Below are 288,358 nucleotides of genomic sequence, written 5' to 3' on the forward strand. Positions count from 1 at the left end.
TGAAGATAATTTTCTAGGCTTCATTTTCACCTAACTTCAACTTCTTCTTGGACTTGGCAAGTCTGGTTATGATTACCTTACCTTTCTTCCTGAGAGGTTCTTCTTTCTTAAATTTGGCATCTCTACTCCATCCTCTTCTTCATCATCTTCTACATCATCACATTTTCCCTCAGTAAGCATTAGAGGAGAACTTTCTTTCTTTGCACTTTTTAGGAGCTTCTCTATTATTTTCCTTCCTTTATTCACTACTTGAGGTAGCTTGATCTCAAGATCAATTCATTCCTTTGCCTCATCATATGTTCTAAAATAGGTAGCTTTGGTATCCATGGGCTCATTAAGTAGATCCTCTATGGTATCCTTAGTGTCATCAATGTTAACCTCATACTCTAGAGGTTTAAGCCATGCCACTCTAGGCCTAATTGCCTGAATGTATACTTTGTCATAGTCCACCATGAAATAGATATCATCCTTGTAATCTTATACAAGTTTCTTATGGATCCTAAATCTTTTATGCATCTTCTCTTTGAATAATTCAAAATATTTATCCATGATGCTATCAAAATTTTCACCCATTTCTACTATATATTCATTGATATGATATAAAACAAGAACATCCTTCCTCCATACTATTGTACCTTTGGAAGGGAATAACTTTTGAAAAAAGAAGAATAAACATTTCAATAGAGATTTGAACTTACATGGATTATTATTTGATCCTCTAATACTCTCCATGTTCTTGTTGAATTGGTTCATCAACAACTCAACAAGTGCAAAGGATAGGTTATTCTTCACTACCTTGTATGCAAGATCAATAGCTTTACATGGCACATTGTTTAACTAACTAGAACTATATATTTATGTGCAATCACATGTATGTCAAATTTCAACTCCATGTTTGTTATACCATTAAACTTCATGCGTATTTCATCCCACTCAGCAAGAGTCTTCTTGGTTAGTTCTACCCAACCTAAGGTTTTGGTTGTCTTAGCTTTGTATAGCGTTCAAAGCCTAGTAATTCTATGAATCATTTTCTTCATAATTTGAATGGGTTGGTCCAACCATAACTACCCATTGTAAACACAACTTAGAATAAATCCAATCTATTTGAACCAAAAGTCTCTTGGCATATGTGAAATATGCATCAAACCCTTATTTTCCAAATGTTGATGCTTGGGTTTCAATGCACCATCCACACACAATTTATTGTACACTTCATTAATCTCTAGGGTTCTAATTTCCTACATAGAACGGTGGTAAAATGAAAGGATTTCATGTATGAGTAATACTTTGGGTGGAATTTGACATTGTGCACCAGCAAGGTCGGGTGCCTCTACAATTGTTGGACTCAACTTGAAATAAGGTGCCTTGTAGTCGACTCCATGAAACAACATTTGAGAACCTTTATGCACTTTTTTTCTTGAAGATGCCATACTTGGTATGGTATCCAAAAACTTGAGAATTCTTCAACAATAATCACTCAAATCTCTTGGGGGCTATGAATTCACTCTTCAAAAATAGCTCTAGAAATTCATGGTGAAATGATCCAATTTAATTCTTCCTTTTAATGAGTTTCCTCTTTTTTATTACCATTAATGTTGCATACTTCATACTCACCTAGTGAAGAGCTATCCTCCACTTGACTTAGTATTTAATGCTTGAGAGAAATCTATAGCTTGGTAGAGTCACCATCACTTGGTAGGAACTACCAACTCCATGTCAACAACCTAAACAATATGTAACCCAACCATGCTCAGGTAAGGTCTTGCAACCTGACCTATCTCAGTAAAGGTCTTCTTCTTTCCATCATGCTCAATGACCCCTATGCATCTTTAATGTTGATATTGACCTTTCTTCCTGTTGGCTAGAATTGATGTTAGATTACTTCTGCTGAAACACAGTTCTATTTATCTCCATATGGAACTAAGTTGAAATGATTAAGCCACCCAACTCATTGACTTTGACTTTCTTTTAATCTTAGTTATCTATCTAATATTTTCAACTTTGACTTTCTTTTCATCTTCAATTCTACCTATGTTCATATAGTTCTTGGCAAGATGTCCAAGTTCTATACAAATAAAAAATCTTTTTGTAGTAACTCTTTTCCTCATGTGATGTTTAACATAGTTTTCTCCAATGTTCCCAAATTCATCATAGTAGTGACATGTACACCATGTGTTGTAATCCCATCCTAGTATTGCTTTCACAATTTGTTCTACTTTGTTCCCCTACTTGGTTTTGTACTCTAAAGATTTATGTCCTTATTTCTTTTAATTATAACATTTACCTTCAAACTTAGGTTTCTCTTTGCATTCACTTTCTCTATGACCATGCTTATTGTAACTATAACACTTTCCATTGAATTTTTCTTTACAATTTCTCCAACATTTATTTGATTTATAACCTATATTACCACAATGATTGCAAGTAGGCCTTTTATTCTTTTGAGCTCCTTGCCAAGATGATTTACCTTCTTTTGTGTGTCCTATTCCAACTTTCCCTTTGTATCTATATTGACTTTGTTCATTCAATTGATTCATTCTTTCTTTATATTTCATCATTCTTTCATAGGTTTGTTTTTAAATGTTGAGATCATTCTACAATTTTTCATTCTCTGATCTAAGATTCATAAGCTCTTCATTTGCACCGGTGAGTTGATAAATAAAGTCTACTTGCTAAAGGGATAGTTGTTAAATTTAATTTTTTTTTCTTCTATCTCTTCTTTGGCTTTGTCTTTTTCTTCTATGACTTCACATAATCTAACTAATTGGAATTCTTGTTTGGAGCAAACACTGCAAATTACAAAATTTTGGAGCAAACACTGCAAAGTTTAGAGAAAAGACTAATCTAACAGTATTTACTGAGCTTCATAAACAATGTGCATTACAAATCAAGCATAGGAGAGGCTAACAAGCTATTCAATGGAAGTGAAGTAGATCGTAGTGTTAATCAAGAGATGGTATGTTAACCAAGTTATAATGTATCTACTAATCTCACTGTTTCAACAATATGAATCTAGTGTTAACCAAGCCATGCAATGTCAACTAAGTGATTCAGCAACTATCGAGTTCCTTAGTATTCAAAAAATCACACAATGTTGACTAACTTTAAGCTACTTGGAAGTGATTAGTACTAACTAAGCTTAAGTTCAACTGAGTTCTAGAGTTTTTTATGTGTTGACAGTATTTTTTGTGTATCAAAACATGACTAAGTTTGTCTTTAGAACCCGAGTTATAGTAGTTGGTCCAACTTTGTGAATTATGATGAAATTGGTATTATAGCTGACTCTAGTAAGTTATGATTTGGATTGGTATATATGTGTGCATTGTATCATATTCAAGTATGAATGTAGAGAGGAATATATGAGGAGTGCAAATTGAAGAAGGCTACAAGAACTATAAGGGACAACATAGGTTTATCTATCACAGTCAGGTGATCATTATAATACAAGGAATATTATAATACAAGTGATCATTATCATTCAATTTACAATTTTAACCAAGTGTTTTAGACACTCCTACGCTAAGGAGTCAATTTGTAGTGTTTGCTCCAAACTTTTGCAATTTGAGAGAAGGTCATAGCTAGGGTCTTCTTTATGTATCTCATTCAACATATCCTAATAAATATTCCATCAAAAAAAAATTCTCTTTTGAGGCTCCAAATCTTCATCATTTATGATTATATTTTCAGGAAAATCAAATTCATGGGCACCCCTAGTGTTCATGTTTATCTTTCATATTAACCTAGCATAAAAACCCTTAATGTCAGTTAACCTTTTTAAACTGAAATCAATATCATATGGCCTTAAAAAATGAACCAATTGATTCCTACCTTATTTCATTATTTCAAAGTGATGGAATAAGATGAGGTTAGGGAAGAAAGTTCATTTTCTAGAAATATTTGGTGGGAAATCAGTGTCTTACAATGTTGCAATCTTCTTGATGACCTCCAAGAATCGCATCTTCAAAGCAACATATCTAGGCAGCACATGTGGTCTCCCTGGAAAACCATATATTTCAATAACTATTGTTATCCCCCACCATCTAAATATTTGTAAACTCTTAGTAGGCATGTGAGTATCGGTAATGCTTCTGAACCTAACCTTTAAACTAGGATAGGTTTTGTTTCCTAGGGTTTTCTAGAACTTAGTTTCCTCTTTACCCTCCTTAGAATTGGGAAATTACTCAAGGAAATCATCTTTCAATCTCCTATGCTCATAAATAAATTTATCGAAATACTTTCTTGGAGGCATCTTTTCTCATTTTGAAATTTGATCACAATTAGAGTTTATTTCTTCCTTATAGTTTTTACTTTAACTAGGGCTCTGAATATCACAAATGATTGTCTATGATTCACCTAGTTCTTTTTTAGAGAAAGTAAGCAACATAGTAAATTTTACTTAATTGTGATTTATCTACATGTATCTTTTTCAAAATTTTCACCAATCGATAGCTTTAGCAAACTCGACCACTTTGTATATTGAAACCTTTGTATTTTATGTCAAAATCCAAAATATTTATCCATTTATGAGTAATGAAATTCTTTATTACAGTATTTATATCACCAATTCATGTGATACAATGTTTGAAATTTTGAATTGGAAAGCTTCTTCATCATATTTCTCTAATTTTGAAATTTAACTTTATATGAGGTCTTGCTGGTAGATCATATGATCTCAATCTCTCTTTAACTTTTGTTGATGTTCCATGTTTCCCTCTGGGCCTAGTGTTTAGCCAATAGTAATGAATATAGAATCCATACTAGAAAATTTTAAAAAGCCTTCAAGGCTAGGAAGAGGACACATGTTACAATCTTTCTCAATCCCCATACAATTGCCCTTTCATTGAGATAGCATGAGAGTCATTGATCTTCTATTCATACACCGATTGGATGGATGGTTGTAATTTATCCTAGATTAAATCTAGACCATAAAAATATCCTTGTGCATAAATCATCACTTAAGAGCTTTCAACATTGAGTGGGACATGTGGCACAATCGAGTTGTACCTCAAAGAAAAGCCTATAGACTTGTGAGATAATATTGTTCGTTGATCCATTACATGCCAGTCATACCTTATTCCTCCTTATGTATGGGTCCCTCTAATATTTTAAAAACAAGGACCAATCATTGATCAAGTCTCACTAATTCATCAAGTCCCACTACCAGGATCACCCTTCAAAGAGTTTCATGCATCGATATCTTGCATAATCTCAAACTTTTTGTGTTAATCATGAAAAGCAACGCAGGCCATAGACCTTATTTCAAAATAAAATATCATCCAATAGCTTAGATAGACCCTATGATTAAATGATGACCATTGATTTGTTACACATGCTTAATCCATTTACTTAAACAACATGAGGGATCTTCACCAGAGATGAGACACATGGTTTCATCTTATTTATTCATTATAAGCTCAAGATCCTTTGCGAGAGAACGTGATCCATCTAATAATCCTTAGTATTTTCCATATAATCTAGACACAACACCAAAAAAATTTAGTAGCTACATGGCCCAATTATATCTCAAGAGTCAAGTCCTTGCTAACAACACCAAGTCCACTAAAAATTGGGCTCTATTAGGATCCACGTGTCATCATCAAACATACTCACCAAATCTTCTATCAGATCTATGACTAAACATGTGATATTAATCTCCTTCATTCTTGTTTGAAGAAATGAGGTCTTTTGTGATACGTGTCATAATCTCGCTTCTTCTTTATGAGCCTAGATTAGAACAATGAATGAATGTGGATCATAAATCTTATCTTCTTTATTTTATGCATTGATCCAGCCTACCTCCACCTATTCACATCTCACATGTTTTTCATGGGAAGTATCAAAGTTGACATGCAATGCAGGTTGTCCAATCTTCAATCTCTTATAAAAATAAAGAGGGGACCCAGTGAAGGCTCTCTGGACTTAGGATAATGTGGGAGTAACATAGAGAAAATAAAGGTAAATAGGCAGGGTCATGACTTAAAGTGATAAAACCTAAAAAGGGGGCGCAAAACTTAAAAAGAGAAATGGGGACCCCCATAGATAAGGAAAAGGTAACAAAGGAAAAGAAAAACCTAGGACAAAAACATGTAACAAGGGTTTTTTCTTCCTCCCTAGGGTTTACCATTAGGGTTTTTTGACAAATAAGAGGATCTGAAGGCCAACACTAAGGAAAAGTCTTTTAAAAATAAGGAAGAACATGTAAGAACTAAAGACTCAACAAAAGAGACACTATGAGAATCTTAGAATGGAATATGGTGAAAGTATGTATCAAGAGTCTCTTTTAGAGAGTAGAAAGTAAAATGAATGAAATCAAGAAACAAGGTGGAAAATCAAGTGGTGAAGAATTTATGGAGAATAATTTAAGGACATTACCTGATATCTATAATGACAATGTTTTGGGTATTGAAGAATTTTCTGATCTGAAGAAAATTATCAAGAATTAATTATTTGGCACTTTGACCAAATTTGTGGTGAAAAAGTTTGGCAATGATAAGAAAAAATCTAAAATGAATTTCAAAGAACTAAAAGATGAAGAAGATCCTTAAGGTAATGATGAAAAAGAGATGGAATCTATATTTTCTAGAAGATTGAAAAAAATGTATTAATAAGTGTAAAGATATGTTACCTTTGAAATAGTTTAGATGTGATAAAGCTGGTCATTTGGCTACTAGATATCAAGAGAGGGAGAGAGATCCAAGACTAAAGTTTAAAAGATTTAATAAAAAGGTGTATAATATGAATGAAGATGTTAGTATATAAGATGATGACTCATAAGTTAAACATTTTTTATTTTATGTCGAAGAAGATGAGGAAGAGGTAAAGATATATAAAATTGATATATCTGACATTTGTGCTAAGATTAGTGCTATTAAAACTAATTATATGTTAGAAGGAAAAAAAATCAATGGTTGATAGATAGTGATTATTCTCATCATATAATTTGAAAAAAAAAAAAGTAAATTTGTTTCACTTCACAAGTATGATGGGGGTCGTATTAAATTTGGAGATGAAAAAGAAGCATATATTTTTGGGAAGAAAGCTATTACTTTTGATGAAAATAATTACCCTCGCAATGTTTATTAGGTGAAGGTTTTGTAGCATAATCTATTGAGTATTGGATAGGTGTGTAAGTATTAGATATGAAATAATTTTCAAGAATGAAGGTAGTGAGAATAGGAAGAGATCAAGAACATTGTAGAACTGATAGAATTATGTACTAGTCAGAAGGAGCTACAAAATGATGATTGATATATTGAGTTGGTTACAATTTGCATCATAGAATTTGTCACATGAATTTTGGTAATTTGGTAAGGATATGTATGATTGAAGTTGTTAGATACTTACTGAAGATGGCAAAGCTAGAGTGTGCAAGTTTCCAAGGATGTCAAGAAGGGAAGAAGATAAGAGAATTAAATGTTAAAAAATAAAGATCACTCATCTACTAATGTATTAGATCTGGTGCATACTGGAATTTTTATTCCTACAAGAACAATAGTTCTACTAGGTCAAATATATCTTTTTGTATTCCTTGATGATCCTTCTAGATATATATGGGTTTCATTTATAAGAGAAAAATATGAAGCATTTTATAAATTTAAGATATTCAAGACTAGAGTTGAGAATGAATGTGGAAGTAAAATCAATTGTTTAAGATTTGACAGAGGAGGGGAGTTTACTTCTAATGAATTTGGAAGGTATTGTGAGAAATATAGAATAAAGAAATAATTTTTTTGTAGCCAAAACACCACAATAGAATGGCATTGTTGAAAGAATGAAAGAAACAATTAAGGAGGTAATAGGATGATGATCAAAGAAGAAAATTTACCAAAAGTGTACTAGAAGGAAGGAGTACACACTTTTATGTACACTTTGAAAGATGTTTTGTATTAAAAAAAGTTCATATATGACTTCATATAAACTTTGGAATGGATGTATGCCTACTATAAAATATTTGAAAATATTAGAAAATGTTATATTCACAAAGATGAAGACAATTTGGAAAATTTGAACAATAGATTTAAAGAAGGTATATTTATTTGATGCTTTACAATAAGTAAAGTGTATCAGTATTTCAAAAAAGATAAATAAATTTGTAGAAAGTATCAATGTTAGATTTCATGAATATTTTCATAAGGAACCAAAGAATATTATTGAATGATTCTAATAGTGAGGATTGCAAAGAAAATGACAAGGAGGAGGAAGAGGTTAAATCAAGATAAAGAATTTCTACCAATAAAACTCATAGTTATGTTTAGAAGCATCATTCAGAGAAGAAAATTATCAGTGACAAGAAAAAAATTATTGCTACTAGAAGCAAGGTAGAGAGAGAGAAATATTTATACTTTATCTTTTTAGAAATTGATCATAAATCTATGAAAAAAATCTTGTAAGCATTAGAGTTGGTTTAGTGCAATGGTAGAAGAGCTAAATCAAACTAAGAAGAATCAGGGCTAGGAGCTTGTTCCTAGAATGGAAACAAAGACTTTGATTTGAACTAAATTGGATTCCAAGAGTAAGTTGGATGGGAATAGTAAATTTATGAGAAACAAGTATAGATTTATCTTCAAAGGCTACTCTTATATTGAAGGATTTTCCTTTGATGAGATATATACAACTATTTCTTAGATGAAGGCTATTAAAATATTCCTAGAATTTGAAGCTTACAAGAATTTTAAAGTTTATCAAATGGATGTCAAGTCAATATTTATGAATGGTGAGATAAATGAAGAAGTCTACATTGATAAACTAGAAGATTTTAGTTTAGAGAAAAATTAAGATGTGGTTTGTAATTGGAGGAAGGCCCTTTATAGACTTAAAAAAACATGTAGAGCCAAGTTTGGTAAGTTGGATAAATATTTGATCAATTGAGGTGTTAAGAAAGGTTAATTAGAAAATAATATATATTAAATAGTAGATAATAGAATAATTATAATTGTTGAAGTTTATATGGATGATATTATCTTTGTGCAAGAATTTTGCTAAGGATATGCAAAAGGAATTTAAGATGTTTATGATCAACAAATGAATTTCTTCCTTGGATTGCAAGTGAGAAAGAACAAAAAACATATTGTTATCTCTCAATCCAATAATATAAAGGAATTGTTGAAGAAAATAAGGTTGGAAAATTAAAACATAGTATGTACTCTCATTATGCCTAGTTCTAAGTTGACAAAGGATAACAACTCACTAAATGTAGATGTATGTATAGGTAATAATTACATGTTTTTGTATCTAAGTACATCTAGACCATCTCATATATGTTTTATTTTTTATAGAAATATTTTAATAAGAAATAAAATAGTTACATATGATGGCAATATAGAAGATCTTTGGGTACTTGAAACAGACATAAGTGTTAGCCCTAACTGATAATGTTATTAATGTATATGAATGTGTCATATTAGTTATTATGTTGTCATTGCTGTCAACCCTTAAGTGGTGAGACATTATGCTAAATCAATAGAGTTCCATATCATTTGATTGATGAATAGGGTTTGAAGAAAGTATGATGTTAAAGTAAGTACGAATAAAATGGAAACTTGAATGGGTTGCACTTTGATAATATAATATTGGTTTGACATGATTTGATTAAGTGTTGAGATCATGTTTAAAAATCTAGTTTGGTTAGTGGATGAAAGATTCCAATATTAGCTAAGCTACTATAGTTGTCATCGAGCACCTAATAAAGAAGAAAATATTGCACAATATTAATCAAGCCTAGTATTGACCACGAGTATGTAATGTTAACAAAGAAATGAAAATGAATAGTTTGAAAAGATTTAAACTAAGGCTAACATTTGGTGAAAATAAAGATTATTTAAGAAGTTTCAAAGATAAGGATGAAGTTAGTTATGAGATCAATAGCTGGATGAATTCAAGCAAGATCTAATAAAGAAGATTTCATAATTTGAATTGAAGTACAAATTTCAAGGTGAAGGTGTAATACCTGAGTGTCTAATTAAATGAATCTTAGCTAGATGAAGATCTAACAAATGTGATGAAGCAACAAAACATGGAAGATTATAGAGGAGTGGAAAAAGATTTCTATTTAAGGGATTAATGTGATGTTCATTGTTATTGATCAAGGAAGAAAAAGATTAGCCAGGAGGATAATTGAGCATAACTACATTATGAAGATCAAGCAAGAGAAGCACTAAGTTGATGTGTTAGTGTGTGGATCAACTCGAAGGGATCAAAGGAAGAAAGAGGAAAGAGATAGAGTAAAACAAAGATATGACCAAGCAAGGTAGTGCTAAAAGAAATAGATCATTTCACTATTGTCTTCTAACCATTATATTACAAAATCATTTAACTAAGTGGACCTAATAGTCTTATTTAGAAATCTAATATGTGGTGACATTATGTTGAATGTTTTTCAAATCCTTTAAATCAAGCCACTCTATATTAATTCAAGAGTGATAAGGTTTAGATGATATTTGCTGAAAATCCTCTAACAAGGTTACATTAATAATGTGTATGTAACCTTTAACAAGGTAAGCTCTTAACAGAGCTCACTTTAGAATAGTGAAATTTTAGGATTGTGAGTTCTTAATTAGTTTTTTGTTAACAAGGTTTCCACGTTAAATACTTGTGTCAACTTGTATAAATGTCTATTGTGTTGCATATTTATTTCACGCTTATTGTTTACTACTCTAACTCAGTATATATAAAAATGAGTATAATGATGCTCAATATATGAAATTTATACTTTGTTAAAAATATTAAGGAGAATGTTAGATCTAGTTACCGAGCTAGAGATGCAAAAGATTAAAGAATTTAAGTTTGTGGAAAAGTATTTTTAAGGCCTATTGGATAAGTGGTTATAACTAGTTCAACCCACCCCCCACCCCTCTCAATTATCTAACAATTGGTATTAGAAATAAGTTATTGAAAGAGAAAGGGTTTGAAGAAACTTGAGATAAATATTTGAAGATGTATAAGAGGGAGTTTCCTAAGCTTAATAAGGAGAGCTTTAAATTATGGAAAAGAAGAATGAGAGTGTACATGTTAGGCATTCGATATAATGCATTACACTATCTGATAATCAATATGTTTCTCCTACCTAATCTATGAGTATTGATCAGATGGGGCCAAAACAAGATCAAAATAGCTTGATGATTTAGATTGTTTCTTCACTTAACAATGCTAATTATCAAATATTATGACACTACAAAGGAAATGTGGGATAAGATTACACTTGTGCATGGTGGAGATATAAATGTTTTGAGAGCCAAAGCTAATATCCTAAGAGGAAAATAAGGTGAGATGAAGATGAAAGAAGGATAGAACATCATTTAATATAGAAACCAAATCAAAGAAATTGTTAGTGCCATCAAAGCTATTGGAGGAGTCATCAGTGATAAAGAAGTTGTAAGCAAAGTACTAAGAAACTTACTCCATATTCTTACTATTAGAGTATCTATTATTCATAAATCTAAAGCTAGGTCTTGTAATGTCCAAACTCTTCATGGTCAGGTTAGTACATTGACTACATTTAAATTGAGTAATTTTCATAATAGTGTACCTAAAATTAACAATGCTTTCAAGAAATCTCTAACTGTTGAAAGTTCAAAGAAAGATAATAGTATTCAAGATGATAGTGATTGAGATTTAGATGATAATGATGTGGATGATATTGAATCATTGCTATCTAGAAGGTGTTTAAGAAAAAAAGGGAGACACTTTAATAGGATTATAGATCTCCACTTTTTCAAACCATTACAAAATTCAGATCTGTGTGCAAAGGAAAAAGGGAAATCTCCAAATATGATTCTTCTTTTTAATGAAAACTAGATTAGAAAAGACCAAAGGAGAAAGAGTGCCAATATTAAATCTAAATTATAAATAAGAATGAAATTCAAGAAAATACACTCTTTGACCTTTATAGAATAATATGTGTGTAAACTTGAACCAATTACTTAAATAATGTAGATTTAGATACTAAGTGTATACAATCATCCCAATTAAGATATAGTTCTATGGTAAAGATATGAAAGGAAATAAAATATAAAAGACTCCCCTTGAAGTTTAGAAAAGGATTATATTAGATCCAAAAGTCATAGATCCAAGCCTGCTTCTAAATATATGATCATGGATCCCTGAATGAAATGACAAAAGGAAAAAAACCCAACAATTGCTCATCCACAAAAGAAGTAAGGACTAGGTTAACCTAGAAGGACTAATTCTTACAGACTTGATGTAGTCCAATAGCACTATAGAAAAGATGAACAAACTCCTCCAAGAATCAGTCGATGAGTTGTTTCTAGATCTACATGTGAAATTAAGTTATCCTGTTCCCACACATAGAAAGTGAAGGGTTTTTTTTTGTTTATTGGATGATGGCTTTCCTTAGTCAATCCCTAGATTGAGGAATCATCCTTAATTTGAAAATGCAATAGATAAAGGAAATTCCTTCATGTAGTAAGATTGAATAATATCAAATAAAAGATACAATTACATCTATAGATGCAATTGCACTTGATATGTGATCAAGTATATAAGTATAATAGCCTTGACTCAAAGAAACGATAAGGAAATCAAAGAATCCAAAACCTCATTTATGGAAATGTATGTGACATTCCATGATGAATAATAGAATAAATTGAATGGATTAGAATTATAGATCTTCTCCTTAGAGAAAAACTCCACTACTACCTTGAAGAAGAAAGCCTAACACAAGAAGGATATGTTTAATTATACTTGAATACTTGAAGATTCATGCATGAAGAAGAACACCTTGATTTCTTACTTACTTGTGGATACCTTAGCTTATGAAGATGATATATGAAAATGAAGCCCCCAAGCCTCCTTTTATACTATTTTTCAGGTAGGAAATAAACTCAAGTCAATAGGGGAGTAAATTAAATTAATTGGAAAACTACAAACATTTTGGGCCTTGAACCCCATAATCACCAGGGCCAAGGTCAACTTGGTCACCAAAAGGCCTCAAAAAGGCCTAGAAGGATGTGCAAGTCAAAAGAGTAGCAAAGTTGAACCTAGAAGATAGTCAAAATGTGAGAGATGATAAATACAAACAAGATGGAAGGGGAGATTAGAAAAAGATACCAAAACAATACTAAGGATGGCTAAAAGGTCTCAAAATAAAGTGCACCTATTTTAAGATGGCACATTTAGCCACTACTTTAGCGGGAGTAAAAGGAAAATCATACTTTTGGTAAAGGAGGAAGAAAGAAATAAAATGTCACAACGAGGTAGAAAATCACTAAGATTAAAGACATAATCCCCAAAAACCTATGATCCTAACTCCATTACCATGCATAAGAGCACAAAAACAAAGAAAAATTTTTAAAAAGGAAAACAAGAAAACAAAATGGGAAACAAAGATAAAACAAAAGCAAAAGACTAAAACACAAATCAAGTATTAAAAGAGACCTTTGCTAAATAAATGCCTCACCCACTAATATCATATTCAAAAGGTTATTTACAAAATATAAGAGAACACATAATAAAGGAAAGAGCATCACAAATGACTACATCCCTCATGATTTTATCCTAGTAACACGAAAGCATAAAGAGAGAGGGAAAGGGAGAGTAATTATCTAGCCTAATAAGGTTTCTATTCCTTAATATGAATCACATAAAGGAAGGTTTGAATGGTATAATATGTTTTTGTTTTTTATAGTCAATCCAAAAAAATAAAGATAAAAATTGGATCAAATGGTCTAGCAGGTATGTGTACCTAGTAGTCAATCATGTGTGCCTATCGATGGCTTATGCATGCATGTATGTGTGTGTGTATGTGTATGTGTATGTGTATGTGTATGTGTATGTGTATGTGTATGTGTATGTGCATGTGCATGTGCATGTGCATGTGCATGTGCATGTGCATGTGCATGTGCATGTGCATGCCCATGCATATGCATATGTGTATTTTTATGTGTATGTATCCACCCATAGATAAAGTTCTTGCTATTAGTAAAGATTTTAAATGTCCATGCATTACCCTAGGAGGGATTTAGCAAAAAAAATTAAAAAGGTGCATTTCCTCAAGATGGAGAAGTATTGCTAATACTAGTTGAGGATTTAGCAAAAAAAAAAAAAAAGATCGTGTTTCCTTAGGATGGAGAAGAATCACTAATTCTCTTTGAGGATTTAGAAAATTTGTACACATTACCTATATATGAGTGTTGAACTTGATGAAAGATCAACCTCACAACTCCTAAGAATCACCTGCATACAAAAACTTATCATAGAAGAGAGAAGCAAAAAGCTATGGAGGCTAGAATTCCTAGATCCATGGATGAGACATTCTCAATGAGAAAAAAATGAGATCTCAATAATCAAAAGTGAATGAATAATTGCAAAGAGATAAATCCTTATAAAGGAGATCAAAACCCTAATATTTAAAACCTAGGTTGCATAATGATAATTAATAAAAAAATTAATTATTAGATGTCTAAAGTTTAGCTTAAGTAAAATAGAGTTAATTAGAAAATAACTAGATAGTCTAACACACCTCCTTAAAAATAAACTTAGGGAGTAGCTAAAAACCTAGAGACTACTACTAAAAGTAAATTTGGGTCTTGAGAATAAGGCCTGATGAGGTATCCACGTACAATAAAATCTCTATAAAGAGGAGAAATAGAGAAAAGCGCATGGTAAAAACCCTAATCCAAAAATAGATGGAAATAATGCTAAGAAAAAATAGTGAAGAACTAAAGAAGCCTCCAGACTAGGGAATGTCCCAGAAGATAGTAACAAAAGATGATCATAAAGAATACCACTGAAGTATGTAGAACCTACAAAGCTTTGTTAAAAGTAACTATTGATCTAAAGAACCTCCACAAAAATAGAACCTGACTAGGTAGAGAAGACTATAATCGACATCAGTGCTCTCAGGAGACACTACTCAAATCCAGAGGCAAACAATGGAAAACAATTGAAGTCAAAGATATAGATGGCATAAAACACCAAATCCTAAAGAGTTGATCAATCAAACATGGAAGGTTGTATCCAAAGTAGGAACAAAAAGAAGAGTGTCTATATGGTAAATGATACATCTCACCAAAACATATAGGTACCTAGCCACTACATCTGCCTTATACATAGGAAGAAAAACATAATACATAGCTCACTCCATCGAACCAAAAAAGCATAAGAACCAATAGAAGAACCTCCCCCCCCCCCTAATGCAAACAAGGTGAGGTGATAAGCAACTAGAAAAGTGGGCCGAAAGAATTGCATGTCAAGGAACCACAATCAAGATGCACAAAAGAATACACATGTGTGTACTAAAGTGATGAATCTCAAACACATCATTAATGTCATGGAAGGGATACTCACTACCAAAGGAAGATGGAAAAGAAAGGAAAAACATCAACACCCCCCCCCCCCCCCCCCCACCCATCATAATTTAATTAGAGTAGTGCATGTCCAATATCACGCAAGATATGGTGAATCCAAAAGAATACAATAATCTACATGAGTGTCCTCAAATGACACTAATCAAATTAGAAGGAAAAACAAGGCAAAATAACTTAAACAAAAATATAGATGCAATATGACACTTTATCTCAATGCATTTGTAATAATGCATAAAAATGATGTCTAAATAGACCATAAAAGATATAACGATGATACAACATATAGTACAACCCATGACAAATCATTTGAAATAATCAAATTGATCCCTGGACCTAAAACAACCAAGATATCTGCCAGAATGTAATAATGCAAAGAACAAAATATAATGTGCTTGGAGCTAAATCTTGAAAAGCAACCAATATCACTAAAAAGATCTTTGAAAGACCTTTCCAACAATATAAATAGTTCCCAAATTAGAGATTGGATGCTCAAGATATGTGTCCTAGAGTAAAAAACTATACTATTTACTTTGATAGTAGAAATAAAGCCATCCAAAATGCATCAAAACTAAAAACTAAATGTACCCTTATGACAAGCTTAGAACCAGCTTTTCGTCAATATCTTATTTGTGGAAAATGGAGTTTGTATTCCCAAAATATGAGAAAAACACAAAGCAAGGTCCTAATAAAGCTAGATGAGGTGACAGGAGTGTTGATCTGGTACTGATGTCAACAAGTGATGAGCAAAAATTTGATAGTCAAATGATCATCGAGGCAAGAAAATTCCAAAAAAATAACCCCTACCATAAAAAACAATCCAATCACCAAAAAATAAAGGGTTGGTGCCAAAAGAAAAATTTGGTGGCCAATAAAAGGATGTGTTGGAAAATTGATTGGTTGGTACAAAAGAAATATTCACATGTGCCAAGAACATGTCACTAAAGAAAAGTTCAAGCAAGGGCCACAATATGTCCAAAACATCCCTCAATCAACCAAAACAAATGCATTGATTGACCCATGCATAGGGGTCAAAAGATAAGGTGCACTGCAATGCATGGATAAACCACCTAAGAACCATAAAACTGTCAATAACACCAAAAATACCAACAGGACTAGCTCACTGGTGTGGAAACCCACCAACCAAAAAAAACTCTATAGTCATTGTTAAAAAACCACAACTTCTCATGAATCAAGGAAACTACCAATAGATGAAATCAGGCTTATTAGGTGATGTAGCACAAAGATCATAAAAAGGAACACCTACAAATCAGGTACATGAGGTCACTGACTATGCATTCTTGATAGAGTATAGACACAAGAAGTGGGGCTCAAAGGTGGGTGGAGCTAGTGGAGAACCCAAGGGAAGGGAGATTATGGTTGCAGCCTCCAAAAACATGCTACCATTTTCCAAATTTCATGAACCAAATTAGGAAAGCTCCAAAAAAGGTAGCTAATAGTTGAAAAGTGTGTTGATGGTGAGTGTGTAAAGATCAATAAAAAAAACATGTCATCTGCTAAGGTATGCATGCCAAGTAAAGAAGGGCATGTGGGGTGCATGGAAGAAGGTAGAGCATCAACTAAGGAGACCAAATTAGAACCTACTACACTTGAACATTGTAGATAGAGGGTATTATATAGAGTTTCCCATGCACTAAGGCCAAAAGAGGTGAGAGCCATCAAAAGTGCAGGTGGTGTAGAACTAAAAATGGTAGCACTAACATCAACATCATTGATGTCATTAAAACATTATTCTCCCATTTGAAGTAATGTAGCCTGAGACTTAAAAAATACATGTGAACAAAATATTGGTACCTACCAAAAAGGTCGCCATAGGGTTGACACCTCCACCTTTGAATAATCACATGCACCTTTTTCATACAAAAGGTTATTGTTTGTAAAATGAACAAACAAACAAACAAAAATTCCCTCCAAATTATTTTTTTGGAAAAAACAAAATAATTTCTACCTCAATCTTTGAACCCAAGGTTGTATAGCCTCGGGCTAAAAAAAAATTTCCATAGATTTCAATAATGTCCAAACTAGACATATTTGATATGAAAATAGGCATTTTCGAGTACTTTGAGCTCAATGGTGATGTTTGTTTAGGCTCAAAGTGCGCTAAAAAATAGATCCCCCTAGATCCAATACAAAATCCTCTAAAAGTGATAGATCTAAAAAATGGTGCCAAATCTCTCACAAAAATAATAGGGGCATGAAGATATAGAGCTTTGATACTATGTTGAAGTTGATGAAAGATGAACCCCACAACTCCCAAGAATCACCTACATGCAAACACCTATCAAAGAAGAGAAAATCAAAAAGCTATGGAGGTTGGAATTCCCAAATCCATAGATGAGACATTCTTGATGAGAAAAAAAAGACATTGATATAATCAAATTGAATGAATAACTACAAAGAGATAAATCCTTATAAAGGAGATCAAAACCCTAAAATTTAAAACTTAGGTTGCATAATAATAATTCATAAAATAATTAATTATTAGATGCCTAAATTTTAGTTTAAGAAAAATAGAGTAGATTAGAAAATATCTAATCACTCTAACAATGAGTTTTAGCATATGTGCTTATGTGTGCACAAGAGAGGTAAAGAAACAATGCATAGAGTCAAGGATGATCTAGCAATCATACCCAGTGAACAAGGCTAAAGTATTCTAAGCCATACTCAGAATCCACATTTACTACCCCATGGCTACCAATAGAAACTAAGGAGGGCATATATATGCCCCCTCCTTATGATGATAATGTTGGTAATAGAGGAGTACTAACTGAGAGGGGAGGGGTGAATCAGTTACTAAAAATATTTCCTAGATCCCATAGATGTGAATACAAATAAAAACATGAACTCTGATTAAACTATATTCAAATGCTACTTGGCAAACATACATGCACTTGGTTTATACTAGAAAATGTTGTAACATAGAAAATACTAAGAATCAAATTTAACTTGGCAATAACTAAATATACTAATCTTAAGTTTAACTTAGTTGCGTACACATAAAAGAAATAGCATGAACACAAGTGACACCAAGATTTAACATGGAAACCCAATTTGGGAAAAACCCACCAATTACAACTAGTTACTAATTTTTACTCTTTTAAAGCAAGCCTTGTTAGTGTTGATGGGAGTTCTGTATCACTTACATAACATATTAGGATTTGAATATTTGATATGGGATATCAAACATGCAACTCCTCTCTTGAAAATTTAATGCTCATGAGACATGAGTATAACTCCAATGTTCCTTACACCATTGGATACTCACTCAATTTTATCAATGTGATTCATTGGTAATCACGTAGGCAGCCTTATTCAAATTGTTGAGGATGACTTGGACTTTGGCAGGATGAAGGTGATGGTGGTTTGGTTTGTGAAATGTGCGGGGGATAGATAATGTTGATGGTGGTAATGATGTAGGATGTGTCTTCGATGATGATGTTGGTGGGAAAGTGCTGGTGGTGGAAGGTGAATGGATGTGTTCTGATATTTGACTAACTTTCCTAACTTCCTTCTCTAAACTTCAACTACCTAGCTACTCACTATTCTACTCCTACTTGTATGAATGGAAGGTTGGAAAATGGACGGGGATCAAACCTAATGAGAGCTGACCAATGGCCTTACTTCCACAGGTGCAATGATTCGAAGGAATAATAAACTAGTTTACCACACAAGGCCTCCCAACTAGTCGCTAGGATGCTAGTGGTCTAGTATTGAGCCCTATCAAACATCTACAAATGCTACCATACAACTATCCATCCACTTTAACCTCACTTAAAAAACTTTAAATGCAACCAACTTTAACAACTTGAAAGGAAATCTAACTATGTGGAAGTAGAAAACATGCAATAATACCCAATGTTCTTAATCACCATGCAAATCTCAACAATGAAAAAGACAGAAATTTTGGTATTATCTTCGCAACAATTTCTCCAACACTTTACAAATGAGAGAAAATGGCTTTATATAGGGGCCAGAAATACAACAAATGGTGGAGGTCAAAACAAGATCAATGATCTAGATTGCATCCTAAAAACCCTAATTAGGGTTTCCACCCCATCAGCCAATGAGAAGCTACCACCTCATCAATGGACCAATGAAAAAAGTTCAAAAAGTGGCAACCAATGAGAAGGCACCAAAATAGTGGCCAATCAAAAATAGACACTTGTCCTATTCTAGAAGAAAGAGAAATTTGCCACGTGGGCTTACATCAAATGATTTTCTAATATAACCCTTCCCTTTTCTTTCATTTTCTTAGCTAAGGAAATGAACTTAGCTAGCCTTTTGTTAACTTCTTCCATAGGAGGACAAGGTGTGTGCTTCACCCTGAGTTTTTTTAACTTCAGCACGCTGCTTGCTACTTGTAGTATCCTTTCATGGTCTTTCTCATATTCCTTCACAAATCCAATAAAAGCATTGAGAGAGGAAAGTGTGCCCAAATGCTTATTCTTGATAACAACCTTTCTTAACTCATTCAACCTTGATCCAAAATCTATCTCATTGACATCCTCTTCTCTAATATCCTCAAAATAAAGTGCCACCCCAACATCGCTCATCATGGTTGAAATAGAAGTGTCAATGCTTGGGTTGTGTTGTGCAATCTCATTATGTATTTCTTCAAGTGTTCTAAATCTAGTAGTCAATGCAACAAACCATGATTCAATTGTACTCAATCATCTCTCATCAACCAACCTGGCCCTTTGCAAATATGCCTCTAGTAACCCAATGAATACCTATAGCCTAGGCATAGCCAAATCTTTGATGGGAAGGAAATATTTCCACTTCTCTTTGAATAATCTGAAATTATCTCTAATAGCCACTAATGATTGGAATGTCAAGATGAAGGAAGGCAGGAAATTTTTCCCCTCTTGGATTGTATCATGGATCCAACCCCTGACTTCGTGTAGCTGAGTTGATATCTTTTCTGAATTGTTCCTGCTATCTTGAGGATGGGCTACCTGGTGCAACTATTGGATGGGCTAGCAATCTCTCCAATATTTGTTCTCGGTCTCCAACTTTACTATTCTTTCATTTGTTTTCCTCAACCTTTCTCTAATTGATGCTATACCTTCCTGGACCTCCTCACACTCCATATCATCTATATTCCTTCCCAATTTATGTTCCACTATCTCATATTCCTAGGCCACAATCTCATCCAATTCCTTGTTGACTATCTCCAAGGAAGGATCCTGATGGTCATCCCAATCCACTGGATTCAACTCTATTCCTTCTACTGTATCATAGTCTTCTCTTAGCACATTTCCATCATCCTCTAGTTGATCTAGAATATCAAGGCCTCTCCATTTGATAGCTCTCATCATGTTCACCGACAGCCTTCAGAAAGCTAGCTTTCTCACATGAAAGTCCTAGACTCTTGTACAATCTACCAATTAGGTAGAACAGATAGGAGCCCATGTAGAATTGTCTTTGGTTTTGTACAGTTCTGAGTTGCAATTCTAAGTTCTCGCTTATGATCTTAGCCTAATCAAATCTTCTTTTCCCCTTTTCAATCTCATCAATGAAGAAGTACATCCAATTTTTAAATTGCATCCCTTGAGCTAGGCCCATGATCCGGCTGAGAAGAACAATGAGATCACCATATTCTAGTTTAAAATCTTCCATTGTGAACCTTGATGATCTGTTAACACCTTTCTTTCCTTCGTGAATCCAATTCTGCTTTAGATGCATGAAATAGGCCTCTTGGTTATCTTGAAATGATTTGGTTGCCTGATCCATCATCACAACCATCATGCCCTTGCACTAGAAAATGTTGAATGTTTCTTCGATTGCTTGTTCATTGATGTTGTCCAACACTCTCTTCCCTTCACCAAAAATGATGGATTTACTATTTAGATCAAATTTGGATGCACATTCCATAATCAATTCTAGACACAACAATGTAGGAGGAAAAGTTGTTGCATGTACAACTCCACTTTTTTATATCCTCTTTGCCAAGGGAAATTATCCTTCCTTTAGTCTTTCCTTCATCTATATCATGTCCACTTTACTGATAATGGTGTCAATTATTCTCTTCATTTTCGAGAAGAAGGGTGTTTTGGGCATCATATCCTCTTTGTCTTTCTTAGTGTTTGTCCGCTTGGGATACTTACTTGCACTAACATCCTCCATACTCGTTGCCCTATTATGGGATGGTAGAGTGGTGGACCAGAAGCCAAGTAGAACCAAGGGAAGCAATCCTTAGACTAGAATGAAAGAAGGATGTCAGCTTAAGGACCCCTTGCAACTCTAGATGATGAAAATTCACCTTAACCAGTAATTGTATAGCGACTTTTCAGAATTAGGACTAGACCTCAAGAACTTCAAATCCACTTGCAAATCAAAAATTTATCATGTAATTCACCTCCAAATAAAATTACCCAACCTAGGGCCAAAAATTGTAGCTTCTTGCAAAAATCAAAATTTTATCTTCCACAAATTTTGGCTCCCGCAAAATTTGCCCTCCACAAAATTTGGCTCCCACAAAATTTGGCTCCCACAAATTTTGCCCTCCACAAAATTCGCCAAGCAAGAAGAGTGTAGATCTACTCATGCAAAATCACCAACACCTTGAGAAGGAGAAGTGAGAAGTGAGGAGGAAATGGCAGAGAGGCCTCCTCTTGTACCCAACATTCTTACTTCCTCCAAGCTAGTCGACTTGGACCCTGGGAGCAAGAAAAACAATAATTAATGCAAAATTATGGCCCATAATTAAATACTTAGCAAAATATTAATTTTGCCAAAATGAAAATTGCTCTTTTAAATTGCCAATTAGCTCCAAATTGCAAAAAGAAATTAAATGGTGCCTTGGAGATATTAAATATTTTCATTTAATGAGGATTTAGTAATTAATACGTCATTAAAATTGGATTTTGGCTAACCAAAAGCCATTTTTCAATATTAAATTACCAATTTCATTAAAGGCAAAAAGTTTTCAAGGCAATTTTAATCTATTAAAGCCAATTTTTTGCAATTTTTTCCTCCAAATCAATTTTGCTATGCCAATTAGAAATTTTTTGACAAAAATAAAATAAAATTGCCTCTAGAGTCAAAAATTGATTTTTGCAATTTAGCCTCATTTCTACAAAATTAAAATTTTCACCAAAGAAAAATTTGAGATTTTCCAAAACTCAAGTCTAAAAAAAATTTCCCTTGTGCAAGATTATTCAAATTTTCATAGTTATATCTAGATTTTTGAAAGAAAATGTCTAAGTACAAATTTACAATTTTATCCTACCAAATATTGTTGTTTTGAAATTTGTTAGGCCTAAGGATAAAATTGGTTGCTCTAGAAAATCAAGGGGAACCGAGTGAAAATAAGCTAAGTCTCTCCCACTAGCCTAAAGGTGTCCAAGGCTCAAAATTTTCAAAACTCAAAATTGTTGGACAATCCAAAAATTTGCTAAGGTTATTTAAAAAAAAGGGGGTCCCCAAAAATTATGGGGTGATGGTGTGAGGACCTCACAAAGTTAGGAGCCAACCCTATTTAAGGTTACAAAATACATTGTTAGGTATGACCATGTTAGAGAATTTAATCACCCTATTATGAATGGCCTTCTAAGAGCTCTTTAAGATGCTTCAAATAGAAATGTCACCTTGTTAGAGGATTTAAAAATAGATGTCAAGCCAACTCTATTAAGAGAATTAGATTATTTCTACAATGGTTAGAGAGTTACAATGAGATGACCTGACTACTAAAGCAACTAAATTGTTGATTAAATATCTCAATTCTAGATTGTACAGTTGATCCTTTCTGATCAAATGTATCTTTGTAACTCGACAAGTATCTCCTCCTTGTCCTTCTAATTTGCTTCCTCTAAGCATCCTCAAATCTACTATTATGTTCCACACATTCAATCCTCAACTTGACTTTATATTTATATCTTACACATTGTCAAGTCAGCTTGAATACAACTTAGAATACTTAGTATTCATCTCCTTAGTCAGCTAGAGCTAACAAACAAATTAATTGAACTCAATATGCCAAACAAAAAAATCCTTTGTTAGTCGACCTTGCTTCATAGATACTAACTCAAAAATGATTACCTGTGTTAACCAAGTGAACTTGGTTAACACTACATATTCACAAAGTTTCTTTGGTAACTGAGTGAGTTGGGTTAATATTGGTTTCATCCAACATTTTCTTCATTAACCGAGTGAGCTTGGTGAACACTCAACCTCTGCAATATCTCCTTCATGCCTAAGTAAACTCGGTAGATAGTGACTTTTGAACTTGGAAAACTTCATAATGCTTAGCAGATATAAGAAACTATCTTTATTGCCTGAGTGAGTTCAACATATACTTACTAGAAATGATATGACATTTTGTGTAACATCAAAGACAATACAAAATTATCCAATTGTTTTCAACAATCATCATCTTTGGCATTGATGGCAACACAACATGTCAAAACACAATAAAATTTTAGAGCAAGAATAAAGTAAGGAACATATCCTTAGTTTCATTTTGATTGTCGTCCATGAGAAATCCCTCTATCAATGTGGACTCCCTCTATCTTTAGTTTCTCCCTCTGTCAGCAAAACTTTGTCTTCAACATCTTCTTCTAATAGAAAACTTACATTCTTTGATATTAGACCGAGTTCTCCCTCTTTGACATTTTTGGAAGTAATAAAATTTCTGTGAGATATATACTCTTACTCTTTATAAAATTATGTGAGGTATGAAAATAATCTTCTCCCTCTATGACATCTCATGCCAAAGACAATATTCATTGAATATCAATGTCCTTTTTGTACTGATTCATTTTCAATGTGCCATTGTCAATACTACATCAACTATCTAATCTTCAACATGCTCTAATTGATGCATCACTAAACTTCATTTAGTGAGCTTCAAATAGGGGAATGACCCTTAGATTACCTCTTAGATATAAAAATCCATCCTTAGGTAATGGATTAGTGAATATGCCTGCAATTTGTTTTTAACTATTCACATATTCCAACCTTACCTCTTTATCTTGTACCAATTCTCTCAAAAAAATGATATTTTATAGAAATGTGCTTGGTTTTGGTAGGCATCATAGGATTCTTTGATATATCAATTACACTGGTGTTCTCATGGAAGATAACCATTGGATCCTTGATCTCTAGCTTCACACCTAACAATAGTTGCTTGAACCAAACAACATTTGAACAATTAACTATTGCTGCTACATATTCTACTTTAGTTGTGGACTGAGAAATACAATTTTTCTTCTTACTTGTCCAAGACACTAGTCTTTTAACAAGAAAGAATGATCCACCACTAGTGCTCTTTCTCTCATCAACACTTCTTGCCCAATCAGTGTCTGTGAATGCTTTCAAATGAAAATTGCCTCCTTTTTTGTACCATAATCCATAGTCTTTAGTACCCTTTAAATACCTCTTAATTCTTTTTATTTCCATCATGTGATTTTTTTGGGGATTTTTTGAGAATCTTGCCACCATACCAACTACTAATGCAATATTAGGCTTTGTGTGCACTACATATTGCAATTTTCAAATCATTGATCTATATGTGGTTTGATCTACCTCTTTGAAATCATCATTTTTTGAAAGCTTATGTCCAGTAGACATAGGTGTTCCAATTGGTCTTGAATCTTCCATTCCAAACTTCTTTAGTATCTCCTTGATATATTTGGATTGAGTAATATAGATATCATATATATTTAGTTGGATCTACAATAAAAGAAAGAATTTTATCTCTCCAAACATGGACATCTCAAATTCTTTACTCATCTCTTTGAAAATGCCTTGCATAAGTCATCATTTCCTATAAATAAAGTTTCATCCACAAAGATTTATGCCAACACAATATTCGTGTGTAGTCCTTCTTTGACATATAGGTTACTATTAAATCATTGTTATTTGAAAACCAATCTTTATCAAGTAGCTATGAAGTCCTTCATACCAAGCTCTAGAAGCTTGCTTGAGACCATACAATGCTTTGTGTAATTTGTAGACCATATCTTTTGATAAGGACAAAACCCAAGACAAAAATGAATACAATAGGAAAGGGAGGATATTATTATCAAAAATCATATGCTATTACATTTAGTACAAAAAAAAAATAGACTCCATGAAATGCCCTATGGGCTCACAATGTTATCAGATTCTAGAGAAAACCCTTTTCATAGTACCCTTCTCCTAAAACTCCACCAAAAACTACCTTTACAATGCCAGAAGTGACCTTAAGTAACCCCAATTAGGCTTCAGGGTTAGGAATAAAAATTAAAGAATACCATTTGGCATCCACAGCCAAAATAGAAAGTTCTAGAAAGCATGTCAGAAGTCGGTGTAAAATTAGAAGAATCCATAAATGGTAGTCCAACTTCTAGGAGGCATAACTTTTGATCTGGGAGTCTAATTGATGAACCGTTTACATTTTTGGAAATCTCTCCAAGCACTCTATAGTCCTATTAACCATATTTTCTCATCCCCCATTTTTCAAGCCTGTATGAGGCCATTTAGTGCCTCAAATCTGACTTTGAAGTGCTCCTAAGAGGTCTTCGGGCAACTTAAAACTGCAATAACTTTCAAATCGTAAAGCCTTTTGACCTGATTCTTTTTTCGGAGTGCTTAATTAAAAGTATAATCATCCCTCCAACTTACACCATCTACCTCAGCATAATTATGGCTTAATTACAAATAAACTTATTTTCTACATTGGCACATATCCTAAGGTGCTCAAAAACTCTAACCTAGAAAACTAATAGTGGAACTATGAGAGTTGGAATATTTATTTGACCCAAATGGGTATCCATAAATGAAAACACATTAAACAAAAACTAATGCTAAGCATATTTTTGGGTGATACAATATTTCCCTTACACCACTAGATGTTCCTGCATCAAACACCTAGGGTAGATTGAAAAGTGACCCTGTCACTTTATAGCTGATAAAGGGAAATCCAAATGTGAAACCTCCATTGTGGATATCCAAGTTGAGTCTTCTATTGGTCATCCTTTCCACTTCACTATGGATTCTTCATACTACATGTTTCTAGTACTCCAACCTACATGACTATCTAGAATTTCTTCAATCTCTTCCTTCGTAGAAGCAAAAATTAGACATGGCTCTAGCATCAATTCCTCATCTCCACCATCATCATGATATTTTGTTAAGTCTACAATATTGAAAATAGGATAAATGTGAATCTCATTTGGCAACTCCACCTCATATGCATTCCCTAAATCATGTTTCTTCAAAATTTTGTAGGGGCCAAATTTCTTCATCGTTAGCTTGTTGTAGGTACCCACTGGAAATCATTCCTTCCTCAAATATACCATAACCTGATCTCCAAATTGGAAATTTGTATGTCTCTCTTTTTATCTATCCTAGCCTTATACTATAGGTTCATCTCGGAAATATGTGCTCACACCTCCTCATGTAGGTTCTTGACATGTTTAGCAAAGTCTTCTACCTTAGCACTTGTCCTCTCCCCTTGCTCCATCTTCCTCAGCTCTGGTGCAATCCTTGGACTACTCCCATACACAATTTGGAATGGTGATATACCAATACTCCTATTTATAGAATTATAGCAAGAAAATTCTTCTTGTGGTAGAATGAAATCCCATCCCTTGGGTTTATCTCCTACTAAATATCTCAGCAAATTTCCCGGACTCTTATTCACTACTTTTGTTTGTCCATTAGTCTACAGATGATGTGCAAAACTAAACTTCAATTATTTTTTCAAGTTCTTCCACAAAGTCTTCTAGAAATACCTAAAAAATTTAATATCTTTTTCAGAAATAATACTTTTGGAAGACCATGTACCCTCACCACCTCTCTGGAAAAAAAATTTGCAATATGCACTACGTCATGAGTGTTTTGGTATGGAATGAAATGTGCCATCTTGGAAAACCTATCAACAACCACAAATAATGAGTAATTACCCCTTTGTGTCCTTTGAAATCTAAGAATAAAATCCATACTTATGTCCTCCAAAGGCTTCAATGGAATAGGCAATGGCTAATAGAGTCCAGTATTTTCACTAGATCCTTTGGCTTTTTGACATAATTGACAACTCTGCACAAACTTCTTCACATCCTGTGATAATTGAGGCCAAAAATAATGTTCTCAAATAATGGAAATGGTCTTATCTCAACCAAAGTATCTTGCCATCCCTCCACTATGCTTCTCCTTGATCAATTTCTCCCTCATGGAACTCCTTGGAATACTCAATTGACTTCCCTTGAACAACATACCATCTTGAATCATGTAATTTAGCCATCTAGTCTTGTCTAGAGTAACAGGTTCTTTACAAGCCTTCTAAGCCTCTGCAAAGTTAGGATCCTTAGGATACAAATTCTTGAGTTCATCAAACCCAACCATTTCAACTTGCATTACTATCAGCAACAACTGTCTCCTACTTAATTCATTTGCAACCCTATTAGACTTCCCATTTCTCTACCCATATTAAATGTCTCTGATTCAATTTACCTTGGCTATTTAGGTATTGCAATGCTTGGTGATCAGTATACAAGACAAATTCTTTTGGCAACAAATAATACCTCCATTTCTTTAAGGCCTGAACTATTGCATAGAACTCCTAATCATAAACAAAATACTTCTTCTTTGCATCATTCAATTTCTCACTAAAATAGGCAATAGGATTACCTTCTTGGCTCAACATAGCCCCAGTAGCACTACCACTAGCATCGCAATCCACCTAGAACACTTTGTTGAAATCAGGAAGTGCCAACACAAGTTGGTCTGTCACCTTCTTATTCAAAAATTCAAAAGTTCTTGTAGCTCCTGTAGTCCACTTGAGCTCTTTTCTATCTCCCCTCATTGTTTTAGTTAGAGGTGCACATTTACTACTAAAATTCCTAATGAATTTCCTATAAAAACTAGCAAGACCATGGAATGATCTCACCTCAATGGAAAACCTTGGATTAGGCCATTCCAATATGACCTTCACCTTCTCTGGGTCCATTTTGAGACCCTCAGCTGATACAACAAACCCCAAAGAGACTAGCTCTCTTTTGAAAAAACTACCCTTCTTCAAATTAATCAACATTTTCTCTTCCCTCAACCTTTCAAGGTCATTAAGAATGTGCAATAAATGTTCATCCAAAGACTTACTGAAAATCAAAATATCATCCAGATAGACAATAACAAATTTTCCCAAAATTTTCTTTAATACCTCATTCATAAGCCGCATGAAGGTGCTTGGTGCATTGGTTAGTCCAAAGGGCATGACTAAACACTCATATAGGCCCTCCTTGGTCTTGAATGAATTCTTCCACTCATCTCTCTCTCATATCTGTATCTTGCGATAACCACTCTTAAGATCTATCTTTGGGAATTACTGAGCTCCACTCATGCAGTCCATGAGATCATCTATTCCTAGCAAAGGAAATTGATACTTGATGGTTATTTTTTTTATGGCCTAAGAGTCTATACACATTCTCCACTCTCCATCCTTCTTTCGTGCCAGTACTACAAGCACTGCACATAGACTCAAGCTCTCTCAAATCAAACCTTTCCTAAATAGCTCCTGAACTTGTCTATTTAGCTCCTTAGTCTCATTAGGAATCATCCTATGAGCAGCCTTGTTAGGCGAACTAGCTCCAGGGACTAAATCTATTTGATGACTGATTTGCCTTATCAGTGGCCACACTTTTGAAACATTATCATAGATGACATCTCCATACTCACTTAATGGACCTAAAACTTCAAGTAGAATTTTACTACTGCCTTCCTTAACTTTTCTAGGAATTAAAGCATAACACATATGTTGATGTTTTATGCCAACCAAAAATTTTCTTCCATCAAAAAGACATACCCTAGGACTACCACATGCCTTTTCACCCTCCTTTGTCAAGGGCTTTAATTTGTGGCGAACTCCATCCTTTTTCAAAGAGTATGTATTTGCATGACCATCATGTATAGCATACCTATCAAACTGCCATGGCCTTCCCAATAATAAATGGTAGACATCCATTAGAATGATGTCACAAAGAGCCTTGTCATGATAACTCCCAATCTTAAACTTTACGAAACATTACTCACTAACCAATACCTTATGATCATCCTAGACCCAAACAATTTGATAGGGTTGGGGATGTTTCTCCCTCTTGAGATTTAGCTTTGAGACCATCTCCTCTGACATCAAGTTGTTAGTGCCTCCACCATCAACAATTACATCACAACATTTACCCTTGCACTTGCACCTGGTATGAAAAAAACTCCTCCTTTGTCTAGGTTCAGTCTCATCACTCAGTAGGACCCTTTCATTAACTAGAACCTCTCCTCTTTCTGCATCCTCTAAATGTGATGACTATGCATCATCATCCACATGAGTAACCCTTGCTTAACCATTAGCTATCCTATCTATCCTTCCTTAGTGTTGAGGGAATTGGAGGTATGATGACCTTCTTCATTACAATTAAAATAGGTATCATAGAAGCCTCCTCTTCCTAAACCTTGTCCACATCCTCTACCTCTTCCTCTCTAATCTCCAAAGTTTTGGTCATTGGAGTGGTTGAAACCCTCGTTCCTCTAATTTTGGGTAGTACCCAGATCTTCATTTTTCTTCTAGTTCTTGTTACCTACTAAGGTAACGATCAACCTTATCCTTATTTACTTCTACATTTCCTGCCCTAATAAGAACTTGGTAAAATTCCTTGGTGTATTCCTAGATAGATTTTCCTACTTACTTTAACCCTTGCATCTTCTTGAAAAAATCAAGCTTCTGAACCCATTTTGTGATTTTCTCCTTTCCTCTTCTATTTCTTTCCAACTAAATCTATTGCCACCTAGTTTTGGCATGGCCTTTCATTCTGGCCTTCACAAACTTAACCCTATCAGGGTCCCCAATATACTCATACTCAAAATACTCCTCCAACTCATTGATCTAGTCGATCAACTCATCTAGGTTTAGACTTCCTGAAAACATGTCGATGTTAGTTTTAGATCTTTTTCTAAGCTTGGTAATGGCCCTAAAAATCCTCTCCTCTTCTTGTTTTAGGACTTCTCCATCTTCTTCTCCTTCCTACCCAATATTTCCTTCTTCATCTTCTTCTCACTTTTGTCACCTATGGCAACATTCATCCCTCTACAGATCTCCTCCTATAATACTTGTACTTGTCTCTAGAGGGTTCTAACCTCAGGAGTAACAACTCTAACCCTTCCACCATTCTCCCTTCATGGAGGCATGTTCTTGTATTAAAACCCATAGCCACATAGTCCTAGTGCAAAATGCCACATAGTTGGTGCTCTGTCTACACACTCGAGAAAACCTGCTCTGATATCACTTGATGAGGACAAAACCCAAGACAAAAATGAATGCAATAGGAAAGGGGGAATATTATTATAAAAAATGATATGATATTACATTCAGTACAATAAAAATAAACTCCATGAATGCCCTATGGGCTTACAATGTTATCATATTCTGGAGAAAACCCTTCTCATAGTACCTTTCTCCCAAAACTCCACCAGAAATTGCCTTTACAATGCCATAAATGAACTTAAGTGACCCCAATTAGGTTTTAGGGTTTGGAATACATTTTAGAATATACCATTTGGCATCCACCACAAAAATATAAGGTTCTAGAAAACACATCAGAAGTCAGCATAAACTTAGAAGAATCTAGAAATGGTAGTCCAACTTCTTGAAGGCATAACTTTTGATTTGGTACTTTGACTAATAAATCATTTACATTTTTAGAAAGCTCTCTGAGCACTCTATAGCCCTATGGAGCAATTTTTTGCATCCTCCATATTTTGAGCCTGTACAAGGCCATTTAGTGCCTCAAATCTGACTTTGAAGTGCTCCTAGGAGGTCTCTAGGCAACTTAAAACTATAATAACTTTCAAATCGTAAAGCCTTTTGACATGATTTTTTTTTGGAGTGCTTTAAATTACAATTATAATCATCCCTCTAACTTACACCCTCTAACTCCTCATAATTATGGATCAATTAAAAAATAACCTATTTTCTACATTAGCATGTATCCCAAGGTGCTCAAAAATTCTAACTCAAAAAACCAATAGTGGAACTATGAGAATTGGAACCTTTATTTGACCCAAATGGGTATCCAAAAATGAAAACACATTAAATAGAAAGTAACACTAAGAATATTTTTAGGTGATACACAATTTCCCTTACACTACTGGATGCTCCTGCATCAATCCTTTTGGTAGGATCCACAAAACCTTTAGGTTATTCTATGTAGACCTCCTCATCAAGAATTCCATTCAAGAATGGAGATTTTACATCCATTTGATACACTTTAAATCCTCTGTGTGCTACATATGATAGTAAGGTTCTAATGCCTTCTAATATTACAAAAGGAGAAATCTTTTCACCATAATCAATACCTTCTTCTTGAGAATATCCTTCACAAACTAACCTTTCTTTGTTTCGTGAGACTTTTCCATTTTCATTTCACTTATTTTTGAAAACCCACTTTGTGCCAATCACATTTTTATCCTTCGATCTAGGAACAAGAGTCCAAGTCTTATTCCTCTCTATCTATTATATTTCTTCATTCATAGCTTCAATCTAACTTTCATTATCCAAAGCTTCTTTAACATTTCTAGGTTCAAATTCAACAAGCAAGCATGTACCTTTCAATTTGTTTCTTGTCATTGTTCAATCTGATTTATCTCCAATGATTTGATCATGTGCATGGTGCCTTCTAACATATCTTTCTAAAACAAGTATTTTGGACTTAGAACATGTTCCACTAGCTTTTTCATGATCTTTTATATCAAGCTCGGGTCCCACTATCTGTGACTCAAGTCCATCAAACTCAATTTGCTCTAGCACTAGCTTGGTAGCTTCTGACTATGAGTCAAGTCATTCAGACTATGACTTAGGTTGCACTTCTTGCAACTGAATAGATTTTGGAGATTTTGGGGACTTGGGAGGTGAGGCCTCCTAACTTCCAAATAGATTTGACAATGTATCAGGTTAAAAGTAAACAAACCCTATGTAATCCTTAGGTTCTTTGTTGCCTTCTTCTTCACTCTTTTCTGGAGATTCATGAATTCTCACATGTGTACTTTCTATGATTTTATCAGTGGAAAAATTCAAATTTTATATTCTTTACTTCTATAGGAGTATCCTAGGAATATGCCTTCATCACCTTTGACATCAAATTTAACTTTCCTAGATTCCTTTAAGATATAACATTTGCTACCAAATACTTTCAAGTAACTTACATTAGATTTATAGCCATACCATAGTTCATAAGGAGTTTGATTTGAGTCTTTCTTCAACTGTACTTTGTTCAAAGTATGCACTATAGTACCGGTTTCTTCTTTCTAGTATTTGATTACAACATTCTTTTCTATCATCAAGGTTCTTACACAACCCATGATGGATTTGTTCCTTCTTTTAGCCATAACATTCAGTTGTGCTGTACCAAAGGATGATACTTGTCTCTTAATTCCTCTTTCAATGAAAAATTCATTCAACTCATTAGAAATTAATTAGACACCTCTGTTTGATCTCAGACATTTAAGCTTCTTTCTAGTTTCTTTCTCTACTCTTGCCAGATCCCACTTAAATTTTTGAAAAGCTTCATATTTTTCTTTTTGATACATTACAGTCATCATTATGGAATAATCATCAACAAACAAAATAAAAAAAAATTCTCCACTATATCTCTCTATTCCAATAGGTCCACAAAGGTCTGTATGAACCAACTTCAAGACTTCTTTTGAATGATAGTTCTTTTTTTCAAACTAGTCTTTCCCATCTTTCCAATTTGACAATTTTTGCATAGACCCATATTAGGTTTCCTTAGACTAGGAATATTTCTTACTCTTTTGGTCTTGTATACTATACAAGGGTGAGGGCGAGGGTAAGGAGGGATATGGTTAGGGTATGGGGGGTGAGTGGGGCAAGGAGGGTGACTAGGGTAAGGAGGGTAAGAGGGGTGACCAGGGTAAGGAGGGTGAGCAAGGTAAGGAGGATAAGGGGGTAAGGGTGAGGGTATGGTGAAGAGTGAGTGGATGGTGAGGGTATGGTGAGGGTATGGTGAGAGGGGGGGAGGGGATGGTGAGGATATGGTGAGGAGCATTTTATCCCCTCTCTAGATTGTATGGGGGAGGGGCATTTTCTTGAGTAGATTAACAAAGTTTACATGACATAACCTTTTATGCCATAATCAGCTTTCTTCTACTTCAGCAATAAAGCATGAACTTTCACTGAGATCTAGGTAGAATAGGTTACCTTTTTTTTTTGCTAGATCCAACTATATTTCCTTTTTCATCTAGTAGTTTGGCCTTCTCATTCATGAATTCTACCTTGAATCCAATGATATTCAACTGTGCTACACACAGTAGATTATGCATTAGTCATTTAGCCCAATAAGCATTATCATTTCTAAGTCCATTGGTTAGTGAGATACAACATTTTCCCATTATAGTGTTCCATGTGTTCAAACTTTGTTTTATCACTAGTCATATGATGTGAGCAACCACTATCAATAATCCATGTATCATTCTTGCTAAAATGAGAGATAAGTGTCATTTGATCTCCATCATAAGATTCATCTTTTACAATAATATTTACCATTTCATCATCTTCACCATCTAAATCTTTAGCTATATAACAAGATTCCTTACCTTTTTCCTTATAGTCCTTGAAATTCTTGAAATCTTTCTTGCCTTTGTACTTGTTTTTCTTCTTTTCATCTTTGTCTTCTTTGTTTAGATGTTTTGTAGTAATGTGTCCAACTTCTTCACAAGAGAATTAGATTAAAGGAATTTTACCTTTATATTTTCCTTTTCCTTTCAGATACCTCCTTGCAAGTAATGCTTTAATGGCTTCAAGATCACTGTCAAAACTTTCTTCCTCTTCACTTTCATATTATTTTCTTTTAGACTTTTTGGATTTCTTCTTGACTGATACCTTGGCTTCAAATGCAGACTCAAGATTGCTTAAACTAGGAGTATAATTATCAGAGTTATCTAGTTCAAATTCAATCAATCTTCTAACTAGAGCATCCAAAGTTATCTTGTTATTTGGATCACATCTCATCTCTTGAATAATAGATACTCTGATTGTATAGATAGGAAGAAGGGTTCTAAGTACCTTACTTACTACTATCATATCTTCATATGTTCCTCTAGAGGCTTTGATAGCACTAACATTAGCTTTGAGTCTCTCAACATATTTTTTCAATGTTTTCATCCTCTCTCATTTTCATCTGATCAAACTATCCTCTCAAGCTTTTTGCCTTGACTCTCTTTACGTTATCATCACCGGTTCACATTTCATGAGCAGTAGCACATAATTTGACTTCATCAAATTCAACATAGTTAAAGCTAATGCTATGTCAATCATCATGATATTATGATTTTTCTTTCCAACAATTTATTCTACAGTCATTGTACTAGTAGGAGTTTTGTAAGTAGTGTTTAAGTATTTCAAACTTGAATCACCAATGGTTTCTAGATGCAACTTCATAAGGTCTTTCTATGCTATAAAGTTGTCTTTTCTTAACTTGGAAATATCTCTTCTATATGACATCTGACCTTTATCTTATGTCCTTGAAACCTTCTCTACAAGCACCAAAAGCTCTGATGTAAATTATTGGAAATAGAGGAGTAACTTAAAGGCGAGGTGTTAATTAGTTACTAAAAATATCTCCCAAATCTCTTATATGTCAATAGAAATCAAAACATGAGCTCTAATTAAACTATATTCTATTGTTACTTGGCAAACATACATGTACTCAATTTACACTAGAAAATGTTGTAACTAGGAAAATACTGAGAATCAACTTTAACTTGGCAATAACTAAATATATTGGTCTTAAGTTTAACTTAGTTACATACACATTAAAAAAATAGCATGAGCACAAGTGACACCAAGATTTAACATGGAAACCCACTTTGGAAAAAACCACCAATTGCAACTAGTTACTAATTTTGACTCTTCTAAAGTGAGCCCTTTTAGGAGCCAGCCCTATTAAAGGTTACAAAACACATTTTTAGGTGTGACCTTGTTAGAGGATTTTATCACCCTATTAGGAGTGGCCTTGTTAGAGGTCTCTAAGACACTTCAAATAGACATGCCACCTTATTAGAGGATTTATGTACAAATAGATGTTAAACCAACTCTATGAAGAGATTTAGATTACTGCTACAATGGTTAAAAAGTAATAATGAGATTACCTGATTATTGATGCAACTAAATTATTGATTATTGATCTCAATTATATCTTGTATACTTGATCCTTTCTTATCAAATTGGTCTTTGTAGCTCAACAAGGATATTCTTCTTATCCTTCTAATTTGCTTCCTCTAAGCATCCTCAAATCTTCTATTTTGTTCCACACATCCAATCCTCAACTTGACCTTATATTTATATCTTACACATAGTTAAGTCATCTTAAATACAACTTAGAATACTTATTATTCATCTCCTCAATCAGCTAGAGCCAAGAAAAAAATCAATTGAACTCAATATGCCAAAAAAGGAAAATCCTTCATTATCTGACCCTACTCAATAGACACTAACTCAAAAATGATTTTCCTATGTTAACCAAGTGAACTCAATTAACATTGCATATTCACCTTTGGTAACTGAATGAGCTCAATTAACATTGATTCCATCCAACATTTCCTTCATTAACTGAGTGAGTTTGGTTAACACTCAACTTCTACAAAATTTCCTTGAAGTCCAAGTGAACTTAGTAGATACTGACTTCTAAACTTGGCAAACTCTAGAATGCTCAACAAACACTGAAAACTATCTTTATGACCTGAGTGAGCTTATGATACACTAACTAGCAATGATGTGACATTTTTTGTAACATCAAAGATAATACACAATTAGTCAATTTTTCTCAATAGATAATGTAGCCATAGACATCATAAGGAAGAGAATCAAGTATTAGTACTTGTATCAACAAGGAGATATCCTCTATCAAAAATGTATACCATAAACTTAGCAAAGAGAATTAACCCATATAAGCTAAGAAACTAGATAAATTATTAAATGATATTTTTTTGGAATAACTTATTCACAAGTTGTTAATAATAGAAGAAAAGCTATGAATTGTATTATTCATTATTTATATTGTTTATCATGAATTTCAAACAATTAACATATTATTTCATGTTGTTACTATATCTTCAGAAAGTTTAATGGTTGAAGGAACCAAGAAGCAATAGGGAATAACCTTATTGGGCAACAACTAGAATGATAAATGAAATATTTTTAAATAATGGATTATCTTATTTGGTTATCAGAGACAAGAATCTTATTAGTGAAGTGATTTTTTATTAGTAACATTGGAAAGTAAATTCAAGTATTAGTTTAGCTATTGTAGGATTGTTCAAGAAGTTTCTATGTAGATGGATAGATGCCTTTATAATAAAAAGATCTAGTTTTAGGGTTTTTTAAGCATGAGAGAGAGAGAGAGAGAGAGAGAGAGAGAGAGAGAGAGAATACTAGTTGGAATAGGAGAAGAGCTATCAGAGAAGAGAAAGGAGGAAGAATAATAGTGAATGGTATGTTATTATGTTGAAGAGGTTCATTGCATCTGATATAGCAAGGCAGTAAAAATCATAGATCATTCTTATTTCTATTACTTTCTTACCATTGTAGCAATCTAAATCCCTTGGAAGTGTGACCTTAATCAATCTATTGTAAAACATCTAAAAAGGTGATATCTTGAGATTAGAGTGTTAAAATCCTTTAACAAGGTTAATCCTAGTAGAGTAAATATCTTAACATATCTACGGGAAAATCATGTAACAAGGTACACTTAACAATGTTTTGTATCCATTAATCAAATAGGCTCCTAACATAGTGTATTCTAAAAGAGTACTATATTTGTGGGCACCATTCTCACACCCTATTTTTCTCCCTAATTGGTTTTTCATTAGATAAATATTGGTGTTATATTTATTTGAATAGTTATATTATTTTCTTTTCTTTTATTGTTTATTCAATTGATAAAAGAACTATAGGTATAGGTAAATCGTAGCGGTAAATTGTATCAAAGAAGAACATAAGTTTATTGATTAATTATTTATCTCCTCTCCCCCCCCCCCCCCCCCCCATTCAATCATATACCTACAATTAGTATCATAGCTTTGGTCCCTAAATTGGAAGCATAATTGTTTTCTGGAAATATCACAAGATGTATAGGAAGGAAGCACCAAAATTTAACAAATATGAAGATGATTTCAAGATGTGGGCAAGCCAGATGAAATTACACTTATTAGGACTTGGATAAAATGTTGAAGAATTCCTTATCATAGATTATATTGAACCTACTTGAAAAATTGATGATACATAGAAAAAGACAAAGCTACTACAAGACAATAACGATAGAACTGGCTAGTGCATTGAAGACTTAGAGTATATTTAGGGTCTGGCAATAACTAAAGAAATATAGGATAAATTATTAAAAGTGCATGGTGGAGATATGAATGTTATAGAAGCTAGAATAGAAGGATTAAAAGGGAAATTGGATACAATGAAAATGAACAAGAATGAGACTACTACATACTATAGGACAAGAATCAAAGAAATTGTTGCTGCATTTAAAAGAGTTGCAGGTACTATTGAAGAAAGTGAAGTTGTAAGTAAGATGTTGAGAATCTTACCTAACCAATATGCAATGAGATTTTTAGCTATTTAATAATTGAGAACTATTGATTAGAGTAAGATTACCATTGATTCACTTATTAGTAGGCTAATAGTTTTTGAGCTAAGAAACTATGGCAATAGTCAACCAACTAGTGAAATTTCACTTCAAGATTCAACAAGTGAAGACACACAATGAAGAAGAATATTTTTTGATGATGGGGAATACAAAGGCCTAGAGTAAAAAGAAAAAAAGCTAGAATAACTAGTTTAGCCCTAACAACAAAACAATTTCCCAAAGGTAAAGATATATACAAAGGAAATAGTCATGTTTCATGTTGGAGTTATAGAAAATTGGTCATTTTGAAAATAGATTTACTAATAAACCAAAGAAGGAAAAAAGTGAAGAAATGAGAAACTAGTATAGGAAGAATATATACTTTTGATAGAAAGGAAATAAAGTGTGTTTTATAGTTGAGGACAAAAATAATGAAGACAATGTAGATGGAAATGATGAGGAGATAGTTTTTGTTGTTGTAAAAGAAGAATCATCTACTGACAAGGAAGTTATTGGGTAATAGAAGGCATTAAACTCATGATTGTAAAAGATGAATGATTGGATCATTGATAGTGTATGCACACATCATATGTCTAGAGCCAAAGATGAGTATGCAACAATGTAATTATGTGATGCAGAATCAGTGAAATTTTGCAATGGATGACAATGCATAATTATAAGAAAGGGTAAAATCAATCTAACTATGATATTGTATGTGATGAAGTTTATTGGGATGATGGCTTATAGTATAATATTTTTAGTGTTTCACAAACGAACAATAATTTTTTTAAGTTTTTGTTTAGTAATGGGAAATGCAAAATATTTGAAAAGAATGGAAGACTACTTTCTATGACTGAGAAGACAAAGGTAACCTATGTTGGAAATATAAAAGGAGTAACGAAGAGGGGAGGGGTGAATTAGTTACTACAAAAATGAATCCCAGATCCCTTTTAATGTTAGTACCAAATGCAAACAAACAATTGAATACTATTGAAGCTCGGTAAATATATAGTGTTGTAACTCGGTAGTAACTAGATTAGCCCAGTAAAAGATTAAATTATAAACCATTACATGTTATCTATGATTAACATTACTTTAACTCAGTTGCAAACATATAAAGAAAATAGCATGAACACATTCAACACCAAGATTTAACATGGAAACCCAATTTGGGAAAAACTATTGATAGTAACTAGTTATTGATTTTCACTCTTCTGAAGTGAGCCCTATTAGGAGCCAACCCTGTTAAAGGTTACAAAACACACCGTTAGGTTTGACCTTGTTAAAGGATTTAATCACCTTGTTAGGAGTGGCCTAGTTAGAGGTCTTGAGAACAATTCAATGGAATGACCACCTTGTTAGAGGATTTGCAAATAGCTATTAAGCCAACTCTATTAAGAGATTTGGATCATTCCTACAATGGTTAGAGAGTAAAAATGAGATGACCTGATTTGAATATAACTTGATTGCTAATTTTAGATCTTTGTACTGGCTTGCACTTGATCCTTCCTAATCAAATATGGCTTTGCTGCACCACAAGGATATTCTTCTTATCCTTCAAATTTGCTTCTTTTGCTTACCAATAGATCTTCAATCACATCACCATAATTCACACATTCTTTTGCATTCACTTGCACACTTTTCCACACTTTGAAATCACAACTTGATCTTATACTTATACCTTTTACTTTGTCAAGTTGGCTCAAATACAATTTACAATAATTAATATTCATCACCTCAATCAATTGGAATTAATAGATAACAAAATAGAAAAATCCTTTGTTGGTTGACCCTGCTCAGTAGAAACTAACTCTAAAGCAATTTCCTTCGTTAACCAACAGAAGCTTGGTTTACACTACAAACTTATGAAAATCGTTTGGTAACTGAGTGAGCTTGGTTAGCACTAGTTCTAGCCAAATTTCCTTCATTACCCAAGTGAACTCGGTTAATAGTCTCTTTCTACAACTTTTCCTTCAATACCCAAGTGAACTTGGTAGACACTACCTTTTGAACTAGGCAAACACGGGAATGCTCAATAGACACTGAGAACTATCTTCACTACTTGAGTGAGCTCAGGATATACTAACTAATAATGATTATGACATTTGTGTAACATCAAAGACAACACTCAATTAACCAATTGTATCCAACAATCTCCTTTTTGGCATTGATGGAAACACAACATGTCATAGCACAATGAAATTTTGGATTTGAGAACTCCCTCTATCAGTATGAGCTTTTCCTTTCACTAAATTTTTTCTATAACAACTATTACCAAGTTAGTTCAAAACATTCTCCCTCTTTTAGCATACTTCATCTTTTAGAGAACTTCTCCCTCTCTAGTTTTTGACTTTATTCTGGTTCCAAAGATTTCTCAAAGATATGACAGTAAACTTCTCCCTTTTTGACAACACATGCCAAAGATAATAACTCTGTAAATTCTAATGTACCTTACATATTGATTCATCTATAATATGCCCTTGCCAATTTTGTACCAATGGATTGATCTTCAATAGGTTCTAGTTGATGCATTCACTAAACTTTATTTAGTGAATTTCAGATAGGGGAATGACCCCTAGCTTACCTCTTAGATACATAAATACATCCTTAGGTAATGGCTTGGTGAATATGTCTACAATTTGTTCCTTTGTATTCACATATTCCAATCTAACTTCTTTATCTTACACCAATTCTCTTAAGAAGTGATATTTTATAGCAATATGTTTTTTTTTGGGAATGCATTACTTGATTATTTAATATGTTGATTGCACTAGTGTTATCACAATATATAACAACTAGATCTTTGATTTCTACCTGCATTCCTTCCAACCATTGTTTGAACCAAATAATGTTAGAATAATTTACTATTGCTGCTACATATTCTACCTCTATTGTGGATTGAGAAGTACAATTCTACTTCTTATTTGTCTAAGATACTAGTCTTTTACCAAGAAAGAATGCTCCACAACTAGTGCTTTTTCTCTCATCAAGACTTCCTGCCCAATCAGCATCAGTAAATACTTTTAAGTCCAAATTGCCTGCATGTTTATACCATAAAATATAGTCTTTAGTACCTTTTAGTTACCTCACGATTCTCTTGATTGCCATCATGTGATTTTCTTTGGGATTTGCTAAGAATCTTGCCACTATCCCAACTGCTAGAGCAATATCAAGCCTTGTGTAAACTACATACTACAATTTTCCAATCATTGATCTATAAGTAGTCTTATCCACTTCTTTGGAATCATCATTTTTGGAAATCTTGTGTCCAATAGACATAGGTGTTCCAACAGGTTTTGAATCTTCCATTCCAAATTTCTTTAGTATCTCCTTGATATACTTAGATTAAGTGATGTAGATATCATTCTTGTTTTTTTGTATTTGAAATCCAACAAAGAATTTTATTTCATCAAACATGGACATCTCAAATTCTTTTCTCATTTCTTCTAAGAACACTTTACATAAATCATCATTTCCTATGAATAAAGTATCATCAACAAATATTTTTGCTAACACAATCTTATTATTTGTTCCTTCTTTGATATATAGACTATTGTCATCATTAGTCTTTTGAAAACCAATTTATACCAAGAAATCATGGAGTCTTTCATACCAAGCTCTAGGAGCTTGCTTGAGACCATACAAAGCCTTTTGTAGTTTGTAAACCATGTCTCCTTTGCTAGGACCTACAAAACCTTCTGGTTTCTCAATGTAAACTTCCTCATCAAGGATTCCATTCAAAAATGTAGATTTAACATCCATTTGATATAACTTAAATCCTCTATGTATTGCATATGCTAGTATTCTAAAACCTTCAAGTCTTGCTACAGGAGCAAAAGTTTCACCATAGTCAATACCTTCTTCTTGAGAGTAGCCTTTGCATACTAGTCTTGCTTTGTTTCTTGATACTTTTCCATCTTCATTTAGCTTATTTCTAAATACCCATTTTGTACCAATTACATTTTTATCCTTGGGTCTAGGAACAAGAGTCCAAGTTTTGTTCTTTTCTATCTGTTCTATCTCTTCATTCATTGTTTCAATCCAACTTTCATTTTCTAGAGCATCTTTAACACTTCTAGGTTCAAATTTAGTAAGTAAACATGTACCTTTTAATTTTCTTCTTGTCATTATTCCATCTAATTTATCTCCAATGATCTGATCAAGTGTATGATGTCTTCTAACATTTCTTGCTAATATAGGCTCCTTGGTCTTTGAATGAGTTCCATCATCTTCCTTTTGAATTTCAGCTTCAAGCTCAGGTCCTTTTGTCTATGACTTGGGTCCATCAAGATTGGTTTGAACTAGCTTAGTAGCCTCTATTTGTAACTCGGGTCCTTACAGCTCGGGTTCCACTATCTGCAACTCAGTAGCTATTGAAGTTTCTAAGGACTTAGGAGTTGAAGCATCTTTTCTTTCAAATAGATTATGAAGGATATCAAGTTCATAGTAAATGAATCTCCTGTTGTCTTCAGGTTCCTTGCTACTTTCTTCTTCACTCTTTTCTGCATATTCATCAATTATGAAATGTGCACTCTCTATGATTTTGTGAGTGGATAAATTCAAACATCTGTATGCTTTGCTTCTACAAGATTATCCTAGAAATATTCCTTCATCATCTTTTACATCAAATTTTCCTTTTCTAGATTCTTTCAATGTGTATTATTTACTACCAAATACCTTCAAGTAACTTATATTGGGTTTGTAGCCATACCATAGTTGATAAGGTTTCTTGTTTGAATCTTTCTTCAACTAAACTTTGTTCAAGGTATGAACGGTAGTGTTGATAGCTTCCTTCCAATATTTGAGAACAACATTCTTTTCAATCATTAGGGTTCTTGCACAATCCATGATAGATCTAGTTCTTCTTTCTGCTATATCATTTTGCTATGGTGTACCAGGAGTAGATACTTGTCTTTTGATTCCTCTTTCAATGTAGAAATTATTAAATTCATGGAAAATGAATTCACCACCTCTGTCTAATCTTAGGAATTTCAACTTATTTCCAATTTCTTTTTTTACTCTTGCCAGATACCACTTGAATTTTTGAAAAGCTTCTAACATTTCTTTTAGCTACATTATTGTAATCATCCTAGAGTAGTCATCAACAAAGAGAATAAAAAAAAAATTCTCCACTATAACTCTCTATTCCAATAGGTCCACATAAGTTTGTATGAACAATTTCCAAGACTTTTTCTGACTGATAGTCTTTTCTTTTGAAGCTTGTCTTTCCCATCTTACCAATTTGGCAATTCTTGCATAGACCCATGTCAAGGTTCTTCAAACTAGGAAAACCTCTTACTCTTTTATGTTTTCTTATCTTAACCAGATTGTTAAAGTTCAGATGACATAGTCTTTTTTTCCATAACCAACTTTCTTCTACTTGAGCAATAAAACATGAACAATCATTAAGATCAAGATAAAATAGATTACCTTTTGTTTGCTTGCCAAAACCAACCAAATTTCCTTGCCCATTCAGGAGTTTTGCATGTCCATTCATGAATTCTATCTTGAATCCAATGTTATTTAGTTGTGCCACACTTAGTAGATTATGCTTTAGTCCTTCAACCCAATAAGCATTGTCACACACAAGTTCTTTAGTTAACAAGATACATCCTTTTCCTTTTATATTACAAGGTTCATTGTTTCCAAATCTTACACTACCTCCATCATAATATTCCATATGCTCAAATTTTGTTTTATCACTAGTCATATGATGTGAGCAGCCACTGCCAATAATCCATATATCATTTTATCTAACATGAGAGACAAGTGCCATCTTATCTCCTTCATCATCAAATTCATCTTTCACAGCAATATAAACCATTTCATCTTCACTGTTATCATAATATTTAGCTATGAAGCAAGATTTCTTACCTTTGTCCTTGAAGTTCTTGTAGTTCTTGGAGTCCTTCTTGCCTTTATGCTTGTTTCTTTTCTTTTCATCCTTCATTTCCTTGTTTGGACACCTAGCAGCAATGTAACCAATTTCTTCAGAAGAAAGTAGATGAGAGGAAATTTACCTTTGTACTTACCTCTTCCATTGGAATACTTTCTTGCAAGTAGGGCTTCAATGACTTCAAGATCCATGTTTAAAATTTCTTCTGATGATCCATCTTCTTCACTTTTTGATTTACTGGATTTTGACTTTTTACCCTTTTCTTTGAGTGAGAGTTTATCTTTAAATGTAGATTCAATATTATTTGAAGCAAGAACATAGTTATCATAATCGTCTAACTCAAAATTTGTTAATCTTCCAACTAGAGCATGCAACCCTATCTTATTAGTTGGATCATCATTCATAAGGCACAACACTTGATGAAGGTTTTGCAAATAGGGTTGCAAGCTTTGGGTTTAACTATGGAGGAAATTCTGTAGTTAAGAACACTCAAGTTGGAGTAGTATTGGGATGGGTGACCTCCTGGGAAGCCCTGGTGCTTCACCCCTGTGAGCATCATCTAGATCCAATGATTGCTAAGTGTTCCATTTATTGTCATGAGAGATGGATTCATGTTGAATCACTACTCATGAAACATGGGTCAATGAGTTTGACTCAAAAATCACACAGTTAAATCCTGATAGCAATATCATAATTTGACTTGCTATGGAAATTATTTCCTACTTATCAATCATCATGATATTATGATTCTTCTTTTCAACAATATCTTTAACTGATAATGTTCTATTGGGAGTCTTATATTCAAAATCAAGATACTTGCAAACTAAATCATTGATGGTAGCCAAATGCAATTTCATTAGTCCTTGCCATGCTATAAAGTTGTCTTTGTTCAGCTTGGGAATCTCTCTTTTATAAGACATCCTGATCTTTAGCTTAGGTCTTTGAAACCTTCTCTGCAAGCACCAAAAGCTCTGATACCAATTGTTGGAAATATAAGAGGAGTAACTAAGAGGAGAGGGGTGAATCTGTTACTACCAAAAAAATCCAAGATCTCTTTTGATTTTAATACAAAATGCAAACAAACAACTGAATACTACTGAAGCTTGGTAAACATACAGAGTGTTGTAACTCAATAGTAACTAGATTAGCTCAGTAAAAGATTAACTTATAAACTATTAGATGTTATATGTGATTAACATTACTTTAACTTAGTTGCAAACACATAAAGAAAATAGCATGAACACATTTGACACCAAGATTTAATGTGAAAACCCAATTTGGGAAAAACCACCAATAGCAACTAGTTACTAATTTTCACTCTTTTGAAGTGAGCCTTATTAGGAGCCAACCCTATTAAAGGTTACAAAACACACTATTAGGTGTGAACTTGTTAAAGGATTTAATCACCCTATTAGGAGTGGCCTGGTTAGAGGTCTTGAGAATAATTCAATGGAATTGCCACCTTGTTAGAGAATTTTCAAATAGTTGTTAAGCCAACTCTATTAATAGATTTGGATCACTGCTACAATGGTTAGAGAGTAACAATAAGATGACCTGATTTGAATGTAACTTGATTGCTGATTTTAGATCTCTTTTCTGGCTTGCACTTGATCCTTCCTAATCCAATATGGCCTTTTTGCACCACAAGGATATTTTGCTTATCCTTCAAATTCACTTCTTTTGCTTACTAATAGATCTTTAATCACATCACCATAATTCGCACATTCTTTTGCATTTTCTTGCACACTTTTACACACTTTGAAATCACAACTTGATCTTATACTTATATCTTTCACTTTGTCAAGTTGGCTCAAATACAATTTACAATAATTAATATTCATCACCTCAATCAGTTGGAATCAATAGATAACAAAATAGGAAAATCCTTTGCTAGTTGACCTTGCTTAGTAGAAACTAACTCTGAAGTGATTTCCTTCATTAACCAATAGAAGCTCAATTAACACTACAAACTTACAAAAATCCTTTGGCAATCGAGTGAGCTTAGTTAGCACTAGTTCTATCCAACTTTCCTTTGTTTCCTGAGTGAACTTGATTAGCACTCTCTTTCTACAACATTTCCTTTGACACCTGAGGGAACGTGATAGACACTGCCTTCTAAACTAGGCAAACACAGGAATGCTTGGTAGACACTAAGAACTGTCTTCATTGCCCAAGTGAGCTTGGCATATACTGACTAATAATGATTATGACATTTGTGTAAAATCAAAGACAACACACAATTAACCAATTGCATCCAACAACCTATTCAAGTTTCATATACCACTAGGACAATATTTGATTGCTAAAGTTGAAGAAAGCTAGTTATGGCACAAGAGATTATGTCACATTAACTTTGATAATATAGAAAATTTAATAAAGAATAAAAGTGTAAGAGGAATGTTGATAGTAAACAAATCGAAGAATGTTTTTTGTAAGGAATATCAATTAGGAAAATTCCTTGTTCAAACTTTTCAAGAAAAGAGTACTCAACACAAAATATGTTAGATCTAGTCCACATAGATCTTTCTAGTCCTATTGGTCTAGAGAACTATCATGGAAATAAATTATTTATACTTTTTTTTTATTACTATTCAAGGATGATGTCAATTCTATTTTTGAAAGAGAAATTACAAGCATTTTATATGTTAAGAAAATACAAGGTTAGACTAGAAAAACAAATTGGAAGAACCTTAAAATGTCTCAAATTAAATACAAGAGGAAATTTTACATCAAATGAATTCAATCACTATTGTGAAAAAAATGGGATCAAAAGAAAACTAATAGCACCAAGAACACCCCCACAAAATCGTATTTTAGAAAGAAGGAATAAATCCATAGTTGAATGTGCAAGAACATTATTAAGTCAAAATAATATGCCATGCAAATTTTGGAGATAAGTTATTGGTACAATAGTTTATACTATTAATTGGGTACAAATAAAGAAAGGAGTAAATAAGACCCCTTATGAAATTTGGTATGAAAGAATACCAAATGTAAGCTATTTTAGAGTATTTGGTAGTAAGTACTACATAAAGAAAGATGAAAGGAATTGAAATTTTGATACCAAAAGTGAGGAAGGAATATTTTTTGGGTTATTCTATCAAGAGAAAGCCATACTAATGTCTAAATTTGAAGAAAAATACAATCATTGAGAGTGCAAATATGAAGGTAGATGAATTTTTAGAATAGAATAAGGAATACAGTAAAAGGAAACTAAAGGAATATAATGGGTTGATATATTTTGTACTTGATAAAGTAGGAAAACCAAAAATAATTATAAGAACCAAAATTAATACTCTATTGACAACACCTTAGCAAGATCAAATGGAGGAGCAAAGTGCAGACATGGCACATATTACACAAAAAAAGATAAGAATTAGTCACAGTCTATCAGATATAATTAGAGATAGAAATGAAGTATTATTAACCATAAGCCACCTAAGAGAAATAAATTCTATATTTCTAATATCAGAGATAGAACAAAAAATGATGAAAGATGCTTTGAAAGATGAGGATTGGAAACAAGCTATGAAGGAACAACTTGATCAAATAGAAAAGAACAAAACATGGTCACTAGATCCCATACCCTAAAGACAAAAATATTATAAGAACTAAGTGGGTATTTAGGAATAAGTTGAATGAAAGTGGGGAAGTGATTGAAAACAAAGAAAGATTGGTTTGCAAAGGATATGCATAAGAAGAACGATTAGATTATGGAGAAACATTTACCCCAATAGCTGTAAAGGATTCAAAGTTTGTCAAATGGATGTCAAATCAACATTTCTAAATGGAATATTGGAGTAAGAAGCGTACATAGGGCAACCTAAAGATTTCACTATAGAAAAAGAAAAAGATATGATATGCAGATTACATAAAGTTTTATATGGATTAAAACAAGCACTGCGAGCATAGTATGAGAGATTAAATACTTATTTGATCAAAAAAAGGATTTGTCAAAACAAGTGATAACTATAATCCATATCTTAATACTAAAAGTAGAGATAGAGTTCTAATTACTAAAATCTTTGTGGATGACATAATATTTGGAGGAGATGATGCATTAAGTGAATCAATTGCAGAACAAATGAGGAATGAGTTAGAAATGTCTATGATTAGAGAAATAAAAAAATTTATTAGACTTTAGGTACAACAGATAGAAAAGGGTATCTGCATTACTCAATCAACATACATAAAAGAAAATTTGAAAATATTTGGAATGGAAAAACTTAAGCCTATCAATACATTGATGGTTACCAACCGTAAATTATCTAAAGAAGGTGAATTTAGAGAAGTAAATGAAACCATTTATATGTCAATGATTGGGAAGCTACAATATGTTATTCACAAAAAACTAGATATAGCTCAATCTGTAGGAATTGTTGCAAAAAAATTGTCACAAACCAAAGAGTCTCATCTGACAATAATTAAATAGATATTTTGATATCTAAAAGGTACTCAAGATTATGGTTTATGGTGTGAAAAGAAATGATATTTTTATTTAAAAATTTGTACAAATGCATTTTGGGGATGTAATACTGATGACAAGAAGAGCACAAGTAGACGATCATTTTTTCTTAGAGAGAGACTAGTTGCATGGATCAATAAGAAGCAAAATTGTATATCACAATCAACTGTAGAAGAAGAGTATATAGCAACTGCAGTCAATTATCAACAAGTTGTATGGATGAAAAATCTTCTACAACGAAAACAAGAACCAATTGAAGAAACACTAGTGCTATCAACATTTCAAAAAATTCAATAATGCGCTCAAAAAACAGGGTAAGTGCAAGAAGTTGGGTCTCACTTTTGGGCAAAAAGTGGAAGTGTTTTTCCTATTTTTGAATTTTTTTTGTTACTTGATGTCAAAATTTGAGGCATTTAGAGATTGAATATAAAAAAAACTTTAGCAATAAAAAGTTTAGTGTTTGAAATGTAGTTTTTGAATATGTAATTTATTTGTGTACCCATATGATAGATTTTGTTTTTCGTATGGATCTTTAAAAACCACTTTTTTATAAATGCCTATTTTAGGACCATACCACACTCATGTACAGACACCATAATTTGACACAAATAAATGAATTTTCATAAATCCTTTTAAAGGGAGTTACCTAATACACCTAAGATTGATGACAATATTTTTTCTTAATTTTTTATTGAATAATTATTTTATTATTAATTATTAATTGGCTATAAAGATAAATTTTAAAACCTCTCATGTACAGACACCATAATTTGATCAAAATTTCACTTTTTTTCAAAAATTCTTTTCTTTAACCTCAAAAGCATTGTATGTGGATTGATGACATATAAATTAATTTTTAAAAAAAATAAAAAAAATAAAATTATTAAAGTTTTAGTGATCTTCACTATTTTACATTTAGGTACCATCTTTCATTCAAAAATAATGCAAAAATAGTAAATAAAATCATAGCACTATAAAATTTATATTTTTGAAATTGATCAAGAAGACCCTCTAAAAATGATGGCAAGGCATGAATTTGTTAGTTTAATACCTTAGCCAAATCTTGAGAGGTCAAGGCATAGGCTTGGTCTCACCAAGCCTATCTCGAACCAAAATCTAAGGTGGGAGAAAAAAAATCCCACCCAATGTTGTAAGAAACGGGCACCCATTATTTGAAATTTGAAAAATGGGTACCCATTTTGAAAATGTCGAATTAGCATACAAAATCTCCCCAAAAAACAAAATTTTTAATTTTTAGAAACGGGTATTCATTTTTTGAAAATAAAAAATGAGTACCCGATTTTTAAAAAAATGGGTGCCCGCTTTTTAAATTTAGGATTAGGTGCCCAAGCCTAAAACGGGTACCCATTTCTAAAAGAGCACGATCTCAACCCGCATACTTTCATGGAATTGAGACCCAACTCCTTGCTTTTACCCAACTAACATATAGAAATAAAGTATCTATTGACAATTAGCTAATTGTGATATGTAATCGTTGTCATTAATGGCAACACATAATGTATATGTTGACAAGAAACTTTGGAAATAAAGATACGTAGCGTTTGGTTATTAGAAAATTGTCTAAGTATAGAATTTGGTTTACAACAGTGTATTATTTTGTTTATAACATGTTGCAGACATCATATTATGGTAAGCAAAGTTACATGGAGATAGTATACATGTTGGTGCTAATGCGTATAACCTCAAAAGTTTTTACAGACTATACAAAATAGAGTTAATCATGTTTTGATGAAGGAGGACAGTGGAATTGAAGGAAAGAATTGTTTTGGTTGCAAAACAACTACTTGTCCAATTAGGGCTGACATCCTAGATATTTACTCTAACTTGGAAAACTGAATTGTGGTCTTAGTTGACCTAGCAATATCTTATGTAAAGGCATGGTACTTGATGCAAGAGCATCCTAGGTGCAAGGGCAATCTTGCATCACCCAAAAATATTGTATTATTAGTCTTTTCTATTTTAATAACAACTAGTAGGCAGGGTGGTTACTATTCATGGGAACTTACTATTTTTAGTAAGTCAGTCATATGAGCTCAGAATGTTCTCATTTTATACAACAAGGTTCATTTTAGAGTTGTAAGCCTACCATAAAAATCTCATTGCTCAAGCATTAGTACCCAAGAAGTTATTGTGGATTTTCAGTGGAAAAATTTGCAAAAAAATCTTTAAGCTCGTCGTTAGAGGCCTTAGAGTGCCCAGATAAGATCCGAAAACTCGATGAAAGAGTGCTAGTGTCATTCCTAGCCTATAGATCAAGAGCTGGCATTTTCAAAAAGTGGTTATAATAGCCAATCAAAGAAACAGTTCATGAGTTATGGCCTTTGGAAGTTGGGCTACCGAAATTTCTAAATTATTTTGTCAAAGATGTAATTGGCCAATGCTATGAGTATTGTTAGGGTCTGTTAGCCCTTGGTATTAAGTTTAAGCATCTAGAACTTTCCCGGGTGGCATAAAATTGCCTATTTAAGAAAGGCCCAAAGATTGTCTAGGACAGCTCTAGGTGATAGTTCACAGCTTGTCTTACAAATTATTGTACTAAAGGCACCCATGTGGGTTAGCATATTGTACTTATGAATTTTGTAATTATGCATTTGCGATGCAAATAAGAAGTCCATATTTTATTCTCGCATTTGCTATTGTTTCTATGTTTTTGTTATGAGTTTATGGTATTAAGGGGAACTCCCTGCATCAAGTGGTATCAGAGATAGAGTTCTTGAGTGTGTGGACACATCATCGATCATGAGGTAGTTCACACCAAGATTGTGGTTTGGGTTGAGTGTGTAGACAAATTGTCGATTGTGAGGTAGTTTGTACTAGGGTTTCAATGGAAGTGTGGAAATGCCTCCACGAAGAGAGCGTGGCAGAAGAGCTATAAGTGTTACACCTAAGGGTTTTTTAGCCCTCCAAAGGTAAATGCAAGCATTAGAAGAACAAATGCAAAGAGGAATAAATCTTCCTGTGAGAGATGAAAATGAGGATGAGGACAAAGTAGAAGGAAATGCTGGAGCAGATGTAGTTCTAAACCCAGAGGAAGAGAGGCTTTTTAGGCCATCTCCAAGATTGAAAAAAGATCTAAGTTTGAGGTTCCTACATTTTCAAGAAATCTTAACCTAGAAGAGTTGATCGATTGGATCAATGAACTAGAGGAGTACTTTGAGTATGAAGATATTAAGGATTCAAGTAGGGTCAAGTTTACGAAGGAAAAACTAAAGGGACATGCAAATATCTAGTGGCAAGAGGTTCAGTTGGAGTAAAATAGAAAGGGAAAGGACAAAATCACCAAATGGGATTAGATTATAGCTAAAATGAAGTGACAATTCATTCCTATGGATTATGAGCCTGATCTATTGAAGAAGATGCAAGGAATGAAGCAAGTAGGAAAATCTATTCAAGAGTATACTGAAGAGTTCTATTGAGTTCTCATTAGAACTAGCCATGCAGAAGCTGATAAGGAGAAAGTTACCCATTATCTTAATGGGTTAAGGCCCAGCATTCAGGATGAGCTAAGTTTGGTTTCAATGAACAATATTGAGGAGACATACCAATTTTCCCTAAGAGTTAAGGATAAACTAAGCAAAAAGTTTGACAATAAGAATAGTGCAAGAGATCGTGGTGGAAGATTTGGCAAATGATCTTATGGAGGCAGTAATGATGATTAGAAGAATAAGGATGAGGTTGGAAGTAATAGTTAGAACCAAAGGGGAAATAATTCCAATCATTTCCATGATCTAAAAAATAGAGATTAGTGAGGAAAAGGTAGAGGAAAAGGATCTGGAAGAGGAGGCTTCCATGGGAAAGGTTTTCATTGCAAAGAAGAAGGGAGCATTTGAATGTACCCAATGCCAAGGTAGGATAGATCAAAGAATTGAAGGCTTGGCTAGAGTTGCACATGTTGATGAAGATAACAGTTCCTCACATTTTAAAGATGTTGAAAGAGGAGAAGTCCTAGTTAATCGAAGAGTCCCTTTGAGTGGTGAGAATGAACCTGATCAAAGAAGGAGTTTGTTTAACACAAGGTGTCGATGTGAAGATAAGTGTTGTGATGTAATCATTGATGGTAGAAGTACTGACAATTTGGTGTCAAAAATGATGTTCACCAAGTTGAAGTTGAAGAGACCAAAACACCCGAGTCCATACCGTATTGCATGGGTGTAAGATAACCACAAGGTTATGGTCAATGAGCAGTGCTTAGTGAAGTTTAAGATTGGAAGCTACCAGGATGAGGTACTATGTCATATCATACCTATGGGCATATGTCATATTTTTTTGGGTAGGCTATGGCTATTTGATAGGCATGTTGTACATGATGGACTATATGAGTGGGTAGTTATGCCTTTTAGGCTAACCAATGCACCAAGCACTTTCATGAAGCTCATGAATGAGGTACTATAAGAATTTTTGGGTAAGCTTGTCATTGTTTACCTAGATGATATATTGATCTTTAGTAAGACATTGGAGGAGCATTTGGTCCATTTTTACAAGGTGTTTGATAAGTTGAGGGAAGAAAAGTTGTTGATAAACCTGAAGAAGTGTAGTTTTGTAAAGGAGTTGGTGTACCTGGGATTTGTTGTCTTAGTAGAAGGTATGAAAATGGATCCAAAGAAAGTGAAGGCTATCCTTGAATGGCCAACTCCAAGAAGTCTAATAGAGGCAAGATATTTTCATGGACTAGCTACATTTTACAAAAAGTTCATAAGAAGTTTTAGCAGTATTTGTGGACCCTTGACTGAAACAATGAGAGGTGATAGGAAAGAGTTTAAGTGGACTATCAGAGCATATAAGAGTTTTAATTTGTTGAAACAAAAAGTTACTGAGCAACCTAGCACTAATTTTAACAAGGTGTTTAAGGTAGATTGTGATGCTAGTGGTACTGCAATAGGAGCTATTTTGAGCTAGGAAGGTAGACCTATTGCTCATTTTAGTGAGAAGTTGAATGATGCAAAAAGAAAATATTCTATTTATGACCGGGAATTTTATGCTATATTTCAAGCATTGAAGAAGTGGAGACATTATCTTCTTCCTAAGGAGTTTGTTTTGTATACTGATCATCAAGCTTTGCAATATTTGAATAATCAAGGAAAATTGAACCAAAGGCATTTAAAGTGGTTGAGATTTTTGTAGAGTTATACACTTTTTTCAAAACACGGGAGTGGGAAGTCTAACAAAATTGTAGATGCTCTTAGTAGAATACAAATTTTGTTGACAAAAATGCATATAGAGGTGGTTGGGTTCAAGTAACTTAGTACATTGTATCCAGATGATCCTAATTTTGGTGAAGCATGGAAGGCTTGTACAGAACCTATTACACTTGACAAGACAAAATGGTTGGATTTCATGATCCAGGATAATATGTTGTTCAAACAAAGCCAATTGTGCATTCCCATAAATTCAATGAGAGAGAATCTCATCAAGGAGAAGCATAGTGGAGGATTGGCTAGACATTTTGGTAGAGATAAAACCATAGCTTTGGTTGCTGAAAATTATTATTGGGAATAGTTGCAGCAAGATGTGATGAAGTTTGCACAAAGTTGCAAAGTATGTCAGATGGTGAAAGGAGTGAAGTAGAATATAGGGTTGTATCAGCCATTAATTGTACTAGAGAAGCCATGGGAAGATATCAGCATGGATTTTGTTCTTGGATTACCAAGGACACAACGTGGGCATGATTCTATTTTTGTGGTGGTTGACAGGTTTTCAAAGATGTCACATTTTATTCCTTGCAAGAAGACTATTGGTGTTGTTCATGTAGCAGAGGTTTTTTTTCAGAGAAGTGGTGAGATTACGTGGTCTGCCAAAGAGTATAGTTTCAGATTGAGATATTAAATTTGTTGGGTATTTCTAGCATACATTGTGGAAGAAGTTGAAGATAGATTTGAAGTTTAGTTCATGACATCATCAATAGACTGATGGACAAACAAAAGCTATGAATCGTAGTTTGGGAAATTTGCTGAGATGCTTGGTTGGAGATAAACCAAAAGGATGGGATATGATTTTATCACAGGGAGAATTTGCAGATAATAATTTTGTCAATAGGAGTATTGGTAAATCACCATTCTAGATTGTTTATGGGAGTAGTTCTAGAATTTCTTCTAAACTGAGGCAGTTGGATAAAGGAAAGATAAGTTGTGCTAAAGCAAAAGATTTTGTTGAACATTTGAAGAACATCCATGAGGAGATGAGGAACCACATCATAAAGATGAATATAAAGTATAAGGTTAAGGCAGATGTGAAAAGGAGATATAAGGAATTTCATATTGGAGATGAATTCATGGTTCATTTGAGAAAGGAGTGTATTCCAATGGGTACATATAATAATTTGAAGATGAAGAAGTTTGGACCATGCAAGATAGTGAAGAGGCATGATTCTAGTAATGCGTATGAAGTAGAGTAGTGTATTGACCAGTTATTAATATTTTAGATTTAATAGAGTATTATGAAGGAGGTGATGGAGATGAAGTTTCAAAAATGTAGTGGAGCATTCCAGCAACTAGTTCGGCTACAAAGGAGATTGAGGAGATACTAGATAGTCGTGTTGGAAAAAGTACCAAAAATAGAACGTATGAGGAATATCTGGTCAAATGAAAAGGGAGACCAATTGAGAATTCATCATGGCTAGCAAAGGAGGAGGTTAACCATCTTGGTTTTCCCTTAAACACCTAAGACGTGACAAGGTGATTTCTCAAATTACCCTTGGTGTCTGATGCAGGAGCATCCTAGGTGCAAGGGAAATCTTGCATCACCCAAAAATATTTTATTTTCAGTCTTTTCTATTTTAATAAGGACTAGTAGGTAGGGTGGTTACTATTTTTGGGAACTTACTATTTTTAGTAAGTTGGTCATACAAGCTCAGAATGTTCTCATTTTCTACAGGAAGGTTCATTTTAGACTTGTAAGCCTACCATAAAAATCGCATTGCTCAAGCATTAGTATCAAAGAAGTTATTATGGATTTTCGATGGAAAAATTTATAGAAAAATCTTCAGGCTCACCGCTGGAGGCCTTAGAGTGCCTAGATGAGGTTTGAAAACTTGACAAAAGGGCACTAGCACTATTTCAAGTCTATAGATCAGGAGCCGACATTTTCGAAAAGTGGTTATAATAGCCAATCAAAGCAACAGTTCATGAGTTATGGCCTTCAAAATTTGGGCTACCAAAATTTCTAAAATATTTTGTCAAAGATGTATTTGGCCCACTCTATGTGTATTGTTAGAGTCTATCAGCCCTAGGTATTAAGTTTGAGCATCTAGAACCTTCCCGAGCAGCATTAAACTGCCTATTTAAGAAAGGCCCAAAGATTATCTAGGACAACTCTGGGTGAAAGTTTACAGCTTGTCTTGCGAATTATTGTACTAAAGGCACCCGTGTGGGTTAGCACATTGTACTTATGAATTTTGTAATTTTGCATTTGCAGTACAAATAAGAAGTTCATATTTTGTTCTCGAATTTTCTGTTGTTTCTATGTTTCTATTATGAGTTTATGGTATTATGGGGATCTCCCTACATCATAATAATACCAATTTTATGTCATTAAAGATGAAGTTACAGAAGTGCAGTGGAACATTTCGGCAACTAGTTCGACTACAAAGGAGATTGAGAAGATACTAGACAGTCGTGTTGGAAAAAGTACCAGAAATAGAACTTATGAGGAATATTTGGTTAAATGGAAAGGGAGACCAATTGAGCATTCATCATGGCTAGCAAAGGAGGAGGTTAACTATCTTGGTTTTCCTCTGAAAACCTAAGATGTGATAGGTTCACTTCTCAAATTACCCTGGGTGTCTGATGCAGGAGCATCCTAGGTGCAAGGGCAATCTTGCATTACCCAAAAATATTTTATTTTTAGTCTTTTCTATTTTAGTAAGGACTAGTAAGCATGGTGGTTACTATTTTTTAGGAAATTACTATTTTTAGTAAGTTGGTCATACGAGCTCAAAATGTTCTCATTTTCTACATGAAGGTTCATCTTAGAGTTTTAAGCCTACCATAAAAATCTCATTGCTCAAGCATTAGTATCAGAGAAGTTATTGTGGATTTTTGGCAGAACAATTTATAGAAAAATCTTCAAGTTCACCATTGGAGGCCTTAGATTTCCTGGATGAGGTTCAAAAACTTGACAAAAGGGTGCTAGTGCTATTTCAAGCCTGTAGATCAAGAGCTAGCATTTTTGAAAAGTAGTTATAATAGCCAATCAGAGCAACGATTCGTGAGTTATGGCCTCTGGAAGTTGGGCTACCAAAATTTCTAAAATATTTTGTCAAAGATGTATTTGGCCTACTCTGTGTATTATTAGGGTCTATCAACCCCAGGTATTAAGTTTGAGCATCTAGAACATTCTTGGGTGGCATAAAACTACCTATTTAAGAAAGGCCCAAAGATTGTCTAGGATAGCTCTGGGTGATAGTTTGTAGCTTGTCTTGCAAATTTTTGTACTGAAGGCACCCATGTGGGTTAGCATATTGTACTTATGAATTTTTTAATTTCACATTTGCGGTGCAAATAAGAAGTTCATATTTTGTTCTCACATTTTCTATTGTTTCTATATTTCTATTATGAGTTTATGGTATTAAGGGGAGCTCCCTACATCATAATAATACCAATTTTATGCCATTAAAGGTGAATAATTATACTTTTGTTAGTCTTTTCCTTTCTAAAAAGGTGACATAGGTTTGTGCTTTTACCTAATAACAAAATCTTCTTTAATAATACTTTTTCTACTCAAATTTGTACTATTTGTCAACTAATGCACACTCTTGGGGCTATACCCATACACCACTTGAAATGGAATCTTTCCCACACTTTTATTTATAGAGTTTATATAGTTATAAGTTAGGACCCATTAATTTGGAAGCCCTAGGACATATTGGGCACCATTTTAGTGATCTCCTTGATTTTGGGTGTATTTATACTTGATTTTCTAGCTTACCTTTAAGTTTTCTTTCCAAAACTCTAGCCGCTTCTCAAATCTTGCAATTTCTACCTTGAATTTACCCTTTCAGGTATAAGCCAAACCTAGTTCAACCTATACCAATATAAAACAAACCTATTTTGAACTATACCTTAAGAGTTGAATTTTTGTGGATTTCAGTCTTGATGTAGAGTAATTTTATTATCTTTCCTAGTGATATAACCTTCTCAAATTTGGATTCTAAACTCACTATAAAAGGAGACTTCTCCCCCTCTTTTACACTATAAGATATACATTTAATAAAATCCATCTACAAGAAATATATTGCGCATTCAATGAATTCAAGAAAGAAAGAAAGAATTTAGTGAAGGCATTCATTTGTCTATCAAGTTTTCATGTATTTTCTTTCATAGATATAGCTCATTTCATCATAGGAAGAAAAGGAGTCGGTGATCAAGGGAGGAGATCTACATCCCTTCATGCATTCCTTTTATTCTCTATTCATCCTATCAAGCATGCATACATCTATGATCCATGATTTAGAAATTGTAGATCTATTTTATTTGTGAAGACATCTCATCATTCTACAACTTAGCATTCAAAGAAAGTATACATCTTTGTAGATATAGAGGATCTATATCCATCCTTGAGGGTTTTAAAAACAAGTTATAACTTATATTTATCATGTTTTACATGCTTTACTTATTTCATTAAAAGGTTAGGTCCTATATTGGGGATTGACAAAGTCAAGTTCCTTTTCCCTAATAAGTTCCTCTTTTCTTGTGTGGGGTATAGATTCATAGTGTTTTATATTTGGAATTGGAGATGTATAGATACACTATTAGTCATAGTCATGAGACTTTTAGATTCAGACCTCTCGAGTATAGGTCAACCCTATTTTGACCTATACCTAGAGAGGTAAAACCTAATTTGATAAGGTCTCATAGACCTAATATTTTGATGGTCAATGAACATAACCTTTAGGTCTCTGGATCCCAATTTATTTCTAGTTCTAACATAGTTTGATGTGGTTTCTATGTATTTGAAGTTTCTTCCTCTACTAGCCCTCAAGGTGACTATACTTCATCCTTATTCTCTCTTAGAACTTACTTTGGTACTCTAGATCTGTTATATTTTTGCCTATATTGTATGAATGTTCAAGTTTTACTTGCATATAAATTACACTTATATCCTTGCATTCTCATATTTCTATACATATATGGAAAGGATCCAAGAATCAAACACCTCATTTTAAGTCTAGATCATATATTAGTACTCCTTCATCTATTTGGGTTTTTGTTAATCATATTTAGCCTAAGAAAGGGGTCACATTTTAGGACCCCATGTCTAATGTATTTTATAGTGAAGTGGGTTTCTACTATTAATAGATTTCAACTATGCAAAGTTATAATATAAAAATTTAAATATGTTCAATATCAAGTCCCCTTGAGTTGGCTTATCCCCAATTAAACATCTCAAAAAATTACCCAAATTCTAACCCACATGCTTAGTTTGATCATCGATATGAGGATGGTGGATTTAAATAAAACCTAATTGTGATCCCATTTTCTTCACAAGGTATTCTAAAATGACCAATATACTTTATGTCTATTTTGAAAACTATACAATTGAACTATCTCTTTGAAAAAAAAAGTAGCTATACGAGAGTGTCACTATACTTGTGACACGGTATGCAATGAACCATTTTTAAAAATCTATCCACTACAATAACAAAAAACTATTACCTCTTTGTGTTCTTCAAATTTTCCAAAAAACAATCTATGTTGATGCATATCTATGGTATCTCTAAAACATTAATGATTGATATAATATGGTTTTATGTCTTACTAATTTGACATATTGATATATTTCACAACCTTGTACCATTTTTTAATCTATACTCACACCCAGCCAATAGTATCTTTCACTCAACTATACCAATATCTTGTCCAATCCAAACTATCCACTCAAAACCCCATTGCTCTTCTTATTTATCAATGCCTTCCTCATTGAATCTTGAGGTTTACACAACCTCTTCCCCTTAAAAAAAAATATATCTTGTATAAAATACTCCAACCATGAAGTTCCATCATTCTTAATTGGACTCTTATATGCTACCCAATCATCTTTAAAATTTGCAACCTATTTGTACAAATATCTCATACAATCAAAACTAGTCATATTTAATCTCATTTCATCAAGAAACAAGCACCTTCTACTTAGTACATCCACAACTCTATTTAGTTTTCCACTTATATGCTTTTTTCAAAAAAACTTTGCAAAAACTCAACCTAATTCACATGCTTTTTTCTCAACTTCCCTTTTCTATTGATGTATTGTAATGCATCATAATCAATATATAACACAAAATCTGTTTGTAGCAAGAAATGTCTCCACTTCTTGAGTGCTTGCACAATTGTATAAAATTCTTGATCACACACAATGTATTTTGTCTTTGCCTCAATGATCTTCTCATTGAAGTATGCTATTGATCTATCATCTTGGCTTATAACTCATTATTGTCTCACTTGTATCACACTTTTTAAGATTTTGGAAGTGCTAACACAAGTTGTCATGTTACCTTTTCCTTCAAAATATTAAAACTTCTTTCTATTACAATGATCAAAACAAATTCAATTTTTTTTCTTTAATTGTCTCTATAAGTAATGCACATATCCCACTCAAAAAATATATACACTTTGTATAGAATCTTGATAATACATAAAATCTCCATGCCTCAAACATATCCTTCAGTGAAGGCCAATCAAAAAAAAATTCTCATTTTTTATGGGTTCATTAGCAAACCACTATGAGAAACCAAAAATCTTGAACACACTAAGTCTTCCTTCATAAATTGCACTTCTTTAAATTCACCATTAAATTTTCTCCTTTAAACATTTGTAAGAACAATCTAAGATGTTTCAAATCCTCTTCTTCGCTTCTACTAAATATTAACATGTTATTTAAATACACAATTAAAAAATTACCAAGGTATGACTTTAAAACTTTGTTCAATTACCTCATCGAAGTGTTGGGTATATTTGTCAATTTAAGAAGCATCACCAACCATTTATACAACCTTCTATTCATCTTGAATGTGGTCTTCCACCCACCCACTTCTCTTATGTCTATCTAATGATAGTTTCTCTCCACATAAATTTTTGTGAAGTATTTTTCTCCACTCTTTAAAAATCAATTATAGCATCCATTATTGGTAAGGGAAACAAGAAGCTAATTCTTATCGTATTTATGGTCCTTGAGTCTATACACATTCACCAATCACCATCTTTCTTTTGTGCCAATACTACTATAATTGTGCATGGGCTCAAGCTTTCTCTAATCATCCCTTTGTCAAGAAACTCATGCACTTTCTTTTTAATTTCCATTCTCTCTTGGTAACATGCTAAAGCCTCAATTTTCCAAAAAACTTGCTCCAAGAATCATGTCCATGCAATCATTTATATTTATAAATATCACTGGTGGCAAACCATATAGAAACTCCATCATAATTTTTGCATATATATTATGTAGAGAAGATACAAATATATGATATGTAATGAAAATAATAGAGGCATTAGTGCATGATATATTGACAATTTTGGTGGATTTATACTGATGTAATTAGTAGTAGACATATATGAAAAATAAATTTTAATTTTAATTTTGAGAATGCACTTCTAACTATTTAAATAGATATTACACCTTTTTATTGATTGTATTGCATCTTTTCCTAAGGAAATTATAATCTTTAGCATTTGTAAATATTTTTTGTGAATATATTTTAGGGAGTGCTATTCTTCATTAGAAACATGCCTAAATAAATCATTCTAATAATTGCTCATTATATAGTGAGTATGATTATCACCGTGGATTTTTTCTATTTTGGGTTTTCCACATAAAGATATTGGCGTCATGTGTCATTCCTTTTTTGTTCCAATTATTTAATTTTGCATATGAATTGGATGCAATGTATGAATAATAAACTATTATATTTTAAAGTGCATGCTAATTCATCTCCTTCTCAACATCCAAAAGTGTTAAAGACCATTTTTTTTAAAGGATTCCTAGAGCTTCTTTCTATAATTCACATTTCTTTTAGTATAAAGATGAAATTTGAAGCAATTAAAATAAGTCTCAATTACTTCACATTTCAGGGGTTTTCCAAACTTATACCTCAAAGGGAAGTTAAGGAGATTGATCCTTTCAATTCCAACTCCAAGGTAATTAGATCTAAGAAGATTAGTCCCAACCAAATAATGAAGGAACACTATTGTAAGCAAAGATGTAATGATTATATAATTAAAGAAATAATTCAAGACCCTTAAAACCCTAATGTAGCAAGATCTATGAAATGCAATTAAGACTATACATATAGAAAGTAGAAGTGTTAAAATGAAGAAAGAAATTAAATGTCTTACCTTGAAAAGTGAGGTGGAATATTGGGTTTGGTTTTCTAGTTTTTGTAAAATTCCAAACAATGAGAAAATATGGAACCAAACCAAAAATAACGAGATCTCCAAAACCCATAATCTTTAGGCTTCTAATCAAGGTCAATCTGGGATGGTAGAGTCAACCTAACAAAGTAGGGTCAATTTAGAGGAGCAAGGTCAATATGGTTGGGTTGCACTACCGCCCTTCTTAGCAATGTTTAATTGTGAAATAGTTTCTTAATCTTCAAAGTTCTATGAAAAAGGTATATGAATCTATTGGCTCTTGATTTAACAGTTTTGAAAATGACCAAGAAACCAGACCAATGCATCTAAGGCTAGAAAATTCCTATGATGAATGCACCTGACTATAGTATTGGGCCAACTATAAGGTGTGACCCTTCTTCTACTTCAAGCTCTACAAAACCTAGGTGGGTGGACCTCAGATTCAATCGATGTCGTACCAGTGCAAAAAAAAATCCTTGGATCTAACAAAGTAGATTATAACCCTTATATCTCCTAATGACTCATGTAATAACATAGATCTATAGTAGCAAATTGCAGATCCTATGATATTCACAAGCTGAGTGAGGGCATCACATTTAGGTTCTTCAACATGAAAGGGAAAAACAATTGATTATTGATGTTGATTATCAACATAACCCCAAATATGCAGCAGTAATAACAAATGATCCTACAACTGATCAATGCCTTATTTATTGGGCAATTAGATGAATTACAACCATACATCTTTTGGAAATCTTAGACATATTTCTACATTAAGATCCTTAATCTATCTTTCACCTTGTGAATAAACATCTGCATCAAAATGAATCTCATACTTAGACTATCCTTTCATGAAAACTAAAAACCCTATGATAAACACCAAGCAATTACATGGCTCTTTGTTCCACAAGCAAGACATTTCAATCACATACATCCTTAAATAGAATGCAACCTAATTCATGCTCTTGGTTCACAAATTAGAAGAGATTATAGATCCACAAGTAGGAGACATGATTCAAACTGAATTTAAATCCCTTTGTTGTTCTTTATTTATCCTCCTTGAAAATGAATACATGAAAGATGTATAGAAATGACTCACAAATCACCTAACAAATCTGAAATATCTGCATAAAACATAAATTGTTGTTCATACAGGAAGAAATGTTGAAGAATGGTGTCTCAGTAGTGAGTGATTTTCTTCTCAAAACTGGAACCCTTACAATGAATGAAAGAAAGAAAGATATAGGAGGAAGATCAATTCTCGGATCTAATCTATGCCTGACATGTGTCCACTTGGAATTCAACCTCTTTCAGTTGCAAAACATCTATCTACCTTCTACCATTTTGATCTGATTTTGTTTTCATCATTACTTTTTAACTGATTTGCAAAATATCTTTTGTTCAATGATGAAATCTTTTGCTTGCCAAAATTTGATCTGCTTCATGAAAATGCTGGTAAAATTTGAGTTTTTACTGAGTGAATGTGATCAGAACTCGACCCAAACTGCATTTTCACTGCCTTTTAACCACACTCAGGTCATTACCATGTCAAAAATCAGTTCTAAACTTTGATACTTGAATACAGTTGTGAATTGGGAACCTAAGAGAAAACCTTGAGTAGCCTAAACAAACTACTTTCTGTGTAGAAACTAACTGCATAATCAAAAAATTTAGATTCTCCTCATTCTGGTGATATATAATATAGCTATGTTGGCCTTCCAGAAACTCATTAAATCTCCATTTGAAAAATGCCCCTCTGGTATAAAGTTAAGGTCTGTCTGCAACATCTTTTAAATTTTTCAAAAATTTAAAAAATCTCTAAAGTCAAAACTTTATTAAAAATGACCCTTTGAATTTGAAAAAAGTGCACGTCACCCATTTTTTGAAAATAATTTTTAAATAAAATTTTTAAATCATTTTATTTTTTCCTAACCCCCTTGAATTTAGGTCAAATAGGTTTGACCATCCCTTTGCCACATGGCACTTTGTAATTCATTCATTTCTGCACACGTGCCACTAAACTACCACATCATCATCTGCCTGTACTCGGTGCCACATGTCAGTCACCTGCTATCCCACATTATTTATCCATCTTGCATCTTTTTTTTGCAAAAATAATCTGGCCATTGATCTGGGCCACGTGGCGTGATCTAGTGCCTCCATCTGCAACTAGTCCTGATTGCCACCTTATTGCCAATCGGGACCCACTGCAGCCACATGGCACATTTTCGCATGCTCACAATATTTATCTTCCTCGTAACTTCATTTTGCAGGCTTGTGCGCACCGCATGATTTAGACACTTGGCAAAATCTCATGCGCTAGCTCCCAAACCTACCACATCATCATTCCTACCAGGTCATTCAAAAAATTTCTTTTACTCCCTTCAGCTGACGTCATTAGTGGGGCCCTTGTGCAAGCTTCGTCTTCACAAAAGATGACATCTCTTTAAGACATTAAACATATCATAAACATTTGTATTTAAAACTTTTAAATCACCTTTCCCCAGCCAATGTGGGATATTTGTTTTTCAATGTTTTTTAGCTATGTTCTCATGTGTTTCTCCTCTGAATGCATTGAGTTGCTTCATTTGATGCTGCGTGCTGCTCCTTTTTCATTGCTCGCTGCTATCTTTTCAATTGAAACGGCTTCATCTTTGGAGCGTTCCTCTTTTCAATGCCGCCTGGAGCTTCTTTGTTGACTGTTGGCCTCAAAAATGTGGGTTCTTTCAAGTTTTAACACAACTTTTGATTTGCTAGCTCAGCTTTTGATTTATACAGGCCATGGCCTCTTTCTTTTACCGGCCTATATGGCTTGGTCTTCTCTTTTTATTGACCTATGTGGGGTGCTTTAAATTGATGCATGAACCATTCTGTTGATCATGTTGTAGCTCCTCATTGTTTCCTGTGGCTTTATTTCTCATCTATGCAAGATGTGGATCTGGGACTACTCATTACTTGCTGTCGGCGACTTCTTGTTTGAAAAATGCATATCGCTGCTCTTTTTTGATATGGGCTCATCTGCAAGTTTGTGGTTCAAACTCCATTTGGTGTGAACTTCTTGACTTTAATGTGTGTGGAGAATCCTTTTTATTAATGCCTTGCATGGAGAGATCTCAGTGTGGGCTCTTTTATTTGTGTTGACTACCCAACGTGCCTGTTGTCATCTCTTGCCTCTCATGCTCTGCTAGTGTAGGATCCTCTACTCTATTCATGGTTGTTTTTCTTATGCTACTCATGAGGTCACTAATCTTTCTCCCATCCATGTTTTAGAGCAAAATTCGTGACTAAATTCACGCTCGTTAGAAATGCCCTCCATACTCATGCCATGGAGTGGACACTGGCTTGATTTTTGTCTTCTTTGCATGTTGGCTTTGCTTGGTTCTTGGACACTAGTCCTCTGAAGTATTGTATCCAGTTACTTCACCCCAATGCTCAAAAAAGAATAATGTTGATACTTATCAGCATATGGTGGTGTTTGCCAATATTCCTTCTACCAGACTTTGAACTCATTGAAAGGAGGAGGAAAATTAAGCCTTGATTCAACACTATCTGGATCAAGGGTCTCCATCTCTTCAGGACTTTGGCCGCATAAATTTAGGGAACAATATTATTTGTCATACATTTTTCCACAAAAGATGCCTCAATTGAATCCAAGTATGAACTATGCTTCTAAAAAATACAAGCGGACATCTCATGGACAGATCAAGGTACTAGTTCCATGGATGGTAACCCATTAGGGTAACAAATATATTTAAAACTTCATGAAAAAAAATTAGCCTCAAAATGCATTCATTCATCCTCGTACAGTGTTCTAATTTGTAAATGGTGATTAGTGCATAGAAATTCATCTTTAAAGACCATCATCATTATAGAATATCATAAAACTTCATAGTATTTCTGTCAATCTAGTGGAATCAGTCGGGCCCCAAGTGGGTCCGGCTAAATTTTTTTTTGTTTCCAAACAACTAAATTCTCAGATTGATCCATTGATCTTTTAATATTCATCAGAATTGATTTCGAGCACTAATTGATCATTAGAATCCCATTTTATCATTTTCTGTCAACTGTCAAATTTGCGCTAGGAGGTCCTTTGATTGGCCTTAAAAACTGATCCAAACCTCTAATCGAACTCTGAAACTTAGCACACTGACTCTCTGTTCCGCATGCTTTCATGTTGTTGAATCTCATCTTATGAAGAATTTGGGGTAAAAAGATATTCACTATCAAAGTTGACCTCTCAGAACTACCTGCAAATAAACATGTCAGAAAACCATAAATTGGGTTCAGATTTGGCTTTGAAAACTGGGCAAACTGACACTTCGGGAGATGAAAACTGGGGCATTGGTTCTTTCTCATGAGGATAATATGGATCTATGATCTAGGCTCATGATGAATAATAGGGCGCAAATGGTGAGCGTTCAAAGTGGGCTACTCAAATTTTGCAAATTGAAACAATGGCAGAAAATCAATTTTTGCAAAAGCAATTGACTTGGAAAAGTGTGCAAATGGATTTGTCATGACTTTAAAACTAACACACTTGAAGCATTTTTAGAGGAAAACACAGTGGTATGATCCATTTGATCTCACCTATCATGGATTAGGAGTTATGATGTCATGAACAAGGGTTCCAACTAATTTGCAAATGGTGACACTAGTAAAAAGATAGAAATTGTGTTTGGAATCACATTTGAAAACTGATTAAACAGATTCATCATGGGCTAAAACTTGAAACATAAGAAGTCTCTGACATCTATAATGTAAGGCAAAAGGAATTTTAGCATTTTGGTCAACTAGGTCAAAGTTATAACTTGTCAAACAGGGCTTCCCAAAATTTAGAACTAAGTGTATCAACATGACAACAATAAACTACCAACTTTGAGGGATTCAAAACCTAGTCAAACGGATTCAAAAAAACTCAAAATATAAAACATAGGTTCTTAGGTATAGACACTAGATATTCCCAAAGTGGTGAATCATGAAACATTTCTAGGTGTGAGATATTCAAATGCAAACATGGGATCCTGTCATTGTTTGACAGTTCGATGAAAATGCAGATTTGGAACTAGCTCAAAACGAGACTTCACGAAATGGCTCGAAATCTCAATTTAACTTCATGGAATGCTTAGACAAGCTAAATGCAAGGTGTTAGAAATAGTAAACACCTTAGGGGCCTCAAAGGTACAGTCAAGTACAGTCTCATTTATAGGCATTTAAAAGGGCTCGAATTGATTCAAAATTTCAAATAGACGCTCAAAATGAGAACGCAATTTTGAGTGCCAAAAAAATCTATGCTCTTCTTTTCCTTATGAATTTTTTAACCTATAATAAAGAGGGTTTTATTTTTTTGATGGGGGGTTTACCTTGGTCAAACGCTAGTTTACAAATTAACTTTGAAATTGAAATAATTGAAATTCTAGAAATATAAAGTAAATACACAAATTCAGCTTACAATAGGATGATTTCTCAAATTAAATGCAATGAGCTTACTTTACAAATTTAATGAATCAAGAGGATATTAATGTAGAAGAATGATGTATGTAGAAAACCTTCTTTGATGACAAGCTCCACTATCATCAATGCAGGAAGCTAGATCTTGAAAGGTTGTGGCATGAATATGGAAGATACAATGAAGCCCCCAGATGAACTCCTTGAAACTCCTTGAAAGCACCTTGAATGCAAGAGATATCCTCTCCAATGGCTTGCAAAAGGATCTCCTTGAATGTAATTGAAAATGGGTTGAATTCTTGAAGGCTTAAGTGCTTATGCATGTGAATTATAAATGTGTATGATACAAAATAAGGCAAATGAATCTGCCACCAATCGATTGATACAAATTAAATGCCTTAGATCAACCCCATCTTAGGGCCCAAGAAGAGGAACCAAAAATAGGTCCCAAGCAGGGATGCATTGCATCATTAGCGATGAACTCTATCCTTTTTTAATAGGTCCAAAAACCCCTAAGATTCCCTCGAGGTCCTAGAATAGGTCTTGGCTTTGTGAAATCAGGTGTATATCTTGAGAAAACTTAGTTTTAGTTTGGAAAAGACATTTTGAGTGATTAGAGGAAGGGAAGGGATGACCCAAGTGGATAGGTCCTACCTATTGGAAATTACAATTGGAACAATTTTTATGTTGTCATTGATGTCAAACCTTATTAGGTGAGACAATTTTCTATCTAATTTGAGTGTCATATCTATTTGATTGATGAAGAGGATTTGAGAAGTTGTTCATAATAGAATTATCTAAGGATAGGTTGAGCTATGAAGAGGAAACTACAAATGGACACTTGATTAGTTGGACTTTGAAAAGGAAAAGTGATTGTTTAAATCATGTTACGAGTGGAGAAGAAAGTTGATGGATGTGCATTTGTATGTCATTTTATATATTTCTTATGCATATTTTCATCCAACTTTGTGTTGTTTCATTCCCATTTATGCCACTAATTAGTAGAGATTTAAAGTATATTGATAGAATGTAAGATAGAAACTAATTACTAAAAATTCCACCCATGTGTAGAAATTGACAAAAATTTGGATATATTTGGCACTACAGGAACTGAGCATGTATGATCAAGTGGTTATAGGAGCTTTGGAGTCAATGGATCAGCTGTGTACATATTTTAGCTCTATTTCATTATCTTATTTTGGGTAGACATTTTATTTTCTAGTCCTTGGTCCAAAGTGACTTTCAACCAAATCAATATTCTATTATTATCATGTTTTTTATGTAGTTGAAAGACTAGTGGCCTACCACCAAGATAGTGTTTATTTAACATAGATCAATGGCATGTGGCCATAACAATCTGATCCAACTATTTTTGGTATTTTAAAACACTATATAAGCATGTACATGATCGTATGAAGATATTAGAGATATACATATATTGAGACATTGTTATAAATCATCTTTTTGGATTATTGTTTGGATCAATTATGGATCATCTTTAGTAACTCTTTGTTAATCTTCTGCTTACTAAACAATCTGGAGGAAGGGCCCCCTCTTGGAAATCCTAGTGAGACTATTTTAATTTATGTTTGAGCGCATGTTTTGTTAATTATTTCATCTGTTAAATGTAGAATGGAAATTTATTAAGTGTGCTTATAAATATTCATGTTATATAATCAGTCATATTTTACTTATCCAAGGAATTAATTGTTTATTGGGTTATTGGATTGTATACTTTATCGATCAACATTCCAAATCTCTATTTCAGCAAAAGTCATTCACTTAAAACCTACATTTGTTCAATTATATTACATGTCACCATTATCTACAAAGCTTCCTTTCATTACCCATCATTCCTAGTGAATTTTTCATTGCACATTACTATGGATAGACTTCTAACTATCATCATGAACTTCCTATCACAACCAAACTTCCTATAGAAAACAAAGTTTATCTTAAATCTTCATTATATCAGATAGATTTCCAATTTATGATGTTTAATTTATTAGGCATATTCATAGACTATAGTATTTAATGTTTAATTGTTAGATGCGGGACTATTGTAAACATTATTTAATTAGTGTAAAGATATGTTTTAAGAAATTGTTTAGATTAAGTGAGAAAATATATTGCTTATGAATTCTTTCTTGGTTTTATCCTTTAACATGTGAACTTTGATTTGGCTAGTTAAAAGCTTCTTAGTTTGATTTATTAGCATGTAAAATGTGCATTCATAACCACTTGATTTATTATCTTCATCCCTTGAGCAAATAGTCATTATATCTCTCACTAGTTTACGAATCTTGAATTGTCACTCTTAAGGTATTTTGATTCAATTATATCTAGAAATAAAACATCTATTTAGACCCCAATTTTTCCCTACAATAGTTACACTAAAGCCTTGAAGAAGTAATCAAAGATATACCAAATGTATAGGCTTGATCGAGTAACATAGCAGAAGATTAACGAACTTGAAGTATAAGTTGAGTGATGCTAGTGTCAATCAAGCCATAGTAAGTGTCAAGCAGAATTAGTGTTGACCAAGCATTAGCATTGATCAAGTGATAGTAAGTATGTCGAGAAGGAAGTTTAGTAGCAACCAAGTAACTCAATGATGATCGAGTGTCAGAACATAGTGGTGGTTGAGGAATAAAATTTTGATAGTTTATGAGAAATCACAATTTCTAGCTGACAAAGTTGATTTCTTAGAATATGGAAAGCATGTTGAAGATAAGGATTGATGACCTAGAACATTTAAATCAAGGGAAATATGTTTGTCTTTTTCTATGGAAGAATTTGTGAAGAAGTTTCTAGAAAAGAAGAGGATGAACAAGAAGATGGATAGATTCATTGTATGTTTTGAATCTAATCATAATCGTAAGATCTATAGTGATTTTTAAGTGACAAAAGATCAAAATTACCTATTTAAGGAGGTACAAGGGTTAACTTCTTAACAAGGTTAAAGGTTAGAGCAGTTGTTGATGCTATTGACTAGCGAATTTAAGCAAAAGGCTAAGATGAATTGAGTGGAGGTGAAGAGTGCTTGCTTGAAGGGTTACCAAGTGAATCAGAGACTGAGATGACAAATAAGGTCAGATAGTGGATCAACTTATGAGCCGAACTAAGATCTGTATATGCAAAGTGAGTTGTACTTGACAGATCAAAATCTATTGTTACTTTATAACCATTGTAAATAATAGTTGAAATCCTTTAATCAAGTTTGACCTAATAATCATATGAAAATCCTTTATTCAAGGTGGCATTCTAATGAAATGTTCTAAAGTCCTCTAATAAGGTCACTCCTAATAGGGTGATTAAATCATGTAATAAGGTCACATTTAATAGTAAATTTTGTAACCTTTAATAGGGTTGGCTCCTAACAGAGTTCACTTTAGAAGAGTGAAAAATTGGTAACATGTTACTAGTGAATTTTCCCAAATTGGGTTTCCACATTAAATCCTAGTGTCAAACTTGTGTTGATGTTATTTATGGTATTTTATTGATTAATGTTTACATTCTGTAGGTCTATTATATTTAGGATAGTGCGCAACTAGCTGATGTTACTAAAAGTTGACTATAGAGACCGGGCTATGAAATGTTAAGATCTAAAGTTGTTTAAGTGTTTGTTTTTTCAATTGGTAAATTTGGAAATTCTAACACTACCTCACATTTTGTGCCATGAAATAGGAAAACCGAGGATTTAATAGGTCCTACCCCAATTTCTTCTAGGAGGAATAAATAGAGATGAAAAAGGGAAGAATGTGAAACTAATGCAATTCTAGCATAAGTTCTCACTAAATACATGTGCTAAATCATCATTAAATTGAAGTACTTATAATTTAAGATGGTACACATTCAAGTGGTGCATCTCTCACTTCTAGAGAGGAGTTTTTTTTCCATAGAGGCTTTTATCCCTTTTCATTTCTTTGAGAGGTTTTTATTATATGTGGGTGCCTAGTAAGGCCTTTTGTTTCCAAGATGATTTTTTAATTTCATACTTATATTTTTGTCCCTAAGTTTTACTTAGAGGTGGTAAATTTATGTTTTTGTGAACATGGACTTGTTGCAAATCATGCACATTTGGTATTGTTAAATAAATTAATTGTTCACATGCTTAAGTAATATTCTGATGCATATTTGAGCACATGTTTTCACATGCTTTCCTATCTTACACTTATTTAGTTAAGCTTTGGTTGAGCCCAATTTAGTTTAGTTCAATCTAGTTTGTCATTTTATCTCTAGTTTGCAATATCATGCAACTCCAATTTACATATCATGCACCTCTAGTTTTCATATCATGCACCTCTAGATTGCATATCATGCACCTATAACTTGTGTGTCTTGTACTTATTTGCATATATTAGCTTTGAAAAAAAAAATTCTCTATTTTTAGACATGCTTTTCTATGAAATCACCACATTCTATTCATTATAATTGATCTTGCAATTATGTAATCTTTGCTTCTTAATAAATGTACCATTCTTATTCGTGTTTCTATCCTTGTGGAAGGTTTTTTTTATTTCTCCTAATCTTGTAGTTTCTTGTGTTACAATTATCAATATGGTATGAAGGATTATTTCTTCCTACAAAAAATGGGATATGTAAGCATTGACAAGGATTTTTGAAATTTGAATCCCAACTAATAGAAAACTATTTCCTTCAACAAAAAAGAGTTGTTGTAAAGACACACACACACACACACACACACATCTTGTTTAATTAATCTTCATACATGAGGTCGATGAATATTTTTTGAGCAATATATTCACTATCTGAGACTTAATTAAAGCTACACTACCAAACAAGATAGTATCAAACATGCAAACAATGAGTGATTAGTTGATACATTAGTACTTGAAATGGTGATTCTTTTCCACATATTATATTAAACTTATGCATTATAAGTAAAATAAAATATTATAAATAATGAGAAATATTTTTTGATTATAAAGTAAACTAATTTAAAAAGTGTTGTAGTAGAAATCTACATCCTATTAATGACAAGGACCAATAACTGAATGAAATAATTTTGTTGAAATGATTCTATGATGATAAATTTATCATTTATACTCATGTTGACTCTTATTTAAATACAAAATACAAATTCTACTTATTAAATAAATTTTCAACAATTAGTAATTCAAGACTATCTTTCAATTATTAGTAGATATAACTCATTACCATGGTGTTCATTATGCCAAACATTGTTGGAAAGATTGATATTTGACCCCCATTATTGCTTTCTAAGATTGCAAGTTATGTTTGGGTTATCACTATCTACCTCCGCACACCTATGGTTCTTATGTTGAATTTGTAACCACCTTTGTGAGTTTGGTAACACAAATTTTAGAATATATAGTCTTTAGTATTAAGTCTAAGCTCATCCATTTTGTCTAGATTATTAATGTCTAAGACTTTTCTATGCCATCAGCTCTCTGACACATGGATATTCATGATTTTGATTACACATTTAGTGGGAAAGGAGAGTCATTTGTGTTGGAAATGAGAATGGAGTAACTGAGAGGGGGAGGGGGTGAATCAGTTACTACAAAAACATTTCACAGTCCCTTAGATGTCTAAAATCTTGATCTTGGTTACAGATTACTGAAACTTGATAATGCAGCAAATACTAATAATTATTAAGAACTGGTAACCAAAACAATTCAGCAATCATGAACACTAAAGACACCAGATTTAACATGGAAACCCAATATGGGAAAAACCACCGATGTAACTAGTTACTGTTTTTCACTCTTCTGAAGTGAGCCCTGTTAGGAGCCAACCCTGTTAAAGGTTACAAAACACACTGTTAGGTGTGACCCGGTTAGAGGATTTAATCACCCTGTTAGGAGTGGCCTTGTTAGAGGTCTTTAGAACAATTCAACTGAACTGTCACCTTGTTAGAGGATTTACAATAGGGCTGTTAAACCCACTCTGTCAAGAGATTTTGAGTTCATTGTTACAATGGTTAGAAAGAAACAATAAAGTGACCTGATATAATGTGCAACTTATCTTTGCTGATTGCAGATCTCTGTTATGCTTGACTGGATCCTTACTTATCACATACAACTTTGCAGCTCCTTCAACGCATCCGATCCTTCATCAAACATTTTCTTATATGTTCAATATTCGCACTCTTATGCATCCAAATTCTTTCTTATATCGAATTCACAACTTGATCTTTCATATATACCTTACAAATTATCTTAGTTGGCTAAGAATTACAAACCAACAAATCCCTTTACTGGCTGACACTGCTTGGTTAATACTGTTCAGAAAATAATTCTTATGTTAACCGACTGAGCTCGGTTAATACAGAAAACTCCATGACATCCCTTCAATTGTCGGGAGAACTCGGTAAGTATAGATGACCGAGTGAGCTCGGTAGAAATTGTTTTTTCCAAATTCCCTTTGGACACTGAGTGAACTCGGTAAGCACTGACTTTCCTTTGCTTACCTTCCTATCTCGGTAAACACTAACTTTTCTTTGGTTACCTTCCCAGCTCGGTAAACACTAACTTTTCTTTGGTTACCTTCTCAGCTCGGTAAACACTAACTTTTCTTTGCTTATCTTCCCAGCTTGGTAAACACTTTGTCATAGTTTCCTTTAATTACCGAGTGGGCTTGGTAAGTACTGAACTTCCTTCGTTAACCAAGTTAGCTTGGTAGAAGCTATCTTTACAATGTAATATTCAGCAATGCTTGGTAGACTCTGTAAATGACTATGCTTACCTTCTGAGCTCGGTAGGCTCTATCTGATGACTGATATGACATTTGTGTAACATCAAAGACAACACTTAATTAACCAATTGTATCCAACAATTTGAATATATTATTTCGTTTCTCTATCATTTCCAACATCTTTAGAGTTAGATTTATGATTTTATTGCCTTGTTCAACTAGAGTATTCTCTTGGAATACGAATCTTTGGGGCGATTGCTGATTGACCTCATAGTCCTTATAAGTATACTCAAATTCAACTTGCTTTCAAGGTGGAGATTATGTTTCTCCTTATAGAAAGATATAAATCATGCATCTTTTTCTCATTGCTTTGTCAATACAAAATGTTTAATTTTTTTCTAAAGATATTATTTTCTCTAATGTTGTGTTATAGATTAAAAAATATTCTAATTAAGTGCTTTTAAAGTTATCCCATTTGTATGAGTTTCTTGATAATTGAGCCAATACCTCATGTATTATTACACAGGTGCCCTAAAGTAATTTTCACCCTTGTAACCATTCTCTAACTCATTATTATTGTCAAGCCTAAAGTTTCTCTTCTAAGATCTTGTTTTATCCCAAGTCCTGGGCTCATTACCGCCACTCTAATAGTATGATTGGTTGAACTAGATGTTGTTCTACTTTGCCTTATCCTAGGAGCATTTCTTTCAAAAAGCCTTTGAGAATTGTGTGTTAGATTGTGGTGACTGATCAGGAAAGTACTATACATACTTCATAAATTCTTTAAAAAAATTTGGGTTGTGGCCGACGTTGTAGCCGACATATGGCTGAAATGTTGTAACCCTAAAATGGCATAAAATACTTGTATAAAAGGGTTTAGGGTTAGGTATCTTCATTATGTTGTGATGCGAAATTTTTTCTTGCAGCTGTATTAAGTTGTAAGGGATTACAGATTGTAATAAGGTTGTAATCACTAGATTGTAATAATATTGGACTTGCAGTTTGGTGGACGTAGCCCAGGGATTGGGTGAACCATGTTAAATCTTAGTGCCTTGTGTTCATTTCTATGTGATTTGTTATTTTCTATTATTGGTTATATTTGCATGTAGTTTTTATTCTGTCTATGGTTTTATCCTAACAGTGTGGGGATATTTCCTGATGGTGGAGGTTTGTTCATGCAAGACTTATATAAGTGGTTTCTTGAAATGACCTTGGTGATTTCCTTAATGTAGAATGATGACACTGTTAAAATTAGTTGTGAAGCTATCCAAGATCAAAATGATTGAAACAAAAATAGACTAGAATCCAAAGATGAACAAACTTGACAACCCCCTTATCACAAAAATAACACTTATCAACAAATATGTTAGTGATCTTAGGGTGAGTGCACCAAGATGGTTTACAAAAGGCCGGGGGGGGGGGGGGGGGGGGGGGGGTTATAAGTGGACACCATTTTTCTAAAATTGGGTAAACCTGAACTTGGACGAGACATTTGAGGGTCATCCACTAAAAATGACAAGATGCGTAAAACATATAAATTGTAGTACTCCGAATCTACTTTCTAAACTACTAGAGTTTTTACAAAATGGATAAGATTGGATGGGTCATACCCCATGCACACAAAAAATAGTTCCTATTTTTTTTAGAAAACATAACATAACAATTTATGTGTGTAGCACAAAAGACCAGGTTATATTTAGTATCTTGCATATCCCTTTAGTGGGATGATAGTTAAGAGTCATATCTAGAAGTTGTGTATTTTTTTGTAATTTTATGATGAGTATTTTTTTAATTATTAATTATTGAACTGACTACATCCTGAAATTTTGATACCTATTTGTGTGTTGAGCATAACTTGCATCAAAATAATAATAAAAGATTTTTTTTATAAAGTGTATATAATCAAGTATAGAATAGTAATATATAATTTACTTTGAATTTAGTTGAGTATATAAAAATTTATTAAAAAAATGGTAGACATATGTCTGTGAGGAATGTCAAGGCATTGGTAAAAGTAATTAAAGTTTACACTGTTAATGTTGTCCAAAAGAAGAAAAAATTATATGGTTAGAAAGCTGAGAAGACATGTAAGATTATGGTGGTGATTTTAGAGATACCCACTTCACCATCAAAAAACTTGATGAAGATGAGAATTCATCTTAGAAGATGAAAAAATGTCTAAAGGAAAAAAATGAAGGGAAAACAATCTCCCAAGCCTTTGGGTCATTTTCCTAGGCTATCACCAAGCCATAACCTGGTCGCGTTTTTGAGATTCAAATAACCCAATTAGGTTATGAAAATATAGAATGCATTCAGAACCTGATCAGGTTTTAAAAAACCCGATTGGGTTTTGTATTACTACTTCACAAGGTTCGATTGAGGGAGAGAGAGAGAGAGAGAGAGAGAGAGAGAGAGAGAGAGAGAGAGAGAGAGAGAGAGAGAGATCATGTTATGTATTCTAATAAAAAAGTTTCTATTATATCCCCCGATCCTTGTCTCCATCCCATCCTCTCTCTACATCTCCCCCTTTCTCTCATTTTTGCTATTTATCCTATCCCCGTCTCTCTTTCTCTTGTCCCCTTCTCTCTCTCACTCTTTATATCATATCCCCTAATCTCTATTTGTCCTCTCTCTCTCTCTCTCTTTCTCCTATCCCCCTCCCTCTTTCTCTTATCCCCTTCTCTCTCTCACACTCTTTCTATGGTTTCCCTAATTCTCTCTCTCTCTCTCACACACTCCTCCCTCTTTATATCTCTCTCTCTCTCTCACACACACACACATTCATATTCTCTCTCTCTCTCTCTCTCTACTCTCTCTCTCTCTCTCTTCTCTCTCTCTCTCTCTCTCTCTCTCCATCCCATCCTCTCTCTCTCTCTCATTCTCTCTTTGTCCTATCCCCCTCTCTCTTTCTGCTATCCCCTTCTCTCCCTCTCTCTCATTCTCTCCATCTCTCTCTCACTCTTTGTATTGTATGTCCTAATCTCTCACTCTATCTCTCTCATATCCCCTCTCTCTATTTCTTCTATTCCCTAATCTCTCTCTCTCTCTCTCTCTCTCTCTCTCTCTCTCTCTCTCTCTCTCTCTCTCTCTCTCTCTCTCTCTCTCTCTCTCTCTCCATATCTCTCCCTCTCTCTCTCTCTCTCCCACACACACATTCACTCTCCATATCTTTTATTCACTCTCCCTCTTTGTATCCCCTTCTATCTCTTTATCCTATCCTCACCCTCTCTCTCTCTCTCATTCTCTCCATCGCTCCCTCCCTCCTTCAATCTATCTTTGTGTAGTAGTAAACCAGCCCCCAATTGGGTTTTGTTAAACCTGATCAAGTTATTGAAAACTATAAATAAAATAGCATATCAACAATTATTATGTTGTTTCATTGTGGTTTGGACTAGATTCTACTATTGTTCACATGTATTTGTATACCAAGTATGCAAGTTTAAGTTTTTTTGTGCTTGAAAATGCTGAATTTGATATTTTTTATGTGCCAACATCTTATTTCATATTACTATCTTATGATTGAGCATAAAATAATCATGTTAGTATCTTATTATTTATTTTATTCCTGTTATTGTTTGTAGGGTAATTTGTATCTACAATCATGGGAAAGAATAAGAGAGGGACGATTGAAAAATGAGAGGTAGCAAAGGAAAAAACAAGGGAGCATATGAGGTGATTACATGAAGGTACATCATCAAATGCCTCCAATGTAAGTGATGAAAATCTACCTATTGATATCGATGTCAAAAATGCACCTGATTTGACAAAAAAAAATGTTCAACATAAGTCAATTGAAATGATTATGACAAATACACTTACATCACTTGATGCCCCTAATGCAACATCTCAAGTTGAAATGATGAATACACATGATGTAAGTAATCAAAATATAGAGCATGCACATGCATCAACATCTCCTAGAACACTTCATAGAAAACCAAAGTTTCTAATTGACATTGATGAAAATATTTTGAAGCCAATGCATGATATAATGTTAGAAAGAAATTGTAGGAGAATTGCTCGAAAGATTTACAATAACTATTTTGAAAATTTAAATAAAAGTGGAAGATGCCAACTTGTTGTTGAAATGGTTAAAAATCTGAAATTTAGAGAATGTTGGGGTTAAGAACATCTTCTTAAAATAGTAGTGAAAGAACCATTGTTAGAAATATCTTTGATGCATACAAATCCATTGGTTCAAAAGCACGTAATAAAGATGATAATACAACTCGATAGGTCCTCACGTCAACCATAATGGGAAAGGAAATGACAAAAACTCATATGGTAAGAAAAACAAGTAAATCATTAAGGATAAGTAGAACAACGTTAGTCAAAGCATTAGTGAGGTGAGAGAAAATTGAGAATTCTAATGAGACTTCTTTTTGGTCATTCCAAGGTAGACTCCCACATAAGGGTAAAGTTATTGTTGATGCACTAAGAACATTAATAGAAAAATTTTGGCATGACAACACAAGGGCTTCACCAAATCAAAAAGATGTTGTCAAAATATGAATTGGAAAAACAAATTGTGAGCCACATGCAAAACATTTTTTGGATACGACTCAAACACAATTTTATGAAATGTTTCTTCAAAGATTTCCTCAAATTAAAATCAGCCAAAGGTTTTTTGAGATGACTAAACCATTCTATATAAAGATAAATGATACATGCAATACATGTTTTCAAATTTGTAAGATTATTGTATATTTACAGGATCAAGTGAGATATATTCATTTTGAAGTTCAAATGTAGCATCACTAGGTATTCATACTAGAAAGCTTGCATGCTTTTTCTCTTCGTGTATGCATCATTTATGGGATGAATGTGAATCAAAAAAGTGGGTTGACAAACGGTCTTGTAGACCTTTGCATCCAATTCATTCATATCAACTTCCTATAACACTACAACTCAACCAGATTGAAGCATCAATAGTTTTGAGCATGTATCTGACCTAGTTGAACTAGGTACTAAGTTATCAATTTAATACTTGGTTAAAATATATTACTTTCAATTTTTCCATTAACTTATCCTTCCATATAATGCAGGTCATGTATATGTAGTTATTACATATGAGAATAATGATGAAGGAACATATTACTTTCTATGTCAGTGTATTGAGCCCAAAAAGAAATTGATAGTTGTAGTCATTGATAGTGAGGATATTGAGTACCCAATAGGACCCATCATTATGACAGGAACCTAGCTTAAAAGGTAGTATATTTTTATTCCAGGCTACCATGAATATATATTTAAGTCAATTTGTCATGTATAATGTATTGAAATTCTGACTTTAAATTGTCTTTACAATTAAATGTAGGTACCCTATGAAGAAATCTACCATGTGGTTATTTGAGGATTTTGAGACACACAGACATATTCTTCATTACTCTAACCTTATTGTTGCAACAAATATTCAATTGATATCGTATTGTGGTAGGTCTCTTAACAAGAAGTTGTGGAAAGTATGTGAATCTGATCATGAGACAATACTTGATACAATAAGGGTTAGAGTTGATCAAGAAGGTTCCCTTGATTGATTGTGTGCTATATAGTTGAATGATTCTACATATGGTAGAATAATTTTGAAAATTTTGTATATATGTTATGCGAAATGTTGCAACTTCACAGTAATGCACATATGTAGATGCCAAATTTTATATATAAAAAAGAGAAGACATGTAACATGTGCATCTTTGTACACCATATTATTTTGTATAAAAGTTCAATAAGAGATGTCACATGTACATATTTAGATGCCAAATTTTGTGTATAAAAAAGAGAAGACATGTAACATGTGCATATTTGTATGCAATATTTTGTATAAAAATCCAATAAGAGATGTCACATGTGCATATTTAGATGCCAAATTTTGTATATAAAAAAGAGAAAACATGTAACATGTGCATATTTGTATGTCATATATTCTTTTTTGTGGGTTTTGGACCATGTCCTTGTTGTCATACTATATGATGCAAGGAGGAGGTGATAACTATTATGTTCTTCACTTACTAATACTAACAACTAGACTTCTTCCAAGCATATCATATTCCATCCCTTAGGATTCTCCAAGGTTAGAGACCGAGTGATTGTCCTATTCCTTATAACACCTCACCTAATCCAAATGTCTCTACCTATACCTTCACCAAAACCCCAACACTGACTCTCACACCTCCACCACCTTACACCCTTTAGGACCTTTATCAACACCATACCCAATAATTTTCCAAAAGATTTAACTCATTGCCAACTAAGTGATTTCCAAACATTCACAAGGTTCTATATCCCTTGGTGGGCTTCAAACACCAATCTCCATAAACATACCTTAGGAGGCTCTTCCTTGTAACCCTTCCTTAGGAAATAGGTAAGGAAACAAACTCTTCTTATTAAAAGTCTTCAAAATGTTGATTCTCGGGCTCCTTGTCTTGGGGTAGATGGTTAAACTTTCAAACCCTTGTATTAATGAGGGTGTCCTTGTTGACTACCATGATTGGTTCCTAAACTCCAATATCTCACCTTTTCTTCACTTCCAAATAGTTCTCGAACCTTCCACAAATGAACATAATCTTCTAAAACTTTATGTAGACCATACACTAACTTCTTTCACATTTCCTTTATTTTCAGATTCTTGATTTACTATTAATACATACAACAGCAAATAACTTGTTGATCACGAGCATCTCCATTACAAGAAACAAGATAAGATGTCAACTTAGCGTGCAAATGGTTCTAAAACATCCTAAGAGTCTATTCTAACTTTTGAATACATATGCAACACTAATCACATATGCCACTATCACATTTTTTCCAAGAGTGTTGATTCACTGTGATTAATTACAGTAGCAAGTAATTTGTTGATTTCACAACCATATCCATAATAAGAAACAAAGCTATGGTTTCACTCATTAGATGGAAAACTAAAACAACCAAAAGGAGCCTTTAAATCTTCCTCTACTTAATATATAGATAACATGCAGCAAATATAACCATTTAACCCAAAAATACACATTTACTACTCAAACTGTGAATACAAAGAGCCATACCCATAATTAGAAATGTTAGACATACATGCAACACTTAGTAGTGATTCAAGCTTCATTACCATGAAAGAGGGAGTTTAAGAGTCACCAAAACCATGAGGTAAGGGAGGAGACATGAGGACTACAATTTGAATACCAATATGTCAGCAAAACTTCACAAATAACCGATTTCTTATTCAAGATCAAACACTATACATTCATTTCTCTTGTCCACATTTATTTTTCTCTATCTCTTAACATGGGATTACAATGTTTTATATACAAACATGAATTTTCACCTCCTCTAAGAGGTCGTTCAAGGTAGACAATTGTTCACCCTCTAAAACTTGCCATCTTGCACAAAAATTGTTGATTGCAACTTTTGACAATTTTACTCTTTTTTTGCATATTTTGCATTTTATGAATTCTCGTGCTTCGTAGACACCCTAAATCGGTTTAAAATATTATTATGACCTTTCACTACTAAGTATATTCCATTTAAATTCCCTTGCTGACATTTTCCCACTTTTGACTCACTATGACCCATAATGCTTAAAAAAGAACTTGGTCAATATGACCTTAATAGAACATCTAACAACATGAAATGAAACAACTAATATCCTAATCTAACATGACATTAAAAAAAAACCACTAATTATGACTCTAGATTCCATGGAGATGGTTAGGGTGCCCTGCACCACTACGTCACCCATTTTTAGGCTTAAAATAGCCCTCTGATTGGCACAAGGCATGATGACTATTCTAGGATTATTCTAGGACCCTAGTTAATATTCCTAGGATGTATTAACCTAATACCTCAATTGCCTATCCCTAACAACTTTTAATCTATTCAACAACTTTTGTCCCGTTAAGCAACTTTTGACCAACTTAGGACCTAATCAATAATTTTTGTTTTTCCTAGCAATCCACGACTGCTTTGTTAGCTTAGGTTTGTCAGGTTTAGACTAGGACCAACCTTGTTTCAGACACGTTGTCCCTCCAATGGTATCAGCCACACTCAATAGAAGCATCCCTAAGGGTCTTTAAGCACCATCAGGTTGCAATCTTTGGTTGGGCATTTCTCTAAGCTCATGCAAGATATTGACAATCTATTAGGTGCTACAGGATCATATTATCTAGGCCTACAACAACCTATCTCAACTTTTAGAGATTCGACTTTGTTTGGATTTGGCATCTGTATCTCACCTGTTGCCAAAATTTGCAATGTTGCTCGGTTAAAATGACCAAGGTTGTGTATATTTCAAATCATTGGTCCTAGGATCGAATCATCTTCTCCATTAGCTTTGATTTGTTGGGTTTAGCCTAGGACCAACCTTGTTTCAACTAAAATGTCTATCCAACGGTATCGACCACACTGAACAGAAGCGTCCCTAAAGGTCTTTAAGCACCATCGGGTTGTGATCTTTGATTGGGCATTTCTTTGAGCTCATGCAAGGTATTGATGAACTGTCAGGTGCTACAGGATCATGTTATCTATGCCTACAACAACCTATCTCAGTTTTTAGATATTTAACTTTTTGTGGATTTGGCATTCATATCTTGCCTATTGCCAAAAGTTGCAATGTTACTTAATCAAAATGAACAAGGTTGTATATATTTCAAACTGTTGGTCCTAGGATTGAATCGTCTACTCTGTTAACTCTGGTTGGTCAGGTTTAGCCTAGGACCAACCTCATTTCATCCACAATGTCCCTTTGACAATGTCGACCACACTAAATGGAAGTGTCCCTAAGAGTCTCTAAGCACTATCGGGCTACAATCTTTGACACAAATACAAAAATCATGACATATTTTTACTTTTCATGTCTTATTACATCAAAATAAGTGACATATGATTACATGTTATAATTTATTTGATAAACATGTTACATTTTATGTATAAAATAATAAACATTCATGTGTTTGATTAATTGTGAGAAAGTAAGTTGAAATACAGGTTTGTATGCACACATTGAACAAGTTGGATGGAAATGCAAGTTTAATGTATATCAAAATAAAAAATATATCATGTCATATATATCATATAGTTACAAAAAGATGTTGCCTCATCGGTACAATACAAAAGATGAATACCCGACAAATGTTGAATGTGTACAATAGAAATGTCGAATGTGCACAATACAAATATCAAATATATACAATACAAAAGTTGAATACCAGACAAATGTTGAATGTGGACAATACAAATATTGAATGTGCACAATACAAATCTCAAATATATACAATACAAAAGTCGAATATATATATCAATGTCATGTGATGACCACAACTACATATGTATATCACTATCAATATTTATGACTATGCAAAATCATCAAAATTGAGCCTCTTTGATGCAGTTTGTGGCTCGCCAAGTGTTTGCAGAAGAAAAATTAAAATACACTATCAAATATCTTATCTATAAGTAATATGAAAATAACTAGAAATTGGGTTCCAAATTGTGGATAGTTGAGTTGTTCATTGCCTCATCCCTTTGTCCCATAGTTGGACTGAATGATCGTGGTAATGAGCTCCTTCGTCGATGGGTGGGACTCCTCACAAAATGATGAGGTAGAGTGACAATGGGAGACACAACTACTGATGAATCAATGCTCACAGGAGGTACAACCTATATGATAAGCAATAAAATGTTAGCATTACTCTGGCATTAGGGATTGAAAATAGAGTTATAAAAAAAAAAGTACTACAGCTTGAGCTAGATCTCTCATGTTAGTAGGAGGTACATGCACTAATGAATCAATGTTGGTATGAAACACAACCTGTATGATAAGAAATAAAATGTTAGCATTATAGAGTGGCATTAGGGATTATAAATAGAGTAAAAAAACAAAAAAAACATAATGCAGCCTGAGCTAGATCTCCCATGCTAGTGGGAGGTACAAGCATTGATGAATCAATGCTGGTATGAGGCACAACCTATATGATAAGTGATAAAACATTGGAATTATAGAGTGCCATTAGGGATTACAAATAGAGTAAAAAAATAAAAAATGTATTGTAGCCTGATTTAGATCTCTCGTGCTAGCAGGAAGTACAAGCACCAATGAATCAATGTTGTATGGTAAGCATTAAAATGTTAAAATTGCAGAGTAGGTGTTAGGTATTTCTATTGCACACACAAACAATCCAAATTGAGATCACAAAAGGGCTTCAACTAAGACTTTGCATACATACCTTTGGCCTCTGTTGTGTTTGACCCCATCTTTGATGCTCGGGAGTCCTAACAAAATGAAATGGGAAAGGATTTGCATGAAGTCTCAAAGAGTGTGGCAATAGGTAAAAGATAAATAACACATGTTAATAAGACAAATTATTGATAATTATTATTAAATTGAAAAGAAAAAAAAAACATGTACTCATTTGTAAATACAACAGTTTAATATGTACATAGAACAAATGCATACTATAACCTAAAATTTATGAGAAGGAAAATATGAAATTTTACCTCTTCCATTGTCTCAACATCGGCAGTCTTGGGAGCATTCATCAACTCTACAAAACTAAATTATTTCTACATATATTCAACAAACAAGTCGACACATATTCATTGAGTACATCTATATACATTCATTCATAATAAATTTCAAAATATAAATTTGACTTGTATTTAATACCTTTTTTCTATTTTGGTGTTCTTGCTAATTTTTTTCCCTTTCCTTCAAACCTCAAGCTATGTGGAGTACCCTAAAGAAGAAACAAATATAACATAAGAGGAATCAATAAGACACATCATGAGTTCAACTCAAATCGTAAACTTGATAGGTGTGGAAGCTATGATACCACATAGCTCTCAAGACCCAAGTTAATGGCAAAAAGTGTAACATCATCAATTTGAGAAATTTCAACCCCCAACAAGCCCTATAAAATAGTAAAGAGTATTGTTATAAATATGAGATAATGTTGTAAATGGCAAGAAGGCACAATAACAACAAGACAATCATAGGAGAGCAAGAAGACAAAAGGAATTGAAGGACGATGTTGAAAGGATAATACAAGGCCTAGAAATTGAAAACAAAGAGACCGAGAAGGAAAAGAGAGATGTGAATGAACTTTTGGCACCTTGTCAAGAAATAAAAGTGGAGATTTATGATCTTCACACTCTTGCAAGACACCCTATGTGATATGGATGTTCTTCAATGTGGATGAGTATATGGAGGACGAACTCACATGAGGTTCATTAGATAGAGTTCAAGTATGCTAGGAGAAAGATATGTGGATGGGAATTTGATGGATTTGATGAATTTGGGAGGGTTTCAATGATGGTAGGAGATGTAAATGTATTATTGTACTTTTAAGAATACTAATTAAGAAACAATATTTCAAATCCAATGTATTGTTGTACTTTTAAGAATATTTAACTAACTTTACCTCAGGTGTTCTTGCTCCTAGCCTCACACCTCTAGCAAAACAAGTACTATGTAGTGTTCTCATATTGCTTGCTGCACCCTACATTGCATATTGTTTGAACATATCAATCTAAAGTGCTCAATAAAATTTTTAAAAAATTGACTTTTATGATATTTCTAGCTGATTAAATAATATCATGTCAAAACTCATGAGGTTCATTAGATGGGGTTTGGGTAATGCTAGGAGAAAGAGATATGGATGGATTTGATGAATGAGAGGGTTTCAATGATGGTAGGAGATGGAAGAGGTTCTATAAGTGGGTTGTTAGTGTCATATCAATTAAGAAATAATATTTTTAAGCCAATGTATTATTGTACTTTTAAGAATATTAAAAAAACCTTAGGTGTTCTTGCTCCTAGCCTCTCACCTCTAGCAAAATGAGTACTTTTTGGTGTTCTCGTACTACTTGTTGAACCATGCATTGCAAAATTTTCATATATCAATCTAGAGTGATCTATATTTTTTTAAAAAAAAATTGTACAATATTTAGGTGATTAAATAATATCATATCAAAATTCAAACAAACAAACAAACCGGTCTCCTGTCCACTGAAGACCATCACCATTAAATCATTTGTGAGTGTGAAATCCCCATGTCTATATGAATAACAAGTATGCCCACAATGTACACATGGATGAGATGACACTCCATCATGAGACACATCTATATCTATCCCATCATGCATGTGCTAACAATTAAAACAAAAATGTTGATTGGGCCCCAAAGACAATAATAGTGCACGTGATGATGATGCAAGTGACACAAGTAAGGATGACACTAGTGGTGCAGGTGACATAAGAGAAGATGAAACTAGTGGTTCAGGTGACACAAGCATAGATGACAATAGTAGTGCAGGTGATGCTGATGGAGCTATCGTAGGTTGTTATGACCTTGGTGCCATAGGTGATGATGATGGAGCTGTCGTAGGTTGTTATGACCTTGGTGCCATAGGTGATGATGATGGATCTGTCACATGTTGTGATGACCCTAAAGGTGCATCTGATGATGGTTGGGGTGCCATAGGTGAAGGAAAACCACCTAACTGTGAGCCATGTTGAATGATAACATCTATCAATGATGTAGCCGCATGAAGAGTCTATAAATCAATAGAATCTTGTACAATTGATGGGAGCACAACATGAGGCATGGTTTTTCATGTTGTACATCTCCTCTCATGTTGTGGTACCACCCTATGAGCCCTAGGTCTATCCTGTGTAAATCCTCTCCATCTACCCTGGAACTGACAGATGTCAAAGTAATTTGGCTTCTTGCTAAGGATGAACTCATAATATAGCTTTCTCAAAATATATAGAGGCACCTCGTAATTATTACATGGTGGTAGGTCAAATACCATATATCACCTATCCCAAAAACATGATCTCATCCTAGCTCAAGTGAACAAATGAAGAGGGAAAGTTTTGGTTGTGTGTAATAGGGAGTTGTCGGATATATGATCGGTGAAAAGAGAACATATAACACCTTTCTTTATGTCTTTATATTTCACTTGTTGATATGATAACCCATCAAAGTAAAATGCATGACACCTATCCCTCCATGTACCCCATTTCATAACCTCCCTAGATACCTCATTTGCATTTTGGGTCATTTGCTTAAGTGTATTCGCTAGGGTTGAGTGGTGATCAAGTGTAGATGATCGCAAGCTATTGACCATTTGGGTAATTTTAGCACTATTTTGTGAGAGGCAGTTTATGAGGTCCTCTTGTGTAGTAGTTAAATGATGTAATTGTATGTGCGGAGGGTTTATAGGAGGCAGTGGTTGTTGAATGAGAACATTGAGTGGAGGGTTTTGTGGTTGTGTCACTACATGTAGAGGGTTTTTATAGTTGTGTCACAACGAGTGGAGTGTTTTGTGGTTGTGTCATGACGAGCAGAGGGTTTGATTATATAGGAGGGGATCTTTCTTCTCTCCTTCATTTTCTTGGATTCCTTGATACATCTATATTAAAAAAAATTAAAAACAATTACCAAACTTATAAATTACAAATCCAAATTACAAAATTTGATAAAAAAGTACATAAATGAGGACTAGAATGAAGACTTACCTGTTTGCGGGGTGCCATGGATGGAGATGCAATCAAGAATTGGTTTCTATGGTAAACTCGATCAATTTTTGGTGTTCTCACTGTGGAATCCACGATGTTGTTGTTGTTTGAGGGTATAAAAATACCCTCAAATGCAAACAACAATGAAAATATATACTTTACAAAACTTGATCGGGCTTTGTAAAGTATAATGGCTAGGCTTGAATACCAAACCTGGCTGACATTTCACTTTTAAATAACCTGATCAGGTTATTGAAATTTTTTCTTTTTTTGTGGTGGGGGTGTCCACTTTTGTGTACACCATCTTGGTGCACTTACCCCTTAACTTAGATATTAGGGTTATTTACATAGAAAACACATCTTAGTAATTCTAAGAGGTTAATAACTCCCATCACCTCCAAATAGGCAAAATATTTATGTACTTGGTAAATGCTATGTCAAATTAGATAGAGACAAACAAATTAGTGTGAGAGGAAGTTAATAAATCCAAAAGAGGTGTGAGATGCAACTACCTATTTATACAAGAGTGAGTGACACACGTAACTGAAGAATTATGCCACATGCTTTCATCCCAAATACTCTAATATAACCTAAGCAAGATTAACAATGTGTGGGACAAAATAAAATAATCCACATTATATGGAAAACAAGATCCTACATTAGTAGAAAGATAATAGAATGATAAAGAAAAAGTTGATGAGGACACCTCAAATCCAACTAATGTATAGGGTAAGTCAAATGACTAAATCTCTACCTTCAAGTAGTGTTGCTCTTGTTTCTTAATGACTATTCAAGTTGGTTGTATATTTTTCAGGCCTTGCCCATGTGAAATTTGGCGCATGATCTTGTATCTACCCACTCTTTTTTCAAATGTGTATGATTAAGTGTTAATACATCTATTGATAAAAAAAATTAACAAAAAAATGGCCGATTATTTAAATATAACACATACAATTTACTTGCAAAACAAAATTTTCAACAACTAGCAATTCAAAATTACCTACATCAAATATTAAATATATATTTTTGAAATAAATATATACATTTTGAATAAATAATGCATAGATAATTTTTATTAAATATACACTATTCACAAAAAAAGAAGTAAGGGGACCAAACAATCCACTCATATTGCTAAGATGGAAAGCACTTGAGGTTCAAAACCTTTTGAATATGTGCTATCATGGGAGGATGACTCAACAATGAGGTATTTAAACAAAAGGGTTTTGGGTAGATAAACATGACACATGTGCCAAATAATATTGAATTACATGGGGAAGTGGTGTAATAGGATGACCTGAGAGAGAGGTGTAACCTAGAGATCTTGATAGGAAGTAAAAAAGAAAAATTGTTGTGTTGTGATAAGGGCACAACCAAGCCATGTTAAAAGATATATCACTTCCCACTCAAAAAATTATCCACATATGCCAAACAACTTGATGACAACAACAATTTTTTCTAGATCAAAAGCCCCAATCTATTGTGCATATAAAACCATACCTCCTTTTCACCTATTGTCAATCGAAAGATGATTAACCCTTGAAGTTGTTAGAGGTTACATCAACAATATTAAAGTCTCTGCACAAAACCAAATTGACAATAAACACTAAATCTATAATCCAATGCTAAAAAGTAGATCTCTAAACAACACCATTGAGAACATAAACATCAATAATCCCCAAAAAATGTTTGTCAACTAACATGAGGATCCACGCTAATTGTTGAGTAGGATTAGACCCATCATCAACCACACAAGACTACCACTGTGGCATAAGAAGGATTACGTCTACTTTATAACCAACCTTGTGTTTGGAGGAAAAATGAAAACTAATTGGCCAAAATAACATGACATGCAATAACAAGCATTACTTAAGAAAATTTGACTCCTTGAAGACATAACACATCAATATGAAGGATAATTATTTTGAGAATTCTGCTCAAAACATTTGTTGGCTAGATTAGTGAGACCTTAGACATGTTATGGCATAAAATTTACGTGATTTACATTCTTGCATTCCATCTTGATCCTTAAGAGAGGAAAAATTATTATGCAAGAAATTTGTCGCTCCATAAATCTAGGATACCCAACTTTGTACTTTTCTAGAATAGTCTTTATCTTTCCATCCTTCTCATGCTTAGGATGACTTCAAACATGGGAAAGATTGTGGGGCTGATTTGAGAGACTTAAGCTAGTGGAGGGGTTTACACTAAAACCAAATCAACAAAAAACTCATTGGCCAGTAAAGCAAAAACCTGTTTTCCCTTATGTAGAATGATTAGAAATAACAATGCTAGTGACAACTACTATACATTTGAAATCCCAAGATTTTTGGTGCAATTGTTGGAGGGGGAAACCTTCCTCTTACAAACCATTGTAGTTCATTTCTCCTCTAATTTTGGGGTCTTTGGAATGAGCTAAAGATCATAATCTTTATAAGGGGATTTTACCTAAATTTTCTACTTAAACTATTAGCATTGGAAAGTATTGGGTAGATTTAGATAGAACACATATTGGGTGTGGTATAGGCCTCATATATGAATATCAATCATACCTTTGAGGTTACAAGACAAATCCACTTCAACACAAACCTTTTTATAGGGTCAAACATGGTAAAACTAGTTACATCAACATAGACAACCTTACCAAGAGATTGAACAATAGTTTGCAAAAAAACACCAACACGATAGAGGGAGGCAGATAAACTTATTCCAAATAGGATAGAAAATTTCTTTTCATCAAAATAGAAAAGTCTTCAAGGCTAAGATTGAAAAACAAGCAAGAAAGACCAAACATATGAGGGCCCCTATTGGAAAATGACTTGAGCATGACTAGGCTCAACATAGCAAAAAAGGACACAAATCCTTTGGCTAGGCTTCAGATGCCACCTAGGTGGACCTGATGATGAGTCCAAGCCTTAGCAACCCAATCCGCCCCAACAAAGTAACCTTGTAAAGTGTATTGTTCTAATCATTAACATGTATTACCAAAATCCTATGTTGGTTAAAAATAAACTACGTTTATTAGAATATGTGACAAATTTGGATGTAGTTTTTTGAGGTTGCTTGTTTGGTGGAGCCATTGTTGGTGCTAATGCTTCAACACCAACAACTACTACTACACTAAAAATGACGAGAACCATTACAACAAAAAATGACTCCTACAATTAATGTGTTATGATGTAGTACAAAGACACATACAACAATAAATTGAAAAAACACATAACTGAATTGAAAAAACACAAAACGCTAGCCCAAAAAATCTCACAAAATATTATTTTTCAAAATAATCTTACAAAAGTTATGACCATATTTCAAAACCTCTCATGTCATGTGGTAAGGTTTACAAAGAGAATTCTAAAATCTATAATCGAGAGTGATGCCATGGTGGACGACAAAATCAAAGGGTTCACGCTGAATGTAAAGTGGAACCTCTTTGTCCCCATTCCCGAATATGCCAAGATGGATCAAATCGGCGAAAATAATGCCACCAATTCCCACTGACAAATCAATGTATGTCACTTTCCCGTTCGAATTCCCAGTGGACGACGTCAGCTGTAGCATGATATTCACCACGTATTAACAGAGCACTTCACACGATCTGAAAAACAATTGCAATGCTGCATCTTTTGGGTACTTTTTGCAAGAATTTGTGGACCTTTGGATTCTGTCTGGGGAAGTGCATGAACTAGATCTAAACGAAAAGCAAAATAACAAGAGATCTTGATTGTTTTCGCTCTCGGAACTGCACGTAAAGAATTTCGGAAAATGTAAATAAAGTATTAATAGCTCAAAACTTCTGATTCGGACTAAATACGCTGCAAATTGCCATTGATCCGTCGCATAATGTAACAACACATAATTCAATGAAGATCTCGAGGACCCACCTGGCTATTTCAGTTGATTTCTAAAACCTAGCTGGAAATAAGGCCTTGTTTTCGCCAGATGTACTATAATTAGCTTCAGCTGCCTGATCTGTAGAATTTTTTGCTACAAAATGTAAATTACACATAATCGAGGACTTCAGTAGTTGTCTGCTGACAAGAATTTTCTTACTATTTTGTCTAAGAAATTGAGTCGATTTGGCTGCGGTTTGAAGGAACAGGAAAAACCATATTTGTGGAGATGGCTGTCTCTATTGATCCTGAGGCAAGTCCTGTGTTCGGGTGAGTGCAATTTATCGCTGCATTTGAATTTTGTTCAAAATGTGTTATTTAATAAGTTCGTGATTTACTTTTTGCTCCCACGAGTTTAAATGCATTAATTCTGCATGATTTTCACAGTCCAAAATCAACTGATAAATTCTCTGTCACAAGTTCTTTTATTTAATGAATTCCTCGTGTAGTGGCCGTCAGATTAGATGCGACAATTGAGGGTATCTAATGAATTGAAGTTGCACCTGGTATAGTCTTTTGCATACGCCACTGATAGATTATACATAATAATGCATCTAAGTTTTTTAGTTTATGAATCCCTCCTGTGAGGTAACCATGAGCTTAGATGCCATGATTCAGGTAAACAAATGCATTGAAGTCTCTGGACCTGCACCTGGTATCGTAGGCTCATTTTATTCTACTCAAGCTTATCACATTTAACTAAACTTTCAATTAATCGCATGGTTTAATGCATTGAAGTCTCTCTGGACTTGCCGCTAGTATTATTTGTTGGTTACGTTGGACCCAGAGCCAGGCGCACTATTTTAGTATTTTACCCAATTTTTATTCTTAACATGTCTCCTACTAATTGGCCCCAGTGATTTACAGTTAAGCTCGTCCTATTCTACTCAAGCACATCCCATTCAACTAATCTTTCATCTAATTTCATTGTCCCAGTATAGGAATTTCCGCTTTTGTATAGATTGCTTGCACATTTGAATTTTGTAGTAATGACTGAGTAAATGAACTCTTTAATGTTAAGATTTTTTATAATATTTCGGCACGTTTTCATTTTCAAAAACCTGTAACTGGGAACAATCGTGATCAGCTATTCATCGTCAGCCCATAAATGCCTGAATTATTTGGCAAACATAGTTTTCTTTTCCAAATGGCTGATATTTTAAGCACAAAAATTAGTTTCTAATAAACAACAAATTTTCAAAACAATTTAGCTACCAAATTTTTGTACTTGAAATGATCTTAAAATTCAGGAGCTTCACCATTTAAAAAAAACACATGTATTAGGTCTACATTCTATGTTTTTGTTCAATATTAGCTTACCATGCATAATGGAATTAAATATATTCCCCATGTACACTTCACCTGTATAAATATTTCCCTTGAACTTTTACTTGTTTGCAATATAACGATTTGATGCACTCTTTATCATAACCTAGAATACAAGCAGAGTACTCAGTAAATACTTGTTTGTTGCATAATGTTAAGCACGACAGCATTTGCCCCTTTTTTGAGCTGCAATTTAATGGTGTATTTCTCTATACATGGTGTCATATGATTCCCACATCTATACATGTTTTCCTATCATGTTGTCATGTCCCATTTTCAAATAATTAAAAATAATAACTTTTGCTAAGGCAAATAGGCTCAAAAAGTGAAGTTTCGGCAAAACGGGCTAATCTTTGGAAACCAATGGATTAATAAATGAAAATTATTATTAAAATATGTATTATTGACCCCTCTTGGTCGTGAGTTAGGGTTATGCCCTCTTTTAAAGGGATTTGGAGGCATTTCGGGCTCATTCTAGATTTGATTTTTGCTCATTGCTTTGTTGTTCTTCAGAGGCTGCCAAACCTGTGGAGCAGAAGACCCAAAGATAGTAGTTTGTAGGTTTCTAGGGAGGCTAAGGACGGGAGTTTGAGGCCATTCCATGTGCAAGCTCATGCAGAGTTTGCCCTTGTGCTGGATAGTGCAAATTTGTGAGTTTTCGGATGTGTTTCTTGTAAGAGTTTGGTGTTTCTGGTTGAGTATTTCATATCAGTTTGGTTTGCTGCTGTATTGCGGACATTTAGATGTTAAAATAGAGCTGAATACATGTATTGGGTCGTGGTTATACTTCTGTGATAGATTATTAGTGTTTTGTGGTGTTTCCAGACTATTTTGTGTTGTTTTCAGGAGCTCGATGAGCATTGGTTTTGTTCTCCGTTTGGGAGCTGTTGTGTAAACTCTATACAGATCTGGAAATGTCATTTTGTGGGCCGTTATGCTAGTAAAATTTTTGTAAAAATGTCTACTTTCAAATTTATTAATAATATGTGAAGCTATGAAGTTTTTGGCACTATTTCAGGCATACCCGATTTGGGTTTTATTGAGAAATTGGTTGATCTTTTGAAATATTGGTTGTTTGATTTTAAAATCTGATTAGAGGCTTTAAATATCATATAAAATTAGAAAGGGGACATTACACTGGTATGAGGGCTACGGTCTTGGCAGCCTGAGGGTTTGTAGAAGTTTGTATGCAACTAAGTGAAAGAGAAAAGAGATATTCGTAGTGAGAAAAGAACAAAGAAATTTTGATCAAACCTCTAGTTAAAAGTAAAAGTACAAAATCCAAGGAAGGAAAAAGTATGGTTGACCCAGATGAGATGGCAAAGAAGTTCTTCCAGGACATCCAGAATACTCAGAAGCAAACAGTGGATAGTTTGACAGAAACTAGAGAGGCTTTGCGGATATTGACAGAAAAATTGCAAAGAGTTGCCTCTATTAATGAGAAAGGGAGCACTTCAGAGGAGCCAAGAAATCTGAAACCCACGCCATTTAAATCAACAAAAACTATTTTCCTGCCTATAGATGAGCCACCAGTGCCAAATCCAACCCTTAGTCGTGTGGAAGAGGTTACAGGTAACTTGATTGCATTAAGAGCTACTTACAGTGGCTTAGATGATGACTTTTGCAGTTCGGTTCCTTTTAGAGAATATGTGGATATGATGAACACTTTGATGCCCAAGAAAGAGTACAGGAGGGAGCATGACATAGGTGGAAGAGAGCTTAAAAATAAAATAAAATAAGCAAGGTCACAACACCTACTTTTGATGGACATAAGTGGAAGAGAGCTCAAAAATAAAATAAGCAAGGTTACAACACCTATTTTTGATAGAACAAATAAAATTTCAGCGAGAGCATGGCTACAAAAATTACAGACCTTCTTCACACTTAACCCCATGAAGGAGAGTGATGTCGTTCAATTTGCAAGTCTACACTTGGAAGATGCAAGCCTATGATCGGTGGTATCATGGAATGACTACTCAAGGTCATGATCAGGTAACTACATTTGATGATTTTAGTCAAAGAGTGATAGATAGATTTGATCTCAAGGATGATGAAGAGTATATTAAAGAATTGTTAAAGTTGAAGCAAACCAAATCAGTTAATGAGTATATAGAAGAGTTTCAAAAAGTGGCTGTTATGGTACCTAATATGAGTGAAAAGAGGATTGTCTATCTTTTTCTTGATGGTTTGGAAGATTCTGTTAAGGGTCTGGTTAAGACTTTCTCACCCTCAACCTTATAGGAAGCTATCAAAAGAAGCTTGCAACTTGAAATTTGTGTGCCTATGAAACTAGTCACTAATCAAAAATCCCCAAATCTTTGGCAACATAAGAGGAATTTTTAGAAAAAGACTTTTCCAGCACTACCACCAAAGAATGTGATAAATGTAGCAAAAAAGAAGGTAGATGAAGAGATTAGGAGTGAATTATGAAAGAAAAAGCTTTGTTTCACTTGTAGAGAACCATGGGTTCCAGGACACAGATGTTTAGGGAAAGGTTAAGTGCACTATATTGAAGTTGTTTCAGAATTTGATTCGGATGAGCATGAGGAATTTCATGACACTAAGGAGGAGGAAGAAGAAGAGAAGGAAAAAGAAATCAGCAAGGATGATACAATGAGAATGTGTATAGACTATAGGGCTCTAAACAAGAAGACCATGAAAAATAGGTAACCCATACCACACATAGATGAACTCATTAATGAGTTACATGGTGCTGTATACTTCTCAAAAATTGACTTAAGATCAGGGTACCATCAAATCCGAATGAGGAGGGAAGATGTGGAAAAAATTGCTTTCAGATGTCACTATGAGCACTTTGAATTTCTTGTTATGCCATTTGGCCTCACTAATGCACCAACAACATTCCAATCTTGCATGAATAAGGTATTCAGCAAGCATCTTCGAAAATTTGTTTTGGTATTTTTTGATGATATCTTGATTTACAGTAAAACATGGGAAGAGCATCTAAAGCACATAGACACTATTTTGGGAATCTTGGAGCAGCAATCCTTCTATGCTAAGCTATCTAAATGTGAGTTTGGTTTGATAGAGATCATATATTTGGGACACATTAGAAGTTCTAAAGCAGTATAGGTTGATCAATAAAAAATCCAGACAATTTTGGATCGGCCTCCACCTGCTAATCTTGCACAGTTGAGAGGTTTCTTCGGGTTGTGTAGCTACTATAGGAGATTTGCCAAGGGATTTTCTCAGCTTGCTGCCCCTTTGACTGATTTGACAAAAAAAGGAGCTTTTGTTTGGATAGAAGAGGCACAAAAAACATTTGATAAGCTTAAGGAGGTAATGAGTTCATACCCTGTGCTTGTAATTCCAGATTTCTCTTTACCTTTTGTTGTTGAATGTGATGCTTTTGGAGAAGGCATAGGGGCTGTCCTAACTCAAAGGGGACATCCAATAGCATTTGAGAGTAGAAAATTAAATCAATCAGAGAAAGGTTACTTCATCTATTATAAGAAAATGTTGGCAATCATGCATGCACTTCATAAGTTTAAACAATATTTGGTATGTGGGAGATTCATTGTAAAGACAAACCATAATAGCCTTAGGTTCTTCTTGAACCAAAGGGATTTGAATGATCGTCAACAAAAATGGGTAAGCAAATTGCAAGCTTATGATTTTGATATTGAATACATGAAAAGAAAGAATAATGTGGTTGCTGATGCTCTATCAAGAAAGCCCACTTTGTGTTCCTTAACATCAATCTCTGCTGTTTGGAAAGTCTCCATAATTTCAGAGTATGCTAAAGATTCCTTTGCCACCAAAATTTTGGATAAGTTAGTGGATGATAACACGTACAAGGTTGTTGGTGAATTAATTTTTTACAAGAACAAGATCTTCTTAGTGCTAGGATCAAAAATTAAGGAGAGGATATTGAGGGCCTTTCGTGATACACCTTTGGCTGGTCATTAAGGATACTTCAAGACATACAGGCAACTTCGAGAGCGGTTTCCATGGAAGGGTATGAAGGAGGATGTCCTTAAACACATTAAGGAATGTATGGTATGCCAACAAAACAAGAGTGAGCAAATTTTTCCTGCAGGGTTGTTGCAGCCACTTCCTGTTCCTGAACAAAAATGAGAAAGTATTTCCATGGACTTCATCACTGGGTTGCCCAAGGTTCAAGGTAAAGATTGTATATATGTGGTGGTAGATAGACTAACTAAGTATGCACATTTCTTTCCCATCACATCTGATTTCAAGGCATCACAAGTGGCCGAATTGTTCTTCAAGGAAATTTTTAGATTACATGGCTTGCCTAGAAACATTGTCAGTGACTGGGACAGTAGATTTCTTAGCGCTTTTTGGAAGGATCTCTTTCATTTGGTAGGAACTGAATTCATTCCCAGTACTAGCTATCACCCTCAAATAGATGGACAAACAGAGATAGTTAATAAATGGATAGAGGGATATTTGAGGAACTATGTTTCAAATCAACAACATGCTTGGGTGAAATGGTTGCACCTAGGGGAGTATTGTTACAATACATCTCATCACATGTCTATTGGTATGCCTCATTTTCGTGCTCTTTATGGTTATGATGCCCTTTCCTTTGTTGATCTAGTACTTTCAGATAGTAGAGTACCTGCAGCAAGTGATTTTGTCAAGCAGAGCCAAGACATAATAAGGTCCCTCAAGGATAATCTACAACATGCACAGAACCAACAAAAGTTGTATGCTAATAGGAAAAGGACTGAAAGATCTTTTGAGGTGGGAGATTTGGTATTTGTTAGATTGCAGCCATATAAGCAAAGCACCTTGAAGAAGAGTGGGGCAGAGAAGCTCAAGCCAAGGTTCTGTGGGCTTTGTAAGATCATTAGGAAGGAAAGAGAGGTAGCTTGTGAATTGGGGCTTCCACGAAACAACAAAATACATAATGTTTTCCATGTTTCTTGCCTGAAGAAGGTTCTAGGCCAGCAAACCATGGTATCTACAGAATTACCACCTCTTGACGATGAAGGGAAATTAGTTTTGATACCAGAAGAGGTTTTGGATACAAGAGAGAAAAGATTGAGAAATAGGAGCATCATAGAGCATTTGGTCAAATGGAAAGGATTACCATTGGAAGATGCAACTTGGGAAGGAGCACATATTCTTGAGCATCCCAACCTTCATTGCTTGAGGACAAGCAATATTTGGGAGGAGAGGACTTGTCATGTCCCCTTTTCAAATAATTAAAAATAATAACTTTTTCTAAGGCAGGTAGGCTCAAAAAGTGAAGTTTTGGCAAAAGGGGCTAATCTTTGAAAACCAATGGATTAATAAATAAAAATTATTATTAAAATATGTATTATTGACCCCTCTTGGTCATGAGTTAGGGTTATGCCCTCTTTTAAAAGGGATTTGGAGGTATTTCGGGCTCATTCTAGACTTGATTTTTGCTCATTGCTTTGTTGTTTTTCAGAGGCTGCCAAACCTGTGGAGAAGGAGACCCAAGGATGAGAGTTTGCAGGTTTCCAAGGAGGCTAAGGACGGGAGTTTGAGGCCATTCTATGTGCAAGCTCATGCAGAGTTTGCCCTTGTGCTGAATAGTGCAAATTTCTGAGTTTTCGGGTGTGTTTCTTGTAAGAGTTTGGTGTTTCCGGTTGAGTATTTTATATCAGTTTGGTTTGTTGCTGTATTGCAGACATTTCGATGTTAAAATAGAGCTGAATACATGTATTGGGTCGTGGTTATACTTCTGTGATAGATTATTAGTGTTTTGTGGTGTTTCCAGGCTATTTTGTGTTGTTTTCGGGAGCTCAATGAGCATTATTTTTGTCCTCCGTTTGGGAGTTGTGTAAACTTTATACAGATTTGGAAATGTCATTTTGTGGGCTGTTATGTTGGCAAAATTTCTGTAAAAATGTCTACTTTCAGATTTATTAATAATATATGAAGCTATGAAGTTTTTGGCACTATTTCGGGCATACCCTATTTGAGTTTTATTGAGAAATTGTTTGATCTTTTGAAATATTGGTTGTTTGATTTTAAAATCTGATTAGAGGCTTTAAATATCATATAAAATTAGAAAGGGGACATTACACATGTCCGTGCAAGAGAAATGCATCTTTTTTAGTGTGGGAATAAAACTTTTTAAATCACAACTGATACTGTTTCTTTCTCCTCTATTATTTACATTGCACTATTATTTATTGACTACTATTGCATGTTGTCTACTGTGGTTTGTGCCATAATAAAGTAGGAGGCAATGTTAGTCTTTACATATCTCCTGGGACCCAAATTATTTTTTTGACAACAAAGTAGGTTTTGGGATGCACAAGATTCCTATTTACGACCCTCCTTCTACCTTCTTAAATGTCTACACTGTATCAGACTGCATTCGACTGCAAATTTGAATTTAGTTGATCTAATTCATGAAATTGTGAGGTTTCAATTGCAAGTTAGAGAAACTCTAGCACCATTTTACACTTATTTTATCTCAAACCACTTTTTATGTAGATGTTGTTGGAATCACTGTTGCCGTTACAACAAAAGCTCGAGCTGTCAATGAACGTCACAACATCTAAAGACAAGGATCCGCAAGAGGCTGTTAAGCACATGTCACAAATCCATCGGTCTATGCTGAACGATACCTTCACCTAGAGGGGACGGAGGCACCAACCTCCCAACAATCCCCCCCCTCAGCATGACTTGAGGGATTTGAACTCATAACCCAACGCTTTGATACCACTTGTTGGAATCACTGTTTCCTTTACACCAAAAGCTCAAGCTGTCAATGAACGTCACAACAGCCAAAGACAAGGATCCACAGGAGGTGGTTAAGCACATGTCACAAATCCATTGGTCTATGTGAATGGTACCTTCACCTAGAGGGGATAGAGGCTCCAACCTCCCAATAGATGTCTTACGTAGACCTATATTTGGTGGACAGAACCTCCTAATGTCTAAGTTAATTTTGATATTCTTGAGTTGGAAAACAAGATTGATGGTGATATTTGAGATGTCTAGATTCGATAACCCATGTCATACTTCTTTAAGAACCATTCTAGTAGCAAAAATAAAATGACATCTGCAATGGTTAAGCTTTTGTTGACCACAGTGTGTTAAGATTGTAAGTTATAATGTGAAACTAGTTTGGAAATTTTTTAAGATTTTAGTTCTTGCTTTGCCTAATATTTGATGATGAAGAACACTAAAAATTCATTATGAGCCTTTCCAAGATTATATAAATGAATATCATGCCATGATGCTAAGCATGATAAAATACTTAATGGTTGTAGTGCACCACTAAGCTTTATATTTAAATAGTATCATGATATTTGACAACTAACACTTTCATAGACACATATAGCTATGGTGTCAAAATTGAGAAATTCCATGTTAAAGATGGCAAAAATAACCTTGAAAAGAAACATAATGACTCATCTAACATCAAACCCTACTCTGGGGAGTGAATATGTTTAATCTTTTTCTTTATATCATACATGCATTGACTTGACATGGACTGATAGTGCAGACCTAGCAAGTTGAGTGACTTTCATAAGTTCTTCAAAGATTTGAAAGTAGAATATTATGCTAGATACGCTCTTTTAGTGCAGGTGTAAAATTCACTTACAATGTTGTAGAAGGGTTCACCTGCCCTTGAATCTGAACCTGACATGCCAACAAGTTTGACAACCCAAGCTAGACCTTTCACGCCTTACCTTGAAGAGGAGGATCATTGCTTCCACATTGTAAATGTAGATGCAAGATCTACACCCAATTTATGATTTCTAGTGGTAACCATAAAAATCTCTTTTTGGTATCATCTAAGAGGCTGAACCTTACCAACACACTTCATCCACAACCGTTTGACATTGGTTAGCTGCAACATGGTAAAAATATGCATGTTATTTCATGGTCCAGACTTAGTACAGCATGAAACCATTTAAGATAAAATCATCTTTGACATAGCACCATTATATGACTGTAATTCCTGCTTTGTAACCCATCAGCATGAAAGAGACATAACAATTATATTAAGGCTTTAATGCATCATATTTACTTTTGGTGACCAATCACATATTTGAAGTCATTCTGAAGATTAAGGCATCTGTGATTAGTGCAATAAAACGACATGAATTGCTCAGTCATTCTCAGAAGTTCATAATTACCATGATCTGTCTGATGTGCTCAAGATTTCATCTCCAGTGCAGGTTTTATTATTTAGCAGCAAGAACTGATTGATGCTATAGGAAGACATGCATATATGTTTAGCTGACTCTTTGGTTCTGCCCATAATCAAGTGGAAACATTCAATTGATTCTGTCTACATTTCCTCTTGAAAAATAATGAGATTCAGCTCTAAAGTTATGAGATTACTGAGAAAGGTTATATTTAACCTAGTTCTTCACTGTTTAGAAGTCTCATTTTTCTCTCAAGCTTAATAAGGATAGGATGTGCGGACTTTGCCTTGACTATTGAGATCCAAAGATAACTATTGTAAAAGTTGCTATGCACTTCGGTAAATAGATAATCTCATTGAAAATCTTTGTGGTACTTGATACTTCACCGATATCTATCTTATTTCAGTTGATCAGTAGGTGCTTATTCAACTTACTGACATTTAAAAGACTGCTTTCAAGTCTAAAGATGATTCTCTAGTGGGTAATAATGCTTTTAATCCTCATCAATACCGTAATATATTTGTACACTCTAGGGTTTTCATCACTCTGTTGGCACTTACCTGGATGGCATATTCATATCAGTGCAATGTTGGAAGAGTATCTTGCACAAATCAAAGAGGTGTTTTCAGCTAACACAGTCATAAACTCTAAGCCAATATGATTCTTTTCTTTCTCCACAAAGAAAATATGTTGTCTATGGTATGCTGTGGACAACTTTTAGTGTACCGGTTAATTTAGACAAGATATAGGGCATTCTAAACTTGCCTCCTATAACCCTTAACTTGAAGTTTCTTGGTGTGTGCCAACTGTTATTGCAGATATATTCTCAGATTCTTAAATATTGCTCAACTGTTTCACCAAATCTTGCATGGTAGTGTCAAGAATCAAGACAACCATTTAGTGGATATGTGTGCAAGAAAAAGCATTTGATGAATTGTAATGATCCTTACCCAAAATATTCTTATAAAAACTTAGATCTGAAATAACCACTGAAATATTCTGGCAATAGATTGCAGAAACAGTTAAAGCATGAAATACCACAATTTACAGTAGATCTACACATTCAATACTGACTAAAACTGAATATTTTATTGAAATAGATTTCTGCTGCAAATGATTATGAAGTTTTGCTGCTACAGCGATCACAAGCATGCTTTGAAAATACACACATGCTGAAATCCTCTACCTTGAAGTGCAGATGCAAGTTCATACTGCCTTAAGGAGCTCTAAGGATTTTTCGTTCTTCAAACTCTAGGAAACTAATGTGGTTTCATCCACTAATGTCCAATACCTCAGGGTTTTCGTCCTTAGATCCAATAGCCAAACACAAGTCCTTGAACTAGGGTCACATATTGATAAAAATGTTCTAAGATGGTCCAAATTGATGAAGTTGCCTACCTTATAAATGGGTTGAAGGCCTAGCATGGGCTCACATGTGTTGAGGGGCACCTGAAATTTTCATGTCATTTGTGTTGGCAGTGGACCAATGTTCCTCATAGGGTTCCTGACATGATTTAATCACCCCTTCCATCTTCTATAAGTCTAGTGGTTGTATTGGGCATTAATAGGTCAATCTTTTGCTGCGACAACCCTAGTGGTTAACAAGTGGTATCAGAGCTTGGTCACAGGCTTGAATCTACATAGGCTTGAGTGAGTGACATTGGGAGGGAGATTGTTGGCAGTGGGCCAGCATCCCTTGCAGGGTTCACGACATGGTGTAACCACCTTATGTGTCTGTTGTGAGGTTTTCACACCATCGCCCCAAAATTTTGGGGACCCCCTTTTTTTTCGATTGCCTTAGCAATTTTTGGTCCAGAGGTTTCAAATTTGAAGATTTCACGTCTTGGACACCTTTAGGGCCAGTGGGGAGAGGGTTAGATTTATTTTCACCTGGTTTCAACTTGATTTTCCAGAGCCACCAATTTAATCCTTAGGCCGAACAAATTTTAAAAGAGCAACATTTGGTAGGATAAAATTGTAAATTTTGTACTTAGACATTTTCTTTTGAAAATTTGGATATAATTGTATAAAATTGGATAATTTTCAAAAAATGAAATTTTTTGTAAAATTTGGTTTTTTGGAAAATCTTAATTATATTTTTTGGTGAAGAAAATTAATTTTTGTGATGGTGAAGTCAAATTGCAAAAAATTGATTTTTGGCTCTAGAAGCAATTTTATTTTATTTTTGTCAAAAAATTTATAATTGGCATAGCAAAATCGATTTGAGAAAAATTGCAAAAAATTGTCTTTAATAGATTAAAATTGCCTTGAAAACTTTTTGCCTTTAATGAAATTGGTAATTTAATATTGAAAAAATGGCTTTTGGTTAGCCAAAATCCAAATTTAATGACGTATTAATTACTAAACCCCCATTAAATGGAAATAATTAACACCCTCAAGGCATTATTTAATTTCTTTTTGCAATTTAGAACAAATTGGCAATTTAGAAAGCTAATTTCATCATGGCAAAATTAATTTTGGTTAAGTATTTAATTTTGGGCCATAATTTTGCATTAATTATTTGTTTTTCTTTCTCCTAGGGTCCAAGAAGAAAGTTGGGTATAAGAGGAGGCCTCTCTCCCATTTCTTCCTCACTTTTCACTTCTCCTTCTCAAGGTGTTGGTGATTTTGCAAGAGCAGATCTGCACTCTTTTTGCTTGGCGAATTTTGTGGAGGGCGAAATTTGTGGGAGCCAAAATTTGTGGAGGCCGAATTTTGTGGGAGCCAAAATTTGTGGAAGATAAAATTCTGATTTTTTCAAGAGGCTGCGATTTTTTGCCCTAGTTTGGGTAATTTTATTTGGAGATGAATTGCATGGTAAATTTCTGATTTGCAAGGGATTTGAAATTCTTGAAAGTCATATCCTAGGTTCCGAAAAGTCGCTGTAAGATTATTGGTTAAGGTGAATTTTCATCATCTAGAGTTGCAAGGGGTCCTTAAGCTAACATCCATCTTTCGTTCTAGTCTAAGAATTGCTCCTTTTGGTTCTTCTTGCCTTCTGGTCCACCACTCTACCATCCCGTAATAGGGCAACAAGCATGGAGGATGGTAGTGCAAGTAAGAATCCCAAACGGGCAAACACTAAGAAAGACAAAGAGGATATGATGCCCAAAACTCCCTTCTTCTCGAAAATGAAGAGAATAACCGACACCAATATCGGTACAGTGGACATGATACAGATGAAGGACAGACTAAAGGAAGGACAATCCCCCTTGGCTATAAGTAGAGGTAATTTTCATCATCTAGAGTTGCAAGGGGTCCTTAAGCTGACATCCATCTTTCGTTCTAGTCTAAGGATTGCTCCTCTTGGTTCTTCTTGCCTTCTGGTCCACCACTCTACCATCTCGTAATAGGGTGACGAGCATGGAGGATGGTAGTGCAAGTAAGAATCCCAAGCGGGTAAACACTAAGAAAGACAAAGAGGATATGATGCCCAAAACTCCCTTCTTCTCGAAAATGAAGAGAATAACCGACACCAATATCGCTACAGTGGACATGATACGGATGAAGGACAGACTAAAGGAAGGACAATCCCCCTTGGCTATAGGTAGAGGTAATTTCAAATCATTTAGAGTTGCAAGGGGTCCTTAGCTGACATCCATCTTTTGCTCTAGTCTAAGGATTGCTCCTCTTGGTTCTTCTTGCCTTTTGGTCCACCACTCTACCATCCCGTAATAGGGCGACGAGCATGGAGGATGGTAGTGCAAGTAAGAATCCCAAGTGGGCAAACACTGAGAAAGACAAAGAGGATATGATGCCCAAAACACCTTTCTTCTTGAAAATGAGGCGAATAACCGATACCAATGGTGGTACAATAAAAGGATATACAAAAGGTAGTTGCACATCACGGCCCAGGCATCGACACTTCCATTATGACCATGATGAGCGGCAACGAAGCAACCCTTGATTTTGAAGACATCAGAGAAAAGGATATCAATGAGATAAGACTTGGATCAAGATTGGATGAGTTAGGGAAGGTTGCTATCAAGAAGAAACATTTGGGCACCCTTTCCTCTCTCAATGCTTTTATTGGATTTGCAAAAGAATATGAGAAGGATCATGAAAGGATACTACAAGCAGCAAGCGGCGTGGCGAAGTCAGCGGAACTCAGGGCGAAGCACACACCTTGTCCTCCTATGGAAGAAGTTAACGAAAGGCTAGCTAAGTTCATTGCCTTAGCTAAGAAGATGAAAGAAAAGGGAAGATTTATATTAGAAGATCATTTGATGTAAGCCCAAGTGGCAATTTCCCTTTCTTCTAGAATAGGACAAGTGTCTATTTCTGATTGGCCACCATTTTCGTGCCTTCTCATTGGTTGCCACTTTTTGCACGTTTTTCATTGGTCCATTGATGAGGTGGCGGCTTCTCATTGGCCGATGGGGTGGCAACCCTAATTAGGGTTTCGAGGATCCAATCTGGATCGTTGATCTTGTATTGATCTCCATCGTCCGTTGTATTTCTGGCCCCTATAAAAGGCCATTTGCTCTCATTTGTAAAGTGGTTGGAGAAATTGTTGCAAAGATAATACCAAAATTGCTCTCTTTTTCATTTTTGTGATTTGCATGTTGTTTAAGAGCATTGGGTATTATTGAATGTTTTCTACTTGCACTTAGTTAGATTTCTTTTCAAGTTGTTAAAGTTGGTTTCATTTCAAGTTGTTTAAGTGAGAGTAAAGTAGATGGATAGTTGTATGGTAGCATTGGTAAATGTTTGATAGGGATCAATACTAGACCACTAGCATCCTAGCGGTTGGTTGGGAAGCTTTGTGTGGTAAACTAGTTTATTATTCCTTTGAATCATTGCACCTGTGGAAGTGAGGCCGCTGGTCAGCTCTCATTAGGTTCGATCCCCGTCCATTTGCTAACCTTCCATTCATAGGAATAGGAGTAGAATAGTGAGTAGTTGGGTAGTCAAAGCTTAGAGAAGTAAGTTAAGTGATAGAACTCATCCATTCACCTTCCAACACCACCGCTTTCCATCAACATCATCATCGACAAACACACCCTACCTCATCACACCATCAACGTTATCTGCCTCTGCACATTTCACAAACCGAATCACCATCACCTTCATTCCACCAAAGTCCAAGTCATCCTTGAATGAATAGCGTAAGGCCGCCTACGTGATTATCAACAAATCACATCGATAAAACTGAGCGAGTATCCATCGGTGTAAGGAACATTGGAGCTATTGCTTATGTCTTCATGAGTAATAACTTTTCAAGAGAGGAATTGTATGTTTGATACTCCCTATCAAATGTTCAATTGCTAATATGTTATGTAAGTGATACAAAAATCACATCAACAGTGTCCTATAAGTCTAGTGGTCGTATCGAGCATTTATCGGTCGATTTTTGGCGACAACAACCCTTGTGGTTAACAATAAGTTCACATTAAAATTTGGGACCATTAATGCTATCTTTAGTTAGCCACGGTGATAGGTCAAACACTTTGTTCAAACAATGAAGGTCCAACAAAAGACAAGGTTTGGGGAAATGTGTACTTGAAAGATATACTGCCAAAATGGATTGGCAAGTTGAGCATTGGGGTGCTGGTCACAAGTATTTCTTTTTGGTGTGTTGGCATTATGTTCTCCAAAGTTTCAAAGTTGGGGGGTTCAAGGAATAAGATGTAAGGATGCTAGGATGTAAGGTCCATTGGCCTAGATACTCAAAGTGGCAAGATAGTGCGAACCAGGCTTTAGAGGTATTTCATGCAAGAGGGAGTAGGGATTGTGGAGATTGGGATATTGATAGTTGTGGGGATTAGAGGTACCAATTCCTTTGGTTGAGAGCACAAAGGGAAAGGGAAGACTGAGAGTGTGCAAGAGACAAGGGATAAGGAAGTGGGGGGTGCATGGAATTGAGGATAGGGATCTTTAAAGGAAGACTAAGATTGTGAAATGCAAGCGAAACAAAAAAATGAGGGTGACAGTAATGATCGGACAACTAAAGACTCAAGAGATTTTGAAAAGGCTAAAGAATGAAGCACAAGGAACTAGATAATTTGGAGAATGATTGAAATGACTCCAAGGAAAGGAATACTTGAAAAGCCACATATTGCAAAGGATCAAGAAAGTAGAAAAGTGGGGCTGAAGGTAAGCAATGCTAGTATGAGAAAGTATGAAATACCACTCAAAGCAAGAAGTGATCCAAACAATCTCAAATTGAAATGAATTAGAGAGGGGAGCATACAAGTCTAGCCTTCTCAAAATTGTTTGTCCTCAAGCATTATAAAGTCAATTGTTCCAAGTTTTTTCTGTTCTTCTTGATTGTGATCCTCTATAGGTAGGTTCCTCCAATGAACTAGAGACTTTATGATGGTCCTATTTCCGGGCTTAGTCATGTTTCTTACTCTAATGCCATCATCATGCACATGATGAATGACATTGTAGAAGCAATTCTTAAGGTGCAACCATTTGACCCATGCTGCCTATTAATATGTGCTATAGTTTCTCAAGTCTCCTTCCATGCACATATTCATTGATTTTACTTCTTTTCCTATTTGTGTGCAACAACTAGAATTGGAAGGGAGCTTGGTGCTTGTATATAACAAAACTGCTCTTGCTAGAGAGAGCAACAAGATTTTTTTTTGTTGTGATTGTTAATGACTTTAGGCAAGCCTTGTCACCTATATTTTTCTTTGGAAAATAATATTCCCTTGTGATGTGCTTTGGGTTTTGAAGAAAAGGCCAAGAACCATACATTCTCTTTCAACCTATCCGCAACATGATTGTAATCTTTATCATTTACTTTGGGGAGTCTCATGATGAAGTTCAAGAACACTCTCTCCCAATCTTGCTTAGGCAAAGTAATGATTGAAGTAAGCTTGCAGGAAAGACACACATTTATTTTGTTGGAAATTCTTGTTGCCCTTGTGTTTTAGATCATCCTTCCTAAAAATCTTCCATGATAGCCTGTCTCTTACTTGCTGACAAGTCTTGTATTATCTTGGTCATCCTACCATGAGTACAACATGAAAAAATTTCAGAATCTTTTGTTTATGAACTAACAAGATTCAATCCTTAAATCAAATGTGTTGATCTAATATCATGTATTTTTCATTCTTCACATCTCCATCTAAGGTGTTAGCAGCAATTTTATTTGTAGCACATTTTGCCATGATAGAAACTTTCCAATAGTTAGAAACATGAGAAATGGAGGAGAATATAGCGATTTTAGAAACTGCATTGCATATATTTCAAAATCATAGACTCGGAGTTTAATCACTCAATGTTTTGTTGATTATATAGGCCATGTTAGCTAGGGATAAATTCAAGTTTTTATGATGTGTTTCCACCATGAATCTTCTGCATACTAAGTACTCTTGGAATTCGGCCTCAACATATTGGATAGCAAACATCTCCTTGTCATACATAGAAAAACCTCTTTTTGAAAATTTCAACTTCCTGCTCTCAATTACTATTGGGTGTGAATGTAACATTATAATGACTTTAACTCTCTCTCTTGAAATAGTAAATATAGGGTATGAGTTGTTTAGCTCTCGAGGCCTGTCATTTGCTTCTTATGTTTTATCTGTCCATGCAAAAGCTCCTTTCTGCCATATGTTGGTTAAGGTTGTCAGCTAGGGAAATCCCTTAAGAGCCCTTTTGTAGTGGGTGCATATGAGAAGTTTGGAATAGTAAATATAGGACATGAGTTGTTTAGCTACCAAAGCTTATTATTATCTTCTTGTGTTGCATCTATGCATGCAAAATCTCCTTTCTTCCATATGTTGGTTAAGGTTGCCAAGTAGGAAATCCCTTAAGAGACATCTTGTAGTGATGTACAAACTAAAGACTCCCCTCAATTGTGTTGGTGTTGTAGGGAGTGACGAATTTAAAGAGGCCTAGGGCATTTGATGATGTCTCTAATTCATTGTAGATTTGAAATTGGCCATTCCATTTGTCAAGTCAAATATATGACCAAGAATTTGTAGCATTCCAAGTGGAATTTGATTGTTATCTCATGTACATCCCCATCTTGCATATAGATTTGATGATGGTTTGATCTCAAATCAATAGTTAAATAGTGAACTAAGCCCTACAAGTAAAGAATGAATTCATTGATCCAGGGAATGGGGCAAATGTTTCTTGTGTGTTGCTACTTGATGCACACCCCCAGGCTGTCATCTTAAGTCTTCTCAAGGACTTTTGATGAAGCAGATGGGATAGTACTAGTGTGGTCTGTTTTAAACAACTCGATAACCTTCTCCAATCACCGTTCCTCAAACATTCCTAGGTAGTGGTAAGGAATAATCATGATGGGCTTAGAGCATGATTTTAACTTCATGACGTGTTGGAACTTGGAATTCTCTGCTGGTTGGTTGTCATGGAGGCATATTATTGAGCAAAATGCTATGCTGATTTAGAGAAATTTGAATATTTGAATGAAGAATGCATTGCTCATTGAAAAATGAAATGGCAAGTATGTTCTCCATCGTTAGGCAATGTGCTGCCCCATTAACCTGACACTAAATTCATCTTAAAAATGACTACTCTTGGTGATCCTCCGGGATACTCTAATCACTACGTCTTTTTTCTTGAAATTAAAACTCAACTTCCATGGACTTAAGATTTTGTGAAATGTCACCAAGAGTAGGTAGCCCTTACACATCTATAAACTTGACAATTTTCACAACAATTTATCACATATCTCAAACTTGGCATGGTTTTACTCGGTAGTTTGCTTATTGAGATGCATGGAATGAGGGATCTAATAGCAACAACGATATTGAGGTCATCAGAACTTTCAGTCTTCAAGTTGTTTGCAATATCTTCTTTTTGAATTTCTTTGGCTATATTTCAAAATTGAGCGGAGACTTCGACACAAAGTCCTGAAGTCTCCCAGTCTCCTGCCTCAAAATTTGAAATGTCCTGTGGCTCCGGATATATTTTTGAATTTCAAATTTTAATATGTAATGATAAATCATAATCTGATATGATCATTTGCTACTCTGAAATCAAATATGTAGTGTGAGTTTTGAACTATTTGACTCTATATGAAACAATATTAAATGCGTGACATTACTATTAGACAGTAGACTATATGCTATGTCATGTTTTGATTCAATGGTTAAATTTTTTTTAATGTTCATACTTAAAACTCTCCATTGTTCTTGCTTTCTGGTTTCAAAGCTCTATGTTCAGATATTTCTCGGAAATTATTAAATTATATTTATAAAATTTGCCATCTCCAAGTACCCATTGTTTCATTTTTTTGAAAATTTGCTGTACTAGTATTAGAGACCTCCAAGTCTCCCCATCTCCAGGTGACTATGGTTATATCACAACAATCCCACACAATCTTGGACTTAAGAGAAAGGATCCCTGCACCATTTTCAACTAGAAGAACCCCTCATCTTTTCATCACAGTTAGAATATGTTAGTAAACAGATTTGTCATTACTTTATTATGGAAATTGACCCTCAATTGCCCAGCAGACAATGACAGACTCATCGACAGTTGGAGAGATCATCAGTACTTTTGTGATCTCCATTTGCTTTTGAGAGAGGTAACTCCCTTGTATGATATGACTTAGGCTTTTGGGGGTATTCTTTTGACTGGAAAGTAGGAAAGGTGAAATTAACATCAATGCATAGCTATGACACATGATTGCAAACTTACAAAGAAGAGAATGAAGAAAATGATACATAGATCATCCACTTTGAACTCACAAGTAATATGAGAGAGTGAGAGAGAGAGAGAGAGAGAGAGAGAGGGTGTAATGCCCCTACAAAGGGAACCCAAAAGAATAGGCCAAAGTTGATAAGTTTGATGAGTAAAGTTGATAAGTTTGATGAGTAAATTTTCTTTTGAACATCCTTTTCTTGTTAAACTCATTAATCATAGATGTAAAGTCTTATCCCGGTTCCCTTAACATTCATTCTTTACTAAAGTTATTCCATGCAATAGTGTTATTGTAATGATGTTTATATCGTTCTTAAATATAAAATACAAATACCGTAGCATCATTATAATTGACTGATCAAAGTTATTCCATGCAATAGTGTTATTGTAATGATGTTTATATTGTTCTTAAATATAAAATACAAATACCGTAGCATCATTATAATTGACTGATCAAAGTTATTCCATGCAATAGTGTTATTGTAATGATGTTTATATTGTTCTTAAATATAAAATACAAATACCGTAGCATCATTATAATTGACTGATCTAATCTTATGATGAGGATAATCAAGAACAACAATTATAACAAGATATACATCACGATTTACATAAAGCAAGTTGATAACATAAGTAATCACCATCAGAGATATATACCAAGCTAAATTTTATAAAAGAGATATAGTTTTCGTACATTTACTTTTAAAGAACCAAACCTCTTTTTTATTTACCCAACCTTTATACATGTCTTTTCCTTATAATGTATCAATCTAAATCCCCTTTTCATGATTCATCAAATTGCATCAAATTACATCAAATTTCATCATTTATATTAATGCAAGTAACATGAACATCCTTAAGCATCTTTAAGCATCATCCAAGCATATCTCCAAGAAAGAACTCCAATGCAAGCCACAAAGAAGCCTCTTGTTTTGACATGCAACCACGTGGAACTATAAGGAACCACTCCCCCAAGCTAGGAGACAAAACCATGATCCACCTAAGCTCTAAGGTGGTCTAAGTCTTATACCCAAAATCAAGTACAAGGGTAACATAATGCCACACAAAAGCATAAAGCCCAAAATGAAATTAGAAAGAAAATGGACAACTAGAGGCATAAGCAGAGTGAGGGATTCAACCACATCTAGGTGAGTGTCATCATACATACCCACAATATTGGGATCATTCCCGTAAGCCAAGGACCATCTTGCCGCACATAATGTCCTTTCCCCGAGTACTCCAACAGGATATGCATGGCCTAGTAATCTTGGGATCCTTCCCTTGAGTCAGGGAGCGTGTTTTGCATAGATCCAACCTTTCATTTTATTATGTTATCACTTACTATCCAACTCACTTGTAGAGCCATCTTGCGCAAGCTATTGGTCTCTAAGCATATGATCCTCCGAGAGCCACTTTTGGAGCCCAACACCTATGGTGAGCCACTCACCTAGGGTTTCCTACCCTACTCCAAATCCAATACACAAGTCAAGGCATCTCAGAAAAGTCATGTACTAAAAACAAAGCCAATAGGATCGACCAACAAAGAAAACTGACCACAGGATATTGAACAGTGAGCCACTTAACCAAGAAAATGATAAAATTGCACATTTGTTTCTTATAATTGCATATCCATTCAATGCTGTTGCGCATTTGTTCAATATAACCGCGCATCCATTTAATGCTGATGCAGATTTGTTCAATATAACCATGCGTCCATTCAATGCTAACGTGCATATGTCAAGCAAAATTGCACATTTGTTCAATGTTGACGCGCATTTGTTCAATATAACCGCGCATCCATTCAATGACGATGCACATACGTCAAGAAGAACTGCACATTTGTTCAATATAACTGCGCATTTGTTTAATATAACTACGCATTTGTATTGATAGGGGTTAAATGCAGGGGTGCACATATGCTTAGTATAATTGCGCATATGTGTAGTCTTCCTGCGCATTCATTCTAGAGAACTCAAAAAAATATAAGAAGGCTATGAAATGAATTTCAAGACCTACTAGGATGGAGGAGGGTTTTCCAGTATCCCCTGGACTGATATCCCAAGATGAAACCCTCACAGGCATTCCTAGTCAAGGGACTCGACTCCTAGCATTCTTATTTGGACATGACCCACACACATAAGTTCACCACAAGCAATCATGCATTGCAATCATCCACAATCCCGAGCACAACATACTGAGATTCTTTTGCAATTTTAATAGTAGATTATTGGTTTGATCTTGTTCATGATTTATAAAATAAAATTGGTAACAAGACCTACTTGATTTCTTGGTGCAATTGGAGGGTGGTAATTGTTGTTGTTTGGGTTGTCTTTCTACGATCCTTGATATATTCTATTCTAGCCTTCCTCTCCTTCTAGTTTTCTCCAAATGTGTGCTAATTTCTTCCTATTTTACTTCCTGTATATTGGATTGTAGTTTTTGCCTTCATCCTTCTATGTTTCTATTTCTTGGGAAACCCCTTATTTATAGGGAGCAATTTTAATATACGGATGGTTGCGTCCATTGCAGTCGGCTTGCTAAGGTTTGATTAAATAAATCAAACCTTTGATTAATGATTTTTTAATTTAAATCCCTAACCATTACTAGGTTGTATAGATTGTAAAGAGGTCCTTATTCAAAGGATTTTCATGGCACAATGGTTAAGTCTCTATGATCCTTCTCAAGAGGTCAAGGGTTCAGTTCTAGAGACCCTTTACTATATCATGGTTTTAATAAACATGTGTTAAAATGTACTTTCCATTTTATGCTCCATGAAGAACTATGTGGGAGGGTTGGTTTGAGGGTGAGATTGAAAGGTGGAAGGTTCTAGGTTCTAATCTCTAAAACATTTTAATCTTTCACTTAATCATTATATTTATTTCCTCTTTCATTAATTTGTTATAAAAAATTCCAATATAATTATGCAAGAAACTACATCCAACCACTAACACACACACACACATATATTTATTTGGGTATATATGTGTGCACCCATATATACTAGGATAAACATATATTGAGCCTTCCAATCATAAAACTAAAATCACAATAAGAACGTAAGTAAAATATCATTAAACCAAACGAGAATACAAATCCCCAAGTTCCCAATTTGGATAGTTGACTCCCCTAACAGGACTTCTAGGTTCAAGGTGCCTATTTGGACCATGGTTTCATGTCCGAATCAACATATAATATAGAGGCTTAGTACCTGTTCCTGCAGACACATACATCACTAACTACCCAACATGCATATCTACAAATAACATTGTAATGATATAGAATCGTATCAATAGTAATATAGGTGTTAGATGGGTTAGTAGGTTTAGAAATTCATAGAAATCTATAATCCATAATCCTTATTTGAAAGCATATGAAATGTATCATAGGAAGTCTATCTAAAACACATCATCTAAAGTATCATCTAACTTCCTACCTTAATCATAAAATAATAAAATCTAGTGTCTCAAAACAGATCTCAAATCATGTTACTAGGGTGGCATTACAGAGTGGTAATTCCTTTCAACAATATGAGTAGATCAAGACTCACAGATCCTGTAATGAATCATATCCATAATCTAATTTTATAGAGAAAACATCAAAGAGTAATTGCAAAATCACACAGAAAAAGACAATCAAAAGTAAATATAGGTAAATGCACAGTGGATCCTTCACTTAACTAGGATCTTGTTGATCCAATCATCCTTTCAGTATGTAAACAACTTTTAAGAGGCATTTCAAACATCTTCATCAACATAATCAGTTTCAGTATGGAACCATGATAGTTTCCTCAATCCTCTTTAACACCTTCAACAACTTCAAAATCATGAACCTCATAAACACTACCGATTCATCAAATTTAATTCATCAGCTAGGAAGTTCAATCCCACATGTTACTAGGCCATTAAATCAGTCATTAAAAGCTTTACACTTGGTTCCATCACCCCATACATCAACCAGAAAGCATCCAACCAACAACCTTATCGCAAATGCATCCCAATCCTTTGATAGACTTCCACTATATGTTGCAGGTTACTGTTTTTGCCATTTTGCAAGAGGGCATATTGGTATCTTGTGAAATAGCAAAAATTTCACTATTTCTCAAGTCTGTTGGTTTGGACCTTGCGAAATAGTGAAACCAAGGATATCTTGAGGTTTACAAACATCAATTGGTCTTGCTAGGGCATCAAACCATTACCACGTGCCAACATATTTCAACATGAAGCCAAAACAATTTTAAAGGTGCCCTAGTCTATTAGATATCCGTAGGGTTTCACAAATTTCCAATGATTAATTCATGAGTTATTCACAAACCCTCCTACACAGGTCAGAATACAAGGATTTTATGATAGTTTTAACAGATGTTGTTGATTCTTGCTCCACACATCATGGTCAAATGTCTGAATAGATTCAAATGAAAGCTAAATCATTCTTCTTCATTCTTAAACCAGTTTCAAACTTGTGACTGCTGTCACAATAGAAAGCTTTTTGATCCATCATTGCATCCAAAATTCTTAACTTGTTAGGAATGAATTACTTAAATTGTTTATTCTTCTCCTTTGGAAAAGCCAACCTGATCCACCTAGAAAACAAAAGGATTTTTAAGTGAACATTATCCAGTACTTGACCATTATTTCCTGGTTTCGGCTTGGTGTGAATAAGATTGACTCTGATAATGATAAGGAAAATAAAACATGTTCTTTTCAAGGACGTGTTCAATTTTTATGAGGTTCATAAGTACCTTGCAAATCTGCTGAGTTACAAGACCCTGTTCCTAACTCAACAGAGATGAAGCCAAGGTTGCATCTCTAGCTTGCCAATGCCAAAGGGTAGGAAAAGACCCTTGCCTTCCAAACCTTAGCCCATCCCATGGGCCCAAACGTCATCCAGTTTGCAAGTACTACCTAGAATATAAACTGATATTTCAATGTATATGCTAGATTACTGCTAATTGCTTTGGTGAGTAGATGCTTAAATGATACTTGGAAGAATTGATTCTTTAATTATTTATGTCTTTGTGATTGATATTTGAATGATTTGATGTCTGATTGCTTTTGAATTTGATATTCTGCCCTGCCTTATTGTATATTTAAGTTTCAATGCTGACTAAGTCTGGCCTTGATGCATCCATGGGAGCAGTCGTCTCCATAGGTTATCCACCAAAGATTGATTTGAGTTGTGTGCCTCCAATCAAGTGTGACCAAATAATTGAAAGCAGGTTTAAGCACATTTGCAACAAGGTTCTTCCCCATTTTTGAGTTGCCAAAGGTGGTAACTTTCCAGCAGAGGCCAAATGGTGCACAAGGGAGCAAATATAAAAGATTTTGCCATTTTTGGAGTGAATTCCTCCACAGGTTTGAGCATTGAACAAAGGTTGATCCAAGTTATATGTTTCAGATTAAGCGTGACCAAACAACATAAAGTAGGTTAAAGCATATCCATCCCCTTAGTTGTATTACCAAAGTTGTTCAGTTTCTCTCAGATACCAAATGGTTTATAAGGGAGCAAATGTTAAAAGAATTTGCCTTTACTGGACCAACCTTTCTCCAGAGATTGGCTATCCAATCAAGGTTGAAATGAGTGAAATGAGTGAAATTGGCTTCAATTGACTTTGACTGAATAACAGGATGTAGATTGACGCATTCTTACAAGTTGTTACAATATTATCCTTTCCCTTTTACTGTTGCAGAGTTGGGTTGATTTATAGTTTAGGGAAAATCGCTCATAAGAGATCAAATCAAAAGATTTTGCCTTGCTTGCAGAAACTGATGCAAGGGAGTCCCCTTGCTAGCCAACAGGGCAAGTGATCCAGATTTTGAGTGTCAAGTGGTAATATCTTTGTCTTTCATGACAAGTCTTTCGTTTGCATCAAATTCCACTGGTCGTGTGCCAACTTTTCCTTTGCCATTCACTTGTTTGTGAAATCCTGAAATATCCTTCTTAAGACTTCACGTGGAAATGCTTAGAAAATTAATCAGTCACAATAAAATTTGCAGATCTTCAGTAATATTAACCAGATTCAAACACCATCGTATTAGTCCCATTTCTGTATGCATCATTGCGCAGTTCAGATTACAATCTTACATGACAGTAATGTTACTTCACAACAGTGTTCTCAAGCATTCTCATAAAGAAGTACTTCTAGATTGTTCAATCTTTGACATTATTTAATACAATTTTCGGAGAACCGTTCCCAGGTTTGGACCGATTTCCAAGCAATTGCCAAATCACATAAATCGATTAACAAGTACTTACAGATCCCTAGTGAATGAGGTTTGCAAATTAATGTGCAGAAGTTAGCCAGCTTCCAAGAATAATTGATTAAGGCTGCAAAGTATTCCTGAATGATTGGATCCTATCTTGATGCTCCATAACTTTGCTATGTCGACACAAGAAAACTAATTTCCAGCCCTGATCCTGATCCTGCTCATGTGTTTGTTTTCTTATCACCTGTGAATGACTCTAGCTACTTAGGTTTGCATCTGAGTGTTTGGTGCTAAGCACTGGCAAAGCTCTGACAAAGAAAGACTGCTTTGACTGGTCCTATCCCCTGGCGTTGGCGTCCAGGAGTTTGGTAGGTTACTGTGGTTTCCATCCCAATAACTAGCTGCATTCATTTAATGCTTTTTTCAAACGAATTCTTCCATGATGCTCTTCTCCTCCCAGTCTCATGTTAACACTAGTCTTACCCAGGCCAGCTAAGAAACTGACTTCCAAACAGTTTGGTCTGTTTGACCACTCTTAATTTAAAATTTATTTAATATTATCATTACCATAGTCGCCCCTCTTGTAATGTTTTATTTAGTAATTTATTTATTTATTTACTAATGCTGGCCGACATGGTCACAATTCGGGATATCACAATCTTCTTGTCCCAAATTGCTTTTCCCCATGCAATTCGCACTTGTATACCAAATCAACTGCCTCTTGCACCTCAGCAAATTACCAGGATCTATATCATCCTCAGGTTCATTGTTCTGCCACTCCACTACGATGTTATGAGGAAAGCATCTCCCCTACAAACTCCATCGGCTATCTTATCACTTTTGGAGCAAGGGAATCTGAACGTTTGTTGACCCACCTATCTTATCACTTTTGGAGCAAGGGATTCTGAACGTGTGTTGACCCACCTCTATTTAATCAACGTGTAGAATCACGGGGTTTCTAAATAAACCTGCAACTCCTTTTTATAATGCTCAAACTCAAACAATACAATCTTGACATCAGAGCTGTCTATTCACACTTGTATACCAAATCAACTGCCTTTTGCATCTCAGAAAATTACCAGGATTCTGTATCATCCTGAGGTTCATTGTTCTGTCACTCCACTATGATGTTATGAGGAAAACATCTCCCCGCCAAACCCCATCTGGGAACTTATCACTTTCAGCACAAGGGAATCTGAACATTTCTTGACCCCCACCTCTATGTAATCAATGTGTAGAATCATGGGGTTTCTAAATAAACCTGCAGCTCTTTTTTATAGTGCTTAATCTCAAACAATCCAATCTCGACATCAGAACTATTAGTATTGGATGGATAAATCAGTCTCATAAACTATGAATCATCATAATAAAATGCAATTATGGCCATACCTACAGTTTCTGTTGGTGTTGCTTGAATGTTGCCATCCTCTTGTGTTTTTGCATTCTTTACCCTCTGAGGTTTCACCTTTGCTGCTTTTGATTGTTGTTCCTCATGAGTAGTGGATTGAGGCACGACCTTGTGCAATGGCGCACCATAGTCTTCTGTTGTACCCCATTAAATTTGAAAAAAGACAAAAATACATTTTCTCTTGCATATCTTAAATCTTTTTAATAAGATCATTGTATATCTCATAACAAGAAATTACATGACCTATGATGACAGGATCTTCCTCATTCTTTGTTTGTCATTTCTTTGTGAACTCTCTTGTTGGTTCTCTGTATGTTAAATCTTTTTCCTCTTCAACCTAGTGATTCACAGGCTGGCAGGTTTCCAGCTCTGATACCAATGAAATATCCTTCTTAAGAGTTCGAGTGGAAATGCTCAGAAAATTGATCAGACAATAAAATTTGTATATCGTCAGAAATATTAATCAGATTCATAAACCATCTTAAAATACCATCTTATCAGTCCAATTTCTCTATACATCATTGCCCAGTTCAGATTACAATCTTACATGCAAATGACATTACATTGCAGCAGTGTTCTCAAGCATTGTCATATAAGTACTTTCAGATTGTTGAATCTTAAAAAATATTTAACACAATTTAGGGGGAACTGTTCCCATGCTTATACTGATGCCCAGGCAATTGTCAAATCACATAAATTGATTAATGAGTACTCATATAGCCCCACTGAGTGTGGTTTGTAGATCAATGTGCAGAAGTTAGCTACCATCCAACAATGATTGATTAAGGTTAGACAGTATTCCTGAATCATATCTTGATGCTCCATAACTTTGCTATGTCGAAGCCACAAGCAAAGTAATCTCCATTCCTGATCCTGATCGTCTGCTGTTTCCTTATCACCTGGGAATGGCTTTAGCTACTCAGGTTTGTGTCTGAGTGTTTGGTGCAAAGCATTGGCAAAAGATCCGACAAAGAATGATTGCTTTGACTGGTCCAATTCCTTGGGTTGGGGTGCAGGAGATTGGTGGGTTACTGCAGTTTCCATCTTAGTAACTGGTTACATTTGTTTAATGCTTTCTTCAGACTAATTCTTCTGTCATGCCCTTCTCCTCCCAGTCTTATATGACTACTAGTCTTACCCAGGTCAGCTAAGAAAGAAATTGACTGCCAAACAGTTTGGCCAGGTTGGCCTCACTTATTCAATATCTCTTTAATCATAATCATTTCCACTGTTGGACCCCTTCCAATGTTTTATTCACTAATTTATTTATTTATTAAAATTACTAATACTGCCCAACACAGCCACAATTGTTGACATCACAATATCAAATTTTGGTAGCAATATGTCTCAGAGTTCTGATCTAGGAAGACTGCCTTTGCATCAGTAGTAGTTGTCGGTGGTCGCAACTCCTGTTTGGAACCTCTGCCAATCCAATGTCAAATTGGTCCAAACATCGACTGCAGGATTTGGAGTTGTTGGCTAAATATTTTGTAAGCCACTATGACTACAACTTATAGAATGGGATTTTTACGCAACGGTGTAGTGAGATAAATCTCTCATCTCAGCAATAGGGGAGGCTCTCTCCTTACCATAGGTGGCTACAACAAAGACCTAACTGGAATTAACAACAGGGTGGTTCATTGAATTAATTCCTCTTTTTTCGGGAGTGATCTTATATTACCAACTACTACTTGCAATTAAACAAAAGGAATTTATTGCTACAGTAATACTGGTGGCTTAAGTATTGACGTAAGATCAACTTTAAGACAATAGTTATATCTTGACTTGTGTCATTGATAGCAAGAACCGAAAGTCTCCTACAAATAACCTTCTTGAAATAAAAGAGCGAACAACTAACAAAGCTCAAAGTCTTTCAAAAACAACACCAAAACTCTCAAATGCTTTCAAAGAGAGAATTAACAAAGATGAATGAATCAATGTAACATAAGAGACAAAGATTAATTCCAAGTATCTCAACACAAAGTTTGGGAAAAACTCGCTTCTTTATTCATTTTAGAAATTTGCAACAAGAAATACAAAGCCTTCTAGTCACAAGCTCAACCTTCTCCTCTATAGAAAAAGATGATTATTTACAATGAACTCTCTCTTTTATATAGGAAAAACGAAGAGAAAAAGGTGGAGGAAAAAGTAGAACAACCTCAACCACTGATACTTATCCTAATTATTTTGACTTTATTCAAAGTTGCATACCTAATGCAATTGCAACTTAACTACATGAGCTACTTGCATAGGTACATGTTATCCTGTACTTATAACAAAGATGCTCTTTTCATGTAGTCTTCTTATCATTGATCTACTTTAAAGCGTGTAAAATATGATTTGGAGCTTTCACATGCAATCAACCAATTCTCCAAACTTTCGTAGGGACTCTCGTACAAGTGCAACATCTGATTCTCTAGTGTGTTGTAAAATCATGATAACTTTTCATAGTGTAGTTGCTGCCCTAGATGTTTCCTTGCTAGAATCCTCCACTTGATTATGCAAATTCTTCAATGACCAATTTGCAAACGTGTCAAGCACACGAACGTTGAAATCATCCGACTCAAGTTGTAGGTTAATGGCTTCTACAAACTCTGTGAGAACTTATTGTTGACTTCTTACTTTGTTGTCCTCATCAATAATTTCACATGGCAATTTTTTCAAAGCTCCTTTGATCTTATCTTCTTGAGTAGACATTATGAGTACCTTTGCCTTTACCTCTTCAATGAGCTTTTGGAGAACTTGTTTCTTGTTTTTTTTCACATGCATGAAGTCATAATACATTTCAACAGATGTAATATCATTATACTCACTTAAGAAGTCTAAATCAACTTCCATCACGCTGTTCCAAGCACCAAAATCACCGTCTATCAACTCAAATTGATGATTAAGTGATTTCAACATGTTATCCAATTTGATAGAGACCTCTCTTCCTTTTCTCAATTCTTGGTAGACTTCTTGAATCACTTGGTTTCTGTCTTTTTCAATGCTGCTGCCCTATTCATCAATGGTATGTGCCTTCTATTTCTCTTTTTCTGTACATACAGCTAAAACGGGTTCACTGTCAGTAGAAGACCTTTTCATCTCATCAATGATTCTCAACAAACGTGCATTCTCTTCTTTTAGTTTCTCATTCTTTTCCCATAGTTCATCATTCTTTTGAGAAAGAAAGTTAACTACCTCATGTGCATCCTGTTGATAACCCAACCTTGTCTGCTTACCAAGCTCAACCCTTCTGATTATATAATCAATAGGTTGCATGTCTTCAGTAGCTTTCTCCATAAGTGGTTCAATGACCTCTACAAATTTGATGTGATTTTCATCAATCGCCATTTGATAAACTACCTTTGCTTTTTTATTCTTGAAAACCCTTGATTTACTTACTTGATTGTTAGCCTCTTTTGATGGGATATCTTCCTTCTTTCTCTTATGTGTAATAGTGCTCAACCATGGAGGAAGACTTAAAGAAGATGCATTAGCTGAAGCAATAGTTACCATAGTGAATTCTGGATTGTCTTGCACAACAGTAGTAACTACTATAGCCGTTGTCTTAGTCTGAATGGTTGTAGGAGGAGGACTTCTATGTGTGACCTCAGACAAGAATTGCTCAAACTGAGCTAAAGACACATCAAACAATGCCATACACCGAACTATAGCAAAAGGAATTGACAAAGAGTATGTATCAAAAAAATTCTCAAATTCATGCTAATCTCCCCGTGCTTCTAGTGCAGATGCAACTGAGGAGACGGGCAATGTTGGTATAACTGTCACAGATTCTTCAAAAGACAGATTCTCAATGGAGAATGGATCCTTAGCAACACCTAAAGGCGAATCATAGGATTCATCTGATACTGGAGCTGAATTTGGAAGAGAAGTTGCAGCAAGAACTTCAAGAGAACATGATGTAAGAGGTGATGACTTTTTTGTTTTTCTTGCTTCATCTTCAGTTAAGTCAATTTGAATTGATTGAGATTCAATTCCTTTTACCTCAAGCATCCTTGAATCCTTTCCTCCTTTGATAGATAGTTTGGGCAAACTTTGAATAGGAGGCTCAAATGTAGATGAGGAGGTGCCATCTTTACCTTTACCCTTTATTTATGATCTTAAACCAATTGGACCAGAAGGATCAAAATCTTTACCAAGCTTTATCTTGATGCATTTTAGACCCCTTTTCTTCATCCATGTGTTGGTATTAGCGACAATAGACTCGAATCTATCCCAAATAGACATATTTTCTTTGCATGACCATATAGGAGGAAGAATGGGTAACTTCTCCACATCATGCTGAAAATACTCAGGATCTAGAATTTGATCAACATCTTCAAAACCAGGAGGAATTGACTCCAAGTGGAAGTCCACAATTTGTTTCACTGTTAACCAAGTATAGTCCACATGCCATATTTCCACCTCAGTATGCACATCAATCCAGAGATCTTCTAGATAATGTATGTGTAAAAACAACTTCCTCATCTTGTCAGCAATCCTCTCCAATCAAAACAACTCCTGGCGATAAAAATTTTCAGTGTGATCCTTTGGAGTTCAAACAACATGTTCTTTGCTTTAGGTATACTATCTATTGAGTATCCTCCAATCTTCAATGGGTTTTGAGATGAGATACCACTCCAGGCTAGTGTAAATTAGACTGATAAGCTTGAACATCCATAAGTTGCCTCGCCAACTCCATGAGTATGATCTTATTGGTAGGGTAACCTTGGCAATGTGTATGGCTCTCCCTTGAAGCATCCAACTCGCAGATATGTCAAGTTGGGGAATTGTAAAAACATGCAACCATACTCATTTACCTTATTCCATGCCTCATCAGATACTCGCTTATTAGGAAGTTCTTTATCAAATAAGCACATAAAATGTCCAAAGAAGGCATCTTGTTCTCTTCTGAAGTGTATCCAACTTTGCTTCAAGGGTAATTACTCATAATACTCCCATACATGAACCACGGACCTGTCATGTCTCGTTGATAAACCAAAAAAGGTGCTAAGAGAAGCAACAATGTATACCATGTAAGAGTTCATGTTGAACACACCAGTAGATAGTACGTTCACCAATTGCTCATATATTGAGTCACTTACTAATTCAGCCCAAAAAACATTCTTCTTTGACCGTATTATAAGTGAAGTGTACTTATACATCCAGGGTTCGAAAATGTTTGAATCCTTGAGCCCTGCCAAGCAACTGAGAAGTGTAATAAGATCATTGATTTCTTCTTTGAAATCACATCTACGTACTCCCTTAACTAGCCATTTGACAATATTTGGTTTCTTGGTAATTAGCCAGTTGTCATTTACGAACTTGGTACAATAAGGAGTATCTTCATTCCACTGCTCCATAGCCTTCTTTTTGGTGATATTCGTAACAGCTAGAGTATGAGGAACATAAAATATACAATCAATAGTCTCGGGATCAAGACTAAGAATAGTATTTCCATCTTGATCTTTGATGGTCCGTGAAGCTGCATAAAAATGTCTTGCACATGCAAGGATGAATTTTGGTTCATGAGCTGCCAAGGGGAAAGTGGATAGAAAATGAATATGATTTCACTTAATTCATGCCATCTTCTCAGTAGTTTCAACATCTACTCTTGCAAAAAAATCCTCAATGTTCACATGAGAAATATCAGCGTCCTGCACTTCATCACAATATGAGGTTACTTGTGATAAAGGAATGGAGTTATGATGCTGATCATATTGGTATTTCATCTTCTTTTTGTCCTTGACTTTTGCTGGTGTAGGTTCTCTTGACATTGCAGAATGATACACCTACACAACTGTCACATGAAAATCCCATAGAATAAGAACATATTCATATGAAGGATCCATAACAATATTTTGATGGATTTTGAACAAGGTATAAATGGGGAAAATAAATGGAGTGAATGAGGATAGCAAACAAACAAATGGGTTAAGCTCAAAATGGCTAAATTGTGAGTAAAATAGCCTAAATCGGGTGTTTAGGGTGAATTGCATATATGACCAACAAACTTAGCTTTAAGTGAACAAGTGAAAAAAATGAACAACACATTAAGCAACTCATGTTTAAATAAGTGCAAAATGTGAAATTCTATCTGGCAAGCATGTGGGAAAAAACTTCAAACATAGGGCGGCCATATGGGATTACATGGAATACGTAAGGGTGGGGTTTTAACTTGCATTTGCATGTGAGGGAAAAATGAACTTCTCTTTCTTTCTAGAACGGGATTTTACACCCGACTGCATATGCAAGTGAGATGATACCTTGCATATGCAACTTTGGAGAAGAAGATGAAAGATAGAAAGAACATCTTCAAATGCATGCAAATCTGAAAATGAAATGATAATGACTTGCAAGAACTTTCAATAAAAACATGCAAATGCTTTAGAGAAAATAACTACGGGAAATTATCTCAACTACACCAAAAATGAGAAAAACAAATCTCTGTCCAAATCTCGAGCAAATCTGAAAATGAACCCAAGAGATTTTTGGATTTTAGGTTTGTCGAAAACCAAGACTTTAAATAGATTTTGAAATCCTCATAAAATGGTTCGAATTTTGACATGTGGATATGGTTAGAGAAATGCAATGCCCAAAATGTGGAACAAACTTTGACCTAGTAACTCCATGTGCAAAGGCATATAAAAATGGCATCTAGGGCAAAGATGAGCTTGTAAAATGATGAAAAAAAAGCTTGGATTAAAAAACACTTATGTTAGATAGCTTCTTAAAGAGATATGATGGAAAAATGCCTTGAAATCACAAGGTATTTTGATAGAAATCAGACCCAAAATGAGCTGTTTTTGCCCAAACGCATATGGAAACACTATATGCAAAAGCACCCAAAATTGCCGCCTATGAGAAGAGAAGGGATGCAAGCTTAAAAATGCACTTTAGGGAAATATTAACATGATATAAATGCATGTGTTTCTCCCAAAAATCGCTGCCTATGAGAAGATATGGCGTTTGTAAGACAAAATGCATTTTTTGAAGGTCATAGCATATTGAGATATATGCATTTTCATTCAAAAACACCACTCAGCCTCATGCAAATAACAAATGCTCTTTAGAAGAATATTTACATGCTATGAAAAACATGTATTTCCTTTCGAAATCGCCGCTATAAGGGATAAGGTGTTTTTAGTCAAAACACATATTTTGGGAGACATAACATAATCTAAACAACATGCATTTTCTTCCAAAATTGCTGTTCAGCCTTATAAACGCTTTTTAGAGGAGCAAAGACATGTTCAAAATACATGTATTTCTAAAGAAAATTGCTGCTCCTTGGGTTTATAGAGGAAAACACATAATGGGAAGTAAATAACATATGTTTCAAAACATGTTTTTCTATTAAAAATTGCCACTTTTAAAAATCAGGGCTATAGTTAGTATAAAACACACTTTTTAGGGTCTTATACATATTTCAACATACATGCATTCTTAAAGAAAATTGCCACTTGCTTTGAGAGAACTAAGTTATTGAAACGGGAATTTCGAAACCTTTTACATACATTTAAAAACACATGCAAAAGCTTTAAAAAATGCCACTTTTAATATACTTAGTGGAAACAAGTTATCTTTAATCAATTACACGTGCATTTGGGTCCAAAATCACCATTTAACTTGATGTGAGTGAAAAACTTATTTTAAATTCGCATCAACACATTTAGAACATGCAAATGTATTTCAAAACCCACTTAAAAAGACAATTTAATAAATGCATATGTATTAGATTAGTGAAAATGAACTTTTAATGCAATAACATATGTAATCACATTTAAAAAGCACACTTTAAATGATGTTGGGATTTAAAATTTATTGAAAGTGGATTTTCATTAAGTAATTTGCATGTGGATATATGCAATATGAAATAAAAATCCCACTCAAGCACTTAAATGGTCTCATGTAATTCTATTTAATATTTAATTATATTTTTAAATTTTAATAAAGTAACATGAAAATAATTTTGAAATAAGCTATTTTTCTAAAATAGACCACAAAATCCACTTTAAATATCAAATATAACTTTATATCGTGCAATTATCAATAACAAACCCATTTTATAAGGTTATAAAAAAAAACATGCAGTTGACCTGAAAATCCCACTTTTTCCCTTATAACTTGAGTTAGACAAATTTGATTTCAACCTAAGTTAGCTCAAATTGAGCATAATTCAAAGGGTTATTCACCTAAGGCAAAAACAAGAGCAAAAACTATTTACAATACAAAGAAAAACAAAGAAAAGACATGAAAGTTCACAAAAAATTGAGTATTTGAAGTGCAAGAAGGAAAACTCTTACCTACAAACAATTGGGGATAATCTCGATGGAAAACTCTCAAAAGAATTCATAAATAAGACTACACAAAAAACAACTTGGCGATAATGAATCATTTTTATGATGTCTCATTAATGCATTGAAGCAAAGAAGATGCTCCATGAGATAATTCAATAGGGTTGCCTCAATTTTGTGATGTCAAAATTGAGGACAACAGGAGTCATGCAAACTTTTCTTGTACCAAGTGATGTTTAGTGAAATCTAATTTATGCCAAATTGTTTTCTCTTTGTAACATGCCTTATGTCATACACCTAGTCAATATTTTAGTTTCTGTGATCAAACTCACCAGAGGCAAGTGTTGTCCTACATTTTCTCACCACAAAATGTAGGTAACAGTATGAAACTTTTTAAGCTTAGTTTCGTATTTTTTTGAGTTTGGTTTGTTATTTAATTGGTTAGTATTGATCAACCAATCAACTACAATTAATATAACGAATCCTTTTACTGAAGGCTTTCGTCAAGTCTTTTTTTGTTATTCCATTTGTCGAGCTTATGCTTGATTTTTGAGGCCTTCAAAGTCACTTTTCTCGTTTTTGAGTGTGTGTTTGTTGGTTTTTAGTTCTTTGGTTTTGCTCAAATCATTGCTTTTGGTTTTCCCTTTGATTTGATCTAACTGAGGGCTTAATCAGAGTTGTCAGTCAAAAGATATGACTAATTTAGTGCCCAAAAAGTGGATCTTTTTGATGCAACTGCATGAATTAAAACTATCATGTTATATTTTTAATATGACATTCACTTTGTGAAAAATATAACTTAAATTCACTTCATGTTATGTTTTTAAGTTACTTTATCAATTAAATTTTCACTTAAAGTAATTATAGTGCACTTTATGTTATATTTTTAAGTTGAGTTTACTTTTTGATCTTTCACTTAAGTGACTATATTAATTATATAGTTCAATTTAATTTTTGATATTTAAATCAAATACTTTAGTAAATATTACTTATTAAATTATATTTACACATTATATTGTTAATATGATAATGTAAATACAATTTATGACCCACTTAAGTAATATTTTATCAAAATTAAATTGACATGTGCTTATAAAAATCACTTAGAAGTGGACCTTTTCATGCCATTACATGTAAAATCACTTAAAAGTGGACATTTTTCATGCCATTGCATGTAGACTCACTTAAATGTGCAATGACATCAAAAAGTTGAGTTACATATGTTATATGCATATGTATCAAAAAGATGAGTTTTTGCCTTTGAGTTGTATGTGCAAATAACTTAAACATGTCTTTGCACCAAAAATGTGCATTTTGCACCAAAGACAAGTTAATGCACTTCTAAAACCCGTTTTTGGGCAAAACGCAAGTTTTTAAAACATGCATATGCACCAAAAAAGTGTGTTTTTGCCTTGGGAGAGCCCATTGCATGTTTTTAAAACATGTAATGGCCTCTAAAAGGTGTGTTTGGGTCTATTGTGCATATTTAAAACATGTACTCACACAAAAAAGGTCTATTTTGCATTCAACGTATGCATTTGCCCTTCTAAAACTCGTTTTTGGAGATTGAAGGCAAAACTTCATGCATTTGGCCTCTAAGTACTCATTTTTGGTGATTTCTCTTAGATTCTTCTATGGAATGACTTGAAATCTTTCCCTCAAGAGGCGTTTTTGCATCCTCATGCATTCCCATGCATTATTCATGCTAAAAATATTTTATTTCAGCCCCATTTGGAGCCACGTTTTGAAGAAAAAAACCCAGATTTGGGCCTTCAAAATTCATGTTTTGGCCAAAGAAGGGGTTGTTTTGGAGTTTTGATTATTGTATATGCATTTGGGAAAGTCATTTTTGCATTCACAAGTCAAGAATGGCTCAAAAAATGCATTTTTTGGCTACGTTTTTACAAAAACGGCTCAGATTTGTGCATAAAATGGTCACGTTTTTTGAGTTTTAATTCATGCTATTGTCTTTGGAGACTACATTTTTGTCATTCTCATGTCAAATTCGACCATTGAATGTCCACTACATGCAAGTACGAAAGAAGTCAAAAAATTGTTTGAAAATCTGGATTTGAGGGAAAATTGGTCTTCAAGTTTATAAAACTTGCTATTTTGGTACACAATCATCAAGTAAGTGGACATTTTCCTTTTTGCTAATTAAATTCACGCTTATCTTGTTGATTTTATGCATGTTTTAGCTTGATTCTTTACACTTGTTGATTTTGATGTATGGAAAGTGTATTAGCATGTCATCTCACTTTCCATTCTTCATTATATGTTGTGTGTACATGTAATCCACTTTCTGTGCAATGACATCTTGAAAGCCCAAGTCACTTTTTAAAAATCAAGAGTTTTCATATACACACATTCCCATGTGTTTCACTTTCATGTCCCAAAGCATATTCATCACCCACTTCATGTTCTCTCTCTCTCTCTCTCTCTCTCCACCTACCATTTTCATCCTCTACATATGCTTTCCGGTTCATTTACAGCCATCACATGTGTTCCATAAGTATCTAATCCATACTTTGAATACCCACTCATGGATTTGTCATTGTAACTCAAATCTCAAAGCTTTCATGGATTCAATTCCATCAAAACTTTCGTGTTGCAGCAAGTCAAGATATTCTAGAATTTCTATAAAGAATGAAGACATCCAGTAAAGATGACATGCTTCAAAAAAAGGTAATTCATTTGGTCTCCATTTTCCTGATGGTTGTCTAAGAACCTGAGTTCGTGTTAGAATGCGCCAAGCACTCTTATTAAAAAAAAAGTTAAAGGTGCTGATGGAAAGTTATTTTGAGTTTACATTCAGACACTGTCAAGAAGGTTTTCAAAGTTTGAGAAACTTCAGAATTTGCCAATGTACAAAGGAGAATTCATGACAACCCTAATGAGAAAAAAACTTGATCACATCAAGTTTTCAAATAACAATGAACAATTCATCAAAGAGAGTCAGAGGCTATTAAAAGACGTAACACTATGGTTATCAAGGTGAATGCAGTGGCACGAAATACAGAAACTCCTGATCCTGTGATCATCTGGGATAGCATCGCCACGTACAAGGCCCTTCAGAACAATCCCTAGGATTGTTTCATTTCTCTTCCTTATTTCTTCTTCTTATTTAATGTTTGTAATTGAAGAGGATGCATTACATGAAAATATATAATTACATGTAATACGACTTACATGTGTAATGACATGTAATCCAATAATTTCTCATGTTAGTTAGACTGGGTCAAAGTTGGTTGACTTGCTCCCAGTTTTTCCTCCATCTTTTTCTCAACTCCTGTGCCTATATAAAGGAGTGTTCCCTCATTGTAAAGATCATCTTTTGTTGTATGCAAGCCTAACTTGTGTAAGCATAACTTTGATTGTGTAGTACCGATTTGGGAGAAAAATGAATAAAAGAAGCAATTGGATTTGAAGCTTTGACTGAAAGCAATTGTAATAGAGCAAATTAGAAGCTTTGACTGTAATTTGTGCCTATTGTCTTTGATTCATGTTATTATTGTGTGTTGAATAATAGAGCATAGTGATATAAGAAGCAATCGGAGCCAAAGCATTGACTGGGAGCGATTGTGGTAATACGTAGACTAGAAGCTTTGACTGTAGTTTGTATTGTCGTCTCAAATTCACGAAAAATAGTTAGAATTCCCCTACTTCTAAAAGTCTTTGCACCCCAACGGTAGAGATTTTCTTATAGAATAGATTAAAACAGGACCTAGAGCCAAACTGGTACACTTTCAATCAGCCTTTGAGCTGGTGTTGGTTTATCAGTATCATCGTTTCCAGCTACTAGATGTGTAGTTAGAGATTTCATCTTGCCCATTACTCGCTCCATGTGTAAGTGGATTCTTTCCTGAAAGTTAAGAGGAAAGAATATTGGTAACACCCCTTACAAAATCTCTCAACTTCTTGCTTACCTTGAGTCGATCCAAGGAATGGTGAGATGGGGGAGCCTTCCCGTTAAGGTAGGAGAGACTGTCTTGCATGCTATGGTTGGTCATCCTATTTTGCAACTAGATGTTACCCAAAACTGTCGGTTTCAAAATGTCCACCCAACAGCAAGAACTGAGGATTTTCAACAATATAATAGTTCCATGCTATATCTTTTTGGTAACTAAAGGGGCCTAGCTATGTAGTACCAGATGACATGGTGATAGTGGCTACTCATCTGTTCACTTGAGGCATATCTGAACACCTGTAGTTCAACTTTGCTAGAAGCTGTTGTTGCAATACAACTGTGCTTGAAGAAAATTCATGGTATAGTAGATGCAAGTGACAAGTCATGTATAGGTCTAATAACATATTGCAACTTTTCAAGTGTTCTTGTTGTGAGGTATTGCTTAGAAGGTCAGGTTCTATAATTGCAAAACTTGGTATGCACATTCACTTTTCTTCTCTCATTAAAGGGTGGAATCTATTTTTGACTAGTTGCACCTGATGTATAGATTGATGCAGTTGTGTCAGAATATTCTATTTGAGTTTCTAGTGGTGGTGGCATTTTAGGGTCTGTCAAGGTTAATATATTTTCTTTAATCCTTTCAAATAGATCGCTCAATATAACATCGTAACAATATGCTAGAGCACCTGTTTGAGAGAGTTTGGATAACAACGAGTCATCCAACTTTATTGTATTGTTTTAAACTAGTATTGGTTGGTTATATCCACTGAGCACTTCCACAACTTATTTTCAGTATAACACCAGTACTGGGGTACATTCGGATGACGGGATGAGTTTTTGGGATGGGGGGACAACGGGCCTCAATTTCAAGACGACAGAGGAACGCGTAATGCCCCGCTCAGGAATCCTTGGAAAACAACAATTAAACAAGCATTGGATATTCTTTTTTTAAAAGTTACTAACCAATACATAGAGTAACCAAGTGCAAGAATGAAACATCTAAACCAAATATGGAATACATAGAATAAGCCAACACAACATGTCTCTAAACACAAAAGGAAGTCTTTAAAACACTTCCAAGAATATTCCATGCATAAACTCCAAACTCATAATGATAAACATGCATTCATAAAATACAACATTAGATATAGGTAATATCCTTGATACACAAGAAGGAGATACTAAACATCCATCTCTAATATATATTCTTTTAATCCCAAAGTAAATGTTCCTACTATGATTAGACATACATGTTCATTTCCAATTATCCATGGCCTAATCAAAATAGTAAGTAGCAATCCTGAATTCCTGAAATTTTCTAAGTCAGAAATCCTGGAATCTTGAAATCCTATCAGTCTCACAAATTTGGAATCTTTATCTTAACTCCTAGAGGTCTAGAAACCCTCTCAAATGAATCGTCGTATATATAAAATATAATATTCTTATACTTAAATGATATATTTTATATACGATCCTACCCGAATAAGTCTGCCAAACAACCCTGAACACCCAACACCACTAGCACTTGCACCTCAGACCCAAAACAACAGAGATGACAAAAGCCAAGTGTAGATGATAGTGCGTTTGCACAGACAACAATTCGGCTTCATAGACTCCAATTTGCGAAGACGAAAAAAAATCGGTAAATGACTAATGGCCTCTGCAGTAAATTGTAATACACATTCCAGTGGGGTCGTAGATGATAATTTACCCATGTAGATGCCAATTTGCGTAGACGACCCTATGCAGAAAAGTGTGTAAATCCCCCGTCTAGAGTGGTGCAGACACCCATCTCTTGGCGGAGATGACAAAAATGGCAACTTGAAGGGAAAAAGCATAAGTAAAAGGCTGAAATAAAGCCAGGGACAAATCATGAATATAAAACAATAACCTCCACACCAAGGAGTTCCAGATACACTTCAATCGAGGTAGTAATCACTCGAGAATAGAAAATGAACAAATGAAAGCAACAACTAGACTAGGAGATCACATCTACTCTAGTAGTACCAAAGCCCATAAATGTAGCAACCAAAATACAATGGATATCATGTGAATACATGCTCTAGATCCTTCAGTTGGAGGAAGTCCATCTTTGTTCACTAGTCTCCAACAGTGGTATAGTTTAGCAACACCTCCCTACCACGTGTTACCTGTAGGTCCAACCCACTGTGCTCGTGGAGATAGTAACTTGGCTACAGTCAACTAGTACACTCAAGCAATAGATACACATAAGCCATACCATAGTACAAGACTCAAGGTGACATAATAACCCAAGAGAACAAGGTAAACCAAGTGTGAAATAAGTAGGAAGGGATCATTACACAATGACTAAGTATACAATGGAGACCCAGGAGTGGAGTGTGATCACTTAGCTCGTGAGGGCCTGTATGGCTTCAAGCTATCCTTCTCTCATCAAGGATGCCCCACCTAAGCCATATCAACATCCGTAGATGGCAAGGCTACTCGGTACCATATCTATGTCCTCAATCGATGACAAGGTACTTACGCCATATCAACATCCTCAAACGATGGCAAGGTGAGACATTTTATATCCGAGTCCTCAAATGGCGACAAGGTAGTCTATGACTCATTTATCTTTCATTTAAGTTTTATCTAAATTATTACTTAAGGTTAGCAGTTATGAATTAAAAACTCAAGCAAGGTTACCTTGGAGCCCCTTTGTGCTCGGGTACACCTTGTAGAGCCACTCCATCCTATTGCTTGATACAATCCCAACGTGTGAAAACTCCCCAAAGATGCAAGTCTGAAACCCCTAAATACATCAATAACTCGATTGGTTCAACCCAAGAGTGCAAGTTGAATAGGAGTCCAATCTAACACATTCAATGTGCTTGTGGCATGATCTAACATCAACACAACACAACTCAAATGCGTTTAACTCAAATAAAGAGGCAAAACCAACTCAAGGCAAAAGCCACAAATCATGCATAAGAAAAGCTCAAGCAAGCACAATGTCGGGAGGACAAATTTGTCCACAATTTTGGAAATCCGAAAGTAAAAGCATGGAATGGTTGAAAACATAGAGAACAATCCAATCCAATATAAAATATATTTTAAGCAATTTTTACCAAACATCTGGGTCGCAAAACAAGGCAGACACAAAATATGCCCAAAGTTCAAACTTCTAAAAAATGAACGAAATTAAAAACCCATTTGCATTTCCTATCCAAACTTCCAAAAATCCCAAAAAATTCCCAATCCAAGCACACATAAAAATTCCAGCAGCAAAATGGGGTTAAAACTTCAAACCCCCAGCATGGAAAATGATAAAAAAGTCAATCCTGCCCCACTGCGTAATGGAATTGAATGAAACAATGGGGGAAAACTAGTTCTCATCCCATGAATATAAAGCAATAAAGAAAGAAGGAAATAATGAATCAATAACAAAGATCACAAGAGCCCTACATCAAGCATATGAGGTCAAAATGGGAAAAAGAAGAGCAAAAATCCATAGATGCCGAATGGAATGAAATGTTCGACAAAGGTGAGGAATCTCATCCCGAATCTAATGGACTGCTCCTCACAAAGATCCCACAACCGAGTCATACCCAACAAGCAAAACAAGAAATTTCTTCAATAAGATTTTTGGAGCAAAAACACAATTTCTTCCGAACAAAAGAAGTGATGTTTTAAAACTTACTTTTGCCTTATAAGGGCACTATAACTTATAAGTTAAATAATTAAATCATTTAATAGCCTAATAGGACATTTTCCCAAATTCAATAAAATAATTCTCTTAATTGGAATTCAACTATGGCAAATTAGCCAACAATAACATTTAAATAAACAATTTATTAAAATCTCCCTCCCAAGATTTCATTAAAATAGCATTTAAAATAACCCTTTTTGCGACAACTGCGGAGATCTAAAAGCAAAGAGACATTTATGGGGCTGATCACATAATGCATCATGAATCCGGATTTACCGACTAGAGAAGGGTTATAATATCAATAATATAGATATATCATCCATACAGGGACAACATTGGTTCATCGTGAATGATCAAGGTCGCTATCTCTTGGTGCAACTATGAGGGATATAGGTGCACACCCAGACCTTGTACTCCGGGTGAATGTATCTGGTGCCTGTTCAGTAAACAAGCAAACATCAAGTGTATTTTCTCAACATATAAATAGCCAAACTGCAAATATACACAGAAATCACATGAAGGAGAATGAGACATCGTGTAGATCTCACAAGCAATTGACTTTGGCTTTGTTCCCACTTTATACCAGCACCAACGGACAATCCACGCATAACAGTGGTATAGTACAATATAACAACATATAATGATATACTAAATCATGTAAATTACTTCATTTAAATAACCATGCTTAACCATTTGAGCATATTTCTACGGAAGGAAAACAAGATATCCACAACATAAAAGAACACTAGATTTGAGTTCAATAAATTCCATTAGATAGAATATAAACTGAAATCCATGTCTGAATACAAAATAAGCTAGAAATCATCATAAAGCATCATGTAACATCACTAGCATCATTATGCAGATATGATAAACTAAAATAGCAATATCATCTAACATCCAACAAATATGGCATCGGTAATCAAAACAATATATAGTCATCGACGCATCTTATCATGCAGATTATCAAATGATAAACTATCTTGAGGATCAAAATAACTATAGATCAGAATGCAAATACAAGAGGCACTACATCCTCCCCCACTAGGTATAGGCTTACTAAGTATCTCGAGGATCAAAATAACTATAGATCAGAATGCAAACACGGGAGGCACTACATCCTCTCCCAATAGGTATAGGCTTACGCTTGGAACCCTGCAAAAAGATAAGGGTACAAAGCTCTCAACCACGAAGCAATTTCCCATGTAGCTGAAGTCTCATCGCTCGGGTCTCACTGAACCCTTGCTCTATTTCCTGACCTTTGAGGGTCAACCTTTGATGTTGAAGAATGTGGATGGGCTCCAAAGAAAGTTGTTCGTCCTCTACTTGTAAGGCACCCCAATAAAGAACATGGGTCACATCAGGAATATATTGTCTCAAAATAGAAACATGAAAAACATCATGGATGAGCGACAAGCTAGGTGGCAATGCTAGGCGATAAGAAATAGGATCAATCCTCTCTAACATCTCAAAAGGTCCCACAAAATGCAGTGCTAACTTAGATCCTTTCCCATAATGGACGGGGCTCTTCCGGAGCAGACTCTCAAAAAACTCAGTCACCAACAAAATAGTGATGATCTAGCCTATGGGCATATGCATATTTCTTCTATCGATCTTGAGCAGTAACCAAATGCTCTCTAAGCCAAACAACCTGTTGCTTCATATCCTAAAGCATCGCAGGACCCAAAGCTGCTCGGTCCTCCAATCTATTCCAACTCAAACAAGTGTGACAAGGCCTGGAAAGGTGACATGCCAAGAGAACTATGGTACTTATTATTATAGGCAAACTCAACCAAGTGCAAATAGTCCTCCCATCTTGTTTGTCGATCCATCATATACATGCAAAGCATGTCCTCTAGAACCTGATTCACCTGCCTAATCTGTCCATCTATCTTTGGGTCATATGACGAACTAAAATTGAATTGTGCGCCCAAAGCATGCTGAAGGGATGTCCACAGTGCAAAAGTGAACATTGGATCTCCATTTGGAATGATCCTACGAGGGATCCCATGCAACCAAACAATATCCTCCATGAACAGATGAGCTACAGAAGCAACAATATATGATGTTCTCATGAGTGAAAAATGAGCTACCTTGGACAACTTGTCCACCGTCACCATGATGACATCATGACGACGTGATGACAAAGGAAATCATGTAATGAAATAAATAGATATAGTATCCCACTTCCACTTGGGAATGAAATGTGGCTGCAAAAGACTTACAGGATGATGGTGCTCAACCTTAACCCTTTGACACTCAAGGAATTGAGAAACAAAATCAGCAATACCATGCCTTATCCTTGCCCAAAAATACAACTATCTAAGGTCGGCATGCATCTTCTTGATGCCAAGATGTACCGAATGTCGTGCACAATGTGCTTCTGAGAAAATCACAGAACAAAGGTTTCCAGGCACTGACACATAAATTCGCTCCAAGTGTCACAATAGTCCATCAGACTCTAAAGAGTAACTTGTGAATCACCCCGCAAGGGTATGCCCGGATTCAATCTCTGCTCTAACCTCCCAATACCATTTATCACTAGTTAAAGCCTCTAAGATGCAACCACACAAATCAACTCCCAAGGATAAAATTGATATCTCATGCCTCCTACTCAAGGCATCTGTAACAACATGTTACTTCCTTTTCATGTAATGAACCTCAAAGTCATACAAAAAATCCATCCAATGACATTGTTGCGCATTCAAGTTTGGCTGAGTAAAAATAAAGAGCAAGCTATGATGATCACTATGCAGCTGAAACTTGTGTCCCAAAAGAAAATGCCTCCATTGCACAAGCGCATGCACAACTACTGCTAACTCTAAGACATGTATGGGGTAGCTGAGCTCATGATCCTTGGGCTTTCGGGACTCATATGCAATCACATGTCCCTTCTGCATAAGTACTGCTCCCACACCCTCCAATGATGCATCCGTAGACACCATGAACTCCCCTGAAGGATTTGGTACTGCCAGAATAAGTGCACTAGTCAAATGCTCCTTAAGAGCATCAAAGGATGATTCACACTGCAAAGACCAAACATACTTCTTCCCTTTCCTCTGAAGAGAAGTGATAGGATGAGCCAACCTAGAAAAATCCTTCATTAATCGATGGTAGTAACCTGCTAAACCCATGAAACTATGAACCTCAGGGACTCTAGTCAGTGTTGGCCAATCCACAATTGCTTGGATCTTCGAAGGACCCTCTACAATTACCATCACGAGTAATAATATGCCCCAGATACTTCACCTCTGCTTGAAAGAACTCACACATTCCCTAAGTTTCCATATAGCTGATGATCATGTAGGCACTGTAATACTTGGTGCAAATGGACCTCATGCTCCTCCATAGTCTTAGAGTAAATCAGTATGCCATCCAGAAAAAAACAAGGACAAACTAATCGAGGTACGTTGGGAATACTCCATTCATCAAGCTCATGAATACTGAAGACACATTAGTCAACCCAAAAGGTATAACTGTAAACTCATAATGCCCATAACATATAGGAAAAGCTATATGATGAATATCAACCTCCTGGATATGAAGTTGATGGTATCTCGACTTCAAATCAATCTTTGAGAACACTTTTGCTCCCTTCATCTGATCAAACAAGTCATCAACTCTCGGTAGGGGATATTGGTTCTTCACCGTCACCTTATTCAATTGTTGATAGTCAATGCACAACCGCAATGATCCATCCTTCTTCACGAAGATAACTGGTGCACCCCATGGGGATACACTATGACAAATATGGCCCTTGGCTAATAACCCCTCAAACTGCCACCAAAACTTACTCAACTCCAGGAACGAGAGCAATGTGAGAATCAATGTCGTGATGTGGCGGCATACTAGGTATCTCATTTGGAAACACATCGGCATACTCATGAAGGAGTGGATGATCATTGAGTGATACCTCTTGACTCTCAACTCCATCAAGGTCACTAATAGAGACTGCAAATAAATGACACCCATTTCTCGCACGTAGTTGAGATCATCCAAAGTAAGACAGATCTCTGGACTCCTATAATGTCCACTCTTCCACCTATATCATCAACACACAATACCAACTTCCTTTGACAATCTATACTTGCTTGGTGAGATGCTAACCAATCCATACCCAATACAATGCCATATGATCCTAAGGTAGGATGCAAAGGCCAACTGTGGTGGTGAAGGTGCCCAAGCCCAAAAAGCAACCACTAACCAAGGAATCCACAGTCACTCTGAGTCTGGACCCTATGGCCAACTCTACCTACCACCTATCAACCTGTCCTACTGCCAGTAGCCCATATCATTGAACAAGAGAAGGCGAAATACAGGAATTTGAAGCACCAGAATCGAATAGTACAGTAGAAGAAATATCTTGCAACAATACCTGTAGTCTCCACAATGGTACCCTGGTGCTCTACCTGATGGTTATCAACCACCGCAAAAACTCTATGGGTTCTACCTATATTCTCAACTTTAGGCTTGGACATTGCTTCCCTATGGCTCGATCCTGCAAATGACCTCTGAGGGTATATCTTTGCCTTGTGTCCTAACTGGCCACACATGAAACATGCTCCTGGACTATAATCACGCCCAGTCGAAGGTGCACTAGACTGTGGAGAACTCCCTCTACTAGTAGTTGGCTATATACTTTGAGTTGCTTGGATATGTGGAGCCTACCTGCTATGGTACCAATTCTGATCTCTAGTTGGGCCCTTGAACCATGACCACTCTACTAGCTCTATAAATACCGTTGCCTATGGTCCTATCGACGACTCATCCTCAGAGGTGCTAAATGACCCCAAGAGGAGCGTGCAATCACTACCTGTGCACCCTGTGCTATTGTCATTGAAGATTGTGTACTAGGACTTTGAGTGACCGTCCTGCTACTATATCCTCTGATATAGTTGCTCTTGGCAACTCTCGCCTTCTTAGCAAATAAAACAAGTGTCTTTGGTTGGTGCATACGAACCTCTCCTATAAATGACCACTGAGGTCTCGAACAAAGTGTTGTGCTAGCAACGATTCATTATGACTATCATTGGAGTACTGCCTCAACTCGAAGAACCTATGCTCATACAAATCCACTGTCATTGACCCTAGAGGGAGGTCATGGAACTCATTGACACATGCCTCTCTATATTGAATAGATAGGAACCTCTCTTGGAACCGCTCCTCACATATCTCCCAAGTGAAATCTACAAGTCCTATCTGGAGCTTCTGCTCCTTAATGTTTCACCAAGTGAAAGCATGGTCTCTCAAATGCATAATAACCCATCGGGCTCTAAGGTTGCTTGTATAAGGATGCATAGAATAACAATGCCCAAGGTCGAAGAGTCAAGTCTTGGTTTTTACCACCGCCTCTTGTACCATCAAAGTATGGAGGATAAGACCTCGTAAGATCCCTCATCAAATCTACACGGATGAACGCATCATCCCCTCTCGTGTACCTCTCTAAAATGAGGGGGAGTATGAGAACGTTCCCGCTCTCTCCTCTACTCATGGTCTCTGTGCTCAGATATCCATGAGTCCCTGTGGTGAGAATCCCCTTGTTGAGGCCCTAACTGAGCTACAAGCTCCTGTAGCAAAGGTACCAATGCCTCATTGACCCTTGATGGAGGTCATGAAACTCATTGACACATGCCTCTCTATATTGAATAGATAGGAAACTCTCTTGGAACCGCTCCTCATATATCTCCCAAGTGAGATCTACAAGTCCTATCTGGAGCTTCTACTCATCAATGTTCCACCAAGTGGAAGCATGGTCTCTCAAATGCGTAATAGCACATCGGGCTCTAAGGTTGCTTCCATAAGGATGCATAGAAAAACAATGCCCAAGGTTGAAGAACCAAGTCTTGGCCTTACCACCGCTGCTTGTACCATCAGAGTATGGAGGATAAGACCTCGTAAGATCCCTCATCAAATCTACACGGATGAATGCATCATCCCCTCCCATGTGCCTCTAAAATGAAGGGGAGTATGAGAACACTCACGCTCTCTCCTCTACTCATGCTCTTCGTGCTCAAATATCCACGAGTCCTCATGGTGAGAATCCCCTTGTCGAGGCCCTAACTGAGCTATAAGCTCTTGTAGTAAAGGCACCAATGCTTCTGTACCATCAAAGTATGGAGGATAAGACCTCGTAAGATCCCTCATCAAATCTACACGGGTGAATGGATCATCCCCTCCCGTGTGCCACTCTAAAATGAGGGGGAGTATGAGAACGCTCACGCTCTCTCCTCTACTCATGCTCTCCGTGCTCAAATATCCATGAGTCCCCATGGTGAGAATCCCCTTGTTGAGGCCCTAACTGAGCTATAAGCTCCTGTAGTAAAGGCACCAATGCCTCAACACCGCCTCGACCCTCTCGATGGTCCTCCTTGTAGTTCTCGTGTTGCTCTTCCTCTCTATGTTCCTCTGCATGATGCTCTTCCTTGTGGTGTTCCTCTTCATGGTTATCTTGACGAACATTCTGATGACCACGTCCACATCTAGGAGGCATCCCATAAACCAAAAAATCATGCATCAAGATTACACACGATAAATACAAGAATCCATCATAAAATTCAAGGTCTAGAATACATCCAATAAGTCTAAAATAACAACAATTCTCCACGCCAATCTAAATGAGAGCATAACACAAAGTTACCAATGTTTGAACTGGGCTCTGATACTAGATGTAATGCCCCAACCGGGAATGCTTGGAAAACAAGGATTAAACAAGCACTGATTTTTTTTTATATAGTTACTAACCAATACATAGAGTAACCAAGAGAAAGAATGAAACATCTAAACCAAATGTGGAATACATGGAATAAGCCAACACAACATGTCTGTAAACACAAGTGGAAGTCTTTAAAACACTTCCAAGGATATCCCAAGCACAAACTTTTAACTCATAATGATAAACATGCATTTAGAATATACATTAGATACATGTACTATGCTTGAAACACAAGGAGATACTAAACATCCATCTCTTAAAGATATTCTTTTTAATCCCAAAGTAAATATTCCTAGTATGATTAGACATACATGTTTATTTCCAATTATCCATGGCCTAATCAAAATAGTAAGTAGCAATCCTGAACTCCTAAAATTTGACTAAGTCTGAAATCGTAAAATCTTGTCAATCTCAAAAATTTGGAATCTTTATCTTAACTCCTAGAGGTCTGGAAACCCTCTCAAATGAATCGTCGTATATATAAAATATTTCTTATACTTAAGTGATATATTTTATATACGATCCTACATGAATAAGTCTGCCAAACAATCCTAAACACAAAACACCACTAACACTTGCATCTCAGACCCAAAACAACAGAGACGACAAAAGTCAGGTGTAGACGATAGTCCATCTGCGTAGACGACAATTCGTCTTTGCAGACGCCAATCTACGAAGACGGCAAAAAATTTGGCAAACAATTGATGTCCTCCACGGTAACTCACATTCCAGTGGGGTCGTAGACAACAATTCACCTACGCAGATGCCAATCTGCGCAAAAAAAGTCTAAATTCCTTGTCCAGAGCAGCAGAGACGCTGATTGTTGAAACTGTAGCTTTAGTCGAATATCTATTATCTGATTATGACTCAAGAGTCAAGACGTCTTTCATAGACTAACATATGGATGCCTATACATACATACATATATACAGCCATGCATTGTTCTGATTGATTGTCATATTGTTTTGATCTGATTAGATCAATATTGTTATGCTGGTAATTATTATATACTTCAGATTACAAAGTGATAGGATCGGGTGACTAAGGATACACAGTCACATGATCCTTGGATCACATTAGTGTTCGAACTGTTATCATGAACCATAGATAAATGTAATCTGAGATCACTGATTGTGATCAAGAGCATGTATTATGGTATCACCGATCAAAATCAGTCACTATGATAATACCTATGCTATGATAATGATTATTAATCAATCAGTTGTTATGGTATTTGTTAACCATGATCAGTGTTGATTATTATTTGTTAAGGGTTGTCTATTGTATAGACATGAGCCTACGAGCCCAAAGGCCATGTAGAGTCATGTCTATACAATCAAACATGACCATTCAACACTAAATATATATTGAAAGTGCAGATCAATGGAAGGACATCACAATAACACATGTTATTACCTTTGATCTGGAAGCACACATTCACCTGAATCAAGGAAAACAACAAGATCTTAAAGCATTGTATATATCTCTGCAACTATTGCCTGAGAGAAGATTTTGTAAGCATCTACATTCAAAGTGAATCAGTCATTAGAACTCGAAAATAAAACTCTACCTCAGATCCACATTCCTTAACACCAATCTCTAGGCGAGACAACAAAAATGGCAACTTGAAGGGAAAAAGCATAAGTCAAAGGCTGAAATGAAGCTAGGGACAAAGCATGAATACAAAACAATAACCTCCACGATGGGGAGTTCCGGATACATATCAATTGAGGTAGTAATCACCCGAGAATAGAAAATGAACAAATGAAAGCAACAACTAAACTAGGAGATCACATCTACTCCAGTAGTACCGAAGCCCATAAATATAGCAACTAAAATACAATGGATACCATGTGAATACATGCTCTAGATCCTTCAGCTGGAGTAAGTCCGTCTCTGTTCACTAGTCCCCAACAGTGGTATAGTTTAGCAACGCTTCCCTACCTCGTGTTACGCTTAAGCCCAACCCACTGTGCTTGTGGAGATAGTAACTTGGCCACAGTCAAAGAGTACACTCAAGCAATGGATACACATAAGCCATACCATAGTGCAAGACTCAAGGTGACATAACAACCCAAGAGAACAAGGTAAACCAAGTGCGAAATAAGCAGGAAGGGATCGCTACACAACAACTAAGTATACAATGGAGACCCAGGAGTAGAGTGTTATCACTTAGCTCGTGAGGGCCTGTATGGCTTCAAGCTACCCTTCTCTCATCAAGGGTGCCCTACTAAGCCATATCAACATCCTCAACCGATGGCAAGGCGAGACATTTAATAACTACGTCCTCAAATGACTACAAGGTATTGTAAGACTCATTTATCTTTCATTTAACTTTTACCCAAAATATTACTTAAGGTTAGTAGTTATGAATTAAGAATTCAAGCAAGGTTACCTTGGAGCCCCTTTGTGCTTAGGTACACCTTGAAGAGCCACTCCATCCTAATGCTCGACACAATCCCAACATGTGGAAACTCCCCAAAGACCCAAGTTTGAAACCCCCAAATACATCAATAACTCGATTGGTCTAACCTATGAGTGCGGGTCATATAGGAATCCAATCTAGCACATTTGATGTGCTTGTGGCATGATCTAACATCAGCACCACACAACTAAAATGCACTCAACTCAAACAAAGAGGCAAAACCAACTCAAGGCAAAAGTCACAAACCATTTGGAAGGAAAACTCAAGCAAGCACAATGTCGGGAGCACAAATTTGTCCACAATTCTGGAAATCCAAAAGTAAAATCATAGAATGGTCAAAAACATTGAGAACAATCCAATCCAATATAAAATATATTTTAAGCAATTTTTACCAAAGATTTGGGTGGCACACAAACCTAGGCAAACACCAAAAATGCCCAAAATTCAAACTTCTCAAAAATGAACGAAGTTAAAAATCCATTTGTATTTCCTATCAAAAATTCCAAAAATCCAATAAAATTCCCAATCCAAGCACACATAAAAATTCCAGCAGCATAATGGGGTTAAAACTTCAAACCCCGAGCATGGAAAATGATAAAATAGTCATTCCCGCTCAACCGGGTAATGGAATTGAATGAAACATTGGCAGAACACTAGTTCTCATCCCATGAACATAAAGCAATAAAGAAATAAGGACATAACAAATCAAAAGCAAAGATCACAAGAGCTCTACATCAAGCGTATGAGCTTAAAACTGGAAAAAGAAGAACAAAAATCCATGGACGCCGAATGGAATGAAAATTTTGGTAAAGTTGAGGAGTCTTGTCCTGAATCCAGTGGGTTGCTCCTCACAAAGATCCTACAACTGAGTCACACCCAAAAAGCAAAACAAGAAATTTCTCCAAGAAGGTTTTTCCTTATACGGGTACATTGTAACTCATAAGTTAAATAATTAAATCATTTAATAGCCTAATAGGATCTTTTTCCCAAATTCAATAAAATAATTCCATTTATTGGAATTCAACTACGAGAAATTAGCCGACAATAATATTTAAATAAATAATTAATTAAAATTTCCCTTCGAACATTTAATTAAAATAGTATTTAAAATAACCCTTTCCATGACAACAGTGGAGACCTAAAAGAAAAGAACATTTATGGGGCTGATCACATAATGCATGAAGTTGGTTTTACCAATTTCTGGAGGGTTATAATATCAATAATACGAATTTATCATCCATATAGGGATGATATTGGCTCATAATAAACAGTCAAGGTCACTGTCTCTTCGTGCCACTGTTAGGGATATAGGTAGAAACTCAGACCCTATACTCAGGGCAAATGTACTTGGTACTTGTTTAGTAAACAAGCAAACATTAAGTGTAGATGTTCAACATATAAATAGCCAAAGCACAAATATACAAAGAAATCACATGAAGGAGAATGGGACACCATGTAGATCTCGCAAGCAACTACGGTTCCGTTCCCACTTCATACCAGCACCAATAGGCGATCTACACATAATTGTGGTGCAATACAACATAACAACATATAATGATATAATAAATCATGTAAACTACATTTAAATAATCATTCTTAACCATTTGAGCATATTTCTATTGAAGGAAAACAAGATATCCACAATATAAAAGAACACTGGATCTGAATCCAATACATTCCATTAGATAGCATATAAGCCGAAATCAATGTCCGAATACAAAATAAGCTAGACATCATCATAAAGCATATTGTAACATTACTAGCAACATTATGCAGATAGGATCAACTGAAATAGCAACATCATCTAACATCTAGCAAATATGACATTGGTAATCAAAGCGATATATAGTCATCGATGCATCTCATCATGCAAATAATCAAATGATAAACTTGTAAAGTTTTATGATCTTTTTTTGGTGGAGACTTGAATTGAAAAATAATGAAACTTATATATATATATATATATATATATATATATGCATGCAGATTTGAATATGCCTAGGAATGTAATGCCTTGTTATTGATATATTCTTAGAATTCACAAATTCATACAATATATAGATAGATAGATAGATAGATGCATTGAGATATGTTTATGTAGGGTTGTGAACCTACGTACCCATACCTCAATACATAACAATATAATTAACATCCTTAAAAGTCAACAATTAGATGCTTATTGTTTCGTAGCAAACACTTTAGATTTAACTAAGTCTTGCACCTGATAATGCACCGATTCATGTTTACACATAATCAGATTGTTATTACATTATCGGTATTTGGAACTTGATCGGTATTCATAATATAATGGACTTGATCGGCATTTATAATGTAATAACTTAGTCAGCATTTTATAAGGATGAATAGGAATGTGTGTGTGTCTATATATATATATATATATATATATATATATATATGAGATTGAGTACGAGAGCATAAGTAAATAATATATATAAATCTGTATATATATATATATATATATATATATATATATATGTATGTATGTATGTATAATCAGATTTAATATACTAATTTATCATCAGATATATAAAATATTAAAAACACATACATAATTTTGCTTCAATTTCCATGAAACTAATCTTTTTAACACTCCCTCTTTAGCAATGAGGGAATTGAAGGAAATATAATACAAGGTAATGCACCACTTAAAAATGGTTTAACCAAATTATGGTGTCTGGCAAAATCTGGCCTGAAGAACAAAGATAACGCATACTTCAACACTTTTGGTGTTAGAAGATAGATCAATTATAAATAAGGTCATCACCTTACAATAGTGATCTTACACATAAGAAAGGCACCTTTCATAACACATGTTTGCAAACATCTAATTTTATTCATGAATATAACAATTTACAATTGCATTTACAAATTTGTCATACCAAGTTTACCTCTAAAGTACACTATTTTCAACTTTGCAAGAGGCTTGGGGAAAATGTCAGCATTTTGCTCATTTGTGCTGATATAAATCAGCTTGATAACATTTCTATCAACCATGTCTCTTATGTAATGATAAGGAGTCTTGATGTGCTTCAATCGATTGTGGAAAATAGGATTCGTAGAAAGTCTGATGCAACTTTGGTTATCACAATGAATCACTGTAGGACTTAGTTGTTTTCCAAAGAGTCCAAATAATAGCTTTCTCAGCCATTTTTCTTGGCGTGCTCGCATGGAGGCTGCCATGTACTTAGCTTCGGTAGAACTCAAGACGACTGTAGGTTGTTTCCTATTGAACTAGAATATCATTGTTGATCCAAGACTGAGGCAACAACCTGTAGTACTTTTGCGGTTTATGGAACATTTGTCCAGCCCAATCAGAATCAGTATATCTTTCAAGTTTGATCTCTACATTTTTGTACTTTAAACCAAGACCAATGGTGCCATGTAGATATTTCAAGATATGTTTGGCAGCCATCAAATGAATCTTCTTTGGTTCACACATAAAATGACATAATATATATCAGGCCTAGTAGTTACAAGATACATAAGTGATCTAGTGATCTGTCTCTAAAGAGTGGGATAAATAGATTATGAATTCACAACTTCTTCTTTTAGTTTGTGTAGATTAGTTTTCATTGGAGTTGTTAGAGGTTTGCTGTCCATCATTCCAAATCTAGTCAAGATGTCTTGAGTGTACTTCCCTTGATTGAGAAAAATATGATCTTTCTTTTGATAGACTTCTAGGCCCAAGAAATAGTGTAGTAGGCCTAGATCCTTCATTTCAAATTCAACTATGAGATTTTGTTTGCATCTTTCAATCAAGTGATCATTTCCTGTTATCTATAGATCATCAACATATAAAACAAGTATTAACATGTCATCCTTAGAAATTTTGAAGTATATGTTTGGATCAGCTTCATTCTTTGAGTATCCTAGTTTGGTGAGGTAGCTGTTTATCCTTTCATACCAAGCTCGAGGTGCTTGTTTTGAGGCCATAGAGAGCTTTCTTGAGTTTATAATTTACATACATATTTATCCTTATCTTTTATAGAAAAACCTTTAGGTTGTTCAATATATACTTCTTCATTTATGACACCATTCAGGAATGCGTTCTTGACATCCATTTGATGTATCTTACATCTTTTGGATGCTGCAATTGCAATAATTGTTCTTGCTGAAGTGTAGCGAGCAACTAAAGCAAAAGTTTCCTCATAATCAATACCTGCCTTCTGAGAAAAACCTCGAGCAACAGACCTTGCTTTATGTTTTTCAATATTACCATCAGAGATATTTGATTTTGTATAACCATTTTGATGAAACAACTGATTTGTCTTTTGGTCTAGGTACAATATCCCAAACATCATTTTGTAATATGGATTGATTTTCCTCAACCATAGCATCTTTCTAAGCTAGACAAGTTAGGGCTTCTTCAACAACCAACAGTTCAAATTTAGGAAGCTCAGTTACTAACATAGTGTAACAAGATTTGTTATTGTTTTTCTTTCTTTCCCTGGAAATTTCATCTGACTCAACATTATTTTCTTCAATCATTTTCCTTGTCCACGATGGCCTTTCTTGATATTAGGGATGTCTTTATTCTCTGTATTTGGTAATGATTCATTCCCTTCTAATATGTTCTCCCTCTGAATTTCAGTTTGTAGATTTTCATCTAAGTTTGTGATGAGCTCATTTTCTATACTTGTAGATAGTTTTAAAGCAGTGTTTTCTTCAAATATGACATCTTTTCTCACTTCAACTGATCTTGGTCTAGGTACATAGACTCTATACCCTTTGGAGTTCTCACTGTACCCAACAAATATTCCTTTCTTCCCAGATGGTTCTAACTTGGTTCTTTTTTCTTTAGGTATGTGAATGTAAATAGGGCAACCAAATATTCTAAGATGACCTAATTCCGGTTTAGTTCCTATAAAAACTTAAAGAGTTATTTTTTCTAGTATAGAGTGTGGACATTTGTTTTGAATGTATGTGGTTGTATTGGTGGCCTCTGCCCAAAATGAGAAATGTAAATTTTGATCATGAAGCTTAGCTTTTGCTGCTTCAACAATGGTTCTATTTTTTCTTTTTGCTATCCCATTTTGTTGAGGATTATAGGGTATTGTATAGTCCCTCTTAATCCCAACAGAGGTACAAAAGGCTTTGAAGTTTTCAGAGGTATATTCTCCTTCATTGTCTGATCTTAATGTTTTAATTCTTTTTAACATTTGATTTTCCACTATTTTTATGAACTCTTTAAATTTTGATAGGACCTCATTTGATTCTTTCACCTTTAAAAAATAGTTCTAGGTTTGGAGAAATCATCAACGAATATTATGTAATAAGAGAATCCTCCTAGAGAAAGTGTTGGCACAGGTCCACATAAATTAGAGTGAATTAGTTCCAGAATTGATTTAGATTTGTGTTCACTAGGAGGAAAAGGTCTTTTTATATCTTTCCTAGAGCACATACTTTACATATGCCTATATGATTTAAATTTAAGCTAGGTGTTTTAGTTGTGATTTTTTCTATATTTGGAAGTGAACTGAATCCAATATGTCCGAGCCTTCTATGCCATACTTCATTAGAATTTGTCACTTCATGGCTTAGAGTTTTCTTTTGGATGTTGCATAGTTTATATAGGGTCTTGTCTCTAGACCCTATGGTGATAGCATTCTTGAGATTAGTGTTTTTAGGCTAGTACAATACTTTGTCTTCATTGAAGCTGACTTGGAAACCTTCATTAGCAAGTCCAAAGGTTGATACTAGATTTCTTTTTATGTCTAGTACAAAGAGAAAATCTTTCAATTTTAGTGTAACTCCAGTTCTTAGTTGTATAGAACAGGTCCCAATTCCTTTTACTGAATATATAGAATTGTCTCCAGTGGTGACTCTTTTAGTGAGATAATTTCCAAAAGTTTCAAACTTATCTTTGAATCCTATTAGGTGTTGGGAAGCACCACTATCTATTATCCACACATTTTCGTTGGATTTCATCTCACTTGATAGAGCAAAATAGAATAACAATTTTTCATTCTTTTTTGTTTCGGCTAAGGACTTTTCCCCTTTCTGGATAACTTCTGAAAGTATGTCCAAATTTCTCACACTTATAACATTGAACTTTGGAGAAGTCATTTCTTTTGTAATTATTATTCCCTTTCCTTTTGTCACATTTCTTTCCTTTGAATTTCCTCTTTTTCCCTTTGTTGTTAGAGACTGAGAAAAGAGCTTGATTTTCTCCCTCTTGATTTGAAATGATCCCTCTAGATATTAGTCTTGATTCTTCTGATGTGCAATCAATTTTTAGTATATCAAAAGGTGGCACTGAAGGTCTGCTGACAACTTGGATGAATGCTTCCCAAGATATAGGTAATCCTCTTAGTGCTATTATGGATAGTTCTTGGTCTTCTACTTTGCTTCCAATAGAGGATAGGTGATGTTTTATTTTGGAAATTTTTCCAAAAGTAGGATGAAATTGATTCTTCTTTATTCATTTTTTTATCCATTAGTTGATTTTTTAATGTAATCAATCTACTTGAATTGTTGATTTCAAATATATCCTTAATTGTCTTGAATACTTTGAATGCTTTTTTCAGATTTGAGATGGATGGAAGAATATGATCTTTTATTGAATCGACAATGATTTTTTTGGTTTTATTAATTTGTCTTTTCCAAGTGGCCTTTTCTGCCTCATCTTCGGGCACTAAGATATCTGATTCAGTGAAGGATTCTAGCTCTAATTCTTCAAGAATTGTTATAATTCGTATTTTCCATGAGAAGAAATTTGCTGCTCCTTCAAACCTGTTCTCTACTCTCACATTGTTTGACTTATTGTTACTTTTGTTTCAAGATTTTGAATTAGAAAGTCTCTCTACCAATTTGGCTTTGATACCATGTAAAGTTCTATGATCATTTATGGAGATTTGAATTGAAAAATAATGAAACTTATGTGAAGATTTCAGATCTTCTTCAATATCCACGTTCTGATATATATATATATATATATATATATATATATATATATATATATATATGCATTGAGATATGTTTACGTAGGCTTGCGACCCTACGTAACCATACCTCAATACATAACAACATAATTAAGATCCCTAAAGGTCAACGATCAAATGCTTATTGTTTCATTTCAAACATTTTAGACTTAACTAAGTCTTGCACCCGATAATGCACCAATTCATGTTTACACAGAATCAGATTGTTATTACATTATCGGTATTCATAATACAATGGACTTGATACATTATATTGGCATTTATAATGTAATAACTTGATTGGCATTTAATAAGGATGAATAGGAATGTATTTATATATACATGAGTTTGAGTATGAGAGAATAAGTAAATAATATGTATAAATCTGTATATATGTATGTATGTATGTATGTATAATCAGATTTAATATACTGATTTATCATCAGATAAATAAAAACACATATACATAATTTTGCTTCAATTTCCATGAAGCTAATCTTCTTAACAAAACTGAGTATCTCGAGGATCAGAATAACCATAGATAAGAATGCAAACACAGGAGACACTACAGGACGGCTAGGGGAGGGGTGATATACTATACATATAGAACTTGAAATGCTAGCTATGAAATTGTGTTTCAGTATAACACACAAAATTAAAATATTTGAACATATAAAAATTGCAACACGGACTAGAACCATTGAACATTGAACGCAGTAACATAGTATATACCCAATTGTAACATTCAAAAATCAAAATTCAAATAGGAATTCAAGTACCCATTGCAGAAGTGGCGTGGTTGCAGAATGGTGGAGGTGGGGGTACTTGGGTATTCCATGTACCCGGTGCAGGGGCATCTCGGGGATGGGTACTTCGAGGTTTGGGAAGGGGTGCGAGTCCCCATGTTTCACTGCTTATTTTAGGGAAGTCTGATGCAAACATCATTGAATATCTTTCAAACCTATCTCAGGCTCATCTCATGTGTTCATTGCTGCTGTAACTCTAACATTTATTCTTTCCATGTTAGTCTTCATGGTGTGGTTGCAGTTCTTTCAGTTTTGTGATAAGGAAAATTGAAGAACTGATTTGTTGTCTTTTATTCTTTAAAGGAATATAATGCACATTGGAAGCTTATTAGATTTTTATTATCAGTATATTAACACACATGAATTAGCAGGTTGGTAGCGGCTGTGTCTTATGGGCTTGCTTCAGTCACTATGGTATTCATTAATAAGGCAGTGCTCATGGAGTATCCATATTCAATGACTCTTCTTACACTGCAGGTGACACATTGGTTTCAGAATAAATTCCTTCACAATATTATATTTTGCACTTAGTGTGTTTATAAAAATAGAGCAACCTTTTTCTTGTTTATATCCTACAACTTGTTTAAGTTTTGATATTTATAGTGGTGGTCTTGCAGCAATTGGTAACAGGTTTACTTATAAAATTTGGTCATGTCTTTGGCTTCACTAAAGCCCGTGAGCTGGACCTGGTTACAGCAAAGAAGCTACTCCCTCTCTCACTTTTCTACAATGCGAACGTATTATTTGCTTTGGCAAGTTTGAAAGGGGTTAATATTCCCATGTACATTGCCTTGAAAAGGCTTACTCCCCTAGCTGTTCTGATTGCAGGATATTTCTATGGGAAAGGAAAACCAACTGTCCAGGTATGGATAGTAGCTATTCATTTAAATTTTTTTTTTTTTGAATGTGTTTGTGTTACAAAGAAGTATTTCAATTGATGCTGATTCTAGATTTCAACAGTTGATGGGAGTTCTTTCTGTTTCTGATCTTTGAACATTTACCTTTACATTCTAGACATTATGTTCTTAATTGGGGAACATGGGCATCAAATTTCTAATCATGAGTCATGGTGCTCCTCATCATATCCTCATTAATGTGTGCTGTCATGTGTGATGTAAAACACAAATGTTTGATTTGGAGAGTAGTTAATCATTAGCAGAAAACATTAGCTGAAAGAGGAAAATATTGGAATGCTAGACAGGGCCAGAACATAGAATTTAGTTTCTCTGTCACTAATAGGTACAATAACTGCGACTGCTGCAAACTAATGCATAAATTTCTTGCGTTGTGCAACTGTGGAACTCTGTAGGAATGTGAATGGTAGATATACTGGCCACTTCAATGTTTTAGATAAGATACTTGAGGTACAAGAGCCTCTATAATTACCAACGATTAATTTAAGTGGAGTAGATGGCCAGATGCAAGCACAATTAAAGGAAGAAGTGAGAAACAAAATGTAATGTCCCTTTTCTGATTTTACATGATATTTCCAACCTTTAATCAGATCTTTAAGATCAAACAACTAATATCACAAAGATCCTCCAAATTTCTCGAGAAACCCCAAATCGGGTATGCCAGAAATTGTGCCAAAAGCTTCACAGCTTCACCAATTATAAATTAATCTGAAAGTGGAAATTTTTACAGAACTTTCAGCAGCATAACAGCCTACAAATTGAAATTTCCAGATCCATATAGCCTTTACACAACAGCTCAAAAATGTAGGACCAAAACTATGCTCATCGGGCTCCCGAAATAGCACAAAATATGCCCGGAAACACCACAAGAACACTAATAATCTATCTCAGAAGTTTAATCACGTCCCAATATATATATTCAGATCTATTTTAACAGCTTAAAGTATAAAATACAGCAGCAACCAAAACTGATATGAAATACTCAACCGGAAACACCAAACTCTCACAAAAATACACCCGGAAACTCACAAATCTGCACTATTCAGCACAAAGGCAAACTCTGTATGAGCATGCACATGGAATGGCTTCAAACTCCCGTCCTTAGCCTTCCTGGAAACCTGCAAACTCCCGTTCTTGGGTCTCCCTGGAAACCTGCAAACTCCCGTTCTTGGGTCTCCTTCTCCACAGGTTTGGCAGCCTCTGAAGAATAACAAAGAATGAGAAAAAATCAAGTTCTGGAAATCCCCCCAAAATGCCTCCAAACCTCTTTAAAAAGGGCATAACTGTAACTCACGTCCAAGAGAGGTTAATGAAACATATTTTAATAATAATTATCATTTATTAGTCCAACAGTTTCCAAAGATTAACTCCCTTTTTCCGTAACTTCACTTTCTTGGGCCTGCCTGTCTTAGTAAAGATTATTATTTTTTAATTATTTGAAAAGGGGACATGACAAGTCCTCCCCTCCCAAACATTGCTTGTCCTCAAGCAATGGCTGAACAATAAACCAATCAATCCTCCTGGATCCCAAATGTAGTCATGAACTATACTACTACCAATTAACACAGACTCCTGCAAGATCCTCTGCAATATGACCAAGAGGAATCCATAGTCAAACTGGCAATTATAGCTCACCCAAACTCCAAAATCACCATTACCACAGTCAAAAACCCATGAGACACAAACTCTTAGAATATCAAAACCCAAGTAAAGTGGACTACCAACATAGTAAATACCATCAATGCATTCCACTGGCCTATATGGAATGTACAATCCAACTCTGCAACAATGGTGAATGCTCTCAAATGAAACTATACCAAGTATGGAGAATCCACACACTGTACAACTCTTGCAGTCAACACAACTCTGTAGATTATTGGCCACTGTCTCATAACCATAACTCCCATGCACCCCTGATGGTGAAAAGCCATCACAAGATAAACAACAAGAAATGGAACCCAAACCAAATTTTCCTGCCATCAACTCCTCAGCATAAGGATCAATTGTTAACTGATGTACATACCTTGCAATATAATGTTGATTAAAAAAACCAACCTCAGTCAACAGCTCACCATGAACAAGTGATACAACCCACTGTGACTGATCACTAGCTAAGTTAGGAGATGTCATAGCCAAAGGAGTAGAATCAATAACAACACTTGCTGAAGCATCACTCCAAAACTCCTGCTCTAAGTCATGTATTATCAAGCTATCAACTACAGAACCGGTCGCCATATCACAACTCTCATCTCGAGGCATCAAACTATTCCATAACTGATGATAAGCACTAGGAACCAAAGTACATCTCTGTATCATAATCTCATCAACATGGTCATCAAAGGTAAATTGATGAGCATACCTCACAGTGTAATGTCGATAGAATGCACCAATCTTAGTCAGTGGCTCAGACTGTAATCCAGATGAAACTAACTGCAATTGATCATTAACCATGTTGGAACTAACTACTACCTCCGAAGATATCAATAAGGGAGTAGTGTTACTAGTAGGAACCATGCCAACTGCCGACTCACCAACATCACACATGATCTTTGATAAATCTCTAGTCTCTGTGCCATCAATACTAGAGGCCACCACCATGTCAGGCATACAACAATCTGTTACAACACCCAACTCAACTAAACCTAACTCTATTGGGAATGAACCTGATATTCCAATGTTAGTATCAAGAATGGATGCATCCCCATCTCCACTGTCTCTGACAATCTCGGCCATGGACATCCTCAGATCACCAAACACCACTGCTTGTGACTGTATAGAATCAGGTGAAGACTGTAGTCGCTCTAACTCCATGGTCACCTTAGCCAAATGAAACTGTGACTCCTTGAAAGCCAACCGTGTACTCTCAAGAATCTCAGAAGTCACCACAAGCTGCTCAGTAAGCTCACTCACCTCATCTTCCTTGGTCAACAATGTATCATATGCTGTACTACCCCACTCCATAAGATAATCTCTGTCAGCTACCAACTGCATATAATTCTGTCTCAAAATCTGAATAGCCTCCCATAAAGAGTGGATCTCTGTCAAGGAAAGATAACTTCCTTCCTGCTCATCACTAGTAGGAGAACCCCATCCATAAACTGCTAATAACTGACGAGCAGCATCAAAATGTTGGCAAGTGATAGCAATGTCTCGGTCACTAACTCTCAACTGATTAGACACATGATGGCATTGGCTTGACTGTCTCCTACAAACCTCCTTTGATGCACTGTCTAAAGGAGTATCCTCAAAGTTACTAGTCTCTAGAGTATTACCATCCATATCCTGTGAATCAAATCTAAAGCTCATATCAACATACAGAGTATCAAAAACATTAGCATTGCTATCCAACTCCTCTATACCCAAGAAAACTAAGTCTTCAAAAATGCCTACTGCATCTTTCTGGATGTCATCAATGCCAATATGATCCTGGGACTCATCTATACACACTGCCAAATATGAAATATCATCAACACATTCCAGCAAGTATGGCCGACTGGATATATGAACAAAGCCCAACATTGGTGTATAAAAACTAATACCAACATCAGACAAAATACTGGCACAAGAAAAGACAACACCGTGTAATCTGCTAATCAAATCCATGATAGCACCCAAACAAACACTGCTACCAAAAAGTGTTAAAGATCTCCAGTCAACTGAATCCCAAATGCCAATATAACAATCTCGAGTCCATATCCATAAACTAGAATCAACTGGTAACTCAAGCAAACTCCTCACCTGAGTAATATGACCAATACCAACTAACTCCACATACCTATCATGATGAGATAATGAAGTCACACTACTATCTTTGTTCACCTTCAACTGGCTGGAAAAATCATGTGAAGTACTACCAGCCTCAACCTCACGTGATGAAGCATCTAACTGTGTCTGGTACTCTTTCTCAGCAAAGTCATGAATGCTTAATGTCTGCTCATCTCTACCAGGTATCTCACCATCATGCACAACAACATCCTCATAATCATCATCTGAACCCACTACACTGTAGTCATTGCCATCCTGAATACCTGTGGCATCACCCTTTGACGATCTGTAAACAATTGTCTCAATTTGAGTATCAAGTTGACCGTTACTATCAATCTGTGTAATATCCTTTCCCACCACCTCCTGTGGCAGAGTAGAATCTGAGACCTCTACCTGGCTATCAGCTAGTTTCTCAAAATCCTCATGCAAGTTCTTGGGAATTGTGTCATCTGTCCTATGAGAAAATCTGCCAAATAGAAATCCAGTCAACTTATCCACCTTAGCTGGGTCAGATAACATGTCATTTATACGGTGGTGCTCAACCAACTGTTTAGACATGTCATGGCTTATTTTCATAAGTTTATCTCGAATGTCTAAATAACCATCCTTTCTACTATTTTGACTCTGGCTATCAATTGTCCAAGATCGTTCCCTCTGAGACTCTGTACTATACCTGTCCATTCTGGATAAAGTAGAGTGTAACCCCAATAGGATATAACTTCTTCAAGCACCAAGAACTAACATGCAAATGATTAGAAGTAGCATGCAACCATAGATTTGGACATGCAACTGATTAGAAGCAACATGCAACCACCAAATTATGACATGCAAGATCTGGGTAGTTGTCAAAACTGACATGCAAGATCTGGGTAGTTGTCAAAACTGACATGCAAACTTCTACAACCACCAAATTCACCAAGAACTAACATGCAAATGATTAGAAGTAGCATGAAACCATAGATTTGGACATGCAACTGATTAGAAGCAACATGCAACCACCAAATTATGACATGCAAGATATGGGTAGTTGTCAAAACTGACATGCAAGATCTGGGTACTTGTCAAAACTGAAATGCAAACTTCTACAACCACCAAATTCACCAAGAACTAACATGAAAATGATTAGAAGTAGAATTTAACCATCAATTTTAACATGCATCTGATTAGAAGAAACATGCAACCATGAATTATGACATGCAAAATCTGGGTAGTTGTCAAAATTGACATGTAAGATCTGGGTAGTTGTCAAAACTGACCTGCAACTTCTACAAACCCTCAGGCTGGCAAGATCATGGCTCTGATACCACTGTAATGTCCCTTTTCTGATTTTACATGATATTTCCAACCTTTAATCAGATCTTTAAGATCAAACAACTAATATCACAAAGATCCTCCAAATTTCTCGAGAAACCCCAAATCGGGTATGCCAGAAATTGTGCCAAAAGCTTCACAGCTTCACCAATTATAAATTAATCTGAAAGTGGAAATTTTTACAGAACTTTCAGCAGCATAACAGCCTACAAATTGAAATTTCCAGATCCATATAGCCTTTACACAACAGCTCAAAAATGTAGGACCAAAACTATGCTCATCGGGCTCCCGAAATAGCACAAAATATGCCCGGAAACACCACAAGAACACTAATAATCTATCTCAGAAGTTTAATCACGTCCCAATATATATATTCAGATCTATTTTAACAGCTTAAAGTATAAAATACAGCAGCAACCAAAACTGATATGAAATACTCAACCGGAAACACCAAACTCTCACAAAAATACACCCGGAAACTCACAAATCTGCACTATTCAGCACAAAGGCAAACTCTGTATGAGCATGCACATGGAATGGCTTCAAACTCCCGTCCTTAGCCTTCCTGGAAACCTGCAAACTCCCGTTCTTGGGTCTCCCTGGAAACCTGCAAACTCCCGTTCTTGGGTCTCCTTCTCCACAGGTTTGGCAGCCTCTGAAGAATAACAAAGAATGAGCAAAAATCAAGTTCTGGAAATCCCCCCAAAATGCCTCCAAACCTCTTTAAAAAGGGCATAACTGTAACTCACGTCCAAGAGAGGTTAATGAAACATATTTTAATAATAATTATCATTTATTAGTCCAACAGTTTCCAAAGATTAACTCCCTTTTTCCGTAACTTCACTTTCTTGGGCCTGCCTGTCTTAGTAAAGATTATCATTTTTTAATTATTTGAAAAGGGGACATGACACAAAACATCCTTCTTGATGATTGATGAGCTATAGTGACGTATCTGGAATAGTCTTAGTGAGAAAAAGTTTAGTCTTAGTCTTGCTAACATGGAAACTATTTTCATTATCTGGAATAGCATTCACTCTGTGATCTGAGTATTAAATTATTTTTGAAATTTTATTTTTTATAACTTGCTTACAACTGCAGATACGTTTGCTTCATCATCTTGCCTTTTGTATGAGTCATAAGATATGTTTATATAGACTCCTAGCCTTGGAGAGGCTTATGAGAAATTTGATACAATGCTTGGGTAGATGAAGCATGCCATTAATAGTAGGTATCCTACTTCCAAATTCAATGAAGCATATTCAGCCCATTGTGATGCTACAGTAGAATACATCGTTTCATTTGGAAACCTATGTTCTGAATCCCAACAGATATGCAAGCAGGCTTGGGAGAGTGCTTTAATTTCCTTATGAAGAGGTGAAATAAGGGCTCATGAAGGCTCTTTGGAAAATGCATATTGATGGGGAGTCTACTTACTTTGCACACAATGGCCAGCCTTTGTCAATTTCCATGCTCTAGTATTCAACAAATTTTTGGCAAGGACAGATAGAGCTAGATTAGCTCAAACAGGCCTGATTGGATGATGGATGTTGTGTGTTAAGAATGTACTAGATCTGGGGATACTTGCCACTTTTCTCATTTCACAGGTTATTATTTCCTTTGCTGCAAAGAAGAATCATTCCACATATAGTTTCATTCAATCAGTCAAGAGGACCAACCTTGCTTCTCATTGAACAAAGAAGTTCGAGGACATGCGTAGTGTCTTGTGGCTTTAGGTATCTAAGACTTTGGCCACATGCTGGTTGATCATGAAGATGTCACACATTGTTGATGAGGAAGCACAAGAGGGATTGGTTGGGGTTCCATTGGATGAGACAGCCCCTCATTGTGGTAGTGACTCAAACTTAAGAGTCTGATTTTGATGTAGTGTTAGTAGATTCTTACTAGGGACAGCTGCATATTTTCTATGTTTTTTCCATTTTGTAGTTGAAACATGTAGCTTTTAGGCTTTTTGTTGTAATTAATATACATGCACATTGCAATGAAATCAATTAAACTTTTTTAATTTGTCTCATGTCCCCAACTTGAATCACCTATATGAACATCAAAAAATCATCGTACTTGTCAGCCGACTGGATGGTCCCAGTGGTGTTTCTGTAGCCGACGGAATGATTGTCGTCGGTGTTTTGTATTTTGTAGCCGACGGGTAAATAGTTTGTAGCGGATATAATGTTTGTGGCCGACGGACTCCTTCGGGAAGGTTTGGCGGATAGTATTTATATTCCATCTGGGATCATTGTAAATAATAATCATCTTCTATCTTCTATCATTAATCTTATCAAGCATAATGTATGTCTGGCATATGCGAATATAATTCTGCTATTCTGTTCCATTGTCTGTATGCGTTGATTTCTTTACCAGTACGGTAAACATTTGGCGCCGTTGCCCGATGGACCTGGTATGCAGGTAGGTGGATGGAAATTAAATGCCGAATTTGTTGAATAAAAATAAGAACACAGTGAAGGATAAAGATGAGATTCGCGCAGCTCAAGCTAATTTAATTCTGGCACAGCAGGCAGAGCGCCGAAGGAGATTCCAAAAGCTTGCCGACGGAAACCGAAGCGCAGAGGAATTGCTGGAGGAGACTCGATAGCGAGTGGAGTTGGTGGAAGAAGCACAGGAGGCGTTCTTGAAATTGTGTTCGTTGAGGGAAGAGAATTCAGACGGAAGAGCATCAACTCGCACGGCTCGGAGTGTCGAGGGAGCACGAGCGTGGAGTGACCTCTTCGTCCAGGATACACTTCCATGAGAGACAACTTCAGAAGATCCTTCTTCTTCACCAAGGTTCGCAGCTGTTGAGACCTCCGGTGTGGGAGTTCAAACCTCCGGTGTGGGAGTTCAGACCACCGGTGTGGGAGTGCAGACCTCCGGTGTAGGAGTTTAGACCGTCGGTGTGGGAGTGCAGACCTCCGGTGTGGGAGTTCAGACCTCCGGTGTGGGAGTGCAGACCGCCGGTGCGGGAGTGTAGACCTCCGATGTTGGAGTAAACAGCGCCAGTGTTGCAGGACCGAGCAATGCCTGTTTACAGAATCCAATTGTGATGGCGGGACCAAAAGAGAAACTGCCGAAGTTCAATGGTGATGGTATGGCCGATCCCATTCGACATTGCAAAACATGTGAAACGATCTGGAAGGAAAATGGGATAACTGATGAAGACGACTGGATGAGACAATTTCCGGCTACCTTACGAGGTGTAGCAATTGATTGGTTGCCTAATACAGATCCACAAAAGCTAAACAATTGGGATAACATTAAAAAGGAGTTTCTGGCAGAATTTAAACTGTTGCAGGATGATAATGAAATTGTAGCAGAGATCTTCAATACTAAGCAGGGGAAGAACGAAACCATCTGCGTTTACGCCAAGAAATTAAAAGACTTGATAAACAAAATGGAAAGTAAGCGGATAGACAGACTTCAGAAAAGATGGTTTGTGGAAGGCCTACGCTCGAAGTTGCGGAGGAAAATGAAAATTGTGCCACCGTTGTCATACACGGAAGCTTATAATAGAGCATTGAACCTCGAAAGTGAGTAGAAAACAAAGAAGAAGAACACTAGCTCATCTGATTCGGATGACGACGAGCCTGCCGGAGAAGATAGCAGTGACGATGAAGGAAGTAGCAAGAAGGTCTGCGCTTTACAGAAGGACATGATCCGCATGATGGAGTTTAAAAACATGCAGAAGGAGCCAAAAGGCAGTGAGCTGTGGTGCACGAAGTGTAAGACCGACGGTCATACTAAAGGATCATGTCCAAAGAACCAATTCTGTGACATTTGTCAGATCATGGGCCATTCGACAAAAGAGTGCCCCTTTAACATGAAGAGAAGAGGATCTTCGCAGGTGTTTCTTACGGAGGAGGCTTCCCCGTCGGATAGTAGCGGAAATACGAATAGTGCAGGTGCCACATCCGGAGGATACAGGAATAATAGCAAAGGGTAAAATAACAACAACAATACAAATAATAACAATAATAATGGGAGCCGAAGTCGAACTCAGTATGATGCAAATGGACGGCCAATCATTCAATGCCGAGCATGTAATTTGTGGGGTCATTTTGTGTGGGATTGTACAATGGCAAACACACTGAAATTATTATGTAGATAGTGCAGACCCGGCGATCACGAAGATTCCAAGTGTCCAAAGTCTGGAGTAAACTTGATCACTGTCGACACGGATGTAGAGGAGGTTCTGGCAATTACACGGAGGCAAGCAGAGGAAAAGAGAAAATTGGGGGAAGCGCAGGCGAAAATTGCAAAGGTATCGTTGGCGGGGACATCTCAGTTGAAGGACATCACCGACACCTTGGCAAGGAACTTCGCAGAACAAAACATTGTACGACAAATCTTACAAACGGAGATATCGGTCAAGATAAGTGACCTCCTTCTCACAATGCCCCAGTTATGGATGGCCATTCTAAATCATACGCCGTTTTCGAAAGCACCGGAGGACAAAGGAAGGGACAACAGGGAAGTGATGACAACAAACCCAATGCTGCTGGCACTCACATCCGGATGGCATCTGGCAGTCATCGAGATGGGGATTTTGGGAAATGTTCTGACAGACACAATTGTTGACGGAGGGTCTGGTGTGAATGTGTTGCCGGAGGATACTTGGAAGAAGTTGGGAAAGCCGACGCTGTGGCCACCTACATTCCAATTGCTCACGGCGGACCAGTACGGGATCAAACCGTTAGGAACCTTGAGGGCGCAACCGGTAACCATTGGTACACAACCATTTTTATTGGATTTTGTGGTCATTCCATTGAAAAGAAAAGGATATGATGCTATTCTGGGACGAGATTGGTTGGTGCAAGCAAAAGTAAAACATGATTTGAAACGAAATACCCTATCAATGGAGCACGGAGGCAAAAAATTCATAATTGACTTGCACACACAAATGGTAGGTGAGGAGGCAGCATCGTTAGACTCAAAAGGTGAAGGCGACAGTGACGACGAAAGAAATGACGACGAAGGAAAGAGGAGAATGGAACCGGACGAAGAAGGAATATTGAGACTAGACGGAGGATCGAATGACGACGACCTAGACTCCGTGAATGGCCTTTACCATTGGCAAATAGAAGACTACGAACTCTTTCTGAGTTGTAATATGCTAAAGGTTGACGAAGGTGAGAAAAAGGAGGAAAATGAGTGTCCAGAGGAATACAGAGAAGCAGATGACGCAAAGGAGGTTACGGCTGAAGAAGGGAAGGACATACAATATAGACCTAGAAAAAAGAAAAATTCCATCGTCCGGTACCGGTGAACGGACCGCACAAGAAGAAAAGAATGCATCGCACCATAAAATTGGTTGAAGGGTGCCGACAGCAAGGAAATAAGTTAGATGTGCGACGACCGCAGGCACAGTGGGCAATGGAGGTAACACAGAACAGACATAAGGCGTGGCATGACAAACTCAGTAGGTTTCAGCCGGGGCAGTTGGTACTCAAGTACGACGGTTGGGATGAAATCAAACAGGAAAGGTTTAAGGCAAGATGGGTTGGACCATATCAGACCCGGGAGGTCGGCGACAATCGGGTGATAAAATTGGAGACATTGGACGAGCAAGAGGTGCCTCTGGTAGTCAACGGATTTAAATTGCAAATATATGGTGCCAGGAAGACTCCGTCGCTGTCATAGAATGGCTGGTTGACTCCGTCGTCGTTGCAGAATGGCGACGCCTGGAGGCAAAATTGAGGTGCTGTCTTTCTATTTTATTTTATTTTTTAACAAAAAAAAATAAAAAAATTTTTTTTGAAAAAAAAAATTAAAAAAAAAGAAAAAGCCTCCGTGGGAGGTGCCCCGCGGGCACTTGGTTGCGGGAGGTGTTCCGCGGGAGGTGCCCCGCGGGCACCTGTCCGCGGGAGGTGTTCCGCGGACCTCCTCCGCGGGAGGTGCCTCGCTGGCACCTATCCACAGGAGGTGTTCCGCGGACCTCTTCCGCGGGAGGTGCTCCGAGGGCACCTGTCCGCGGCAACCTGGCTGGACGTCCTCTTTCTGTGGAATTGTTTGGTCCGCGGGGTCATCTTGCTAGATCTCCGCCTTAAATAATTTCATCTGCGGGCGTTTTTTTTAATATATACCCGTGGGTCTCAAATCTCGGGAGTTTGTCCTGCCGCGAGAGTTTGTAAATATTGTTTGGCATTGATTTTTTTTCCGCGGGGCTTCCATTATTCCGTGGGTGATCGTTTGTGATCTGTCTATTATCTTCCCGCGGAGACCTTTCTTGTCCGCGGGGTGTGCCTTTTCCTGCGAAGTTCTTCATCGGGCGCCGGTGGAGTTTGTCCACATCTCTCAGCGGAGTCTTTTTTGCATTTTCCCATAGATTGCCCTGCGGCTTTGCATTTTTTTTCCAGGCGCGTTAGTTCGGCGGTTTTTGGAGAAGCCCGGATTTAATGCGATTTGCAACAAGCAATTTCGGAAGGAATAGATTGTTTGATTATTTTCATTGCTGGAAGAATTATTGAGCTTCTCATTCTCGGAGGAGTTGTTTCAGCCAAAGATTGTTGAAGTGAGGAGAGATTGTTGAGTTTGTGTAGAAGTTGGGTCTGAGGGGTTTTTAAAAAAAAAAAAAAAACGATGACAGAATCAAATTGTTCAGAATGAGTTACAGATGATGCCAAAGGAAAGGGGACGTATCAGTGGTTGCCAGAAAGAGTATAGAATCGGTAGAAAATGACAGAAATGGTGTGTTCCATGCAGTTTTGTGTGGGTTTCGAAGTGCTAATTTGGTCTTGGCGGCGAGGGGCGCTGCCCCTCAACCCCGCTGGGGGCGTTGCCCTTTGGATCCCCAATCGTTGCGAATATTAGTTGTGGGAGTCTGACCAATTGAGAAGAGTTGAAGTTGCTGCAGGCATCGACTTTCTGTGTACCAGAAGCACTGGAAGTAGGTGTTGGCCGGGAGGTTGTCTTGGTGGATGTGTAGAGAGCTCGGGAGGAGCTAATCATCCAGTTGGAGGTAGTGCAGCAACACTTGGCTTAGGGTACCGAGGAATTGAAAACAGAGAAAGCAGCATAGGTGGCTATCAAGGTCAGCTTTATTGAGGAGGCAGAGTGTTGTGTTAGCCGAGGCTATAGGCACGGGACGAAGTGACAGTGATGTGTCAGTAGTAGGTTTATTTGGTTGTAATTAGTTCGTTAATGTATTTTGTTTGTTAATTTGTTTCAGATATTTTGTAATTGTCATTCGGAGACGACTTTTCTTTTTGGGGGGGGTGGTGTCAGCCGATTGGATGGTCTCGATGACGTTTCTATAGCCGACGGAATGATTGTCGTTGGTGTTTTGTATTTTGTAGCTGACGGGTAAATAGTTTGTAGCGGATATAATGTTTGTGGCCGACGGACTCCTTCGGGAAGGTTCGGCGGATAGTATTTATATCTCGTCTGGGATCATTGTAAATAATAATCATCTTCTATCTTCTATCATTAATCTTATCAAGCATAATGTATGTCTTGCATATGCGAATATAATTTTGCTATTCTGTTCCATTGTCTGTATGCGTTGATTTCTTTACCAGTACGGTAAACAGTACTCATAAGACATCATGATTTTCTGAAAATATCGAACCTAAGAAGTGAATTGCTACTAAGTACAGAGGTATTCTAAAGGAGTGAGAAGATGCAGAGGACATAATGAGAATGTTTCAATTCTTTTTGCATCACCAAATACTCCAATTTCATGTACTCTATTAAGAGAAAATTGTATTAAAAGACCTTAGATATGTTATTGATGATAGGGACTAATATATCTAGAGTGAGATAAGTTTGAAAGGAAGAACCGTGAAGGAGTGACATCATGGGCACATACCAAGATTGACCCAGAGTGACTAGGCAACAACTCAAGACTTTAACAGTCATGTAGTTGCCACAATCCATCATGTTAGTATCAAGCATTTCTGGACTAAACTGTTTGTAACTTTTCATCAGCTATATTTAATGATGAAAAATTACACATAGTTTAATCCAGAAATGCTTGATACTAACTCAAGTCTTTATGTTATCAACCACAACTGAAGAGCATCCATATTGATAATCGTCAATACTTATAAACTCATGGCATATCAAAGGATCATCTGAAACTCTCAGGTTTCCTTACATAATTTGGAGCGGACCATATGACTAGACAAGTCAAGCAAATATAGTAAAAAAAATACAATCTTGGATCCCTTGGAAAGGATCAATAATGAGCACAATTGACAAGTAACAACAATAACTAAAAGGACTTCTTGGAGGTTGCAATGAAGTTGGTTGACTCCCTACATAGGATGAAGATAGTGATGACATAGCTCCAAGATTACACACCCAATAAAGTTGGCAGCCATTGCATACCATGGTACCTTCGAACAAGCAATAGTATCTGTTCTTAGCAATTGAAAGTAACGATTATTAGTCATGCGATATTCTCTTTATCTATTAGCAATTTTACAAAGATGAGAGAAGCAATGCTTCCATCCAATATCACAAATAAAGAACATTGAGAGAAGCGATTAAGTCATGAAAACTATTGTGAGAGTGTTGGTGTTAGTTGAGTGCAATGGGTTATGAGTGATCTATTTTACATGTCAGCATGGAAGGAATATGTATAATGAATGGAAACATAGTTATTCAATGACTTATATAAAATTGGTTAAGGCGAGAATAATGTCTATTAACAAGTTGATTTTCATAAGGAAAGGATGCTGTGTTTAGTATATACAGACTGATTCGATATACAGCGGTTAATAATTAACATGATGTGGTGCGTTTAACATAAGGGAAAGAGGTTGATATCAAGACGTCTCTGTATTATTCCACAAACAAAATATAATAAGGCATTTGAATTTGTTCTATCAGTATCAGGGATAGCATTAGAAGTAGCATCATCGGTAGAGAGAAATATTAATAAGAATAAAATAACTCAAATCTGCAATTTCTTGGTGTCACCTACTATCTATATATTTTGTATAATAAGTATTTTGACTTTCTATTTGGATTCCAGTTCAAAGGTATAATATTAATATGTGGCTGCTTATATAGATATACATATAGTTTTAGATAATATGGTAGTGTTATAACATGCATACTGGTGTAATATGCATTTCATTAATAGTTCATGAATTATATGGTATATAGAATTTATGTGTGAAATATCATTTATGTTTCCTGTCTGCTGCAATTAGACATGGTAGGGGAAATGAGGGAGTCATAGGAGGGAAAATGGTGATGAGGTCAACTTGTAAGCAGGCCACCCCATGGTATGTGACTGAGGAGTTCCATTGGGCCAAAGGGGGACAAAGGGGGACAAAGGGACTGCCTTTGGCTCAGGAAGGAGGGACTCTCCGGGCACCTTGTTGTGAATGATTGTCATGACCTCTATCATAGTGAACCAATGCATACGAGTACTCAATCATTGAGAAGTGAGGTAGAAGTGACAAGGATGGAGAAAATGTTAATAGGACAACACACTAGGTATGCCACCTCATATGTATGGAAAGGGCCACACGAGGCCAAGAGGGATGTTATATCTGCTCTTGGGCCTAGGGTAAGGGGTCTCTTAGGCATCTCCTCAATTCATTCCGCCTTATTACTCCTATGGTTGAGATATCTTATATCTGATTCAAACAATCTAGTAATCTAATATGTGTATATTTCTAACTTAAGAATGTTTAATTATGAATTATGATTACAATGTTTCCTAAATTGCTTGTTGGATCTCAATCAAAGAAAAAGGTACCCCTAAGACCCTACTAGTTTTTATATAGAAATTAAAATCTAAGGCAAAATCTAGGTTCTCCTATTTTAGGGATATTGCAATTTGTTTATCAAAATCTCAATTCAAATCTAATGTTATGTATTTAGTTTCTACAATGTCTATGATAAATGCCTTCAATGCTATCATATGAATATTTGAATTTTACATATATTTTTAACATTCTCCTTCTTCCTATGTTCCATGGGAACATGTCCCTTATCCTTGAATCCCCTCTCCTGTCCTGGGTATGAAACAAGGACGCAGAGGTGGGATTCCAACGTCCTCTTTCCATTTTGGGGATGCTTCCGAAACATTGTTTTGGGCATCAGAGGAAACTCGGGGATGGATTCGGGTGCATGGGACAGTTAGGCTGTCCCCTAACTGTCCCTAGACCCAATTTTGTCCCCTATTTCCCTACAAGTAAATATACGCCATTTTTAAATACTGATTTTATCAATTTTTTTTTAATGATGGACGGGCCTTACATAGGTATTACTCTCAATTTAAAATTACCAAATGCTAGTTGGAGGCTAAAATGGTGAACCCTCCTGATTTGATTATTATGTCCATATGATTATGGAGTTGAACTTCTATGTTATTGTTTACTGTTTTGTATTTTTTCATGCATGAAACTTGGAGCCTTTGCATATTTTCGCTATATGTATGCCATATTTTTATACTGAAAGCATTTGAATTTCATTATTTGCTATGTATTCATTGTATTAAGCTTCTAAAATGTCTATGGTGAATGGTTTATCAATGTTCTGATATGCATATTTGAATTCTCTCTCTCTCTCTCTCTCTCTCTCTCTCTCTATATATATATATATATATATAAATTCTCTATTTTTGAATAACCTTCCCCTAAAATTTGGCTTTGAACCATACCCATCCTAGAAACATGTTCCCGTCCTGGAAACTCTGTGGAGCAGAGCATTTAGTTAATTCTTATAGTCATCCCCTTAAAATGGCCTCCCAAAAAAACCTGCTTTGGCCCTATTGCCCCTTGGCCCCCTATTGTCCCCGTCCTAGGAACTTGCTGGAACATAGAATTGTACTCTTTTCTTAATGCTGTATCTATGAAACTGATCCAACATATGACTTCAATTTCTGAAATTCCTTTCTTTTATAAATTACATCTAACATTTTGAAGTTGAAAATCAAAACTTGAAATAAGTTTTGATTAATGTCACTAATATATGGCAGACCTCTGTGATATGTCTGACCAAAGTTGTATTTTTTGAAGTATTCGTTGATCTTTAATATTTTAATAATGTATAAAATAACTGATCTGGGGTCCATTCTTGAATCTCTATCTTGCTGCCTCTAGTTCTACTGCATTTTCCTTTTCTATGTTTATCTTTTTATTTTCCAGAATACATTTTCTGAGGATTTTCTGTGTGTGTGACTAGTGTACAGTTGAGACACTGTGTATCGTAGAGATTGTATGTGTAAATACTTCATATTTTCTAGAGAAGATGGACATTCTATCTTCATTGTTCCTAGCATTGTAATCAGCTGTCCAAAAAATTTGCTTCTCATGATAGTGGTAGGATTCTTTTGAGGGCAATCCAAAAACCTTGAACAAAAATGGCATCAGAATAATAGCCAGGCCTTTCTGGTGATGGATCTGCTCGTTGGCGATTGTCAGACTTGAATAATTGATTTAAGCATTTATTTTAAAGAATCAAAGGAGTTACAACCGAGGGATTGATCTGTCAGAGTTTTGTGAATTGTGAGGAAAACAATTGTTGTTGTCACTGTTTAAGCCGGTGCTTTATAAAGTGCTCCTTTAAACAATGTTTTTATTCATGTTATCTTGGTGCATTGCACACTGATATGTACTGAAGATGTTGTTGCATTTTAGTTGGATATTGGAATCTTTTACATTGTATGAGATGCATCTATCACCATTTCTTAGAATGAACAAGTTTTATTTGTTTATCTTAGAAATTACTTAAATAAACATTTCTTTAATAATTGAACTTCCTAGCTCTATGACTGCAAAAATTGAATTTCCAAAAATCCTGTAAATTAAATGCAATGAAAAAAGTAGCAGTCATAAATTTAGCATAGATGTTGCTTTTGTATTCTCTATTAAGAAGAAACAATGAAATAGATAAATTGCAAACCAAAGTGCCTGGTAGTAGTTTCATATCCTAGTGAAGATGCATGTGACAAGAAAATATCATAATTCATGTAATAACTAGGTTTATTGAAAATAAAGTCATTTTACAATGAGGGATTTTTGACATATTGTTAATTGCAGGTCTCATTATCGGTAATCTTGACAGCCATTGGTGTGATCATTGCGGCTTTGGGAGATTTCTCATTTGATGCTCTTGGATATTCCTTGGCACTTACTTCAGTTTTTTTTCAGGTTTCTCTTTAAACTACTAATTCTAAACTGTCTGGTAATAGAATACATTCATGCATGTCTATTTTAGTAATTCTTTTTACAACTAGGGAAAAGCATACATGGGTGTGCCTCCCCATGAAAAATATATAGCTGTATCTATTATCTAAGATCTTGTCAAGGGAAATTTCAGTGATTTAACCATCTTTGACAACTACTAATTACAACTATTGTATTGTAGACAGCATATTTGATATTAGTTGAAAGGTCAGCTGCAGAGGATGGGCTTTCATCAGTTGAGCTAATGTTCTATAATTCTTTTCTTTCACTTCCATTTTTGGTGTTCATGATAATAATGACAGGAGAAATATCTCTTGCTACATCTGTTCTACTTGAAAAGGTCAGTTGTTACATCCGTGTTTGTCAACTTTTCTTTCAGATTAGATTAGTGGTGTGTGTCTGTTGATCTTGAGATTCTTTTGCAAGCTTTGCCAATCATGTCTTTTATTGTAAATTTTTGTACATTTGCATATGAAGATTGTCTTTATTCATTTGGTGACTACTGCATGATATCAGTCTGATCTTATTCATCAATGTGTTTTATTTATTCCAAATCTGTTAGATAGCTTTGTTGAAGTGCCACAGTTAATGTGTTTTCTCAGAATTTGCTTTCTACATTTATGCAAATCTTGGATGATGATAACTATATGCCTCTAGATGATAACAGGCTGCTTTTTCACTGTTGTGGGCATCACAAGAAAACAAACCCTTATTGGCACCCATGAGGATGTCAGATTTAAGTTTACGTTTTCATTTTTGTTCATTTTTTGTCCAAAGTATGTGCCCACAAATTCTCATATATTTTATTAATAATGTTGGGAGTATGATTTCTGGCAACACAAAATTTAGCTCTCCAGTGCCACTATATGCAATAATGACATGGGATGTCAATCACTGTTTGTTCGCTATGGTTTGCAATAACATGTTTCTGGTATGATTTGATTAAATTAAACAAGTCTGAATTTAGCGCATACTTTAGTTAGTGAAGCTGGTTTTAAAGAGAAGCTAGTTTTGCATTCTTACTAAATGGGACCAAGGTTACAATACGAGTATGTGTTAGCTTATTTTCTTTTTGAATTTGTGTTAGCTTCTCCATTGTTCAGTTAGGTTCAAGAAGGTCACTGTTCAGGAAAAATTCTCACTTAGATTTGAGCATGTTCTATAGATTGTTTTCTTTTGGCTTACAGGTGGAGATTGTTTTCTTGTATTTCAGGTCTCTCTGTCCATTCAGTAATGTTGTTTATATATTCCTCGTTCCCATAGAAGTTATTCATATCTTCCTGATCTAAACCAGAATTTAATCTTGGTGAATGAGACCTTAAAGGAATCAGTTACTTGTGAATATTATAATATTATTTATATCTTCCCAGTCTAAACAGACTGTATTTTGCAAATGATCAGTTCATTAAAAAAGAAAGTCTAAAAAGGATCCAGTCTTTCATAAAGACAAAATACAGGGAACTGATTCATTTCTCTGTCCTGTGGATAAAAATTCTTAGAAATTCTTGCTCCTTCCACAGGCTTGTAGCCATACGGTAGATATAATATAACTTAAATGTAATCTCTTTTTTTAACTGAAATATCTAAACGTCTAAATGTACATACTGCGAGAGTCTAGAAATTATAATCCCAAACTTGAGGAAATTGAAATTCATCAAAGAAACAAACAGGCAGCGCCTCTTTTCTCAGGTATGAGTTGATAATAGTGGATTGGCTCTGTGATATGTAATCATCCACATGGTTCTTTTCTTTTCCTGTGTGAGTACTTTTGCTGCCGGGATTATGCACACTACCTTCCTCTATGAACTCATTAGCAAATCAATAGGGAGTAGCTTGCTTGAGCTGAGCCCTGTATATTGGCATTGGACATTGATGAAAATCAGATTAGTATAGCATGCAGAACCTTTTGAACACTCCTTTCAAATTTGACAATTGCATCATTGTTCATGTGGCCAAGCCATAGCAATTCTGTCATGAAAATGGATGATCATTCATGCGCTTCTGAAGGGAGATAATTTTTTTATAAGAGTGTGATTATTGAGGTGGGTTTTAGGAACTACATTAATGTGATGATGGGGATAGGTGTGGTTAGGGGAAGGATAGGTGTGTGTCATGCAGTGTTTTAGATTCAGTAGAGTGTGTAGTGTGTTAGTAGGGATTGCAATACCTTTGATAGTTGAGGGGAATGAGAGCCCCCATGGCTTGGACATGTGCATTGAGCTCGACCCTTAGTGGCATTTAAGTCAACATGGCATGTTCTCTCTAAAGGCTATTGAGCAAGTAGATGATTGCCCTACACTATTCACACATTTCAGTTGAGAGTTGGACTTGGTTTCGCTGACATACTGCATAAATAGAGAAGATAGCCAAACCAATTAAACTGAGCTGCTGGGGCATAGGGATTATAAACATTTTCATGCAAATAAGGGGAAAAATAAATGGTTACAAGGCATTTATTTCTAACAATCCCAATGAGATCATGGATAAGATCAAGATTTTTTCTTTGCTAGTGGAGATGTGATGGGAATAAGGAGGAAGAAAGGTGATGTTAGAAAACAAAGTTGTACAATGTATTCCTAAGAAGATAAGTTCAGGAGGTTTTTTAAAACTAAAATGTGTTCAAGGGCATACATAGAGAGATGGTTTTGGGTGGATAAGAGATGAGGATGTGGGTGAGACCATTACCATAGATATGAACTATTTCTCCTTGTGAACCTCATTCTAATATCTAGGTTTAGCAAACAGTGTGGGTAACTCCAATGTATTAGCGTAGTTGACCATAGTTAGCATCTGCAACTCTGCAGTGGTGGTGGGCTTGTCTAAGGTTTACCATTGTTCTTAACTGAGATGGGAGATTCGTGTTGCCTTTGTAGACACAAAGCTTCCCTATTTGGTCTTGTGTCACAACTTACATAGCTAGAAAATCAGCAGCTGTGCTGTGGTAATGTGTTTTCATGATTTGATCCAACATCTTCTAGAAAGTCAAGTTTCTTACTTATTCAGTAGATTACCAGATAGAACTATTGTTTAGGTTCACATTAGGTTAGGGATAAAGTATTTCAACCTTTAATTGTGAATGAAGGTTTAGTGACATGAAAGGAAAATCTGGAAACCAAAGATCTCAGTTGTACATGCAAGAAACCATTGCCAAGGTTCCAGGCATTGTTTTAGATCAATTGTCTAAATGATCTTGGAATAGGGCAGAGAGTTCTAAGACCTGAATACCGCTGATTCAAGAAACAAGCTACTAGTTCCTCTTAATATTGACAGCCCTTGGGCAATACATCATTGGTGATGCTTTCTTTTGCTTGATCTTATTCTAAGTTGCCGATTTGGGTTCGGGGATGGATTCGGGTTCGGGGTTCGGGTTCATGGGTTTGGGCAAATTTTGTTTTCCCATTTGGGTTCGTGGGTGGGTTCGTGAGTGTGTATATATATATATGCAAAATAAAATAAAAACTCACATAGTTGTAAAAGTAAAACTAAGTCATTCCATAGCATGAATATATCAATGTTACTTGATTATTGATCAATGCCAAATGTCAAAGATAAACATTAAATACTCACTCATTAATCTATGCTAATGTTGTAAATAAAATCATACATTGAATTACTAAAATGCAAAATGGAATTTCAAAACATAGACTACTTCATCAGATTGATAGATAATAAATTATGACTTAATAAACTTTGAAACTGTGAAACATGGTGATAAATCATAAATGACTCAATGAGTCAATGACAAATGTTTAAACATAGTTTATCAAAGATGCAAATGCCCTTCAAGGGTCAAATGGGTCGTCAAAATATGAGGGATCAGTGGCTTCATCCTCATCTATATCATTGACATTTTCCTCATCATTGGAATCCAAACCAGTTCCACTAGCCCAAGATGCAGCCACATCCTCCTCCTTGTCCTCCTCAACATCTAGCAAGGCAATTCTAGATATATCTTGGACAGTCATATCCAAGTCAGAAGTCTCAGGTAGTACATCCCACAACTTCTCTGGTCCCTTCTTATATCCTGGATCCTTGCGTGATAGGATGCACTAGTTGTTGTGAATAGTTAGCAAGTCCTCTGCTTTCTTTGAACCCAACCGATTACACTTCACTGAGTGGATAAAGGAGTATGTACTCCAATTCCACTTAGCAGCAGAAGAGCTCGCAACCTAGAGAGACAACCAACAAATTTAAAAAAATTGGCTAAGTAATTTTACAATACAATAGGAATTTAAGAGTGCTAATTTGACAAGCTAAGTGGCCATAAGAAAAGGAAAAAAACTTAAATACATGTGACAAGATCTTAATGGCAAGAGGTTGGAGGTACATGTAACTTTCCCCATGTAAGTACCACCATCTAATGGCATCCAATCTACTTTGGTCATTGATTGCATCAGGTTCTGCATTTTTGCCTGAGACAAAATCAACAAACTCTCTCTTAACATTTGATGCCACATTAGGATCACTAAAGAGCCTATTAAATGCCCTCTTATACCCAGCAGCAACTTTAGGATCTCTATATGGTGCCACTCTACCAGGAATAGCAAGTATCTCACTGCTATAATATCTAGGAGAAAGTGCATATGCCAGGAGGTGTAAAGGTGTAGTCATCTTGTTCCAACGATGTAGAACAATTTTCTCCACCTTAGTGTACAAGGTATCAGGATCTTGCTCTCTCCTCTGAATGACTTGGGATGTTAAATGATGTACATGTAAGTTATCTTGATGTAGTGTTAATAACTTAATTAAAATCAAAAATCAAAATCTCTCAATAAACAAGGATAAAGTATTGTATCAAAATTTAAACTTACTGATTTCATTCTTTCTAGCATGGAGTCCATGGCATCATATATGTTCCCCAAACAAGGCTCATCTGTGTCGGCATACCGAAGCATAGACATGATGGGCTCGGTGAGTTCTAATGCATATTCCACCCTATTCCAAAAATCATCACTCAAGATCAATCCTTTATAGTTTTGGCCTTTTTTGTATCAGCTTGCTTCCATCCACTCCATTTGTTGCTAATAACCATTTGACCCAATGCCTCTTTCACCCTCACAGGTCGTCTAAGGATGATTGTGTGTGAAGGAAACCTTGTTTCAGAAACCTATTACCATGTTAATTCAAATTGTAAGTTAATATGATAAGTTGATAACACAAAACTTTAAGAATATGTATTAAATTTTGTAAAGTATGACACAAAAATTAAAATGATAAATGAAGCTAAATAAAGTTTAAAATTTACCTTCAATAATTCCAAGTGGGAGAAAGTTCTGAAAATTGCTTGTGACATATGGTGGTTTGTCACAAACATTTGGATCTGCTCAGCCTCCTCATACACATTTTTCATCCATTCAATTTGGCTGCCCATTGTTTTCATCAACAAGTTCAAGGTGTGGATAGTGCATGGTGTCCAAAAGATATGCTCATATCGTGCTTCTACCAAAGCACCTGCAGCCTTACAAACTTTAGCATTATCCGTTATTACTTGGACAACATTGTTAGCTCCCACGGACTCTATGGATTCAATGAGAAGTTGGGCAATAAAAGTTGCATCCTTTACTTGTCCTTCACAATCAACCGCCTTCAAAAACATTGCCCCCTTGGGGCAAATAGCAATCACATTTATTAATGGACAGTTTTTGCAATCTTTCCATCCATAATGCCCACCTCGTTTGGATCCAAAAATCTCTTATTGGATTGAGGAGGTTTTCTACATTCTTTCTCTCCTTATGCAATATGGTGGTTCTCAACTTTTCATATCCAGGGGATCGGTAACAATGAGGTGCATCATTTATTGCTTTCACCATCTCGCTCCAATAAGGGGATCTCACTAGATTGAATGAAACACCATTTGTAATGAGGCAACGCCCAATCTTTATGTCAGCAATTTCTCTCTTGTTATTTTTCAAATGCCGTATCTAATGGGCCTCTCTTGCGGGATGCGGGTGTTTCTATTTCATTTTCATCCATAGATGGGGTAGGTAGGGAGGGATGTGGCCTACTGATTGTTTGAGAGGGTGGTGTTGGTGGTTTTTGCTTTGACTTATCTTTTTTTTGCCTTTGACACTAACCTATTAGCCTCTTGTTGTTCTTTTAACATGCCTGCTATTTGAGGAGTCGGCAACCCTTTTTTACCTCCCTTTGGGGGCCCCTCACACATGGAAATCCGTTGATCTGGTTGACCTATCAAATGATGTTTAACTTGGTAATAGGAGCTTTTATATTGGTTTTGGCAAAAATTGCATTTCCATATATACCCTCCCCCATCGGCACATTGCTCAATTCTTGTTGTATAGTTCCACAAAGGAGAGCCTTTATCAATTTTAAATCTTTGGGATCCCACCCCACCCATTGAACCCTGACTACTCATTCTTGGATTCTTGCAATCTATAAAAACAAATTTAAATTTTTTTTCAAAACTTATACAAAACTTGATAAAAATTTAGAACAATAAAAAAAAAAAAAACTAAAAACAAACTATGAAAGAAGCAAAAGGAAGGATCAAATGCATACCTGGAACACTCAGCACTGATTATTTGAAGGATTTGAGACTCCACAAACAATCTCTACAACATTCTCTTCAAACTTGCAAAATGGCCACACCAAAATGACAAAGCAAATAAGAGATTAGATGAATGAAATGCATCTAATAGGCCTTACTTTAGGGTTTGGCAAAAAAAAAAAAAAAAAAAAAAACATATTTTTAATGCTGTTTTGGGCCCCACCTACCACGGGTCCGCCTGGATTCACTCGGGTCCGGGTAGGGTCCGTGTTTTGGCCTGCAGGTCCGCCCGGTTACGTGCCAAAACGCGAACCCTGCCCGGACCCGTCGCAGACCCGAGCTCGAATCCGGCAACGTAGATCTTATTTAAATATAAAAACAATGTTCTGACTTCAAATGCTCGAAGAGAACTTAAAAACATTATTGTTCCCCAAATTCTTATTTTAATATGTTTTAGTGGTGTGCTACCTAGAGATCATTTAGGGCGATTTGATTCACACTTACTATTTTTAGTAACTGATTTGGATGTTTTTCTCATACTTACTATTTATATTAAGTCAACGGGGTAATCATCTGGAATCATATCTATATTTGGAAAGTGGATGGCTTATTGCACGAGTTGATGTTTGTAATAATCAGGGGCTTAATGATTTAAGTTAAATAACTAAAGTCAAAACAACTTCAAGTTTAATAATATTAATTATGCCAAATGACTTTATGATATAATCACAGAAAGGGGGTTGAAGTGTATTTAAGTCATTTTCATAAAGTGACTTTATATAATGACAATATATACTCACCTTAATTAACAAAACTCTTCAGCTTGTTAGAGAACCTACTCCATAAGGAGGAATTAAAAATAAAGAATGATTTATCCCTCATTGAGCATGGAGTTTCACTTGGAGTTTGAGGAGTCTTTATAAACAATCCCTGTCTTCCTTTCAGAGCGTGTTATGAGTTTATGTTATTAAGATAATTTCTCCATTGTTGCTATTTTTCAGTGACTGGAAAGTTCTAAGGACGGAAACCCTTGGAACCAAGAAGGTTTGGATGGAAACTCACTCCTTCAATGATCCGTGGATTCATATGGATTTGACATCTGGACTTAATGGTGGAGTTTTGAAATCAAATAATCAGGTTGAAGAAGATTTTCCTTCAATCCAAAATATGAATGCTGGAAGCCATTTGATCATGGAGAAAATGGGTCATGAAGTCTCAACAAAGTCTGAAATGATGGTGAAGTACTGAAGAAGAACTCGATGCAGCTATAAGGGTAATTAAATCCTATTCTCTTGTGCAAAATCAGAAATATACTGTTTGCAGGAGTCTTGGTATTAGCTGGGTGAATAGAGCAGTGTGGCATTGTCTAAAGTGGTCGAACCCTAGCAAAAATGGAGTGTGGTGTACTAACCAGGCTTTAGGTTGAGAGCACATAGTTAACAGCCATGCTAAACTCTTAGCTGAATTTGGGCGACTCCTAGAGCACATTGTGCATACATCTCCACTGATTGCTCATGGCCGAGTCTGCATTTTCAACTTATATGGCTGAGATAATCAAGTGCAAACAACTTTATGACTTCTCACTGTATTCTTCAGCTTCACAGATAGAGAATCAACTGTTCTGAAATTTGTCTACCAAACTGTAACTGAGTAGTGGAATGTGTAACTGATCCTTTATATGTTTTATATTGTTTGTAAGTTGTCCAAGAAAAAGTTGTTCTATATGCAAGGAGTGGTTGCCTGCCAAGTGTTTGACAGAATTCATGAAGTTGAAATGGAAATCTGACTTTGCATGCCAAATGTTTGTTGTTAGGTCTCTACTGAACACATGATTTTATTAGTTTTCTATTCAAATACAACGGTTTGATAAAATGCCTATGCAAGGAACTTCTCAAACATAAATTTTCAATATCTTAATATATTTTTAAAAATAAATTACACACGCATACACAAACACATTGAAAATTTGTATACTACAGTCCTGTTTTTTTGGCTCCTTAGGAAACGTCCCAAAAATGTGTCCCCTTTCGTCCCCCCTTCCTCGTCCCCACCCTTGAAACGTTGTGGGACAAGTATGTAGGTGATTATGGAAGGGATGAAAACAATGAAATTAGTTTATTTACACCTACTTTTAGATCGAGATCATCTCCTTGATCTTGTAGAGATTTATTTAGGGCTTTGAGGAAGAAGAAAGAAGTAGACACCCTTACCTTCAAGCTCTCAAATACTAAGGACACCCTAGAGGCTATGTTAGTGGCACTTCATGAAACTGAAAATCAGATAGACGAGTTTGGTTAAAAATATATTTATATTGATAGACCATGGTTCTAACTTTAGATGTTTGAGGCTTTAAGTTTTTATAGATTACCCCTAGCCGATGCAAATTCGAAGTGTTTTCAAGCTCACCGCAAACTCCAAAAACATCACAAAAGTGGTTTCAAGATCAGCTCAAACTTTACACGGAAGTGGTTTTGTCTCACCACAAATCTCACTTACAAATAGTTTCAAGATCACCATAAACTTTGCAGTCAAGTGGTTTTGAATTACCACAAACCAAACACATACTGGTTCTAATGACCATAAATCATCATTTCAGGGAACCTGTCACCACTTTGGGCTTTTCTCCTACTATACTTGCACCAAAATTGATTATTTAGTCCATATGAGAAGAAATCTATCTACCGAGATACTTGGGTACTTAGAATCCTTTTTAGATACATGTTTCATCAATAACTTAAATCAAAAACCTTTGGGGTGTCGGGTACCACCAATAATGCACCCCTTACAATAGCTTAGGTACAATACATTCTCTAGATTTTCCTTTCAACAAAGGTGACATGCACTCAAAAAGTTAATCCAAAATATGTAGCCCATTAACAATCACCCCTAATTCAATCTTCATCACTCCATTTAGGGATATTACATGACCACTTTTGACACCAACATAGCCTTCTTAATTAGATAGATACTCTCTCACTGCTAAACCAAACACTTTCAACCCAAACCAAAGTACACATCTGAGATAGACCCCATTGTACCATGAGAATAAACTTTAGTATACCAACTCACCACCAATACAAACTATTTTCGCTTGATGCAATCACAACTAACTTTTGCAACTAATATCTATAATTTTAGGTACTCACACATGATCCATTCAGACACTTAACACTCAACTACACAAGCCAAGGAGATAAATTTTTAGATTCCATATTTGAAACTCTTTGATACCAAATGAACACCCACAATCACACTTCAACAAATATAAGCCAAATTCCAAACACACCACAGACCAAATCTCCATTACATGTTTTGATCAAAAAACCCAAAAGCTAACACTTTTCCCTTAAATAAAATACTATTTCACCTTGGAACCCCTATGACATTGCAGGCAACAACTGTGACTCCAATATCTTTCTCCTCTCAAATATTGGCAACATAGATTATGTCCTGACAAGTTCTTTTCATTGCAGGTTGGGACTTCAATGATCTGCCTTTCTTATCATTTGTTAGAGATTGCAAGCTATTTGTTTCAAGCGAATCTTCTCATGTGACACATGATCCATTCAAACACTTAACATTCAACTACACAAGCCAAGGAGATAAATTTGTAGATTCCATATTTGAAACTCATTGATACCAAATGAACACCCACAATCACACTTCAACAAATATAAGCCAAACTCCAAACACACCATAGACCAAAGCACCACAATATGTTTTGATAAAAAAACCCAAAAGCTAGCACTTTTCCCTAAAAAAAAGACTTGCTTTCACCTCGGAACCCCTATGACATTGCGAGCAACAATTGCGACTCCAATAGTCTTTCTTCTCTCCAATACTGGCAGCATAGTTTATGCCCACGCAAGTTCTATCCATTGCAGGTTCGGACTTCAATGATCTGCCATTCTTATGATTTTGAAGAGATTGCAAGCTACTAGTTTCTAGAAAATCTTCTCATGCACAGCTACAACTCACTTTTCCATGGCCACATACTTCAGATTCCTTTCGAACATTTTTTTTTTCTATATCTTCTTTCCAACTGGGCACTCTTCTGCTATTTGCATTTATTTGCTTCTCCGCAACAAGCTTTACCAATCAACAGACGCATTCATCTTGCATGATATTGTTCACCACTTTTTATTTAGGTTTCAAAATAGATTTTAGACTATGCTCACCCTTAGGCTCCGATACCAAGTTAAAAATTACAACACAGAGGAGAAACCTATAGAAGAGAAACCCAAATATGGGCTTTGCTTAACACATGCATTTACCATTCAATTTATAGATAATTATGCCAAGTTGAAAAATACAACTTTGCATCAGAGCCAAAGGGTGAGAATAGTGTTGACCCTATGGCAAGACATATTGTCAATTAGTGACAAACCACTTAAGCTATCCAGGAAGGTTGGTTAATATTGCAACCGAGCTTTCCACCAGGGAGCAAACTTTAGTTTAGCCCGAGAAGATGAAGGTATACTGTGTTAGCTGAGCTCACAGTATGACTCGAGCTATTCAATATTTTCAATGGTAACAAGTTCATGTGTGAACCGAGTTCATATAATTAACCGAGCTCTAAGTGTGAACTCAGCTCCTATATTACCCAAGTTCCATAGTGACATCCAAGCTTCTAGTACTAACTGAGCAACAATGTTACCCAAGCTCACTGCATTACCCAAGTGTCAGTAGAAGATCAACAGTATTGTATTTCCCGAGCATCAGTACTTGAGCTGACGTAAAGGTATATTTGGTATTTATGAAGATATTTGTTGTGGGAGCTGACTTGGTATAGTTATTGTTTGAAGGGTATATAAGAAAGACAAATTCATTTGTCCAGAGTCAAACATGCAAGAATAGAAGATACATGATTATTTTGGAGACAAGAAGCGAATATGGAGCAAAATATGTATTAGGCTACAAGGTTGTATAAAGTGCAGAGCAGAGACTCATTCATCATAGTTAGGTGATCATATTATTCAAAGGATCTTATTTAGCAAATCAAGTTGCATTGTAGAGATCATTTTGTTGATTCATCCTAATAGGTGCATCAGTCAAAGACTCAAATCCTTTAACCAGGTGGACCTAACAATCTTTTGCTAACTCTCTTAACAGAGCAGATATTTCATTGTATTGTAAACTCCTTTTGCAAGGTGGACCTAACAGCCCTTCATACTCCTAAAAGAGTAGATCACCAGAAGTGATCAATTGTAAGCCCTAACAAGCCAACTTTATTACTGCAATAGTAAAGCTTGTGGGTGTCATCCCCACCCCAGTTTTACCTTCTACTTGGAGGGTTTCTGGGTTACCATATCTTGTGTCAAAGTGTTATGGTGTTGATTTCTTTACTTTATGTTCATGTGTGGAGTAGATTAGATAATTTGTAAAGATAAAGTTGTAGTAATCTAAGTGTGAAAAGTTTTATCAGTTCCTGATTCACACCCCTCCTCAGTCACTTACTTGTCATTACATTTCCAACAAATAGATGAAGAGTGCTGAACCAAGATGAATGTGTTTGCTGATTGTTGTTATACTGCAAAGGTCTGTTTGATTTATGCATTATGGTTGGGGCTGAAGGTGTTGGGATCAAAAGTGAAAGAATATTTACCTAATTGTGAAGGATATATCAGTGTGAAAAATGGTCATGTAGTAGAAGATTGTTGGAATGATGTCCCTCAACAAAATGTTGTTTAAATTATGTCAAATTATTGATAGTATTTGGAAGGATGTTCAGTTATAAAATTAGGTACAGAGGAAATCCTAGAAGAGAAACCCAAATATGGGCTATGCAAATCACAAACCCAATCTATTAATTTATAGAGAAATAGATATTAAATGCTATGAGACCATATATCAGAGTATGTTGCATAATTAATGGTAGATGGTGCAGTAGATGACTGTATGTGTTGGGTGGCTAGTTGGTTGGAGTTGGCTCTTGTTTGTGCTGACCACTTTGTCTACATCAACATAATTAATTTATGGCTTCTAACATTCCCTCACAAATTAATTATGCTGATTTATTTTAGATATCCCCCCATAATCTAAAAAGGATGGGTCCTGACCTGAAGCCTTGTTAAGTACCCATTTACAATCACTTACCAAATTTAAAATTTCATATTGTTTCCCCTCATCACAATCACTATGGCTTTTCATAGTTTACCCCCAACTGATGTAATTCTCAAGTGGTTTCAAGTTCACCACAAACTCTTCAAGCCTCACATGCAAGTGGTTTTAAGATCACCACAAACTTCGCACTAAAGGGGTTTTGGCTCACCAGAAATCCCAATCACAAATAGTTTCAAGATGACCACGAACCTCACAACAAATGGTTTCAGGATTACCACAAATGAAGCACATATTGTTCACATACCGTCAATCCGGGGAAACCATCATCACTATGGGCTTTTCTTCTTTTGTACCTGCATCAAATTGATATTGAGTCCATATGAAAAGAAATCCATCTACTGAGATACATGGGTACCCAGCGGCTGTTCTTGCCAATTGTATAGGAATCCTTTGTAGATACATGGTTCATCAATATGTTAAACCAAAAATCTTTGAGATGTTGGGTACAACTGATAGTGCACCTTTTAACAACAACTTAGGTACAATACGCTCTCTAGATTTGCCTTATAACAAAGGTGACACACACTTAATCCAAAATACATAGCCCATTGACAACACAACCTTTTTTGACTTCACAATTGCCCATTGTTTATGTTTGTTGCTTCTGTCGAATAAACCTATGAGATAATACTATTTGATATATATATATTCATTATATATGAGATATAAATTTATATATATCTAAGTATTATAATGTGACAAAAAATAATATAAAAATGACTCATGGATATTATATTTATGTATAATTAAATTTCTCATTATATTAATTTCTTAATAATAAATAGACATGTCCCTTCTCTCCTTGGCTTATTTTTCATTATAAATACTAAAGATCACCGCCATTGGAAGACACATAAATTACAAGCTGTGTCATTACATTTACAGCGATCCTCCTACCGTAACATGGTATCAAAGTGACGCCTGGGAGTAGAGATGTTGAAGATTATTTCAAAACAAAGAAAATTTGGGAGCATTTGGTAGAGCTTCTTTATTATATCATCACTGTGATTCATGGATGTTGATACAGAGTCCACTAGAAGCCATGAAATGTGTTGGATTGCAGATTGCCAATGTCATTAAATGACAGTGACCTCCTCTGCTTGCTAGCTCAATATAAGGAAAGAATAAAATTTCTAACAGCATCAAATACCTATCATACGCAAGGACTACAGAATTTCTGACTGTTCAATGTCAAGTATTTCCTAGACTATGCAAGTGCCTTATCATAAGACCCTGGAATTTATAGTACTGAACAATAAAGGATAGAACAAAGACAACAAATGGTTTAAATTTATTAAAATATGGTTGCCCGTTTCCTTTGGTGAACGCATTATGCTGCACAAAGAATATCATCTGCAAACTATGTTTATCAGGCACATAATTCATCCATAACTTCCGTGCATGATCAAATGTTAATTTGTTCTTTGTATGATGAATGCTTTTGCTTCAGAAATTGAAAGATTTTACAGTTCACTGGGTTATTGCAATTGCTCTCTGGATGTTATTTTAATTTTAGATTTTGATTGATATATGATGAATGCTTTTGCTTCAGAAATTGAAAGATTTTACAGTTCACTGGGTTATTGCAATTGCTCTCTGGATTTTATTTTAATTTTAGATTTTGATTGATACACGATGAAGCGATTGGAATCTTATGATGGCAATATTTTTAATATCTTGACATAGTTGAATAATAGAAAAAGAGATATTTGATATTCTTGTCTAAACGCATGAAAGAGGAGTAAGACTGGTTATTCGTATTGCTTGAGCCACATTAATTTAGATAAGACATAGACAAAAGGGAAACACAGATCCTAACATTTTTGTGCCACACATACATAGAAAGGACCATGTCCACATCACGTGAATAGGAGGGTAATCACAACAGATTGAGGTAATTCAAGAGTGGCTCCATTTGTGTGGAAGAGAAGGTAATTGAGCCAAGTGCATGTTGTCGGTAAAATCTATATTGTAGCCGACGGGTAGAATTGTATCCGAATGGGTGTGTGACAATTGAGTCACCCCTTTAGGAAGGCATATGTACACCGTTCGTTTGGATCATAATGAGAATTGTAATCATTATTGTAATCAACCATATCGAATATTGTAGTGTCTTCTGTATACATGCGAATAATAAAAGAAACACTTTTGTGTTACATGTTCTTGTCTATTGTCCGAATGCATTAATAAACCGTTTACCCTGTACAATAAACATTTGGTGCCATTGCCTATAAGGACTGGGTGCTATGAATGCCAAACACATTGAATAAAGATAGAAATAAGAATCTAGAAGATGACAACATAAGGGTGGCACGGGAAGTATTAAACCGCACATAGCAAAGTGACCGGAGGCACAAACTCCAACAACTTGCTGAAGGGTATGATAGTTGTGGCGCAGGAGGTGACCATGGTACCGCGGGAGCACTGACAAACAGAGTGTAGTCGACAAGTCGATCAAGGGAAAGGTTGATAGAAGAAGCCAGAGAAAGGCGAAGGGTGATTGAAGGAACAAAGGAAGAATTGACAAACTGGTATACGCCTAGGGGGAAATTGGACGGAAGGGAAAGGACCAGCGCGGCTCGGAGTGTTGAAGGAACTCGAGCATGGGGTGAACTCTTTGTCCCTGATACACTTGACGAGCAATACAGTTTGATTGAAACAACCAAGTCCTTGAGGAATCCTTCACGGCACTTGAGAATGTAGGTGTCCGTAACGCGGGTGTTCAGAGCAGTTCCGAAGTATGGAACAACGTGGGTACAGATAACAATGCACAACAAAAGAAAGAAAGGGTATCGATGGCCGGTCCAAAGGAAAAGTTACCAAAGTTTGACGGGGATGGCACGACTGATCCATTCAGACACTGTAAAACTTGCGAAACGATTTGGACAGCGAATGGAGAAAGCGACCACGACGAATGGGCAAGGCAATTTCTAGCCACCTTACGAGGTGTAGCAATCGATTGGTTTTCTGGCACCGATCCGGAAAAGCTAACCACGTGGGAAAATATAAAGAAGGAATTTATTACAGAGTTTCAATTGCTACGAGACGGCAATGAGATAGAAGCAAAAATCTACACCACAAAACAAGGAAGAAATGAAACAGTTCATGTATATGCTAGAAAACTAAAAGAATTAGTAAATAAAATGGAAAGTAAGCCAACAGATGGGCTGAAAAATAGATGATTCATAGGACTACACCTGGAGTTAAAAAGGAAAATGAAGATTGTACCGCCATCGTTGAACACTGAAGCATACAATCGAGCAATGAACTTAGAGAGTGAATAGAAAACAAAAAAGAAGAAGAAAAGCAGATCATCCGACTTGGATGAATCCTCTTCTGAAGATAGCAGTGGTGATGAAAAGGGCAGTAAGGTCCATGCTCTCCAGAAGGATATGATTAGGATAATGAAAGAGTTTAAGAATATGCAGAAAGGGAATAGCCAGACCAAAGAAAATGAGCTATGGTGCACAGAATGTAAGACATAAGGTCACACTAAGGGATCCTGTCCGAAGAATCAGTTCTGTGACATTTGCCAAATCCCAGGACATTCCACAAAGAAATGCCCGTTCAATATGAAAACAAAAGGGCATCAACAAGTGCTCCTAACACAGGAAGCATCCATGTTGGGAGGAAACGGAAACACGAACAATGATGGTGCCACCTCAGGTGGGTACAAAAACAACAGAAGGGGACAAAATAACAACACCACCAACAACGATAATAACAATAATAACAGAGGCCGCAGTCAAATTCAATATGATGCGAATGGCTGACCGATGGTTCAATGTCGAGCATGCAACTTGTGGGGTCACTTCGCACGAAATTGTACAATGACAAACACATCGAAGTTATGTAGATGGTGTGGTCCTAGAGACCATGAAGATGCCAAGTGCTCGAAATTGAAATCAGGAGTGAATTTGATCAATACCAAATCAGGAATGGACAAAGAGGAAGTCTTGACAATTACGCGTAAACAGGCAAAGTTGTACCTAGACCCGATGGAAGAAAAGAAGAGACTGGAAGAAGCACAGGCATAAATTGAGAAGGGGATGCAGATAGAGAAATAACAAACGGAGAAGGGGCACATTGCGGGTACCTCAATGAGGAACTGCGTAGAACAGAATATCATAAGGTGAATATTACAAACTGAAGTACTAGTAAAATTAAATGATCTGATCCTCACATGTCCCAACTATGAACGACACTCACAAACATGTCTCCGACTGCTAAACTACTGGAAGAACCTAGAAAGGAGAAGGAAAGCGGAACAAGTGTAGTAGACCCGATGCTACTAGCTCTCACATCGAGAAAGCATCCGACAATGGTAGAAATGGGTATATTGGGAATGATCCTCTTAGACATAATTGTGGATGGAGATTCGGGGGTAAATGTCCTACTAGAAGATACTTGGAAGAAGCTGGGACAGTGGATGGTGTGGCCACCCACATTCCAATTGCTAATTGAAGACCAACATGGCATTAAGCCTCTTGGGATCCTGATGGCACAACCAGTGACTATTGGAGCACAACCGTTCCTACTCGACTTTGTAGTCATACCGCTACAAAGAAGGGGATATGATGCCATTTTGGGACGAGGATGGCTCGTACAAGAAATGGTTAAACACGACTGGAAGAAGAATACATTATTAATAGAGAACAGAGGATGGAGATTCATTATTGATTTACACACACAAATGGTGGGAGAAGAAGCTGGATTGTCTGATTTAGAAGGAGAGGATGAAGGGAAGAAGCAGATGGAACCGGATGAGGAAGGAGTCCTACGATTGGAAGGTGGATCGAAGGATGATGATCTGGATTTGGTGAACGGACTATTTCACTGACAGATGGAGGATTATGAACTCTTCCAAAGTTGCAACATATTAACGACAGAAGAACACAACGGAGATGGATTTCCAAAAGAAATTAGGGAAATAAAAGAAGGGAATGCACAATTGGATGAAACACCTGCACATGTATTCAGTAAGAAAAAGCCAATAAAATATGAAAAGGCCACAGTACAAACCATGAATTTGGGGGATGATACTGAGCAAAGAACATACTGGTGGGAGACAACTGGAATCCAGTATTAAAAACAGCTACATTCAAAATAGTATGGCCTTTTAGGAGAGCAAAGCAAGTACACCGTACGGACAAGCGTCAATAGGAATTCTATCCATATGCGCACGTGTGGAGAGTAAAAGGGAGTACAGTCACCATAAAATAGGATCGTACGGCCTATCAGGAGCATAGGCAAGAAAGGAAGGCAATAAAGAAAACCAAAACACTATACGACCTAGGAAGGATGCCGTACGGCCAGGCAAAAGACAGCAGGAATTCATAGGTGATCCACCATACGGCCAAATAGGAGAAGATATTGTACATGACACACCGTACGACTCAAGAGGGGAATAAGTATCACTGTACAAGTAATAACCAGCTAATGAATTGGATCGTACGGACTAAAGGAGAACACAAGTTAATGCACTGTACTGCATTAAGGAAATCACAAAGACTGTATGACAATTTGCATGTTCAGGAAAGATTGTACCAAAATCTAGAGAAAGCTTTGACCGCGTGTAGAAGAGAAGGAACACTATACGGCCCATTTCTGACTCATTTCCGTATGGCTGAAAGCTTGTGGGAAATTAGAATATCGTACGGCGATGAAAAGTAGAGAAACATCTTCTGTACGGCTCAGAAAGAAGGTAGCAGCGTACGATGGTCCGTACGACTTGGGTGCAAGGGAAATCACCATACAACACAGGGAGAAAAGTGAAATGTACGACCTCACTTCCGTACGGCCTTGAGGAGAACAAATCATTGACCATATAGCCTAGGGAAAGTACGACCAACAGAGAATGGAAGAAGAGAACATGCACCATATGGTGGTCTGTACAACAACCTTGGAGCACACCGTACGACAGCTTTGGAGCACATCGTACAGCCCTGCAATTACCGTACGACCATATGGCAATAGAAAATCACATAGAGGAGACATATAGACATTGTATGGCTATAAGAGGAAGAATGACCCTGTATGAACAAAGAAAACACATGCATAGGGACCATACGGACGTATGGGCTTAAGGAGCACAAAAGGAGTGGACCATACGGCACAAGGACAGTGACATACTTTGCCGTAGGGGATTAAGTGGTTGTATAATAAAAGGGATTAGACAAGGACAGAGGTATAGTAATAAAGAGGAAGGAGCCGTACTCTTCATGAAGCAGGAGGTTCTAAAAAAAACGACAACAAATCAAAACAGTTCAGAATGAGTAATGTATGATACTGAAGGGAAGGGAAAGACATAAAAAGGTAGTAAAACATAAGCCATTGGTAGAAAGAGTTTCAAATCGGAAGGAAATCACAAAAAAAGGTGTGTTCTATGGAGTTTTGTGTGTGTTTGAGGGTGCTAATTTGGTCTTGGTGGCAGGGGTGTTGCCCCTGGGGCTCAGGACCTCGCTAGGGCACTGTCCCTCGATCTCGCTAGGGGCGATGCCCCGTAGACCCCCAGTCACTTCAGTTATCAGTTGTGGAAAGTGTGACCAGTTGATGAGACTTGGAGTTGCTGCAGGCATGGAGTGTTTGTATGCCAGAGGTGGAAAGGGCATTGGAGAAGCCTTTTGAGAGAGGTGCTACATTTTGAGGCACTCAGAGTATGTGTTTGGCATGAGATTGTCTTGGTGGATGCATAGAGAGCTTGGAGAAGCTGATCATCCAGTTGGAGGCAGTAGAGTGACACTTGGCTTAGTGCACCCAGGTGTTGGAAGTAGAGAAGGCGACACGGGTGGCTATCAAGGTCAGATTGGCTAAGGTGACAGTATTGTGTTAGCAGAGGCTACAAATGCAACGTGTTGTGGAGACCAGTTTGGTACAAGCACAGGACGAATGTGAAATTAGTGTGATGGAAAAAGATCTATTCCGTTATAGTTAGTCACAGTTAGTATATTCTAATTTGTTAATCTATCTTAGATATTTTGTAATTGTCATCCGGAGATGACTTTTCTTTTGGGGTGATGATGTTGTCGGTAAAATCTATATTGTAGCCGACGAGTAGAATTGTATCTGAATGGGATCGGGAAGGTATATTTACACCGTCTGGAATGGACTTTGGATCATAATGAGAATTGTAATCATCATTGTAATCAATCATATCAAATATTGTAGTATCTTCTGTATACATGCGAATAATAAAAAAAATACTTCTGTGTTACATGTTCTTGTCTATTGTCTGCGTGCATTAATAAAATGTTTACCCTGTATGTAAACAACACAAGCATTGGAGATAGTAGCCCAAGAGAAGCCTTGGAGTAAAAAGGTCCTCAAAGACGTGACCCTCGTTATAAAATTGTCAAGAACTAAATATACCTTGGTTGTCTCCTCAGTGCTCATGGTGCAGTACTGAGTCCTATGCGCATATCTAATGGTGACGCTCTTTCATTGATGGTGCACACATTTGTTTAGGCGACTCCAGTGCCATACCAATTTGTTGTCTCGAATCTATCAAGTTTTAGCATATTGTTAAGCACAATGTAAACAATAGTGCCTTCTTGCAATGATAGTCCTACCTATGTACCAGATGATGTCTAGAACACTACAAATGAATATTGGACACTTAGATAACCACAATCATGATTGCATCATCACAACCATGCTTCTCGTGAATGACATTATGCATCCATGTAAAAGGAGCAAGTGTATTTGATGGGAGAAATTGGAGAGGTGCAAGAAACCCTTAATTATGATCAATAATTTGAGGTATGCGTTCATGGGAAACATCAATTAGGAGTCTATCTACTTAGCTACATAGTCTATTGGAAATATTAAGAAAATAATAAATGAATGTAAAGGAAGTCAAAATTTTCCATAAATACATGATTGTTTACCTTCATCGATCTATAGTGATTCTAAAAATGTGTAGGAGAAGCCAAGCTTTCACATATTGAGCACATATGAAAATGTTAATATTGTTGTGATAATTCACTATACTTGCGTTAGTGATCAAAGCCATTGACTTTATTGTTTGAAGGGCTTAAGTCAAATACTCATATTAAGAGATTAAAGATTTCAATTATTGCATATCTTTCATTATATTACATTGAGATTAAAGATTTCTATCATTGCAATTGTCAACTAACGTTTGCATAACATTGAGTTGAGTTGCTAGAAAGGTCTTTCACATACATCAAAGAGGATATTGTTGACTGTTTACTACAGATTTGTGAGATAAGTATTCTCTCTTGAGTATTATGTTTTATTTTTCAGTCAATCACTTATTTACATCCATGCATGTAATATAAGAATTATTTTCTTTGTTACGCTCTTGTTCTTTTCATTGATCCCCAGGGACGATTCTTCAAGAAGAAAAAGAAGAACAAAACGAAGTCTGCCATATTTGATGTAAAATTGTTCGACGATATAAGAGTCGGAATTTTACATTGTGGGGGGAAATATGATAAACAATGTTCCATTCTCACTTGAACCATCTTTAGAGAGGAGATGTTTCATTCTCATTAGTCATTTGATGATCATGCTCTTGAAGCGAATATCTTTGATGATTGAGATTATGAAGTATCCTTCTATATAAAGAGGGAGTCTGACAATTCATTAGAGGCGACCTTGGACAAAGAGAGGGAGCAGATAGAAGATATGCTTTAGTCAAACTTTTGATGATCTTAGTCGTGTTGATTTAGAGGGAGTAGACCATGTCAAGATGGATTCTCTAGTGTTACCGACCTCTCTATTTAAATTGCAAGTGAAAAATATATTGTTGCTTGAGGACAAGCAAATTTGGGAGGGGTGGACTGTAATGAACCCATTATTGATGTGATAGAAAGTATTGATACTTGTATACTTATTTTATTACATATACCATATAAATTATATACATGCAAATATTTAATTATAAGTTGCTCAAAAGAATTTATTTATGAGACATAACCAATTAGCCTGAAAAATAACAATTCAACAATATACAAGAAATAATTTTACAACTAATTAAGAAATAATCATGATCAATTATATTAATAAGATAATTAAAAATATAAAATAGTAATTATGACAGGAATAACTATTTAAACAAATACATGAGTATAATTATATTGTTAGAATAAATTAAAATTATTAAAACTTTAAATTAAACTAAATAAATAATCAAATTGCTGATATAATAAACTAATCCAAACTTAAATTAAATTAAAGTAAGCCACGTAAAGGGTCACAGCCCAAAAAGGCATGATAAACACATATAAAAGATAACAAAGGCAAAGTTGTGGGGGATATCATATAAGATGGAAATAAAGTAATTGATAAGTTTATAAATCACACATATGACATGGAAAGTAAGAAGTTTACAAACGGATATGATGAAAAAGAAAATTGGAAATTGGAAATATTCAAAAGATTACTGCCATATTAGCAAGGTACGAATCCCTATCCTTATTATTAAAGTTAAAAAAATTTACTATAGCATATTACATGGAGAGAATATTGGGTGAGAAATATAGGGAAAAACAATTTGAAATTTAGGATAAAGCATTCTATAAATTAAGGGAGGAAAGATTGCAAGAATTCCAAAATCGTAGGGAAGATTGGATTTATAGGAAGGCCTAAATAAAAGATAGTAAATATGAGTTACCTAGTTTAAATGCAATTAATTAAATTCTATATCAGAATATCATAAATGAAATAATTCTATATCAAGAGTATCATAAATAAAATATTGATTAGAATATATATCTGTATTTATAAATGCATATGGGATAATAATATGAGTTTAAGTAAATAAATTGATAAATATATTTTAATTATATATATTATATATATGTAGAGTGAAATTATAATGTTACCAAATAATTAAAAAATAAATCAATATAATTTAGTCACAAGGTATATACATATGATACATATATTTTTAGAATTTTAAATTATGAAAAAATTAAATTGTAATATTTAAAAAATGAAAATTCCATCCCTTACTCCATATTCAGGTATTTTTAAGATAGAGAGTTTGTGGAAGGTAAAGGTGGAGTAATTTTGGGCACATGGCCAAGAATGTCATAAAGAGTAGAGGCATGTGAGGCGAGAGAATGAATGTCAAGGGTAGAGGATGGGGGGAGGCATTGAGGAAATAGAGTGTGCCAAAACAACTTCGGCCAATAAACAAGCATGTCATGGAGGGGTCTACACTGGGAAGCAATGTAAAGCCGCTTATTATGTCAAAGAAAGTGGTCATATGAAAGCTGCAATTGGGAGTATGAGGGAGAGTGAGTAGTGAAAGTCAAATGCAAGGAGTGGTGGAAGGCCTTGCAGTCATTGATGAACCATTGGTTCATAGGGCAAGTCTTCCTATGTATCAGACTGAGAGGGGAAGGAGAGGTGCGGTGGGGGATGGAAAGGAATGCCGACTCCCAAATCGCAGTAGCTAATAAATCAAACATTGAAGAAACCAAGCTAGTATCAAAGAAGCGATCAAGGGGGCCGAGGACTGGGGGAAAGCGGATAGAGATGCTGAGGAGGGCATGATCAGCCAACGAGAGGTAGGTGACGATGAAATGGTTAATGGAGGAGATGAAAGAAGTATAAGCCAAGACATAATCCACAACACTCTCACCTCCACAGTGTGGCCAACAAGTAAATCACTCAGAGCCAGGGTAGCAACCAAGACTGTTTAGGATCATCAGGCTAGAGGACTCACAAAACTGAAGAAGGTGGTGGCCATAACTTGAGGGCCATTACAATCCTTGGAGATGTGTTGGGGACCCAAACTGGGAAGCTCTGTCTCGTGAGTGCAAATCAGGTCTAAGTCACGGTATGTAGAGGAACCTCCATATTTGTACTTTGTACATTAAACTCTCCCAAAATAATGTCACCCAAAGTGGAAAACTTGGAAATGCACTCATGTAAATCCAAAAAATGGTCACCATCCTAGAGATTGTTCATGACATATGGCAAAGAAGCCGATGGGAAGTAACAAACCACTAGGAAGATATCTTTGAGATGCTGATTAGTATGACGAATACAGATCCCCATGATTCTAGCAGTGATATCAGAATAAACCCTTGAGGTAGCACCAAAAAGGCCATCTCTAATCAAATAAGAAACATCTCCAAAACTGTGCACCCCACCCAAGGCCTGAACCTCCTCTCTATATACCGACAGTCACTGATATCCAGTAACTCCAGGAAGAGGGCGAGTGAGACTCTCGTGTGCCTCTATAACGACTAGAATGTCTACCAAACCCATAACATCGAAAAGGAGACCAAGCAACGACCAAAGAGTACCATTGCCATTCTAGTAGTTGACAAGAAGAGAACCAGAGGCATGCTTCTTCTTGCTCAACTGTTGGTGAGATCGTCATTTGGCTATGAAAGCCGGTCTCTATTCCTAACCGAGGGGAGGTGAATCATGGATAACAACCCTGAGATTCCGAATAACTGTCCACTTCCCCTTACCCTTCACCTCTACCACAAGCCCTTTGGAATGTCTTAACTCTACCAGTTGTGATCTCATGAGGTCCTCATCCAGAAAGATCTTATTGGGAAGAGAGAATAATTTCCTTTTCGCCCCAAGTGCCGAAGCTTGTCTGATAGGGAGAGAAATCAAATAAAAAGTGTGCCATCTAGACCTACCAACATCTATCAAGTATGACATTGGCAATACCAAGTTGGTCAGCAAGAAAGGATTGATCGACTGAAAGGGGATCAATCGTGGTAGGAGGGAGGCCCCAAGCCCGCAAGTTAAGTTCACGGTCCTGCCTCCAGCTTTCCCCATCTAGCTTTCGTTGTACAATCATCTCTACCGTGGTTCGAGGTGTAGGTTCAACATTGCTACAAATGAAAGCACATGATTTTGCTTCTTGTGAGAGTAGAGTTGTATGTTTTGCCACAAGTTCGCACTATTGAACTTTGATAGTGTTGGCTTGCTTTTAGCTCCCCAACTTTAACACTTTCAAGGTCGAATCATAAAGATTAGTCCTCTTCACTTTCTTAAATCTAGTATTGATCTGAGTTGAAAATGCTTTTGTAAAATTGATATGCTACAAAGAAGTGGTTTTTGGTTGAACTCTTGAACCATTGAACCGAAAGATCTAGGTTCAAGGCTCAAATTCATGTCCTCACATGTAGGTTTAAGTACCATGATTCAAAGTTCAAAACCGAGATCAATTTTCAAGGTTCAAAGTTCAAAGTTCAGGACACATGGTTCAAATTCTCAGGTCTGAAGGTACAAGTTCAACTTCAAGGTTCAAGGCTATGTTAAAGTTTCAAGTTTCAAAATGTTGGTGCAGCATTCTTGAATTAGATTGAGTAGCTCGCAAGGCAAGTCACATGACTAGAGGGTCAAAATCGAAATTGCCCTACGACCCTTGGTTAGAAGATTAAGGACCCAATGCTTAGTAAACACCATAGAAATTCATCAAATCCAAAGTCAAAACGTGGACAATACTCATGACCAAATCACTATTAGAGCAAGAAGGTTCCCACAAGTTATTGTGTCAATGATGAAATCCTTAGTTGACTTGTTCATTATTGGTAAGGGCATTGATATCATATTGGTCTTCTATCCCAAACCTTTTGAGATTGACAATGGATGATTTCAAAAGAACTAACCCATTGTCTCATGTACTACATACATGTTATCATTGAAGGATACAGGCTTAATCTCATAACAATGTAGGTTACCACGATTAAGCCATTGTTATATGAATTGATAACTCGATCTTGAATATAGTAATCAGATAGAGGATTCTTTGGTGATTCTCGATGATGTAATTGTGCATAGCCCGACAAGATGGAGACCACAAATGAGATTGTGGGTTACAAATATTCCACCATGATGACAATCCAAAAACATAGTGATATTTTCATAGATTGACAATGAGCTTGGTATATTGAAATGCCTCTACAAATGGGTGTAAAGTCCTTTGGTAGAACCCCATGATCCTCAGTGATTTATGAAGTTGAGCCAATCAAGTATGATGTAGAATGAGAATACCCTAGTTACAACAACTATAGTTGTAAAGAGTTGAATATGTGTGGGGTAGAATTATAATGAGATGACCCTCACTATAAGGGCCACTAAAAAAAACCCAATACTGAACTGTGGCAATTCGTCAAATACTTGGCATGCAACCGTTAAACGAGTAAGGATGTAATGTTTCAAACAATTCACCAAATAAGATGGATGTAACAAATGCAATGGATAATAGTAACACCAACAATATTCAGGAAAATCTTATTGTAATTTGCATTTAAGACAGATCTGTTACAAGTTCTAATGGTAATAGCAAGTCCTTCCAATATTCAATAACAATCCAATTGAAGATAAATGAATAACAGAGTCTGGATTGAACATATACAACTAAAGCAACATCAAGAACTTGGAGTTGCCGCCTTCATTGGTTGTCATATGCATGAGATTGACTGAATGGTGACCGATTCAGGTCTATTCTTAGTCTGCCCTTCACAATCTGGAAAAAATGCTGATGCCGTTGAATTAATCACAAACTGCGGTATGGGCCTGTGCAAGGTTGCTCCAATTATTATGACGAAACTGGCCTGGACTGAGTCACCACAACCTTTGCAATTAGTGCCGATGAGTTTGGATTGAATCTTCAAGTATGTTCTTGACCCGCCTACCAATACTGGTGGACTTGTGCGATTTTTAAATATAATTCGCAACCTTCAAAACGGTGCCCAAACTGATATAAATTGAGTCCGCCTGGCATCAAGAAGGATAATGCTCTAAGTCGCATGTAATTTGGAATGCCTTTTTGAGGCGCAACACATGGAACACATTGTACACTCTGCTATCTGCTTGAAGCTCAAGCTCATAAGCCAATTCCCCTATATGCCTAGTGATCCTGAAAGGCCCATAATACCTCGGCTTAAGCTTCTCTGATCCACTCTTCTTAAGAGTAGATTGTTGATATGGCTGAAGCATGAGGTAAACCATGTCACCAACCTCAAAGCTCCTCTTTGTCCTCTTTTGATCTGCATACTGCTTATACTGATTCTGTGCCTTGGCGATGTTATCCCAGAGAACATTAATAATGTCCTTACTCTCCTGAATCAAATCCTTGGCACGTGGAACCTTAACATCACTCAACAGCAAATCAACAAAGCTTGGTGCATCATACCCATATAAAGCTCGGAAAGGTGTCATCTGAATAGACATGTGAAAGGTGGTATTATAACAATATTCACACAAATGAATCCATCTCACCCATGCCTTCTGCTGATCAGCCACGTAATTCGTCAAGTAGCCTTCCACCCACTTGTTCACTATTTCCGTCTGTCCATCAGTCTATGGGTGATAACTAGTACTGGGTGTAAGCTCAGTGCCACATAATCGGAACACCTCTTGCCAAAAATGACTCAAGAATCTACTATCTCTGTCGCTCACAATATTTTGGGGTATCCCATGTAACCTGAAAATCTCTCTAAAGAATACCTCAGCTACCTGTACTGTTGTGTAAGTAGTAGTGATAGGAAAGAAGTGTGCATACTTCGTCAGTCTATCCACCACCACATAAATACAATCACGACCCTGGGCCTTGGGCAAGCCTGTAATGAAATCCATGGATATGCATTCCCACTTTTGATCCAGAATGGGAAGTGGTTGTAGGAGTCCCGCAAGGAAGGTGTGTTCTTGTTTATTCTGCTGACAAACAGGACACTCACGAACATATTGCAATACATCTGTCTTGAGTCCTTTCCATGTGAACTGTTCTCGCACCTGTCTATATGTTTTAAAGTACTCAGAATGACCAGCTATAGGTGAATCATTAAGAGCCCTCATAATAGACCGCTTCACCTTTGATCCTGGGACTAAAAATATCCTGTTCTTGTAAATAATCAATTCATCCACAAGTGAATACCTGGTATCAACAATTGTCCCATCAACTATCCCAGATGCCCAAGAGTCTCTAGCATACTCTGCAACAATCAAATGCTTCCAATCCTCAGAGATCTCAACCATCGCATTGAGATGTGGCCTGCGTGACAAGGCGTCTGCTACCACATTCTGAGTCCCCCTCACGTATGATATATCAAAGTCGTAAGCTTGCAACTTACTCACCCATTTCTGCTGTCTATCATTGAGATCTCTCTGACCAAGGAAATGTCTCAAATTGTTGTGGTCAGTTTTTATACAAAACTTACCACCTACTAGATACTGCCTGAATTTAGCCAATGCGTGCATAATGGCTAACATTTCCTTATCGTAAATGTTGAATGATCTCTCTGGCCCACGAAGTTTCCTGCTCTCATATGCAATAGGGTGTTTGTCCTGCATCAAAACAACCCCAATACCATCTCTTGATGTGTCACACTGAAGCTCAAATGGCTTCGAGAAGTCGAGCAATGCTAATACCGGACATGAAGTCATGATCTCCTTAAATCTGTCAAAACAAGCCTGTGTCTTCGATGTCCAAATAAAAGCTCCCTTCTTAAGCAAATCTGTCATAGGAGCTGCATGTCGTGAATATCCACAAACAAATCTGCGATAGAAGCCACATAAACCTAGGAACCCTCTCAGCTAGGTCAGGTTCTCAGGAATAGGCCACTCCACTATAGCACGAATCTTATCAGGATCCATCCGTACTCCTCTACTGATAATATGACCCAAGCATAATAATTTGGTCATACCCAAATCACATTTGGACTCCTTGGCATACAAGGACTTTGCATGCAAGGTATTCAATACTGTCTCCAAATGCTCTATATGCTCATGCCATGTTCGACTGTATACCAAAATATCATCAAAGAAAACCAACACAGACTTCCTCAGCTGATGATGGAAGACCTTATTCATGGTGGACTGAAAAGTAGCTGGTGCATTGGTCAGCCCGAATGGCATGGCCACAAACTCAAAGTGCCCACAATGACATCTGAATGCAGTCTTCTCTATGTCCTGCTCTCTGACTCTAATCTGGTGGTAACCAGATCTCAAATCAATCTTACTAAAGTAGCATGCCCCATGTAGCTCATCTATCAACTCATCAATCCGCAGAATGGGATATCTATTCTTAATGGTCTTCTTATTCAGCACCCTATAATCTATGCACATCCGCAGTGAACCATCCTTCTTCAAGACTTACTAGGTCTAATGTGACCCATTGCAAGAAGCTCCTTGATGGTTTTCTCTATTTCATCCTTGAGCCTCTTAGGATGCCTGTATGGAGTAATCATCACTGGTTTAGCACCCTCTTCTAACTCAATGATGTGCTCAATCCCTCTATCAGGTGGTGTACTAGGTGGAATATCGCTGAATACCTTTTCATACTTCTTTCTCAATATCTGAATGTCTGGGTGATATTCTGTCTTTTGCTGTTCCTCCTTTGTGGGCATGAGAGTACACAAGGCTGCCCATCCAATATCATTATGCCTCACCAATCTCTCCAAGCGCCTGAAAGAAATGGTTCGGATGTCACTATTCCTGATAGCTCTCAACACATGCTGCTTCCCATCGACCTCAAACTTGATCTCCATGTCTTTAAGTCTGAAAGTGACCTCACCCAATAACGCAACCATGTCATACCCAAAACGATATCCAAGTCACCCATATTGACCACATGGTAATCTGCTTTGAACTCATAATTATTCAGGCGTAAAGGCATGTCTCTAACTATCCTGTTACACTTAAGAGTGTAACCATCAGCAACTTGTACTCGGAGACCCTCAAACTCCTTTCTCTTAATACTACGGCGCTCAACCAATCGTGCATCAATGAAGTTGTGCGTAGCACTTGTATCAACCAATGTGATCACCTTCTGTCCTGCTAGAACACCCCGTAACCTAAAGGATCCCTCCTGCTGAATACTAGACAAACGTCCCTACTGTAAATGTAATTCAGGTTCCTTTTTCTGCCTTGAAACCTCTGTTTCTCCCTCAGGCTCTGTATCACTGTGATCATCCTCATGAGCTGTACTCTCAGAATCTGATCCCTTGTAATATGTCCACATAACTCTGTTAGCCTTTCCCTTAGGCCTCGAAGGACAATCATGGTCCCTATCATATGGGCCTTTGCAATAGAAGCATAGCTTCCTCCTGCGCAGGTTGTTCAGTGCCTCTACATCCAAGGGTGTAGTGGATTTACCCTTGGTATCAACGTTCTTCCCTTTATTCTTATCAAACTTCTTATTATCTCTGAAAGAAGTAATACTCCTGGAAGTGAACTTGCTAGAAGGTGCTATAAGCTCCATACTCCGTGCTTTCCTCATAGCCTCTTGTAGTATCGGTGGGTCAAATGCCTTAATCCAACCCTTGAGGGGTTCAGACAATCCCTCTGTGAACAAGATAACCAACCGCCTCTTAGACACATCCTGTACCATAACTGACAACCTCTAAAATTCACTAATATAAACCTCCAAACTACCTATCTGTCTCAACTGTGCGAGGTCACGGAAATAGATCTCTGGATCCTTCCTATCAAAGCGCTCAACCAATCTATCCACAAAATCCTGGTAAGATGTCACCTGGTTGTGCTGCAAGGTAACTATACCGTGTGACCACCAGTCATGAGCTGCGCCCTCCAAATGCAAGGTGGCGTATCTGATGGCATCTATCTCTGACATAGGCCTCAATGCTAGGAAAGTATCCAACTTATGAATCCATGCCTGTGCTGTCATCTGACCACTACCATCGAAGGATGGTAAAGTGAGTTTGCCAACAGCTCGCTGCAACTCACTATCATGACCTCCTCTAGGCCTCCTGTTCTAATGGCTACTCATATGTTCTCTCCTCTGGTTCAGATAGCGATCAAAGTTTAGTAGCTCACGCACATGTGGTGGTAATGCCTGCCATTCTGCAGTAGCAGCTCTGAGATCATCCTGAAAATCATCTGGCAAGTCATCTTCTCCTATCTCCTGAGCCTCCTCCCTAAGGAAGGTGGGACGAGTAGGCCTATTTGCCATCCATGATCTGCGCCTAGGAGCACCCTGTGAGCCTGCCACACTTCTATTATCATGATCAGGTGTACCTCTACCATGTTCCTGAACCTTGGGCTGAACAACTCTCTCCATTATGGTAGTCAATGCTTGTAATGACTGGGCTATTTCTTGTTGTCCGGTAGTCATGATTCTGTAAAACTCTCTGGTCTCATTGTCATCAATTCTGGGAAATCTAGGTGGACTCTGTGACTGTCTCTCACCCATATCTCTGAATTTCTGTTCTCTTCTGCGTATATAATACATGGAATAAGGTTGCATGAAAAATGTTTTACCCAACAGGATGGCAAGAACACTGCTCTGATACCACTGAGATGACCCTCACTACAAGGGCCACTAAAAAAAAACCCAATATTGAACTGTGGCAATTCGTCAAATACTTGGCATGCAACCGTTAAATGAGTAAGGATGTAATGTTTCAAATAATTCACCAAATAAGATTGATGTAACAAATGCAATGGATAATAGTAGCACCAACAATATTCAAGAAAATCTTATTGTAATTTGCATTTAAGGACAGATCTGTTACAAGTTCTAATGGTAATAGCAAGTCCTTCCAATATTCAATAACAATCCCATTGAAGATAAATGAATAACAGAGTCTGGACTGAACATATACAACTAAAGCAACATCAAGAACTTGGAATTGCCGCCTCCATTGGTTGTCATATGCATGAGATTGACTGAATGGTGACCGATTCAGGTCTGTTCTTAGTCTGCCCTTCACAATCTGGAAAAAATGCTGATGCCGCTGAATTAATCACAAACTGCCATACGGGCTTGTGCAAGGTTGCTCCAGTTATTATGACGAAACTGGCCTGGACTGAGTCACCACAACCTTTGCAATTAGTGCCGATGAGTCTGGATTGAATCTTCAAGTATGTTCTTGACCCGCCTACCAATACTGCTGGACTTGTGCGATTTTTAAATATAATTCGCAACCTTCAAAACGGTGCCCAAACTGATATAAACTGAGTCCGCCTGGCGTCAAGAAGGATAATGCTCTAAGTCGCATGTAATTTGGAACCGCTATGAAGGATTTATAAATTAAAATATGCTTCCAGCCCTCCTTCAATGATAATTCCGGAATTTGAAGTCCATGAGCAGACCACGCGAATTTCTCTGTGGTGGGGAAAATAAATAATCTGAGCCGCTTCCCAACCTCCAATTACTCTTAACACCTTCGGCCTGACTCCAGGAATGATGCGCCCCAATCTTCAAGGTAAATCGACGCTTATATGTGCTCAAGAAAGAAATGTCTAAAGGTGCCTCTGTTGCTTCAAATTGGTATGAGGAATTTCTTCTACAAGCCCTGGTTCTCCTTCTTCAAAACAATCCTTCACTGCTAACAGTCTCCAATGTAATGATCCTCAAAATTGGCCTTAGGCCCCAGATTTCTGCCCCAATGAAGTGACTGTAACATCACCTCCAATTGCAATAATTCAGGTGATATTCCACACCCTCAAAATTGCTATCAATGGGAGTTTTCGTTCCCAAAGATAATTTGAGAATTTGCAGACCAAATGACTACAAATTGCTCCAACAGGAATAGAAGTTGAATCCACAAAATCGCCTGTCCAAATGGATGCCTCCCGCCCTCTATTTATTCACCTTTCTAAGAAGTCACTAGGAGCTTCTAGAAACATCTTTTATAAAATCTTATTATAATGCACTTTATTATTAAATAACTTTATAAAATTAAAAGTGCAATCTCAATTCAAAATTAGAACATGTAGGCCCCACTTACTGGATGTAGGCTCAATTATAACTCTCCGAAAGCAATATGCAATCATTTGGCAATAGGATGACTCTCTCTCCAAAATCATTTGCCTATGAGAGTCAATGATAGGCAAATCTACTGTGGGAATCATGTCGCTAGAAAGGGGACATGACATATAAGACCACTTGTTGATTTCCAAACATTTTCACACAAAGGAATCTTCACATGCCGACATGTATGTGTACATGATGGATGCAACATGTTTGACAAAAACGAGCAACACCATTATTGCTATTTGGAACATAGGGATTACAACAGTAGCTTTTGGGTTGCAAAAGGGAAGGGAATCCCCATTCTATGAACACGTAGAGATTCATGACGGTGATGGGTTTGAAAGTTTTCGAGCCTCTTTATTGCCCAAATTGTTAATAGAAATAGTGAAATCATTGGGTTTTGGAAAACAAGAGGTGAAACACTCAGTGTGGAGGATGCCAACGAATTTTTTGGCAAATGTCTATTTCCATACGTAGAGCATAGAGGAAAGGTTTAGACTGGTAGCTCTCTCCATGCAAAATGCCGATTCGGCCTCATGATTTGTCAAAAAGAGAAGGAATGATGCATGTGGAGATTGGTTCATCAAGCAAGCATCACAAATGTGAAGCTTTTCTAGTTTGTATCTTTTGAGCAACTCATTTGATAGTTGTCTTTCTATATATGTGGAATTGTTGATCATAAGTCAATGCATGCAATTGTTTGACAAAATGTCTCCATGGCTCCCTAATTGTGATAAAGATACGTCTATCCTAGAGTTGAAGTTGTCAAGTCAAGCTTCAAGACATGGGTATATCGAGTTTCATCAATGAGCAAATGGAAACTTTACCTGGCGATCATGCATCATGAGATGACACAACTATGGAGTTGTCGATGATATCTTGGTTGGTACGAGTGGAGAATAGATATGACTTATTAAGCCAAAGAGTACTCGGGCTTTATGAAATGGGCAAAGTGTGAATTTGACTCATTTCATGTCATTCACAACATCAACGGTAATCACTATTGAATATGTCGACTGGGAGAACTTCTTTGCATATGTATTTGAAGATCAAATATAATGTGAAATGCAGTTTCCAAACCGTGGGTCTAAAAGAGATTCTATCACAATGGAGCTCAGTAAAAAAAAAATAATAGATTTTCGTGATAATTATAGTTTGAAGAACTATGAAGGTGGGTTGAAGGCAGTTTGTAGAGACCTTTCTTGTGTATTGTCCAGCGACAATTGGTTTTGTTGCATTAAGTATGAAAACAATATGTTCAAGCATTTTCTCTATTATAGGAAAAATGAATGATTGTCAATAACAATGAGGCTAATCAATTGTATAGTAGTGCATATGATGAGAGTATTCAATGTCAAGATTCATGGGTATGCACAAATTGTAACTTTTCTGTGTATATTGCATTTGGGTTTGCCTTTTGAGACTCAAAGAAAGCAAAATAGAGACTTGGTGACTAATGATTCCATGGTAGATAAATGTGGTAGGAGTGAGCTGTATCTTCAGCTTGTTGACTTGTTGAAAACCTGGACACAATACCAAAAATTTCTGATGTTGCTGATGGGATCATGCTTCCAATCTGTCAGAAGAGGTTCCATTGGGCGTCATAATATAGTCAATGATTCTTCTATCAAAATGAAGAACATACATGAACAAGTATAGATCATTGTAAATTGATTCATAAGTAGAAATGATGACATAAACAAGAAAGCCGATTTCCATGTGGCTAAGTGTCTTTTGGGAGTTCTCGAACAAAGATTGTGATGATAAGCATATTAAGAATAATATGTGTAGGTCATGGTTCCTTCTCTAGAAGACACCTTCCATTAGTTGTACCCGTTGGTTCCCAAAACCGTAGATTGGAATCCTACGAGCCTTGCTTGCTCAATGCTGCGATATCCAACCGGTTAAGGCCCAACTTGACGGGATCGATCAATGTGATCTAAATCCCCTGCACTTCCGGCTCTGCAAGTCCGAGGCAGGTGTACTTGATCCTGGACGAAACACTTAAAGTCCAAGATGCTTAAAGCAGATCGATTAGAACATGAATACAATAAAAGTTTTCCAAATGGCAAGAAATATAGGAAAACTTTAAACTTGCCATTTATGAACTGAGAAGAAAAGTAAATGATTGAAGTAATGTTTAAATAAAGAATAAATATAGATTAATACAATAGATGAATATATTAATTCCTGTAAGGCGAGAAATGAAACATTTGCTAGCATATGGATTATGAATTAAGAATAAAAGACCAGTGCTTAATTAAATGGGCAATAGAGTCAATATTATTGGTTGAAACATACAACTTTATAAAGTTCAATATATTAAACTATAAACAATTTTAATAATTCAGACACGATGGATCAATTATGTGAACGCAATTTAAATAAGTCTAAAATGCATTTTAACTCCTGCGGAGACAAATTAGAGATAAATACGGAAACAATAAAATATTTCACAATATCTATGTTTATCAAATTTTAAAATGCAATAATGATCTAATCCACTTATCCAAATATTAAAATATTTATAGAGAATAATAAAAAATATTTATGAAGGACACAACTTAATAAAAAATTAGAACTCTAATGCAAATAAATTAAATATATATTTCTTACTGATCCGGAAATAAAATTGTACTAGAGACACTCCTTACAGATGATCCATCCAATACAACTCGATTCTAGACTCGCACAAGAATTCAATCGAAAATCCACCATCCATAGGCTTAGTTGAAAATTTTATTTCTCCGCCAATTAAAGCAATATAATACATCATGGGCATAGGATAGGTAAAATTTTTTAAAAATAAGAATGAATATTGTATGGTCTCTCTCCTTTTACATCTTATATTTATAGAAGACCAAGAGGCATCGGTTGCCTTATTGAATCGTTCACACTCTTTCATAACATATATGTATTAAGTATTAAATAATCTTGACCTAATATGATCGATAGTTTGGTGTATTATATTTTAAGATGCTTGAAGTTTTAACTCTTCGGCTCCATATCTACAAGCGCCTTTAAATCCTTACGTTTGTATAAAAAAATGGGGTTTTGAGTATGGTCTTCAATTCAAAAGAAAACATAAGACATCCCTGTGAGATATTCAAATTCCTGATCTGGAAAAAGGCATTAAAAGCTATCTTCTCCGCTCAACGTATTTGCTCCTCTTCCGCTGGATCTTATCTCTTCCTATTCTTCTCCTTGAAGATATTTGATCAAAACTCTCCACTGTTGAGCATACTCCTTCCAGACAGGCATCCGAGATCTGTTTCTCTTGCATCTGCTGGCCTTTGCTTTTTACAGATTGAGCATCACCCGTGTGAATATTCTTGCCGCATATAATGAAGTAAAAGTCTTCATCCTCCTGCAAAACACATGATGTCTAGTTAGATATACATTATCAAACAACCTCTAACGGGTTAGTGAAAGATGGGCGCTAAAATTTCCATAGTTGTGGATGAAAGGCATGACTCTGTATTATAAGCGATGCTAATTGTAGTATTCCCACTGGCTGGGCGTTTTTCTTTGCAATTTCAAAAATATTCATATATGATGTGTTGGCCATTGGAATTTTGTTTGGAGGAAATTCTTAAGTTCGAAAAACAGGTATACGATTCCTCATTCATCGTTCTTTGTATCCATTGTCAACCTTCCACTTGGGGGACTCACTGTAATATTCTACAGGTTTTCAAGATCCCAAGCTACAGTATCAGGCGCCTTGCTTGTGTCCCTTTTCAGACATGGATCCTGTCTTATATTCTTTGCTACTACGATCCTTCCTTGAGCTCTCCCTCCACAAAGAGACATCTACTGATGTTTTCTGACCTAGACGGCAGCTTTCAACTCCACGGAGCGTTCTCTATTGGGCAAGGATCATTTCTATTTTCAATTTTGAAGCGGCTTCTGTATCCGAACATATACCATCGTCCACGATAAACATCCTTCAGTTGTAATCTCACTTCTTCCATCACAAATTATATTGATAGCCGCAACATCAAGTATATTTGCTAGATCAGCTCCAGCCATACCCTCTGTTAATCTTGAAATAACTTCATAATCCACATCATCTGCCATAGGTTTCTTCTGTGCATGAAGCTGATAGGTAATCCAATCTTATTAGTATTCTACCAATATTAAGATGTCCTTAAAATCTCAACACAGCCTTCAAATAAAAGCTTGGGAATATTTATTTTTTGATCAAAGCGCCCAGGCCTTACTATTGCTGCATCAAGAACACCTGGCCTATTGGTATCAGCGATAGTAATCACATCTCCTCTCCCTTCAAATCCATCCAAGCATGTAAGAAGCTGATTGACTGTGGCATCACGTTCTTGTCCTTTAACAATACCACGAGATTTTCCAACAGCATCCAACTCATCAATAAAGACAACAGAAGGCGCATTTTCCTATTACCACTGAGCTATGCTGAATATAAAAAGGCCTTCCTCACAACTTCTACAAATTCCAACATGTAAGCTCTATCAGTTTTCGGATGCTGATACATTCAGTTAGATCTCCTTACATAAGAAGAATCAAACCAATACTAATATCTAAAATATAGATGAGATTTCTGGCGTGAGCTCTTGAAGCCTGAACTGTCAACTTCTACTCTGAGTGCTTGGACAGTAAAGCCATTTACAAAATGACCATCGTCAATGTTCATCTGTTGTTCATGAGTGTTACATATTCAAGCAACTCTAATTTCTGGGCCATGCTGCCTACAGCAACCAAATATTAGAGTTTCAACTTCGCTTGGTCACAGCAACTTCAGAGTCTGATTGATTTAACACTCCCCCAATATTCTCCCATCTGAGGATGCTCAAAGAGGATCTTCGTAGACTTCATACGCTGATGTAGCTCCAATTTTTTCAGCAAGTTACAACATGTCCAATGTTCTGACGCTTACTCTACTTCCTGATATTAACCTTGAACTAGCAAAGTCTTATCCAGATTTCTGTATTGCTGCTGGAGCTCTTGCATATGAAAAGTTTGAAATCTCTGTTGCTGTTTTACTGTAACAACATTGTTTTGTTGTGAATGATATCATTACATCTGCAATCTAGATCAAAACTCGCAAGCCTGTAAGTGGCACTCTATCTATTGCCTAATTCCATGATGCATCTATAGTAGGCAAATAACAACAGAGTTGAGATAGAAGTGAAAATAGTTGATCAATTCACAAATCCTGCAAAACTTTATAAAATATAAAACAAAACAACCACATTAATCAAACGATGAGAAGATCTAGGATAATGCTTAGAATGGAGTCCCTAAAAATAGGGTTCCATCAGTACGACCTGTCCAAAGAATGCCATTTTTTTATTGAAAGGTAGCTTTAATGTTTATAAAACTTTAGGTCCTATATTGCCAAAGGGATCATCTTTAAAGATGATAAAGAATATGTTATTCAAAGTCAAAGGAATTGTCGAGAAACAAGAAGATAAATATGCAAAAGCCAAAGGAGTTAGGGTTCTTATTTTGCTGGGAGTCGTGTGGCTATAGGAAAGGGAGGAGAATATTTTTTTGTATGCTTATTGTAACAGAGAAAGGAGGGGATTAGATTAGTTTTTCAGCATTTTTTGTTGTAATGGCAGGGCACTAAATGACCTTGTGGTCATTGCGTTTTATTTAGGAATAAAGATGAGTCTATGTAATAGATCATGTGGTCTGTATGTTCACTTTTCTGATTAAGATTAATCATATGGTTGCCTTTCTCATGTTCCTGGATATCTTCCTTCACTATGATATCAAATATATGTTGTATGTGATCTTGCAGTTGGGATACTCATGTTTTGCAAAATTAGACATTTCACTTCTCTTAGTTTCTCTGTCATGGGAAGGGATGTGTAAGTAGTTGTATGGTTGTTTGTTCATCTTTTCCTTCTTTAAGTTAATAAATCTTGTGATCAAATTCATTCCATACTTATGGGTGGATGTCAGTAAGCCTTAGTGCCTTTGGGTTAAAGGCATATCCAACTATCCAAATTCATTGAATATCTTTCTAAGAGGGAGCTGTGCCTCTCAATTTAGAGGAAAACTATCAATCTCATGATAGTCCTTCCAACTGTTTGTTCCATTTGTCTTCTGATTTTGGGCATTTAGAGGTCATTTGTAAAGATGTTTCGAGAGGACAAATCTGTTTACTAGCAGACAGTATCAACTTCCCCTAGCTATTCAATAACAGAATCAAATTGAGTCTTAAAACATGCTGTTTCTCTAGTAAAGGCAGCTGAGAAACTGTCAAGATGAGAGGAATAAGTCTCTACTTGTTGCTTGATACCAGTAATGGTCTCATAAAGAGAAGTAACTGCGTGCCTAAGGATTTGGTTTTCCATTTCTAGTTTGAGGAGTTTATCGCATAGTCTCTGGTATGTAAGAGATGGGGGCTGAGAAGACAGTGCGGGATCCATTGTGCATAACAGGTAGCACAAGGACAGGCCCAACAGGTAGGAGATGCAAAACAACTGGGAAAATAGGGAGCAGCAAACAATCACCAGAAAAAATGTACAAAAGAACAGAAAAGTGAGTGAAGCTAGCGTGGTGAGTAGAATACTCAACCATATGAAGCTTCAGTGCAAGATTCCAGGTCTAAATGCATACCACTGATATTAACACCCACTCACACAGGAAGCAAAAGAAGTTGGAAGCCACACAGTTGCAAGAAGCCTCAAAACACACCTAGATCACTTCCAACTTGATCACACAAACATGAAGCATGGGAACAGGAGATTGTTGGATTAATATCCCTCAACAAAGTGATGAAAATTGAATTAGAGATGATTGTTAATGGGCTATGTATTTTTTATTAACTTTTTGAGTGTGTGTCACCTTTGTGAAAAGAATGTATTGTATTAAGGGGTACATTAGAGGTGGTGCCTGACACCCCAAAGGTTTTTTGTTTAACATATTGATGAACTATGTATTTGAAAAAGGATTCCTATAGAATTGGCAAGTACAATGGTTGGGTACCCATGTCTCAATAGGTGGATTTCTTTACAAATAGATTCAATACTAGTTTGATGCAGGTACAAAAGAAGAAAAGCCCATAGTGATGATGGTTTACCTAGGTTGATGGTTTGTGAACAATATGTGCATGGTTTGTGGTAATCCTAAAACCACTTGTTGTGAGGCTCGTGGTCATCTTGAAACTATTTGTGATTGGGGTTTATGGTGATCTCATCTGGAGAGGATGCAGCTGCAACTGGAGGTAACAGATCTTTGGGGAATGGAGGAATGTGTGGATCTCCATACGTCTCCCAAAGATAAATTCAAAAAACATATGGATCAGATGACTTGATGTCAATAAGTGAATCCAAAATCTCCATATCCACATATAGAAAGAGAGTACTACTAATGATGGAAAAAGTGTGAACATCGTATGTAAGTCCTCTCGCATATGGTAGTGCATTGTGTTGACTGAAATATTTGATAGCCAATTGGCTCCATTCTTGATAGTTGTCTAGTGTCAAGATAATTAAATCTTCCTCTTGCATGATGGATTAAGCAATGTAACCCCCAAAATGCAAAACAAATCAAAGAACCCCCCCCCACAATGAATGATTCGGTGCTTTAGAAGTGGTGTGTGTACAATAGGCCACTTGTCAAAATGTACAAGATGGACTTTTGATTTTGCCTATTACAACTGCCTTTTGAGGCCTAAATCTAGAACTAAGCACTGTAGCTCAAATATACAATAATTTTGAAAAGCAATACAATGCAAAAAAGGTCCTAATGCTGAAAGTGATATTTTTGTCCACACAACCCTATAATCTGATTGCAAAATTGGAAAGTAGATGAAAAATAAGGAACTTTCAAAAAAAACTGAACCTAAAAAAGGAGTCCAGATGAGTCCATACAGAGTGTTTCAAGTTGCAAAATGCAGGATTGGACAGGTACAGTTGCCAAAAGATGCAAATTTTGACAAATCTGTGCACCAAAACTAGAAAAGAATAGCACCAGTAAAAAGTTGAAGAAATTCTACCGAAAATAATAAAAATTGCACCTGATTTGGAGTCCGCATGACCAAGTTATGGCCTCTCAAAGTTAGGCTACCAAATAAAAAATGCATCTGAAGAGGGGTCTGGGCAGAAAATTGCGTGCTTAAATTTGACGGTCAAACGGCCGTCACAGTAGTTATAAAATGTTTAGGAATGATGATCAAACGATCGTCAAATTTACCACCGTGAAATGTTGACGTGGCAAAAAATCAACCCTTCGTGACGTGGTAGTACAGTCAGTACCCGTGGCAAAGTACAATCACGACACGTCTGTATGGAAGGGGGACATGGCAATCCGAGTGTGCAGGTATGATTTGCTGAGTCACTTGGCAATTTGTACAGTCCACCGTGGTAGGTTTGTAGACATGGCTTTGACTGGGACGAAGTCCTCGCTGAGCGGGCCTACTGTGTTGCTGAGGTAGAAGGCTTGCCGCGTGGTGGGATAGAAAAAGTTCCACGTGCCTTACAGATGCTATTGTCGCGTGTCTGGCGAACTTTGAATCTGTGTTGTCGGAACTGTGTCGGATTAGAAATTCCAATGTCGGGAATCAGGTTCACGGCGTCGGAGCGCGGAGGGAACCGAGCCGGTGATCGGCACTAGAAAGAAGTAAAGATGGCGCCGAGATCAAGATTCAGGCCGGTGAAAGAAAGTGGGTTTAGTCCCACATGCCTTAGTAAAGGCAAAAACGTGCTTTAGTAAAAAGAGTTGCTCGCAGAGGGTAAACAAACGAGTTGCCCGTGAAATGTTATGTGGCCGCTGTGGTGTGAGATGCTGCTCACCAGAATTTGTTGATAGACTGCCAGAATGCTATACGGATGTTGGAAATTGCAGGGTCTGGCCGTGGAGTTTGTAATGAAGCTCACCAAATGAGAATATTCTGCACAATACGAAATATTCTGCGTAGGGCCAGGGTGTGACTGCCTAGTACCTGTGCAAAAAAAAATTCTCTGTAGGGCTGCCTAGCCAATTTTTTTTTCAAAAATTCTATCCGAAAAATAGAGGAAAAAATTAGATCCAAAAAACAATTAAATAGATCTAAAAAATGACCATACCCAAGTTGCAAATCAGGCCTTCGAGTGCCGGTTTGCAAAATTTTTTTGCCTCACAATTGACTTTGGCATACAATAGCCAAATTCATAGCCGATTTTTACCGAATTGACGTTCCAGACGTAATGGCGAGGTCAGATCTGGCTCTAGATGCTCCCAATGATAGCGATACTCTAAAATTGGGCCGAGGTGACGAAGCAACAATGGTCTCGAACGGCTATGTGAGGAGAGATTCTCCAATCTCTGATACCATGTAAGAATTTGTCTTAGGGAAAATTCACCCAAGATCGAAGAACTCAAACACAAGCACAACTATAGACCAAAAAAGTATGATCAATATATCATAGCATGTCTTGATACATCACTATATGTTTAGATGAGTGTACATACTAGGAGTGTCTATATATAAAGGCCTCTAAGATGCATCTAGAATGTCTCTAGAAGGTGCTAGGAGATAAGCATGACAACTAAGCACACGTTCTCCATTGTGCATGAATGTGCGTGCAACAATGAGAGGATAAGCATGATGAGGTGTCCCGCATGTGGAGATGTTGTAGACACCATGTGCTCAAATAATGTGCTAACTCCTATGTTGTAGTCACCATGTGCATAAATGAGGTGTGAACTCTTGTGTTGTCAACATGACAACTCACAAGAGTACGCATACTCCTAGGTGACTAATAAATAAATATTAAAATAATGCATTAGTAAACTTAAGTAAGTGTAAATAGTGAATAATTATTTACACCAACAATCAAGCATGAGGAAAGTGCAAATGTTGAGAAGTAGAATATATAAATCTACGAGTTACTTATGGATGGATTATAAAGAGGAAAATAACATAATTGCAATCGATAAAGGAGAGGAGTCTTTTACTAAAGATGGCAATAGGAGGAAATATAACGGACTTCGAGTGGAAGATTATATAATTCCATGGGTATTGTATTCATCAAAGTATACAACTTACAATCAACCATTGATTGTAATCCTGGAGGTTCAAGTACGAGAATTAAATGGACGTATGGACCCTCATTAGAGCAACTTGTATCAAGGATGTTGATGTGCAGATAAGTATCTATTATTATTGAATATTATATTAGTCTCTCTCTTATTTCAATATGTACTATAAGAGATATTTGCCTTGATATTTAACGAGAATGTTCTTGTAGTTAAAGGAGGGAGATTGAGATTTAGAGGGAGACTGACATTTCATTAGAGGCAACCTTGAAATAGAGGGAGCAAATAGAGGATATGGTTCAGTCAACCTTTGTTGATCTCGATTATAGTAATTCAGAGGGAGTAAACTATGTTGAGATGGATTCTCCAGCAATCAATAAATTGTAGCAGTCAAGATGGATTCATGAATATTCATCGTGACTATGTGATTTTAATGGTCCTACCCCTTGCGTACATCATGAGGAAGTGACGACTTCTAAATTATGTCACTTGTATTTGTAGAAGATACTATAAGGAGATGATCTTATAGTAACTTGTATTATGAGATCAAACAAATTGAGTATATGGTGAATGTCTTGCATCTCAACATTCTGGAAGGTCATTACTCAAAGAGTATTTGGTGAATAGTATTGATATTTTGGGAGGCCAATACTATAGATATCAAATGTGATATCAAAACCTTTTGAGTACTTGGTGAATATCATTGATATTCTGGGAGGCCAATACTCTTGATATCATATGTAATATCAAACCTATATGATATCAAACCTTATTTGAGTACTGGGTGAATACCATGTGTTGATATTCTGGAAGACCAATACTTGTGATATCGAATGCGATATCAAATGGTGGAAAAATTTTAAGATATCAAATGAGATATCCTTTAAGACTTGTCATTCCTAATATTACCAATAGTCTAATATTTGTCTTGTGTTTATCCTCCCTAGCTAAGAGGGAGTGTTGATATTTGAGAGCTTTTGTCAGATAAACATACATATAATTATATGAGATATAATTGAGATATAAATATATGAGAGAAATTAATATAATAATATAATAATGTATATAATTATATATATATATATATATATATATATATATATATATATATAAATGATTAAATATATTATTATATTAATTATTTGATTAACGAATAGACATGTCCCATGAAGGGACATGTCTATTCATTGCCTATTCTCAATATAAATCTAAGCGGATGTTGCATTTGGAACATACATACCAATTAGAATGGCAGTGCTTAATACATTTGCAGCAGATCCTCAAAAAACTAACAATACATGATAGCACAAAACATGAGCATCATGCAAAACTAGAAGAAGATCACCATACATTTGAAGAAGAAATCCTTGATGAAATTTCATACGGGATTCAAATCAAGGTTGTAAAAGATGAATTGCAAGAAATTTCAAGGTCCCTTGGGGATGAAAGCAATCAAGTAGATGTGTTAGGTAAAGAACTTCAAGTAATCACAGGAAAATCTAGATATGAAGAGCAATTTGATAGGGGATTCAAAGATGTCATTACCACTATGTTCTTTTGGGGGGTTGCTAAAGGATATCATGAACGAAGTTGATTGATTCCCAAGGTATTTCAAGATTATCAAGTTATTGCAAGTGGCATCGTTTGCCATCAGCTTTGACCTCTAGAGGCTTTACCACGTAGGATCGACCTTGATGAACTTATGAGTATGTTTGGTAATGTTTTCCTGCTAGTTTTGAGGATTCCAAGAGTGGTGTGATCCTACATGAAGAATTGCAAGATGTTCCTCAAGCAATTTCTACATGCAACCGTATGGGAGAAGATGAGCAATGGTTTGGGTTGGTGCTACCTTTGGATATTATTTGATTAGCTTGGGGAGATGTTTGAGGGAGAGATTGTCAAGGAATCCTTAATTTTTGAGGATGCACATATCCATGTTCACAAAGATGCATGATTCATGGTATACAAGGACAAGCCACCTAAAGCAAGATTTCATAGGGTTGACTTCATGATTGATATTGCTTTGATTTCCCATGAGTTCGATGATGATTCCAGAGAGAGAATTCACCACCAGTTGTTACCTCTTGAAACTGTGGATGACCAACAAGAATATGAACACGACTTGCTATTCAAATCAAGCCAAATTGTTTCTTTCCTTGCTTCTAATGTTGAATGTTTTGACAATTCTTATTTTGGTTATGGTGGTTTAGCAAGGAAAACTTGTATTTGGATTGATCATGAAGCAAATGAATTACCCCAATTATTGATCTTGCATGATATAATTCTCAAATTTGAATATGAGGTGATCAAATTTCTTTTGGAGTACAAGGGTAAAAATGTCAAACTAAGTACCATTACACAAGCTTTGCTACTCTTGCACATTCTGAGAGACCAAGTTAGATGAAGTGTATGTATCATTATAGTTGGTGTTATCCCTTTGGGACTCTTGTGCATAGTTAGAGTTAGTTTGTCTTAAATCACTTAGTTCAAGAGGGTTAGAGTAGGTTTTCTTTTCATTGGTTAGAATAATTGTTCATTGTCGAGCTAGGAAGATAATATTCTTTAAGTCATTTGACTTGAGATTTGTTTGAGTGTCTCGATCAGTTATTTTGTTTGGGTTGCTTTAGAGAGTAATTTTGTAGGTTTTCCTTGTAGTTTAGTAGTTGTTTTCTTGCTTTATCTTAGTTAAGAGGTATCCAAATTTTTGAGACAGGTGGGTGTTAGACAACACATATTGGTACTTTTCCAGTGGATTTGTTTGGCTCATTTTTTGGATATCTCTTTGTGAGATTCCTTGAATAGTAGAATGGATTCTTAATAACCTTATCATTCGAAAAGGACCAGTCCCAAATTTGGAATGGAGTCATAGTTGTGATTTGGGTATTTAAGTCTTTCAATTACAACATTTTTACTCACACTTAATTTCTTTTAGTTCTCTAAGAGTTTTCAAGGCGAAGTTGGAATTAGTGAAAATCATACACTTGCTTTAGTGCCACTATGGTTTTTTTCCAAACCTTCTACAAGCTTCATTGCTTGTTGGCCAAAACAAGGATTGAAAAGAAACGAAAAGAAAAGTAGTATCAAATCAAAAGAAAAGAAAAGAAAGAAAAATGAAAAAAAGGAAAAAGAATGAAAATGATAAAAATGAAGCAAATTGTCTTTGGGTGTGTGAATATCTTCATAGTTGCTATTCGGTAAAATTCGTAAGGTAGAGAAATGGTTGTAGTTGGCCACAACAACAACCTTGTTAGGGCTATGGATGCTTGACTGACAGTAACGCTCTATCCAGGATGCTTTTGAAGTAAGGATATCAAAATAGCTAAGTCCAATGGATCTAAGAGGCTTTCTAGGTTCTTGTTGAGTGGGAATAAATGACTTGCACACACTTTAGCATAGTTGGAAAACTCACCAAAGCCAGAAACTCGCCAAGGCCTAATAATAGAATTGGGGAAAAACTTGGCTAATTTTTGGCAAAAACTTAGGAACTGAAAAATTTGCATAACTTTAATTAGAAAAGGCATATTTTATTGCAAAATTCAATGAGAGATTCATCCAATGAGTCAATAAATGAGAACATAAAGTAAACAAGCATAGTCTAGATATATTGAAACATGAAGCGGGTACAAAATTGCATTCTTGTGAGGAATGATGGTGGTTGGAAGCAAAATAGTGAATAGTTTATGTAAAACTAAAACTAAATACATCATTACAATTAAATCTTCCTCTTCCCATCTCTATTAAAAACTAAGGGAGTGATAGAAGTAGAGGGTCTAGTCCTAGAAGTCTGCACTGGCGTGACTATGCTTCCTTGTTCGGTATGTCCTAGTCTGTGGCTCGTCCTCCATCCTAGATGTAGCTCTACCTCTAGCTTCTCATAGCATTGGCATTGACTACTCATTCAACTCAATGTTATGTAATGTGAAACCAAATCCATTGCCTTCCTCCATAGCTTGCCTCGCCAAATTAGAGATGTAATCCTTCTCAAAAAGCATCTCAAATCCACTTCAAATAGATAGAAATCAGGCTGCAAGTGTTGGGCAGACTATTTCGCCCCTCTTAGAAAAATACAAGTTAAGAAATGAGAAAGGAAATTAGTTTGGGTCATGTTTTTCCTTTTAAGTGTTATTATAAAACTATGACCAAGTTTTAAACTAAAACTCGTTGGGCTTTTGGCAAACACTTGACAAGTTTTTGCCAATAAAAAGAAAAAACAGCGAGTTTTTGGTGCCAGTAAAAGTCTTAAAAACTCGCCAATTCAAAGAACTTGCCCAATTTTTGCAACTCGGAGAGTACTTTGCTAGTAGTACATCTTTGCACTTCAATAATCAAGAATGAAGGGTCTTACCTCAACTTGTCGTTTCTTCCATTTTGAGTACATTCCTAGTTATCTAATACGTGAAGGTGGAGTTGATCAAAAGTTCTTAGTTCCAAACAAGTTTAATCCTTGAAATGTTTAGAAACATTTCTCTTTTTTGGGGGTGGGGTGGGGGGTGCTAGATGTTGTGCATTTCCACACCACTGCCCGATCAATATGGGGACCCCTCCCTTTGCATTCCTGCTGTGTGATTAGGGGAGCGTTTGAAATCCTCTTGTCACAACCAATTCTGCCTTAGAGTATGTATTTGAGTTTTTGTGAATCCTTTGTTACCATAAGATTCTGCTAGGGAGAGGATTTTATCCTCTCAAGAATACAATTTCTGCTGTCTCCAAGTCCAACAATCCTCTTTGATAGTTAGATTATGCTCCAAGTAGAGGATTGTATCCTCTTGCGTGCATTATTTATGCCCCTCCACAAGGACTTTTGTCCTCCTGCAAGCTTAATTTCTGCCATGATTTTGAGTGATGACAAAAGAAAACACCCACATACTTGCCAGGTCAGCCTTAGAAGGACCAATGCATTTTATTAAAAGTTGGTTAATGCCAAGTCCGCCTCAAACCCATTTAGACAGAATTATTTAATTTTTTTGTATTGGTCTAAGCCAATGTCATGTTGGCTACTTATTGGGAGTTACGTCTCTCACTTGGCATCACCTATATAATGAGGTCAAGAGTTCTTTCTAAACTCAGTGAAAATGATTTTTTCTCGACAAAAATGATATTCTAATTGAGGAGCAGCAAACTATCAAAGGATTTGGAGTAATTTCAGTTCCTCTAAAAAGCATTGAGCTTCATTGTTATCATTTTAGAGGTGGGCATAAATCCAAGGATAGTTTTTTTAGGGTTGATTGAGATGAATTATTAAGAGGTCATCGAATAAAATTAAGTTCAAATCATTAGGAGCCTCACTGAAAGAAGTAAAATTTTCTTTTGGGGGGATTCGTTATGATAGTTGGTCTTTTAATTGATTTAGGGGAGTCAATTAACATTGTTGCCATTGGCTAATTTTTAGAACTTTTTAAATTTTTAGTTAGAAATAGGAAATTCTTTCAAATCCAAGCAATGAGATTTTTCACTAAGGCAAATTGGAGAGAATGCTTTTCTTTAAATTAAAATTTTATGCTCCCGAGTCTAAATTGGGGGAAATTGAATCTTGAAGAAATTTTATTTCATGAAAATTCCAAGTTTCTTTAATTTTTATCTCTTCTCATCATCTCACAACCTTAAATACATTTTCCTCTTCTTTTTCGTAAGGTTATATTTCTTTGAAGAAGGAAGTCAAAAGACAAGATGAGGATCAAGACTTGAGGAGCTACATGAGGAAGGTCATCTTCAAGTTCAAGCTAGAGGTTTAGAAGTGAAGAAGAAAGATTCATTTTCAAGCCACCAAAATCAATTCCAAATCAAGACCATGAAAGTTAGAGATGAAATTCACCAATGGTAAATCCAATTTTATTTTGAGAGATCTTACCACATGAAGATATCATTCAAGTTCACAAATGCAATCAAGTTCACGAATTCAAGATACAAGTAAAAAGTGAAGTCATGCCATGAGAAAATTTGAGGGGATGGAGAAGACTCAAAAGATGAAGCAAATTGGGAATATGAACCATCACATTCATCCTCAAGAAATTGATTTTCGGAAGAGTTAATCAAAGTTAGAAAGTTGGACAATGTTGAGTATCAAAGATCAAATAGATCTACATGTTACGGATGTTGATGTGGCTCCAACCTGTCCCTTCCAATTAGAAAAATCTAAACTGGAGCACGAGCAATCATATCATGCCAAGTGTCCTATTTTCTCATTGGTTAGAAAAATCATTTTAATTTCTCTTATTGCCCCACAATGTGGTACCCTCATCTAATTGGTGGTAATTTTGGCAACCCTAATTAGGGTTTGTGGAGAGAAATCTCAAACCTTGATCTTGGCCCTTCATTGTAATTAAACATCTCTAAAGGGCCAAGGCCTTCCCATTTGTAATTCATTAGCTTAGGAGAGTGGAGCTAGAAGCTAGAGAGATACAAGTAGACAAGAATAGGCTAGCTAAGGGAAAGACTTGATCAAATTGTTGCTATGATACTATTAAAGTAATGGATAATTCATTGTTGCTTCTTCATGGTTAATTACTAAAAATTGCTTTGAAGTGTTGCATGGTTTCCTCAATCTTTCACTTGGAGTAGTTTCATACTCACGTTGAAGTAGTTTAGTTGGATGGAAGTCATTGAGGACATTTACTTGAATGACTCGACAAATCTGGGCCACTAGCCTCTCGATGGTAGGAGTGTCTTGTGTGGCAAGCCAATGATTAAAAGCACTTGATTTCAATTGATGCTAGACCTTTAGTTTGCATCCATTTGATGGGATTGAAGACAAGGTATTGATGTGAAAACCATTTATGTATTCCTTAGAAGCTTGCACTAGGTGGGTAGAAAATGCTAATTAAGCTACAACTTGTAGTGCCCAAGTTCATCCATGATTCCTTGCATTCATAGTAAGGAGTAGAAGTAGCCCAAGTTATTGAGCTTAGTTTTGAGTTGGAATAGAAAAGTTGGAAAGTCAAAATATTTTTTTTGCATGTTGTAAAGCCAAATCTTTAGAAGTGCAAGAGTTTGATATCCATTGAATGAATAGCGGAATTCCTTTTGTGATAACTTGCGTATTACATCATAAACCAAGTGAAGTCCACAATTAAAAACGAGCCTTGGAGTCATTTCATGATCTTACATTGGAAGCTTAGCATGAGAGATGACCTTATATCAAGAGAGGATTGAGTGTTTGGCGTTTCTCCTTGAAACATTAAGTATTCAATTTTTCATGTTGTAGTGGAACAAAATTCACATCAATAGTACCATGATAAGTTGCTTCACTACTCCAACCATGGTGATATTTACATTAGAGTAGTGCACCGGATCGACAAGGCCGTTTTCTAGAGGTTGATATAACGTCCAAGCATTTGGTTTCAACTTGCAGGTGTGGATTGCTTGAGGGCAAGCAATCTTTGGGAAGGGAGGATTGTAATGTCCCTAAATTTTGGTGCTTATTTCAATATTTTCTAATAGCATGCCATGTGGAGATCACTCAGGACATTTTGGTTCACCCTTAACTATTTTTAGTAAGTCACTTGGATGTTTTGCTCATACTTTCTATTTATAGCAAGTCATTGAGGTGATCAATCGACATCATATCTATATTCGGAAAGTGGATTTGATTATTCCCATGAGTTGATATTGGTAATTGTAAGGTTATTAATGATTTAAGTTGAATTGTTAAAGTCAAAACAAGTTTAGCTGTAATAATATATATTATTATATTAAACATCTTAATGATATGATGACCCAAGGGTGTTGAAGTGTACTTAAGTCATTTTCATAAAGTGACTTTAGAAAATGAAAATATAAAGTCACTTTAATTAATATAACCCTCTAGATTGTTTGAGAACCTACTTCACAAGGAGGAATTAAAAGTAAATAATGATTTTATCCTATATTGAGTGTGGAGGTTCATTTGAAGTTTGAGGAGTCTCTATAAATGAACCTAGTCTTCCTTTAAGATCATGCAATGAGATTATGCTATTGAGATCATTTCTCCATTGTTGCCATTGTCAGTGACTAGAAAGGTCTAAGGACAAAAACCCTTGGAACCAAGAAGGTTCGAACTTTGGACAGAATCTCACTCCTTAAAAGATTGGTGGATTCATTCGGAGTTCACATCTGGATTTAATGGTAGAGGTTTGAAATCAAATAAGCAGTTTGAAGAACATTTTCCCTCAGTCCAAAATATGAATGCTGGAAGTCATTTGATCATGGAGAAAATCGCAGGTCATGAAGTCTGAAATGATGGCAAAGTACTAAAGAAGAAGTTGATACAGCTGTAAGGGTAATCAAATCCTCTTCTCTTGTGCAAAAATCAGAAACTTATCGTTCGCAGGGGTCTTGGTATTATCTGGGCGAATAGAGCAGCCCGTCTAAACTGGCTGAACCCTGGCAAAAATGGAGTGCACGGTATTTTAACCAGGCTGTAAGCTGAGAATACATTGTTAATGGCCATGCTAAACTCACAGCTAAACTTGGGCAACTCCTAGTACACATTGTGCATATGTCTCCACTAATTGCACATGGCTGGGTTTGCATTTTCAACTCATGTGGCTGAGATAATCAGGTGTAAACAACTTTATGACTTCCCACTGTATTCTTCAGCTTCATAGATAGAGAATCAACTGTTCTAAAATTTGTCTAGCAAACTATAACTGAGTAGTGGAATGTGGAGCTGATCCTTTATATGTTTTATCATTGTTTGTAAGTTGTCCAAGAAAAAGTTGTTCTATATGCAAGAACTGGATGCCTGCCAAGTGTTTGATAGAATTTGTGAAGTTGTAATGGAAATCTGACTTTGCATGCCTAATGTTTGTTCTTATGTATCTGTCGAACTCAAGATTTCATTAGTTTTCCATTCACATACAACTGTCTGAAAAATGCCTATTCAAGGAATGTCTATTTTGCAATGTGTTTTGGCCCAAGATCTTGTAACTCTCGGATCAGACCTTGAATAACAACTGTTTGACGAATTGCCAATGAGACGAAACTGAAAATTAAAGGTCAGAATAGGAAAGAGTTCTTACAATTGTGTCTTCTAATCTGAATATTGTAGGCTAATTATGTCAACTCTTTCCTTTGCAGGCTAAATCAATTTCATTCTTGGTGGTATTCATTCTTTCATTAGTGATGGGCATTGTCCTCAATTTTACCATGTTTTTGTGTACAGCAGTGAACTCTGCTCTAACTACAACAATTGTTGGAGTACTAAAAGGAGTTGGTTCAACGGTATGTGACTATCATAGGATACTTTCAATAATAGTCCTTATTTAAAGATTATATTTTGTCTGTTTCATTCTTTTTACAGAGAGATTACAGTTTATACATTATGTTATCTAGACAGGAGAATCAAGCACACACTTATGCACATGTACTAATTTTGAACAATTTGATATTAATCAGTTGATATTAACAATTTGCAGACTCTGGGTTTTGTTTTATTGGGGGGTGTTGAAGTGCATGCTTTGAATGTAACTGGACTCGTCATCAATACGATTGGTGGTATCTGGTATTCATTGGCAAAATATTGGCAAAAGAAAAACAAGTCTAAGCAGGTAACTGCAGCTCAGCCACTGTTGGCAAGATGGAAAACTCCACCCAAAGGAATGGATGCTAAAATTTGAACTCAAATATGACTAGATAAAGCATCAACATTAAAATCAAAGATACCCTTCATGATTCAGGGATGTCTATCATACAAGGTTGATTAATAGAATTCTTTTCGGTGATATTTTTTTCCCTGATCAGTTTAGTTTGTGAAATCAGCCTTAATTTTTTAATGTTTATCGATTTGATGTTTTTTCTCCCTCTCAACTGACTATATTTTTTCTTTTTCGTATATCTTGGTACATATTTTGACTTCTGAGGGGCAAATGGAATTCGTTTTTTCTTGGTTCTCTGCATTTATTTTTACTGAGAAAAGAGCAAACGTTGGTGTCTATAGTATCTTAAACTGTACAACTAATGCATTATCAGTTAGCACAAATAAGTTAGTCTTCTGTATAAATGTATTTACTGAACAAAATATTGGACAACCAGAACTTTAAATAGTATTCATAATATGTATAAACGTAAACACTGACAATCTACATTTTAGTTCCAAAGCAGTACTGGTTCTTTTTTCTACAGAATTGCGTCAACCCCACCTAGAGAGAAACTAAAAGAAACTAAATACTGATAATTCTTGTGTCCATTATTGTCTTACCATTACTTGTTTCTAATCATTTTGATGATTGTGGCTTAGGCATGTCTACCTCTAGCTCATGAGGAAGGGTAGAATCAAAATTACTTTTGAAATATCAAGCCAAGATATCGTAGAATATAAACTGCAAGATACTTTTAGATAGGGAAATAAAACAGATGGTCTTGTTACATTACTTTGGTAAACGATCACAGAATCCTTTTTGAAACCAATGCTTTCTAAGATACATACAGTCCTAATTTAACCACTGGCAGAAATGATTTTTAGCCATATGATAGATACATAGAAAGCTTAATAGCTAAATCTTTCAGGTGGAAAGTTTTAAGCATACTGTTCATATGTAGAATGTATACAATTCTCAATCCATATCAACAACTTTTTGATAGTTTGTGGAAAAGTATTTTAAGAAGTTGCTTCTCTCTTCAGAGATATGTCCTGCCTGTATGTTGTTCAAGCAAATTCTCATGGTTCCAAGTCTCATGGTCAATTTGTTTCTCTAGCGAGAGGATTTCCCGTCTTTCCTTTCTATTGAAAGATGGTCTTTCCTTTTCTTGGGTCAGTCCATGCTTGTGATATTTTGCTATTATGATTCAACTATGTAGTTTTTGAGTCAAAATCATTGACCTTGTTGACTTGGTGGTCAGGACCTCCTTCGGGGTTCGTGACATGGCTTAACCACCTCTCATGGTTTTGGAAAGTCTAGTGTTTGCGACTTTCATTGACAATTCGAGCTTTTGGTGCGACGGCAAACATACCAACAATTGGTATTAGAACCTTGGGTCATGAGTTTGAATCTCAGGAGGTCTCCTTCATTTCGTCAGTGCGGAACCCTCAGTTAGTGCTGAGGGGGAGATTGTTGACTTGGTGGTCAGCACCTCCTTCAGGAATCACAACATGGCTTAACTGCCTCTCGTGGTTCTGGGTAAGTCTAGTGTTTGTGATATTAATTGACAGCTCGAGCTTTTGGTGCAACGAAAAACATACCAACAAACCCATTTTTCATGAGAAGTGATTTACAATAACTTAGGACCCATTTTTTATGAGAACAAAGGAACACTTGACACTCAATGCATCTAGAGGATGCTCACAAGGGTACTTAAGAACACCAACTAGATGAAATGGGTGTTAAGTGTTCTATTCATTCTCATGAGAGATGATTTCTTGTGAACCACTGCCCATGAAACATGGGTCAATGAGTTTGACTTGGAAACTATAAAGTTGAATTCTAATTGCAATATCACAAATTGACTTACTCGAAAAATATCTCCTTATCTGTCCCATATTGGATTCAAGTATTTCTTAAGGCATAAAATTAAAAACATCACATATTGATATTTTTGTACTTGGTTGCGAATATAGTAGCAATTGGACCCATAGGTTTAATGGGCATGCTAATTTTTTTTATGAATATAATTTTTTTGTTAGATATATAATTTTTTATAATAAATATTCTTAACTAAATAAAAATTGATTTAACATGTATGCAGTTTATTATCTCAATCCTAAATTTTGATAGAAGGTAAAAGTTTCCATCAAGAAGGATTAGTCACTCAATAGTGGAAAACTTCAACTGTTTCAAGTAGGTTCTAACTGTGAATGTCAACCAATCCAATATTTTCATTAATGTACCTATGATTTTGTAAAAACCCTCAATAGGCTATATCCTTAACAAACATCAATTTTCTTTTGCTAATCAATAGTTTGATATTTTGTCAAATATTTGGTAGGCAAATTATTATAACTCAATAAATAATGCTTTAAATTCACAGTCAATTGCTGACAATTGTAATTGATTAAATCTTTATCAATTTCGACAAATGAACACCACTAAACAATTCATAAGTAATTCTATAATTGATGGCAATGCTACTTACTAATATCCAATTTAAAAATTGATTTCTGAAAATTTACAAGAATGCAATAATGAATCTAGAAATTAACTTCTAATAGATGAAATATGGATTGTAGCTTTTAAGAAATAATCCAATTTACTTGCAGGTTTAGAAATAGATGCTCCTCGCTTATAATCGTAGGTGCTCTAAAACCTGATTGCTGGCCTCCAATAATTGATTATAGCCTTCCACAAAGTTTGAAATCGCTGCCAAATACATAGATGACAGCCACCATACATTCCTCTTTAACCACACCAAACAACAGATAATCATAACGCTCCAAATCACAAATTCTCCAGCTACAATGAAACTTGAGGTACAATACATAATAGTCGAAAAATACTATAATTTAATGAAAACAATTCTCAGAATTAATTCACAATACCTCAGCTATGAATTACCAGACACTTCTTTGTTCCAAACCCTTATACTTCAACAAGGGCAAAGAAATCGACAAACTCAGAAACTCTTTGTAGGCAACAAAAGAAAATAATCAATCGGATGCTTTATTCATCAAATTGGCTCATATTTATAATCTCCAAATGACACAAAGTTTTCCAAATGAATTCCACTTAGGAAGCATCCCACACACAACATTAAAACATAATAAAGTGCCATTATAAACTAATTTATTAATTGCTTTTGGCTGCGAAAATGACTTTTTCCGCCATAATTTCAAATTTTGACATGTAAGGCCACTATTTCTTGTTCCCATGATTTAAATTTTTTTGTCTCGGCTCCAACGAGCTATGATATTGAGGTGACCAACTAACAACACTAACAAAAATAGCAACTTTAGCATTTTTAGATGAATAATAATAATAATTCACTCGTCTTGCGAAAACAATTAAAGAAGCACTAGAATTGAAATCTGTCAACACCAAAGTGATCCTGATGATGAAAGGCGATGAATGAACTTGACGGGGTGACTTACTATAAATAGACGCTCCCTCCAAGATTCTTGGAGCCTAAATCAGAAGCCTAAAATAAAAACTAAGAGCATCCTCCAACTCCTCTGACTCAACTGAGCTAATTAGAACCAACTGATTGACTTACTATAAATGGTAAGTCCCTTAAATGGAGCCAAAACACACCATATGTTGCTGGAAAGTCTATAACCACTCAACTAAGACCCTCAAATCCTACTGTCATCCCACGAGAGTCGCGATGGTGAATTGACCTGGCCAACTGTAGGAATTTGCTAAAAATGGGGACATTATAGTCCTCCCTCCCTAAGATTACTTGTCCCCAAGCAATCTTGGACCAAAATGGACATCACAATTCACTTGGATCCCAAAGGTAGAACTATGTACTATCCTTGCTGTGTACAAACATCTCCTGTAGCACCAACACCCAAATAATGAACATCAACATCAGAATCATTTGAAAATTGACCCGAGGCACTGATGAAGGCAACAACTCATTGAAACTCAACCCAACTGAAATACCAACTCTGTTCGCACCTGAATCCCCATCAAACTGATATTCACACCCAACTGCATTGTGGAGATGGTAACGACCATAGGTACCTGAAACACTACCACCAACTCCAACCTCTGCCAAATTGTCCAGGGTGTGTAAATACTGCAAGGGATCTAATTTGTAGTTATCAATCCCATCTGCAAAAGACGGTGTTAACCCATCCCATAATGGATGACATGAAATTGGAGCCAACTCACACCTACAGGAAACCAAATCCTCTACTTGTGGCTCAAAAGAAAAATGATGAGCACTTCTTATAGTTTAATGCTGATAAAAGCTCTCATTCTCTATCAACGGCTCATCATCATCAAACTGAGAATTAGAAGATGACTCCAATCTTTGACTCATAATTGTTGGTCGGGCAAGATTTTGGGCAACCCTCTCAGTAAACCCAACTTCAAAATCCTTGTGGGGAAGCATAGTAGATAGAGTCTCTATAATCTTTCCCACCAACCTCTGAATAACATGAGAGCCTCAGATGAGAGTATCCTCAGACACTTTGTATGAATCCTCTCTCACATTTGAACTCTCTAATAGATACTCTATGAAGGACTCTATGCAGTAGAAGTTATATGTGGAAGCATCAACTTGCTCCCTTGCAACCCACAACTAATCCCTCTAAAAATGTGGCACTACCATCTATCCAATGGTACCAGCTCTATGAAATGAAGAAATAGATCCATTTCCAGTAGAAGGAAGTAAATCACCATGAGAGCTCATCTCCCCTAATGCTCTCACCTCCTCTATACCTATTGCACTCATATGTTGGATGGATGTGTCGGCCACATTATCATGTCCCTCATCCCCAACCGTGGAAGCAAATTCACCACCAACTACAATATGTAATTGAACAGGGTCTGGGGCTGATGTTGACTGTATTCGCTCTAACTCCACGGTAACCTCATCCAACTGTGACTGTGACTCTTGAAGAGCCAACTGAGTATACTGAAGAGAGTCCACAGTCACCTCAAGCTCCTCGATAAGCTCAGCTACCTCCTCTTTCCTTGACAATGTCTCATGACATGTGCTACCCCTCTCGAGAAGGTAATCCCTATCAGCAACTAACTGAGAATAACTATGCTTCAAGATCTTGATAGCCTCTCGAAGCATATGAACCTTTGCTAGGGAAAGACTACTATCACCGTGCTCATCTAACATAGGAGCACCCCAACTAGATGTAGCTAGCATTTGACAAATAACATCATAATGTTTAAGAGTTGAAGAAATGTCACTATCACTCACCTTCAGTTGACAAGTCACATGATGTCTCTGTAAACCCTGCCTCCTATGCAAGCTCTTTGTCTCACTAACTGTTGGTATGAACCATTGCACCAAAACCATGAGGTGCTAGTGAAGGCCACCCACCAGGATCATAACATCCCACCACACTCTGCAGTTCAGACTCTGAGTTGGATGTGTGCTCACATGGTGGACCCTCCCTTGACCATATGAGCCCCGAATGAACATTGCAATGTCGGCGTTGCCACCCGCTCTAAGAATCGAACCTGGGTGGAGGCTCTGATACCACATGATACGAACCATTGCACCAAAACCTCGAGGTGCTAGTGAAGGTTGCCCACCAGGATCATAACAACTGCACTATGATAAGAAACCGAATCAAAACTGCCCACCACAAGATCACTCATTGCATGTGTGCTATTGACCTTGCACAACTTTGCATCCGAGATACAACTACTATGTACCTCAATCAACTCCTCATTTGAAGAAATGGAAGTCCTCACAATATCAATATCCCCACGTCTCAGCTTCCACCTCAAAGGATAGATCCTGTAAACATTGATCCTAGGACCCATTCAAAACCTCCTCGGAGTCATCAACTGATACCTGGCAAGGGATACCATACTCGATGCAACTCATAGTATCATCAAATGTGTCCATACTATCTCCATCCACATCTCCTAATAAAGCCTCAATTGTTGACGCTTGATACTACACACATGAGTCAATGTCACGTTGTGAATCAATAACACTAGAGCATGAACCCACATCTATTGACTCCGTTGTAACACCCAAGTCACCAACGTCATAGCTTGGTGACTCCATACATGCATTTGTCCCACCTAAGGACCTCCTATATTGGAGCAACACTATGATAACTCACATAGAAATCTCCAATAATAATCCCCTCTGTGAGAGAGTTAGAAGTGTCAGTAGTAACAACTGCGTCAACTGTCTCTGCATTAGCTGCAACAACTCTAAGAGCCTCAACCTGCTAAAGCTCAATGCCGCTATCCACCAAGGGTACTAACACATCTACTGATCTTTGTGAAATGAGTCCATCATTAACATTGCGAGATTAGCAGGTGCCATAATAAATATAGGTACATCAGTATCGTGAACAACTATCGGAGAAAACTCAAGCTTCCTTTTCTGCAACCTCCATGTTGGCCTTCTAAAGGTAGAAACCATATACCTCACTTCCCTCTCAACTGTTGTGAGATCCGACAAGCTCTTTGCCAACCTTTGTTGATGAAGCTTTAGTTTCTCCAAACTCGTCTGCAAGACATTCATTTTTATGCTAACTTCCTCATTACTCCACTGACTTCTAGAACTACTAGCCCTATCCATAGCTGGAGAAAATAAAGTGTTGGTCACTTTAGAAATCAGATATGAAAATCTTCAAAGTCAGCACTGAATAAAAAAAAAAATGAGGCCATTTCCTGCAGGCTGGCAGGAAACTGCTCTGATACCACTGTAAAAACCTTCAACAAGTTGTATTCTTAACAAACATCAATTTGCTTTTGCTAATCAACAGTTTGATATTTTGTCAAATATTTGGCAGGCAAATTATTATCACTCAATAAATAATGCTTTAAATTCATAACTAGCTACTCACAATTGTAATTGATTAAGTCTTTATCAATTTGGACAAATGAAAACCACTAAACAATTCAAAAATAAGTCTATAATTGATGGCAATGCTACTAATATCCAATATAAAAATTCACTTCTAAAAATTTACTAGAATACAATAATGAACTTGGAAATTAACTTCTAATAGATGAAATATGGATTGCAGCTCTCAAGAAATAATCCAATTTAATCGCAGGTTTAGAAATACATGTTCCTCGCGTATAATCATAGGTGCTCTAAAACTTGATTGTTGCCCTCCAATACTTGATTGCAGCCTTCCACAAAGTCTGAAATTGTTGCCAAATACAAAGACAACAGCCACACCACACCAAACAACAGACAATAATGATGTTCCAAATCACAAATTCTTCAGCTACAATGAAATTCTTAGGTATAGTAGATAACAATTGGGAAATACTATAATTTAATTAAGACAATTATCAGAATTAATTCACAATACCTCAGTTGTGAATTACCAGGCATTTCTTAATTCCAAACCCTTATACTTCAGCAAGGGCAAAGAAATTGGCAAACTTAGAAACACTTCATAGGTAACAAAAGGAAAAAATCAATCCGATGCTTTACTCATCAAATGGGCTCATATTTATAATCTCCAAATGACACTAAGTTCCCCAAATGAACTTCACTTAAGAAGCGTCCCTCACACAATATTAAAACATAATAAAGTGCCCTTATAAACTAATTTATTAATTGCTTTTGGCTTCGAAAATGACCTTTTCCACCATTAACTTCAAATTTTGACATGTAAGGCCACTGTTTTTTTTTCTCATGATTTAAAATTTTTCATCTTTTTTCCAATGAGCTATGATATTGAGGTGACGAATCAACAACATTAACAAACATAGAAACCTTAGAGTATTTAAACGAATAATAATAATTCACCCATCTTGCAAAAACAACTGAAGAAGCATTAAAATTAAAATCTGACAAAACCAAAGTGATCTTGATGATGAAAGACGATGAATGAACATGATGAGGCGACTTACTATAAATAAATACTCCCTCCAAGATTCTTGGAGCCCAAATTGGTAGGCCGGAATATAAATTGAGAGCATCCTCCAACTCCTCTGACTCAATTGAGCTCATTGGAACCAACAAATTGATTTACTATAAATAGTAAGTCCCTCAAACGGAACCAAAACACACCATAGGCTGTTGGAAAGCCTATAACCACATAACTAAGACCCTCAAATCCTCTCAAATGGAGCCAAAATACACTATAGGCTGTTGGAAAGCCTATAACCACATAACTAAGACTTTCAAATCCTACTGTCAGCTCATGACAGTCGCAATGGTGAACTAATCTGGCCAACTGCAAAGCCCTGCTAAAAATGGGGACGTTACAGATTTTTTGTGGAAAAATACATTATCTTAAGCACAAATAAAAAATGGTTAAGATTGATGTTTGTGTTGAAATGACTAAAATAACTTTTGTACATGTACATACCTCTAAGCTTTCAAGAACAAATCAACACTTTACAATATTTTGATTTCTTTCAGGTAAGAGCCTACAATATAATAGTAGGTCCTAGGTTGAGTCTATTGAACTTAACACAAAATAAAAGTAACAATTAATTTTAACAATGATTACAAAATCTAAATTTTGACTATTGGTTATAGGAAAAAATATATTTCGAATTCCTCTAACAAATATATTTCATTTTTAATAAAGATAAAGAATATTGAAAAGTGCAGACTATTTTACATTAAAGATAAAGAATATCCTGTACACAGAAGCTCTCTATATAATTATATTTGTTTCAGGTTCGATATTGTTTCAGGATGGACATGGATAATGGTTGAATAAAATAATAATTAAAACAATAAATATATTATTCACGAGGTCATAAATTGGAAAATTTGAAATATATTCTCTATCAATATTTTTAAAGAATATAGAAGTTGCGAATGAAATTAATACAACGTTAAATAGCATTGAAAATGAGTATGGAGTCCCCCGTTAAACTGGTCCTTATCTTAGCCCAGTTTTCCGATGAGAAGTAGAATGGTCTCATCTAGAAGATGATTGGATTAAATTGAAAAATGACTTCTTTAGAGGCAGGCCAAGCAACGTTGGTGTTTGGTTAAAAATTGCAAAGCTGAAGTTTTGAGCTAAATAAGCATCCTCCTTCCTCTGGGTAGAAACAATGGAGTTGAATTACAAGCCACCTTCCTTGGCCTCCGAGAAGTCGTGAACTCAAATAGCGAATAATGCCTTTTAAGAGTTGCAAATCTACAAAGTTGGCATCTAAATGGCATACTGAAATATGGATAGAGCTCCTTAACAAGGTCGAGAACCTAATATTGTCCACGTATACTGGGAAGTGGATCCAGGATAATTATGAAGGTTTGTTGGCCAACTTGGCCATTGATGAGTTTGAGGCGAACATGACAAATGAAGGTGATTAGGCAGTGCTTATTAGTTCTCTTTATCATGATCACTCTGGATTAATGATTGGCCTTGCATGGCGAGATTGTTTGATGGTGATCTTCCTACGGGGACTCTGAATGACCCGTGCGAAGCATTTATGAGGAATTATGCAACTCTATGAAAAAGCTGCAGCTCCCCTGGTTGGATGATTGTATTATGCTCTTATTTGGTGTGTGAGATTGTTTAAAGGTATACCCTCACCAGAGTGCCTCGCGCCTCTGATGAGGCCATATCAGAGAAGCAAGTGAAGATTCTTTTCAAGACGAATTATATTATTATGCTACAGAAAATCAAGATGGTGTTGGGGAACACGTTTATACAGCACGTTTATACGTTGATACCCTGTATTTTTATGTAGAGCTATGACACTGGCTATGCAGCCACCTAAATGAACATGCATTTAATGGATATATATATCCGATACAACATATTATATCCTATATGCCTGTACAATATAAATATAATAATAATAATAATAATTTATAAATATATCTAACTTGTGTTTCTTTAAGTCAGTGTATAAATGTATCTAAATTAATTACGTAGAGGGGGGTAAAATTTCAACTGTTCATCAGTGTTTGAAATATAGATTACGTCTGAAAAATACGGCTGCAGTTTTTGAGAACCACAGGTGTTTTTCATATCAATGCCATTGGATACATGCTCATTTTGTTGCTTGCATATCTAGTTTCGCAGAGCTACTACCTTTGCTGTAATTGATATTCTTTTAATAAAAAAGAAGTCAATCGACCAATTGAGAGAATATTAAAGATTGTGAAATTAAAGAAGTAATCAAAAGGTGACTATTATATATTCTAATATTTGAGTGTTATTTTTTAATTTTATAGGTAGAGTGCTGAAGTCAAGTTTACAAATACAAACAAGAGTTCTTTGTGAGCTGGAGTACCTGTTTTTTAGGGTCATAATGGGGTTGTAGATGTAGAAATTGTTTGGAAAATTATTTTTTAGTTTCAATTTTCGTGTATTTTCATTCCATTAAAATATAAGACATGTAATTTAACTTCATTTAAGTTGAATTACAACTAAATTTATTGAAAAAATTAGAAATACAAAAGATAATATAAAATCTACAATAATATATGTTGATATTTTAGGTATAGTTGGTCTATAGAAATAGTTTGTATATTAGTTTTTCATTAGAATTGATGATTCACACCAATAAATAGTATATGAGTTTGAAGAGTAAAATAAGATGAAAACTTTGATGATTGTCTAATTGAGAGGGAGTATGGACTCGAACAATAATGATTAATCTCAAATCTATCACATTTTTATCATCATCTTATTTATTTTTAATTTTTAATTCATTGTTTTATTAAAATTATAACTTGTGTTGAAATTATAGTTTTAAATATTTGTATAATTACAGTTTCTAATAAAAAATAATAGAATTACAAACCCTAACATAAGAGTGCAATTTTGCATGAGCTTCATGAAAAAATTAAGAAAGTAAAAATAATACATATAATAAAAAAGAATCATAGTTCTAGAGGGCAATTTCATCCTAAAATAAATAGAAATAAATTGTTAAAAAAAGGTTAATCAAATTACACCATAAAATATTTTTAAGGTAACATAATATTACAATTTTTTAGAATCAAGCTTTGTACTTATTCTTATTACTACAATTTAAGAAAATTATATTTTTATAACAATTTAAAATAAAAATCAACTTTATAATACACATGGTTTGCGCTGCACTATGCATTGAACAAGGGATCGTGAAAGCGTTATTGTACTTGCCGTAAGCTAGTACTATTGCATTCATTTTGAAAATCACCGAATTAGTTTGAAATCTATCCACCAATCACAAGTAATTATTTTTGAATAATTAAAATATTTCTAAAGTTTTTTTATTCTTTTATAAATTTTATATTTTGTACAAATTATATGATTGGCTCAACTCATTTTGTGTTATAGGATAGTTCTCCATAATGCAATATTTTCGACTAGATTGAAGGTAAAATAAAAATTACATGGTAATATTGTATTAGTTTTAGTTTCTCCGTGTATAAGTTTTGGTTAATCAAATTTAAAAAAATCAAAAAAATCTTAATAAATATAATAATAACATGGTCAATTTTTTGCACTTTGTAAAGATTATTTTCATTGAAAGAATATATGTGAGTGAAGTTTTATATATGAGACTATATTTACAAGATTTAAAAGCATCAAAGTAAAATTTATTTTCAACTACCAATGAGGCAATAAGAGTATAATGCATTTTTACACTATTCTATTTATTCTTTTTTTTTTTGGAAAAAGAGGGTTAAAAATTTGTTCAAACAAATCCAAGAAATAGAGCGAAGCCAAAGGTCCAAATCAACACTACATACTCTTGTCCTCTAGTAACAGATGATCAAAGATCTCACAATACTCAGAAGGTAACCCATCCCTACCATTAATATCCCATCTACCCACATTCTCAGAAGCCCACTTTGCTAGACAGTCTGCCACTCTGTTCCATTCGCGAGGGATATGACGAAAGGAGACGGAGTCCAAGGCCACAAAGACTTAGAATTTGTTTGGCCAAAGAAGCAAGTTGCTAAGTAACATCTTCCAACCTCTGGTTATTCAACATATTCACAACGATCTGAGAATCAGACTCACAGATGATCTTCCGCCATCCTAAAGCACAACCACGCTCCACAGCAACCTTAATAGCCAGGGCCTTTGTTAGATTATTAGAAAGTTGACCCTTGTAAATAGAGAGGAGAAAAACTAGATCACCATCACTGCCTCTACCAATAGCCCCGATACTGGCACGACCAGGGTTCCCCCGAGAAGAACCATCTGTATTGATCTTCAAAATCCTAGTTGGGGGAGGAGACCACCTCCCATCTAGACAAACCCGCTGCTTAATATGGCTAGGTCTTTTTCCAGGATTGCATCCCCGCTTGTTATCTCCCAAGTTTAGATTCCTCACAATAACATGATCCCTAGGAGCTATAGTATCTGACATATCACACTTTGCATAAATCATTTTCTGGAGCCTATTAAGAATCATCTTCCATAATTGACTACTTCTTAGTTTGGAATCACAAAAAAATCTGCGATTCCTTTCTAGCCAAAGGTTTTAGAGAATGAAAATTGGGCCAACCATCCAGGCAACTTATAAGAAAGGAGTCTTCGCAGGAGGTCTGCCCAAACTTTCCCAGAAATCAATAAGAGAAGTAGCATGAATACACCCATGACACCAAGCCTCCCACCATCTATGCCATATCTCTCTTGAAAAAGGGCAGAGAAAAAACAAGTGAGAGGCACACTCCTCATTGTGCAAACAAAGAAAGCAAACCGAAGGTCCTTGAAAACCTCGTTTGCAAAGATTCTCCCAAGTGAGGCATTTCTTCTGAGCCAACAACCATAAGAAAAAATTGCATTTGGGCCAAGAAAAGTAGCTCCAAACCTTCTTCCACTAGTGTACTTCAGTTAGGCCGTGTAAGTTCCTGTCAAGTATAGCATAGCCTTGAGCCACTGTAAATTTACCCTTTGGACTAGGACTCAAAGCCAAGCTATCCCTGCCACTAAGGGAGCTACAAAACCTATTCCCCAAAACTTCAGAAAGAAGGGCACGATCCTCAACAGAGCCACTAGCTGGCCACTCTTGAGAGTCCTTCCAGCAAGTCACCTCAACTTGACCTAGGTGTTTGATGGTCTTAAAATGTTCCACCTTAAGTCAACTAGCATTAGTAAAGATATGGGAAAGGGGTAGAAGCTGGGGAAAACTAGAAATAATGGGAGGGTGGCCATCCCAAGAGTCCTGCCAAAATAGAGTATCTGAGCCTCTGTTACAAATCCAAAAGAGACCCTCCTTAATTAGTTGGGCTCCCTTCTTGAGAGTATCCCAAATACAAGAGCCTTTACCCACCAAAGGAAGTCGTGGCACCTCAGAGCAATCCACACCAGGAAAGTACTTATGGGAAAGGATCTTGGCCCAATTTTGGTCTTGATTGTTACAGCATCGCCAGTACAACTTGACAGCCAAGGCCGTGACAACCAGAGCCATCGAACGAAGCCCAAGGCCACCAGCATGTTTTGGTCTACACACTAACTCCCACTTGACCAGGCTCCACTTCGAGGAAAGAAAACTACTAGACCAAAGGAATTGTCGAGATAAAGCATCAAAATCTCTCACAAAATTAGAGGGTGTGACCTGAACAAAACACCTGTAAATGGGGAGAGACTACACCACATTCTTTAGCAAAACCACTCTCCCAACAGAAGATAACCGTCTATAAGTCCAGTGACTAACCTTACTTCTGAATTTATCCAAAATTCCCTGCCAATAGTCCCTCTGCTGAGAACCCAAGGACAAAGGGACCCCGAGATACATCAAGGGAAGGGAACCAATTTGGAATCTAAGAATTCCAGCAATCCTGTTCTGAATAAGCTGAGGAGTATTAAAGAAATAAATGAAAGACTTATTGTCATTAATTCTTTGACCTGAGGCTTTCAAATAGGTATCCAAAGCTTTCTTGATATTCACTGCCTCATTGATTCTAGCCATGCCCATCAGTCCGGTATCATCCACAAATTGAAGATGAGAATACGAAGGATGGTCATTTTTCCAGCTCCAGCCTTGGATAAGTCCCTGTCGCACTTGAGTTTTTAGAAATCTACTAAGACCCTCTGCCATGACAATGAACAAGTAGGGAGATAGAGGGTTCCCTTGCTGAATTCCTCGAGAGGCACCAAACAGCTCTGAAGGTTCTCCATTAATAAGAAATGAGAAGGAGGACGAGGTCACACAGCTAAGAACCCAATCCACCCACTCCTTAGCAAACCCAAAGGTCAAAAGAATTTTCTATAGGAACTCCCAGCTCACCTGATTATAAGCTTTGGCCATGTCCAGTTTAATGAACATAGCTTTCTCCTTAGAAGTAGCCATAGAGTGTATAGTCTCCATTGCTATCACAACCCCATCCAAAATCTGTCTTCCGTCAACAAAGCCACCTTGTTCAACAGAGATCAAAGAACCAAGGAATGGCTTGAGCCTCTCAGCAATCAATTTGGTGATAATCTTGTAGACAACATTACATAACACTATAGGCCTGAATTGGTCCAACCGATTCGCCCCTTCCTTCTTAGGTATGAGAGCCAAGAAGGTAGAATTCAAAGACTTCAGCATTTGTTTATTCCTATGTGACTCCTGGACCACCTCTAGGAGATCATACTTTATATCTTCCTGAATTCTTGGAAAAACTCAATCCAAAAACCATCTGGACCAAGGGCCTTACCTTTCTTCATATTAAACACAACTTTCTCTAATTCAGAAATCAAGATAGGACTTAAGAGGGCACCATTCATCTCAACAAGGACAAGGTGAGGGATACAATCTAGAATGTCCTTCTCCTCAGGGCTAGCAGAAAGATCCTCCCTAGAGAAGAGAGCGAAGAAGTAATTGATTGCTTCCCTAGAAATATCTTCACAAGAAAATATCTGTGCTCCATCAGTTAAGACAAGAGAGGGGAGAGAATTCCCATGCCTTCGTGCCTTAACAGAGTTGTGAAAGAAAGCATTGTTCCTATCCCCCTCTTGAAGCCAATCGACATGAGATTTCTACTTCTAGAAAATCTCCTCATGAAGCTCCCATTCTTCCAGATCCTTAAGAGCTGCGGACTCAGCTTTACTCAGCTCAGAGTTTAACCCATGGTCCCGAATCTGGCAAGTAATATCATCCAGCTTGGTTTGAGCATCTGTCTTTTAAACATGTAGCAACCCGAAGCACTGTTTATTCCATCTCTTAAGCATGTACTTCACATGTTGAAGCCTCTTACTAAAAGTGTACATGGTCGTACCATGATCAGGGATCCCTTCATATCACCAATCCACCATAAGATCAGGTAAGGACAAGCCTCTGAGCCACATTAGCTGGAATTTGAAAGAGGGATTCTTGGTAACTCTGTATGAAGTGATGGAAAGTTTAATGGGCCAATGATCTGAACCCCTCCAGTCAAGAATTTCAGAGTTAGTGATCCACCTGTTGTCCAACCAATAGCATGAAACCAAAAATCTGTCAAGCCTTTCCGAGATAGCCTCACAACCACATCTCCGATTATTCCACGTACAGACACCGTTGGTTGGCTTCACATCAATGAGAATCAATGAGCCAATCATCTCTCTGAGTAGATTTGAAGACTGGTCCAGCCTAGCTAGCCCACCCCGCTTTTCCTCCAGACTAAAAATTGCATTAAAATCTCCAGCCATAATCCATGGGAGAAAGGGGTCTAGGGACTGGATGAGTCGAATATGAGCCCATAAATGAGATTTACCTATAAAATCAGTAGGAGCATAAATATTGGAAAAAAGGCACCTTTCTCTAGTCTCAAAGCTAGTAGCAACCAAAGAAATGGAGGACCGACTGGAGATCCACCATAAAGGGGAGACTTTCCTTGTGTTCCAGAAGCAAGCCACCCCACCTAAAAAGTTCAAGGCACCCACCCCCTGCCAAGAGCCTTGGGGCTAGATACAAACAACACAATTAGCCAATCCATCCAATGAAAGTTTAGTTTCCTGAATAAAGACCATATCAGGAGACTGAGACTCAATTAACCTGCGAACAACCTTTTGTCTGGAGATGCTGTTCAACCCCCTTACATTCCATGACAACACAATCATTTATGGGGTTGGGAGAAATGAGAATCTATGGGTTTCACAGACCTAGACTCAACCAAATTTTCACCCATAATCTTCACCTTCTCCTGGTCAGACTTCCTACCACTCTTTGTCGGTTTATCTAAAGGCCCCTTTTTGAAGGATTTCTTCTGTATGCCTAAAACAAGGGGAGCCTTATTACTCTTTGCGGAGTCAGAGGTTCCTTTGAGCAAAAGGAGGACATGAGCCACCAAGACTGGGCCTTTCGAACCCTGTGACCCACGAAGATCTCCAAAATCCTAAACAAGAGGAGGCAAATCAATATCCAACTGCTTGGCCTATAGGTCCCCTGTAACTAGAAACTGATCCTCACTCTGCATATCCCCAACCAGAATCTCATGTTGACCTTTGGCCTTAGGAGAAAGCTCAACTGGGATACCTTCCTCTTGGACCATGTCTCCAAGAGCATCAAACTTGTTAAAGGTGCCATCAGTCCGCCTATCCATCCAGGTTCTCTTCTTACCTTTACCTTTGTTCTGAGATTTAACCTGAGTAAATTCCTCGCTATCAATAGGTCCATTAGATAACTTAGCCTTCCCCTTGTCCTCTCTAGGGGGCTCAGGAGCATCCAAGGTGGAGATCTTATTCCTAGGACATCTGCAAACTAAATGTCCATACTCATGGTAGATTCTGCATCTAAACGATAGGGTCTCATAATCTAGCTGCTGAATCCAAGAAATAGAGCCCATACAAATCTCCATAGAATCTAGCAACGAATTATTTAAATCAAGTTCTACACAAATACGAGAAAAAGAGATTACCTTACGATCTTGAGTCTGTGTAGCCGGTCCCACAGGTTTTCCTAAAAGCATCGAGATTGAGTGGAGGATGTTTTCGCTCCAGAATTCCAGAGGAAGTCTTGGCAAGCGAACCCACATTGGAACTCGAGAAGGGATTTCTTCAGCAAAGTTAAAGCTCGCGTGCCAAGGCTTGATAAAAAGCCCCACCTGATTAAAGAAATAAGGACCACCTTCAAAAGCCCTATTCCTGTCTGACATGCTTGAGAAAATAACCATGAAATAATTGTTAGCTACTACCAAAATCTCCATATCTCCTTCTGGGTTCCACAGCCGACGGGCCTAAGAATCTAACACAGGTAGTGACAAGCGAAGGCCCAAAAATTTACAAATAAGAGCATGATTGCTCTAGTACTCGACATCCTCTGAAACTTGTTCAGGTTGAATAACCAAAATTGGCCGAACCTCGGCTTTCTGCAAACATCCATTAATTTTCTGTAATTGTATCTTCCCATTTGATGAAGATTCTCCTTCCCCCGATTGGGGTTTACCATCCAGAACCTTGCTATTGGCATGCACTATCAAAGCCAGATCACCCATCTCCAAATCACCACCAGAAGGGATGGAGGAGGCGGATCCAAGTTCACCCATTCACCTGAAGCCCGGGCCAAGCAAACAAAAGAGGGAAAGCAGGGCAGAAATCCCTCCACCACACCCATCGCAAACTCCACCTAGGGATGCGACAAAGGCAAAGGATGGAGAGCAGACACCCACCCTCGCCCGAAGGAGTACCAAACCACCCAAAACTACAGTGTCCAATCAGTCTAAAGCCAACACCTGCCTTTGCAAACGGATAAACAACGCGCAGCAGGGAGAAAACCAATCTCAGGTCGCGCTAGGGCATGCAGGCCCTAGCCGTAGTCGAGAAATCGCACACCATCTCTGTAAGTATACCTTCACTATTTATTCATTTTTAATTATGCTTGGAGAACTTATTAATTATATCAATGTTTTTTTCCCTTTTTCACAAATAATTATTTTTTGATTTTTTAATATTTGAGTTGGATTAAATTAAATTTATTAAAAAAATTACAATTTGTATTCAATACTTACAAATAAAATTAATAATAACAATAAGGCAAGTACATGTCACTATGTGGCACTTGTTAGAAGGGAGGACTGTTGTTAAAAGTATCTCCTCCGACTAGTCACTGCAACGAAGACCGTCAAATCATATCTTTTCATGACTAAAACTTTGGGATAATCTGGTATTTTGTAGTGGTGCCATTAAGGAAATTCTTAGGTTTTTAGTTCAATGAGATTGAGCCTCGTGTTTGGAGAAAGCAATTGTTCATTAATTGCACTCTTATTTGTTCAATCTTTTCTAAATTTTCCAAATCTAAAAATTGGATTTATGTGAGGAAATTGGATTTTAACCAATAACAAAAAAAAATTTACTCATGATAAATAATTTTAAAATTAAACATCTCAAAACTTTAGAATCAAACTCTTACTTGTTTGAAAAAAAAATTAGAGAGGTTAAAAGAAAACATTAGTTCCCTACCTTATATAAGATAGGGACTAATAACTGTTATGTTATAAACTTGTCTGGTCCTCAGTGCCAATTATTATTTATAATTATCTTTGAGCTAGAACTTAGGTGTTCCAATGCTTCAAGCTATTATATTTTCCCCCTCTAGTTTGTAGAACAGTGACGAGAGCTCTTTTCTAGTTTCTCTAATTCGCAAACATTGCAGCCAAATGAAGTCTAAGTACGGAGAAGAGGGGCCTCACGACTTTTACCCCACCAATAGGCAGAGAAGACAAATTAGACCCTAAGTGATCGCATGACAATCACACCTAAATTATTTAATCGAAGACCTTTGAATCATGTTTATATGTATAATAAATGTTGAAAACACAGGATGGATCATTTTCCTTCTGAATTTTCTCCGAGACAATTTGGCCTTCAGTCGTCGCCATAGGGTGCAGAAGTTCTTTTTCGTCCATAGCAGGGTTTAATGGCGAAATTACCTTTTGTTCAGTTAATTTGGGTGGCTTGTTTGCTCTATTTTCCCGGTCTCAGTGGGCAGCCAGAAAAAGATCTAAGCTTCAATTTTCCTGAATTCACAGAGTCCGAAACAGATAGAATTGCTTATGTGGGTGATGCGAATGTCTCCTTTAGTGCTGTTCAACTTACAAATAGCAGCAAGTTACAGTCTTCAGGAAGAATTGTTTATAATTGGACTATTCGACCTTCGTTGATAGCCAGTTTCAGCACGCAGTTCAAGTTTTCCATGTATTCGGATACGGAAGATTCTCCGTGCGATGGAATAGCCTTCTTTCTTACCTATGTATGTTACGCTTACACTATTCCACAATTCAAAAGCCAGGGATTGTTTGGTCTTGCTGGAGATAGACTTGATGTGATACCTCCTGTATTTGCTGTAGCATTTGACAGCAGGCGGAATATTGTGGGAACTATTGGTCGTAACTTTTCAGATTTTCATTATCTGCAAAACGCTAGCGTTTCTGATCTACACAAGGGGAGAGTATGGGATGCATGGATTGACTACAACAGCCAAGCCCAAATGCTCGATGTCCATCTTGCTAGTGGTTCTAAAAGTTCTAAGTCCCCACAAAGTTGTATTTTATCACAGAGTGTAAATTTGTCTACAATTTTTAGAGGACATATTGTGATGGGTTTTTCCTCTGCAGCTGTAAACTCAAATGAAACCCACAAGATCTTTTCATGGAGCTTCAACAGCATCTTGTACTCTCAAAACGCTTCAGTGGGTTTCAACAGAAGTGCAAATGGTTCAGAGACGAGCTCTAAGGAAAAAGACCCCAAGCAAATAATCACTTCTACAAAAATAATTCTGGGTGTTGGGTCTGGCATTGTGGCTTGTATCGCAGGCGCGCTGTTGGGCTACTGTTCATTCCTAAGGAGAAAGAGAGCTGCACACAACGCAGGGCAAAAGTTAGAAGACATGGATCTTGAGAAGCTTCTACAACACATTCCCCGAATGTTTAAGCTGGATGATCTAGTAGCTGGAACTGACAATTTCAGAGAAGATCAAACGCTTGGGCAAGGAGGATTTGGAAGAGTATACAAATGCAATCTTGCTGAAACAAATGAGTTTGTGGCTGTAAAGCGCATCTCAGAAGGTTCAAGGCAAGGGATCAAGGAATTCATTTCAGAAGTGAGTATAGTTAGTCGTCTGAGACATCGAAATCTTGTTCAACTCCTGGGATGGTGCCATGAGAGAGACCAGTTGCTGTTGGTCTATGAATATATGCCCAATGGAAGCCTCGACAGACATATCTTCACCAGAGGAGGGGATGCAGCAGCAAAAGATGAGCCTAAAGTGCTGGACTGGAGTACCAGGTATAAAATAGCTAGTGAAATAGCAAGCGCACTGCTGTATCTCCATGAAGGATGGGATGAATGTGTTGTGCACAGAGATGTAAAATCTAGTAACATTTTGCTAGATAGCACTCTCAGTGCTAAAATTGGGGATTTCGGCTTAGCACGCATGTTGACACATGATCGTCTAGCTCAGACTACCCGTGCTGCGGGGACATTGGGATATCTGGCCCCTGAATGTGTGGCATCGGGAAAAACTAGCCCTGAATCTGACGTTTACAGCTTTGGGGCCGTGGCTCTGGAAATAGCATCTGGCAAGAAAGCAATAGATGAGAGCTTGCTAGAGTTCGACATGCGGCTTGTAGCATGGGTATGGGATCTTTATGGTCGAGGAAGAGTATTGGAGGCTGCGGATGCGAGATTAAACGGGCAGTTTGGGAAGGAAGAAATGGAACGATTAATGGTAGTGGGGTTGTGGTGTTCTCATCCAGACGGTGTCAGCCGACCCAAAATGAGGCAAGTGGTGAGGCTATTGAATTTTGAAGTTGCAGTGCCTATTCTCCCCACTGCAATACCTGTAGCATCATATGCTCACACTTCAATAATCACCGGGGCTTCCCTTCCAGTGGTGTCGCAGAGTCTTCCAGACTCTTTGAGTCCAAGGTAGTCTATCTGTTTTAATTGTCTTGGTTGCAGGCTTCTCGCAGGATACTTCAACCTAGGGATAAGTTTTCAAAGTTTACAGAGGCAAGGCGTTGTTTGAAGGTCTTTTAATTTAAGAATAGTTTTGACGAAAAAGCAACTATTCGGAAATATTGGGGATTTACTTTTTATCAGTAGAAATATATTCAGAAAGTTTTTTATGACACAGGCATTAAGATCTTCTGATGGTAAGGGACACATCGGAAGAAACAATGTTCTGTTATGTCCACTTCAGGTACAATATTGTATGTATAGAGGATCCCTATTGTATAAAATCGAGAAAGAAACATTTTGAGCTTTTAAAGAATAAATATATGAAAGCGAATGTTCTCCATCAGTTGCTGTAAAAAATCGGTAAATGAAATGTCGATGATTGAAGGCGCTTCCTCTGAGCCTACACTTTGAACTCAGAAAATGCCCTGTATCTAAACACTAACATTTAAAATATGAGCAGTTTCAGAAAATAGCAGAAAAATATCAACTAACGCGGAAAAGTATATCGAGCGTTATTAATATAGACTTGACGGTACGTAACAAAATGATCACATCTAATAAAAAGATTTACAGCGGCAAATCAATGCAGCGGCCAAGAGGAAAATAGGTGACAGGCTGATCTCCGGACAAAATGTACTAAAGATAAAATAAAATAAATTTTCTTTTCCAGATTCACGAAAACGTAGTGATTTTTTTCTAATTTTTGTTGTTGTTGTTTTCGACTACAAATTACACAGATTGTGAAGATTAAATGCTGAAATTTTCAGAAAAATCTATGATATTTTAGATTTTTTGAAAATTGGTCTGTACAGTTTGTATGGAGGATAGCCATAGCCATGTCCGGATAGCATAGTAAATAAAATACCCATAATGAAACACAACAAAGATCCTCTATCACTGCAAATTTTCACCTAGCTATGAACAAAATTCAAAATATAGAACAACTTCTTTTTATTGAAAGAGGAAATGAGATATATTTATTCTCTATCTAGGCAGAAGTATTGTTTACAATTGTAAAGGTCTCCCTAAGATTCTTAGTTTAACTTGTCAGTCTGAAATAGCCAGTTAAGTAATTGTTAAAATTGAAGACATTGACTTATGAGAATAAACAACTTGTGTAATTACTGCCTTTTTATGCTACTTTCTTTACTGATTGCAATTTCATAACTTGTGTAGTTACTTCTCTTTATTGCAACAAATCTATATCCTTCTACTACTTTCTTTACAAATTACTGATTGTAATTTTATTTTTAAAAAATGAATTGCTTTGATTAAGCATTTTCAAGACATTTTTAGTTAGTTTTATTATTTAAAATTAATAAGATATTTTAATAGTGTGTTCTATCATTTCATCATCTTAACTACCTCTTATAATAGACTACATTCCTGTTCATTTCAATTTTGAAATTCTACTTAATTCTTTTAATTTTATAATATTTTTCTCTATTTTAAATAACATATTTCATCATTATATCATTCATATACTTCTATCATAAAATGTTTATAAATCAGAGACTTTAATCAACTCATAACTTTGCCATGAATATAATCTTTCCAAATTCAACTCAGAATTTTATCTTTAACCAATAGTAAACTCTAGAACTTCTATATTTTAAATAACTTTGACTTATAAGGTGAGTATTTATTAAGAGTACTATTTTCATTGAGCTTTTCAAAACCCTTCAAAACTTTTGTTATATTTTTCTTTATTATTATTGTAACATTCACCATAGTTTTTCTAGTTCAAACTCAAAATTTTACAGCTTTTCCTATTGGTCTTTTATTAGCTTCTTCCTTTCGTTTTTGTTTTATTGTTCTTTCAACTTTATTATCTTATTTTTGAGGTCACAAAATACTTGTACTTTTACATCCTCAATTATGATCATATGTGCCCTAACTATATAAAACCCTTATCATGAATTGCCTCAGTAGCTTAGAATATTGTGACACTAAACTAGAATAAGAACTTTCTCCAAACTTACATCTTAAATTCTAATATTTATCTCATGTCTAAGAAATAAGTCTTAAACTAAAATACTTCAATTTTTTTTTTTCTTTTTTTGAAGAAATGCTACATCAACAAATATCAAGAAAAAGTACAAAAAAAAATCTCTTAAGAACGTAGAAGTAACATCTAACAAATTTAGCATAACATATAAAATAAGATGATTTTCAATGATAAATTCTAACAACAATCAAGATAAGGGCTACATCTATAGAATACGATGAGGCCTAACAAATATCTCCACCCCCGTTAATAATAACTAAAAATTCACTATTTAGATGATACAAAACATAGTTAATTTTTAACCCAAGTTTTAATATTAATGCTTATTTTAATCTAATTCTAATTTGTTGGTAAACAGATTTATCACTAAAGAAATTGCCCAACGGAGTGTATGTGGCAAATTGTTTATAACAGTTGGATAGGCCCTTGATATCTGGCCTTCCTCTGCATTTAGAGGGGCAGCTCCCTCGTAAGATGAAATTTTAGATTTTTTTAAATAAAGATAAGAAGAACTTAGAAAATAGAAAGGAAAACCATTGATAGCGAATGCACCACACGCCTTCAACGTTTTCATAAAAAATGACATAAACTATTAATAAGAGCTATTAAGGACTACGTTTGAGAACTTTCACCAACACAATGCTAATTCAAACATCCACAAATACTCACATCATACCATGAAAGTAATCGTAGATGAATCAACACTTTAACAATCCAGATTCCTTAGAGAGAGAACGCTAAATGTACTTCCTTTTATTTCTTGCACCAAGAAAGAAAGAAATAACTGATTACACAAAAACAACAATTGTACACACTTTTCAAAAATTGCTTTATGATCAGAGCATCAGTGTTCCCTGTATCCAAGTCCCTAAAAAAAAAGTCCTCCATTACATTGATTTTCAGGAATTTATAAGTCTTTCTGGCTCAACTAACTTTTCGGGTTCGTAACTACTCAAAAAGTTAGAGTTTGGATTATTCTAGAGATGATTGGTAACCGACCCTAACTTTTACAACTCTAACTCTAGATGCTTAACCACGACTAAGAATAGTTATGACATAGACTAAAACAATAGCTAAAACTAAAGTTGACTTCTCCAATTTCTCCTTCAGTTTAGTTTTTCTCTCTTTTCATGCCCAAGCCAAGGCATCAACTCTTGTTCTTGCCCTCTCACGCAATGTTTGGAGTTCCTCATCATCAGATTTGCTTTTCTTATGATGATCATTCTTGTCAATTGATGATTCAGAATACTCTAGGACCTTCTGTGCTAGCTTAACCTCCCCAAGAACCGAGGATTCACAGCTACCATTTTGATCACCAGAATTCTTCAAGCAAATTTGCAGGTATTCTTCGATCTATGAGCGTCAAACAACATGCGTTTATCTCTGTCTGAAAGACACCTATATGCCTTCAACTGTGGCCAAGAAAGGTAGATAGCAAATCAAAGGTCATTGATTTGGTCAAGTCAGAGCAACGAACACACCCTTCAATGTCAAACAAAGAGCTCAGACACAAGCTTAAATGCACCCTCTACTTTGGGATGCTTCTTTTTATTTGGACGCAATGATAATGCAAGTTGGCGATATCTTCTTTTAATCAGATCAATGCCATCATTCTCTTCTACCCGATTTTAGCCTTGGGATGAGAATTCTCCATCAAACAAAAATCGGCTACAGTTGGAAGCTTCTTAGTCTATTTTGAGCATTCGTTGTTGAATTGAGATGGAGGAGAAATTTTTTTGTAGATGTGTTCCAACTTGTGTGGTTCTGTTTTGAATTTCTTTGACTCTCATTTGCCATTTTTCCAAACAGCTCATGCATAATGCAATAATATTGTGCCAGGTGGATTCATTGCATCATCCATGGCTTTACGCTTTGCACTAGACTAGATTTTATTAAGCAACTATCATTGTCATCGGGTAGCTATGCCTCTCTGAGGTATTTTGTCAAACAAATTCTACGCATTCTGATGTTTTCAATGAGCCGACTGCATGCTAGGAAGATGGGAGTTACTTTATATTCTCTGTTTAAGAGCATTGATTTCTTAATGGTTAGAGAAATATTTCATCCTGCATGGCTACTTATCAACTATGGAGTGTGTTAAAACAACATGATCCTTTTTTGATTTCATGCTAGCGATATTTCAGACGTAGTGAGAATTACTTAAAAGCTCCACTCTCCACCTGCGGCTTGTTAATGTATTCTTCAAACCATTATTGTGTTGGTTGTATCTCAACACCATCTATGAGTATATATGTGAGATATACCCATGCCAAGCGTCAGTATTCCCTCCTTATTGCGTGCAAGATGAATGTGGACATTTTCTCAAACATTTGGAAACTTCCTCTGCTCCTAACTTTCCTTGCTTGCGGCTTTATCTTTGTATCGTTCTCACTTCAACTGTGCTGTTTTGGATCGGTTGCTCTTCACTAGGATCAATAGATAGAATGTTGGCATGTTGCCTAGCCGTCATGGGAGTTGCCAATAGAAACAATCTTACATTCCGGGTTAATGATTCCACAAGCTTTCCATTCACTGTGCGCATAAGTGAGAGACATGATAACTGCATTCCAATCCTTGTGAGCAGCGAGTGTTATCTTGGTATGTGATCTTCATTAATGATTGTAAGATCATCATAACCATGTTTGAAAATCTCCCTAATTGCATTGGCAAAGCGATGTCTTTGAAAATTGATAATCATCTCTAATTGTATGCCTTGGGTTTTATGCCTGAGATTGAAAGTTACGTCTCTATTCAGCTTTAGTAGCTATCCATAGAGATTTTTACTGCACATTCTTCTTGTGTAATGATTTCCAAAACCTCTGTTAGGAACCAATTTTAGATTGCATCTTTCGATCTTTACTTCCAGCCGGCAATTAATTGGAAGTTGGGAATTAAGTTTGGGTTAGGATTAGGTTAAAAAGTTTGAGTATGGGGAGAGAGAGTGCTTTAGTACGTGGAGAGAGAAAAAGTGAAACTCAAACCCGAAACCTTAACCTGTACTTCTCTCTAAAAGTTTTAGTATGTGGAGAGAGAAAAAGTGAAACTCAAACCCGAAACCTTAACCCGTACTTCTCTCTAAAAGTTTTAGTATGTGGAGAGAGAAAAAGTGAAACTCAAACCCGAAACCTTAACCCGTACTTCTCTCTAAAGGTTTTAGTATGTGGAGAGAGAAAAAGTGAAACTCAAACCCGAAACCTTAACCCGTACTTCTCTCTAAAAGTTTTAGTACGTGGAGAGAGAAAAAGTGAAACTCAAACCCAAAACCTTAACTCGTACTTCTCTCTAAAAGTTTTAGTATGTGGAGAGAGAAAAAGTGAAACTCAAACCCGAAACCTTAACCTGTACTTCTCTCTAAAAGTTTTAGTACGTGGAGAGAGAAAAATGGGAGGAGAGAGGAAGTTTGAATTTTCTTTTGAGGATTAGTTTCTCTCTGTCTAATTAATTAACATAATTAAACTCTCTATAAAATGTCTGGGTAACATAATTGAAAGCATCGCTATTTACAACTCCTATGTATAAGATATTTACATGATCCAAAATACAGTTAATTTTTAACCCAAGTTTTTATATTACTACTCATTTAAATCTAATTCTATTTGAAAGCATTGCTATTTACAACTCCTATGTATAAGATATTTACATGATCCAAAATACAGTTAATTTTTAACCCAAGTTTTTCTATTACTACTCATTTAAATCTAATTCTATTTGAAAGCATTGCTATTTACAACTCCTATGTATAAGATATTTACATGATCCAAAATACAGTTAATTTTTTCACCCAAATTTTTATATTGCTGCTCATTTTAATTTAACTCTAATTGAAAGCATTGCTATTTACAACTCCTATGTATAAAATATTTACATGATCCAAAATACAGTTAATTTGCGAAGAAGTCTAGACGGTACTTGAATTCTAAGTAAAAATTGTAGGGAAAGAGAAAGTGTTAGGGTCCCATATCGATACATACATATGTGCATCTCTTTATCAATTTCCATCAAGCTCTGCATCTTTTGCTCACCGTTGGTGTCGGAGTTTTAGCTGGTCAACCTTTTGAATGCTGCTTGAAGGGGATAGTGGATAGTGTTTTTCATTATTCAACCACAAGGAAAAGACTTATCCTATGACAAGTGCAATGAAAATATGGCCCGGATATGCAGTTTTCAACATGTACGAGTGCCAACCATGAGAATTTTTTGTCAGTAGCTATTGTGCATTCCACCAACTCCTCAATCTTTACACATACATTACATTACATTACGGTGACTTAGAATGTGAGTACAAGAAAGAAGGGCCCTCAAGGGAAGGCAAGTTGGACCTGGATCCCAAAAGGACTTGTTGACTACTGTGCAGTGGTAGGAATAGATTGACATCATTATGATGAAGGCTGACCAGTAGCATTTTAGAGCATGATTATCATTATTGTTATGCCCATTGTACAGACAGGGTGTAAAACATGGGGCTTCAAGAGTTTTTTATTTATAAATGCTCCTGTTATTAGCATGTGGTCGTTCACTCTAATTTTGTATATTCACATTGACATTTTTGCCTTACCTTTTCCGCATCTGAGGCTGCCCATAGTGTCTTTAAAACATGCGGCCTCCGTTTGTGGAAAAATGTTTAATTTGAAATTTCTGATTGTTTTTAATGAGTTTATATCATTCTTCTTCTTTTTGTTTTTTTGGGTGGGATTTACTAAAATTATATACTGACAACTTTCAGTTGAGAATTTTTGGGTATTTATTTTGTTGAATTTGTTAGAGACATAATCTAGACTTCATTCTTTTCAATTTCAATGCTATATGAATTTTTTTGTTTTTAGGTATAATTAAGTTAATTAAATGTTGTAATTACTATATTAGAATATTTGATACTACTGCTCTATCTTTGTACATATGATGAAGGTTGTGTTGTAGGGGTACTTAGATTGACTATATCACTATCTAGAAAATGTGATTTGTTAGTCCCTATTCTTTCTTGTAGCTTAGTGAACAGTGAAAAGCAATGGAGAAATGAAATGAGGTGCCCTATATATCTTAGTTTAGAATGTGCCTTTGAGTTCAGTAGCTTGGATCCAGTTTGTAGAGGGGTACAAACTTATTGAACACAAAGAGAAACATAGAGTAAGAAGGGTCGATTGTCCAATAGAGAAAATAGTCCCTTTCTAGTCAACATCACTACTTCTCTTAATGTCATACAAAATGGTGGGAGCCTCCATGTAATAATTCATATGAAACCCCTTATAAATTTAAAAGGTAAATTGAACAACACCAAAGCTATTGCATCCTACACCACCAATACCAACATGACTAGGATTCCCCCTAGAAGATTCATCAATATTTATTTTCAAAATTCCTTAAGGAGGAGGGAGCCATTGACCCCTCCAATTTATCTTATGTAAAGGTTATCTTCATTTATTCCTCATTAACTTTCCTAGAGTCCACCCCAAGAGAAGGATTGTCTCCTTGAATATGAAAGTTGAACCTATTGTAGACATAAACATCTCCAAGATTTTACTACTCCAACACAAAAACACTTTGTTGAGACACTCTCTTGAAGGGTATGAATAATTTTCCACAACAAGTGTTGAACAACTATACTAGCATATTTAAAGATTCACTGATTCCTTTCAACCAAATGTGCCAAATAATGAAATTAGGTCTACTATCCTAAGCAACGTGAAGAAAAGAAGTCTTAATTGGAGGCTTTCCCTAGAGGTCCCAAAGCTCAGCTAAAGAGGATATGTAACAATAGGCCTAATTCCATACTCCCCACCATAAGTTCTAAACATCCCTAGAGAAAGGACACAAAAAGAAAATATGAGAAGCACAATCTTCATCTTAATACACAATACACACATATAAGGTCCATGAAAGTCCCAAATTTATAAATTATCCCAAGTATGACATCTATTTTGAACTACTAGCCACATAAAAGTGTTGCATTTGGGCCAAGAAAAATTTCTCCACACCTACTGCCACCAAGGAAATCCTATACTCCCAAACAACTATCTATCGAGCTCCAAATACCTAACAACAATAGTGTGCTTACCAAATCAATCCTTTCCCTAAGCCATAATATCACACTCTTATTGAGGATTGCACTCTCGAGAAGCAAGGACCCAAGCCAACTTTTTCTGAGCCTCCTCTAATCCACTTGACAGCTAATTATGGGGGTCCTTCCATATCCAACTAGCGGCCAATGCTAGATTTTGAATAATCTTATAATTCACCTATATACTCCAGCTAGTTGTAGTAAAACTATCACAAATGGGCTATAAGAGTGGATATGTGGAAAGAATAGGTGAATTGCCATCTTAATAATCAAACCAATAAAGAGCTTCTGAGCCCATTATAGATCTAAAAAAACTCACTTTTGATAAGTTAAGCCCTAGTCTTTAGAGCAGGTCAAACCATAGAATCCATCCACTCTAAACAATGATGAGGAACATCCAAATCGTCAACCCCATTTAGAAACTTTTGTGTGAGAATATGAGCCCAAATATGATCTTGGTTAGTACACCATAACTAATAGACTACCATGATTTTCCTGTTTAGAATTAGAAATCAAAGATCAAGACCCCCCTCTTTGTTCAACCTACATATAGATTGCTACTTAACTAAGATCCACTTTGAAGCATGCAAGTTACCAATCTAAAGGAAGTTGCACAAAACAACATCAAATTCCTTGACAAAATATGGAGTTGTCTAGATAAGATTCTTGTTACTAGAAGATCCAAGACCAAATATTGAAGAAGAGTCATGGTGTCAACAATAAAGAGCCATCAATAGGTCTAGTGATTCACCTTCATTCACAACTTACCCAATAAGTCTAGGAAATATGTCCTAAGTTGTCCTCCAACAACCAGAGGGAAACCCAAATATGGGAAGAGTGTTAATTTAAAACCTCAAAATAATAGAAAAGCTTTTTTGAATAGGGCCAGGCTTATTAAAGAAATAAATAGAATATTTCTACTCATTGAATTTCTGTCTCTAAGGAGATAAATGAATATCCAATGTCTATCTAAAAGACTAAAATTCATAAAGACAAGAAAAACCCATAAGAGTACAATCATCCAAAAATCGTAAATGGGAATTCTTAGGTAATAAATTACCCCAACTCTAGTCCCAAATCACTCCTTAGGAAACTTGAGAATAATTGTTTTTTCCCATTCCCTCAACTGTAACAATAGACAAATATGAAGAGAGAAGATGCCCTTGGCAAAGGCCTTTGGAATGCCCAAATAATCCAGAAAGATCAGTAGTGATAATGACGAAGAAGGATAAAATAGTAGCATAACTCATTGCCTAATTGACCCACTCTTGACTAAATCCAAAGACTGATTTTTTTTTTAATGAAAAGTGTTGTATGCAAAAAACATTGCCTACATGGAATAAGATCAAACATGTCAAATGTGAGATAATAATTATTTGGAAATAATTAACATATCCAAATAGAACTCATTTACTACACTATTTTTAACTATAACCTTCGATGAGCAAAAATAAGGGCATCCAAACCTTGTTTGTTTTTCTCTTTATGATATTGTAGGTGTGCGATATATAGATCCCACTATTGTTTTTCTCTCCCAACACAATATATAGATCCCACTATGATCTGATTAATGCAAACTAGATGAAGAACATTGAATGACTCAATGAATAGTTATTATGAAACTATCCTCAAGGGTTCAATATAAATGATGTAGGTAGATATGAAATGAATTTAAGAGTCAATCTAACATGAATGAGAACTATCAAAGAGCTATAATTGCCATTACAATACTAAATGCCATGATGTAATGTTATCCAACTACCAAACAAGAGTCAGCTAAAACACTAAATGCAAGCACTAAATTACTCTAGAACACAAACTACCATAATAACTCTAATGCAGTAATGGGAGATGATTTTCTTGAGACAAGGGTAGTATTTATCGATTTTTGGAAGGGATTAGGGAGGCGACATCTATGTGGTATCCACATAGGTGCCAGAAGGGAGACACTTAAGCCATGTAAAGTCCAAGTTTTCTCACATGTATGAGCAACTTGTAATTTGATGGGTCAAAAGAACTTTAAGGAGTTAGAGGATGATTTTTTAGGTGTCTATAAGTGCCACTTAAGTCTATCATATTCTTTGGTCATATCAAGTTTGATGAACATGGGTTTTTTCTTTAGTAACTTCCATAGAATGAATGAATTTAGAAGCAACCACCACCCTGTCTCCAATTTGTCCCCCCGCTATAACCCCCTCCACTCATTTGAAATTGAATACAAAATTCAAACTTTGAGCCTCTTTGCAATCAATTTTGTAATGATTTTATACACCATATTACAAATGAGTAACACATTAACTCACTTCTTAGAAATAAGAACAAGAAAAGTAGAAGTCAAGGCTTGATACATTTCTTTTCTTTCATGTGATTTCTTGACCACCTCTAACAAATCCAATTTAATAATATGTAAAAAACCCCAAAAATATTGTATGGGGAACCCATATAGACCAAGAACTTACCTCTATCTAAGAATAACTTCTTCTAATTTAGATAGGAAGATTGAATGCATAAGAGATTCCTTCATCTCATTGGTGACCAAGTAGGGACTATAGGCCAAAATCAAAGTTTTCCAATCTTCAATATAAGGATAAGATAAGTTAAGATGAGCTAAATCTATTAATGTCCAACAAAAGACCACCAAGGGTCTAAGGGACTGAGAACATACAAAGAAAGAAGTAGTGGACTATAAGACACCTAACAATGTCTTAGAAAGAGCAAGCAAGAATAAAATAAACAAAGGAAGAAAGGAGCCAACAAGGAGGCAAGAACTAGGGATCCTTCCTCTGTTAAAAGAACTCGAACACCGAACGAAATTAATTTGGGTAGGAAGGACCTTTGGTCTATCACTGTGAGTTGTAGGAGTGGTGTCGATGAAGAGTAAAAGTAGTAGTAGTAGTATTAAACTGGGTGTGGGGTCTCACTAATCTAGAGTGGCTAGCCATGGGGGTACTGCTAGCACTAGAGGTCCGCTTCATCCCCCTCATTAGAGACAAGGGGGAGAAGAAGAAGGTGGTAATAAGGGGCTGATCTGTGACCTTCTAGGGGGTCAAGCACTGTAAAGTGGAGTCCTGGAATTGCATTGCCTCCTTGAGATAGAGCGCTAGGGATCTCTGATCCGTATACATGAAGAAAGCTGTGAGGGAACTACACTCTCTGAATAGACAATAGAATCTCCCTTTGATCTCATAGTAGGATGGGTAGCAGAAGATGAAATGGGTCTCTATCTCAAACTTTGACAAGGAACCTAAGTGATATATCTAGTCCTCTCTACTTATATGATGATTAGTCTGGATCTATAACCGGTGGGAGCCATCTCTGAAAGTTCCAAGGGAGATGTGTAAGGAATGACACCAACGTTGTGATCAGTAGGTAAGTTTTGTAATAATCCCATCAGTAATAACCAAGAAGTGCTCAACATAAAAGGCCATCTTAGGATGTAACCCCCTAACTGGGTTACTCCAGGTTGTGGTGATATATTGTTTGTAAATATCTATCCTGACATGCCCATTCAGCTCCTGTGGTGATGGGAGGAGATGAGCAGGAGCTTCACAAGATATATCTTGTACAAAAATGTCAATTTCATTCCTTTCAAGCTAACTAGCATAACTCCTATTCCTACATGCTTCCACAAAATCATGCAAAAATTTGTGTTCCTATCATCTTCCGAGAGCTATTCAATCCATGTCTTTTTCATTCAAAAAATGTTGTCATAAATTTCCCACTCCACTCCTTCATAAACAAATACTCAACTCTACCTAAATCTTCTACAAAATAATACTCCCAAATTTGATGGTTGATATCAATGAGTTGCACTTGAATTGTCCTCAACATGAAGGATACCAAAGAACTCCCCATTCTATCTTTTAAGATGAAATTCTAAAAACTAGAAAATGTAACAAAGTAAAACTTAGGTACACCATAAGCAAAGCCACAATGTCTCCACTATTATTCCATTAAACTTAGGAAGGAAAGAGTAACTTCTCAACTACATAAGTTAAGGATTAAGAGGAAGATTCTTTAAAAATCTAAAAGAAACTATTGAAAACTTAATTGTCCAATGATTTGAACCTCTCTAGCTAAGGATCTAAAAATTAGTAACCAAGTTGTCTTTAAGCCAAAAGTAAGTGACTAGAAATCTACCAAACTACTTAGAAATAACTTCTTCTCCACATTGTTTATTAATCCAAGTATAGACTCCATTAGATGGGTTGAGGTAAATTAAATAGAGGACTTCTATATTCTCATGAAAGAAATGAAAAGAGGGACCCAACCTAGCCACACCTACCTTTTCTCCTACATACTCAATACATATATTTAAAGTCACCAACTGAAACCAAAGGAAGATAAGGAGTAAATAGATGAATATAGCTTATATGAGAAAAAATTAGATATTTCTCATGGATTTTAGTTGGATCACAATCATTAGTAACCAAAATAATCTCTCTTGATTCCAAGCTAGAGTCTACATAGAAAGAGTGGAATGATTGGATATCCATTAAAGTGGGACAAGATTTCTTGGGTCTCAAAATATAGCTAGATCTAGATAGAACAACCCAGAGATCCAATGCACTAATAGTGAACAATCAACTAAATATTATAATCTTACTAAATCCACTAAAATCATAGTCTCTTGATGCAAAACATCCCAGAGGATAAAATAAAACCAAATCATGGATAACCTTTTGTTGAGGGATGCTATTCAACCCCTTTAGATTGCAAAAGATTAAAAAAATTGAGAGAAGTGAGCATTAATGGGCTTTATTGACCAAGATTCAACCAATAGTTCCCTAGCTAATTAGATCCAACAAATTAGGACTCTTTGAAGAGACCTAGGGATTTGTAGTTCATGTAAAGATTGAATATCCAAAGTAGTCCCCTACTGTTGCAAAATATACATGTCCATTATAGTAGCTTGAAAAGTCACATTAACCAAAATCTCCTCCTCCTAGGCCAAAGTTTCTAACACCTTGAAATAGTTGAATCCCTTGATATCATATAATTTCCTATCTCGCAAGTCCTCTTTTGACCCCTCCACTTACTATAGTTATTAGAAAGCATAAACCCATGAGATCGTGTTAACTATAGTCCACCATAGGGGCTTTTCCTTTGTCACCTTTATCCACTTTCAATGGAGAAGGTGAATTGTTAACACCAAAGTTTTTTTAACCTTAGGATGTTGTCACTAAAGATGTCTATAACTATGACAAATCAAACAACAAAATATGAGGATCCTAATTATTTAACTGCAAAACCCTTGATAAAGAGCCTAGAAAAGTTTCCCGTTGTATAAGGTAAACTATGAAGCAATCAAAATAGGGTCAAGTACTCCACATTTTAGAGGTTTGATTAACCTTATACCCCAAAGGGAAGTTAAGGAGATTGATGCTTTTAATTCCAAGTCTAAGGTAACTAGATCTAAGAAGATTAGTGCCAATTAAATGATAACAGAGCATTAATGCAAATAAAGATATAATGATTATAGAATTAGAGAAAGAATGCAAGACCCTTAAAATCCTAATGTAGCAAGAGCCATGCAATGCAATTAAAACTATATATACAGAAAGAAAATGTGCTGAAATGTAGATAGAAAATAATGGACTTACCTTGAAGAATGAGGTGGAATATTAGATCATATTTTTTGGTCTCTGCACAACTCCAAACAACAAATAGTTTTAGCCCTAGACTTAAAACAATGGGATCTCCAGAACTAGAAATCTTTCAACTTTCTGGTAGAGTCAACCTAAGGTAGTTGGGAGGACATAAGGAAACCTTGTTGACTTTAGGGATGTAGGGTCTCCCATCTTGGTAGTGCCAACATATCAAATTTCTTTGGATCTCTGAAAACTATAAAAAGTGTATCAAAATCTAATCATTTTTCTATCTTTCGATATCCACAACCTGCAAGAAGAAAGGGTTTTGTTGTGTTCATGGAGGGTTTCCTTAGTGAAACCCTAGTTAAGGAATTCAACTTGAAATTAAAATAATTAAGCTATTGGAAATATGAAGTAAGTACAAAAATTTGCCTTACAATATTAGTAGGAGATCTCAAATCAAATCTAATGATTTCACTTTACCAATTGAATGAAGCAAGAAGATGTATCTAGAAGCCCTCTATTGATGACAAGCTCCACCATCATCAATAAAGGAAAATAGATAATGAAAGGTCATGGTTATACATGGAAGATGTGATGAATCCCCAAAATGAACTCGTTGAAGCTCATTGAAAGTACCTTGAATGCAAGATGTCTCCTCTCTAAGGGCTTGCAAAAGGATCTCCTTGAATGTTCTTGGAAATTTTCTTGAATGTTTAAATGCTTCAATGGATACGAAGGATGGATTGCTTGTGCAAATGAATGATGGATCATGTATGCTTGAAATATACAAAATGAAGCAAATGGATGGGTTTATAAAGTACCCATAATAAGCTTTCTCTTGTTAGCGGAGTGGACTAATAATATTGGAAACTATAATTCGAGTAATCGTTATGTTGTAATGCATGTCAAACCTATTGGTAAGACATTGTGACAAACCTACTAGAGAGACATTTACTAATAGTGTAGAGTGCCATATCATTTGATTGATGAAGATGTTTTGAAAAGAAGAGGTCATGAGATGACCTAGTAAAAGGTTGAGGTCAGATGTGTTAAGTATCATGAAAATACAATGTGAACTTTATACGTTAGTCCTTGACAAGATAATGTGTTGTTCAATCAATACATGAAGTGTAGAAGACAATTGCATGAAGCTAAGAGTTGAAACAAGTCAAAAGCATAATGTTGACTGAGTATCAGTATTGCACAGTCAATGAAGGAGTTGAAGTAGAATATTAAGGAACTTAAGTAGAAGCTGAAGGAAATAGTTCAAGTCGAGCATTAGTTATTATGGAGCAAATATACGAAGAAGTGTAGTTGTGATGAAGTGTAGTATTGGTTGAGAAAACGTGTTGATAGTAAGTGAGATAGTATAGTGATTTTTCAAATACCAAGTGATGCCCAAGAAGAAGAACATAGTGATTTCTAAGTGACAACAAAACTTAAAGTTTTAGAAAAAAATTTATTTTGAGGCCGACACAGTTGGAACTCTGAATTAGTCAAAGAGAGTAGAAGATAAGGATTGATGAGTTGACATATTTAATACATAAGGAGAGTTTGTGACATGATAAGAGGAAATGGTTTGATCAAAAGTTTCTAGAAGAAGAAAAACCACAAGATGGAAGGATTCGATGAATCTGACCTAACCCTAAGATCGACGATGATGTTTAAGTATCAAAATAATAAAATTACCTATTTAAGGAGGCATAAGGAATAAGTTGGGAGTTTGGTTCATTTTTTATTGGTGATATTAAGGAAAAGCTATGAAGAGAAAAAAAAAAATAGAGGCGAAGTTTGAATATTTTGTGAAGTGTAATTTCTTGAGGAGGTGCCAAGCAGATCAGTGATGGAGATGTGAATGAAGGTCAGTCAATGAACTAGCAAATGAGGGAATGGAGATACACTCTTAATAGGGTTATTAAATCCTTTAACAGGGTCACATTTAAGAGTGTGTTGTATAACCTTTAATAGGGTTTACTCTTAACCAAGTTTATTTTAAAAGACTAAAAAAATTGCTAGTATGTTACTTGGTGATTTTTCCCAAATTGGATTCCTACATTAAATCTTGGTGTCAAAAGTGTTATTTTCATGTGTGGATGTAATTATTTTTCATGCTATATTATACAGTAGTTTATTTACTAGCAATCGACACATATAGAGAAAGAGACTTAATATATTGCATGAAATGTTAAATTGTTGATGAGAAGCTATAGAGTTTGAGTGGATATCTAAGTTTGATTAAGTTGTTTGAAGTGTTTAAAAGTTGAATTGGTACATCGGGACATTTAAAAGTTGAATTGGTACATCGAGACGTAGGGATAATTGATTCACCTCCCCTCTTAGTTATTCTAAATCATTATAACAATTGGTTTCTTAGCTCTGGTTCTTGTCAAGAAATTTTGAAGGGACTCAAGTCAAAGATCAAGATGTACAAAAGAGAGATACCTAAGCTAAACAAAGAGAACTTCCCAGCATTGCAAAGGATGATGAGATTGCACTTATCTGGAATTAGAGAATCCACATCTCACTACTTCGACAATGACTTCATTGAGGTTCCCAAAGCTATGATAGTTGAAAAAATGAAAGAGAAACATGAGCACAGCTAAATGATGATTGAACTTTCAGCAACCCTCAGTTATGCAAAATTTGATGATGTAAGAAATGAACCACTACTAAGAAAATGTGGGATAAGTTAGAAAAAATCCATGGTGGAGACTAAAATGTGTTGAGAGCTAAGGCATAAAGCTTAAGAGGAAATTTTGATGACATGAGAATACATGAAGGTGAGAATATTGCATATTATTGTAGCTGAATCAAAGAAATGGTGAATGCTATCAGAGGAGTTGGAGGACATATAACATATGAGAGTGTGATAAGTAAGGTATTGAGGATTGTACTCCCTATCTATGCAATTGATGTATATGCAATTCAAGAATTGAGATGTACACCTAGTAATGATCTAACCTTGGATAGTCTAATTGGTAGACTTAATGCATTTGAATTATCAAAATTTGACAATTATTCCCCAGCAAGTGTCGAATCTGCTATAAAGCCCAACTAACCTTTGATGGATCTAAGAAAAAGAAGAAAATAAAGCATGTAGAAAGTGATAGTGGATCTTGAAGCATTTTTGGCAAGAAGACTTCCTAGAAGGAAAGAAAAATAGAAAGGTAAACTTTCTATTATCTGTGTGACATGTAACAAAGTTGGTCATATTGTAGCCAGATGCCCTGACAAAGATGAGAGGAAAGATTTCAAGTACAAAGGAAGGAGATATGATAGGACCAACATAGACAAAAGAGACTACAAGGAAAAATGTAAGAAATCTTTCTATATTGCTGAAGATGATGGTTCTGACAGTAATTCTAATGAACATGATAAAGTGGTTGTTTATATTAAAGTAAACGATGTTTCTGATGAAGATGAGAATACTGCATTGATCTCATATTTGAGTAAGAGTGATAGATGAATAATTGATAGTGGTTGCTCACATCATATTACTGGTAATAATTTTAAGTTTTATAAGATAGAACATTATAATGAAATTAGTATTAAGTTTGGTAATGATGCACCATGTTATGTGAAAGGAAAATAATCAATTAAAATGAATGAAAATATCAAGTGTGACAATGCATATTGGGTTGATGGTTTGAAGTATAACTTTTTTAGTTTAGCACAATCAATAAGTTCAAGTTACAAAGTTGATTTCTAGAACAAGAAGGAAAAGATCTATGATGCTATGGGTGAACTAGTTGGAAGTGGAGAGAAAACACGAGGTGACTTATTCTATTTGAAGATACTTGCCTATTTGCACAATGTGGAGATGTTTGGTTATGGCATAAGATGCTATTTTATATGAATTTTGATAACTTTGTAAGCATTCGTAAAAAGAAAAGAGTTAGAGGGTTACCAAGACTAAGCAAACTTAATGAAGTGATGTGCAAACAATGTCAAATGGTAAAATGACAAGTCTAATTTAAACATAAAGAGCTATTCTTTTGATGATATTTTGGAGTTGGTTCATACTCACTTATGTGGTCCTATTGGAATACATAGCTATTATGGTGATAAATACTTTATTATGTTTGTTGAGGACTTTTCGAGAATGATGAATGTGATGTTTCTTAAGGAGATTTACCTAATCCATTTCAAATGTTGAAGTGGTATCTTTCTAGAATTGAGAAAGGAATAGGAATGAGTCTAAAATGTTTGAGATTAGACAGAGGTGGTGAATTCATTTCAGATGAGTTCAACCTATTTTGCAATGACAAAGGGATTAAGAGGCAAATGAGTGCACCAAGGACACCACCATAGAATGGTGTAGCTAAGAGAAGTAATATATCAATTAAATGGATTGTGTAAGAACACTGATGATGGAGAAGGATGTTTCACAGAGGTACTGGAGAGAGGCTATTAATACTGCAGTCTATACTTTGAACTGAGTTTAAGTGAAGATATGAAAAAATAAAATATGTTTTGAACTCTGGTATGGATATTCACCAAATGTGAATTATTTTAAAGTCTTTGGCAACAAATATTATATATTGAAAGATGCTAGGAAAGCTAAAATTGATGCTAAAAGTAATCAAGGCATATTCCAAGGTTATTCCACATAGATAAAAGCTTATGAATGTTTGAATTCTAACATTAACAAAATTGTGGAAAGTGCAAACGTTAGAGTTGATGAATTTTCAGTAAAATTAAGAAGAATGCAAGAAAGAACTTGAGCATTACAAAAAGTTTTTCTATATCTATGAAGGTGAACCTAGGACCTTACATGAGCTAGAGAAGGTGGTTGTTGAGCATCATCAACCAACCACTATTGAGGTTCTACAAAAAATACCTATCGAGCATCAATAGTCTCCTAAGCATTAGGCTATAGGAGTTGAGTCACAAACTGTGACTTTTGACTAGTAGTTAGAAGAAGTTGAGTTACAACCATAAACAACAAGAGATATTGAACATGCAAAATCTAGTGAACAACAACAATAGGAACCAAGATCTAAACTTGTATTAGAAAAGTATGTAAGGAGACATCATGCACTAGAACAAATCATTGGAGATAAAGATTAAGGGTTCATGATAAGAAGAAGATTGAAGAATGACATGTTTATTATGTGAATTAGAGCCTAAATCTATCAAAGATTCCTTAGAGAATGAAGATTGGATCAAGTCAATGAATGGAGAAATTGAACAAATTGAGAAGAACAAAATGTGGACATAGATACCCATACCTAAAGAAAAATATGTGATTGTTACTAAGTGGGTGTTCAGAAACAAGCTAAATGAGAAAAGGTGAAGTCACAAGGAATAAGGCAAGCCTAGTTTGTAAAGGATATGTAGAAGAGGAAGGGGTTGACTATGGAGAAAATTCTGCCCCAGTTAAAAGGTTGGAAGGAGTGAGAACTTTTCTTGAATATGCTTCTTACAAAAGATTCAAAGTGTACCAAATGGATGTAAAATTTGCATTTTTGAATGGAATTATAGAGGAGGAAATCTACATTGAACAAACTAAAGGATTTGTTGATCCAAGAAAAAGGAATATGGTATGCAAGTTACACAAAGCTTTATATGGTTGCAAGCCCCTAGAGCATGGTATGAAAGGTTACACAATTACTAGGTGAAGATTAGTTTTACAAGAACTAATGACAATAGAAATTTCTATCTAAAAAGTGAAGTTGAAAACAAGATATTACTAGTAGAAATTTTTGTTGATGACATCATATTTGGAGGAAAGGATCCATTGAGAAAATCATTTGCCGATAAAATGAAAAAGGAGTTTGAAATGTCAATGTTTTGAGAGATTAAAATGTTTTTTAGTTTGCAAGTCTATCATATGAAAAAAGGTATTTTTATTGCTTAATCAAAGTATATCAAATAAATCTTGAAGACTTTTGGCATGGAAGACTCAATACTAGTTGGAACACCAATTATGACTAGACACAAATTGTCAAAGAATGATGATTCAAATTAGGTGAATCAAACATTGTATAATTCTATGCTTTAGAAACTACCATATGTTGTCCACAGCAGACCTAACATTGCATTAGCTATTGAAATTGTTACTAGATTCTCAGCTAATATGAGAGAAAATCATATGATGGCAGTAAAAGTGATACTAAGGTACTTGAAATGAATAGAAGACAATGGCCTATGGTACAAGAGGAGTGACAAATTTGAACTAAAAGTATACATAGATGCTAAATTGGCAATTTTGATGATAGAAAAAGAACAAGTGGAGGAGATTTCTTCTTGGGTAGAAGATTGATTTCATGGACAAGCAAGAAGTTGAATTGTATTTCACAATTTACAACAAAGGCTGAGTATGTTGCTACAATACTAAATTATTCAAACATTGTATGGATCAAGCAATTGTTGAAAGGGATGAAGGAAGAGATCACTGAACCTGTTGTGATTTATTGTGATAACACAAGTGCTACAAACATATATACATTTTATGGGATTTACTAAAATTATATACTGACGACTTTCAATTGAGAATTTTTGGGTATCTCTTTTGTTGAATTTGTTAAAGACATAATCTAGACTTCATTCTTTTCAATTTGAATGGAATGTGAAATTTTTGTTTTTAGATATAACTAAGTTAATTAAATCTTATAATCACTATATTAGAATATTTGATACTATTGCTCTATCTTTGTACACACGATAAAGGTTGTTTTGTAGGGGCACCTAGAATGACTATATACCTAGAAAATGTGATTAGTCAGTCCCTATTCTTTCTCGTAGCTTAGTGAATAGTAAAAAAAAATGGAGAAATGGAATGAGGTTTCCTATATATCTTAGTTTAGAATGTGCCTTTGAGTTCAGTAGCTCAGATTCAGTTTGTGGAGGGGTACAAATTTATTGAATACAAAGAGAAACATAGAGTAAGAAGGATCAATTGTCCAATAGAGAAAATAGTCCATTTCTAGGCAACATCACTACTTCTCTTAATGTCATACAAACTGGTGGGAGCCTCCATGTAATAATTCATATGAAACCCCTTGTAAATTTAAAAGGTAAACTAAACAACACCAAAGCTATTACATCCTACACTGCCAATACCAACATGACTAGGATTCCCCCTAGAAGATTCATCAATATTTAGTTTCAAAATTCCTTAAGAAGGAGGGAACCATTGACCCTCCCAATTTATCTTATGTAAAGGTTATCTACATTTATTCCTCATTAACTTTCCTAGAGTCCACCCCAAGAGAAGGATTCTCTCCTTGAATATGAAAGTTGAACCTATTGTAGATATAAACATCTCCAAGATTCACTACTTTAACACAAACACACATTTTTGAGATACTCTCTTGAAGGGTATGACTAATTTTCCACGACAGGTGTTGAACAACTATACTAGCATATTTAAAGATTCACTAATTCCTTTAAACCAAATGTGCCAAATAATGAAATTAGGTCTACTATCCCAAGAAATATGAAGAAAAGAAGTCTTAATTAGAGGCTTTCCCTAGAGGTCGCAAAGCTCAGCTAAAGAGGAGATGTACCAATAGGCCTAATTCCATACTCCCCACCATAAGTTCTAAACATCCCTAGAGAAAGGACACAAAAAGAAAATATGAGAAACATAATCTTCATCTTAATACACAATACACACATATATGGTCTGTGAAAGTCCCAAATTTACAAATTATCCTAAGTAAGACATCTATTTTGAACTACCAGCCACATAAAAATGTTGCATTTGGGCCAAGAAAAATTTCTCCACACCTACTACCACAAAGGAAACCCTATACTCCCAAACAACTATCTATCAAGCTCCAAATACCTCATAACAATAGTGTGCATACCAAATGAATCCTTACCCTAAGCAATAATATCACACTCTTACTAAGGATTTCACTCTCGAGAAGCAAGGACCCAAGCCAAATTTTTCTAAGCCTCCTTTAATCCACCTAATAGCTAAGTATGCGGGTCCTTCCATATGCAACTAGCAGTCAATGCCAAATTTTATAATTCACCTACATACTTTAGCTAGTTGTAGTAAAACTATCACAAATGGGCTATAAGAGTGGATATGTGGAAAGAATAGGTGAATTGCCATCTCAATAATCAAACCAATAAGGAGCTTCTAAGCTCATTATAGATCTAAAAATTCTCACTTTTGATAAGTTAAGCCCTAGTCTTTAGAGTAGGTACAACCATAAAATCCATCCACTCTAAACAATGATGAGGAACATCCAAATCATCAACCCCATTAAAAAAATTTTGTGTGAGAATGTGAGCCCAAATATGATCTTGCTTAGTACACCATAACTAATAGACTACCATGATTTTCGTATTTAGATTTACAAATCAAATATGAAGACCCTCCTCTTTTTTTTGGCCTACATAAAGATTGCTACTTAACATCTAGACAAGATTTTTGTTACTAGGAAGATCCAAGACCAAATATTGAAGAAGTTTCATGGTGTCAACAATAAAGCACCATCAATAGGTCTAGTGATTGAACTTCATTCAAAACCTACCCAAAATGTCTAAGAAATATATCCTAAGTTCTCCTGCAACAACCAGAGGGAAACCCGAATGTGGGAAGAGTGTTAATTTAAAACCCAAAAAATAATAGAAAATCTTTTTTGAATAGGGTCAGGCGTATTAAAGAAATAGATAGAATATTTCTACTCATTAAATTTCTATCTCTAAGGAGATAAATGAATATCCAATGTCTGTTTGAAAGAGTAAAATTCATAAAGACAAGAAAAACCCATAAGAGTACAATCATCCAAAAATTGTAAATGGGAATTCCTAGTTAATAAATTACCCCAACTCCAATCCCAAATCACTCCTTAGAAAACTTGAGACTAATTTTTTTCCCATTCCCTCAACTGTAACAATAGAAGAATATGAAGAGAGAGGATGCCCTTGGAATGCCCAAATAATCCAGAAAGACCAGTAGTGATAATGATGAAGAAGGATAAAATAGTAGCGTAACTCATTGCCCAACTGACCCACTCTTGACTAAATCAAAAGACTGATTTGTTTTTAATGAAAAGTGTTGTATGCAAAAAACCTTGCCTACATGGGATATTATCAAACATGCCAAATGTGAGATAATAATTATTTGGAAATAATTAACATATCCAAATATAACTCATTTACTACACTATTTTTAACTATAACCTCTGATGAGGGAAAACAAGGGCATGCAAACCTTGTTTGTTTTTCTCTTTATGGTATTGTAGGTGTGCAATCTATAGATCCCACTATTGTTTTTCTCTTTATTTTTTTTTCTCTCCCAACACAATATATGAATCCCACTATGATCTAATTAATACAAACTAGATGAAGAACATTGACTGAATCAATGAATAGTTATTATGAAACTATCCTTAAGGGTTCAGTATAAATGATGTAAGTAGATATGAAATGAATTTAAGAGTTAATCTAACATGAATGGTAACTATTAAAGAGCTATCAATGCCATTACAATACTAAATGCCATGATGTAATGTTATCCAATTACCAAACAAGAGTCAACTTAAATACTAAATGCAAGTACTAAATGACTCTAGAACACAAACTAGCATAATAACTCTAATGCAATAATGGGAGATGATTTTATTTAGATAAGGGTAGTATTTATAAATTTTTGGAAGGGATTGGGGAGGCAACATCTATGTGGTATCCACATAGGTGCCACAAGGGAGACACTTAAGCCATGCAAAGTCCAAGTTTTCTCACATGTGTGAGCAACTTGTGATTTGATGGGTCAAAAGAACTCTAAGGAGTTAGAGAATGATTTTTTAGGTGTTTATAAGTGCCACTTAAGTCTATCATATTCTTTGGTCATATCAAGTTTGATGAACATGGGTTTTTTCTTTAGTCACTTCCATAGAGTGAATGAATTTAGAAGCAACCACTACCCTATCTCCAATTTGTCCCCCTGCTATAACCCCCTCCACTCATTTGAAATTGAATACAAAATTCAAATTTTGAACCTCTTTGCAATCAGTTTTGTAATAATTTTATACACCATAGTACAAATGAGTAACAAATTAACTCACTTTTTAGAAATAAGAACAAGAAAAGTAGAGTTCAAGACTTGATGCATTTCTTTTCTTTCATATGATTTCTTGACCACCTCTAACAAATCCAATTTGATAATATGTAAAAAAACCCCAGAAATATTATATGGGGAACCCATATAGACCAAGAACATATCTCTATCTATGAATAACCTCTTCTAATTTAGATAGAAAGATTGAATGCATGAGAGGTTCCTTCAACTCATTGGTGACCAAGTAGGGACTATAGGGTAAAATCAAAGTTTCCCAATCTTCAATAGGAGGTGAGTGTTTAATATAAGGATTAGATAAGATAAGATAAGATAAGGAAAATCTATTAATGTCCAAAAAAAGACCAGCAAGGGTCTAAGGGACTGAGAACATACAAACAAAGAAGCAATAGACTATAAGACACCAAACGGTGTATTGGAAAGAGCAAGCAAGAATAAAATAAACAAAGGAACAAAGTATCCAACAAGGAGACAAGAACTAGGGATCCTTCCTCCCTTGAAAGAACTCCAACACTAAATGAGATGAATTTGGGTAGGAAGGACCTTTGGTCTATCACTATGAATTGCAAGAGTGGTGCCACTAAAGAGTAAGAGTAGGAGTAGTAGTATTAAACTTGGTTCAGGGTCTCACTGATCTAGAGTGGCCAGCCATGGGGGTACTGTTGGCATTGGAGGTTTTCTTCACCCCACTTATTAGAGACAAGGAGGAGAAGAAGAAGCTGGTGATGAGGGGTTGATCTATGACCTTCTGAGGGGTCAAGTGCTATAAAGTGGAGTCCTAAAATTGCATCACCTCCTTGAGATAGAGCACCAAGGATCTTTGATCTATATACATAAATAAAGCTATAAGGGAACTACACTCTCTGAATAGACAATAGAATCTCCCTTTGATTAAATAGTAGGATGGGCAGTAGAAGATAAAATGGTTCTCTTTCTTAGCTTCTGACAAGGAACATAAGTAATAGATCTAGTGCTCTCTACACATATGATGATCGGTCTAGATCTATAACTAGTGGGAGCTGACTCTTAAAGATCCAAGGAAGATGCGTAAGGTATGACACCAACACCATGATAAGTAGGTAAGTCATGTAATAATCGCATGAGTAATAACCAAGAAGTGCTTAGCATAAAAGGCCATCTTAGGACATAACCCCTCGAATAGGTTACTCTAGGTCATGGTGATATATTGTGTGTAAATATCTCTCTTGACATGCCCATTCAGCTCCTGCGGTGACATGAGGAGATGAGCAAGAGCTTCACAAGATATATCTTGTACAAAAATGTTAATTTCATTCCTTTCAAGCTAACTAGCATAACTCCTATTCCTACGTGTTTCCACAAAATCATGCAAAAAATTGTGTTCCTATCACCTTCCTAGAGATATTCAATCCATGTCTTTTTCTTTCAAAAAATATTCTCATAAATTTCCCACTCCACTCCCCCATAAATAGAGACTCAACTCTACCTAAATGCTTTACAAAATAATATTCCGGAATTTGATGCTTGATATCAATGAGTTGCACTTGAATTTTCATTTTCATAACATGAAGGATACCAAAGAACTCCCCATTCTATCTTTTAAGATGAAATTCTAAAAACTAGAAAATGTAATAAAGGAAAACTTCGGTACACCATAAGCAAAGCCACAATGTCTCTACTATTATTCCATTAAACTTAAGAAGGAAGAATAACTTCTCAACTAGATAAGTTAAGGATTAAGAGGAAGATTCTTTAAAAATCTAAAAGAAACTATTGTTGGCCAATGATTAGAACCTCTCTAGCCAAGGATCTAAAAACTAGTAACCAAGTTGCCTTTCACCCAAAAGTAAGTGACTAGAAATCTACCAGACTGCTTGGAAACAACTTCTTCACCACATTATCTCTTAATCCAAGTATAGACTCCATTAGATGGGTTGAGGTCAATGGAATAGAGGAGTTTTATATTCTCATGAAAGAAATGAAAAGAGGGACCCAACCTAGCCACACCCACCTTTTCTCCTACATACTCAATACATATTTTTAAAGTCACCAACTAAAACCAAAGGAAGATAAGGAATAAATGGATGAACATAGCTTATATGAGACAAAATTAGATTTTTTTCATGGATTTTAATTTGAGTCCAATCATTAGTAACCAAAATAATCTCTCTTGATTCCAAGCTAGAGTCTACATAGAAAGAGTGGAATGATTGGATATCCATCAAACTAGGAAAAGATTTCTTGGGTCCCAAAATAGAGCTAGATGCAAATAGAGAAACTTAGAGATCTAATGCACTAATAGTGAACAATGTGCTAAATATTATAATCTTATTGAATCCACAAAAATTATAGTCTCTTGATGCAAAAAGTTCTAGAGAATAAAATAAAACCAAATCATGAATAACCTTTTGTTGAGGGATGCTATTCAACCCCTTTAGATTGCAAGAGATTCAAAAAATTGAGAGAAGTGAGTATTAATGGGATTTATTGACCAAGATTCAACCAATAGTTCTCTAGCTAATTAGATCCAAACAATTAGGACTCTTTGAAGAGACCTGGGGATTTGCAGTTCATATAAAGATTGAATATCCAAAATAGTCCCCTACTGTTGCAAAATATACATGTCCATTATAGTAGCTTGAAAAGTCACATTAACCAAAATCTCCTCCTCCTAGGCCAAAGTTTCTAACACCTTGAAATAGTTGAATCCCTTGATATCATATAATTTCCTATCTTGAAAGTTCTCTTTTGACCCCTCCCCTTACTATAGTTCTTAGAAAGCATAAACCCATGAGGTCATGTTAACTATAATCCACCATAGGGGCTTTTCCTTTGTCACCTTTATCCACTTTCAAAGGAGAAGGTGAATTGTTAATACCAAAACAAATATTTACCTTAGGATGTTGTCACTAAAGATGTATATACTTATGAAAAATCTGACAACAAAATATAAGGATCCTAATTATTTAATTACAAAACCCTTGATAAAGAGCCTAGAAAAGTTTCTTGTTGTATAAGGTAAAATATGAAGCAATCAAAATAGGCTCAAGTACTCCACATTTTAGAGGATTGATTAACCTTATACCCCAAAGGGAAGTTAAGGAGATTGATCCTTTTAATTCCAACTCTAAGGTAACTAGATCTAAGCAGATTAGTGCCAACTAAATGATGACAGAGCACTAATGCAAATATAGATCTAATGATTATAGAATTAGAGAAAGAATGCAAGACCCTTAAAATCCTTATATAGCAAGAGCCATGTAATGCAATTAAAACTATATATATAGAAAGAAATGTATTGAAATGTAGAAAGAAAATAATGGACTTACCTTGAAGAATGAGGTGGAATATTAGATCATATTTTTTGGTCTCTATGCAACTCCAAATAAAAAATAGTTTGAGCCCTAGACTTGAAACAATGGGATCTCCAAAACCAGAAATCTTTCAGCTTTCCGAAAGATTCAACCTAAGATAGTTGGGATGACCTAAGGAAACATTGTTGACTTTAGGGATGTAGGGTGTTCCATCTTGGTAGTGCCAACATACAAAATATTTTTTGGATCTCTGAAAACTATGAAAAGTGTATCCAAATCCACTCATGTTTCTATCTTTCGATATCCACAACCTTCAAGAAGAAAGGGTTTTGTTTTGTTCATGGGGAGTTTCCCTTGGTCAAACCCTAGTTCAAGAATTCAACTTGAAATTAAAATAAACTGCTGGAAATATGAAGTAAATACAAAAATTTAGCTTACAATATTCGTAGGGTATCTCAAATCAAATCTAATGATCTCACTTTACCAATTGTATGAACCAAGAAGAGGCATGTAGAAGCCCTCTATTGATGACAAGCTCATCCATCATCAATAAAGGAAACTAGATAATGAAAGGTCATGGATGTAGATGGAAGATGTGATGAATCCTCAAAATGAACTCCTTGAAGCTCGTTTAAAGCACCTTGAATGCAAGATATCTCCTCTCTAAGGGCTTGCAAAAGGATCTTCTTGAATTTTCTTGGAAATTTTCTTGAATGCTTAAATGCTTCAATGAATATTTATAATGAGTTGCTTGTGGAAATGAATGATGGATCATGTATGCTTGGAATATGCAAAGTAAAGAAAATGGATGGGTTTATAAAGTACCCAAAATAAGCTTTCTCTTGGTTGTGGAGTGGACTAATAATATTGGAAACTATAATTAGAGTAATAGTTATGTTATAATTGATGTCAAACCTATTGGTAAGACATAGTGACAAACCTACTAGAGATACATTTACTAATATGTAGAGTGCCATATCATTTAATTGATGAAGATGATTTGAAGAGAAGAGATCATGAGATGACCGAGTAAAAGGTTGAGTTGAGATGTGTTAAGTATTATGGAAATAAAATGGGAATTTTACAAGTTAGTCCTTGACAAGATAATATGTTGTTCAATCAATACATGAAGTGTAGAAGATAATTGGGTGAAGCTAAGAGTTGAAACAAGTCAAAAGGATAAGCTTGACTAAGTATCAATGTTGTACGGTCAATTAAGGAGTTGAAGTAAAATATTAAGGAACTTAAGTAGAAGCTAGACAAAATAGTTCAAGTCGAGAGTTAGTTATTACCAAGCAAATATATGAAGAAGTATAGTTGCGATGAAGTATAGTATTGTTCGAGCGAGCATGCTGATGCTAAGTGATATAGCATAGTGGATTTTGAGATACAAAGTGATGACCAAGAAGAAGAACATAGTGATTGCCGAGTGAAAACAAAACTTAAAGTTTGAGAAAAAAATGATTTTGAGGCCGACACAGTTGGAATTTTGAATTAGTCAAAGAGTGTGGAAGATAAGGATTGATGAGTTGGCATATGTAATATATAAGGAGAGTTTGTGACATGATTAGAGGAAATAGTTTGATCAAAAGTTTCTAAAAGAAGAAGAAAAACCATAGGATGGAAGGATTCGATGAATTTGACCTAACCCTAAGATCGACGATGATGTTTAAGCATCAAAAAATTAAAATTACCCATTTAAGGAGGCATAAGGAATGAGTTAAGAGTTTGATTCATTTTTGATTGGTGATCTTAAGGAGAAGCTATGAAGAGAAAAAAAATTAGAGGTGAAGTGTGAAGATTTTTTGAAGTGTAATTTCTTGACGAGTTGCCAAGCAGATCAGTGATGGAGATGTGAATGAAGGTCAGTCAGTGAAATAGCAGATGAGAGAATGGAGATCCACTCTTAACAGGGTTATTAAATCCTTTAACAGGGTCACATTTAAGAGTGTGTTGTATAACCTTTTATAGGGTTTACTCTTAACCAAGCTTACTTTAAAGACTAAAAAAATTGCTAGCATGTTACTTGGTGATTTTTCCCAAATTGGATTCCCACATTAAATCCTGGTGTCAAAAGTGTTATTTTCATGTGTGGATGTAATTATTTTTCATGATATATTATACAGTAGTTTATTTACTAGCAGTCGACACATATAGAGAAAGAGACTTAATATATTGCATAAAATGTTAAATTGTTGATGAGAAGCTATAGAGTTTGAGTGCATATCTAAGTTTGATTAAGTTGTTTGAAGTGTTTAAAAGTTGAATTGGTACATCGAGATGTAAGGATAATTGATTCACCTCCCCTCTTAGTTATTCTAAATCATTATAACAATTGGTTTCTTAGCTCTGGTGCTTGTCAAGAAATTTTAAAGGGACTCAAGTCAAAGATCAAGATGTACAAAAGAGAGATACCTAAGCTAAACAAAGAGAACTTCCCAGCACTGCAAAGGATGATGAGATTGCACTTATCTAGAATTAGAGACTCCACATCTTACTACTTCGACAATGACTTCATTGAGGTTCCTAGAGCTATGATAGTTGAAAAAATGAAAGAGAAACATGAGCACAACCAAATGATGATTGAAATTTCAGCAACCCTCAGTTGTGCAGAATTTGATGATGTGAAGAAATGAACCACTACTAAGAAAATGTGGGATAAGTCAGAAAAAATCCATAGTGGAGACTAGAATGTGTTGAGAGCTAAGGCATAAAGCTTGAGAGGAAATTTTGATGACACAAGAATACATGAAGGTGAGAATATTTCATAGTATTGTAGTCGAATCAAAGAAGTGGTGAATGCTATCAGAGGAGATGGAGGACATATAACAGATGAGAGTGTTGTAAATAAGGTATTACTCCCTATCTATGCAATTGGTGTATATGCAATTCAAGAATTGAGATGTACACCTAGTAATGATCTAACCTTGGATAGTCTAATTGGTAGACTTAATGCATTTGAATTATCAAATTTTGATAATTATTCCCCTGCAAGTGTTGAATCTACTGTAAAGCCAAACTAACCCTTGATTGATCTAAGAAAAAGAAGAAAAGAAAGCATGTAGAAAGTGATAGTGGATCTTGAAGCATTGTTGGCAAGAAGACTTCCTAGAAGGAAAGAAAAATAGAAAGGTAAACTTTCTATTATCTATGTGACATGTAAAAAAGTTGGTCATATTGTAGCCAGATGCCCTGACAAAGATGAGAGGAAAGATTTCAAGTACAAAGGAAGGAGATATGATAGGACCAACATAGACAAAAGAGACTACAAAGAAAAATGTAAGAAATCTTTCTATATTGCTGAACATGATGTTTCTGATAGTAATTCTAATGATCATGATGAAGTGGTTGTTTATATTAAAGTAAAAGATGTTTCTGATGAAGATGAAAACACTGCATTGATCTCATATTTGAGTAAGAGTGATAGATGGATAATTGACAGTGGTTGCTCAAATCATATTACTAGTAAGACTTTTATGTTTGATAAGATAGAACATTATAATGAAAGTAGTGTTAAGTTTGGTAATGATGCACCATGTTATGTGAAAGGTAAATAATCAATTAAAATGAATGAAAATATCAAGTGTGACAATGCATATTGGGTTGATGGTTTGAAGTATAACTTGTTTAGTTTAGCACAATCAATAAGTTCAAGTTACAAAGTTGATTTCTAGAACAAGAAGGAAAAGATCTATGATGCTATTGGTGAACTAGTTGGAAGTGGAGAGAAAACACGAGGTAACTTATTATATCTGAAGATACTTGCCTATTTTGACAATGTAGAGATGTTTGGTTATGGCATAAGAGGCTATTTTATATGAATTTTGATAACTTTGTAAGCATTAGTAAAAAGAAAAGAGTTTGAGGGTTACCAAGACTAAGAAAACTTAATAAAGTGATGTGCAAACAATATCAAATGGGTAAAATGGCAAGTCTAGTTTTAAAAGAAAGAGCTTTTCTTTTGATGATATTTTGGAGTTGGTTCATACTCACTTATGTTGTCTTATTGGAATACATAGCTATTATGGTTATAAATACTTTATTCTATTTGTTGACGACTTTTCAAGAATGATTAATGTGATGTTTCTTAAGGAGAAACTTGATGCATTTCAAATGTTTAAGTAGTATCTTTCTAAAGTTGAGAAAGGAATATGAAAGAGTCTGAAATGTTTGAGATTAGACAGAGGTGGTGAATTCATTTCAGATGAGTTCAACCTATTTTGCAATGACAAAGGGATCAAGAGGCAAATGTGTGTACCAAGGACACCACCATAGAATGGTATAGCTAAGAGAAGTAATATATCAATTATGGATTGTGCAAGAACATTGATGATGGAGAAGGACGTTTCACAAAAGCACTAGAGAGAGGCTGTTAGTACTATATTCTATACTTTGAACTAAGTTTAAGTGAAGAAATGAAAAAATAAAATATGTTTTGAACTTTGGTATGGATATTCACCAAATGTGAATTATTTTAAAGTCTTTGGAAGAAAATATTATATATTGAAAGATGCTAGGAAAGGTAAAATTGATGCTAAAAGTGATCAAGGCATATTGCTAGGTTATTCCACTAAGATAAAAGCTTATGAGTGTTTGTATTGTAACATTAACAAAATTGTGGAAAGTGAAAACATTACAATTGATAAAATTTCAAAGAAATGAAGAAGAATGAAAGAAAGAACTTGAACATTATAGAAAGTTTGTCTATATCTATGAAGGTGAACCTAGCACCTTACATGAATTAGAGAAGCTGGTTGTTGAGCATCATATAGGTGGTTGTTGAGCATCATCAACCAACCACTACTAAGGTTCTGCAAAAAATATCTGTCAAGCATCAATAGTCTCCTAAGCATCAAGCTATAGGAGTTGAGTTACAAACTATGACTTCTGACTAGTAGTTAGAAGAAGTTGAGTTACAACCATAAACAACAAGAGATATTGAACATGCAAAATCTAGTGAACAACAACAAGAGGAACCAAGATTTGAAATTTTATTGGAAAAGTATGTAAGGAGACATCATGCACTAGAATAAATAGTTGGAGATAAAGATTGAGGGTTCATGATAAGAAGAAGATTGAAAAATGACGTGTTTATTATGTGAATTAGAGCCTAAATCTATCAAAGATTCCTTAGAGAATGAATATTGGATCAAGGAAATGAATGAAGAAATTGAACAAATTGAGAAGAACAAAATGTGGACATAGGTACCCAGACCTAAAGAAAAAAATGTGATTAAGTGGGTGTTTAAAAACAAGCTGAATGAGAATTGTGAAATCACAAGGAACAAGGCAAGATTGGTTTGTAAAGGATATGCAGAAGAGGAAGGGGTTGACTATGGAGAAAATCTTGCCCCAGTTAAAAGGTAGGAAGTAGTGAGAACTTTGCATGAATATGATTCTTACAAAAGATTCAAAGTGTACCAAATGGATATAAAATTTGTATTTTTGAATGGAATTCCGGACGAAGAAATCTACATTAAACAACCTGAAGGATTTGTTGATCCAAGAAAAATAATATGGTATGTAAGTTACACAAAAATTTATATGGTTTAAAGCAAGCCCTTAGAGCATGGTATGAAAGGCTACATAATTACTTGGTGGAGATTAGTTTTACAAGAACTAATGACAATAGAAATTTCTATCTAAAAAGTGAAGTTGAAAACAAGATATTACTAACTGAAATTTTTGTTGATGACATCATATTTGGAAGAAAGGATCCTTTTAGCAAATCATTTTCCAATAAAATGAAAAAGGAGTTTGAAATGTCAATGTTTTGAGAGATTAAAATGTTTTTTAGTTTGCAAGTGAATCATATGAAAAAGGTATTTTTATTACTTAATCAAAGTAAATCAAATAAATCTTAAAGACTTTTATCATGGAAGATTTAAGACTAGTTGGAACACCAATGATGACTGGACTTAAATTGTCAAAGAATGATGATTCGAATTAGGTGAATCAAACATTGTACAATTCTATGATTGAGAAACTACCATATGTTTTACATAGCAGACCTAACATTGCATTAGTTATTGGAATTGTTACTAGATTCTCAGCTAATCTAAAAGAGAATCATATGATGGCAGTAAAAGTGATACTAAGATACTTGAAATGAATAGAAGACCATGGGCTATGGTACAAGAGGAGTGACAAATTTGAACCAAAAGTTTACATAGATGCTAATTTGGCAATGTTGATGATAGAAAAAGAACAAGTGGAGGAGATTTCTTCTTATGTAGAAGATTGATTTCATGGACAAGCAAGAAGTAGAACTATATTTCACAATCTACAACAGAGGTTGAATATGTTGCTACAACAGTAAATTATTCAAACAATGTATGGATCAAGCAATTGTTAAAAGGGATGAAGGAAGAGATCACTGAACTTGTTGTGATTTATTGTGATAACACAAGTGCTATAAACATATGAAAGATCCCTATTACAAAGACTAGGAATATTGAGATCAAGTATCATTACTTGAGAGGGATGGTACAAGAGAAAGAAGTGACAATGGAATATGTGAACACAAAGGAGCAATTAGCTGACATAGTCACCAAGGTACTACTGAAGGATGCTTTTGAGTTTCTATGAGGCAAGTTAGGGGTCATCACCCTACCTAAAGAAAATTGAGCAAGAGATTTTGCATTGCATCAATTTTTATAAGCTAAATATCTTACAGATTGATGCCAAAGGTCACACTTTAGGAATTTACTAAAGCTATGAAATGGAAGACACTAAACTATGAGCAGAGGAAGCTACAAGGAGTTTATGAAGCGATGATATTGTTTTATAAGTCAAAGTATCTGCATAAGGATTATGTGGTATGTCATGTATTTGGCATTATTGTCAAAAAGGGAGAGAATTACATGATTTCATTACCATACAAGTTACCAAAAATAAAGAGGGAGAAGTGTACAAGCGAGTTACTATGCAAGGATGGATACAAAGGGGGAGAAAGATATACCAGAAAAGAGTATGTATGATTGTTGTCGAAGATGTTGATGTATGTTTAGGTTGTTACAAAAAGTAGTATGTACTAAGTTGATAGAGGGATTATCGTGAGATTGATTGAATGCAAATTACAATGAAACTAAGAAAGAGATAAAACACAAAGGGAGTAGATAGTACAATATCGACACTTTTCAGATTGCATGGTAACCAAAATAGTAAGTGAAGTATATGAGGTGTAGGTGTTGCCATCAATGCCAAAAAAGGAGATTGTTGGAAACTACAATTGGAGAAATTATTGTGTTGTCATTAATGTCAAACCTATTGGTAAGATAGAGTGTCAAACCTAGTGGAGAGAAATTTACTAAAAGTATAGAGTGCCATATCATTTGATTGATGAAGAGGATTTGAAAAGAAGAGATCATGAGATGACCCAGGGAAAGGTTGAGTTGAGATGTGTTAACTATAATGGAAATTGAATAGGCACTTGATAAGTTAGTCCTTGACAAGATAATGTGTTGTTCAATAAATAAATGAAGTGCAGAAGACAATTGGATGATGCTAAGAGTTGAAACAAGTCAAAAGGATAAGCTTGATCAAGTATCAATGTTGCACTGTCAATGAAGGAGTTGAAGCCGAAGACTAAGGAACTTTAGTAGAAGCCAAATGAAATAGTTCAAGCCAAGCATTAGTTATTGTTGAGAAAATTTATGAAGACATGTAGTTTTTGACCAAACATAGTACCAAGTGAGCATGTTGATGCTAATTGAGATAGTATATTGATTGCCAAGCTACATAGTGATGACAGGGCAGAAGAACATTATGATTACTGATTGACAAAAAAAGTAAAGTTTGAGAAAGATTTGATTTTAAGGCTGACACAGTCGGAATTTTGAATTAGTCAAAGCATGTGGAAGATAAGGATTGATTAGTTGGAATATTTAATACATAAGGAGAGTTTGTTACATGATCAAAGGAAAGGAATTGATCAAAAGTTTCTAGAAGAAGGAAAACAAAAACATGGAAGGATTCTATGAATTTGACCTAACCCTAAGATCAAGGGTGATGTTTAAGTGGAAAAAGATAAAAATTACTTATTTAAGGAGGCATAAGGAATGAGTTAGAATTTTGGTTCATTGTTGATTAATGATTTTAAGGAGAAGCCATGGAGAGAAAAATAGAAGAGGTGAAGTATGAAGAGTTTGTGAAGTGTAATTTCTTGAGGAGGTGCCAAGTAGATCAATGATGAAAATGTGAATGAAGGCCAACCAATGAACAAACATATGAGCGAATGGAGCTCTAAATTTTCATAGTGAGTTGGATTTTATAGATCAAAGCTACTATTACATTCTTACCATTGTATCAATCCAAAATCCTTTAATCATAGTTGATCTAACAATCACTTTGTAAATCCTTTAATCAAAGTGACATTCTAATGGAATGTTCTAAAGTTCTCTAACAAGTCCACTCCTAATAGGGTGATCAAATCCTTTAACATGGTTACATTTAATAGTGTTTTGTATAACCTTTAATAAGGTTCACTCTTAACATAGTTCACTTTAGAAGAGTGAAAAAATGGTAGCATGTTACTTGGTGGTTTTTACCAAATTGGGGTTCCACATCAAATCCTAGTGTCAAAAGTGTTATTTTCACGTGTGGATTTTATTTTTTGCATTCTATAATTTATAGTAGATTATTTATTGGTAGTCCAAACATATAGAGACATAGAGTTAAGATATTGCATAAAATATTAAATTGTTGATGATGTGCTATAGAGATCGTGTGGGTATCTAAGTTTGATTAAGTTGTTTGAAGTGTTTAAAAGTTGAATTAGTACATCTCGATGTAAGGATAACTAATTTGTTCCCCACTTAGTTATTCTAAAACATTATAACAAACAAGTCTCAATTTCATGAAATTGGTCATAGACTTTGAGAAAATCCAATTATAGAGTAGAAGACAAATTTTGAGTAATTGAAGGAAAGGAAGGGAAGACCCAAGTGAATAGGTCCTATCCAAATCTTTGTACCATGGAGGTATACAAAGGAGGATGTATAAGGTTCTACCCCAATTCTTCCTAGAAGAAAAAAAGAGACAAGAAGGATGCAAATGAAAATTAAATGCAAGCCTCCTGCTAAATAGGTGTTAAACCATCCTTAAATTAAAGTTCTTCCAATTTAAGACACTATATTTAGGCCTCACTTTAGTGAGAATATGGAATTGGTCCAAACTCTTGGTAAGTAGAGCAAAAGACATGAGATAATCTCATCATGATCAAGGAGAAAGGGAGTTCATCAAGCCCCTAAGGGATTTGAGTATTTGATAACTCCAAGATCATGATAAGAGAGGTCACTGGTTGAGAGAAGAGAAAGAAGGGGCATAATTATTCCTCCAATTAGAAGTGTACATCTCATTGTGAATCATGCAAAAATAAAATAAAACATGTATTACCTCTATATGGGACTTAGCATATATTTGAATGTATTTCCTGTGTATGGGAGTTAGCATGTATTTCAATGCATTTCATATGAGTAGAATTTAGCATATTTTGATTGGAATGTGTTACCTACATATGAGATTTAGAAAATTTGAATGTGTTATCCATTTATGAGATTTAGCATATATTGAAAGTGCAAAAGAAAGAGAAACCCAATCCTTGGGATACTTACTTCCTCAAGTTATCAAAGGCGTATGGAGAATCCATGCTTTAGGATTGTGCATAACATAAAGGGATTCAAAAGTTCTTACATATAAGCTATTGAGTAAGTGCATGTGTGTGAAAAGTGAGTAGAGCATATGTCCCCATGTTAAAGTCATCGTTAACACTTTAACATGAGATATGACTTTAACAAAGTATATGTACATCCACTTAGAGACATTTCCATTGTGAAATGCCCCCAAGTGAAGATAAATCAAGGGAAATGATCACACAAAATATAGAGAGCATAAAAGGTGTCTACCAACTTTGGGGTCTGTATGATCACGAGCTAATATATGTTAATACTATTGCAAATGAAATTTCATCATTCCCAAAAGTAAGTAGAACTACAACACAATGGAAGAAAGACATCTAGGAGATATGAAGAATAGTTTTTTGGACTACCATCATTGAGACCAAAAATAATTTGTGCTACTATGTCGCAAATCCAAGTGGATGAACACAAAGATAGGTAAAAATACAAGAACATGTACAAAACAACATGTAACAACATATAAATAATTGAGATACAAATAGAATAACAATATTACATGTTGATTCCTTTATTATCTTATGCCAATGAAAAAACAAAGGTCATCTAATTTTTTAAAAAGAAAAATATAGAAAACACTGTGGGGGAAGCACATCACAACAAGAAAACATAGAAAAGCTACTATGCTAGAGAAATCACTCAAGCACATTGCCTGCCTCCCCAATCATGATCTATATCATTTAGGGAAGTTGGAAAACTTGTGAGAGGAGAAACACCCAACAAAACAAGAACAATAGCTAAGTTTGACATGAACCTATTGAGATTCGCTATGCTCAAGACTAGATGTAAGTGAAATCTATTTAGAAAGCATGTTAGGAAAATAATTAACAAGATCAATAGTATCATTTGCATCATGATTAGTATCGAAATGATCATTTAATGCATCTTCTTCATCAATATTAATAGAAAAAAAAATCCAAAATATAAATATCATTTCTATCTATGTCATCCTTATTATTAACTTCCTCCATAGACATAGGTTGGACAATGGAAGGAGAATATGAATGACAAACATGTAATCGGGTTTTAGCTCTAGCTTGAAGTTTCTTTTGACATTCAAGGACACATTAGCTACATTTAGTCTTGCTAAAAATTGGTTGAAAAGAATAAGTATTAAGAGACATAGGTTCCTTTCCATATTCTATCAAAAGAGTAGAAGGAAGCATGGGAGGTTGAGATGTAGGAGGCAAAACCACACTAGGAAGTGCACTAGATGCAGGAGGTGATCTCTCATTGGAAATTGAAGAGTTTGAAGGAATAGGTATAGTAGCTATAGGAAAAATACCATGAGTAAGATTCTTAGGCATGCTCAACTCAACAATCTTTCTACATATATGAACTTGATATGAAATTCCAAAGCATAATCATGATGAGTGGGAGGTGTAGTAGGACTAGAAGGCCAAAATAAGTCAAGTATAGCACAATTTATAGGCCAAAAAGGATGGTAAAGACTATGGTTGATCATCTTAATTTCACCTTCATGAGGGAATTCGATGCATTTATGGATAGGAGGATAAATTCACATGCAAGTAAGTCAAGCTTCAGTTGGAATTGATCAGAAGTAAGAATGAAAAAAGAAGTAGTATTCATCAATTTAACACAAAGTTCAACAAAAAAAGTAATGGAACCATGACATGGATACGAGTAACCATTATGAGTCTGAATCCAAGTATCAGTTGAATCATAAAATCCATGATAATTTCTTAGCAAACAAATTTTCTTTAGTGATAACTTTAACCAAGGAAGTAGGATCAACAAGAGAACCATAAGAAGGAGACTTTAAAACCCTATAAAAATGTAAAGAGGACCATTAGGAGTAGTAAAAGTGTCATAATCATCAAAGGTAATGGTAAGGTATGTAACATGATTAAGAGAAGATGTAGGCTTAGGTTGACTTTATAGTTTAGATTGAATCTTAGGTTTAGGTTGAGATGGAGGTTTAGGTACACACTATACATTGTTAACGATATGGTCATCCTCTTCCAGTAGCTGATCACAAGAAATGTTTGCAACAAAGGAAGAAGAAGGTTGAGAAATCATATTAGTAGTGTGTTGAGGTAAAGGATTGGTGTAGATTTTAAGATTTTAATTAGGATGTGCAATAGATTTGTTCCTACTATTATTATTATCAACATATAAATCATTGGAATTAATTAAGTCTTGAATCTTATGTTTCAAGGTATAACACTTTTTAGTGTCATGGCTAGATTGACAATGGTTTTGAAAAATAGAATTGGAATCAAAGTGTAGGCTTGATGTGGAAGAAGAAAGAAGAATTATTATAGGTGGGAGTGTAATAATATTAGTACTAACCTCCCCATAATATATTTCAAAGACTTAGAGAGAGGAGTAAACTTATAGTTCATTCTAAAAATATAGGAAGACGCAATGACACTTTTGGATGCAACAACTACTTATTCATCTATTTTATTCATGGCTTTGTTGATCTTAAAATAGATGTTAGGTTTTTGGAACTTGTTTTTGCTAGGTGCATAATCACTCTTATCAACAAATACATGTGCCATTGAATTGATGCTCTCAAACTGGCTTAGTTTTAATTGATAATATTGAAGTGCTATACAAAGTTGTGAGAAAGAGTTAAAATTAGTAAAAACAATCTTATCTCTAATGTATTTTTGTAAATTAGCAATAAACATCTGTTGAATATTAATCTCAGGAACAAGATAATAAAATTGAGTATGAAAATGCTTAAATCTACCAATAAAATCAATCAAATTTTCCTTAGGACCTTGTTTATAGTGCATTAAATTAGTCATGAAAACTTGAGGACCTATGTTCTAAAAGTATTGGATGAGAACATTAGAAATTTTGTGAAAGGAAGCAATGTGATAAGGTGGAAAAAAAAATACCATTTCAAGGCCTTGACATGAAAAGTACGAGAAAATACGATAAGCATAATCACTACATAGGACTTACAAAGTCTTAAGATGAGTCACGAGATTACCCTTGCCATTATAAGTATCAAGGAAATGCATGTTATCTTGTTGAGGGGAAATGGTATGGATAATGTCTAAGGACAATGGACTACCCATATCACACTTAGTGACATTAAACTTAGATTGAGTTATAGAAGCAAGTTGTTGTTGCAAAGAAGAAATAATTTGAGCAAGGATAATGATCATGGAATCATTAGAGGAAATAGTTAGAAAAGGAATATTCGATACACTAGGGAGAGTATTTGAATTTTAGGGTTCATGAAAGGTGCTATGTGTGGAACACTAGGAATCACATTAATAGGAGGATTAGGATAAGTATAAAGAACACTATTATATGAAGATTAAGAGTTTGTAAATGAAGTGGAAAAAACACTCATATGAAGAGAAGGAATAGGGAGATTCATTGTAGGGGGATTAGAAGTTTTAATAGATGTAGTCATAGTAGGTGAAACATATATAGGAATTCTAGATATAGGAGTGGAAATAAGCAAGGAGGATTCAACACTAGTGATGGGTGGAACTATTCCAATCTTAGATGTGGCTTGAGCCAAAGGCTTAACATATGAATGAACAAGGTGTGTAAGATCATGAAAAATATTAACACCATGTTTATCATTATGTATCACTTCCTTAAGGGTATAAAAAGAAATAATAATAATATTAGTATTATGATTCTCTCAAATAAGCCAATCATGCATCTTGTCAATCTCAGTAGAAAGGTTATCAACTTGTTCAGGAGGAAATTTCAAAGCCTCATCTGCATCATGAGATGAATGGGAAGATTCATTCCACATAGAAGGAAGAGGATCATGAGAAACCAAATTGTCTCCAAGGTACTAAAGCGAGGATAAAAATAATCTAGATCAAGGGGGCCATGAATCTATGGTTTCTCCAAATGAGAATGCTATAGGTAGGACTTAAGGTAATAAATATCATCAAAAAAAGAAAGGCAAGAGGAAGATCACACAAACGAAATCTAACCTTGATGAATGAACTAGATCAAAATTAAAAAATCTAATCTAATGAAAGTGAATACATACAACATGCAAAGAGTAATCAAAATAAATGTATTTAACAAAATAATGTATTCTCACTACAAAACACAATATAAGAATGAAATAATCTAATTCCAAATTATAAAGAAATGGGTAATATGTAAACACACAATACAAAAAATCTAAAAAAAAAAAAAAAAAATTGGAAAATTTTCTTGTCATGTTCACCAAAATGTGTAAGATGAAGAACAAACAATAGAATGTGAAGGAGAATCTAACACTAAAAAAGAAAAATTTAACATAATTGGGTTCACCAAAAAGTATAAGATGAACACAAAATAGAATGCAAAGGGGAATCTAATAGCACAAGAGAAAGAGTTAATGTAGTTGGGTTCACAAAAATGTATACGGTGAAATATGAAGCAATCAAAATAGGAGTCAATTACTCCATATTTCAGGGGTTTGATTAACCTTATACCTCAAAGGGAAGTTAAGGAGATTGGTCCTTTCACTTCCAACTATAAGTTAACTAGATCTTAAGAAGATTAGTGCCAACCAAATGATGAAGGAACACTAATGCAAGAAAAGATCTAATGCTTATATAATTAGGGAAAGAATGCAAGACCCTTCAAACCATAATGTAGCAAGAGCTACTCAATGTAATTAAAACTATAGATACTGAAAATAAATGTGCTAAAAAAAGAAAGAAAATAGTGGATTTACCTTGAAGAATGGGGTGGAATATGAGATATGATTTTCTAGTCTATGCACAATTCTAAATAGCAAATAGTCTAAGCCCCTAACTTGGAACAATGAGATCTCTAGAACCCATAAATCTTAAATTTTTTTGGAAGAGTTTACCTATGGTAATAAAGTCAACTTGGTACAAATATAGTTCATCACTTCTTGGAAGTATCAAAATGTTGAACAATTTATGGATATCTAAAGTAATGTGAAAAGGGTATCCAAATCTGCACACTGTTCTATCTTTCAAAATATGCAACTTGCAACAAAGAGGGTTTTGTTTTGTTGATGGGGATTTTCCTTGATCAAACCCTACTTTAGCAATTATACTTGAAATTAAAATAGTTAAAATTATATAAATGTAAATTAAATTCATGAATTCACTTTACAATAGTAGGATATCTCAAATGAAATGCAGTGAGCTCACTTTACCGATTGAATGGACCAAGAAGATGTAAGTTGAAGTCCTCTCTTGATGAGAAGCTCCATTATCATCACTGAAGGAAGGCGTATCTTGAAATGTCATGGAATGAACATGAATGATGTGATGAAGCCCAAAAAAAAACTCTTTGAAGCTTCTTGAAAGCACCTTGAATGCAAGAGATCTCCTCCCCAATGACTTGCAAAATGACCTCTTTCAATGCTCTTGGAAAATTACTTGAACATTGGAATGATTTAATGGATATGATGATGGATTTATTGTGCATATGAATGATGGATTATATATTCTTGGAATATCCTAAATGAGTCAAATATATGGGGTTATAAAGGGATCAAAATAATCTTTCTCATACTGGTAGACTAGACTCACAATTAATTCCCTAGATTAACTTGATGCAAGGCTTGAGGAGGAGACCCCAAAAATGGATCCTTGGAAGGGATGTATTATGTCCTTGCTAAATAGTTCCCATAATATCTTGAATTTCCATGGGATCCCATAGCAAATCTCCATTTCAGGAAATTAAGCATAGATGCTAAGAATGCCCAGTTTCAGAGTAGAAAAGAGATTTCGAGTAATTAAAGGAAGGGAAGGGAGGATGCAAGTGAATAGGTATAACCTTGATCTTAAAACCATGAAAGAGGAAAACTGAGGAGGATCTATATGTCCCACCATAGTTCTGCTTAGAAGAAATAGAGAGATATGAGAAGAAGGGGGAAAATGCAAATTAAATGCAAGCCTCTCACTAAATAAGTGCTAAGCTGTCATTAAATTGAAGTGCTTCTAATTTAGGATGCCACACTAGTGAATTTGGCAAGGGATTATTCAAATAAATTTCCACACAAGTGTGAGGAAATATGACTACCCTTTTCTTGATGGTTTTTTTATTTGTTCCAATCAGATTCACAAGAAGGGTATTGATCCTTCATATAATTTTTACATCTCCAAAAATTTAGGAATAACCAGGGGCAAGGAACCTAGATAAGAATATTTGTGGGATTTTTTCAATTGAATTAAAACCCACATGCTAGGGTTTAATTTTCAGCTGGTGCAATTTTGTTGTTGTCATTGATGTCACCTTTTGAGGATTTTAGTATTGCTTTAAGTGTAGTATGTATCAAGTACAATATTGATCTTATCGATATTCATTCTAAAGGTATTTAACAACACATATTTTACACATAATATGTACAAAATCATTGACAATATTTTAGGATCCATCCTTACTCAACCCAATTGACATATATCTATTATTGGGTTAGTTGAAAGATAATGATTATTTTGTGTTCATCTACATGGTCAGTGTATAACTGACATAGAAAGATTTTTGTACCAATGATTGGTATATATAGAGAAGCATTTATACATACTTAGACACACATGTAGTGAAATATCTTAATGCAATTTTTTAGTTATGTGATCTATAAGACTGTATTCTATACTAGTAAAAGGGAGAAGATCGATAGACACTACAAAATTTAATCTATGCATATGTTGATGCATGTTCTTCAAGTCATAATTTATAAACAATGCTTGTACTATTTTTTGTATTTTTGTAGTGAGCCACCTTGATAGTGAGTGACATAGACAATGATCCACCTTTATGTATTCTATTTCTCTAGTTACCTAATACTTGAGAGCTAACCTTCTCACATGGTTTTCCCCATCTTGGGTTTTCACAAAAAATTGTTGGTCTTATGTGTTGTGGTTCTTATTATCTGTTATTATCTTTTCTAAGGGTAAAATATTTCATATGGTAAAAAAATTATATGACTTGAATGTTTTAAGGATATACTAATTTACCCCTCCTCTCTCAATATATCAAAGGTTCAACAATTGGTATTAGAGATGGCTCATTTGGAAGAGTCTAGCCACTCAAAGAAGATCCGTGTTAGTGAAGAAGTGACATTGACATCCGAAATGGATGAGAATTAATTGTTATTGGTAATTGAAGCTTTGGAGTTAGTTGAAGATGAAAATAAAGTTTTTCCAAAAAATATTCAGTTGGAATATCATTGAATCAGAAAGTTGAAGTAACAAATCCATAAATTCAAATCAAGACACGATGAAGTTACTAATGAGATAAAATTGGAAAATGAGACTATCAACAATCTAAGAACCAAACTTGAAGAAAGTGATCAAGGTAAGAAACTTCAACACAATTTTATTAAGAAAAAATAATGAAAAATATAAGATGGAACAAGAGATCATGTCACCAAAATCAAATTGTGATAGAGGTTTGTAAATATATTGAAACGAAAAGGTATAGCTCTAAAATTTTGGATGAAATTATGAGTGCTTAGATATCACCTAAATATAAGACATGACTTGGATGTGATACTGGTGAATGTTCACACATTCCCATCCTCACGGAAGACAAATTGGTTCTGGTAAGTCAAGAAGAACCTATTAAGGTTTCTTTGGTTAAAGGTAAGGATGTAGAAAATCCTCAAGTAAGTATTAATGTTTATTATTCAATGGTAGGTGTTAAAATGCAACAGATTTGGCCATAAAGCTAGAAAATTATAAAAGTAGGATTAGTGTAACCATTGAAGTTTTACTGCAAATGTTTAAATTGCAACCTATTTGGTCATAGATAAAATCAATGTAGGAAAACTAAAAGAGAATATCAAGAATTTTTTTAACATTATTTTACACATTTTTTGTATGGCCACAAATCTAACTAGTAAGTCATGGTAGAGGAAACCAAGTAAAAAATGCTACAATTGTAACAAAATTGGATAAATTATAAAAAAATATACATGTATAATTTGTATATGAGAAGGCAATAACCAACAAATATTGTCAAAAAAGAAGAATTTACATGATAAATGTAGAAGGGTTAAGAAAGATGTTACGAATACCAACACCAACTCACATATTCCTATTAAAAAACTAATAATTATGGCTCATTTCACACATTATGAAGAACACGTCTAAAAGAGTTGTTGTGTAAGAAGTTATTGAGATAGTTTTATAATTCTCCTTGAAAATTTAAATGGTCTTGTTAGTTTCTAAATTCACAATGGCAATGGCTGGAAATCTTAAACCTATTCTTATTATTGAGCCTCAAGAACCCTATCCTATGTTGAAGTCACACTTTGGTGTTTCCATTGAGAATGACATGCCTAGTTTCTTGTCAAGTATCCCTCATAGAGTCATTCTAGCTAAAGATATCCACATTCATCTCAAATACTAGATGGAAGAGCTCAAAACTTATGGAATTATGGGCTTATAGGAAATTTTTTTTATGTATGGATGACGAGAGAGAAAAAATTCAACTTAGGGTTTTGGAGGAAAATGAACTACATGTATTCTATACTTACCTTGACTTTTATGATGAAACCTAGCTAAGGAAAGAAATTAGCTCATTCCATAATATCTTTTAATCACTTAAATATGCTTATAATTTAATTTTAAAGGAAGTGATCAAATGGGATGTTGATCTTAGTGATATTGGCAAGGTGCCCAAGCCTAAGAGTTTAAACCTAGTATAAAGAAAAGTTCCTAATTGGTGTGTCTCTTGATGGAATATCAATCAAGACTAGTACCATGAAAGACCTAGCCATGAGGTAAGTTGCTAAAGCCATTGGTTACCAAATTTACTACACAAACTAGATGAATTACGTGTCATCAATTACTATGTGGCATATAATATGGTGAAAGGCACTAATTATGATGTTTGAGACCTCTTGAAAGATCAAATTATTGAAAATATTACAGCTATTAAAAATACTAAAAAAAATGCATCATTTTAGTTTGGTTCTCTTGCAATTAGCTTGATTTTATACTTTTCAAACACTATTTCTAGAGTGGGTTTAGTTGTTTGGTCTAAAAATGAACTTGTGGCTAAAATAATTTATAAAAGTTTATTGAATAAAGAAAGGATGAATAATATGGATGATGATTTCACTACTTTATTTTTGGTCATGCATCAGAGGGACTTAATCCTTTTGTCTATGATCAAAAACTATAAGAAAGATATTACCTTTACTATCACCATTGGTCATTGCATCAAGTAAGTAGTTCAACATAGGAAGGGTTTGTTTTCCTATTTAGAATATGATTTTTAACTATAGAACATACTGAGAGTCATGCTTGTATTTTTTTGTCAAGTCCCCCTAACCCTTCCAAGGAAATATTTGGTACAATGAAAGAAAATTTGGAAGAAATAAATGAGAAAAAGGCCATAAAGAATGCAAAGAAAAAGGTTGATAATTTAATGGGGAAGATAAGAGATAAACTTGACATGACAAAATATGAACATGACAAGTTACTTTAAAGGAAAATGAGAAGTATTTTTGTTAACCTTATTGGTGATACCGTTACATTAGTACCATCAATTGATGATAATGAATATTCCTCTTCTAAAAAGAGAACAATAACCCATTATGTGTCTGCTATGACAAAGAAGGCCAAAATAATGGTTTTAGAGGATACATCCCATAATGTGGATTCTAGTAATGGGCCCTTAGATGAATCTAGTGACATTGATATTGAAAAATTTAGAGTTAAATTGAATACTATGTGAAAATGCCTAGATAAATGCTCATGAGATGATTTTGGTACTCATCCTATGGATATTGGTATCTTGTTCTATCACCTCTATATGAGTAAATTTCTAATTGATGGTATGTATGATGGTTAGGTGTTTGTTAGAAGGAAACAAATAATTATTAATTCTTTTCTATAATACAATGTTGAGTATAAATAAGATTTTGAAGATCACAAAGACTCTATTCCTCCATCACTTTCAAACAAAGTGGATGAGACTAGGAAATAAGTAGAAAGCATTGAGAAATATTTTATTGATATAGTTGTCAAGGAAGTATGTAAGATAGTTACTGGTGAAACTTGTATGTTTCTTCATTTTTAAGTCATGGCTCAAAGGCCATATTCTCAAAACTAAGAAGAGGGTAAAAGTACTGATTATTGATAAGTTAGTTGAAATCAACATGAAACAAGATATTATTTTAGATCTTACCTCTCTTGCAACTAAAATAAATATGCTAGTGACATCTCTTGTTAAACCAAATACATCTCATTATCCTCCCACTCAA

At 35.5% G+C, this 288,358-nt stretch overlaps 2 protein-coding genes across 2 annotated transcripts; both read left to right on the forward strand.

Annotated features, from left to right (window-relative positions):
* The first annotated feature begins 90,651 nt into the window (after positions 1 to 90,651).
* On the forward strand, positions 90,652 to 220,833 carry UTR7 (UDP-N-acetylglucosamine (UAA) transporter family). Its single transcript, XM_089832892.1, has 7 exons — positions 90,652 to 91,472; positions 151,004 to 151,109; positions 151,250 to 151,495; positions 168,634 to 168,744; positions 168,962 to 169,120; positions 220,188 to 220,331; positions 220,526 to 220,833. The coding sequence occupies exons 1-7, from the start codon at positions 91,432 to 91,434 to the stop codon at positions 220,724 to 220,726; spliced, it is 1,008 nt and encodes a 335-aa protein (XP_089689018.1). The 5' UTR covers positions 90,652 to 91,431; the 3' UTR covers positions 220,727 to 220,833.
* An 18,493-nt stretch (positions 220,834 to 239,326) lies between these two features.
* Positions 239,327 to 241,822, forward strand: LOC149558878 (L-type lectin-domain containing receptor kinase IX.1-like). The gene has a single exon (XM_089832893.1). It carries the CDS (start codon positions 239,438 to 239,440, stop codon positions 241,448 to 241,450), a length of 2,013 nt encoding a protein of 670 aa, XP_089689019.1. The 5' UTR covers positions 239,327 to 239,437; the 3' UTR covers positions 241,451 to 241,822.
* The last annotated feature ends 46,536 nt before the right edge of the window (positions 241,823 to 288,358 follow it).

Source organism: Cupressus sempervirens, chromosome 5 (genome assembly GCF_028749045.1).
Source record: "Cupressus sempervirens isolate cs-2001-9-10 chromosome 5, ASM2874904v1, whole genome shotgun sequence".
Taxonomy (NCBI): domain Eukaryota; kingdom Viridiplantae; phylum Streptophyta; class Pinopsida; order Cupressales; family Cupressaceae; genus Cupressus; species Cupressus sempervirens.

Bases quoted from the DNA above. Each gene is read 5' to 3' on its own strand.
- UTR7 (XM_089832892.1), top strand. From the start codon at position 91,432: ATGGCTGTCTCTATTGATCCTGAGGCAAGTCCTGTGTTCGG. The intron at 151,110-151,249 runs GTGACACATTGG...GTGGTCTTGCAG, and splicing joins TGACTCTTCTTACACTGCAG to CAATTGGTAACAGGTTTACT. The intron at 220,332-220,525 runs GTATGTGACTAT...AACAATTTGCAG, and splicing joins TAAAAGGAGTTGGTTCAACG to ACTCTGGGTTTTGTTTTATT.
- LOC149558878 (XM_089832893.1), top strand. From the start codon at position 239,438: ATGGCGAAATTACCTTTTGTTCAGTTAATTTGGGTGGCTTGTTTGCTC.